The sequence below is a fragment of the Sturnira hondurensis genome, unplaced genomic scaffold (genome assembly GCF_014824575.4).
Source record: "Sturnira hondurensis isolate 20B ecotype Veracruz unplaced genomic scaffold, ASM1482457v3 Scaffold0022910, whole genome shotgun sequence".
NCBI classification, from domain to species: domain Eukaryota; kingdom Metazoa; phylum Chordata; class Mammalia; order Chiroptera; family Phyllostomidae; genus Sturnira; species Sturnira hondurensis.
The window spans coordinates 14784512-15072869 of NW_028095541.1; the positions used below are offsets into that span (position 1 = coordinate 14784512).

The 288358-nt window shown below is 36.5% G+C and overlaps 1 protein-coding gene and 3 pseudogenes across 1 annotated transcript; 3 read left to right on the forward strand and 1 right to left on the reverse strand.

Moving 5' to 3' along the window:
* Positions 1-335: 335 nt before the first annotated feature.
* LOC118980457 (probable G-protein coupled receptor 158) lies at positions 336-165483 on the reverse strand. The gene is made up of 6 exons (XM_037037069.1): positions 165384-165483; positions 142188-142411; positions 96700-96768; positions 37828-37937; positions 17326-17564; positions 336-502 (listed from the first exon to the last, which is right to left on the reverse strand). The coding sequence occupies exons 1-6, from the start codon at positions 165481-165483 to the stop codon at positions 336-338; spliced, it is 909 nt and encodes a 302-aa protein (XP_036892964.1).
* LOC118980431 (elongation factor 1-alpha 1-like) lies at positions 1999-3390 on the forward strand (annotated as a pseudogene).
* On the forward strand, positions 137685-138201 carry LOC118980432 (60S ribosomal protein L26-like; annotated as a pseudogene).
* A 75826-nt stretch (positions 165484-241309) lies between the features above and the next one.
* On the forward strand, positions 241310-242564 carry LOC118980548 (G2/mitotic-specific cyclin-B1-like; annotated as a pseudogene).
* Positions 242565-288358: the final 45794 nt, after the last annotated feature.

A 288358-nucleotide genomic window follows, 5' to 3' on the forward strand; every position in this document is an offset into this window, starting at 1 on the left:
AAATGTTGACAATTTATATCTACATTATAATGTATGTATGTATTGATCTATATCCTGAGAACAAAAAGTATTACATATCATAAATGACATCCAATGACATCCCAATATATGGCTTAATATAATACAATAACAGTGAGTTTAACCTTCAAAGTAACAACCCATCAGAAGGAACTAAGAACAGTAGAGTTAAAAAGAAACACTATATTTATTTGCCATTTCTAAGATGAAGAAATTAATCAACTTATAAAACACCATCCTCCCTAAATCTCTCCATTATGCATCTTATCCAACCTTACTATTACATTAAACTGCAACACATCAGAAAAATAAAATAGCTATTCACTAGCTCTACACATCACTTGCCTAATTGTATGGAATATAGCAGAGATGATCAGCTCATTGTGAACTGCTACGGCCATGTAGCGTGGCTCGTGGAATGCTGATGGGACCGTCCGCACTGCGTAGCAGAGATAAACACCCCACAAGAGGAATAAAAATTCAGCTGTGAGAAAAAAACAAACAAACAAACAAACAACTTTCCATTAATTTTATAGGTGAAGAAAAATCTAAAATTTTAGTTCTTTGGCATGCACTTTCTACAAAGAAATATAAATTTAGAAATAGATGCACATAAAGTACCATTCACATATGAATATATATTCCATACATTTGTTTTTAAATTTTATTCAGTGTATAGAAGATTTTTCAAAGGTATACTTTGTTTTGTTATTTTTTAACCTGTGTCTCAGATTTTGTTTTGCTAAAAACTAACTTTTTAGAAAAATTATAAAATAACTTTCCACATTGTCAACTGAAGGTTAAGATGTTCACAGAACATCTGACTCAAAATAAAGTCATAAAAGCAACAAAAGATTTATAATGTGTCTATATGCAACTTCTAGAAATTTAGGTTCTTACTGTATTGAGTCTAGTTCAATACATTAAGATATTCATTGCCAAAAATATGAGAAAATAGGTTGCTAAACATTCAGTGCTATGTTTCATAAACAAACCAATATTTCTTCACACATGACAGATATCATCTCTTTTGTGGGGGGACTAAAATTCGCAATCATCTTGTTTGCCAGTCCAAGCCAGAAGAGACAAGCACAGTGTAGTGGTTAAGGATAAGGACTTCAAAATCACACTAGATTTGAGTGGGAATCCTGGCTCAGTCTGTAATTAACTTTGCATAATCTGAGGCAATTTAACCTCTGTCTGCAGTTTCCTTAACTGGAAAATGAGGATAATAAAAGTATATATTTCATGGGATTATATACTAAGGAAATCAAATAATGAATATAAAGTACTTAATATAATTTCTGACATACTACGTTAGGTAAATTAATTAATTAAAAACCATAAACATGCCCTGGCTGGTGTGGCTCAGTTGGTGGGAGCATTGTCCCTAGACCAAAGGGTCATGGGTTCAATTCCCCTCTTTCTCTCTCTCTGCTATTTCCTCTTTCATTGAAAGCAATAAAAAATGTCCTTAGGTGAGGCTAAAAAAATTAAACATTAAGTAAATGATTCATATTAACATCTCATTTAACTTTTTTCAAACTGAAAATTGTTATTTTAACTAATTCTGACCAATAAATGTTACGACCTATTTTATCTGTTTTCCTGACATAATCTCGTTGAAAGGTAATATCTAACTAATAAGCAGAAAACTCTAATTTGGAGGAAATATTTTATCAAATGCATTACCTAGAGGTGACCTACTTATATACTGAAACACTATTTCCATTCTCATGGAATGGAAATATGCTAAAACCTGTCCAAGTTTTAGCATATTTCTACTAGTATTGCAATAATAGGTAGTACCACAATTATTGGAAATCCCTTAAGAAATAACTGTCAAGAGTTACTACAAAATCCTGATGTGGTCAGAAGCCAAAGGCAAAAGTAAATCTTACTCAGAGATCCATCTCCGTGGGGCTCTAGGTTTCACCTCTAGAACGCATGTTTGAAAACCACCGTTAAATTTAAGCCATAATGGGAAAGGGAAAGACTCATATTAACATTGTTGCCATTGGCTGCTTTGATTCTGCAAGTCTACCACTGCTGGCCATCTGATCTACAAATGTGGTGAGACCAACAAACGGACCGTGGAAAAATCTGAGAAGGAGGCTCCTGAGATGGGGAAGGGCTCCTTCAAGCATGCCTGGGTCTTGGATAAACGGAAAGCTGAATGTGAGTGTGGTAACAACACTGATATATCCCTGTGGAAACGTGAGACCAGCAAGTATCCTGTGACCATCATGGGTGCCCCAGGACACAGGGACTTTATCAAAAACATGACAACAGGCACATCTCAGACTGACTGTGCCATTCTGATTGTTGCTGTGGGTGTTGGTGAATTTGAAGCAAGGATCTCCGAGAACAGGCAGACCCATGAGCATGCCCTTCTGGCTTTATACTGGGTGTGAGCAGCTGATTGTTGGTGTAAACAAAATGGATTCCACAGAGCTACCTCATAGCCAGAAAAGATACGAGGAAGTCTGCGTCTGCCATAAGAAAATTGGCTACAATCCTGACACAGTAGCATTTGTGTCGCTTACTGGTTGGAATGGTGACAGCAGGCTGGAGCCAAGTGCTAACATGCTTTTGTTCGAGGGATGGAAAATCACCCATAAATACGGCAATGCCAGTGGAACCTGCTGCTTGAAGCTCTGGATTGCATCCTGCCACAAATTCATCCAACTGACGAGTGCCTGCGTCTGACCCTCCAGATGATTATAAAATTGGTGATGTTGGTATTGTTCCTGTGGGCTGAGGGGACACTGGTGTTTTCAAACCCAGCATGGTGGTCACCTTTGCTCCAGTCAATGAACGTTTCGACTGAAGTCTGTTGAAATGCACCATGAAGCTTGGAGCAAAGCCCTTCCTGAGTATAATGTTGGCTGCAATGTTAAGAATGTGTGTCAAAGATGTTCATTGTGACAATGTGTCTGGTGACAGAAAAATGACCCACCAATGGAACCAGCTTGCTTCACAGCTCAGGTGATTATCATGAACCATCCAGGCCAAATCAGTGCCAGATGGACACCTGTGCTGGGTTGTCACACAGCTCACAGATTTGCTGAGCTGAAGGAGACCATTGATCATTCTTCTGGGAAAAAGCTGGGAGACGGCCCAAAGGTTTTGAAATCTGGTCATGCTTCCAATGTTGATATGGTTCCTGGCAAGCCCATGTGTGTGGAGAGCTCCTCTGACAGTTCTCCTCTGGGCTGCTTTGCTGTTTGTGACATGAGACAGACAGTTGCTGTTGGTGTCATCAAAGTGGTGGACAAGAAGGTGGCTGGAGCTGGCAAAGTCACCGAGTCTGTCCAGAAATCTCAGAAGGCTAAACAAACATTATTGCCAATATCTGCCACCAAATCTTAATTAGTGGTGGAAAAACAGTTTCATAACTGTCTCAACTGGCCACTTAAGTTTAATAGTAAAAGGCTGGTTAATGATTACAATGCATCATTAACACCTTCAGAAAGAAAGAAAAATATTTTGTGGACCATTTGTGTGTGTGTGTGTGTGTGTGTGTGTGTGTGTGTGTGTGTATGTGTGTGTGTGGCAGTTTTAAAGTTACTAGTTTTTCTAAATAACTTTACCAAAAATCTGTCACAGAACTTTGAGACCCATTGAAACAAAATGTAATGTGAAAAAGAAAAGATCTTCATGATATTTAGTGGAGGTCCCAATTATTCAATACGTCAGCCACTGGCCATGTGCTACGAATGTTCTTTCCAGCTGAGCTCTACTGAGTCAGGAAATGCTGACATCTTCATCTAACACTTCCTGTTCTAACCCTTGTTATTCTGTCCATAGTACAGCTACTGCATGTTTATCAGTGTTGAAACCACAGCGTCACCTTTCATTGGCACATTTCTACTTTGAGTTATTTTTCTTAAGTATCATTCTTCTCAATGCCTACAGTTACAATCCTTGCCTAAGCCCCTATCAGTTCACTCATTTGTTACAGCTATTTTTCAACCACTGCCACATCTAAACCTGGCCTCATCCTGTATTAATCTTTTCTCCCTAACAATGACAGGTTCATTTTTCTAAAACTCCACTTTATTTATATCAGGATTTATCCAAAATTCTGCAACCCCATTTTGGTTAACTGATTCATATTCCCATTAGAATATTCACTCACACTCACTTAGGACCCTGGAAATAACTCCTGACACAAAAGTGGGACTATGACGGGTTCCTGACAAGGCAGGCATATCATCACTTTCAAGACTTTCCTGATGCTCAGGCTTAATGTTTTCCACTCATATCGCTTGGCCTCGTTTTTTGTGCTTTCTATTTCTTAGACTCTGACTTCTCGTCTAGTCTCTGACACTCAGGCCAGCCTTTTGTGAGGTATTGCATGCATCTTCAGTTAGAAACCTTCAGTGGCTCACTATTGTTTTATGCATGCTTGGTTCTGGCATTCCAAGCCCCCATGACTTTATGTTATAAAAGGACTACAGGGAGAAAGTCCAACTATTGTTTTTTTTTAAAGATTTTTAGTTATTTATCTTTACAGGGGAAGGGAAGGAGAGAAGGAGAGAAATATCAATGTATGGTTGCCTCTTGTGTGTCCCCTACTGGGAACTGGCCTGCAACCCAGGCATGTGCCCTGACTGAGAATTGAACCACGATCCTTTGGTTTGCAGGCCCCAGCTCAATCCACTGAGCCACACCAGCCAGGGCTCCAACCATTGTTAATATAACAAGAGCGGTTTGCATGACATCAGTGTAACCTGGCAGCTAAGGAACGCACACGTGTGAACAATGACCACTTCACTGTACTAGACAGTGGGGATGGTAGATTCAACTGAGTGAGCATGTGTACTGTGTGGCAGTCACATTCAAAATAACTGAGCATGGTGAACAATGAATCTGCATCAAATTTTGCATTAAGCTTGAACAGTCCTCCCTGAAAACTATTTGGATAATTCAGAAGGCCTCAGCTTTGGGCAACTAGTGATTGCAGCTTCATCATGACAATGTGCCTGCTCATGCATCACATCTTGTGCAGAGTTTTTTGGTGAAACATCAAATCACCCAGGAGATTCATCCCACCAACAGCCCAGATTTGGCACCCTGCAACTTCTTACTTTTCCAAAAACTAAAATCACCTTTGAAAGGGAAGAGATTTCAGACTGTAGATGAGATTCAGGAAAAAAAAATGGGGCAGCTGATGGCACTTGGGAGAACTGTGTGAGGACCCAAGGTGCCTACTTTGAAGGGGACTGAGGCATCCCTGTTCTGTGTATGTTTCTTGTATCTTGTTTCTTCTTCAATAAATGTTCCCATTTTTCACATTACATGGCTGGATACCTTCTAGACAGACCTTGTATATCCAACTTGATCTCCCCTTCATGGACTCTGAGCTGACCGAGGAGGACTCATTGCCCTCCAAACACTCTAAGTGTCCTTCTTTCTTCTAAGTCTTTGTTCAAACTATTGCTCATACAAGAAATCTCTTCTCATCCACATTTCCATGTCTTAACCAATTGTTCAATATTTGATTAAGGTCCCACCTTTATCAAAAGGCCACCTGAAATGCTTCTGACTTACATTGAATTTCCCTTCCTCTAATGGGGTTTTAACTATACTACACAATGCAGAGAATAATGCCAAATAATATGTAATTGGGAAAATATTGTTCATGGAGACTAATAATATTTTTTAGTCATCGCCCAAACCCAAACAGTTATGACCTTCTTCAGGGCAAGAGTTGAATCTCTCAATTATTTTTTCTGTCTTTGCTCATACATATGACAGTACTGAGCACACATGTATAAGATTTAATAAATATTTGTTGAATTGAATGAACAGAAATGATACCAGCTTCATGCTATTGAAAATGTAGTCTTTGTTATCTTGCCATTCCATCTCACATTGCAGGGCCTATTCATAATCTGAAGATCATATTGGCATTATTATTAATAATGGCAACCCTATTTATAGCTAGACCACTAAACATGTGTATAGTGCTGTTTTTGGAACTCAAGAATGGTGAACGCAAAAATATTATTAGGTAACAGTAGTACCAAAAAATGCTGTAATTGAAGGACTCATATGTAGCTCTACCTCTTGCTAATTATTTTACTGCTTTCGTATAATGTTATGCTGAAGATTTAAAAAAAGAAAAGTAGTTATCAGGTTAATTAGTATGCTACAATGGAGAATTATATTTAAAAGTACAAAACAAAATATGATTCCTCATAATAGCTAAGCGGAACATTAAAATCATTTCATTAGCAATATCAAACCACACACTCTAGCTGAAAAACAATTTATGATTCAAAGTACCAATTATACTGAATGTGATATATAAAAGTTGTGTTGGGAAAAAATCAGTTTCATATAATTAACTTCAGCATAACACTGCAATTAGTAAAGAAACTATGCAGATGTTACCAAATTTTGCAGTGTTATTACACAGGAGTTGAAATATGTGTTGTTCTTTGGCTTCAGAAAATAATTTCTGGAGTTAAATTATTTTGATGGAAGGCCTGACTATGGTTAAAAAGGGAATTGCATTTATACTTAAAGAGCCAAATATGACTCTCAGACAACTGATATATTTTATTTTTAATCTATAAAAGACAACGATTAGTTAAAAAGTTAATTACCACAGTCTTGTAAAAAATTAATATACTGTTATAAAAACAATCTCAAGCTATCTTTCCAAAGGATGGATCAAGCAAAGAAGTGAGAGTGAATATCAGTTTTTTGACTTTGAAGACGTCTCAGCTCTGAGATCATAAGACCACCCACAAGGCCTGAGAGAAAAACAACGTCAAATTGCAAATGTCTCTCAAGCTGTGGTAACCTGCTTTGCCCTGCTGCAAAAACATTTTGTGTTAATAACAACTTACCCTTCTTAGTCCCTTTGAAAATTATCTTTACATGGCAGAAATAAATACATAAATGAAAAAGCTTCCAGCTTTCATTTTTTAAGTATTGCTTTAATGTTCTTATCTTTTTTTAAAAGATTTTATTTATTTATCTTTAGAGGGGAAGGGAAGGAGAGAGGGAGAGAAATATCAATGTATGGTTGCCTCTCATGCATCCCTTGCTGGGAACTGGCCTGCAACCCAGGCATGTGCCCTGACTGGAAATCAAACTGTGATCCTTTGGTTCGCAGTCCGGCACTCAATCCACTGAGCTACACCAGCCAGGGCTAACGTTCTTTTCTCTTTTTCTCTAAATCCTATCCACTTAGAAAATTCACGGTCAAAGTAAACTTATTATACTTCTATTGTAATAGTATGGTGAGCAGCGGAAAGCTATCACTGAGTATTATAAGATTAGAGACCTCTGCGGGCGTCCCAGGGTCAATGTCAGGGCAGGCAAGCTGTGTCTTCCAGTAATGTTCCTTCCATGTCCTTCTCCCTGTTATTTGCATGTGTATTGTTTGGGAAAGGAGTTGGAATGAGGATTATTTGTTAACATTTTAAAAATGCATTTTCCAGGATTTACATTTTAGGTATATATCAAAAAGGAAATGAAAACAAGATATTGAATAGATACCTGCATGCTCATGTTTATTGCAGCATTACTTACAATAGTCAGGCTATGGAAACAACCTGTGTTCAGTGGATGAATGGATAAATAAAAAATTATTATAAAATATGTATATATAATGGAATTATTATTCAGCTATGGGAAAAAAGATATCCTGATGTTTGTGAAAACATGGATGGACCTTGAAGACATTATGCTAAGTGAAATAAGTCAGACAGAGAAAGATAAATGCTGCATGGTATCACTTATAGTGGAATCTAAATAAAAGTCAAACTCATTTAAAAAAATGTATTTTAAGCCCTGGCCAGTGTGGTTCACGGAGCATAATCCTGTGTACCAAAAGGCTGCAGGTTCGATTCCTTGCCAGGACACATGCCTAGGTTGTGGGTTTGGTCCTGGGTCACGATGGTTCTTTTTCACATCGGTGTTTCTGTTCCTCTCTCTCCCTTTCTCCCCCCCTCTCTAAAATCAATAAGCATGTCCTCAAGTGAGGATACAAAAAATAAATAAAATAAAAATGCACCTTAAAATTTCAGCCCTTTATGGAAGACTGCCAGCATGCGCGTGATATTTGCCTTGGCTTGGGCTGCATTACTAGAAACTCACCCATTTTTTGTGAAGGACTAGCTTGAGTGGCTTTAGAATGACTGTAGTGGGGGCTATATTTTTGTTTAATTATATTCCACCTCTGTGGGAAAGTATTTTACCTCTTTGAGATATATTTATTTGTATGATGCTAAAGAAAAAAGAGAAACCATCAGTTAATTTACTTTATATCTTAATTTTTACACTTATAAAATCTTTGAGACCATTTTGCTGAGTTAGGCTTAGCTTGGGACATTGCTTGACCGTTGAGTAAGGATTCATGTGGTCATCACAAATCTTCGACTGTTCTGTTGGCCAAAAGATCTCCATGAAAGTCCTTTTAGTACAAGGGAAAGATCTGCCAAAATATTCTTGACAACTGAGTTGTTCAAGCAACAAAAGAGTTTTCTTCTTAATGTTTTCACCCCTTTAAAATCCTAGGGTTCCACAGGGGAGCTAAGACTCATTAAAAAATGGTAGTCGCCACAGATATCTTAATTTCTCTTCCTCCCTGTTCCTCACATGCTGTCTCAAGACAATCTCATTTACTACCAAATTTCTTAAACTGCCAAAAAGAAAAATGGTACTAGAATATAAAAATAAGATACAGATTAATTTGTCCTCTGCCTTTTAGCATTAAATAGCTGCTCTTCAAAGAAATAGAACATTTTTAGAAGAAAGGGTATATAAATGAACTAGAAAACAACCTCCTACTTCAATCTTTCTAAAAACTGAAGCAAGACCTTCAAAAAGTGTGCGTGAGTTTTTAACACTATAGCCCAAGCCAAGGCAACTAAACTGCCAATGGGGGTCAGTCTTTTCTCTTTTGATTGAAAATTAAAAGTTCATTTAAAAATGCTAACAAGTGATGCAGCATAGATTAAGGCATATGCTACATTAAAATAAAAGGAGATTGATGTAATGAGACTAAATAATGAACATTAATCTTCTAAAGCAGATGGAGAAGTCTAAATCTATTTTCTTCAATACTCATTAAATGGTGGTTATAACACATTTCACCTGTCATAATCTGGCCTAGTCTTCTAGGGTAATTGTTTAAATTCCTAGAAACAATTGCTATTTCAGAATTTCCTTATATAACTTAGGAAGAGAGTTACTGGATTCTTCTCAGTGCCATCTAAATGTCAACATACTACTAATTAAGGTACTAAACACACTGTCTGTTTTGTGTGTTTAAAATATTTTACCAGGAAGGAGGAGAACAAAAAAGGCCCGCATGTCAATGAAGAAGAGAGATGTGAAGGTTTTATTTTCTGTAGTGAAAATATTGAATGTGAAATTCATGGAAATGAATTAGTACTTTTGAACAGTGGGGTAATCAATGTTATTATATCCTGAAAGTGAATAAATATTTTAAAATTCCCAAGTGGAATGTGAACCCAAGCCTCTCATGCCTATATAATTATTGCCTAGATCTTTCTCTGTCTTTCTTTTAAACTTGGTGAGTAAAATACACAGCAAGTGGTGCCAAGCTCTGACGAGTTTCTGCAACCACAAACACCTCAGGTATTGATGAACTTTTCACAGCCATGAAGAGATAAGGGGAGATCTTAATGTACAAAAGAGTCCTTGTCAGGGAATAGTCCTAAGATCATATAAATGCAGTTGAGAAGAGTTAGGCCAAATCAGTGATAGAGACAATAGTAAATAGCAAAAAATAAAGGAAATAAATGGAAATCTGGAGTTTTTTACATAAATTCTTGTGCTACGTTAGAGAAGACAGCAAAATAGCTTTAGTTTCAATTTGACCCCTTTTTAATCATCTTAGAATGTCATCACCCAACTTCTGGAAGAAACGGAGGAAATATTTCAGGGCTTGCCTAGATCTGCCCTGAAGTCTGACACAGGGAAGTAGCCATGGGAGATTTAGAACAAAAGTCCTAAATGTCCCTGACATTACCACCTGTCACTCACTTTTCCTTAGCCTTTTTGTTGATTCTTGTAAGCAAGTTAAGAATCTGTCCACTTATTCGAACTAATCTTGCTCCCAGGTCAATATACTCAGTTTATGTGCTGAGTGTGTTGCCAGAAACTGACTGCTCACCAAGTAAATACACTAAAGAATGAACGCCACTGTACCACCGCCCCCCCCCACCACATTTCTGCATTCCAGGTGTGGACGCCCTACTCTTAGGGAGCCTGCTGGCAACTCTAAATCGAGCTGTGGTCTTCCTGAACCCAGAGGTGAAATTATAAAGCTTAATTTGGGCATGAGAAGTTAATTCTACTCATTTATCTGTTTGTACCAACCAATTATTTTAACTTTTTAATATGACAAATTTTAATGCTATTGTAAAATATCCTGAACATGGACACCTGGTAACCAGTTTACCAACTAGGGTACCTTGATTTAGGGAAAAAAACACACCAGGTAATTCCACAACCAATAATTTTCAAAATGAATATGACTTGGGGTATTTATTTGCTTTCTCTTTTAATTTAGAAGAATATTTCCTAGTCCCAACCCCTTTATTCTTTACAACGCTCTAGGAGAATAGTAAAATAATAAAAAATTTTAATTGAAAGCAAATTGGTTTTATTCTACTTCAGTATTTATAAATGCACTATACCATATTTAAAACATGAGAATTCTGATTTGCCATGCCAAGTTTGTACCAGTCTTTCATTCTGACAGTTGGAGAAGTCAGAGGTAAAATTTCATAAAAGGGCTGGGTATTGCCAATTTAGTTTATATAATTTGCTTCCAAAACACCTCCCCTAATATCAACCTACACTTTTACCATTAAAATGAAATTGGGAACAATTGTGTAACTTGGATTTTTGGATTCATCATGTTTCCTTATACTGGTTAAATCCCACTAGTAGAAAATCTCACAAAATCGAGGTAGCTGAGCTCATTTTTCATCCTTTCAGCAAACGCTTACCAAGACCCTACAGGTGACAGACACTTTGTTAGGTGTCAGGAATTCAGTGTGAACAATGTAGGCAATGTTGCTGAGGAGCACACAGCTCCTAGGTTGGGAGAAGAAAGAGGACTGAGCAGATGTGAGAATTCTTTCTTTTGCCTTCACTGAGCTACAAATACCGTGTTCAACATACTCAGAAAAATTAAAAATGCTGAATTATATAATGATGGGTAATGTAAGCATGACAGGTAAGTCTCTATAGGATTTCTAGTCTAAATTAGAAATATTCTGGAATATCCAAATTTTGAAATTCTCTTTCTACCAGATAAAGGAAAACCATTTTAAAAAGCTTACTGTAAATACTTCTTACATTTTCCAATATTCATTTTTCTCCCACAGTTGCAACATTTCTATACTTGCTTGCTTTTATTAGAGCTTACCTCATAATTTTTTCACAGGACAAACAATGAATATGGGAAATTATAGATGGACACAAATAATAATGGGGTCCTGAAAGTCATTTTTATTCTCTTTTTGTGTTTTCAAATATTTCTTTAAAGAAGGAACTGGGGTTTTTAGAGGCCCACAGATTTTTCCAAGCTGTTTTCTACATGTTTCTTCCTTCTGTAACTCTTGTGGTAGGAAAATCACTCTTTGAGTAGTTTTGGAGCACTAAGCAAAAATAGAGTGGACGCACTCTTTAAAATTATTGCCCATATTTCTAACTAGAGTTCTACTTCAGTGGAAAAGTGATTATGTATTACATTCTTTCAAATGATTCTTTATTTGCATTTAAAAAATAGACTGCTTTTTACAGATATAGCTGATCCAGAATGCATGTTCATCAGTATATTAACCACCAAGGTAAGCTTGATGGTAAGCTTTCTCTTTGGAGGAAGGCAGAATTTAGTGGCAGTAAAGGACAATAAAAATAGCCCATGGCACTCAAGAGCTATTGTAGGGGAACTGTTAAACAAGCTAGGAGAGAATGCTGGGGTCAGATGGATTCTTCAATGCATGATTTGGAAAATGTGGAAGTTTCAGATGGTAGAAAAGTCACATAAAATGGAGAGGTCACTGGAGATGAGAGGTCAGTGTTGGATGAGTCTGGCACAGGAGTTAGTTTAGATATTACATGGGAGAAAAAAATAAGACTGGGTAGGAATATAGGGAGATTTACAGATATGCAGGCAAGAATTGGAAGACCCTCCTCTTTGATGGCTCCCACTTAATTATTCAAGGAGAGATTCTCTAAGTGAAAAGAGAAACATGGGTAGTTTGGAGGTATGAAGACAAGATTCTAGACAAGACTTGAAATAACCATTTTGAAGCTGTTCTAGTGGTTGATCAGGGAAACAGAAAAACTATTATGAAGGCACAGAGCACAGCTGAAATAAGTGATCATCATATCCTATTAAGTTCATTTGATCACTTCTTCTGAGTCAGTAGTTCTATACTTTAGAGTAACATCAGAATCATCTGGAAGGCCTGTTATACAGAGATTGCTGGGAGCAACTCCCCTGGGATGTCCGATTGAGAAAGTCTGGAAACTGGCCCAAGAATGTGCATTTCTAGCAAATTCCCAGTGATGAACCTGCTGCTGCTGGTTCTGAAACCACACTTGGAGACCATTGCTCTACACCTTTCTCCATTCTAATGAATCCAAACCCCAAGTCCCTAAATTTGGTACATTTCACTTAATAATAGCATAATATATTCACTATACATATATATGTATTCTAAAAGCAATCTAGATTGAACTTCCTGATTCATCACATCACTTTCCTCATTTTCTGAATTCCTATAACAGAATTTAAGACTCAAACAAACGAGCATTCACCATGATTCACAATGTATTTCAACACAATCCTCTTTTCCAGTTATGTGTTTCCTTTATGGTTCCTAAAATTGCCACTCACCTCCACCACTATACCTGTCAAAGGGAATGTTCTCTACACCTCTTTGCAATAATTCAAATCAACCATATTCAACTTGTGCGCTGCAATAATTTTGAAAATATGCCTTTACTTCCCTTGCCTTTGGGTCAAATTCATAAAATATTCTCTACAGCCAAGATCTGTAAGTTTAGTACCTATATTTTCTTCTATATAATTTATTATTTCAGATCTTATATTTAAGTCTTTGATCCATTTTGAATTATTTTTTTGTACATTGGGACAAACTATAATCAAATTTCATTCTTTTGCATGTAGCTTTCCAATTTTCCTAAAACCATTTATTGAAGAGGCTTTCTTTTCTCCATTATGTGTTTTTGGCTCCTTTGTCAAAATTATTTGCCCATATACATATGGTTCTATTTCTGGGCTCTCAGTTCTGTTCTCTTGGTCAGTGTGTCTGTTTTTCTGCCAACAACATGCTGTTTTGATGATTGTAGCTCTGTAGTACAGTTTGAAGTCAGGTAGTGTGATACCTCCAGCTTCATTCTTTATTCTCAGGATTGCTTTTGCTATTCTGGGTCTTTTGTGGTTCCGTATAAATTTTATTTTTTTTTGTTTTATTTCTTTAAAAAATGACATTGGGATTTTGATGGGGATAGCATTAAATCTGTATGTTGCTTTGGGTAATATGGCCATTTTAACTATGTTGATTTTTCCAATCCATGAACATAGAATATCTTTACATTTTATTGTGTCTTTTTCAATCTCTTTTAATAATGCTTTGTCGTTTTCACTATATAGGTCCTTTATATCCTTTGCTAACTTTACTATGAGGTATTTTATTCTTTTGATTGCAATTGGAAAAGAATTTTTTTCATTTCTTTTTCTGAAGTTTCATTGTTAGTATATAGGAAAGTAGTAGATATTTGTATGCTGCAACTTTACTGTATTTCTTTATTGTTTCTAGTACTTTTATTGGTAGTGTCTCCAGGGCTTTCTATATACAGAATTATGTCATCTGCAAAAATGACACTTTTATTTCTTCCTTCCCAGTTTGAATGCCTTTTATTTATTTCTCTCATCTACTTGCTCTGACAAGGACTTTGAGAGCTATGTTGGATAAGATTGGTGAGAGCGGGCATCCTTGTCTTGCTCCTAGTTTTAGAGGAAGTGCTTCAGTACTTCACCACTGAGTACGATAAAGGTCATATATGGCCTTTATTATGTTGAGGAACTTTCCTTCTCTACCTATTTTACTGAGTGTTTTAATGATAAATGAATGGGCCTATATCAAACTAAAAGCTTCTGCACAGCAGAAGAAACTTACAAAAAAAAACAAAACAAAAAGGCAACCAACTGAATGGGAGATGGTATTTGAAAACAGCAGCTCCAACAAGTTGTTAGTATCCAAAATATGTGAAAAACTCGTATGATTCAATACCAAACTAACACTCCAATTAAAAAATGGGCAGAGGACCTGAACAGGCATCTCTCCCAAGAAGACATGCAAAGGGCCAACAGGTATATGAAAAGATGTTCAACTTCACTAACTATTAGGGAAATGCAAATGAAAACTATAAGGAGATACCATCTCACACCTGTTAGAATGGCTGTTTTCATAAGACAAGTGATAACAAGTGTTGGAGCAGTTGTGAAGGAAAGGGGACAGTCACTGTTGGTGGCCGTGTAAACTGTCACAGCCACTAGGGAAAGCAGTATGGCAGTTTCTGAAAAAATTAAGAATAGAACTACCATATGACCCAGTAATCCCTCTTCTGGGTATCTATGTGCAAAACTTAAAAACATTTATTCACAAAGATATATGCACCCCTGTCTTCATTGCAGCATTATTCATAGTGGCAAAGACATGAAGACAAAGTATCCTTTGATAGATGATTGGATAAAGAAGATGTGGTACATTTATACAATGGAATATTACTCAGCTCTAAGGAAAGATGAAATTCTGCTTTATGACATGGATAAACATTGAGAATATTATGCTAAGCAAAATAAGTCCGTTAGAAAAAATAAGTCAGTTAGAAAAAGCTAAGAACCATATTATTGCACTTACATGTGAATTATAAAATTGAAACTCATGGACACAGGCAACAGTATGGTGGTTACCAGAGAGAAGGGAGTGGGGTTAGTAAAGTGTAAAGGGGGCCAAACATATGGTGACAGAAAATGATCTGACTTTGGGTGTCAGACACAGAATACAATATGCAGACCATGTATCACAGAAATATACATTGAAACTGACATAATCCTATTATCAATGTCACATAAATAAATAAGTAAATCATGCAACATTTAACTATTTAGTCATGGGCACTGAACTCTTTTTCTTTAGATTGTCAAATAAAAAATGACAACGGCCAACACAACAATAGCTCTCTGGTGTGAGTGAATCAAAATTAAACAGATTTTTTGTCACACAGGCTAAATATATAATATATATTTTGGTGTGCTGCAGAATTTTAGTGGTTAGTTTATGTGTGCCATGAGATAAAAAAGGTTGAAATTCACAGATCTAAATATCACTCATGGCTCAAAGAACTTCTCTTTTATAAAGATTCCTGGTTTCTGGTTCAAACTGCTGGTTTCCTTTATTGAAATACTATTGTCCCAAGAGTCTTTATCACACAGTTTTGTTTTTTAATAATTTTTAATGGTTCTCATTTATCTACATAAATCAGTAGTAAGCTAATCAATAGAAATAAGGCTTTAATACATTTTACATTTCCTGCAAAGTGTTCAGCACAGTACTAAAGATACTATAGGCTCTCACTAGATTTTGCCTATTGCATGCATTCTCACATTATATAAAGAAATTTTATATAAAATTTACTGTATGTTGCTATAAGTTATATACTTCTATTTATTTCTACATAGAAATCACAGACATGATCTTTTACAGAATATAAAATAAATTTTTTAAGGCCTTGTATACATCTCAGAATCAATGTGTTCAAAATGCAAAAAATGCTAGGTGAATAAGGCCATGCTTCCTACTTGTTTATTCCCTACTCAATGATACCTCATCATGTATTTTCATTATTACATTCTTTGTAAAACAGAAAATAAATATAGTGGGATTTTCTTCATAGTAACACAGGGAAATAATTTTTTCCTAGTTTAGCTAATTTGGGTTGAAGAATGTCAAATAATGTTAGAGGTTTCTATTGAGTAGAAATTTTATATCTATCTAGTTTGTTTAATTTTAATATCTAGACTAAAGCCAAAATAAGACTTGCTTCTTACCTTAGTTCTGTGCTTTGTCTTCTGCTATATATATTGGTATTTACTGATATGGATCTATTGATACCCTCTTTGATGATTGGCTTCATATAGTGTCATTATTACTATTCCCTATATTGTTTTATTTTTATAGATATCAGGCCTATAATATTCCTAAACTATCATGCCGAGAAAAATATTATTCTGGTTAAATTATAAACTAAATACACATTTTATTAGCTTCTAGTGAAATATTAAACATGAATATTCGATCAACAATTGCCAAATATGAGGGAAACAGAAAATAGAAATTAGACATATGTGTTTATTTTTGACATATGCCAAATAAAATTAAGATTTGTCCTATGACTTACTAAAGGGAATGACAACAAAATGATAAAGGTTTGTTTACATTCTTTTTTTTTGTATCTTTAGAAGCTTAGCTTAAAACAGCCTACAATCAGCACACAAAAATTCCTATGGGTTTTTCTTCTTCATTTTTCAAAAAACTGATGTATCAGAAAAATAATCTATGTTTTTGGCCTGAGCCATTATGTGGTTTGTCCAAGTTCTCTAGCTCTCAGTCACATAAGTCTTACCACCTCCAAGTAGCCTGGCTTTTGTATGTGTGTGTACTACTGCACCTCCAGATAATTCCTAATAATTTATCTTCAGAGGAAGATAGATTACTTAGAGTTTTTGCAGAGAAAATGTCTACACAAAGAGTACCCTTAATACAGGTCAGATATGTCACAGGACCCAAACTACATAAAAAATACCACCATGTTCCCTTTTTTCTCCCAGCTAAAGAAATAACTCAAGAGAATTACTACTATTAATCAAAAGGAAACACATTGATAAGATGGAAAGCAGAAAGTCTTTCTGCTTTCACACAAAGACTTACTTTTACACAAAGAAGTTGCCTTTATTAACTGCATGTGTACTTCCTGATTTGACTACATTTTTACAACAAAGCTAAATACCTTTGAAAAGGAATGGAAACTTTCAGAAAAAGTTTTTATTCCACATATAATTACTGTCCTTTTCATAATACTGTTTTACCAAAACCATATTAGGTAATATTCCTGTAGGCTTTGTAAAAGGATTTGATGAGTTTTCTTAAAAAGCCTATTTTAATGCAACTAGAAAAAGGACAAATAATCACACAGAAACAAGTGATCACATACCAACTGCTGTCATGTAATCCCAGCGTTCAATGAGGCACATGTTGAAGATGAGGTGATCAGATGTTTGCCCTTGGCCAATAAGAGAAATCTGCCTCTCCAAATTCTGGCAAACAGACGAAGTCCAGCCAACAAGAAACCAGAATACTACCAGGAGTATTACTGCCAGCATCCTCATAACCCGTCCACCAGTCATGTATGGAATCCTTTGGGCTGTTCGTGAAAGAAACACTTTCAAAACCCTGGAAAAGCAAAACATCAAAACATTAAGGGAAATCTAAAAATCAATAAAATTCTAAAATATTTCATTTTTCTAGGTGAAGCTTAAACCCATCAACATCTACTTACGCAGAGTTTTTTAAATTGTTGTTCAAGTACATTTGTCTCTATTTTCACCCTACCATGTCCCCCCAGCCCACCCATCCCCACCTCCTACCCTTGAACCCACCCCCTTTGGCTTTTTCCATGTGCAGGGTTTTAACATGAAGAAAACCAGAAACAGTATTGCTTTTATTTTCATTTAGCTTCATTATGCTTTATCTTCCAATAGCAGAACAAATATCCTACATTACACATGAGTGGTTAAATAGATTTATATAGAAGGAAATCCTTTGAATATGTGTTAATAGTTCAAGAAAATTTCTCAGGACCATAGAAAGATCCATAGGCGGCAGCATTACTCAACCGGGCTTTCTGAAGGATCAAAAAAAAATAGTCCTGAAAGTGAGTAGTTGTATTTTATAATATTACATGGTCAAGAACTTGCTTGAATCAGTTAATTCCTTTACAGTAAAATGTTATAAATGGTATTTTCTGAAAACCATTTAATATGACCCCCTCAATAGTCATTTGATTATGGTACCAAAATAAAAATGAAATAAGTGGGACATTTAAAAACTAGGGTAATTGAATATGAGCATTGCATTAGGAAAGAGGGTTGGGATGGCGTATAAGAAATGTAGTAATTTTGAATATTTTTGGTTATTTTCTTATATAGATGACTTGAATATCAGGGTTGAGATGAATTAAATAATATCTAAGAACTGTTCTGTCTCTAAAGACTATGATACGGTGAAATTTAACCTTACTATAGAGATCCATCCACCCACACTTTCCTTAATTGCACCTTCAGAATATTCTTAGCTGATTTTAACTCCTACTTTCATTCTCATATTTTGTATTACAAAATTGTTACTTGAATAAATAACCATGAATGACTTATAACACTATGAGGGTATTTTTCATCAATTTCCACAAAGCAAAAATTTTAGGGAATTCATTCCCTAACTCTTCTATTCCCTTCTCCATCTCATTCTTTTAACATTTTATGAAGTATTCATCATAATTCTTCATAAAAATAATTATAAATCAAGAAATGAAACAAATACATCTGAAATAGTCCAGATGTATTATGTTATGTTTCTCTATATGTAGACCTTGGATAACTCTCATTGAATTAACACAACACATCCAGTAAAGAAAATTATTTTCTTGCAGATTTTTATTTATCCCTCATCTCATATCTTTAACTCAATTTTCCTTCAGCTAACACACAGGATGATATTATTTAATTTTAACATCCTCAATTTTTCTGTGTAACAATGTCAGAAAGACATTAGTATCAAATAAGAGTGCAACGGAAGACCTCTTTACTCACCACTGAACTAGCTCATGAGATTAACAGTTACTCTTCACTCCCCGTGCGGACGCAGTGAGCACTGCCAGGCTAGCACTAGCAGTGAAGGTGCCGCCTCTCTCGCTAGTGTGCTTCAAACACCTCTGCTCCAACCAGTGCAATTGCTACTTCCTAAGAAGCAGTTGTATTCACCCCCAAATTATGCCCATTGCTATCATTTTATATAATGAAACTAAGTCATAAATAAAATGATTATCAGGACAAAAGGATATTTATTTGTATAAAGTCTATATTGATTACTTTGATAAGACTCCATAATGGTAAGTGACTGAAACAAGCTGTTAACTGAGGGAAAAGTGAGTAAATTGTAATATATTGGGGTGGTCAATAAACTTAAAAACTAGACAGACTTAAAAAAAACTCTTTAGAGTTTCACTGCTATTTAAAGAACAAGCATTGTGAACAGTAAATAATGCTACTGGGGTGATTTGTGCTAGAAAGGAACAATAGGATACAAACATCAGATTCATAGTCAAAGAAGAGGCCTCATTTCAAAAAATATTGGTGAATTATTGTTTGTATGTTTTAAATTGCAGTGCCTATATACTCCTGTACTTTCCTTCTGCTTTAAATATTATCAGCTAATTGACCAAGTACTAACCCCATAAAAAGGCTTCTATTATCAGCAAATCAAAAAATTCAAAGAACTCAGAAATGAAAGAAATTTCTTGGACAATTAATATTTTGCCAGTGCCAGTCTTATTTTTTGTAGGATAAGCTTTCAGCCACTATGTGCACATAATTGTTTCTGGTTGAACCTAGATGAACTCTGAATGTTGGATGACCAGAACCTCAAAAGAGGGAATCTGACCCATTTGTTTGGTCTTCAATATTTTGGTGGGAGAATAAAAGAGAGAATTTTTTCACATCCTAGCTTCACTCATTTTGAATATGAAAAGCATAATTGGAATGAACAAACATTTATACAGTGACAACCATATGCTAGGTATCATGCTGGACAACACAGGAGCATAAGTTAGTGTTTTTGTCTTCTAGAGCTTACAATTAAACTAGAAATAAGTGTGCAAACACCTGACTTCCGCCAAGATGGAGGCATAGGTGGAAACACTGTGCCTTCTCCCACAACCAAGTTTGAATACAACAAAAGTTTTGGAGGACTAGGACACACCCAAAGACCAGAAAATGGAATTATACGAAAGTCCGACAACTACGAACCGTTCAACGGGGATGGTTGAACGGTTATGGTAAAAATTTGTTATGGTAAGAGAGGCGAGGCGGAACCAGCAGCGGAGCTGGGTCGGGCAGGACAGATCCCCCGACCTAGGCCCGCAGACAGCCCGGAACCAGTCGGGGTGTGAGGCAGACTGACCGTGGTCGTACATTCACCCACAGTGAGACGGACCACGCAGGCCTCAGGGGGTGAACCCAGTGGTGGAGGAGGGCTGACAGCGGTGGCACACTCGCGTGCAGTGGAACGAAACGCGTGGGCCTGGTGATGGTGGTGGCTGCGGTGCCAGTGGGGGTCGCAGCAGCAGGCGGCAGAGGGAAGCCATTGTCCCCCTTTGACCCCGCCCCCACATACAACGTCAGGCTAGCACTAGCACTGCGACTGAGTTGCCCTGCTCTGGTGAAAACCTAGGGCTCCAATCCTGCTACTTAACAGGCATGAACAGCCCAAAAGATGGTACAAGAAGAACTCAAAGTCCCAGAGCCAATAACTCTAAGCGACCGAGAAATTGCCAGCCTCTCAGAAGCACAATTTAAGACACTATTTATCAGGATGCTCACAGAACTGGTAGATTACAGTCACAAATTAGAGGAACATATGAAGGCTAAACTAATTGAAATGAAGGGAAATGTCCAGGAAACCAATAGCAATGGAAAGGAAACTGGGACTCAAATCAATGGAATGGACCAGAAGGAAGAACAAAACATCCCACCAGAAAGGAATGAAGAAATGAGAATTCAAAAAAATGAGGAGAGGCTTAGGAACCTCCAGGACATCTTTAAACGTTCCAACATCCGGATTATAGGGGTACCGGAAGGGGGAAAGAAACAGCCACGAATGGAACACTTATTTGAACAAATAATAAAGGAGAACTTCCTCAGTCTGGCAAAGGAAATAGACTTCCAGGAAATCCAGTAAGCTCAGAGAGTCCCAAAGAAGTTGGACCCAAGAAGGAACACACCAAGGCACATCATAATTACATTAGCCAAGACTAAAATGAAGGAGAGAATCCTAGAAGCAGCAAGAGATAAGGGGACAGTCACCTACAAAGGAGTACCCATCAGACTGTCAGCGGATTTCTCAAAAGAGACCTTACAGGCAAGAAGGGGCTGGAAAGAAGTATTCCAAGTCATGAAATCCAAAGACCTACAGCCAAGATTGCTTTATCCAGCAAAACTTTCATTTTGAATGGAAGGACAGATAAAGTGCTTCTCAGATAAGGTCAAGTTCAAGGAGTTCATCTTCACCAAGCCCTTATTATATGAAATGCTAAAGGGACTTGTATAAGAAAAAGAAGATGAAAAATATTAACAGTGAAAGGACAGCAAACACACAGTTATTAACAACCACCTAAAACAAAAGCAAACCAAGAGGACAGCTAGAACAGGAGTGGAACCATAGAAATGAAGAACACATGGAGGGTTAGCAACAGGGGAGTGGGAGGAGGAGAAGGGGGGAGAAGGCACAGAAAATAGCATAGATGGTAGATAGAAAATAGATAGGGGGGAGGGCGAGAATAGTGGGGGAAATATAGAATCTAAAGAAATTGGGACACGTGGTTATAAACTAAGGGGGGGGAGAATAGTGGGGGAGGGAGTGTGCGGGTGGAGGGGAATGAAGAGAGGGAATGGAACAACTGTAATGGTATAATCAATAAAATATATTTTAAAAAAGTGTGCAAACACCTACCATATAAAACAGCATATATTATATGTTGTATATAAGTAGTAAGCCTACTAAACTAACAGAATAGTTGTTATTTATCTGGGCCTTGATGAATACCAATAAATAAAACCAGAGGAAAGTGAACAAGATACAGGGAGATGTTTTAGTTGAAGGGAAATCACATAACAAAGTAAAAAGCAAAGAATTTTAAGTTGTCATTGAGGGATAGTGGTTGGAACTGTCTGACAAGAAAAGAAGTTTTCTTCTCAACCCACAAGAGCTCCTAGGGATGTTTCAAGTTACTATGAGGGTTTTTCATCAGGCTGAGAACCACTCACTGCTTCAGATTTCCTTGCACGGCCAAGATGTGGAAATCATTTATTGTTCTGATACTTGAAGATTTTCACTACCTGCATTGAAACTCTAAACCTGAAAGACAACTAATAGTGGATTTTAAAAATAACTTTAAAATATTTCTTTAAAATACTTTATTTCTTAACCTGATGAGTTTATCTTTTGCAGAGGAAATCCATATAATCCCAGTTTGATGACTTTCAATAAAGAAATTCCACTTTCAAATTATCAGACTTTTTTATGCCCTCCAGATGACCCTTTGGATAATTATTGTAAAGTCTGAGATTTCAAGTTTGTCATAGTCCCCATAAGCTCATTTCCAGAGAGGAAAAAGCAAAGCAAAATCCTCATGAGCTCTTGTAATATTGTTTTTATTAGTTTTCAAAAACTAGGAAACACAATAACACAATTCTGCACTTTCATCTAAGTATTTTAGGATATTGGCTTTTGTAAAATGGAATAAGATGCATTCTGTAGCGTTGTCTTAAAATAAAATGAGAAAAATTTGTCATATCTTTAAAAAATGACCTCTTGTTAATTTATATGGGCTCAGTCCCTAGAAACCAAATTCTAAAAATGAAATCTTTAGGCATGTCTTGATATGAAATACAGCTGTATAAAAATATAATTATTAAACTTATACAAATTATTTTTTCTATTGCTTTTTTCATAGATTTTTATGCTACCATCTGTTAAGAAGTTCTTACTATTTCTGAAGGATAACTAACATATACAAGAAGATGACAGGAAATTCTCAGAACTTTATCTACAAATGTATTTAAAGTATATAGTCAATTCTCATTATTAGTAGTAGATAAATTTATAGAAATGATGTTGGAATTATTTTTAAAAATGAGGCAGCTGAGGAAGTGGTTGTCACTATATTGTCTGTCTTTATGTTTTCACTTTCTACACATCTGATTTGAGCTCATAAAACTCCACTGTAAGAATCTGTACTTAGGTTATCAATTACCTTCTGCAAATACAGTATCTAATTGATATTGGTACTCTTTATTGTATTTGATCACCCTCCAGCTTTTGGCATGGCTTCAGCCATGTGTTTCATTTTATCATATTGTTTTGATTTTCTTCCTGTTGAGGGCAAAGGGGAACTAGCCAGAACATAGCTGTAAGGAAGCAAAAGTTGTTTTGCTAACTAATGCAAAGAGGCTCTGGGACACACCCGAAGAACAGGGCGTGCCAGAGCAACGGTCAGTCAGGCATATAGCCATATAGACAGTCACTAGGGGGAAAAATTTTACCCCTGAGCATGAGCTCAACTGACCAATCAAGTAAAGGAGCACGAGCCAGTGCATGAGTTAACTCACCAATAATAAGTAACCCTATTGTGCCCCTGAGCCAACCGCTAACCGCCACATCTGCTTCTGTATCCAGCTTGCTTACGCGCCTCTATAAAACCCTAAGCCTGTAAGCGTTTGGCGTGACTCTCATTTGCAGCCCTTGCGGGCACCGTGTCTCCGGACACTTTGGAGAGTTCGCCCCTGCGCAGGTTAAACTTGGCCAATAAAGTAACATCTTTGGAACCCCGAAAGTCTCCGACATTTGTTCTCACGGTTTTGAATGCAACACTTCCTACTCTTCTCTATCATACATTCCTCTTCTTCAGTCTTCCCCTTAAATGGCAGTGCTCCCCAGCGACCTCCTCAATGCAGCTATCTTCTGTTCTTGCTCTACACACTACACTCAGGAAACTGTGCCTGCTCCGGTTTCACCTCCCACCTTTTAACTTTGTTGATGGCTTGCTTTGTTGTGTAGAATCTTTTTAGTTTGATGTCGTTTCACTTGTTTGTTTTTGCTTTTGTTGCCTTTGTTTTTGGAGTCAGATCCAAAGAATCATTGCCAAGACTAATATTAAGGAAATTACAGCCTACATTTCCTTCTAAATTTTTATAGTTTCAAGTCTTTACTCCATTATGAGTTAATTTTTGTTTATTGGTTAAGATAGTGGTCCGGTTTCATTCTTTTGCTTGTGGCTGTTTGGTTTCTCAACTCCATTTATTAAAGAGACTATCTTTTTCCCATCTATATTCTTGTATCCTTTTTCACAGTGGATGACTGTAAGTACATAGGCTTATATCTGGATATCCCATTCTGTTCTCTCTGTGTCTTTTTATGCCAACGCCAAACTATTTTGATTAAATAGTTTTGTAATACAGTTTGAAATCAGAGAGTGGGATGCTTAGATCTTTTTTTCCCCTTAAGATTGCTCTGTCTATTTAGGTTTTTTTTTCTGGTTCTATACAAATACTAAGGTTTTTGTACTTCTGTGAAAAACGCCATTAAAATTTCAATATAAATTGCACTGAATCTGTACATTACTTTAGGAGATATGGATATTTTAGCAATTTAATTCTTTGAATCCATGAGACAGAGTATCTTTCCATCTGTCTTGGTCTTAAATTTCTTTCATCGGTGCCTTAGAATTTTCAGTGGAGCTTCTTTGTTAAATTTATTTCTAGGTTTTTTAAAAATGTAATTGTAAATGGATTATCTTCTTAATTTCTCTTTCTGACAGTTTGTTATTGGTGTACAAAAACTAAACATATTTTATATATTAATTTTGTATCCTAAAACTTTACTGAACTTATTTATTAGTTCTAATACTAATATTTTTGTGGAGTCTTTGGGTTTTAAAAAATATCTATAATATCATGTTATCTGCAAATAGTTACAGTTTTACTTCCTCCTTTCCAAGTTTGATGCCTTTTATTTGCTTACCTTGATTAATTGCTCTGGCTAGGACTTCCAATACGATGTTGAACAAATATGGTCAAAGGAGGCATCCTAGTATTTTTTCTAATCTCGTAAAAAAAACTTTCAGCTTTTCAACAGTGAGTATGTTGTTAGCTGTGGGCTTGTCATCCCATGGCCTTTTATCACATTGACATACATTCCCTATATCCATTTTGTTGACAGTTTCTATCACACACAAATGTTGAATTTTGACAAATGATTCTTGGGCACCTTTCAGATGATATGATATTTGACCTTTATTTGTCACTTTCTTCATAGTATCTTTAGATGCAAAAAAGTCTTTCATTTTCATGAAGTCCAATACATCTATTTTTATCTTTTGTTGCTCATGCTTTTGGTATCTCTCCAAGACTATGAATATTTTTATTTTGTTTTTAAAAATTTTACAGTTTTAGCTCTCACATTTAAGTCTTTGGTACATTTGGAATTAATGTTGTATATGGTATAAGGTAGGGGTCAGTCATTATTTTGCCTGAGGATATCTGGCATTGATCTAGATGTCCCTCCTATGCTTCCTATCACAGTGTCTTTATTGCAGAAGCTTTGAAGTAAGTTTTAAAATCAGAAAGTATGACTCCAACTTTGTTCTTCTTTTCTAAGTTTATTGTTAAGGCTATTGGTCCCTTTGCATTTCCATATGAATTCTAAAACCAGTTTACTAGTTTTTGCAAAAAAGGCAGCAGGGATGGATTTTAAAAGGGAATAGACTGCATCAATTTGAGGAGTATTGCAATTTTAAAACAGTATTCCAAACCATGTATTTTTAAAACAGTATTCCAACCATTCCAAATCAATGAATTGATTTTTGCATGTTGAACCATTTACATGGATTGATTTTTACATGTTGAACCATTTACATACCTGGCACAAATCCCACCTGGTTGTGATGTAATAATCCTTTTTGTAGGTTGCTGGATTCTGTTTGCCAGTATTTTATTGAGCTTTTTGTATCTATGTTCATAAGACATATTGGTCTGTAGTATTGTTTTCTTGTAATCTATTTGTTTGGTTTTGGTATCAGGGTAATACTTGCCTCTTTGAATGCACAGAGTAGTGTTGCCTTATCTATTTTACTGGATGGATTATAAAGAACTGACATTAATTCTTCTTTTTTTTTTAAAGATTTTTACTTATTTATCTTTAGAGGGGAAGGGAAGGAGAGAGGGAGAGAAATATCAACATACGGTTGCCTCTGGTGTGCCCCCTGCTGGGAACTGGCCTGCAACCCAGGCATGTGCCCTGACTGGGAATCGAACCACGATCGTGTGGTTCACAGGCCCACGCTCAATCCACTGAGCTACACCAGCCAGGGCCCCAATTCTTCTTTAAATCTTTGGTAAAATTAATCAGTGAAGCAACCAAGTACTGCAGCTTTGGTGGGTAGGGGGATGGGGGCAGATTTTTGATTACTGGTCAAATGTCTTTACTTATTTCAGGTCTATTGAAATTTTCAATGTTTTCTGAGTTAGTTTTAATAGTTTGTGTCTATCAGGAACAGCTGGAGTAGTTGTGCTTGTAGTATTAAATTCCTTGTTAGTTCAACTTCTATCTTTTGGACTAGTTATCTAAATTCTGGGTAATAGGCATAAAGATAACCAGAGGCCAGGTGGGCCCCTGGAATATTAGAAGAAATGCAACAAGATTATCAATAGTCATGTTTAAAGGAAAGTAGTCTAAATAAATGAATTAAAAGGTAGGGATTGTCAGATTAGATTTTTTAAAAGCAAGGCCCAACTAACTATATGTTTGTTTGTGTGGGTTCTTTTAAACAACAAACACCCTTTAAATATGACAAAAATAAGTTAAAAGTAAAATGATGGAAATAAAAGATAAACGATGCTAACTCCAATCAAAAGAAATCTGGAGTTGCTGTATTAGTATCAGATGAAGTAGATTTCAGAACAAAGAATAGGACCAGGAATAATGAAGATCAATGCATAAGGATAAAGGAATCAATCCATGAAGAGGACAAAAAAAACTCTAAATGTTTATGCATCTAAGAACAGAACTTCAAAGTACATGAAGCAAAAACTGAAAGACATGTGAGGAAAACAGGCAAATAAACTTTCAAACAACTCTCTAAATATTAACAGGACAAGTAGAGAGAAAATTGTTAAGGATATAAGAAACTTAAGCAACATTCTTGACCAGCCTGAAAACAGCAGATGATACATTCTTCCAAGTGCTTATGAAACCTTTACCAAGAGACAAAACTTGGGCCTTAAAACAAGTATCAATAATTTAAGAGGATTCATATCACAATAAGTATGAGCCGAGAAATCAAAAACAGAAAGATTTGTGGACAATCCCTCAATATTTAGAAACTAAATAACACCTCTAAATAACCTATGGGTCAACAAATAAATTCAAATTACAAATTGTTTTGAACTGAATAAAAATGAAAACATAACTCAGGTGTTTTGGACTGGACACATGCACAAATGCTGGATGAGGGGCAGCAGAGTAACCAGAGTACAGGTGAGCCAAGCCGCCGGAGCATCTGAACGGACGTGGGTGTTTCCAAACAGTATCATAAGCTGGCCTTTGCTTTTGGGCTGAGACAGAGCAGGCGGGTGATGGCAGCTAACAGCTTGCAGAAGCAGGCTGTGTCACCTTGGCTTTAAAGAAGCCTGGCTGCTCTTCTTTTTTGCTTCATGAACGAACTGATTTCATTTTCCACTTATTCTCTTACATGTACTTCAGATTAGGAAAAGAAATATTTCCACTTGAGCACATACAAGATTTGCTAGTTAGTAACAAAGAACACGAGGATAAAATATTTATCAGCTGTAGCCTAAGAAGTACTAATTCAGAATTACTAGATAGATTTTTATTTGTAATTTTAAAGTTGATTGACACACAAGTATATACGCATTTATACAAGTGGAAACCATAACAATGCAGGCAATAAAAAATTCCATGTTTCAAATTTGACACATAGCCCCTAAATTGTATATTATAATGCAAGCCTCTTTCTAGAAATATAAACATAATATACCCATGCTATACTGAAATTAGGAGATATGCAAAAGAAGAAGCTTAATATTAAAAACTTTGAATATAGATGTTATACAATAGTTGTATTTCCATGTTACATGTTATAAAACAAGTCAATTAGGACATCTGCTGTCAGACAAAATAAGTAAAGCTTTATGTCTTTTTAGTTCTGAGTGAGATGTGCTCCTATTTTATGTCTAATGGATTATATGAAGAGACAATTAAAAATAAATTTTGCTTTTACTTATGATTTTTAAAATATTTTATTTCTTTATTTTTAGAGAGAGGGGAAGGAAAGGAGAAAGAGTGTGAGAGAAACATCAATGTGTGGTTGCCTCTAATATGTCCCCTACTGGGGACCTGGCCTGTACCCTAGGCATGTGCCCTGACTGGGAATCAAACCCGTGACCCTTTGCTTCACAGGCCTGTCATCAATCCACTAAGCTACACCAGCCAGGGCTTATTTATAATTTTTAAAAAGGTATCCATTGATGGTAAAGGTTCTATATGAATACAGACCTCTAGCTAAAAACTCATTGTTAAGAGTCCAGTGACTTCAAATCTTTCCTGTTTCATTAAACATTTTTTAATGGTAAAGTAATTCTAGGGAAATTGTTTAAATATCAATCTCACAAAGCCCAGGTTGATACTTAGTTAGTTATAAAACAAAAAAAGAGAAAGTAAAGTTACTTGAAAATCTAATTTTTTCAAATGCTTAGAGATAAGTAGTTCTGAAACATAAACTTGAAAATGTTATTCTCTACAACTTTGTCTTTTTTTATTGTTGTTCAACTACAGTTATTTCCATTCTGCCCCCGACTATCCCCTGCTCCACCCATCCCCACCCTTTGGCTTTGTCCATGGATGGAATTGGAGAGCGTTATGCTGAGTGAAATAAGCCAGGTGGTGAAAGAGAGATACCATATGATTTCACCTATAAGTGGAACCTAATCAACAAAAGAAACAAGCAAGCAAAATATAACCAGAGAAATTGAAATAAAGAACAAACTTACAATTTCATCTTAAGGATGTCATTTTTCTCTAGAGTACCTAGTTATTTTTTTTCTGTCTAGACTTCCATTACTTATTTCCTAGTATATGCAAGGCATGGGTATGTGAGGTAAGAGTCAAATATTTTCTAATTTACCTATGAAGCTGAGTAACATTTGTTGGCTTTGGAACTTACTTAGTTTCCTGCTGACGAAGTTACTTCAACTTGACCAAACTTTAGTCAGGCTCCTCTGAGACCTCTGCTCACCCTTTGTACTTTCTGGTCTTTGCACTGCCCATTTTAACAAGACTCTTGTTAAATAAGTCAGTTCAGAAGAGAATTCTCCCACTCTGATACCTGAGATCATCTTGGCCTGCCTTCAGCAAGAAACATGTCAAGTTGGTTTAGCCAGAAATTTTCTTTCACATCTGATGTTTCCACTTAGTAATTTTCTAATTTTCCATCTACTGAACCACACCTTACTCCCTGACTATAAACCCCCACGTTTCTTTGTTGTACTCAGGGTTGAGCCTAATCTCTCTCCCCTACTCAAAGCCCCATTACAGTTGTCCCTCTGAATTCTTTACAAATTCTACAGGAAGAGTCAGATTGAAGTTTTTCTGTAACACTGTCTAAACAGTACACTTGCTGGCAGAGAAAGAGACCCTCTTCAGAAGATGAAGAATGAGACCCTTTAATGTGGTTCTTAAGAACTGTCACTGTAAGTAATTCTCCATTTGAAGGCAGTCAGCCAGTAAAAATGAGAAATCACAGTGAACTCAGCACAGAGTGCATCTGAAGTACACATCACCAGCATCTATACGGCACAGCCTTCCATTTTCTACTCAGAATGCAACGTACAGTACACAGCTACGTGTCCAAAGGCCACTTTCTTGGTACATTATTTTGACTGTGGTGGGTAACTGGATAAAACAGTTTTAAAATTGTTTCATGTTAAACTCTGTGGGTCATGATTTGAGGCCTTAAACACCATTTATTTGTGTGCTGGGATGAATGCAAGGTCTTTTAGAAGAGTCTTGTGTCTGCTGATTGGCACTTGCTTAGCCGCCTAGAAACAAAGGTTATTTTTTCTTTTGTTTTACAAATGAGGGCTAACCAACACCTGATTAATACCTTTGTCAAGGCAGATTGGTCTGTATTTAATAGACAAAGTCTAATAACTATACTTCAGTCATTGGCCCCAGGCTCCATCTCAAACTCCCTGCCACCCAGTGGTTATCACACATGAAGGGAAAGGCAAAATCTTCATTTTGTTGTGAGCTTTTAACTTGCCTCTATAGCAGCATACTCGCTTTTCTAAAAAGTTGGATATTTTAATCATATTTTATGTATACTTAAAGAATACATTCAATAAATAAAATAAATATCATCCTGTCACTTTTCAAAAACTATTAGAAAAGAAATATATACACACACGCACACAGGGGTAGGCAAAAGTAGGTTAATAAAAATAATTAATACAGTAATTAATATATAATTAAAGAATAAACTTTGTTCACAAATAGGTTTATAGTTGTATGTATGCACAGTTTATTCTTATATTATTTATGTATTAATTATTGTGCATTATACTGTGCATACACACAACTATAAACCTACTTTTGAACAGAGTTTATTCTTGAATTATTTATGTATCAATTACTGTATTTATTATTATTATTATTAGCCTACTTTTGCCCACCCCTGTATATAAACCTTCCCACAAAGTGTAGAATATTTGATGCTAATGAACACAGCAGAGAAAGCAGCTGTGTATTGCGCTGCATTCAGAGCACAGAGTACTGAATAATGCATAAAGCAAAATCCCTAGTACAGATCCAGAAGAAGACTTTGTTGCAGCTTGCTTATATATTCACTTTAAATATAGTATAAAAAGTTTTTTTTCTCTTAATTAGACTTAGAAAAAGGAAAGGCAATCTGTTTTCAAAAACCATATTAAAAAGAATAAGAAGATGGTCTTTTAGCATTAAGTTTCTTAATCTCTTCACCCCCTTTCATTTAAAATATTTCTTCATTTTGCCTTCTGAAAAATATATGAAGCTTTTTTAACTGTTTTTTTAATTGTTTAAATTTATTGTTGTTCAGTTATAGTTGTCCCAGATTTTCCCCCTTGTTCACCTCAACCCTGCCCCCCTCACTCCCACAATCAACCCCCTCCCCCATTGACTGTGCCCATGAGTCCTTTATTTGTGTTTCATTGCTTGGCCCACCATCCCCCCCCCATTATCCCCTTCACCCCTCCCTTCTTATCACTGCCAGTTTGTTCTTTATTTCCAAGTTTCTGGCTCTATTTTGCTCATTTGTTTGTTTTGTTTATTAGGTTCCACTTATAGGTGAGATCATATAGTATTTGTCTTTCACTACCAGGCTTATTTCACTTAGCATAATGCTCTCCAGGTCTATCCATGCTGTTGCGAAGGATAGGAGTTCTTTCTTTCTGCTAGGTAGTATTCCATCACGTAAATGTGCCACAGTTTTTTGATCCACTCATTTACTGATAGGCACTTAGGTTGTTTTCAGCACTTGGCTACTGTAAGTAATGCTGCTATGAACACTGGGGTGCAGAGGTTCTTTTGAATTGGTGAAGCATTTAACCAGACTCATCAAAAAGAGAAGAGAGAACACCCAAATAAGTAAAATCAGAAATGAAACAGGTGAAATTACAACCAATAACACAGAAATACAAGAGATCATAAGAAATTCCTATGAACAATATACCCCCAAATTTGAAAACCTGGGTGAAATGGACAAATTTCTAGAAATATACAATCCTCCAAAACTGAGTCGTGAAGAAGCAGAAAGTCTGAATAAACTGATATCAGCTAATGAAATTGAAGCAGTAATCAAAAAACTCCCAGCACACAAAAGCCCTGGGCTGGACAGTTTCACAGAAGAATTTTACAAAACATTTAGAGAATAGCTAACCCAGATTCTTCTCAAACTATTCCAAAAAATCCAAGAAGAGGGAAGATCTACAAACTCTTTTTATGAGACCAGTATTATCCTAATTCCAAAACTAGACAAAGATACAACAAAGAAAGAAAACTACACATTGTTATCACTGATAAACACAGATGTAAAAATCTTCAAAAAAATATTGGAAAATTGGATTCAGCAATACATTAAAAAGATCATATACCATAATCAAGTGGGATTCACCCCAGGGGTACAAGGATGGTACAATATATGCAAGTCAATAAATGTAATATATGCACTTCACGTAAACAAAAGGAAAGACAAAAATCATACGATCATATCAATAGATGAAGAATCATGAGATAAAGTAAAACACCCATTTATGATAAAAAACACATAGCAAAGTAGGAATAGAGGGAGCATACCTCAACATAATAAAGGCCATATAAGAGAAACCTATTGTCCAAATTATACTCAATGGACAAAAACAAAAAGCTGTCCCCCTAAGATAAGGCAAAAGACAAGGGTGTCCATTTTCACCATTTCTATTTAACATAGTATTGGAATTTTGAGGCACAGTGATGAAACAAGAAAGTATCTAAATTGGAAAGGAGGAAGTAAAGCTGTCCCTGTTTGTAGATGACATGATGGTGTACACAGGAAATCCTATAGACTCCACCAAGAAACTACTTAACCTAGTAAATGAATTTGGCAAAATAGCAGGATACAAAGTCAACATTCAGATATCAAAGGCATTTTTGTATACTAACAATGAAATATCAAAAGCAGAAATTAGGAAAAATCCCATTTACTATAGCAACAAGAAAAATAAAATACTTAGAAATAAACTTAACCAAGGAGGTATATGAAGCTTTTCTGAGCCTAGCGACATTGCCTTCCTAAGTTTCTTAAAACCAACTGACAACCAACCAATCAACCAACCACAGACCCAAACAACTCACCCACCCACCAATCAATCAAGCAACAGACCTAACTTAACAAGTATTCTCTGAACCAGTATATCCATGCAAGTGCTAGACGCTCTTTTAGATCTGCCCTGCATCTCTCATGTACTAAGTCACACGTATCTCTAGTGACTGAATGCAGTTTCCTTCTGTAAATGAAATGTCTTCCTTCTTACCTACTTCAGCTCCATTTTTCCTTATGATCCATACTAAGCTGCTAAAACACGTACCATTCTTTCTAGTCCCGAAGAGGAATAAATAGTTTAAGATTCAAATACATTCTTTTACATTGCCCTGGCTGGTGTGGCTCCATGGACTGAGCGCTGGCCTGTAAACCAAATACATTCTTTTACATAAATGGCCTGCCAAGGAAGTGGGACCGTGGGGCTGGTGTACCCAGAGTAAGGTAACAAAGTGGCCCGTTTGTCTGTAAAAAATTTAAGGCAATAATAAAGGCAATTAAAAGTTGGTTCTCTATTATTTCTCTCCCCCCTCCTTTGGGTACAGACATTTTGTTCTTCATTTCAATGTCTCTGGTTGTATTTTGCTTGCTTATTTGTTTTGTTGATTAGGTTCCACTTATAGGTGAAATCATAGGGGATAATGGGAGAAGGGCCATCAAGGAATAGGTATAAGGGACACATGAACAAAGCCCAAGGGGGTAGGTTCGAGGGTAGGAAGCAGCAATGGGTGGGGTGGGGGTTATGGTGGGGTGGGGATTGTGGTGGGGTGAAAATGGAGACAACTGTACTTGAACAACAATAAAAAAAGAAAAAATAGTTGATTTTTTAATCACATGTGATGATGATTCTAAATGTTAGTAATAAAATACCCCTCCCTGAAGGGGAGGAAAACTCTCCCCTCTCCCCCAACTTATCACATTCCTGTGTTGCACTGTTAATAAACAAGGACTCTTTTGTAATTTTCCTGTGGATTGGTATTGGTATTTCCATTGGATGTATGACTCTCAAAAGTGGGAGATTTGCTAAAAGTGAATAAAACCTTTAAGTTCTCATGTCTAATATTATTTGTGTGACAAGATAATGTTTTGTTTTTTAAAAATATTTGCTTCAAGTTTTCAGAGCTACTAGAATTCTGTAAACACTATAATCAGTCAGTGAGAGACCAGGAGGTAATGAAAACATACTCAATAATTTTATTAAGCCTTCAGTGAAATGGCTGAAATAAAAACGTAAGTCTTTCTTGCCTATTGTACTTTCAAGGGACTTTAACAGTCATTTTATATATCAGTGTTGATCATTTCCTTAAAATTTTCTGCCTAGAGAGGTAGGACTTAAAAAAAAAGTCATGATCCCTGGCTGGGTGGCTCAGTTGGTTGGAGTGTTGTCCCATACGCCAGAAAGTCACAGGTCAATTCCCCATCAGGGCGTGTGCAAGAAGGTAACCAATCAGTGTTTCTTTCTCACATAGATGTTTCTCTTTGTCTCTCTCCACCCTCATTCCTCTTTAATAAGCAATGAAAAAAATATCCTCAGGTGAGGATTAAGAAAAATCTTGAAATAAAAAATTAAGTTCCTATGCAAATGAGTCTATGGAATTCAAGGGACCTTATCACTTAGTCCAGGCTATCTGATTCCTCAATCAACTTTGGCTCAAGTCCTCTAAAGCCTGGTTCTTTAGCTTTCCTTTTAATTCTGTGACTTCCCTATATTCCTCCAGTGAATTTCCTTTTTGATTAATTTAGCCATAATTAGAACTTGTGGTCTGCAATCAAAAATCCCAACTTGAAATATTTACATATGCCCCAATCAAGCTTAATCTCTAGAACAACTTTAGAAGTGAAGTGAAAAAAAACCCCAGATTCTCATATTTTAAAGTTATTTACACTTGGTTGTATAAATAATTGGTAGCAAAATTGAAATACAAATTTGGATTTGTTAGGATTTATGTCTTCCTATCATGCCACTACAAAATCTCAAGAGTTGAATGCTTTGGGACCACATGCTGTTTGACTCTATCAGATGCCCCAGCCAAAAACATTCCTTGCAGCTCCATTCAGGGTAACCATCCACCCACTCATTCACTTAGCAAATACCCAGATACAACTGACCCTTGAATAACACAAATTTGTACAGCATGGGTCCACTTATAGGTGGAATTTTCTCAATAAATACTGTAAATGTACTTGTATTTTCTCTTCCTTATGATTTTTAAATAATGTTTTCTTTTCTTTTGCTTGTTTTACTATAAGAATATAGTATATAATATATATATATATAATATACAAAATATGTAAAAATTAATCGATTGTTTATGCTCTTGGCATGGCTACCAGTCAACAGTAGGCTATCAGTAGTTAAGTTTTCTGAAGTCAAAAGTTATATGCGAATTTTTGACTTCAAGGGGTATCAGTGCCCCTAACTCCAGCAATGTTCGAGGGTCACCTATATATAATAGGTGCAAGGTGCAGCAATAAGAACAGGGAATACAAAGCTGGGTCAGCCTGTCACTTCCATCAGCTCGCTCACAACCGTCTGAAAAGCTGATTGTTCAGTTAACAGACTTTGTATTGGAATCAGTGAAATTTAAGCAGCATGGAAAAGAACAGAATATAATTTAAAGCCATATGGTTCGGACAAGATAAGAATAATTCAGCTCGTTAAACTAGAAACAGTTTCTACTCAATTTAAACCTTCAATAGTATAATTCTTCACTGCAATGACTTCTAAAACACATAGAGAAAAAAATTGTTTTATTTCCAGTCTTTAAAATAAACAAAAATATGATGAACTAATGTAGTGTACTAAATTTCAATCCTTGGCTTACCTCCCTGGAGATTTTTCTTGATATCTGCACACCAGCTAATATATTCTTTAAACCAACTTTTATTTATTGCTTTGAAACATTTTAAAGAAAACATATTGCTACTTTCAGTGAAAAACTGATAACGTATACACAGAAAGTAACCATGAAAATAAATACAGTGAACCAAAGTTAATAAGTTTTATCTAGATAGCATTGCATGGGAAAGCGCAGAGCCTGACTTGATCTGCTCCTTTTTGCCAACGAAGAATAACTGCTTGGCAAGTGTTAAAGACCTATTCAGTCCACACTAATTTTTCTCCTGGAAGTGATCAGAAGGATAGAAAGAGAACCTGAATGGAAGTAGTTTTCTCATTATATGATTCAGAGATACCTAATACTGTATTTCATTCCACCAAAAACAGCCTCTTGCAAACCATAGTGTTCCAGATACGTACTTGAGAACATATAGTGAGGTAGGAGAATATACATGTATTGGATGTGGACAGAAGTGATAAAAGCAGCTTCTAAGTCTGCAACTATCATTTTGATTCATTCACTCATCAACTAATATGCATTAAGTACCTACCAAGTGTCAGTCATTGTGCTAAGACCTGGTAAGACCCTCACTTCAAAAAGAAAGTAAACTAGATGAAAATGAAGAAGATAATTGAATAAGCAAACTTAATAGATGCTAAGTGCTAGACTCATAGGGAGAGAAGTCATTTCAAGTCTCAATAGGCCACCTATTCATTCGGAATATCCAGAAGTCTTATGGCTCCTTTACGTTGCCAATGATCTCTTATTTTCTTTAGTGAGTGACCACCAGTAAAAAAATAAAGAATAGCTATCATATAAGGAATGGAAATCAGTAGGTATTTGAAGAATAGAAGGCATACTTGAAGAATAAAGTATGCTGTCATGTGGAAAAAATAAAGTGGGCCTCGGAAAGAACATTCGAGATTGCTCTAATACTTTCCTATTCTAGGAATTAGAGGTGTATGATTTCTTAGCGTTAGATGCTAAGCAGATTTAAACTTGACATCATGAAATCCAGTGCAACATTCTTTGTACTATTTGATACACTGAGAGTTAAGGATATTTACGTTTTTCCAAAAATATAACCTAAGGCCTCCCCAGTAAATAAGTACTTCCCCACCCTCCCAAAAAGGAAATAAAATGGAAATTATGTAGTAGACAGTACAGTAATCACATTTTAAGAAATGTTCAAAGGAGATACATTTAAAGACAAATATACCACATATTATGGTGACTAAGATAAATTGTTGAACAAGCCATATTAAAATACTTACATTGAGAAAAACTTATGGAAAGGTTAGCATGGAAAGATGAATGGCTTTCTGTGGTTGTTAACCAGCTTCAAAGCTAATCAGCATAGAGGGTTCCCTCTGTGGAATGAGTGTCATCCTTCAGGAGAAACTCATACTTCCTTTCCTAAGCCCTTTCACACCACTACAATGAGAAAACTTGGGAAGAGGAGGCAAGAGAAAGCCCGGAATAATTTCCAGCCATCCCTAGTCTTTGCAGACAGTAATTTATTTTATTTCCTCTTTCTTCCTAATATTGATCATATACATTTTAAAAGTAGGTAACTTTGAAGCAAAAATATAAGGTAATTTACAGTATTCTCCAATGTGCAAAGTTGATCATTACTGAAGCACATTGTTTAAAAAGGAAAGCTAGAAACACTATTTTTCTCCAATTTCACCCACAGAATACCAGCAGGATTACCCTGGGGCATGGAACTTGGAAATGGTGGACAGCAGTTTTAGCCAAATAAGCATATAAGTGAATTTTACTACAGAGGATTCTTTGGTAGCTCTGGACCTGGATTATTATTTCAGCCACATTGTCTTTGTATTTATTCCTGTTCGTAGCTAGTCAATAATGTTTTGCATTCATTATGAAATTACTCTATTCAGAATTAAACTTTCCAAGATCAATGGCATGTTTTATTAAACCATGTTATTCAAATTCAGTTGTATTAAACATCTTCCTATTGAATCCTAAAGATACTGCTTTGAAAATAAAAATATAGACCATCTTGCTATCTAAATTCTTGAAATTAAACAATTTAATTGGATGCTCTAGCTTGTACTAATATGCTAAGCCACATGATCCTCCCAAGAGAATAAAAAATAATAAAATATACCTGTGGAGCTTGAGAGTGACAGTTCCATAAACGGTAGCGAAACCAAGAAGGCGGACCCATCTGAGGAGAATACAGCGAAACGTGTTTGGCTCAAAGTACAAAATAACAACCTGTTGGGGGAGAAGAGAAAGAAAGAAATCTTGAGGATCAACTGAAGACCCACAGACTAAAATTAATATTTTATGACCTGATGTTTATATAAATTCTCACATAAGCACACATGCATTAGATTAAAACTTTAAAATATTACTTTGATCATTCATTGTCCAAATCAGAGAACTATAGTGTCTCCCTATTGCTTCCAAATCAATTCTAAATTCTTTAATAATTCTAACTTTCAGGCGTTTCTACCAAGTGTCTCTAAGTCATTGGTATGTCCAAACTTAGTTCTTTTTACTTCCCAAGCTGGGCCAGCCAGGCTGGCTTCCATTGTCTTCCACCCGGACCTCTCCCTGTTCCTGTCTCCACACGCCTACCGTACCTATCCCTGTCTGAATCAGCCCTGAGAGAACTACCATGTGCTGCACACTCCCCTCAGTCCACCACTCCATATTTATTACTTCACTTAGTACTTGGTTCAATTACTTCACGAATTTGTAGCTTCTTACTCCAGAGTTTTCATTCAATAAACATTAATTACCCATTTACCATGAGCCGGGCACTGTACTAGATGTTGTGGATACAAAGGCCAATAAGAAAGGAAAGAGAGACATAAGAATCTACAATAAAGCAGTACAGGTGCTGCTCTGTCTGGTGTGGCTCTGTGGGTTGGAGGGCCATCTTGTGAACTGAAAATTTGCAGGTTTGAATCCCAATCAGGGTACATGCCTGGGTTGTGGGGTCAATCCCAGTCAGGATGCCTGTGAGAGGCAACTGAGGAAACACAGATGTTTGTCTCTCTCTCAACCCCGCCCTCTAGAATCAATAAGCATGACGTCCTGGGTTGACAATAACAATAGGAGCACAGGTGCTGAGATAAACACCTGCACAGGTTCAGTGAGACACAAGGGAACAAATGGCCAATTCCAGGGGGATGGTCAGACGGCATATACATGGTGGGGAAAAAGTAGGTTTACAATTTTCATATAAAAATAATACAGGCATTAATAAATAATAATACAAAAATAAACTCTACCCTACATTTGCCCCTCCCTGTTTTTGCAAGGTGCTGCATGTACTGCCTTTCAGATGCTGCTGTGTGGTTGGGAGCAAGCCCTCATCAAACAGGAATTGGTCTGGCCCTGCGTAAGGAGTCTTTCACAGTGCCGGAGGACTAATGCTGCGGACGATGCAGAAATACACCTGTCTGCTTGAAGCAGCTGGCTGAACTGATTCTGCTGAATGTACGAGAATTGTAACAAAAAAATATAACCACTCTGAAAACCCAGAGTGTTATTTTTGGTTATGCATCCCAAAGATTCCAATATTGGGAAACATTAGGGATTACTGGGGGGCAGGTGGTGGGGGCTGATAATTTCTTGCTGGTATCTTAGAAATGAAGCACCAGTCTCCAGCAGTACCAAGAATGATACCACCTAAAACTCTATGCTAGTTTTTCTCAAATATTTCTACTATATAAATATATGAAACTAAATATTGTCAATATCATTTGGATTACATTCTCAAGCAGTGGGGAAAGTACTGGACAAGAGTGTCAAGGAGAAAGGAAAGAAATGTAAAAATAAATATGGACAGTAGATAATATTGCTTTATGTATATATAGTATTTGTAAAGATTTGACTTTAGAATTTAATCTACTAGAAAATTATTTGGATTCATTCCAAAATTGATATAAAACCTTTATTATTTTGAGAAAACAAGTTAAAGTTCTGTAATTTTGCATTGTTTTAACTCATGTATTTTTTAAAGATTTTTAAAGAGATTTTATTTATTTATCTTTAGAGGGGAAGGAAAGGAGAGAAGGAGAGAAATATCAACGTATGGTTGCCTCTTGCGCATCCCCTGCTGGGAACTGGCCTACAACCCAGGTATGTGCCCTGACTGGGAATCGAACCGTGATCCTTTGGTTTGCAGGCCTGCACTCAATCCACTGAGCTACACCAGCCAGGGCATAACTCATGTATTTTTGACAGAGTTCCTTTTCACAAGAGTCCAAGAGTAATTATGAGTTCTGCAAAGTAAGTCGTGTTGCTTACTAAGAAACCTCTGCTGAAGGAAGAAGGGAAGGAAAATAGGAGAAAATATAGAGAAAGTTTGATAGATTTTTAAGGGATTGAGGGAGTATATGTGTTTCTTCTCATAGAAGAGAGAAAATGACAAATTGGAAACCAAAGTGGGAGAGACCTAGAGTCAAGAACTAGATTAGAGGTTATTCTAGCACAGTGGATTCCTTGAGGCAGCAAAATCCTGTGATTTACTGTCAAGTTTTCTACTGCACATCAAGCAGTGAATAGGAGAAGGCAAACAACTGCAATATAGAAGTTGCCATAATTATTTTTTATTTTGAAATAAAGAATTGCTTTTGAACTACTTGAGAACTACTAATACAGCTTCAAACTTATATTTCATAGATGAAGAATTTGAGGACTTGTTATTGTAAATGAAAGACTGAGTTGGTCAAAATGAAATGACTTTTTGATCATCTATATATAAGACATAAATTTAAAAAGTAATAGAAAATAAAATTCCAGTGAACTTAATACAACATATTATTAGAAAGAGTTCAGCGAGTAGTAAAGTTGAAATTCTCATTTTGCCATGTGGTGGTAAACACAGGTTCTGAATCCAGTCTCCCAGTCTCCCTGGGTTCTAATCCCAGCTCTCCTCTGTATTAGCTGGATGACTTTGACAAATTATTTAACATTGCCTCTATGCCTCAGTTTTTCCACTTGTAAAATGAAACACAACAATGCTTCCACATGGGACTGTTCTGGTTTAAAAATGATAAACACGGTGATATCATATGGTATTTGTCTTTCACCACCTGGCTTATTTCGCTCAGCATAATGCTTTCCAGTTCCATCCATGGTGTTGCAAAGGAATCTAAACAACAAAACAAACAAGCAAGCAAAATATGACCAATGACACTCAAATGCGAAACAGGCTGACAGGGACCAGAAGGGAGAGGGGAGAGAATCACAGGGGAAAAGGGGAAGGACTCACATGAACAAGTATGAAGGACACATGGACGATAACTAAGGTGGAGGGTGGAAATGGGAGGGAGGTGGGGAGCACTGGGGCGGGCAGGGCTGGGAATATAAGACAGAAAACTGTACTTGAACAAGAATTAAATAAAAATAAAAATTAAAAAAATGATAAATACAATGTCTGGTACAGCAAGTATTCAATAAATATTGGCTAATATTATCAGGAGAGTTGATTTATGTATGCTTTGTTCTAAAAGTTCCATTTTCATTGCAGTATAATTACTTATCATCTCAATAATTTTTTCTAATCATTCCAGTCACTCCTTTTGAATTCCTATAATCACTTTTTGACTGTATGCTTTTTCTACTTTGCCTTATATTGCAGTTATCTGTATGTGTGTCTCCTAGGATAAAATGTAAAATCAGAGAAGGCATACTTCTCCATATATTCTGTGTGCTTTACACACAGAAAATTTATATATACTAAATTTTTTATTCCATGATTTATTTTAGCTAATTGAATTAAAAAAATATTGTCTTCAAAATAAACTATTTGAAAAGTCCAATCATGGTTCATTAATCATGATGATTCAAATTCATACACTCACTATTAATTTGCTCTGTGTGAGGCAGTAAGGGATTTAGAGACCGCGCAGATAACTGAGATGTGGTTTTGTCCTCAACTTAAAATTTGGAAGAGTAGATATTACATGTAAATGATAAAAAAATTGTGTGATCATACTTACATAGCACTACTGCTACACACTAGATTAAGCATTTTTGCCCTATTTATTCATGTAGTCCACACAGTACCTTATGAAGTAGGGACTCTTACAGAAAAAAAATGAGGTATAGAGAATTTAAGTGATGTGCTCAGGGTCACACAGCTAGGAAGTGTCAGAGCAAGGACTGGAATCTAGGCAATTTGGTTCCAGAGTTCACGCTCATTAAGAGCTTTACCTTCGTTCTTCTCCAAATAGTTCTACCAGGTGGGGGAGATAACAAAAGCTATCATACTGTGAATCTTGTAATATTGAGGATCCAGAGAAAAGGAAATTACTCTGTGGGAAAAAAGTGAATTTATTCTGGGAGGGTGGATATTTGGGCAAGACCATGAAGGAGAAACAGGTTTAAGTATGTAACAAAGAGGAAAGGAGCAGAGCCCAGGACAAAGGCCTGGTTGTGGGAAAAGCTTTAGAATGTGGCGTATGCAGTTACACTCAGGAAGACATGAAAGGGAAGACTGAAAATCAAGCTTCAAAACAGACATGGGGTCAGTCTTTTTTAAGCTTTTAATAACATGAGGAGGAATTCAGATGTTATTTCATCAGCTGGCATTCCACGAAACTTCTTTGAGCTGATATCGGAACTGTGTTTCAGAGAGTTAATCTGGCAGCTGCATGTGAGAGAACTGGTTGGCTGTGAAAGGGGAAAATACTAAAGGTGCAAAGACTAGTCTGGAAAAATAAAAACCACCCCAAAATAAAACTCTAGGAAACAGGTAAAGAAGAACATAAATAACATAGTGAGAATGAGAATTCAGTTATTTAAGGAAATAAGAACAAAGAAGATGCTGAATCAGGAAAATTGGGCAACTGATTATTTGCTGAGGCAAAATAGAATAGAGTGTCAAAGACAGACAATGTGAAGACTTTAACCCTGAGTAAATGGGAAGATGATTGTGTTTAGAAGAAAAACAATGTTAAAAAAAGACACATCAGACTGCAGAAAATTATGTTACTTTGCTTAGTAACCTCCCCACACCCAGCTCATCCCAGCTCAGGACTGGCCTCCATGACTCCATGACTCTTCCCATCAACCCCCAGACTGAGTCAGGTTTCCACCTAATTTGTACGTTATTTACTTGTATTGAATTCTGAGCTTTCCTTCATCGCACTCATCAACTCTATTTTGATAGAATTATTTCTGTAATTCATTTGTTGAATGTTTTTTTACTAGCTTATTTGTAAGTTGCATGAAGACAAAGGTTGTAACTACCTTGTTTGTGATTGTGTGTCTGTTCCCTAGTACTGTGCCTGGATGAAGCAGGTAACCAATAATTGCATGTGGAAAGAATGAAGTGAAAAAAGGAAGTGAGTGTGGGAAGGAGAGAAGAAGTGAGAAAGGACAGAAGACAGTAAGTTCATTTTTTAAGATTTAAAAAAAATTTATTTAATTATTGTTCAAGTACAGTTTTGTCTTTTACTCCCACCCCAGCCCACCCCCCAGTGCTCCCCACTTCCCTCCCATTTTGTTTTTGTCCATGGGTCCTTTATACTTGTTCCTGTGAATCCATTTTTGAAAATACTGAGTGTAAGTTCTCTATAGGACTTCCAATCCAGATCTAGCTTATAGTAATATACTCTGTAAAGGGAATAAAAAATAAGGCCAGGAAGTTTCAGTATCCCTCAAATCTCAATATTTAACTTTTCTTGTTAAATATAATTTCAATACATGTATAGTTTAACAAATTATTGTAAAATAAATACCCCTTCCCAAAACCCAAGTTAATAACACTTTTCATAACAGACTTTGGTAGGAGAAGAAATAGAGAAAAACTAAGCCACTGACCTGAAATATTTATGAATGATGGTGATAGTACTAGTAGCTGTCATTTTTATGTACCAATACACTACTTATACAGGATGGGACAAAAGTAGGTTTACGGTTGTTCATAGGAAAAAACAATTCAATAATTAATAAATACTAATAAAAATAAACTCGTGTTATGCATGCTCACAACTATAAATCTAATTTTGCCCCATCCTGTATTTAAGGTCCAAATACTTTAATAACCCCATTCTAAATATTAAGAGACTAATGTGGTTAATTAATTTGCCCATGGTTATCAAAATAGTAAAATGTTAAACCACAACTCATAAAATGTTCTTTTTCCTGAAAGAACTAACTAAGGTATATTTTCAAAGTGCATATGTCAAGGGAAAAGTTTCCCCATTCTCGTTCTAATACTAGAGGCAAATGGCAGACCTAAAGATATTTTATTTAATGCGTAAGAAGCAGGATATAAGTGTAACACTTATGTCATTAAGTAACCTGAGGACTTAAAGCACATATAATTGCTGGGTGAATGAGCGCAGGTTATAAATTGTAGGTAGGTTTGGGGGGGCGTGGGAGAAAAAAGAGACTCATTCAGGGTCAGCAGGAGAAAGTGTGTCACACCAAAGCCACCAGTTTTCTTTCTTTCACAATCCATTTGTGAAATCAAATGGATTTTTGCCTAGATATTTGTTTCCACTTTCTCTGGAGAGGAAGGCTTCAATATGAAAGTCTGAGGTGGATTTACCTCTACGTATGTTTTAAGGATTTGGTTCTTCAACTCTGGAAGTTTTTCAGATGCTAACAAAATACAATCAGCTGATTTTAGTGGTGGAATAATCTGGGCGTTGTGTATTTAAAAACATTGCTATTTTGGAGGTGGCTTTCCAAACCTTTGCCTCATTGCAAACCAATCTGTACATATTTCCATTCATTTCATTATATGTAATTTTTTAAAGCTAATTTTGAAGTCAGCTTGATTTCCTATACTCTTTGGATACTGAACACAGCTAATGGGGAAGAAAAGAGACCACCACAGAGAAAAAAATATTAGGCTTTTCAAACATGCACAAAATGGAACACTTTGAAATAGAATAACTTTCTTTTGCAAATATAGACCAGGTCCAGCAATAGAAAATTAACCTCTGCTGTGGCTGCCCATCATCCAAGGTTCAGTGACTTTAGAAGAGGAATACTTAGACGGTAAAAATGATCAGAAACTAGCACAACCGAATGCTGTTCCCAACTCTGGGAGAATAAGACGTTTGAGGCTCTTGTTTTTGGCCTGACATTTTAAGGATCTTAGCACCACCAGTTTTCTGATAGTCTCGGATGCAGCAGTTCTACTTTCCTGACTGACTTGCCAAGTGTCATTTGCTTCAGTTCAGGAAAATCGGTTGTGAGTTAAACCACTGTTACGGTGAACGAGGTGTTGCATGCTTTGGGGTTTCTGTTAGTAAGTATGTGTGAACATTTTATTTATAAAGAATATCACTGGGTAATTGGAGCACAGTGACAGATGCCAGTGCTGAGACTTTGTCCATGAAGATCCTTTGATAAGGTTTTGAAGAACTTCTGGGGGTTTAAGGACTCTCTTTACCACATCTGCAATGCCCTTCTCAGGAAAAAGTTTCACTAATTAAATATTTTCCAAGCCACTCATTGTTCTCAAGTTTACTGTGCTCCCAACAATCCTTATTGAACACGTGGAAAATGAAGTGGATATCTTATCTTGGAGGACAGCCCACAAAGGTAGCACTTGGAATATCTAATATTAAACCTACTAACTAATCTATCCAGATTTACTATATTTCAAGTAGGAGGCTGGAAATAAATAATATAGGCAGAACTATGTATATAAAAGTAGTTTTATACAGGATTTGCTTTAAAAATATGTAGATTTAATGTCTTTAGGTGTGTTCTAAAATAATTATTTCCATATTTGACAAGAGATATAATTCCATGTACAGAAAATATATAGGATGAAAATGCATGCCCCATAAATGTTTAACTAATTACCTAATGTTAGATTCAAACTACAACAAAATAAAAAATACTTAATACAACTGTACATTTATGTGACCACCACACATGAAAGGGGCTATGACAATGATTATGTCTTTACAAAACCATGGTCTAGAACTTATTACTGCTTTGCACTCGGCTCTTATTACCCCAAAACAACAAGTGAGGGATAAATTAACAAACTAAAATTATAAAATCTATGCTGAAGTTTTTAAATGTGTATTTTCTTCCTATTTTCTCTCCTGATGTTTTTATGAACAAACTCCATATTCTTCCAAGAGAAAAATACCCAAGTAGAGTGATGAAAAAATGAGAGAAACATATAGTTAACATTTTGTTTTATTAATATGAGAAAATTTATATTTTCTTAAATGAGTACCTTACTGTAAATATGTATAAGCAACTGTTTAAATTGAATAAGTATATACATATGTGTGTATGTCTATATATCTCTCACAAAATTAATGTTGAAAATGATTACATATGCACATATTTCTTAGTATTTTAATTTTTTTCTGTAATTAGAAAAATGTTAATTTAAATAAAAACTAATATTTATTACAAGAGCTCAATAAATGGTAAAAACAGCATAGGATAACTCAACCTTTTAGTATAATACAGGCAGATAATGGGAGCATAAAATTAAAACTTCTGGGTCCTCTCCTAAAATGTGACTATAAGAAAGATAGAATTTATCTATGAGCTAAGAAATTGGCAGAGAGCTAATATATATATATATATATATATATATATATCTTAAGACATGAACAAGTTCAGAAACAAATAAGCCCTGAGTATATAATCAATGATCTACTGATTCAATTTTTCTTTTTTTAGAAAATGGACAAAAACAGTGAATTGGCAAGCAGAGCAGTAATGGACGAACATGAGAAACTGAGAGACTTTAAACTAATCAGGGCATGAAAAACAATTTTAAAGGAGAAATTTTTAAAAGATAAAAAGTGAAGGAATCAACCAAGACTACTTTCCCCAGTGGGGTCCAATTCACCATTAAGTTCCGGGTTCTGGGACTCATGCTCACGCATAGCTCATGTTTAGGAACTGCTGAGAAATGACTTTTGGGGGGTTGTAATATTTTAAAACAATAAATGAGAAAATATGAAATGGTCCTGTGGCTAGGAGGAAATCATTTGAATTTTCTCAAGTACTTCTATCTGTTTTTAAATTGTGACTTAGAAAGAATGAAGACTTCAATTTAAAAGATTCAGTGTGATTTATACTTGCTACTTCTGGAAACTCAAGCCAAAAGACTGTACAATACTGAAAGGAGTATGAGTAGAAATGACAACCGATGACAGATAGCAATAAAACTCTGGAAGATAGAAAGCGGATGGTAGCGTATAACCAGAGGAAGTCAAAGAAAGAGGAAGCGCGCACCTGAAGAGAGGGAGCCCCTCAGAGGTCTTTCTTGTAATCGTTTTGGAGGAAGTTGGTTAGTACTAACAATAGCTCCTAATGAGTGCCTGCTATATTTCAGTTACTTTTAAAGTAACTTACATAAAAAATTTATGTGTTCCTTACAACAGTTCTTTGAGGCAAGCGAGGTTATCATCCACACTTTACATATGGGGAAATTTTCTTCTGCAGAAAAGTGAAGAAATTTGTTCAAATTCACACAGCTAGTAAGTGGCAGAGCTGTGGTTTAAACTCAGCCTGAGTCTCTAGGCCCCACTGCCTGTCATTACACAGGAAGGAGAGAACAGTGAGGTATGTGCAGTGGTCTCCGATGGAGCCTGGATGTTGAGAAATACCTGGTGTCCAGCTTGTTAGGTGTAGTGACCAAGGAGGGATAAAACTAAATAATGTTATTTATGGGGTAAAACTACTTTTCAAATAAAAACAAATGAAAAATATGCCTAAAGATAAAGAATGCACTTAATAAATGGGAAAATGAATGCTAAAGACAAAACTGTAATGATTTATGAAAAAAAAAATGTCAAAGAAAAGCATGACACCCCAGAGACTGAAGCACTATGTCAGAGAGAAAACAGCCATACCATGGGAAGAACTGGAAGCCAGGAACCAGTTCAGTGGCCTTCAATTCTGACTAAACCTCAGAATCTCTTGGTGGTGGAGTTAAAACATTTGAAAGCCCAAGTCTCCCTTATGGAAAATTTGGTTTGGCAGTTCCAGAGCTCAGCCTGAATAATCTGCCTTTTAAAATGTTCTGCTGATGATTTTGATTTAATAAGGTTTAAGAGCTGTGGATACTAGTTTACCCTATAGAGGTGGTACAGCCACAGCTCAGACCAAGGCTTGGGAAGGTGGTGAGAGTGGCTGACAACTAATTAAAACGCAGTAACCATTCTATTTCTAGAAAAATCCTACATATCCATGCATATAAAATATGCCAGGTCATACACCCAAGAATATTCACTAAAGCATTGTTTGTGATGGGAAATACACTGAGGACATTCTCGGCCCAGAGGGGATGGCTTGAATATGTAATTCATGCTATATCCACACAAAATGGAAACCTACGAAATTTAAAATAATCAAGTAGATCTGATTCTGTTGCTGAAAAAAATCTATAAGAAAAATTGTTAAGTAATAAGTCTCAGAACAGTATTACAACATAATTCCATTTGTATATATATATATATATAAAAGGAATTCCTAGGTGTACATTCAACAGAGCTTTAAGGCCTTTTACCTGGGTGGGTTGGGGATTGAGGAGGCAGAGAAGGAAAGGGGACTTTTTACTTCTTAACTTGTATTCTTTGGTAGTGTATTTTTTACAATAAGAATACATTACTCTTATAACAAAGGAATGAAATATGCATGCAAAAATTTTTGACTAATTCATTGTAATCACTGTAAATGCCCTACTCTTAAAATAGGGTGTAGAGGGTTGCTTCCAAGTACTATGGAGCAAAATGGAGAAGGTATCATATCTAATACCTATGAAGTGACATTGTATAGAGATGGCAAGATGTAAAAAAAATGAAGATAAAATGAAGTATCTTAAGCACCGAAGAAGTTAATAAAGGAACAGAGGTGCAACAAAGCTCATGGAAATAGATTTGAAGTATAGCATTTTGAGAAGAAAGAAGAAAAAATGAAGAAGAGACATAATGTACAGTTTAATAAGATGATCACTTAATCATAAGCAAAAGCTTTTTTAATGCCAATGACCGAACATATCAAAAAAGTTGATCACTGTGCCATTTCCTGGTCCTCAGGTGGCCCTTGGGCCTTGGCAATGACCCACTTGTTTACTTTAGATTTGTGGGTCTTCCTTCTCATGGAGAGTCTTGCATAGAGCAGTCTTTGGGGAAAAAATTCTTTATTTAGAATTCAAAGATTCCTCCCAATTTGTTGAAGAAACTGTGTAAAACATACATAACAATAAGTTTTATAAACTACAACTTAGAGTCTAAAAAGTTCATTCAAGCTATAGTCACAACGCGGTTCCAGAAGGGGCCTGTCAGTCACGTATTGCCCTCTGTGCAGCCCTGGGAAGGGCAGGAGCAAAGACTTGCCTCTTTTCTGCCGCCTCCTGGAAAGACTTCTCAGGAGTGTTTCACACCAAAACTGCTTAGTTTAAGCAAGATCTTACACAGAATCTTAATATGTATTTACTTTGTTTGCATAGGTCCTTACTCATCTGAATAATGCAAGCACTTTGTTTCATTCATTAACCTTTCCTGCTCGTGGCTGACTCCCTAGCAATAGACCATTTCTGCTGCGGCGTGGGTTCGTGGGGAGGTAGAGCGAATGTTTCGAGGGGCTGTCAAATGGGTGTCCTACCTTCCAGTGTGTAGTCAGGGGCTAAGTTTGTGGATTCTAAACTTGCAACAACATTTCATGACTAGAGGTGAGTTTGGGCTGTTCTTGAACTTCATAAAATGGAATCATCAAGTGTTCTGAGATTTTATGAGTCTGAATGAACAGCACCTCCTTGGTATGGTAACCAGCTTCATATTGACATACTATTCCCATGTCTGGGGAAAGCCTTTAGAATTTTTCAAAACATTCCCACACGCATTATCGTATTTTAGATGCTACATAGCTACAGTTCCACTTTGGCTCAGAGAGAGAAACCATCTCAGCAGTGTGAGGAGAGACTGTGTACACGTGCTTGGTGTCCACCCAGTCTCCTGACCCTCACCCGACAAGCTAAAATGGAACAGTGGAGATGCCAGATCTATGTCTGGGTTAGCCTCCTGCTTATACGAGTGCAGTAGGCGATCAAAGACGTGGCTGTTAATTTCATTTACCTTATTCCCTTAACCAGCTATGTAGACACTTGGCAGCTCCACTCACCCCAGGTCAGCTCAGCGCCTGACAAATTTTTAGTACAATTTTCTCTCTTGATTTTGTGGGCAGTTTTAAAAAATACAGAAACTGACTGAAAATAATGTAACCCTGGCATTTTCACACCACACAAATTAATAAATGTGTATAACTTTGTTACCAATTTCCCTGGCATTTGAAAGAAACCTTAAAATGCTATCCACATGAAGTAGAAGCTTCATAGCTCCCCGCAGGGGTCTCGTCTCCTCCCTGCTCCAGAGGCACTAACGTGAATCTGACATGTCCACATCCAGGGCATGTTTTCCCACTTTGGGCCCATTCACTTGGGACCATGAATAACATACAGCATTACTTGTGTTTTAAAAACTGTATAGAACAATACATTTTGCATTAGCCTTCGCATTTCACAGTTATGCTTTTATAGTGAATTAAATTAAACGGATCCAACTTCCATCAAGGCAGAGTTAAATTCAAGTCTCTTTCATAATCATTGTTCCTTAGCTTTCGTATCTCATGACTAAAGTCAAGGAAAATTTGATGAAAGTTAGAATTATCCTCAACTGGGTTACAAGGAATAAGGAGGTTTTATCTCTGTTTGACGATCTCTTTATGAAAAAGTATGCATATAATTCCCATGAAAACAGGACCCACGGAGATTTCTAGAGCTCTTCAAAAGCAGAGGAGCTGATAGATACCCTTGGCCATGCCAAGCTCTGGTCTCCCACTTGGGGAATAACAGGATTAACAAAAAGTAGTTGAAAATGATCATTTGAATATTTTTGGACATTTCCTTAAAACTGAAAACAAATTATAGAAATGAGATGGGCTTCTGAGGTCCCCTATGCCAACTGCCTTAACTTACTATGAAACCACAAAAAGGTTAAGTGACTTGCACAAGTCAGGCAGTTAGCCACACCAGGACTGTTCTCAGGTCTTCTGATTCCTAGTTCATGTTCTTTATACTAATTACTGCTTACAAAACTGGGCTCAGTGCGGGCATCCCAGGGGTTACTTGTAGGGGTCAAAGGAGAAGCAAGCGTGTCAGTCTCTGGGCCTTGTATCTCCTTTTGCCCAGGGTGCCTCACCTTTCAGTAATTGCCGCCATCTTCCCACAGCTACTGTCTGTCTATGTAGGATGCACTGACTCTTTAAGTGCATGTCCACAGCAGTTTTCAGATGAACTCCTAATTGTCTGATGTCTTCTGCCTTTGCTTTCACCTCATCAGCGAGATGCCATTGTTTGTGCTAAGTTTATTTGATGGAGTCTCAAATACTTATCTGAACACTTAGATTTTATTGGGGCCAGTGACCAGGTAATATTATTATCACCTTTGTCTTCATTTACATATCATGCTAAGATAAGTAAAATGGAGGAATTTATAACATGGCTATTTTGGTCTAGTTAAAAATGTAAAGCGTCTACATAATATCATCTTTGGAAGTAATTTAACTCTATAGGAAGTACTTTTTTTATTCTCCTTTGGACTATTTTATCAAATAATAGTCCATTAATAAACACTCTTGGTTGTCTATCCAAACAAAGCCCCCTTCTTCATCACTAAAAGAACTGAGATGCTATCAAGGGTCTGTGGCACAGGGTATTTTCCAAAGGTGAGGGCATCGATCTCTATCCCATCCCACATGCTCTTCTTACAATGTGACGTTTACGAGTCTCCTCAAACCTGTAGGTACTTTGTGCAACAGAATATGTTGGAAGTAAGGGCATGGTACTTGGGAGGGTTAGCTCATAATAAGCGTATGGCTTACACATGGCCCTCCTTTTCTTGGGATGATTGCCCTTGGAACACTGTCGCCATTTTGCAAGGAAGCCAGGCATCCTCTTGGAAAGGCCAGGTGTAGATGTTTCAGCCACACCTCCAGCTGTTGTAGTCCTCCAACCAATGTTGAGCATGAATGCTGGATGTAAGAGTGAGAAGCCTTCAGAAAATTTCACTTTAAGTCTTTCAGCTCAGGTTTCAGGCATCAGGGATTAGAAAGAAACCTTCCTGATGAACCTTGTCAGAATTCTTAACCATGGATTCGATTCCATAAGCATAATATGTGGTTGTTTCATGCCACTTAGTTAGTTTTGAGGTAATTTTTAATGTAGCCACCGTAATTGGAACAATACCACACAATAAAGTCCATGATATTCAGACACTCACTCTATCTCTACCCCTGGGGGTGGACTCTAATTAAACCAAGTGAGAGGTCCTCAATCGCCCGCAATTATGCTCCCAAGTGGCATTCAGAAATATCTAGGGACACTTTGTTGTCACAATTGGGGAAGCAGTGCCTATGATATCCAGTGACTAGAGGCCAAGGATGCTGCTAAACATCCTACGATGCATTGGATAGCCCCTCCCCATGTCCAACAAAGAATTATCTACCCCAAAGGGCAATATTGCCATTGCTAAATTAAGCCAACCAATATCCTTGTGTGTACAAACCTTACCAATTTGTAGCTACCTGTGAAAGAAATTTGTCACAGACTGGTGAAAGAAAAAAAGATGCTAGAGTATCTTATCAAAAAGAGATTAAATTCCTAGTATCTGATTCTAAACATTAAGATGAAGTTAGAGACCAAAAATGTTCACAAAAATACCAGCTATACTGCCTTGTCTGATAAGAGAATACAGCTGAAAATTTAGAGCTATGATAATACTATTTTCCGTTTCCTAAAAAAAAAACAACCCTATTCTTACAAAGTTCTGTAATGAAGAAGAAAAAAGAAACCTGTACATCAGAAATAATGACTACATTCTATGGACATAATTTTAATACATTAGGTTCTTGTTTTCTGAGTATTTAAATTGATTGCCCTGGCTAATTAATATTTAGAATGGAATCTGAAATTTCTAAAGTATAAATATTTAAATACCTTTATTAGTCAAAAAGTTGTAGAATTTCCCTTTACCCGCTTTGGCATAAAGAGAAATTAACAAGTGATTCTGGAAGTCTTACCTCAAAATAATGTGTTTGAGTAATTATTGTCATGTGAAATAAGTGTTGCACCATAGTGTTTTAAAATATTTTCCCTGAGAGTGTATTTTTCCTAATTCGTGATATGTAACTTGCCCAGAAGAATGCTATAAACTTATTTTTATAGTCAGATTTATGTTTCTTCCTTTCTATTTTTTTGATAGAATCTGTGAAGCATGGAATTGGATTTCTTGAATTGTGCAAGACACAACATGAAAATTACTACTTGGCAGCATATGCATTTGGGCTTGAAATCACCCATATCTGCAGAGAGTGTTAGACCCCACACTGTTTTAGAGAGAAATATTAGCTCTCTATGAGTGGGTGTATTTCCTGGTTTCATCTTCTTTTTGTAGGGTGGTGACTTTTTCAACAGGCTCCTCAGCTTTCTGTAGTCATCTTTAGTGCTAATCCCAAATTATGCTCTCTCTCTCCTTCCATGCAATGGTAAGATTACCCCTCCACTCCCTCTGGAAACTCGGAGTGCCAGGTGACTTCTGGTTGGGAGCTGAAGAGTCAGCAGTGTGCTTCGCCACGTTCTCTTTTCCACCTGTCATGATGGCCAGCAAGGCTCCATACAGTTTCTTGGGTCACAGAATGAGAATAACAAGCAGGCATGTGGGCCAGAGTCCCTTGCTGAGCCATGATAGATATTTAACATAAACCAAAAGTAGATGTTTTTTGTTTTAAAGTGCTGAGCATTCAGGATTGTTCATTACCAGAGCATAACCTAGTATATCATATGTGATACACTTCGATAAAATGGATATAAGCTAAACGTCTTTTGTGATAATTAGATCTTCAAATGATAAAACATAGCATTTGTACTTTGTGTGAGTACAAATTCTTAAATTTTATGGTAAACCAATATGCAGCAAAAGTTAAATTGCAAGAAATAATAATAATAATAACAACAATAATAATAAACTACTACTTCTATTACTATTCTTCCAGATACTCTTAAGTTTAAGAATGAAATCACACTATCAGAGTACTGTATACTCATGCCACACTGGTTGGCCTCCTACTGATTTTGCTGAACTGCATTTTAGTGTCATGCTGTCAGCCTCACTGGTGACTGTTTTAGGAAATACTAACTGTAAGACACTCGTTACTGCATTTGTCAGAGGAACATCAAAATACAACAAGCTGTCTCTTCGTGAGAATCTCTGGGACTCAGTTTGCTAAAAGTGCTTTCTATTTATTTTTTTTTAATCTGTGGAATGCTCTACATCATGTAACTAATTTCCCCACTTTCTGCTAGCTCTTAGCTACTTTTAAGTGAGATTTTGGTCCATTTGTAGTCAGGTTATAAAACCACAAAGCCAATGCAATTCATCTAAGGGACTAACAAGTTACAATCATTTTTTCTACTAAATTGCTATTTTAATTTCTAAATTATTTTCATTATTTGGTAGTTTTTTACAGATCACTATAAACTTTTTAAAAATCATTTTTGTGTGTTTTTGTAATTTATGGATTATTTGTGGGTTTTTTTGGAGATTTCTGTAAACTTTTCCTATTTTTTTTTTGTTCATCACAAATTAAAAATTAAGTCAATCAGTTGCCAATGTAGCTCTTCCATTTTTGTTTGATACACTTGAATTTTGAGTGATATAACCCACTTATATTTTAAGACTGTACAATAAACAGTATTTTAAAAGGATCCATATATCTCTACACTGTTAACGTCTTGCTCCAACAAAATGGAGTAGTTCAAAAGTTATCTTTTTCTTCACTTTTGTTTTTATGTTTATTTTGCTATCCTACTGTTGGGTTAAATTAGGAATATACCAATGGATACCCACTCCTTCAGCATGAGTTGGGATTCACTCTCTAGAGAATAGTTTTTAAGTGACTTCTCTATGACTGTAACTTAATGAGGCATCACAGACTGTACCCTTCAAGCCAATATTGATTGGAAGCATACTTTATTCTCTTAATACTATGCTTGCCTTAAGCATTTTCTGCAATTCCTCTTCAATGGTTATTTTTAGAAGTACATAAACTACATAAAATTGTCCTGTGACTGGCTATGGGGGAACTACAACATTTAAAGGCAAATCACAATTTTGTGCTGCATATCTAATGTGGCATCAAGTTTTCAATGAGATACAAAATGGTTTGTTTGACACTGATAACTTGAAATGTAACAGACACCGTATTTAGAATACAGAGAAAATTGAGGTTTGCATTTGCTGTGGAGGAATGTAGAGTATAAAGGAAGGAATAAATCCATGCTCAAATAATTTCACTACAACAAAGGTATTTTGATTGAGGGATGTACATAGAGAACAGAACCTAAGTTAGTGGGGAAACTTTCTTGATGAGCAGAAACTTAATGAGTCTTCAAGGACAAGTAGGAATTATCCAGCTGAGGAAAAAGAAAGGGGTATTTGCATGAGACAAGTACAAAAGCACGAAGGCATGGGGCAGTGATATGGTCACAGAGAAGTATAAGCATTCTCTTATTTGCTGATGTACAAAGTGAAGTAGAGAGAGAGGCTGAATTTGAAGAGAGGGCCAAGTCCTTTAGGGTCTTCTATTCCATAACAGGGAACTGAAATTTCTTCCTAAGGTATATAAAAAACCACTGAGGACTTTTAAGCAACAGAGTAACAGTTGAATTTATGATTTTGAAAATTCTTCTTGGCAGTTGTGTGGAAGATAGATTAAATTGAAGTAAAAAAATGCAAAATAAATCCAGAGAGGATAGAAACCAAAAGGACTTGGAGATGAAGACATTGAGGTCGACCTTGAAACTTAGAACCTTGGTAGGCAGAGAAGGGAGCAGAGCACGTCTATTAAGAGAAAATGGTCTTAGTTAAAGCATGGGGCAAGTGTAAAACTGCCTTGTTTACCAGAAAAAGAATGTTTTGAATTTTCCTTCAGTTCATGTTAAGAAGCTACCCTACAGCTTAGAATTCTGTGCTTAGAAAAAGAGTAGCATAGACCCTTGAATCTGGCTGGAACTGAAGAAGACCACAGAGCTTATCTCTATCTCCTTTACTTAAAAAATGAAAAACAGAGAACAGAAAATCTACAGATGGGCTTTAGTTATCATCATCATCATCGTCATCATCAAGCTGTTTATATAATGTCACTGATGTGTTAGACATTGGTTTACTGTTTATACATATCTCATTTAATCAGCTAAACACACTTATGAGGTCTGTACTATTATTCTCATTTGCAGATGAGGAAATTGAGGCATTTAATATGAAATAATTTTTCTAAAGTTGTACAGATAGTAAGCGGTAGAGGTAAAACTCAGTACTGGACAATGCTACTTTAGACCTGGTGCTCTCAATTTTACATTTAATTACATGTAAGATACATGGCCAATGGTTTATCCAGAATTAATATTCAGGTTCCTACTCCAGTGTATTCCAGTTTATCATTCTAACATGTGATAAAACAAAAACTTTTCTACTAAAAGGTAAAAACATTTTGTATGAATTTAGAGTGAGAGTATCCAGCCATGACAAAGAGGGTTGGCTTAGTGAAGAAAGGGCACACTCCTGCATGTAGGAGGTGACATATCATCTGAAGAGCGAGGTCCTCAATAATGTCAATCACTCTGGGAAGACGACCTTCCCAAAGAAGGTGGAACTTAGTAGGAATGGCCCTAGGTAGCCATGGGGTAGACATCTGCCTTGTTGCTCTTGACTCTGAAGCACCATTAGAATTTAAAGGGATCATAAGATGGTGTTTGCCATGTGGAAGCTGGCCAGGGGTTAGAAAGTAGGAAACCTGGCAAAGCTGATATTGGGGCTCATTCTAGGGCCACAGGGCTAAAGTTACCAATTTTTTAGAGCTAATGAAGATCAAAGCAAGTTACGTTGGGGACTCAACATATTTAGAGAAAGGCAGAAGTCCTTGGTTTGCTACTCTGTCACACTAGCTCATTTATTCTGTCATTCATTCATTCATTTAATCAAAAATATTTGAATTTATGTGACAGGCACTGTTCTATGCAAAGGGAAACATACTAGTAAATAAAAAAGGTATTCACTAAACATACTAGTAAATAAACATACTAAACATACTAGTAAATAAACATACTAAACATACTAGTAAATAAAAAAGGTATTCACTTGTTTTCTCTGCCCCTGCAGGGACATGATGCCCTATCGAGTTGGCAGGTTTCCAGTATTGAGGGTCAAGCTTGCAAAAAAGTATAATGTGCAAACTAAGGTCAAGAGTTTGTAACTTCCAAGCATATGCTCAACAGACAGGCATATATATGATATCAAAATTTCATTCAGTCTTATTTTAATATTAATAAAAAAATCCAATCTGTATTATAGATGTCTAAGTGTTTATGGTTGTGTGGCTCTTTGTTCCTGTAATAATTCTCCACATTATTAAGAGTGGAGAAAACTAGAAGTGGAGCCAGTGCTCATGGAGTCAGCATGGGCAAAGCAGTTTAGCTCTCTTACTAAAGCAAAATCTCCATTATGTTAGTATTAAGAGGAAACTATGTGAGTATGTTTATCCACGCCAAACTGCAAAAATAGACATGCTGTGATCTATGCCTGAAATGATCATTTACTGTTCATCACAAGATTAAAGACTAACTTCATGTTCTGCCTTAAATGTCACTTTAGAGGACCTTTTGCTTAATTTCCCCTAGTGACCTCTCTCACTATTGTTTTTTATCTTTGCATACCATGTGTTTCTTCAGTCACACTTGTGATCATTTATAATTGATACTGTTTTGTTTACTTATTTATCGGTCTCTCCTTCATTTGGTTTCAACCCCATGAGAGGGGCAGAGAAAACAAGTCAGCTATGTTCAGTGTTTCGAGGACCACTAGACGGCAGAGTGGTCCCACCTTGACCCTCAGTCGCAATGCCAGTTCCAGAGCACTCTGTACATACGGTTGCAAACTAAAGCATCACTCAGAGCTTTGGTTGGCTCCCACACTTAACTTGGTTCACCTGATATGAGACAATCTATGTAAAATGCCTGACACATGGCAGGCACTCAGTACATGTTAGTCTTCTCCCCCATGCAGGATTCCAAGAAGGGTAGTTTATTGTGGATATACCCATGTTACATCTACTTTAATCTGTTCTGCAGTTAGCTTTGAAAATCATGACCATCCTGCAGTTATATAAGAATAAACCTATCTCTGTCTTGGAGGAAGCTTAAAATAGTCTTAGACTCAGGCATGCCTTCTTTGGGACTAGCCCTGGGGTTCACTGTCTCTCTGCAAGAAGCAATAATCAGAGTTGGTAATCTTCCAGGGCAAGGATGTGTGATATAGCAGTGCCTGGGGTGAGTCAGCAGATTGGCTTTGGAGCTTGAAGCTTCACAAACTCAGGGACAAGTCCCTGGCATTTGGTGCAGAGAAAGACAATAGTCTGCAGCTCTGCTGAAGAGTGCGAAGAGTATGGAGAACAGCGTCAGGAGATGAGATGAAAAGGAACACAGGGCCTGGTCCTGGAATTCAAGTGCTGACTCTGCTATTTGTTAGCTATGCAAGTTGGACAATTTCTTTTGTATTTGTTCCTGTTTTCTCAACACTAAAATGGGAATTATGATTTTCCCCAATCTATATCACAGCATATTAGGAGATTTTATGAGATAGTGTTAAGCATCCCAACAACTGGATCTTTTGCAGGTTCAAGTGTGATCTCCTCAGGATATTTGAGTGTGGAATTCTCACGTATCTGAGTGCACCTTAACCAGAGCTGCATTCCCAAGACTGTTGCACAGAGGATAAAACCCAGCCCACAGCAGCCTTCAGGTTTTTTCCTCCAGCCTCAGTATATTCATTCAAAAAATATTTCTTATCTGCCTGCTGTCTGTCAGGCTAAGTGTTGAATTAACTGTTGGAAATACACTGACAAAGAAAATATAACACTGCCCTACCGCAAATTACGGTTAATTTAGTAAAAAGGAGGACAATAAATATGTAAGCATATAAATAAACATATAACTTCAAATTATCACGAAGGAAACAAAAACCAGCTTCGCTCATAGGGAACAATGGAAGAAAAGGTTTTGGTAAGAGAGTCAGGAAAGGTCCCTCCGATCAGTGGCATTTATGCTAATACTTGGATGCTGTGACCCGCCCGTGGGACTGTGCAGTGTAATTTCCCTGGGAGGAATCCCTATATGGCCTTGTGCTAATCTCCCTTCTCCCTCACAAAGCAATCTGCAGTTCGGAGCCATGGCCCGAGGGATTTGTCAAGGTTAGTTTTCTCAAGGCAGGTCTGTGTCCCTGCACTTTTGTCTGTCCATTTCTGGCTTCCAGTACCAACCAGAAATTATTTCCATCAAGTATCCATTAATTGATGTGTTTGATAGACTGAAACCACTGCATGCTGTATAATTTCATCTTTTAAAAATTGACTTGAGAGAGAGTAACAGCAATTTGTTGCTGTTTCTTTTATTCCTTGGTATGTGCCTTGACCATACCAAGAACATGTCTCTACTCAAGCCCCAATCCTAGTGTATCAGAATGAGGACCTTACCTGTCCAGGGCCCTAACTTCAGGTCTTAAAGCATATTTTCTTTCAGTGTGAAGGTGGCCTGACGCCAAACACAGCTGGAGACCAACAAGCAAACTGTTTTCAGAGGAATAAAGTGTCCAAATGATTCCTGGATTAATTTGATCTCACACCACAACCTAATTCTTTCTTCCCCTCTTCTCCCTTGCAGCAGTTTAATTTATATGCCAATAAGCTGCAGTGTGCAGTAACTGCAATGGTGAGCTCCGCTCAGTTATCAGTCACTTCACTCTGTGTCTACCTCTCCAAGATTTAAATGCTGGCATCTGCCTCAGTATGAGCTTGAACAGTATTATGTGTCTGCAAAGGAAACATCCAGAGAGATGAATCTACCAGGGTTTATGCTTCCATTCCAAACAAATAAGTAAAAATTTCATCATTTAATTAAGATTCATCATGTCGAATAAATCACTGTGTAAAGGTTATATGTGTCACATTGTAGAGTAACTTAATAAGGGTCCTGTCTGACTTTCTTTCAGAATTTAAAAGTAATAGGAATCCAATCTATGCCTTCATTTCTTTTTTTTTCCTGCCAAAAGGCATGGAGTGATCCCCAGGTGTTTGAAAAAGTCAAAGCAGACCATCAAATTAAAAGCAAATATCATTCTAAAATCTAATGAAGGTCTCCTACCAGTGCTTCTTTCCATAGTTATGTTTAGTTTAGTACAAACAGAATGTAATTTTATAAAATACAGCTTTTCAAAAACTCCAGCTCTCATCAACCCAATTTTATTAAAGTCATAACTACCACAGACCACAAGCTCAATTGTTACCAGCATAAAGGACAAAAATCCAAACACACGTCTCTCTCACATCTTCCTTTGAGATCACGGTACTAATCTCCTAAGGTTAATATGGAGCTGAAAAGAAAATTGATGAATGTCTGATCTTCTGAGAAAACTGGATTTGCTATGCTTAAAAAAAAATCTGGTTATTTGTACATTAAAATCACATGAAGTAAAAGCAATCAAACTGTTGAATTCAAAGACTTCTGCTTAAATTAAAGTCCAAACTTGGTTCTGGTTAAGATGGTGGCATAAGTAACGTTGTCATTGAACCCTCCCACAACCACATCAAATTACAACTACACTACAGAACAGCCCTCATTCAGAGCCTCCCTAAACTCTACCTGAATGGAAGTCCTACAACTGAGGATATAAAGAAGAATGCAAATTGAGATGTTAGGAGGGGTGGAGACATGAAATACGCGGATCCCACACCCACATGTGTCAGATGAAAAGCAGAAGGGATATCTTGGATCTTGAAGGCAGAGGTCCCCCCTGAGGAATGAGAGCTCTCAGTCCCACACCATGCCCCCCGCAGCCCAGGGCTCCAGTGACAAGAAACCCCCATAACTTCTGGCTGTAAAATCCAGCTGGAATTGTGGCTGAATGAGATGGAGGGCTTCTGGAGTCTCAGGCAGTTTCTTTAAAGGGCCAGCATACAGACTTACTGGGACTCACTCATTGCAAACTCCAGTGCTGGGGCAACAGGGACACGTGAAGGAACTGAGTAGCCTGGCATCAAGGTGAGAGCTGAAGGAGCAGATTTCTCCTGGACACAAATTCTGGCAGAGGTCATTGTTCTTTTTCTGGGCCCTTCTCCAACAGAACCTGCAGGTGGGCACCACATCTAACTTTCCATCAGCCTGGCTAACACTGTTGGCCCTGACCTGCCAATTCTCTGAGATCCTGCACCACTCAGTGTGCAGGGCTAATGGAAGCTGTTTCCAGTGGTTGTTCCATACAAACAGCCTGTTTTGGCTCACGCTTCAGACTTCCCTAAAAATCTCTCAAACAAGCAGCATCTGGCCTTGAGGTGTTCCGTACCTCTTCTTAAGTGATCCCAGGCCTGGCACTAATGGCTGCTGGCCTCAATTCTCAGTTTTGCCTTTCCTAGGCACATCCAAACCCAGCACAAGTAGCAGTACTCTGAGCACTACTCCATAGCTCATGCCAGCTGGCCCCAGGCAGGGCACAGAAGCTCCAGGCATGACACAGGGGGCCCAAGGCAGGATATAGATGGTGGCTGACCTTGTCCTATACCTCCAGGAGGCCACAGAGTCCATGGACCCGATGGACAGCTTCAGACCACATCAAAGCACCACCCAATCTCCACCACAAGGGACACTCTTAAGGAGCAGACTCAGCAGGCACCAGAGCCCTGCTGAAGTAAGTCCTGATTTGGACTCTGTACAGCTGATCCTCCACAGGGCTGCAGCAGGTCCTAGAGTCAAAGAGCCTTGGGGTAAATCTCTCCCATTGATATGTCAACAGCAATCAAGACTCAACTACAGTAGGAGGGTGTACACAGCCCACACAGGAGCTGTATCCAGAATGACCAGCTTGAGTGACTGGGGAGGCTGTGATATTGGATCCTATAGGACATTTATTACATAAGGCCACTCTACCAAGCCTGGGAGACACAGCAGCTCTACCTAACACACAGGAACAAATACAGAGAGGTGGCCAAAATGAGGAGACAAAGAAATTTGTCCCAATGAAAGAACAACACAGTTCCAGAAAAAGAACTAAACAAAATGGAGTCAAGCAATCTACTAGATGCAGAGTTCAAAACATTGGTTGTAAACATGCTCCATGATCTTAGGGGGGAAAGTAGATGAACTTAGTGAAAACTTCAACAAGGAGATAGGAAACACAATATAGAACCAGTCAGAAATGAAAGATAAAAGATACACCAGCTGAAATGAAAAATAATTTATAGGAAATCAACAGTTGAATAGATGAAGCTGAGAATCAAATTATAGATTTGGAAGATAAGGAAGCAGAAAACACCTAATTAGAACAGCAAAAAGATAAAAAAGAATACCTCTGTACCCTCCCCTCCCCCGCAATGATAATAGGATAAGGAAATTCTGGGGCAACTTCAAGTGTACCAACATTTGTGTCATGGGGGTGCCAGAAGGAGAAGAGAGAGAGCAAAAAATTGAAAACCTATGTGAAAAAATAGTGACAAAAACTTCCCTAATCTGGCGAAGGAAGCAGACATACAAGACCATCAAGCACACAGAATCCCAAATAAGATGGACCCAAAGAAGCCCATACCAAGACACATCATAATTAAAATGCCAAAAGTTAAAGACAAAGAGAAAATCTTAAAGCAGCAAGAAAAGACAGTTAATTGCCTACAAGGGAACTCCCGTTAAACTGTCCACTGATTTCTCATCAGGATCTTTGCAGGCCCGAAAGGAGTGGCAAGGAATGTTCAAAGTGATGAAAATCAAGGACCTACAACTAAGATTATTCTACACAGCAAAGCTATCACTTAGATCCAAAGGACTGATAAAAAGCTTCTCAGACACACACACACACACAAAGCTAAAGGAGTTCATCACCACCAAACTGGCATTAGAAGAAATATTAAAGAAGAAAAGAAAAGATTAAAAGCCTGAATAATAAAATGACAATGAATACAGTGGATTGAGTAAATGCTCCAATCAAAAAACATATGGTGGCTGAATGGATAAGAAAATAAGAGCCTTATACATATGCTGTTTATAAGAGACTCTAGATTTAAAGATACACACTCTGAAAGTAAAGTGATGGAAAAAGATATTTCATTAAAATGGAAACAGAAAAGGCTTGGGTAGCAATACTTATATCAGACAAAGTAGACTTTAAAGCAAAGGGTGCTTTAAAGCAAATCTGCAACAATATGGGTGGATGTAGAGGGTACTGTGCTGAGCGAACAAAACCAGAGGAAGACAAATGCCTTATGATTCGACTTACATATGGAATCTAAAAAACAAAATAAACAAACAAGCAAAACAAAAACAGACACAGATACAGAGAATGTTTCCATGATTGCCAAATGGGAGAGGTATTGGAAGGATGGGTAAAAAAAGGTGAAGGGATTAGGAAGTACAAATTGATAGTTACAGAACAGTCACTGGGATGTAAAGCACACCAAAGGAAATACAGTCAGTAAAATTGTAATAACTGTGTATAGTGTCAGATGGGTACTAGATTTATCAGGATGATCTCTTAATAAGGTATAAAATGTCTAATCACTGGGTTGTACAACTGAAAGTAATATAATATGTCAACTATTATCAAAAAATTTAAAAAAATATTTTTTAAATCAAGTGGGAAAAAAAGAATAAAGACCAAACTCCTTCCACCACCAAGGCCCTCCATTGCTTAGGCAGTCTGCCTTTGAGATCACTTCCTGAGCTCCTTCCCCTTGGCCATGGCGTTCCAGGCCACTGGTGTCTTCTCTTCCCATTACCTCCAATCAGTGACCACAATGAAGGATGCTGCTGTCCCTAAGATTTACTACAGGGAGGCTTAAGATTTTCCCCTTCATTCATGAGTTGGTGGTATCAGGAAAGAATGTTCTTTCAGTGACCCTTCCTCATTTAAATGTTAAAGAAACCCCACACCACTGGGTGATTTAACATGCTAATGAGACATGACAGGTGAAGTAGCATGTAGTTATACTGTGCGAATGCCAAAAAGTCCCCACTTCTACAAACTTACACTTTGATGTAATCTTTCCCAACTCATCCTCTTCGCAACTGTTTCCTTGCTTTTGTTCAGACAGCAACATTTTTCTTTCTCCCAGCGCATGAGCTATGTGTGTAATAAATCTGTTGCCTGAACTACTTTATCATGAACTCTCTTGATTTCTATTTCAGGAGCTCCCAAGAACCTGGAATGGCTCAGGGTCAGAATTCTCACCTGCCATACAAGAGACCCGGGTTCCATCCCCGGCTAATGCGCCATGTTGGTCTCTGGTGACCTCTTCTGATCTCTGTCCTGGGAGATGGCAAGAACCTAGAACATGCACACACTACCTCCTCAGAACAGTCTTCTAAGGCTGCTTCTCCCATTTCGTATTCTCCAAAGCATGCATCAGTATCTGAAATCCTGATGGGTTGTCAGCTAACTTTATTTTCTGACTCTCAACTACACTGTGAGCTCCTGGAGCACAGGGGTCTTGTCTCTCATAACTATCATGTCTTCAAAAAAGCAAACAGATAACCAGCTTAGACTTGAGTAAATACACAAAGGATGCAAGATCTTCAGAGAACAGGAAGGAACATCCTGTGCTCAAAAGTGGCTGAGATTCGACATATCACCACGACACAAAGACATACCAGCATGGCACAGCACCAGCTCTTCTGAATGGTAGTGGTCGGGGACCTTCACTAGGAGACAGTGCTAAATAAATTGCAACCTCTGGCTGTGGTACTGCTGATCCCAGTGTACGGCAGGGAAGGTAAATGTTCCTCTCACTGAATCTTAATGAAACTCTTCAGACTCCTGAAATTGCAACTTAACACTTTTTAAATAAAACTCTTTCAAGATTTTACTAACATCAGAAAATATTTGGGGAAAAAATGAAGAAAAAGAAATGAAATATATCCACTTTTATCAGTTTGCTGCTGAGTCAGTCAGGCTTCAGGTTAAAATAAAAATTTCATGGAATTCTGATGCTTATGTACTTCTGATTTATGTACATTTGTGAGAACTCACCTCTGTATTCTTCCAAGTCTGAAATATCTTAGTCACCCCTAAACGTTTCCTTAGGCCCTGAAAAGAAAATCATTCCCAGTCCCCACAGACATCCCCAGGCCCCACAGGCTTCCAGGGATCCGTATACCTCCCAAGCAAATGACTCACTGCTCTCCAGCCTCAGTGCCTGGGATGTAACGCCTTTTGACACACATCTGACAGCTCTATAATCCACTACCTGATGGCATTCTAACACCTTAAAAACAGAAGCTGTTCTAAAGCAAGGTGACCCTATTTACCTCCCACATAGTCCCAGATTAAAAAATGGTTAGCTGCCCAGGTGACAGATTGTGGGAGGGTTATTAGTCACATGTAATATCTACTTCTTTGCCAAACTACAACCTAAAATCTAGACACTGAAAGCCCAGGTTTACAAATGTCAGTCATAAATTTGGGCATAAACCTAGCTCCAGCATTATGAAAACATCTACCTATGACTTTATTTTCAACACATTTCAGTAGTGATTCTCAACCTTGGGTGCACATTAGAATCATCTGGAGAGCTTTTAGAATGCTGTTGTCCAGGCTCCACCTTATACCAATCACATTAAGCATCTCTTTGGGTGGGACTTAGATTTTTAAAGGTCCTAGGTATTCCCAATGTGTGATCAAGTTTGAGAACCCCCGAAATATGGAAATACTGGATTTAAAACAAAATGTGCCTTCTTGGCTTCCTTTAAAACTTTCTGTATAATGAATGGTTGTGTTTATACATCAACACATGTATACACACACACACAGGCAACATGAACCTGTGCTGACAGAAGCTTGGATAGTGGTTACTCTGGGGAATGGGGAAGATTTTAACTGGAAGGGAGCTGAGGGGTGTTTGGAGGCTGTCAACATTGTTTTCGTTTTGGTTACATAGATGTCTTCTTTTGTGAAAATTAATCAAGCTGCAAATTAATCAAGGTGCATATATAATATATCAAACAAAAGTAAAAGCAAAACAATGAAAAATTCCTTCTCTTTCTCTCCTCCTTGTATATTCTCTCTTTTCTTCTACTTAAGATTTTAAAGTGTTACTTCAAAAATGCTAAACTGGTAAAAGATTAAATAAAGCTACACTTAAACATTAAATTTAGCAATGTTAATATTTATTTTAATAAGATTTAGTGATATTATTATATTAAAATAGATATTTCTTGATGACATTTAAGAGAAAATAAAAAGGTCTCTTTTAGCATTATTGTTCAACAAAAAAGTAGGGCACTCTCTTTTTAAAATTTTTTTCTCTCTTTTTTTAAACAGTATTTTACTCATAAAAATTTAAATCTATATTTGTCTTCTTCCTTTAGATTCTAAACTCCAGAATGGCAGGAACCACTTTTCACTTCTTCAATATTTCATTCACCTTACTTAGCACATAGTGTTTAGTATTTGTTTAACAAATATTTGTAGAGGGATGCAAGAATGAAACAACAAATTAATGAATATCTGGAACAGAGTTTTTTTCACCTCCAGTTTCACAAACATGGTTAAAGCTTTCCTGTTATCAAACTGCAAATTTTCTCTAAGCTGTTCCATTGACTATTAATAGATATTTTATGTTCTTTTTCCTCATAACCCTCCCTTATACCTACCTTGCTATCAAATTCATTTGTAAATGCTGGTTTAAACAAAGTTAATCATGGCCTTTAAATACCAGTATACAGTTTAAGTCACCAGGGGGTATACACAGTTGGCATGGAACAATTATCATTTACTTAACCACAGCACACTTTATTCAAAGGGCATCTCCAGGGACTATTGCTTCACAGAACCCAGTTTGGTGAACTTTAGCTTCCACCATCTAATTAAAGTTCCTTAGCCTGATATTCAAGGACCTCAAGGGTCTGTCTGATTTCACGTTGTCCTTCTGGATTTATTTCTTAGTTCCTACACCAAATAAGCTTTGAGCTCTCTTATCCCAGACTCTTTTAACACCTGCCATTTCCCTGAACTGGAATTCTTTTCCTCACCTCTTTTCCTGTTTCCCTCCATTTCAAGTTCAGACCCTAACTTTTCCAATCCCACTTTCTTTAGCCCCTCCAGTCTTCAGAATTCCCCCTCTCTCCTGAACTGCTGCTGGTACTGTCTGTACAACTCACCTGGCAACTGGTGACATACTGCCCATTGATGAAATAATGTTTCTCATTGATAGTAAAGTAACCCAACTGTAAAAAGGTTTGTGCACAATTTCCCCAAGATGGCAAGCTCCATGAGAAGCACTCTGCTCTCTTCTTATTGGTTCTCTCTCAAATGGTCTGGCATGCCCAGTGTCTCTTGCCCAGTGACTGTTCAACACGGGTTATTAATTGCTTCTAAGATTCGTACACTCACTAGCTTCCCTTGGAAGATAATCTTATCTAACCCAAAATGATAATGAGGATAGCTATTTCAGCTGTGAAAGTTCTTGCCCTTAAATGCCTCCTAATCCTTTCAAGCATTCTTTCCCAAGTCATTGGAAAAGCACCAGTAATTCCACTAACTTGAAAATTCCTCAGTCTTTTGCTTTTAACCTCATTAATCACCTGCATATGTAGAAGTAAAATTAAGTTTGCTTCATTTGTTTTGAGTAAGATCTAGCAGAGAGCCATGTGTAGTTCAATGCCTGCTGTAAAGCTGTAAGAAAAATCACGGTTGTATCTGCAAAGCATCTCTAGTTTCTCATGGTCCAAGACAGTGTCATTCCAAAGGGTGCCTTAGCTCAGTCGATGTTCAGAAGTGATTGGAGTGCACATGGACATGTGACAGCCAAGGTCTCTCAAAGTCCACCTCACTAATTGAAAATCACAGCAAGACAGAAAGACCAGAGCCTAATAATCCAAAGAATACCCAACTAATTGAGGAGGGGAACTGTTTATAAAGGAAATACAGGTATTACAATAAACTTCTGGTCTGTCTTTAAGTTGGTGGTTCTTAACTGGAAGTGATTTTGCCTCAAAAAGGACATTCGGCAGTATCTGGAGACATTTTTGGTTGTCAGAACTGGGGTGGGGATGTTACTGGCATCTAGTGGGTTGAGACCAGGGGTGCTGCTAAACATCCCGCAAGGCACAGGACAGGCCCCAAAACATTTGAATAGTTTGAGGCTGAGAAACCTGCTCTCAGATAAATAATGGAAGCCAATGAAGCATGGAAATTCCTCAACTGAAGGAGAAAAGAAAGGAGGCTATTATTTAGTTTTTAAAAATATTAGTAATTTTATAATTCAGGTTACTAATAATTTTAGGGAACTTTCACTGTTTTCTGTAATAGAGATCAAAGCCACAGAAACTCTAAAAAACAGTCTTACTTAGCAAACAACTCATCATCATTTGGTAATTTCTCCTTATGGTTGAATGACATAGCAGAATATAAACTTTAAAATGAATATTTTTAACCATCAGGAAAAAATAGCTTAAAATAATCTAAAAATAGCAAAAGTGGCAGAGTTACTCATGATATCTTGTTGGCTAAGTCAATGAATAAACCTGACTAAATTGAATTTGTTTCTCATATGCCTATGCATCTAAAAAGAAGTATATTATACAAATATCTAAATGGTAAGGTCACTTCCTTCTCTTTCCTTATCTATTCTTTCTAAATTTTCTCCAGTGAATCAATTCTAACCATTAATCTCTCGCTCCAGGCAACCATTCCTTTCCATTACTGCATATTAGATTTGTCTTGGCTAGGGGTTCATATAAATGAAATTGTATAATGTGTACTCTTTTGAATGGCAATATGCTCATGTTGGTGAACATTTAGGTTGTTTCCTATTTTGGGCTATTATAAATAAATAAAAAATAAAACTTATTCTTAAAGTAAATAAATGAAACATTTTAAAATTGTAAATTAAGCCCTGGCTGGCGTAGCTCAGTCGATTGAGCGCCGGCCTGCAAATCAGAGAATCGCGGTTCGATTCCCAGTCAGGGCACATGCCTGGGTTGCAAAATGGTTCCTTGCAGGCTAACTACCAGTAGGGGATGCACAAAAGGCAACCATACATTGATGTTTCTCTCCCTCTCTCCTTCCCCTCTAAAAATAAATAAATAAATAAAATCTTTAAAAAAAAATAAAATCGTAAATTAGTTTTAAAATATTTACATTTTAAACATAAAAGAGTGCATATTCTTTAACCCACATAGAGTGATATACATTACAGAAACAATTAGAGATTCAGCTACGTAGTCATGTACAAAGTGCTTCACAGTGGAACGGTTTAAGTAGCTTCTAACATTCCAAAGGAAAGAAAAAGAAATAATGGAAACAAAGCATCCAGGAATACCTAAATAAATTTTGCTACTTTAGTACATCTGTATGGTGGACTACTATGTAACTATTATATAGCAGTTAATCATAAATTATGATGCTGGTGAATAGTTACTGATGTTGGTGAAAAAAATAAGATAAAGATACTGTCTATAGTAGGATTCAAATTTCTCCACTTAGAGAAAAACAGTACTGACCAAAATGCATGATTATGCTCATAGTTATCTCTGAGTGATGGGGTATGGGAGCTCCTTTTATTTCTTTACACAGCTTCACAGTTAAATTTCTAAGTGAAGCATGATAAGAATTTAAGGTAGGAAAATTAAAAAATTTTAAATATTAGTGATCATATATTTAAATTCAAATTAATTTGTAATAAAGATTAGTAAGTTATTTTTGCATATTGATTTATGCTATATGAAACATATTTAGCAATACCATTACACACACAAAGATATAAAATGATTAAAATCTTAAAGGCAGTCATTTATAATTGCTTTAAACATCATAGGCATCCATATAAAAATGTAACACAAAAGCACGTTATTTAATTTTTAGAATGTTTTAAAGTTAAAACAAGTTCATCCATAATAAAGTCCCAAGTGTTGCACATTATAGAGGAAGGCTGGCTTCTGCACATGGAGGCCATCAGTAGCTCGCAAACTAATTTGAGGGAAAGGGAAGCCAAGAATAAAATCTGTCAGGATATCCTATCGTAAGGGGGTAAGTATTTACATGTGTAGTGGTATTACTAAATAATATTTGTTTGAATATGCATAAATCAGTTTACAAAGATGACTCACTGATCTCTATTATATATTAATTTGAACAAATAACTACAAAATCACCTCATATTTTTGTCCATAAATTGGAAAGCCATCAAAGGTTGTCTCTTTTTCAATTCTGCCTAACAATCTAAATCTGACCAAACTGTCACAAAATATACATTATTCATAGCCTTGAGATTCAAATAATAAGTTATGTTATCAACATTTAATTCACTAGTCTAAATGGTTAACATTGTTTGAATAATCTCCCAAAACAAATTATTGATGTCCTGTGACAGATGAGGTCACTAAGAAACCTGAGCCTGCATCAGACACTGCAGGTGCATCTACTCAACTCCATTCTTTCACTCTGTTTATCCACCTAACAAATTTTGCGAGTTTTCTGAGTTAGTAATGGGCTACTTGCTCTAAAGGACTAAAGGTAAAATAAAACAACACAAAAAACAAACATCAAAAAAGCCCACTACCCAACCTATCCTTTAGGGTTAATTCAATCAGCAAACACTTAAAAAAATAATTCTTTCAGAAAACACCTTAAGACTATCTTCTTCTACGAGTGACATTTACAAAGAGCAGCATGGGGCTGCCCTGAGTTGTGCAGAGATAAACTTGGCTAGAATAGAATGGTGCTGGGTTACACAAAAGGGAGAGGGATTGAATGAGCAATGCTGAAGTCAGGCCAGAGAAGACAAAGCCAGAGCACAGGGCTTTTGCTGCAATTGTGTTTAAGTTGACCCCATACCAAGGAGCTCTCAAAGTCCGGCTCTTCACTGCTGTGCGAACAAAAGCACCTATGATTCAACAATAAACACACCTAAACCTTTCTTTTTTTGTGAAAGGGCTCTCTGTCAATAATTTTTTTTTTATAAATCTACCAGAAAATATGGTTCTCTCTTAAGTTGCAATTCCATAAAGAAAGGTTTTTGTAGTCATTGTGATTTCCTACTTTGTATGTGCAAATGATAATTTTTACTCAAATGTGATAAACCATTTTAATTGTAAAAAAACAGAAAAGGAAATTAAGGAAGTCTTTTATCTACAAATTTACTGTATTGAATAATAAATATCATTAATATCAAAACAGAAAAACTTCATTTTTCATTGATTGGATAGGTTGAATTGTCTATTATTTGTTACAAAGCCAGTAAAATAAGCTCGTTATGATACTTTGATTTTCATTCTTTCATGTGAGATGTCTTGGTTTACTGCTCTAGTTTTTTCTTCAGTATGGACAGTCTTCCTAATGAATGCTGTAAGAGCCTTGGCCATAAGCAGATAAAGCATAGTCAAAAAGTCTGTAATGTTTTGGTTTACAGTATAAGAAAAGAACTTAAAGCCCAGCAACAAAAAATTGTCCTTTCAAGCTAGTGTTTAATCTGAAATTAGAGGATGAAAAAGGAGTGAGCTAGGAATGACTTTCTGTCTCCATATAGTGGACTCATAGCAGACAAGTGGCGCATTTTAACAGTGATACAGCTTACCAGCACGTGAGAGAATAAAAACAAATAATGCTACCAAAACAGTCAGAGACGGTGAAGAAAGGTCAGTAAGCAAGGGGTAGTTTTTATAGAAGAAATTCACTATCCTCTTTTCTGTTTGAACAGTGTTTTTGATTCAAGGATGTCTTTCACAGCACTAATTGTAATGACAAATATGAGAAATCACATAAATGTCCAACAATTGGAGATGTATTAAATGCACTTTTGGCCCATCCACATAATAGTGACCTAAATAGTTATTAAATGGAAGGCTTTTCAGTGATTTGAAGAACAAATATATATTTAGGAAGACAAGATAATGAAATTATCAATAAGTTACGGGTCATTTTTATTATCATTGTATTTATCTCTAATTCCTAACTTTTGTAGATATAAACATTTTTATTTAAAAAGTATTAAAATTACATTAAAAATTAGAGAATTTGTATACTTTAGGAATATAGGAAGAACCCACATGGATTATAGTGAGTGATAAATGATAATTTATCTCAAAAACTTTGAGAAATGTATATTAATTTGGAGGGAATGTTTAAAAAGGCTAAATTGCAGGAACAAAAAAATGCTGAAATCCCAGGGAATTAAAGTCTGTCTGTATATCACTCTTATGAAGTCCAATGTGAAAGAGAGGAGAAATACACTGGTTCTTAATCCATTTTCCAAATCATTTAGCACATTTCATGGTAAGATCTACTCCTACAGCTCTCAAACTTACTGCAATGCATTGGGAAACGTAAAGAAACATGAGCATTTGGTTAACAAAGTCTCTGCTACAAGGGTTTATAGGAAAACTAATTAAAATAACTGAGAATAATTTTGTGTACACACACAGCACATGTATTATACATGACCATTTTGAAAATCCACCTTGAATTTCACAAAACAAATGTTTATGCTTTTATGCCTTTCTTCCATTTACAAAGTTTCTAAAATTAACATATATTTATTTTCCAAATTGGTGGATATTTAGGACCTCCCCCATAAATTTTCAGTATAAACATCCTAAACGTGTCTACTTATAAACAAATGTCAGTCTCTAAAGTATATATTTAGAAAAACTATTTTTGGGTTGTATGTTATTACACATGTGAAAATATATTTACAGTATTTTTAATTTGTATAAATGCTTCCAGTTGGCATTTCAAAGTCATTATATATACACATACAAATAAGGGTTTTGGTTTTAATTTCCATGTACCCCAAGGCTTACGGATATGAAATGATATTTTCATTTTAATTTGCATTTCCTTAATTACACTTAAAATTGAGCATGTTTACATGAGTATATTGTCCATTTGGGTTTTCTCTTCCATAAATTTTCCACTGATATGCTTTTTTTGGTATTTTTAAAATTTTTTTATTTATTTATCTTTAGAAGGGAAGGGAAGAAGAGAAGGAGAGAAAAATCAATGTATGGTTGCTTCTGGTGCATCCCCTGCTAGGAACTGGCCCCTGCTGGGAACTGGCCTGCAACCCAGGCATGTGCCCTGACAGGGAATCGAATCACAATGTTTTGGTTCGCAGGCCCGCGCTCAATCCACTGAGCTACACCAGCCAGGGCTTGATACACTTTTCTTTGTGTATATGTATTTCTTCACAAAGAAATTCTAAATTTTGATGATCAAAATTTGCCTTTATGAGTTTGCTTTTTGTGTACTGGTCAAAAAGTCTTTTCAAAGTCACAGAGGTAGTCTTCTATATTTTCTCCTAATAGTTTAATTTCTTATTTTTATATTTATATCTCCAGTTTATCTAAAACTTCTCTGTGTGTATGTGTGGTTTGAGGCAAGGATCTGATATTATTTTCTTTAGGATTTAACAAGTCCTTGTCTCAACAGCATTCACTGAAGACTTCCTTTTTCACTATTTTCAAATGTCACCTTGTGTATATTAAGTTCTTAGCCATGTGTGAAATGGGGCAAGTGAGGAAGGAAAAACTGATTAAAGGAAGTTTAAGAAAAAGCTTAAGAAAGTCTTCCCTGAGAACTTGAGGTTTAAGATGAGAAAGGCAATGAGAAGTTAAAATGGTGACAATGGAAGAGAGCAGATAGAGGAGGAATTGTGGGGGCTGACCAAAGGTGGATTCAGACAGGCATTCTAGTGTGGAATCCCTGTAATCTTTGAAGACTTTGTGTCTCATTTCACGCTCCATAGTATCTATGAACTCAATTCGTAAATGGCTTCTCAGGATATGTCTTCTTAATACTTTTAAAATTCCTGTCATTATTCTATACAATTGCCATCTATCAGAGATTACAAACAAAATTAGACATGTGAAATGTAAAAAGACATAGATGCAATAGCTGAATACAGATGATGATAAGCACCATTGGTCAAATGTCGGTCTTAGCCCTAGTCCATTAGGACTTCCAGTTAAATATAAAGCTTCCTTAAACAAACTTCTTTACCAACTTTTCCTATTTGAGACATCTCTAATTTCTAGATAGGTAGAAATTTCAGTAGGTGATATCTTGTTTTATTTAAGAAAAATCACTTGAAAGAAAAATTTTGTTTCAGTATTTCCCTTATCACTAGTGTAGTAAGGACAGCAAAGGTTTCACTCTCCTTTCTCCTGACTTCAAAAAAATTCTAAGCATTCTTTATATGCTGATATTAGCAACTTGTATTAATACTATTTTTCTTTAGAAAGTCCTCAGAACAAAGGGAATAAAACTTAAAGTAAAACTATAGGGTTTTTTACCCAGTTTTAGTGCACTATAATTAGTGTGCCTACACTACAGCTTAAAATAACTTCCAAAGGTTTTGAACCACTAAAATGACTGCACACTAAAAAGAATTGAACTGTTGCTAGAAAAATCCATATAAGAAAATCTATATTAGGTGAGTCCCTCTTTAATAGTTACCTAATAGCCCCATGGATAAAGTCAGGACTTTACTGTTTGAATCGCATCTATTTATTATATAACTATTTTCCAAGCAGGTAGAAAGAAACAAGAAGAGTGAGCTAAATAAAGATTACAATTAATAATAATTAGCAGTTTTTCATCAAATGAAGTCTGCATTGTGAGTTGCATAATCAGTACCTCAGCAACCTTAGTCTCCCCCCAAAAGTCAGGGGTAGGTAGAGTCAAAGACAGGACTCTGTTTTTCTTTCCTCTTTTCTTTCTTATCTTTTTCCTTCTCTTTTCTTTTCTTTCTTTCTCTCTTATAAAGATAATTTATATGCACTGAAGAAATGCAAAAAATACATTTACATGGTGAAATACTATGCAGTAGTGAAAAAGAAGAAACTCTTACATTTTGTGACAGCATGGATGGACCTGGAGAACATCATGCTAGGGGGATTAAGCCAGTTAGTGAAAGATAAATACCACATGATCTCACTTATATGTGGAATTCAAGGAATAGAATAAACTAATGAACAAAATAGAACTAGAGCATAGATACATGGAGAAGACTGACCGCTGCCATAGAGTAGGGGTGAGGAACAAAATGAAAGATAGTGAAGGGATTAATCAAAGAACATTTATGCACGGCCTATGGACACGGACAACATTATGGGGATCGACTGAGGGAGAGGAGTGGGTGGGCCTGAGTGGAGCTGGAGGAAGGAGGAAAAAAGCAGGAGCTGCAATAACATAAACAATAAAAAAATAAACATTGAAAAAATTTAAGAGACAAAAACTATTTTATTATTATTTGTAAATACCAAGGAACACATACACACACAAAAAAAAGAGAAAGAAAGAAATTCAGAAAATACAAGTCAACGACTAGAAGAAAATAAAAATTGCATGCATGGTAGTTATAAGATCTCACAATAAGCATAATTTCCTTCTCCCACTCTTTCAGTTGGGCTCATGGCCACCCATATAAAAGACTATTTCCCAGGCTCCTTTGAAGCTAAGAGTGACCATGTAATTAAATTCTGACTGATGAGGTTAAATAGAAGAGAACTATAGTGTTTCTCCGCCCCCCCCCTTCCCCATTTCTTCATGCCCACCTCCAGGGATAAAGGTGTAGTGTTTGGAAAGGATAGAGAAAATGGCTCATTCAACATCTTTGTAACTTCTAAGTACAATTTAGCTTTGAACCATTCACTTCCATACTACTGTTTTATGGAAAAAGGGACGTTTAGCTTTTTAAAGCTACTCTTTTTATGTTACTTGGTATTTACAGCTAATCCTGATCCCGACACCTGTCTAATCATGGTGCCACCCCATTTTTGGTTAGCTACTTTTGACTTTTTAAATATTCAGCATCATGCATTACCCCTTTAAATTTTTATTTTTGGTCAGTTTACTTATTGTACATTGGGAACTCATGGAGCACATGGGAGGCGTCCTTGATTTATCTAGCTTTATTCTTTTGAATTGAAGATTTAAGTATTTTTACCCTAATTTTGTTAACAGTGTTAATGAGACATAATCTCTTCCCCCTCTTTCTGTTTTCCTCCTTCCTTCTCCCCAAAGTTCAGAACTCTGAATGCAGACTCCATCTCTTAATGTTTTTATGATGTCACCTTCAGATTTTTTTCTAGAACTGAATCATGCACTTATTTCTCTCAAATACAAAGGTTCAGAAATCAAATATATCTTCTTGTGAAGAACTGAGAAGACACTTAAGATAAATGAGCCATTTCCTCAAAGCTGAATTTTCAAGGTGAAATGACATTTAAACATTACCTTAAAATTGTTCAGTTGCTAAAAAGTTCAGCATTCAACTCACTTGCAACATTCTGTTTAAACAGAGTAAGACAAGAAGGTGAAGTAAAATGGCAAAAGGTTACCTAGGTGAAGAAAAACAATTCCATCACTACTCAGTGTTAAGAGCTTCCCCCCAATCTGAAATTGTGTTTATTTTTAGCTTTAATTTTTAGATTAAAATTCTATCTAAGCTCATATCACAGGTCAATTGTTTTAGTTCCAAAGATCTGTAGTGTCTGTCTACATAGATCAGAATAATTTTGCAATTGTCATTTTTTTCAATTTGCTTCATAATAGCAGAAATAGCCTAAGTAACTGAGTGACAAGTACAGTGACAGCTTCTGAAGGGTCCTGAATTCAAACAAGTTTAAATTTGGACTGAATAGGACTTGACCTCACCTGGAGTCACTATTTAATCAGAGACAGTCATTTTGCAACAGAATGTACAACTGTTTGCAGGACAGACATGAAGTCAAGTTACTGTACAATATGGAACACTTATCACAAAGGCTGAGAAGTCACCACCAATTATCAGAATTTTGCAGTTTACTCATAAGATCTCTTAACCTCATTTTTGCATGTACTAGTCCAGTTCTCCCAACACCAGTTGTTGAATGGGCTATTTTTACCCCATTGTATACTCCTGCCCCCTTTGTCAAATATTAATTGACCATAGAGACTTGGCTTTATATTTGGGTTCTCTATTGTGTTCCATTGATCTATGTATCTGTTCTTATGCCAGTATCAGTCTGTTTTGACTAAAATGGCCTTGTAGTGTAGTTTGATATCAGGTATCCCTCTTACTTTGTCCTTTCTCAAGATCGCTGAGGCTGTTTGGAGAGTTTTTTGGTTCTGTATAAATTTTTGAAATATTTGCTCTAGATCTGTGAAATATTTCATTAGTATTCCATTAATAAGAATTGCACTGAATCTATTGATTGCTTTGGGTACTATGACATTTTAATGATGTTAATTCTTTCAATTTACGAACATGGTATATGCTTCCATTTATTCATGTCCTTTTTAATTTATTTCTTCAGTGTTCTATAGTTTTCCAAGTCCAGGTATTTTATCTCCTTGACTAAATTTATTCCTAGGTACATTATTTTTCTTATTGCCATAGTAAATGAGAATATTTCCTAGCTTCTGTTTCTGATATTTCATTGTTGTTATACAAAAGTGCCATTGACTTCTGAATTTTGACTTTGTATCCCTCTGTTTTGCCAAATTTACTTATTAGGTCAAGTAGTATTTGGTGAAGACTAGCAGGTTTTCTATATACACTAGCATGTCTTCTGTGAATAATGACAGTTTTACTTTCTACTTCTCAATTTGGATGTGTTTTATTTCTTTTTCTTTTCCAATCACTGTGGCTAGAACTCACAGTACTACGTTGAATAAGAGTGGTGAAAGCAGACACCCTTGTCTTGTTCCTGATCTTAAAGGGAAAAAAGGCTTTTTGTTTTTGCCCATTGAGAATGATGTTGACTGTAGGTTTCTCATATATGGCTTCTATTCTTTGAGGTGTGTTCCCTCTATCCCCATCTTGCTGAGTGTTTTTATCGTACATGGATGCTGGATTTTATCAAATGCTTTTTCGGTATCTGTTGATAAGATCATGTAATTTTTGTCCTTCATTTTGTTTATTATATTTATTGATTTGCAAATATTATACCATCTTTGCATTCCTGGAATGAATCCCACTGCATCATGGTGTGTGGTCTTTTTAATGTATTGCTGAATCCAGAGTGCCAATATTTTGTTGAAGATATTAGCATCTATGTTCATCAGAGATATTGGTGAGTGATTTTCTTCCTTTGTCGTGTCTTTACCTGGTTTTGGAATTAGGATAATACTGGCCTCGTAAAAAAAGTTTGGGAGTCTTCCTTCTTCTCGAATTTTTGGGGATAACTTGAGAAAGAAGGTAGTTCTTTCTTAAATGTTTGGTAAAATTCACATATGAAACCATCTGGCCCAGGGCTTTTGTATACCAGGAATTTTTTGATTACTGCTTCGGTTTCACTAGTTCTTATCAGTCTATTCAAGCTTTCTGACTCTTGATTCAGTTTTGAAAGATTATGTTTCTAGCAATTTGCCCATTTTGCCCATGTTGCTCAATTTTTTGGCATATGGTTGTTCATAGTAATTTTTTACAATACTTTGCATTTCTGTGGTATTGGTTGTAACTTCTCTTTCAGTATTGATTTTATTTATTTCAGTCCTCTCTCTTTTTTTCTTGATGAGTCTGGTTAAAGGTTTGTTGGTTTTGTTTATCTTTTCAAAGAACAAGCTCCTGGATTTATTGGTCCTTTGAATTGTGCTTTTAGTCTCCATGTCATTTAGTTCTGCTCTTATTTTGATTATTTCCTTTCTTATACTCACTCTGGGCTTTGTTTGTTGTTATTTCTCTAGTTCTTGTACATGTAAGGCTATGTTGTTTATTTGTGATTTTTCTGTCTTCTTTGGATAGGCCTGTATTGCTATGAACATCCCTCTCAGTGCTGCCTTTGCTGTGGCCAATAGGTTTTGGGATGTTGTGTAATCATTTTCACTTGTTTCCTGAAAGTTTTGGATTTTTTCCTTGATTTTATTGTTGACACATTCATTATTTAATAACATGTTACTCAGTCTCCATGTATTGAAATGTTGTTGTTTTTCCTATGAGGTTGGTTTGTAGTTTCAATCCATTGTGAGCTGAGCACATGCTTGATATGATTTCAATTGTTTTGAACTTGTTTAGGCCTCTTTTGTATCCTGCCATGAGGTCGATCTTTGAAAATGTTCCATGTGCTTTTGAAAAGAATGTACATTCTCCTTCATTGGAGTGAAAGTTTCTGTATATATCAATTATTTGATCTAGAGTGTTGTTCAGTGCCACAACATCCTTATTGATTCTTTGTTTAAAACATCTATCCATTGCAACAGTGGGGTGTTAAAATCCTCTACAATGATTGTGTTATTATCAATATCTTTCTTGAAGTCCTCCAAGATTTTCTTTATATACTTAGGTGCTCCTATGTTGGGTGCATATATGTTTATAACTGTTATGTCCTCTTTTTTGACCACTCCCTTAAATATTATGTACTGACCTTTGTCCCTTTTTATGGCTTTTGTTTTGAAGCTATTTTTGTCTGAAATAACTATTGCTACCCCAGCTTTCTTATTATGTCTGTTTGCTTGGAATACTTTTGCCATCCCTTCACTTTGAACCCATGTAGATCTTTTGTTCTGAGGTGGGTCTCCTGTGGAAAGCATATATGCAAATTATTTTCTTATCCGTTCAACTAATCCATGTCTTTTGATTGGAGCGTTTAACCTACTTGCCTTTAATGTCATTATTGATGGGTACTTATTCATTACCATGTTTTCTGCATCTGTGTTCCTCTCTTTATCTCATACTCTCTCTCTCTCTTCTCTCTCCATCTTTTTCTTTATATAGAAGTCCTTTTAGTATGTTATACCACACACCAGAATAAACTGATAGTGGATAAAAGACTCAAATATAAGTCATGACATCACAAAAGTCCTAGAGGAAAAAAATAGGCAGGAAACTTTCAGATATCCCACATAGCAATATTTTATTTATTTTCCCTTAGGGTAAGGGAAATAAAGAAAAAAGTAAATGAATGGGACTACATCAAGTTAAAAAGTTTCTGCACAGCTAAAGAAACCATCAACAAGAAGAAAAGGGAACTAACCATATGGGAGAACATATTTGCCAATGATATTTCGAAAAAGGATTTGATTTCTAAACTGTGTAAATAACTCATACAACTCAATACCAGGAAGATAAACAATCCAATTTAAAAAAATGGTCAAAGGACCTGAACAGACATTCTCCAAGGAGGATACAGCGAGGGCCCAGAGACATATGAAAAGATGCTCAATGTCATTAGCCATCAGAGAGAGGCAAATTAAAACTACAATGAGATATCACCTGACACCTGTCAGAATGGCCATCGTTAATAAATTAACAAACAACAAATGCTGGCAAGGATGTGGAAAAAAGGAAACCTCCATACACTATTGGTGGGAATGCAGACTGGTGCAGCCACTCTGAAAAGCAGTATAGAATTTCCTCAAAAAACTAAAAATGGAACTGCCTTTGGGCCTGGCAATTCCACTGCTTTGATTATATCCTAGAATTCCAAATCACCAATTCAAAAGAACTTGTGTACCCCTATGCTCATAGTAGCACTATTTGTAATAGCCAAGTGCTAGAAACAGCCTGAGTGCCCATTAGTAAAGGAGTGGATCAAAAAACTGTGCTACATTTACACAGTGGAATACTACACATCAGAAAAAAGATGGAACGCCTACTTTTTATGAAAGCATAGGTGCAACTGTAGAATATTATGCTAAGTGAAACCAGCCAGTCAATAAAAGACAAATACCATATGATCTCACCTATAAAAGAAATCCAATGAACAAAACAAACTAATGAACAAAATAGATCCACAGGCATGGAAACATGGAACAGGCTGACAGTGACCATAGGGTAGGGTGGAGGGGGAACAGACTAGTCAAAGAACATGTATTAATGACCCATGGACACAGATAACTGTGGGAATTGACTGTGGGGGCAGGGGATTGGATGGGCAGAGGAGGAGCAAGGGGGAAAACTGGGAAAACTGCAATAGAATAACAATAAAAATCATTACAAAAATAAAAGTTATTGAAGAAATGAAAAAAGTACCCAACTCTTCCCCAAAAATCTCTGAACCTGAACTACACGGAGCTACTGTCCAAATCTAGCATGAGGTCCTGAACAATAGGAAAATGAAAGAAACAGCCAAAATTACATATTATTGGAGATGTGCTAAGTTCTAATTTTTGCCCTAACCCCAGGTTTTCATCTGATATTTATGGAGAGAAGTCCTGGTACCCCTGTCTCCCCTGTCATAACACATGAACTGGATGTATTCCAATCTAAATTCAACCCGTCCACTTACTCATTGGATTCCACCTGCTTTTGTATATTTAAGTGTGAGGAGCTTCACCCTCAGGCCCCCCCTGGCCCCCATAGATGAGAATAAGTCTACCAAGACATGGTCTGCTTGGGGAGGAAAGGTGGCAGATCTCTCAAAGAAAGGCCACGAACTTTTTAGTCAATGGGCTTTTATTGGGTTCATTTTGCACAGGAATATAGGTAAGGATCAAACAATAGATAGCATACAAAGAACTATGAGGGCTTATTCTGAGTCAGGGTCAGATAGCTAAAGAGCCATAAAATTCTGAGGAACAAACATCTTGCTTGGACCCTTATCATTTAATCGAGAGCATTATAAACAAAGCAGGCTTCACATATTCTTCACATAAAGAATTTTACATATTCTCTTTGGCCTGATTGCCTGGGGAACCTGCCCTTTCCAGCTTTGGGCTGTACCACCCTCTGCCATTGTTTCAGGCTTAAGGCATTGTTTTAGGCTTAAGTCAGGCAGAGGAAGTAAGGCAGCCAAGAGATTAGGAGACTTCTCCAACACAGAATGCAGACTCAGGCTATGTCAAAGCCGAGGGGCAAGGGTCCATCACCCCCTTTTGCTATAGCCTCCCAAGTCCTTCCCTGGGGTCTCCCCCTTTGGGGAATCTTATCTGTCATTGGCTAACTGATCAAGCAGTGGGGGCCAGGCAGGGTGAAGAAAAAGGAGCAGAAGCGGGGCCCCTGCCAGGGAGATAAGCTTTGTCTCCTCACTGGCTTCTGACCTAAAGGTTGCTCACTCAGCCTTAGCCATGTGGGGGTTACAGCTCCTGAAACCAGGCAGGACGGTTCCCAACATTTAAGGGCTTCCCTAATGACAATATTCATTTATCTCCTGCACCATCATTTTCTATCTCTATGTGGCTAGTCCCCATGCAAATATGTCATTTTTCTCATTAAAACATGAATGTCACTTGATCTATACACCTCTAGTACCCCAATTGTCTCTCTCCCTTCACTGCAAAACTTGTGCAAAGAATGATTTCCTTTATTTTCATTGTTGTTTAAAACACATGGAGAAAGCCAAAGAATGATTTCTACTTGCTATCTCTATTTTATCTTCTCCAGTCCCTCTTTTTGGAATCACAGTTGGGCTTTTTATTACCCACTACTGCACCAAAACTGGTTTCCTTAACATCGCCAAATTCAGTGGCCAATTCTTATTCCCCATTTTACAAGATTAATCAGTATCACCTGAAGAAACTGACCACTCTCTTTTTCCTCCTTCTTGAAATACAATGTGTCCATTCAATGATCCTCGTTGCACTTCCTTGCTAGGTCATTTCCAGTCTCCTCTGCTGGACCCTCTTCATCTTCTGGACTTCTAACCATTAGATCATCTGTGTGTGTGTGTCTCCTTGTGATGATCTTATATGTAGACAAAATAAATAGCCATATCTATTTGCTCACCACTCAGCTTAAGAAAAAGAATATTACTGTTACCTAAAAGTTCCCTTTATGCCCTGCCTACTCTTTGATCCCATTCTCTTTCCTTCGCTCTCAGCAGTAACTATGATCCTAGATTTTGTATTTGTCACTCCCCTGTTTTCTTACAGTTTACCTTGCATGCTCACAGCACACACATACATGCACACAATTGCACTACATATAAATAGACTAATACTTCTGCAATGTTATGGGATTTTTTTAGTATGTATTCTTTAAAGGCAGTCATTATGGAATCTATATTACTAGTCAAAAATTTTCATAGGTGTTATCTGTCAAAGGACATCATGAAGCCAAGCAGGATGGGGAGATGCTCAGTTTTAAATGCATTCCTTTGTTGCATATCTCAGGGCCTTTAATAATTAATGTTCACTGTGACTCCACAAGTAGAAGCATTTGCTAAGTATACTTGACCTCTTCTTCTTTAAGAGCATCTTTTATTTCAGAGCATCTGATGAAATGCTGTGTTTTCCATCAAAAAACAAAATGTGAAACTGTGCTAAGGAAAACCCAAATAAGCAGTAAAGCTTCCCAGATCCTCCTCACAAAGATCGGTAGCATTCCCAGGGGGGCTGCCAGTCAGGGTCATGTCCCGACTCCAGTGACTGACTGTATGAAGTGTACAAGACCATCAAACAGGACACTGTCTTTTCTACATTGCTGTAAGCATGGTAAAAAGCACACACCAGTTACAAAAACAGAAGTATGAAGAATAAAGAAAGTCAAAGTTGAATTGAAAGTAAAGTCTGGATTAATTTGTCATCCAAACACATCTACATTTGAATTAATCATATTTATATTATCTCTAAAACCTATACATGGCACTCAAAATAAATCTCAATTTGGAATCCTCAAGGATAGATGAATCATAGAGATTATATACATCTAATACTAAATAATATTTACTTTAGATAACCTATACTGTTTCTAAAGTTCCATCAATAGTGATTATGTTTTCACAAAATATGTCTTTTTTTCATATTACAGGGATTATAACAAATACAGTAATATCAGCTTTTAGATAAATATATGACTAAAATAGACATATTAACTAACATGCCTCTCTGATATATTCTAGGAAAGCAATCTGTTCTCCCTCCTAAAAGTTCACATTGACCTTTCTGATTCGGGCTATAGGTCCAAATGGTTCCTTCAGTCATGCTTTACCAGGGTCTGGATAGTTTGAAGCTGGGATTTTATGAACATGATTCAATTAAGCACTATGCCTTTATATTTTTTCTCTTTTGTTATTTTCTTTAAGAAATATACTTACTTTATTGAATTGTGATTTTTTAGCAACATTGTATAGCCTCTGACATTTAAAGTATAATTTGGTATGTCAAAACATCATCTTCTTGTCATTTTTAAAAAAATACTTGCTACCATTTTAAACAGTAAAAAAATGTTCCTAAGTTTTCTGCGATGTTTTTCTTGATGGATTTGAAAACTATTTTTTTCAGAATACACAACTACTTTCTTCTCTAAACACCATTTTTCTGTTTGTAACTATTTTCTTAATTGACTCTTAAACATCTCTAAGTGTCTTTATATCTTCTTAGGTCAAATTGTTCATGTATAAAATCATAGAATTAGTAAACTGCTAATATAAATGTCTGACAATTCTGAGACTGTTTCTCAGAGACTATTGAAGTTCTCTAAAATCACATGTTCACATAAAATACATATAACCTAAAGCATACATTTGTTAGCTTCTTTACTAACTAAAAATTACTTATGAAACTTCAGAAATACCTAATACTTATGTGTCTGGGCCTGGGCCAGATAATTCAAGACCCATTTTTATAAATGGGGAGAAATAGTGATCATTGAAAAAGAGATAGAGTTCCTGTCATGTTTTTTCCATTAGCAAAGACACTAACGCACAAACTCTAGCAGGGGAATTACAAAATGAACTGTTATTTTACTCATTTCTTTTTTACTAGAGAGCTAGAACATGCTAGCTATGGCATTGCTGCAAAGGTACAATTTCTTATCTTTCAACTCAAACCACTGCCAGAGCCAGCACCTCCTCACTTGTTCCCGTGAAGTCATTCCCAGGGTAATTTATTATGTTCTTAGTCTACTGCCAAATTGTGGCCTTTCTGCCTCCACCTCATTGCTGCACATGTCCCATTAGAAATTCTCTGCAATTACAGTGGTTTATTCTCACTTTAAAATCATAATTTTTGAATCAACCTCTCCCTGTTTACTCCAAAATAGTAAGTCCTTTAGCTTCTGTTCACAGAAAAGTTGGTATCTGAGCAAAGATTTAAAGAAAATGAGGGAGTTGGCATGGGGATATGTGGGTCACGAGGGCTCCAGGGCGAGGAATCGGCCAATAACAAGGTACGGGGGGCTATTCCGGGCCTGCTCCAGGAACGGCAACGCCGCCAGGGTTGTTGTGGCAGAGAGAGGAAGAGAATGGTGGAGCTCGAGGCCAAAGAGGTAAACGGGGGCCGGGTCATGTAAGACTATGTAGGTTATTATTCAAGTTTCTTTATTGTTGGTCTAGATTCCTCTCTATCTCCCCACAGGAAAATTAGAGATAAAGACAGAGATGTAGAAACGGAGAGACAAAAACATAAAGACAGGTATATGGCTATACATTTATACATGTGCATGTACACGAGTAACTGCTTTAAGTAGAATCATATTGAAATTCAACAAATTTTTAATGTGCTCTTATGGAAACAGACATAATAGATATGGTCCATCTCTTGAAAAGATTATAATAAAATATCATTATGGCTAAAAACATAAAGAATTTTATAAGGCATGAAAATTCAGCATTAAGAGTACAAGAGAAGAACCACACTCCATATGTTAATGTAGAAAGAATGTCTGAAAAATATTCATGAATGCAAAATAACTATTTGCCAGGCACTGTTCCAGGTGCTGAAATATAGGCATGAATTTTAAATCTAGTGGAAATCTAGTAGATAGAGATTTTTAAAACATTGTGTAAGAAATAAAGAAAACAAAAATCGTATGGTATCTATAAAGTGAAAAGGAACTTTAGGGTGAGAGCAATAGGAAGTGCTAGGAGGAGCACGATAGGCTGTGATTTAAACAGGGTGGGTTTCACTGAGAAGACACTTCAGCAAAGACGTGAAGTGGGGAAGTTGTCACATAGACAATGGAAAGAGTGAGTTTTGGGCAAAGGAAACAGCCAGTGTAAAGGCCTTAAGATGGGAGTGTGCCCAGCCTGTATAAGAATAATAAAGAGCCCATGTTACTGGACAAGAGTGAGCAAGGAGAAAAGATTAGGTGAGTAGAACGTGTAGACCTTGTAGGTCTTTAGGTTTGACTCTGAGTGAACTGAGGAGCTATTACAGGTTTTGAGCAGGAATCATAATAGGTGAGCTCAGTGGTGGTGACTCAGGCCAGGGTGATAACAGTGAAAGTGGTAGAAAATGGTTGGCTCTGGAAATGTTTTTAAGGAATAACCTACAGGGTTCCATGATGAGTTGAACATGAAATGCAAGGAGAGATAGAGGTCAAGAATGATTCCAAGATTTTTGTAAAATGCTGACGATACCATGGAAAACAGTGTGGCAGTTCCTCAAAAGTTAACATGAAATTATCATGTGATCTAGCAATTTCACTCCTCTGTATTTAGCCCAAAAATTGAAAGCAGCAACTCAAACACATACCGGTGCATTGTGTTCATGGCAGCGTTATTTACCATAGCAAAAGGTAAAACAATTCAAATGCCTGTCAACAGATAAAGGTTAACAAAAGTTGGTGTATACATACAGTGGAATATTATTCAGTCATAAAAAGAAGTCAAATTCTGACACATGCCAACATGGATGAACCCTGAAATCATCATAGTAAGTAAAATAAGCCAGGGACAAAAAGACAAATAATGTCTTATTCCAATCATTTGAAACACCTGGAACAGGAAAATTCATTCAGACAGAAAGTAGAATAGAGGTTACTGAGGGCGGGTAGAGAAGAATAAATGGGAAATTATTATTTAATGGACACAGAATTTTAGTTTGGGATGATGAAAAAGTTCTTGAAATGGATAATGGTGATGATTGCATTACATCATGAATGTATTTAATATCACTGAATTGGACATTTAATAATTATGTAAATGATTAGCTTATGTTGAAGTAGACTTTACCACAACAAAAAAGAATTATCATACTAAAAAATAAATAACAACCAGAAAAGTACCAGCACAGATTCTTTGTTTAAATACTGAGAGAAGAGACAGATTTAAGAAAGGACAAAAAGAACAACCTTAACCACAAAAAGTAATAAAAATTCAAATAAGTAACTCTCACAGCCTCAAAGAAATTACAAAAAATCTGTTCCCACTCATAAAGGTCAAAGAAAAAGATAATAGAGATGAAAGAAGAGATAAGAAAAACAGAGAAAGCAATAAGATTGCCCCAAGAGAGCTGGGTGGGGCAATCTAATGGAAAACCATTAGAGAGGTTAAAGGAATGTTAGAATCAACTCAAGGAGAATAAACCATGACGTTCATGGAATAAAAGCTTAAAGGAAAAATACAAAACAAAAAAAGGACAAAGACATACAAATAACTAGGAACTTTAGAGGTACAGAAGAAAAATTCAATTTATACATAATTCATGTTCCTGAAGAGAAGACAAAAAATTAAAGATATAATTTTTAAAAACTCCAGAGATAAAAGAGGTATTACATTTATATATTGAAAAAAATACATGATCCAAGAGAAAAAAAAGGTATAAAATGACAAATTCCAAGGTAATTCTGAATTTAATTATTTAACTGCAAAACGAAAGAATATCATTGGCATCTAGGCAGAAAGATCAAGTCACCCATAAGTGAGAGAAATCAGGCTATTTCAAGAGCTGGAAATATTCAGACAATGAATACAAAGTTCAGAGCAATACGAAGTGTGTCTTGAAATATTTATTTTCAGGGAAGTTATTCTTCACATATTAGGACAGTGGGTAGATATTCTCAAGCATATAAAAACTCACAAATACAACAACTTATTCCTTCACAAAACACCTGTTAACGAAAACCAATGGACAAATCAAAATGAGAGCTGAAGAATGAAGAAGGCTGATACAAAGTTAGTGTAAAACATTAAATCTATTAAACATAAAATTATGGATGAACAACTATGTGAATTATAGTTTCAAAATTGCATGTCGTATAATACTATAAACTTTGACAATTAAAAAATTATTAAATAATAAAAATCAAAGTGGGAGGAGGAAGCAAAAGAAATCGTACTTGAGTTCAATTTCTTAGCTGCCATAGCTGGAGTGAAGTAATACTGTCTTAAGATAAAACACATAGCTAAGTAAAAAAAAAAAATTAAGCCAACTTTGTAAGCATTTTTTAATCTTTATTAACTTTAGAAAGGTCTTTTAGAACCAACAATGGTTGTTGTAAAGATTCACTTATCAAAAAAATTAGAAATAACTTCCTTTTCACTTCAGCTTTTGGCTGAAAATAATGGTTACAATTAATATTGTTATTAAAGACCTCATATTACTATCTGTATCTGAATTAAACCATCTGTTCATTTTCTATCTCAATATGTACAGATACAGATGCATAAATAACCAAATGTATACAATGATTATTTCTGGATGATGACCTTTTATCTTTGGTTGTCTTTAACCTTTTTCTTAGTGTTTTTCAATTTTGTTTGATGTTGGGAACTGCCCTGTTTGGTTTCAGAAACTGTAACCCCTCCTGGCTAAGGCTGAGTAGAAAGACCTTGGGGACCATAAGCCACTTAGGAGACAAAACTTATCTTCCTTGTAGGGGAACCCCTCTACCCTCTTTCTCTTTACCCTGCTAGGCCCTGGGCGGATGACTGATTATCCAATGACCAGTAACATTCCTCCAAGGAGGGAAGACCTAAGACAGGCATGGTTGCAAAGGGGCCCTCAGGGAAGGACTTGGGGGGCTATAGAAAAAGGGAAGAGGGTGATGAACCCTCACCCCTTGGCTTTGACACAGCCTGAGTCCTCAATCTGTTTGCCAGAAGTCTCCTAGTCTCTTGGCTGCCTTACTTCCCCTGCCTGACTTAAGCCTGAAACAATGCTGGAGATGGGTGTGGCCCTGTGCTGGAAAGAGTGGGTTCCCTAGTGTGATCAAGTCTAAGAAAGAATGCATAAAATTCTGTGAAACATGCTTTGCTAATACCATCAACTTAAATGATAAGGGTCCAAGCTTGAAATGAGTTTGTTCACCAAAATTTTATGGCCCTTTGGCTATCTGACCCTGACTCAAAATAAGCCCTCAGAGTTCTTTAAATGTTATCTATTTGATCATTACTGCCTGACAATAATTGATGAGCTTTCTATATATGCCCTGTATTCCTATACAAATTAAACCCACTAAGGGTTAAAGGTTAAAGGTTTAACCTTTAAAGGTTAAAGGTTTAAGGTTGGGGCTACCCTCTCCTTTACTGAGAGAGCAGCCATGTCATCCCTTTTTCTTCATAGATTTCTGTAGTCCATGTGAATTGTCTCATCTCATCTATAATACCTTGGACACTACAGGCCAGTGTCCACATCAGTTCTAGCTCATAAATATGTAATTATTATATTTCACAAGAATAACAAAGTGTTTTTAAAGACACATGTAGTCTAATTGGTGTTTATTTTAGCAAAGATGGAAACAGTGTTTCTTTTTAATGAAAAACTAAAGCCAGAGGTCCAGTTGTCAAGTCTTCAAGGTTCTTCCAGTTTATTAAAACTGTTTTAGCCATCTATGCCCCTTTTGGAGAAGTTTCTATTCAGGTCCTTTTCCCATTTTTTTTAATTGTATTTTTCCATTATCATTTATTTCACTTATACCCTCTTTCACCTCCACCCATCCCTCTCACCACAAAATCACCAGATTGTGTTCCTGTTCACAAGCCCTTTTTTCTTTTTTGCTAAAATCCTCCATCCCATAAACTCACCCTGCCCCCCAGAGCTATCAGCCTGCTCTGCTATCCATGAGTCTGTCTCTCTTTTGCTTGTTAGTTTAGTTTGCTCATTAGATTCCACATATGAGTGAAACTGTATGGTATTCATCTTTCTCTGACTGGCTTGTTTCACTTAGCATAATGTTCCCCAGGTCCACCCATGCTGGCGAAAATGGTGAATTTTTCTTCCTTTTTACTTTGCCCATTTTTTAATTGGATTGTCTGTGGGGTTTTTATTTTTGGTGTTGAATTTGTTAAGTTCTTTATAAATTTTGGGTATTACCCTTTATCAGATATATCACTGGCTAATATGCTCCCATGTGGAGCATATTCACTGGGTTGTGTTAATTTTGTTGATTTTTTTTGATGTGCAAAAACTTTTTAGTTTTATGTAGTCCTACTCATCTATTTTTTCTTCTGTTTCCCTAGCCTGAGGAGATATATCAGAAAAGGATATTGCTATGAGAAATATCCAAGATTTTACAGCCCATCTTTTTCTTCTACGAGTTTTATGTTTTATCTATCATAAATGAGTTTATCAAATGTTTTTTCTGCATCTATTGATATGACCATGTGATTTTTAACCCTCATTCTCTCTGTGGTATATCACATTTATTGATTTGCAGATATTGTACCAACCTTACATCCATAGAAGAGACACTTCGTGTATACACACACACACATACACACACACACATATGAAAAGATGCTCAATATCATTAATTATCAAAGAAATTCAAAAGAAAACCACAATAATGTTTCACTTTACACCTGTCAGAATGCCTACAATCAATAAATCAACAAACAAGTGTTGGTGAGGATGAAGTGAAAAGGAAACCCTTGCACACTGTTGATGGGAATGCAGATTGATACAGCCACTGTGGAAAACAGTATGGAGTTTGCTCACAAAATTAAAATGGAACTTCCATATGACCCAATGATTCCAAAGAATATATCCAAAGAATGGATATGTTCTGGGAATATATCCAAAGAAGCCCAAAACACCAATTCAAAAGAATATAGCCATCCCTATGTTCCCTGCAGCATTATTTACAATAGCCAAAATTTGTAAGTAGCCCAAGTGCCCATAAGTAGATAAGTGAATAAAAAAGCTGTGGTACATTTACACAATGGGATGCTACTTGGCCATAGAAAAAGAAATCTTACCTTTTGCAATAGCAGGAAAGGACCTGAAACGTATTATGCTAAATGAAATAAGCCAATCAGAGAAAGACAAGTACCATATGAGTTCACTTATATGTGGAATCTAAGGAACACAATAAAGTAACAAACAAAATAGAAACAGACTCATAGATACATAAATCAAACTGACAGCTGTCAGAGGGGAGGGCAGTTGAGGGGCTGGGTGGAACAGTGAGGGGATTAACCAAAAAACCTCCCAAAACCCATAGGACCCATAGACAGACAATAGTATGGTGATTGCCAGAGATAAAGAGGGATGAGGGAGGTAGAAGAGGGTATAGGAGGGATAAATGGTGATGGAAGGAGACTTGACTTTGGGTGCTAAACGCACAATAGGGTATACAGATGATGTATTATCAAATTGTACACTCCAAACCTATATAATTTTATTATCCAATGTCACCTGAATTCAGTAACAATTTTTAAAAACTCTTTTACCTAAAGGAGGATTAACAGCTAATCCCTGACACATCACTGATCCAAGACCCCTAACCAAATACTCTAGAATATGCATACCAGATAGCCTTGGTGCCTCACCTGTACACAAGCACTCCACTAGCAGTCTGACTTCTCTTTAGTGGATTGATAGGGAAGAGGAGCACAGAAACTAGTGGATAAGTGGAACTGCACAGACTACAGGATATTTACAACCATTTCCTTTATTCTTCTAACCTACCTTATCAAAGAGAACAAAATGACTTCTCCTCACACTCTTCAAACTCCCTTGAATAAATGGGTCTAGTTCTTTGATGTATTTGATCTCAGTATTTTGGCCAAAATTCATGAAATCCTCTAGCAATTTGTGGATTAAGTGTCTTCTATTCCCATACTCTCTGAACTACCTTGGCATGAAACAACTACTGTTTTCTTGATAGTATTTTTTAGCACACGAGTATTGAACTTACCTTCCAATTTTTTTCTCTTTTGCTCTGGTAACAATCGAAATAGACCTAATATCACCAAGTAGAATAAACCTAAGGATGGAATTTTAGACTTGGCAAAAAATCTTACAAAAATCTCCTTATCAGTTATTCCTTGATAACTGAGGTCTGAGAAACATGGCCTAGTTGTAAGTTTGGGACATTTCGTCCATATATTTGTCCCAATGAATATGAGTCTGTCTCAGAACTGAATTGCTATCATTTCTCCCTAAAAGGAAACAGGGCTCTTTGGAGAAAAGGCTGATCCCAGGGTTTGGATGGGAAAAGTATATTCTGTTGTACTAGAAAGCAGGAAGTACTCAAGGAATGAGTCCCAGCAAAAGAATGCAGGGGGTAGCTTGAACAGGAGCCTACTAGGTTAATTTGAGAATCAAAATCAATAATAACAGTAATGGGTTAAAATCCTGGCTGCTTTAGCTATATTCTTATAGCTTCACTCTCCATGCCCACTTTTAACTTTTTCCTTTACTTCCTTCCCTTTAAGCTCTAGGCATGAAAGCAATATGCTCTCGTTTTTCCTCTGTTTCTAGATGATTCACATGTTCTACATTGGAGTAAAAAAATATGATTTTTAGCTTTAGGCTTTGGGGTGATCATAAAAAAAATTGTCTCTTAGCTGACTTCAGTTCTGTGCCCTGTTATGGTCTAACAGGGTTATTTATTTGGTTGAGACTTAAAAGTGTCATTTTTGTAGGTAAAACTGTTGCATATCATATTGTTTAACAACATAGTTCAGCCAGCCTTACAGGAACATCCATGCCATCTACCAGAAGTACTACCATAGAGTGAAGAGTGAAGACAGTGGTAGACTAGGAGTCAAAGAACTATATTCTATTCTTAAGGCTCTCACCACCCAGCAAAAAAAGTTGGATGAGGTGCGACTTCTTTCAGCCTCTGTTTCTGCAGTTGAAAAACAGAGGTTGACTAAAGACTTAAGTTGTCTCTGCTGTTCCTACCAGCTCTAATATTTTACAATTATTTTCTAGGACCTGAAGAGCTAGGAGTTGGGACAAGTTTGAACATACTTAACTATATTTATATGTGTACTGGTGTCCTTTAGAGACACATCAGCCAACCAAGCAGATAATCAAGGTTGAAGGGAAAAATCTACATTAGCAGAAAACCTTGGTTTTAGCCAAGTCAAAAACAAAATCCTAGACTTCATATTACTTAATACGTTCTATGAATTCACAAAAGGTCATTTTTGTGCAGTTTAACAAGAAAAATGTACTTTAGTTGCTTTTTAAAATTCTTTTTGCTTTCTTTTATGAATTTATGAATGTTTTAAGTGATTGTGGAGACTAATCATTTGTTCAAAAATGTATGGACGTCAAATCATGAGTCTCTTGAGAATCTGTAAGAAATGTTTCAAATCCTTTGGCTCTGTGCTATCCAATTATAACAATGCTAAATTTAGTAAGAGTTTGGTTTGTCCTCATCTGCACAGTGATGATAATCTCTAATTTGGACTTTCCAATATAAGTATTGTTACAAAATTGTCTGTAGTCTAATATTGCTTAGAAAAGGCAAAAATAACCTTAATTCCTGCAAATCTGAACAACAATATGCAGCCTAAAAAGAAGAAAAGGTTCGTTGCGTAACAACTCAGTAGAACAGTGACTATCCCCACAGCCTCCTTCTACAGAGTTACCCAGCCCCCCAAATAATTCTGCTTTATTCAAGTACATTTTTTTCTCCAAAACAGTAACCCCCAGTACAACTTTCATGAGCAATTTGGTATAGACCATACCATGAACAAAGAAAGTAGTTAAGATATTTAACAAGTTAGAAGTGTACAGGGCACATTTACACCATCAAAATCAACATAATAAGATATCCGAATGTTTCTGGGACAAAATTTTTTTGGTAAGTCTTCTTTTCTGTTTTTTTTTTCTCCCAGACATATTACAATTATTGAGCATAAATGCTATTTTTATACCCCTTTGAAGTTTCCATTTTTCTCTGTATCTGATATCATCATAGATATAGGTGTATCAGATATATTTCAAAACTGGATCCCAGTCAATGACAGGATCTCTAATAATTGCCTTGGACATTCAGTAGCCTAACATTTACTATTTTTTGAAATGTCCTTCTTTTCTACAGTACTTATTCCATGTAGAAGGCTTTAAAATTCTTCTACACACTTTAGACACATGCTCATTAATATGACCACTTAATTTGAATGAAGAGGAATCATAAATAAAAATAAACCAAACTGTAAACCTCAAAATAACATTAACAAGTGTTTTTATTGACTAACTACAACCACTGCATAAGTAATATAAATAAGGATCATCATTCTTAGTCTTTCACAATTAAATAGATTCTTTGGTGGTTACTTCCACAGGGTAAAAGCCAGTAGTTCAGGGTACAGACCTAAGTGTATCCAGTATAACCTCATCCATCAGTCCACTGCATATTGACTGCACTTTGCCTATAGTGACAGGCACTGGGTAAGTGTGGCAGATGTAACAGTGAGCCAAACGGAAACAGGCCCTTCCTTTCACAGAACTACGGATTGTGCAGAAGAATGACACTGATCAAATATTTGCCCTTCTGAGTATATAGTTACAAAATGAGATAAGTGTTGTCAAGAAAATGAGTGAGATTCCACAGGAAGTTATCAAAAGGAATTTGACGCAGGTGGGGGTGTCAAGAAAAGCTTTCCTGAGAAAGTGATTCTTAACTAAATTCTAAGGGATGACCAGATGTTAATTAGGCAAAGGAATTAGTGAGAGGGGGTAAAGAAAAGTAAGAGAAAGACCTTAAAACTAAAGGGTAGGCATGTGAAAAGTTCCCATGACAAGAGGCATATTAGTTTCCTATTGGCGCTGTAACATATTACTTCAAATTTAGTGGCCCAAACAACAAAGGTCTATTATCATATGGTTCTGGAGGTCAGAAGTCTGAAATGGATCACGAAGCTAAAATCACAGAGTTCCTTCTAAAGGCTTTAGGAAGAATCTGTTTCCTTGCCTTCAGGCTGCCTTCCTTGCCTTCCAGCTTCTTCAGGCTGCCACATTCCTCGGCTTATGGCCCGGGTGTCAAAGTCATTTTCACCGGAGGCCACATCAGCCTCGCAGTTGCCTTCAAAGGGTCTAATGTAAGTTTAGGACTGTATAAATGTTAACTACTCCTTAACTGTTAAAGAGTTGAAATTACATTTGGCCCTTTGAAGGCAACTGTGAGGCTGATGTGGCCTCCAGTGAAAATGAGTTTGACACCCCTGGTTTATGGCCTCCTTCATCCATCTTTAAAGCCAGAAATAGCCAGCCCAATCTTTTCATGAAGCTGTCTCTTTTGGTTCTCTTTCTCCTGCTTTTCTGTTTCACTTAGGACCCTCCAGCCAATCCAGATAATCCAGGATAATGTCTATATTGTGTAATCCTTAATTAATCACATTTGCAAAGTCCCTCCTTAATTAATTACATTTGCAAAGTCGAATTTAGCATGTAAGGTACCATATTCACAGGTTCCAAGGATTAGAACCGCGGACGTCTTTAAGGAGCCATGATTGTGGTCACCATAAGAGAATCATGTTTCATTTAATAATTGAAAAAAGGTCAGGGTGCTGAGTACATAAAGTGAGGGAAAAAGTGGTATTGGATGAGTCTGGAGAGGTGGGCAAAAGCCACATTATTTATAACATCATAAACCATGTCAAGAGTTTTTAATCTTTATTCTAAGAACACTGGGAAGCTATAAAAAGGGTGACAGATTAAACCTGATATTTTAAAACATCTTTCTGGCCACTGTGTATAAAAGGTATTTTAAAATAGCCTAGGTTCAGGAAAAACACGGCGGCAGCACCAACAACAGATGATTAACATTATTATTGAAGTCACTAAAGTCGTTTCAGATCTTTCGCTTTCTAACTGGGTGGTTCTATGACTTTGGTTAAATGCCTTCCTGGTAGTTCTATGGCGAAGATGAAACATTATGGTGCACAGCCACTCACACCGGAACAGTACCAGGCATGTGAGATCGTCTTTGTGTCATTATATTTGTATTTGTGTCTCTACTGTTACTGTTACGTATTTGTGTCTCTACTGTTACTGTGTATAACTCTAGGCCAGTAAAGAAGAAAACTTATTTAATAAAATAAATATGTATAATGAATAAAATAAATAAGTATAAAATAATGTAATTTGATTAAAAAAGTAAACATTATACGTAAATAAATTTCTACTTTTAAGGAGAAATTTTAAAAAGTAAGAATAGATTAAGAGTGCTTGTGAACATTGAGTGAAGGAAGAGAATTTGAAAATGAGGTGATGGAGAGTATGAGATCCGAATCATGCTGAGATTTTGAGGCCGTTCTAAGAATTTTGGCTTTTACTGTAAGTAAAATGGGAAACCTTTGGAGAGTTTGAGAAGAGGAATGCCATAGTCGAACTTTGGTGTTAGACTGATATTTTGAAAATAGACAGATTATAGGGGTAAGCATGGAGGAAGAGAATGATGTTTTATTCCCTAGACTTGGTAGGTGTCTTTTTTAAGAGCCTCAGCAACATGCTGCCCTTACTATAGGCTTAGCTTTTTGTCACATTGTATTATAATTTCCTGTAACTATTCATTTTCCTTTTTAAACTGTAAGTTTCTTGAGAGAGAAATCAAGTTTATCTTCTCACACTGTATTTTATTTCTAGAACCTAGCATAGTGCTTGACATACAATTACTGCTAAATACAAACTGGTTGCATTAAATTAGTAAAATCAGACAGAACATATTACTAGTGTGATAGGGAGAATGTGTTGTGACTATCTATGCCGCTAGCACCACACATACACTTATGTTATTATGCTCCTTTTTCTATGTAATTATTTGTTATTTTCCAGCATTAACAAGTTGACGTTTCTCATGGTTCTGATTTAAGGATGGGGGAAAGAAGGAGGAAATGAACATCTATATGTGAATAACCAAGCATGACTTCCACATGGTAGTTCACTGAGGCATTTAGCTCTCCTCACAAACTTGGGAGGAAACGGATAATTAGCTCCGTTTTACAAGAGGAAACCACAGTTTAGAAATGCTAAGTAACTTATCAAAGGTCACCCAAAAGGTAAGAGCCAGGGTTGAAATATCTGTGAAGCCCTTGTTTCTCAATCTGTATATAAATAGATTATAAACAACATAAAATAAATGGATACTTTAAAAATACAAATAGGTTCCTTACCGGAAAGTATAGAAGCAGAGACCCAAAAAGGATCGTTTCCAACAGGATAAGGCCTGATGCCCTGATGCTCTAGAAAACAAAATGAAAATGTCATTGTTAGGCTTGCATTTCTAGGCATGGGAAAATTTATGCTATTGAGACAATGGCTCAACCAGTTGCTCAGCATTCTGCGAGGGAAAACAAATGAAAACTGGCTCACATTAGACAGGAGAACTTAACTACAACACGCAAAACAACCGAATACAACAGTGATGACAAGCTTAATATTGCCAGTGCCTTCATGGAATTTTACTCTAAAGTTTGAATCATCAAACGGACTGAACATTTGAGAACACTGTCTAGACAATCCTTTCAATCCGACCAATTCACCAACACAGGAGATTTGCCTGTATTCCTGAAACATCAGGTACAAGTGTATATTGAATTCTATCCCTAAGCCATTTCACAAATACCTGTGTAATGGTTTGAGTGAATAAAACAAACATATGCATAAGATCTTGTCATCTCAGTGATAAAATATAGTCCCCAAACTCACTGACAGAGCTCCACTATGTAAATAATAGAAATCACATTAAATAACAGAGGAATCTTACCTTGTAAACATGCTTAAATTATTCTCAACTCAAAATTCAAAAGAATACATTGATTTTCAAATAAATGTCCTGATTATCTAAGTTTGCTAAGATGTTTTATTAGACTCAAAATAGCATTATCCTCCCAAAACAAAATGCTTAGAGTTGTGGCAAGAAGTAACAACCACCAATCAATTTTCTACCCTAATAATAAATTTTATTTTGACTAGTTTTAATATCATTATAGGGTAAATATACTGACCAAGAATACAAACGTAAAAACAGGTTGTTCAAGAGACCCAATGTTTTCACTGAATGCAACATAAAACATATATACCAATTACATCTGGTTCAAATATAATGTCTTAACAGGAAAATAATTTGAAGTAGTAGCAATTAGTTTTTTAACAACAAAAGAAGCAGAAAAGCCAAACTATAAGACTCTGTTACTTAGAAAGAAATACCAGCTAAATGGGTAGCCAGAGAAAGAAAATTCTAGTTCTCTTTCATAATCCTGGTATAACATTGTTAGATACATGGTAAATACTTCATGTAATCTGAAAAGTACTCAGGGCTTTTATTAATTTAAGAATGGGGGATGGAGAAACAAGTTTAGTCAGTGAAGAGACTTGAATATTCAAATGGTTTCTCACTATTGGTCATTATTTTAGCTAGGAGATGCACTTACTGAAAAGACCATTTCTATTGGCAAGCCTTGAAGTGGGTTCTGTGTTGGCAGAATTTCCAAGATGGCAAATTCTATTCATACCTAATTGTGACTAATCTACGATTCATTTTTTAAACTTTCCAAGAAAACGACACTGAGAGTGAGAGCCCAAACTACTACAGAAGATCGCGTGTAAGACAATCTATAATGTTTGAAAAAGGGATATGAAAAGAAGCCACAAGGCTTCATGAAAATAGCAGACTTTGCAGTTAACCTCATTTCAGTTTGAATTATAAAACAATCACTTAGAGTTAGGCTATTTTGAAATTCAATGACTTCACGCATAAAATGGATTTCTTAATCTTACCTTATTAAATCTGACAGGTTGGATAAAATATAAAGTATAAAAAATGGCTAGCATCATGCCAGATACTTAATAAGGAGACATTTATTATTCAAGGTTGAAAACAGCACCCAGATGAAGAATTTGAAAACCACAGAGGTATAAATAAATAGCAGTCAAAAATTTTTTAATGCTGGAATCCAAAATGACCCTAGAGGCCCAAAGGAGTAAAAAGCCTTAGGGTGGGGAAGTCAGCAGTTCTTTCTTTAGGGCCAGTAGGTTCTTAGCTGTGTTGCAACCATCATCGCCACATAACAACTCTGGTAGTGGAGCATGCTTTTCTGTGTTCTCAGGGCAAGTAACCTGTCTCCTTTTCATTTGGCAACGTTGAGCAATCTTCTTAACATTTCATTGCCTTTTTCCTGGCTGGGCCCATAATTTCAAATTATAAGCTGAAACCACTGAGTAGTTCCATAATCAAATGGAAGGCCCATTAAAAAGTGTGGAAATTTCCTTTCAAAATATTCTTGGGCAGAGCTGGCTGCATGGCCTCATAGAATGAGCAGATATCTAACAAGTAAGACTTTCCTTAGGGATTAAGAAACCTCATGCCTCCTGAAATATTTCCCCATTTTCTTATCGGTACTGGAAATTCTTTTAACTACAACAAAGGCTTTTATTTTCATACTTGGTGCTAAGGATAAATATGTAACTAATACACTGACTTCATTTCAAAGTGAAGAACTGGAATCCTTTCCTTACAATTGAAGTTAGGAGAGAGGAGGCACTAAGTACCTATGGGGGAGCTGAGGAATTGAAAAATGTAGATGAATGAGTGAGAAAAAAAATCCAAATAATAGGGCATCTCCTTGGCAGTTCTGTCTGAGATAGAAGTGGTGGCACGGAACTCTCTTTAACCAGAGTTACTGACAGTTACTGACAGGAAAATTTTTGAAGATGAGCAACAATATACAGTATTATACTATTTACATAAAACACACACACAGAAATCAACACAAATTTTCTCTAGACATATTCAAATATATCAATATGGGTCTGGAAGATACATATCAAACTGATAACCACATTTTTTTCCTAGAGAAGTGAATAGATTTGGAAATTGTATATATTTTAATTTCTTTTGAGGTATAATCATACATTGCTGCATAATACACATTTTAATAATTAAATAAGTAGAGCAAAAAGGACTCATCTAAAATGTGTCAACTGAATTAGAAAATTCTACATTAGGTGTCACAATATGCAAGGAAGTCTAAGCAAAATCTTTCCTAACTAATAACTATTTAATAAGTTTTTATTCAGCACCAAGTATATATATAAAATTATCGAACAGTGTATTTATACTTACAGATGAATAGAAAACTGGGGGAGTTATCTTTCAGCTGAACTCTCTAATTTAGAATCAATAAAGTCTAATAAATATAATTCCATAAACGTAATTAGAAAATAGAGGTGAATGGACTCCACCTCTGTTTCACATTCCCCATTTCTTAAACTTTCAGAACTTATGAAGATTTATAATGGTCAGATAAACCTGTGGGCCAAGGAAAAAGATTAATCTTCTTATACCAATTTTATTGAATTATGCTAAAGTCAATTTCTAAATTCTATAATCTTTGGGTGCAAACTATAGAGGCATAAGGTAAAATACAGCTATCACAAGATTTGCCTAGGGACATAAGCACCCAGAGGAAGCTAAGTCAAAAGAAGAAATAAAATTATAAGAATGCTGCAGTTTACATTTCTTAAAATGATTAAAATGGTTTGTTATTATTTCCCTGATTCTACACGGACTAACTACTTCATTTATTTTTTTAACATTTGTAATCATTGGGGAAATTAATGTATATCTCGCTAAAACAGTGCAGTTATTTTGGATCATAGTTGATTTCTTCAGCCTCATAACAATTATAATGTCTTTCTACTACAAAGGAATCTTTGAGCATGAAGACATTGTTTATATAGCTGAACCTCAGAATGCATCATAAAAATATAAGAAAGCAACAGAGTAAGATTCTAAAAGGAATGAATTAGCATGGGTTTGGATGATTAACCAAGACTCTATAAATCTTTATTATTTACAAAAACAGGAGAACAGACTCAGGAGCTATATTTTTGGTTTTAACTTTCCTATTTCTATAAAGTAATCCATGGACAGTATAATGACAAATGAAATCTGACAAACCCCCGATTAAATTACTGCACAATAATAAATTGGAAGCAAGATGTAAAAGATGTCCTGAAGAGAATCCTAGCACTGAGAGGTGGGAAGACATTGTTTTTCAATAATTTTATTTGCAATAATCTAGAAAATTGAGTACAGTCTCTATTAGTTTGACAGACTACACACAATTAGTTTATCTCAAGAAAATCTGTGATGAAATATCAAAAAACCAATTGGATTTAGAAAAAATTGTCACAAAACAATTTCCTAAAATGTGGTTAGTTAAAACCAGTATCGGTTTTTCAGAAAAATTACCAGCAATAAAACATCCAAAAAGCAGAGGAAAATGACCAGGACAGAGATTCCCAAAGTCAAATATAAATAATTCAGAGAATTAAAAATTTGTGAAATAAATCACAGGGACTTTATATCCAGATGGTTTGAAATTTCAGAATTGGCCATTGCTTAACCTTCTGAGCTTCAGTCTTCATTTATAAAGGTGTTTTAACAATGCTCACTTTGTAGTACTGTTGTAAACTGTGGTGATAATGCTGCCTGGCAAAGGACAAGCACTCAGTTTATGGTAGCTCGGCATCAGTCTTTCATGGACAGATAGAGGATGTGAAGTCAACAGGCTATGTAAACTCATTCAGCCCATGAGCGACAGAATAAGGACCTGTCATCCATGGCAGTCGATTGCCAAGTCAGTGTGATTTCCTCTGTACGTCCAAACTGACCCTCAGCTGTGTCTTTACCCAAACTAAAGGGAAAAGAATGTAACTTATAGTATAATAACAAAAACATACAGCACTACTAGAGTATTTAAAAATAAACCACCAGTAAAGGGTTTGGTGCAGATGTTATAAAAACATTTACTAGTGAATTTTAAATTATTTAAAGTTTTATTTAAAACATTAAAAGATATTGTTACATTGCCATTAACTAAGAATTCTTTCTAATATCTAAGTCTTTACAAGAATGTCCATTTTTCATATGATACGGTCATTTCTAGTGGAGCTACTTCAGACCTTTTGGAAAAATAAGTTTATCCAACAATAATGTCCAGAGTGATCTATAAATAGTTTCATATTCTTAAAACAGTACCACACACTAAATAAAGAGAAAAATTAATGAGATTTTATACATGTGAACTTAGAAATAACAAGTCATTCATTATTAGTATTATTTACCATTTACTGCTGGACAGAAACTCCTCATGGTTGCTTTTGTAGGATTTACACCAGATCCTGGCCAATTCACTTTGCTTTGTCAAAAGCTGTGTTCAGATAATGTGAACACAAAGATGTTTCTGTTAGTGTCTCATCTTTCAAAAGTTCAGTGCCTGATTTCAGGGCTCAAAGCTGCTGACTCTCACTGCAGCTTTAGAGATGCAGAATAACATAAGAGGGAAAATTTTGGACAACCTTACTTAACCAAGCTTATCCTGTGTGCTTACATCCAAAATAATTTAATACCAAAGCACTTCCTGTCAGACTTCTTCTCATCTCTCAGTTCCTTTCCTCTGCTAAGATGAGACTAGAATGCATTCCTAAAATGTGGATGATCATGTCCTTATTTGTCCTCATTTTCCCCATGATTTCTTTGCAAAAATATGCAAAAATACCTGCTACTTCTCTGTAATCTATTTAAAACTGTCAATTCCCCTTTTCTTTCAATACTACATAGTAAATAGAGTAACTCTTACTTAATGCAGAAAAATTCTCTAAGTATCAAAATGTATATAGAAGTGAACAAAACATACTGATATTTTACAAATGGGATCTTGCCTTGGGAAGAATTACTATACATCCTTAAATAAAGTGGCATGAAATTACTTAAAATATGTCATTTGATTAGATTTCAATTATTGATTAAAGGTTATTAAGATTAATTGATATATGTTCAAGTAAAATAATCACAGAAATAATAAATTCTACCTCCTGTAAAAATCGTAATGGAATGATAATAATTAAAATAAAAAGTATTATGTACTTCAAAATTTGACATTAAAGAGATAAAATACTTTGCATACTTTTTCAAATATCACTCTTTGTTACATTTGAGATAAACTAAATATCATTTAGTTTAACATCAATCTATTTTTTAACACAAATATACTTTATACTTGCAGGAATTCAAGACACTTCACAAGCCATTGCTTGGTTTTACCTGATTGCTAAGTAGCAACAGATATAAGCGAACTTTCTTCCTTCCTTTTGATACAGGGTGCAGCCAAAGGGAGGGGCCCAGGAAAGATTTGGAATAGTGTCCAGAACTCAAAGTGTATAGGAATATTGGAGAGACCTATAAGGTGTCCTCACCCCTTCCCCCGACAGGTGTGAGTTGGGGGAAGGGACACATAGACCAGGAACATGCAGGGCTGTTTTGTAAAGCCACAGCCCTGCAGCTAATCCATGGCCTGGTCATTTAACATATCTATAGCCTTTGGCCGGTCACTTGGATATGTTAAATGGCTGTGGCCATGCTTGGAGCTAGGGGAATGAAGTCACTTCCCCCCAAGATGTGACTGGGGGGCAGATCCCCTGAGTTACAGCGCCTGCGTGGGGGCTTGGAGGAGATTGGCTCTAGGACATGGGACCATACCTGCCCAGACTAACAATGGCAGCCCAGTAAACTTATAATAATACAGAAATACTGGCAGGTGTAACTGATCGTGGGAGGAGTCGGAAATAGGGGTACAGAGGAAGATGGGCACCGGGGGATTTAAACCCAGACACGGCAGCCATTAGGGAGAAAGACACGAGGTTCCAGCAGAGTTAGGACCCCCGCCCTGTAGCCATTAGGAGAGAGAGCCACACGGGTCTCAGCAGGATGCAGACCCCCTCTTGGCCAGGTGAAAGGGAAAACCACTTAGCTTTGCCAGAATGGAGATCCCTGCAGCTAGGTGAAGAAGAAAGATGTGCGCTTTTGGTGGAGTGCGGCTTTGGTAGAAGAGGCCCACGCGGCTTTGGCGTGCTCTCTTTGGCTGAGTGGCCTGGAAAGCAGGAGAGACTTTGACTGGAACTTGGTACAAAGAACTCTTGCCAGTGAAAGGTGCCACATGACTTTGGATTAATTGGAGATCCTGCCTGGACAGGCAGGCGACACAGCTCACGTGCCAGCGACCTGAAAAACGGACGTGTGCTCTTTTCCTGATTTACGGTACCCGGAGTTGGGACAGTGGGAGAAGGGAGCGCTGTGTGTGTGTGTGTAGGTGTATACCCTTAAAGACTTTAATATTTTAAGGAAGGCATTAGGCCTGAATAGCATTAAATAAACATTTTGTTTCCTTTTCACAAATCTCTGGCATTGAGAGATATCTTTCCAATTGGCGGCGGACAGAAGAGCCCAATAGACATTAGTGTATCGTCCTTGGGAGGGGCCCCTGTTTTCTGTAGCAGTTTTTGGCATCCCTCGGTGGGCCAAGTATTGCCCCCGCCTCGGACCCTTGTTCGGTAACCCTTCCTTCCTTCCTTCCTTCCTTCCTTCCTTCCTTCCTTCCTTCTTTCTTTCATTCTTTTTTTAAAAATTTTATTTATTTATCTTTAGAGGGGAAGGGAAGGAGAAAAATATCAATGTAGGTTTGCCTCTCGTGAGTCCCCTGCTGGGAACTGGCCTGCAACCCAGGCATGTGCCCTGACTGGGAATCGAACCGCGATCATGTTGTTCACAGGCCCCCATTCAATCCACTGAGCTACACCAGCCAGGGCTCTAAGCGAACTTTATAGTCTGAATATTGACTAATCTCAAATATTTTTTCTTTTTAAATTCAGTATGTTAAAAACTGTGTTCGGAAAAGTAACTATTCCACAATACTACTGCTAACTCATAGGCAATATCATCATCTCCTCAGTCTTAAACAGGGAAAAAATGTGAGAACAGAAACAGAATTACTCAGAACTGTTAAGCTTGTCTTTAACACATTGTCTGTCTTCTATAGCATGTTCGGTACTATACAGAATGACTAGACAATGTGTAAAACAAAGAAACATTTCATACTTTGACATGTGGAGACAGTATAAACATTTTAGGACTTGTTTATATGCTTTATTTTATATTCTACATTTTAACACAAAAAAGTCTCATCTCCAAAATATAATGAGCATGTCAGTGAGTAAACTAGTAGGTGATTTACGGAGGTGTAAAAGATGCCTCCTACCTGCAAGAAGAACAAGCAGTTCAGAAATTTAAACCAGCAGTGTTAAACTTGATAAGCAGGAAAAAAGTGGATTCTAAAATGTTGTTGGGAAAGATGCGAAGATGATGGAGATAGGAATTCAAAATTCAATCTTTAAAATCATATAAACATTTCCTGATTGTATGGAGTAAACTGAATTCTTACTTTCCTCAAACTTGGGAGCATTAAGAAGAACCAATAAATAGGTTTCATTATTGGTTTTTATTATAGAATTTTGTCCATATGGAGTTTATTATTTTTTTTAATTGTTGTTCAATTACAGTTGTGCCCATCCCCCCCTCCCCCACCATTACTCTCCCTGCCCTATGGAGTGTATTAGTTTTAAATGTGTCTGCCAAAGAAAGGTTTTAAAAAGGGACTAGTATATTAACATCCTGCTTACACTTTTTTAAAATCAGACTTTTCTGGGATTTAAACAAAGATTTTATTTATTTATTTTTAGAGAGGGGAAGAAAGGGAGGAAGAGAAGGAAAGAAACATTGATGCCAGAGAGAAACATCCGTCGGTTGCCTCTTGTACGCACCCTGACTGACCAGGACCGAACCAGCCGCCCAGGCATGTGCCCCAACCCGGAATCAAACCAGCGACCTTCTGCTTCGTGGAACACCACCATCAGCTGAGCCACACCACACCGGTCAGGGCCCTGCTTACATTTTAATTGTCAATTCTTATCATTGGTTTCACTAAATTCTACTATTTCCGTTAGCCTTAATGTTTTATTAAGCAAATCGTAACATGTTTACAATTAAATAATTACCTTGATATTTTAGGGTTTTATGTCTTATATTATGAACATGGTTCAGGAAGATTTTCAAATAATAAATTTATAAGTTTTAATTAGATAATAAATACTAACACTTCCAGAATTCAAAAAGGTCACACTCAAGTGATAATTAAGAACAAACTGCCAGTAACCAGAGGGGAGGTGAAAGGGAGTAACGGGAAGAAGAGGGGGAAGGGTTTTTAGGAACATCTATAAAGGACACAGGGACAAAACCAAGGGGGCTGGAATCAGGGAAGGGAGGTGGGGATGGCAGGGGTGGGGGGAGTGGTGATGGGGTAAATGCAGACAACAGTACTTGAACAACAATAAAAAATGTAAAAAAACTAAAAGGTCACACTCACTGAGGTATGTTTTAATGTCTTTTTTCTTCTCTGTGTTGGATACTAATTAGTTACTCTCTGCTTTAAAATATAGTATGCATTTTTAATTGGATTATTTCTGCTTTTTGGTAATAAAAGCTCTTTATAAATTTTGGCTATTAACTATTGTATTTATCAGAGAGTATGTTCTCTATTTCAGTGGGTTGTCCTTTTATTTAGTTGATGGTTTCTTTTGCTGTGCAAAAACTTTTTAGTTTTATGTAGTCCCATTTGTTTATTTTGTCTTTTGTTACCCTTACCTGAGAAGATATATCGAAAAAAATATTGCTATGAGCAATGTCTGATATTTTGCTGCTTATGTTTTGTTCTAGGATTTTGGTTTCAGGTCTAACATTTAAGTCTTTAATCCATTTAAGACAAGATCAGGAGTGTTTTGGGTGGTATGACCATAGACTTTTAATCCATTATAAATTTATTCTTTTATATGGCATAAAAAGGTGGTCCAGTTTCATTTTTCTGCTCATATCTGTCCACTTTTCCCAACACCATTTATTGAATAAACTGTCCTTAGCCCACTGTATGTGCTTGCTTCCTCTGTTAAATATTAATTGGCTATAAAGGCATGGGTTTAGGAGGGGGGACCCCAAAAATAACATTTACCTTCTGGAGGGCATGCGCCTTGTAGTACAAGTACAGGCTTCTCCCATTAGGTGAGTATTCTAGGAACCCATCTGTATTGATGTATCAGCTGGTGGTGTTGTAAGAGGCTGCACTCAGCGTCAGAAAATTTTTTTGAAGGCTCTTTCTATGTGTTTGCCCATTTCATGATGGGTGACCCACGAGCACATCTGTCCACACTGCACTGAAGGTTCAGCAGCTTTTGACCAGAAACAGCATGACCCCCAAGCCTCATCCTCCCTATTCACCCCATATTACCCTGAGCAACTTTCTTTTTGTTTCCCTGGATAAAAAAAGTCCTCAAAGCGAAAAGTTTTGCTGATGTTGAAGAGGTGAAACAAATAAACAAACAAATAAACAAAAAAGGCAGAAGCTCTAAAAGGCATCAAAATCAATAAGTTTGAAAACTGTTTTAAGCAGTGTAAAAAATGTCTCAACGGGTGTATTATATAAAATGGGGAACACATTGAAGGTGACTGTGGTTTAAACATGTAAGAATAAATACACAATTCTTTATAAATAAATTCTGTTTTTTTGGTCCCTGCTCATATTTCTGGGCTCTCTATTCTGTTCCATTCATCTATGTGTCTGTTTTTGTTAAAAACTTAGGACATAGAGATGGTCAACAGACATATGAAAAGATGCTCAACATCACTAACATCAGAGAAATGAAAATTAAAACCACAATTAGATATCACCTCACACCAGTCAAAATGGCTATCATCAATAAATCAACACACAAGATATGTTAGCAAGGATGTGGAGAAAAGAAAAGCCTTGTGTACTGTTGGTGGAAATGCAGACTGGTACAACCACTGCGGAAAGCAGTATGGACAAAGCTCAAAAAATTAAAAATGGAATTGGCCAATGACCCAGTGATTCCAGTTCTGAGAATTTATCTAAAGAAACCTGAAACATTAATTCAAAAGAAAATAAGCACCCCTATGTTCATTGTAGCATTATTTAAAACTGCCAAGATGTGGAAGCAGCCCAAGTGTCCATCAGTATTGAGTGTATATAACAACTATGGGACATTTACACAATAGAATACTACTTAGCTATTAAAAAGAATAAAAATTTAACCTTTGGAACAGCATAGATGGACCTCAAGAACATTACACTAAGTGAAATAAACCAGTCAGGAAAAGACAAATACCATATGATTTCACTCATATGTGGAATCTAATGGACAAACTGAACTAACAAGCCAAATAGAGACAGACTCATAGAAGCATGACAGATAAGGAGGACAGGAATTAGGGGGTGGAAAGATTGAGGTAAAAGGACAAAGGACTCATGGACATGGGCAACAGTGTGGTGATTATAGGGGGTTGGGGAGCATAAATGGTAAAGGAAAAATACACTATAAAAATAAGATAAAATATATTATAAAATGCACTAGGATTAGATTATCACCTCAAAAAGATACAAGAAAAATAAAGTATGTATAGAAATTTGACAGTAGAGAATTATTGAAATATAAAATAATGTATAAAATATTAAAAAGTAGAAAAAATTCACAATATAATAGGTTTTTAAAAAACAACTGTTTAACCTCATCAAAAATTGAACTATGATTAAGTTTTCTAGAAGTACCAATCATTTTGGAAGCTTTTTTAGTTACTAACTCCAAATCTATATCTTCAGCCCAAATCTCTCTCTAGAGCTCTAGATCCCTATTTTCACTTGCTTGGAAGACAGCTATACCCAGAATGACCTATAGGCATCTCAAACTCGGGGTTTCAAAAACTAAAAATTTCCAGTCTTCTTTTCTCATCATATTTCCTATCCTGGGTAATGGTAATCAATTACCTATTTGTGCCCAAACTATCTCTGCAATAAACATCTATAGCCCAGAGAAAAAAGTGGATTCTATGGAATATTTCACTGTTGGTATTTTACAAAATACCTCCCCCCCCCCCCGCCAATTTTGTTGACTAAGTGAATGATTGGGTAAATAATAAATGATTAAACCGAAAAGCAACATGCATACTGATCCATGTTTATTCAAGTGAAGAATTATCCTTTAACCCATGGACTCCTCTATGATTTAGAGAATAAGTTAATGAGGAGGAAAAGGAAGAGAACAAAGACAGGAGGGAAGTAGAAGAAACCATCTGTTTATGTTGGTTTAACATACTAGTTCTTCCTGTTTGACAAGGGTAAAATGGCTGTGAGTAGAGGCAGAACCGGACTCAAACGAAGGCACTGTCTCCTCAGATTTCTCACGGACACTATTTCCTATGTTATCATTCCCTCCTGCCCTCATCTCTCCCACTTAGACAGCCAGTATCTGTATGCCCCTCTTTCTGTCATCTCATCCAGGCCTGCCCTCTTCAAACCTGGCATATATTTCAAAGTGGTTTCCTTATTTTTCCCAATCCTCAACTTCTAATTTCTTCTATGCCTTAATCTTATCTTCCAGTTATAAACAAAAGGGATATAATAAATGTCAATTAGAATGTTAGTGATTAATATTAATCTAATGGTTGCTACTTCGAGTAGGACCTTGAAGACAAAATGAGAGCCCACAGTTAAATTAAGGTCTAAAGGCAAAGATCTTGAACTCTGAAAGCTGAGAGAGCAGGGTTTTTGCACAATGGGCCTTCTGGTGCCTCCCAAATACCACTGTCCTCTGCAATTACTCCTGTAATAGAAGCAGCTCCTGTAATAGAAGATATCTATGCTCAATCAGAAACTGGGATGCAGACATTCCTTTCAAAAATAAAAGGGATCCACAACCCTCCTCTTCTGTTGAGGATTTTCTTTTCAAAGAAGCAATTCCTATTTCAAAAAAGTCTTCTCTTTCCAGTTGTGCATTTAACTCCCATCAAGAATAAGTCTATCTAACCACAACTACCACACACTTGTACCTCAATAATCCCCCGAGCTTTGTTGAAGCCATGCTAAACGAGTGGGTTTGCTTTCCTTTATCATTTTTCTTTGAAGCAGAAGTTTGTACAATAAAGAAGTTGCCTTTGAAATCCAGCTTTCATTATATGCTAGGTTTCATGACCTGCTGTGTAGGTGTGACTTCAATGTCCAAACCAGCAGCTCTCTTCCACCCCCATGAATAAACTCTATTTACAATGGCTTTCTCTCTCTCTCTCTCATTTTTTTGGCTACATTTTAAAACTCTAAAAGAGATACAAATGCATACATTCTGGGAATAAAAAAAGCCAACTTTCAGGAAAGTGGGGAGGGGTAAATGCAGGACCCTGTACTGGGTAGAACAGGGACTTAGAAGTGTAACTAGCACTGCTAGTTTGCTCATGCATTGGCATTTTTCCCCATTGAACACACCTCCTGACCTTAACAAATTGCTGATAAGAAAAGTGGTAGTAAGTAAAAAATGATAATGATTACAATAACAATGATGATGGCAGCTGAGTTTTTGAATGAGCCACTATTCTAGCTATTTTGTACTAATTAACCTTCACAAAAACATTTAACCCTAAGAACAAATACAGGTAGTACAATTACGCAACTTTATAAATGATGAAGCTAAGGTTAACAGACATTTAAAAAGTTGCCCAAGAAAAGTGACAGAACTTAAATTACATACTGGTATCACTGAACTTGACCCATATCCCTTTCAAAATCCAACTTTGTAAAGCTGTCACTTAAAATAGCATCTGGAGAGTGGCTCCTAAGCAATTTTTTACTGATCTCCCACTGAAATATAAAGACACATGTGAAACTTCTGTGACCAGGGAATTTAAAGCAGGAATACAAATGGAAATAAAAATGTGGAAAAGTACTCATCCTCACAAATAGTTGGAAAAAGTTAATTTAAATGATATTATTTTGACTTTAACCCATTAGATTGAAAAAGTTAAAAGATAATAATATAACTCACTAGTTAGAATGCTAGAAAATGGGCACTTTTATAGCCCTGAGAAATAAAAATTGATGAAACCTTATGTAAGCAGTTTTAAAGTGTCTATCAAAATTTTAAGTGTCTCACTTGAGTATACCAGCAACTCCACTTCTAGAGGGTTTATCCTTAAGAATTAGTTGTAGGCCTGCACAAAAATATACACACAAGAATGTTTACCAAAGCTCAATACCTGATGAAAAAGTTGGACCAATTGGTATATCTATTAATAGCAGAGAAGAAAACCATAGTTTTTCCATACAATGTGATATCATGCTGCTATTTTAAAAATGGAAAAGACACATGCACAGGCAGGGAAAGAGCTACAAGGGCATTTTAGAAGAAAAGTTAATTTAAAACTCTTTATTAGGGAAAGGCATAATGTGAGTCTACATGCATGTATCAAACACTTGCCGGAAAGAGAAGCATTAGTGGGAGGAAATTGAGGGCTTTTACTTACTGCTTTACTTTTTCTTTACCTGTCAATTTTGTACAACAGTGTATTCCTTTCTTAGTTAATTAATAATCAACTAAAAACTCCTAAATGCCAACAAGGGAAGAAAATAATAATGAAAGGGAGGGATGAATGGAGGGAGACAGGCAGATAGAGTAGGTAAAAAAACAACAAAATATAGTCAAATTAGAGTCTATTTACAAGAGACTTAATTACAAACTTCAAGAAGAGAGGTAAATAAAACTCATCTCTGGGGTCTAGCATGTAGTAAGCATTTATATTTATGGGGTAAAAACTAAGATAAGTGAAGGTTAAAGAAAGGGAAGATGGAAAAAGTAAAGTCGAGAGAAAAGGAATAAACACAAATTTATCATGTAAAGAAAAAATAAGTATCAAGTCACCAATATCTGTCTAAGTGAAATTTAAGGTAAAAACGCATGAAAAAGGAAAAAGGGGAGATTTAATATCTATCAAAATTATTTTCTTGGAACCCAGGGCAGTCACGATAGTCACAATATTGTGAACCTATGTACCTCACCACCTCAGATGCCTCCTCAGCCCCCTTAGGTACTCTGTTCTTGTCCACTATGCTCTAGCCAACCTGGCCACTTTGCATTTCTACAAATGCAGATGTTTCCCACCTCGAAGCTGTCACGGTTTGTCCTGTTCCCTCACCCTGGTCTATCCTAACCTCTCTCCCTTACCCTCATTTGGCTCACCTCAACTCACTTCTCAGGTCTTAGTCTCACTGACTTTTAGCACAATAAAGATTTTTTCAGTGCCTTCTGTATCAGGCAAGGTGGTAGACATGGGAATTTCAAAGAAGACTTTTGAACTACCCCAACTGGGTAGGTTTCCCATGTTTTATGCTCACTGCGCACAGTACTCCCATGAGTGACACACTTAACACAACTCAAATTAATGTTGAAATCAACATTCCTATGGATCACTTCCTAACAGAAAAAAATCTAACATAAGCAAACTGCCAAGTCTTAGTGATGAGGTAGGTAGTCTTCTTAAAACCAGGCACAAGATAAAGACATCTGATATTAACATTGGGATTTTACATTATTCGAATTTCTCTTACATACATTGAGATAAGAAAAAGAAATAAGAGACACAAAGACTGAAAATGAGACAGTATGAACTGGCAGGAAGTTGTCCTGTGCAAATAATCTAAATCATTCACAAGACATAGTTATAAGAATGTTTCATGCATAGTATTGTTCATATTTGGACAAAATCAGTAACAATCTATATCCCCAAAAGTAGGCAAATGGTAGAATGAATTACTGTATATTCTATAGTGTAATAATACAATGTTATAAAATTTGAGATTTGGGGGTACATTTAATGACAAAAGAGTATATAATTATAATTTGATGTATATAGAAATAGTTTTATATTTAAATTTTAAACACAAAATTATTGACATAGGTAATATTTACATAATTACTTTAAATTTTTAGTATTTTCAAACTCTGTAAAATATACTTATGTTGCTTTCACAAAAAAGAACAGTTTAAAACTCTAATCTCATAAAAGTTTAAAAAATTAAAGTCATAAAGAAATAATTTCTAGAACTGTTAAAGAAACTGACAATATCAAATGTAGAGAAGATTTAGATCAGGTTGAATTTCTACACATTGCTAATGGAAATTTAAAACTGTATGAACATTTTGGAGAATGACTTGGCAGCCTCTTATAAAGTAATAAGAGGCTGCTCTGTGACCATGCAATTCTACTTGTAGGTATTTATTTGAAAAAAAGAGAAGCATCTGATAACAAAAAAGCTTGTAAAAGAATGCTCACAGCGGGGAGATCTGGGAAGATGGCGGCGGAGTAGGGCAAAGGATTTCGCTTCTCTCCACGCACTGGAGAAGGACCTGGCTGATCTGTGGAAGAGCACAGCAGATGCCAAACTGGGACCCAGCATATAAGAAGGCAGGACTCCAGAGACTGTAGCGGACACTGAATGACCAGAGGTTGAGGAGAGGAGACGACCGCAGATCAACAAAGTACGAGGGGCAGCACAGAGTTGGTGGCAGGGCCCCCTGCCAGGCCAAGCCAGGGCCCGGCTGGCCGCCCAGGTCTCTGAGAGCCGAGGGTGGGCAACACTGTCTCTGGGAGAGAACTGGTCACCGGCACCACCCCTGTCTGGCAGGGTGCAGATTGGAAAACACCATACGAGATCAGTCTGCCAGTAGTGGCAGAGAGAGGAGTGAGCTTTCGGAAGCAAACCAGAAAGCTCCGATAACCCGTGGAGTCAGGTTGCTGGCTTGGGAGAACTGAGAGTTGCCAGAGCACACCCTGCTTTGAGGGGCCCGTGCCTGCCTGTGAGCAGTCCCGGGGAATCTCGGGCTGCTGTCAGGGCCTCCAGAAGTGGGTCAGTTGCGAGCTCCACCCCTACTCAGACGGCACAGGCCAGCTCCATCACTGCTTGCCCAGCGGTGAGGCCGCGCAGGCCGGCTCCATCCCTGCTCAGCTGGCACAGACTAGGAGACACTGAGTCAAGCATTGATCTTCGGCTTGACAGGCTGCAAGTCCCGCACGCTTCCCCGGTCCCCGAGTGGCCTGTGCCATCACCAGCGCCTGCTCCCTCAGCCACGCGCGCCTTCCGGAGCCCCCCCCNGGGGCCCCCCCCCCCCCCCCCCGGGCTTCATCGGCCTTGGGTCTTACCCGCCTTCCCTGCCCCCAAGGGGCCCCGAGCAGGCCATCTACTCGGGGAACTGCCAGTCGCCCGTGCTTTTCCCTTGGGGCAGGGTCTGCGCCGACCCTCGGCTTGGGGAATTGAGAGTCACCCAGGTGATCCCTGTGGCAAAGGACCTGCACCGAATGGCGAATAAATTTGGGGAGTCTCTGGCTGCTGGCTGGGCCCCTGGAAGAGAGCCAGTCGCCAGCTTCACCCCTACTCAGTTGGTGCAGACAGGGAAACACAGGGAGTCAGGCTGTTGCTGTTGGTTTGGGAGAATTGTGAGTTGCCCTGTGTATTCAGCCACAACACAGGGAAAGGTCCACACCCAAGCTTACGAGAACAAGAAAGCCAGGAGCGAGCGCGCACCCTCATGTCAGACCAGGGCTGGGAAGCCTGGGAGAAAATCCGCTCTCAGTAGGGCGCGGGTGAGAGGCGCCAGTCTGGATCTTGGGGGGTACTGGCAAGACCAGTTGAGTGTACCAAGGCCCGAGAAGAGCCACAATAACAGCCCCTCAGGCGGCTGCAGGTAGTGAGACCAGACGGTTTGACTCGCTGGACACCAACCGGAGGAGTAGTGGGAGCAGAGAAGACCAAGATACCTACAGGAGACTGCACCACTGAATTCCACAGGTATCCTCCACAGAAGTTCACGCCATAAACTCAGGGTACCAGAACAGATCAATCTAAGAAGCTGAAGCCAACGAGAAGAGCAGCACAAACAATGGGGAGACAAAGAAACAATCCCCAAATGAAAGAAAAGGAGGAAGCCTCAGAAGGAATGTTAGATGAAATAGAGGCAAGCCAACTATCAGATGTGGAATTCAAAGCACTGGTTATCAGGAAATTCAAAGAGCTTACAACGAGCTACCAGAAACTACAGGGGAGCTACAATTAACTCTCCGCAAACTATACCAGCATGAAAAAGGAAATAGAAACCATTCGCAAAGGCCAAGAGGAAATGAAAAATACAATTTCTGAATTGAAGAACACAGTAGAAGGTATGAAGAGTAGGATTGATGAGGCGAAGGACCGCATAAGCGAGCTCGAAGACAGGGTGGAAAGAATCTCCCAGACGGACGAGGTAATGGAAAAGAGAATCAGAAAAAATGAGGAGAGTCTAAGAGAAATGCAAGACAATATGAAACGTAATAATATTCGAATAATAGGAATACCAGAAGGGGAAGAAGAACAACAATGGATAGAAAACCTACTTGAAAGAGTAATAACAGAAAATTGTCCTAAGATGAGGGGAGAGAAAGTCACACGAATCCAGGAATCGCAGAGAGTCCCAGGCAGGTGGAACCCAAAGAGGCCTGGGTTCTGCAAGACACATCATCATTAAAATGGCAAAACTCCAGGACAAAGAGAGAATCCTAAAGGCAGCAAGGGAGAAAAAGGAAGTAACATACAAGGGGGTCCCAATAAGGTTGGCTAATGACTTCTCAATGGAAACATTCCAAGCAAGAAAAGAATGGCAGGAAATATTCCAAGTAATGAGAAACAGAGGCCTACAACCAAGACTGCTTTATCCAGCAAGGCTCTCAATCAAGATAGAAGGCCAAATAAAGAGCTTCCAAGACAAAAGAAGTCTAAAAGAATACGCCTCCACAAAACCGGCTCTACAAGAACTACTAAAAGGGCTGCTTTAAGGAAAGGAAGGAAAAGAGAGAGACAGAGAGGAACACAGGTACATAAATGGCAATGAATAAGTACCTTTCGATAATAACTTTAAATGTACATGGATTAAATGCACCAATTAAGAGACATAGAATAGCTGAATGGATAAGAAAGCATGACCCACACATATGCTGCCTACAAGAGACCCACCTGAGGACAAAAGACCACCACAGACTGAAAGTGAAAGGATGGAAACAAATTTTCCAAGCAAATGGACATGAAAAAAAAGCCGGGGTAGCAATCCTCATATCAGACAAAATAGACTTCAAAAAAAAGGCTATAAAGAGAGACCCAGAAGGTCACTTCATAATACTCAAGGGAAGAATCCACCAAGAAGACATTAACATCATAAATATATATGCACCCAACACAGGAGCACCCAAATATATAAAGAAAATCCTAGAGGACCTCAAGAAAGATATTGACAGCAACACAATTATAGTAGGGGATTTTAACACCCCACTGTCAAAAATGGACAGATCTTCCAAACAAAATATCAACAAAGATATAGCAGCATTAAACGACACTCTAGAAGAAATGGACCTAATTGATATATATAGAGCCATCCATCCCAAAGAAACTAAATACACTTTCTTTTCAAACGCACATGGAACATTTTCAAAGATAGATCACATGATAGGACACAAAACCAGTCTCAACAACTTCAGGAAAATAGAAATCATACCAAGCATCTTCTCTGATCACAAGGGACTGAAATTGGAAACCAACCCCACAGGAAAAAACCCAAAACACCCAAAATCATGGAGACTGAATGGTAGGCTATTGAACAATGAATGGGTCAAGATTGAAATTAGGGAGGAAATCAAAAAACTCCTTGAAACAAATGAAAATGAACTCACCACAACCCAAAATTTATGGGACACAGTGAAGGCAGTCCTGAGAGGGAAGTTCATAGCGATACAGGCTCACCTAAAGAGGATAGAAACATTTCAAACAAACAACCTAACCCAACGCCTGCAAGAACTCGAGGAACAACAACAAAGACAGCCCAGAGCAAGTAGAAGGAAGGAAATAACCAAGATCAAAGCAGAATTAAATGACATAGAGACTAAAAGCACAATTCTAAAGATCAATGAATCCAGGAGTTGGTTTTTTGAAAAGATAAACAAAATAGACAAACCTTTAAGTAGGCTCATTAAGAAAAGAAGAGAGAGGACACAAATAAACACAATCAGAAATGAAAGAGGAGAGATTACAACTGATACCACAGAAATAGAAAGGATTGTAAGAAATTACTATGCGGAACTGTATGCCAAGAAATTTGAAAACCTGGGTGAAATGGACAAATTTCTAGAAAAATATAATCTTCCAAAACTCAATGAAAAAGAAGCAGAAAACCTGAACAGGCCAATAACAGCAAATGAAATTGAAGAAGTAATCAAAAAACTCCCATCACACAAAAGCCCTGGGCCAGATGGTTTCACAGGAGAATTCTACAAAGCTTTTAAGGAAGAGCTAACCCCTATTCTTCACAGACTATTCCAAAAAATCCAAAAGGAGGGAAAACTCCCCAACTCTTTCTATGAAGCCAGCATCACCCTAATCCCAAAGCCAGATAGAGACACAACAAAGAAAGAAAATTACAGACCAATATCACTGATGAACATAGATGCTAAAATCCTCAACAAAATATTGGCAAATCGCATCCAACAATACATCAAAAAGATCATACACCATGACCAAGTGGGATTCATCCCGGGGATGCAAGGATGGTTCAATATACGCAAATCAATAAATGTAATACACGAAATAAACAAAAGCAAAGACAAAAACCACATGGTCATATCAATAGATGCGGAAAAAGCTTTTGATAAGGTACAACACCCATTTATGATAAAGGTACTCAGCAAGGTGGGAATAGAGGGAACATTCCTCAATATAATAAAGGCCATATATGAAAGACCTACAGCCAACATCATACTCAATGGGCAAAAACTAAAAGCTTTTCCACTAAGATCAGGTACAAGACAAGGTTGCCCACTTTCACCACTTCTATTCAATATAGTATTAGAAGTTCTAGCTGCAGCGATCAGACAAGAAAAGGAAATAAAAGGCATCCAAATCGGAAAGGAGGAAACAAAACTGGCATTGTTTGCAGATGACATGATAGTGTACATGGAAAACCCTATAGCCTCTACCAAAAAACTGCTGGAACTAATAAATGAATTTGGCATAACAGCGGGATACAAAGTTAATATCCAGAAATCAAAGGCATTTTTGTATACCAACAATGAAGCAGCAGAAGCAGAAATCAGGAAAAAAATCCCATTCGATATAGCAAAAAGAAAAATAAAATATCTGGGAATAAACCTAACCAAGGAGGTAAAAGACCTGTATGCAGAAAACTACACAACACTGAAGAAAGAAATCAAGGAAGACACAAATAAATGGAAACATATACCGTGTTCATGGATTGGAAGAATTAACATCATCAAAATGTCCATACTACCCAAAGCAATTTACAGATTCAATGCAATACCTATTAAAGTACCAATGGCGTATTTCACAGACATAGAACAAACACTTCAAAAATTTATATGGAACCAGAAAAGACCCCGAATAGCTGCTGCAATTTTGAGAAAGAAGAACAAAGTAGGAGGGATCACAATACCTGATATCAAACTGTATTACAAGGCCACTGTAATCAAAACAGCCTGGTACTGGCACAAAAACAGGCACATAGACCAATGGAATAGAACAGAGAGCCCAGAAATAAACCCAACTCTCTACAGTCAATTAATATTCGACAAAGGGGGCAATAACATAAAATGGAGTAAAGACAGCCTTTTCAACAAATGGTGTTGGGAGAACTGGACAGCTACATGCAAAAAAATGAAACTTGAGCACCAACTTACACCATACACCAAAATAAATTCAAGGTGGATAAAAGACTTAAATATAAGCCGTGAAACCATTAAAACCCTAGAGGAGAGCCTTGGCAAGAAAATCTCAGATATTCCACGCAGCAATATTTTTACTGATACGTCCCCTAGAGCAAGGAACATAAAGGAAAGAATAAACAAATGGGATCTCATCAAAATTAAAAGCTTCTGCATGGCTAAGGAAAACAGTATCAAGATACAAAGAGAAGCAACAGCTTGGGAAAACATATTTGCCAATGATACCTCAGATAAGGGTTTAATCTCCAAAATATACAAAGAACTCATTCGGCTCCACTCAAAGAAGACAAGCAACCCAATCAAAAAATGGGCAGAGGACTTGAACAGACATTTCTCCAAGGAGGACATACAGAGAATCCAGAGACACATGAAAAGATGCTCGATATCACTAGCTATCAGAGAGATGCAAATTAAAACCGCAATGAGATACCACTTAACACCAGTCAGATTGGCTATCATAAACAAAGAAACAAACAACAAGTGCTGGAGAGGTTGTGGGGAAAAGGGGACTCTAGTTCACTGTTGGTGGGATTGCAGACTGGTACAACCACTATGGAAAACAGTATGGAATTTTCTAAGAAAACTAAAAATGAACGTACCTTTTGACCCAGCAATTCCACTCTTGGGAGTATATCCTAAGAACCCTGAAACACCAATCCAAAAGAACCTATGCACCCCGATGTTCATAGCAGCACAATTTACGATAGCCAAGAGTTGGAAGCAGCCTAGATGCCCATCGGTAAATGACTGGATCAAAAAACTATGGTACATTTACACAATGGAATTCTATGCTGCAGAAAGGAAGAAGGAACTACTACCCTTTGCAACATCATGGATGGAACTGGAAAGCATTATGCTGAGCGAAATAAGCCAGGCGGTGAAAGACAAATATCATATGATCTCACCATTAACAGGAATCTAAACAAACCAAACAAGCAAGCAAAATACGACCAATGACACTCAAATATGGAACAGGCTGTCAGGGCCCAGAGGGGAGAGGGGAGAGAATCATAGGGGAAAAGGGAATGGACTCACATGAACAAGTATAAAAGACACATGGACAATAACTAAGGGTGGGGGGTGGAAATGGGAGGGAGGCGGGGAGCATGGGGTGGGGGGCGGGCAGGGTTGGGAATATAAGACAGAAACCTGTACTTGAACAAGAATTAAATAAAAATTATATTAAAAAAAGAAAAAAAAAGAATGCTCACAGCAACTTTATTTATAATTTACCAAAAAGGGCAGCAACCCTTCCAACAGGAAAATGGATAAACAAATTATACAATGAAATACAACTAGAAATAGAAGGAGAAAACAACTTATCCCCATGACCAAAATGAATCCCCAAAACTGTTCTAAAGAAGCCAGACACACAAGAGAACATATTGCATGATAACATTAATATAAAGTTCTAGAATAGGAAAAGCTAATGTATGATAGAAATCTAAACAATGGTCATCTCTAGTTCATGGGGGAGAAAGGTGTGAGAACTGACTGGGAAATGACATGAGAGAAATTTCTGGGGTTAATGGAAACTTCTACTTCTTGATGGGAGGGATTGTGGATTACATGGCTTACATGGGTGTAAGCATTTGTCAAACTCATCAAGATCAATGTTAATTCAAAAGAACCTAGACACCCTTATGTTCATTGTGGTGCTATTAACAGTCACCAAAATATGTAAGTAGCCCAAGTGTCCATCAATAGATGAATGGATATAACAACTATGGAAATATTTACACAATGCAATACTATTTGGCCATAAAAAAGAAGAAAGTTTTACCCTTCAGAACAGTATAGATGGATCTGGAGAACATTATGCCAAGTGAAACAAGCCACTCAGAAAAAGACAAATACCATGTGATTGTACTCATATGTGGAATCTAAAGAACAAACTGCATTAACAAGAAAAATAGAGACAGATTCATAGATAGAGAGCAGGATGACAGCTAAAGTGATGGAGAGAGGGCGAAAACGAAAAAGGATTCCTGGACTTGGATAACAGTGTGGTGATTGCTGGGGGTGAGAGAGTATAAGGGGATTAAATGGTAATAAATTCATGAAATTAAATAAATAAAATAAAGTATCAAGAAAGATCAATGCATTTCACTGTACATAAATTATAGCTTCATAAAAATAAATAACAAAGGATTTGAAAGACACACTTAGGTGGTTGAAGATAAAAATCAATAGACCTTTTATTACTCCACAAATATCATGAAGTTGGTGCCACCAGTTTCTAAGACTTACCACCATACAAGGGGTAAACTAGCAAAGATACCTGTATTACTTAATTTTCTGGCCATTTCTACCATTTGTATTCAATTTGCATCTTCTATTAGCTTCCATTTAAGTCGATGACATTTCCATACTTCTCATTCACTTACATCTATCTGATTAATTTGCAAAGACTGAAGAAAGCCCTACAAAAAGGAGGGTGAGAAGTTGACAGAAAGAAACACAGAGTTCACCCACACTCAGTGAAGGACCAGAAACACCACACATGGGTGGTAATTAAATATGTAAGCTCCAGAGTCTTTATGACTTGCGTTTTGCATATTAGTTCTGCCACTTACTGACTCTGTGTCTTTGAGACAACTTCATTATATTAGTATTAATTTCAGCTTATTTTAAAAGCTTTCAAAAGTTCAATTTAAATCCAATTCTTCAAGAATATACTATTTACAGGAAAATGTACCTTAACTATATATATACATATATACCTGATAACTTCTCAGAGCATGTAAGATTATTTTGAAAATATTGTCTAGAAATTTATTGTAAAATCTTGATCGAATTCTCCTTCAGTATAAACAAGTTTGCCATTTAATAAGTTATTAAATTCTGATATGAGTGAATTTTTTGCTAATATACTTCAACTGTGTTTAAATTTGAAAAAACATTTTTTGTGACATTTCAGCTGACAAGTCACTCTTCTTTCTGGCCTCAGGTAATGCCTTTTTCCCAAAAGGCACCATATGTACAGATAAAGTAACAAAAATCCCTATCTTATCTATCAATGTAAACTAACACTATAATTACAAAAAAGTTTCTGATTTGGGGCTGACATAGAAAAAAATTGTACCCATTTGCTGGTGAATATTCAAATCAATTCATATCAGAATTGTTGATATTGCCTAATAGTTACAACTGGTTTTCAGCAGACACATTATATAGTAACCAAATATAATAAGAAAGTACTCTAGAATATAAACAATATTGTGTTATAATCATCAAACTCTTTAAGAGATGATAACTTAATTATACCAACCACTAAAAAGAAACGATAATATAATGTAATAGAGGTGCTAATTATCACTCCAATGGCAATATAATGTCATATATAAATGTATCAAATTAAAATATCGTATTGTACACCTTAAATATATAAAATGGTATATGTCAAATATATTTTAATAAAGAATAGTCTAGAACATGATTTAGGGAAGTCAGTTGGAAATAATTAAATAGAATATTTTTGACTTAAATATAATTTAAGTGACCATAATTACATGTCCAGTCATTACACATGAATGGGCCATATGCAGTTAAAATATTGAGAGTTCTAAAAGAGATGGAGCATGGGTAAGAACAACACCTCCACTCCACCACACCCATGTCCTCGGGACATCTTTGTTTGCTGGTGCCTCTACTGAAATAGTCTCCCTTCAGATGAGTAATGTAGAAGCTGGTAGTGCCATTACCTTCCCAGACCTGGGGACTGTGATTTCTCCCACGAAGTTACCTTTAAAATGGTGGCCTAGGTACACATAGTTTGCCCTCTCACACAACCACACAAAAATTACAATTAAATTATAGAAAAAAATGTCACTCAGAACTGGCTAAAATCAAGTTGAATGGAGGTCCTGCAACCATGGAATTAAAGCAGAAGTGACATTCACTCAGACTGGTAGGAGGGGTGGAGACACAGAGACACGGAATGGACTGGTCCCACACCTATGTGTGGCAGATAAAAAGTAAGAGCAATACCTCAGGAGTGAGAGGTCCCAGCCCCACACCAGATCTGCCCCCTGCCCAGGGTTGCAGTACTGGGAAGATAAGTCCCCATGGCTTCTAGCCATAAAAACCAATGGAGAATGAGCCAGTGGAAGAAAGTACTGGATTCCCAGGCAGTTCCTCTTAAAGGGCCTGCACACAGACTTACTCAGACTCACTCTTACTGAGCTCCAGTACTGGGGCAGCATCTTGAAAGACACCAGTGGCATACAGGAAAGAACTGAACTGTTCGGCATAAGGGCAAGAGCCTGGGTACAGCTTTCTCCAAGACAGAACTGCTGGAAGAGGCCATTGCTTCTCTTCTGAGCCCTCCCCTCACAAGCCACAGAGCACAGTGGGCACTATATCTGAGACTCCATCAACCTGGCTCACATTGTTTGTCCTGCCCTGTCGATTCCCTGATACCCTGCCATGCCCAACTTACAGACCCACCCAAGCAATTAACAGTGACTTTTCCATCCAGATGACTTGCCTTGGCACATGCTTCTGATCTTCCAAAATCCTCTCAAACTCTAGCAGCTGGCATCACTATACCTTGCTAAGTAGCCCCCGGTTGAACACTAGCAGCAGCTGGCCCTGGTTCACAGCCTCGCCTTGCTTGGGTACCACCAAGCCCAGCACAAGAAGCATCCAGCTGCAGATCAGTTTATAGCTTATGTCAAGTGGCCCCAGTCAAAACATAAACAGGCATCAGAGACCTGCTGAAGTAAGCCCTGCTCTGTGGAGTGGGGCCCAGCACAGTTGAACCTCCACTGAGGGCTGAGGTTCAGTGGTCACGACCAGTTCTTGAAGCTGAGTGGTCTGGATAGATACCTCCCATTGACCTGGCAAGAGCAGTTAAAGCTCAACCTCAAGAGGAGTGTGTAGTCAGACCACACAAAGGGCACACCTTGAGTACTCAGCTTGGGTGATAGGAGAGGTCCTGCCTCTGGGCCCCATAGTACACATACAACACTAGGCCATACTACCAAGACAGGGAATCATAGCAGTTCTTACCTAATACATAGAAACAAACACAAAATGAGGTGACAAAGAAGCATGGCCCAAATGAAAGAACAGAACACAAATCCAAAGAACTAAACAAATAGAGATAAGCAATCTTTCAGATGCAGAGTTCAAAACACTGATTATAAGGATGCTCAAGGAACTTAGTGTGCACCTCAATGATATAAAAAAGATCTAGTCAGAAATGAAGTGTACAGCAATTGAAAAAAAGAACAATTGATAGGGAATCAATAGTAGAGTGGAAGAAGCTGATAATCAAATCAATGATTTGGAACATAAGGAAGCAATAAACAATCAACCACAACAGCAAGAAGAAAAAGGAATCAAATAAAATGAGGATAGTATATGAAACTTCTAGGACAACTTTAAGCACACCAAACTTTGTACCATAGGTGTGCCAGGAGGAGGAAAGAAAGAGCAAGAATTTGAAAAAAATAATGAAAGAAAACTTCCCTAATATGGTGAAGGAAATAGACATCTAATTCCAGGAAGCAGAGGGAGTCTCGAACAAGATGGACATAAAGAGACCCATTCCAAGACACATCATATCAAAGTGCCAGCCAAAGGTTAAAGATAAAAAGAGGATCTTAAAAACAGCAAGAAAGCAGCAGATAGTTATCTACAAGGGAGTTCTCATAACACAGCTGATTTCTCAAAAAAAAAAACTTTGCAGGCTAGAAGGGATTGGCAAGGAATATTCAAACTGATGAAAAGGACGGACCTACAAACAAAATAACTCTATCCAGCAAAGCTATCATTTAGAATTAAAGGGCAGATAAATAGCTTCCCAGACAAGAAAATTCTAAATGAATGCATCATCACCAAATCATTATTATATGAAATCTTAGAGGGACTTACTTAAGAAGGGATTAAAAAAGCACAACTTGGTAGTTACAGAATTGTCATGGGGATGTAAAGTACAGTACAGGAAATTGAGAAGCCATAGCACTTATATACATGACCCACAGATATGAACAAAGGTATGTGGATTGCCTGAGGGAGTGGTGGGGATGAGTGGAAGAGGACAATAGGGGAAATATTGGGATAACTGAGATAATCAATAACATATAATTAAAAATTAAAATTTCTGAAATAATATATATGAACATGATAGATATTTTATGTCATTTTCCCTTGTATAAAGTGTGAGTGGTGATGGAGTAAGGAAAGAGATATTCTAAATGGAGGAATCACAAGTGTTAAGTCCCTAGAGGGCATGTGTCATCAAGTGACACAAGCATATGACAGAAGTGCCGAAAGGAAAGGGAGGGGAATTGGTGTTGAAGTTGTAAAGAGAAGCTGCCAATCACGCCTACAAGTGTGGTTCAGGATTTTGGTCTCTATCCTAGAGCAGTGAAAAGCTATCACAGGATTTTTTAGTAAAGAGACTGGTTTTAAAATGATAAAACTGAATTTAGAGAGGACCCTGGGCTACAGAGTAGAGAAGATATTGAAGAAGAACTTGACTGCAGGAGGATATCATACACATTCAGGGAAGAGATAATGGCATCTTGGTCCAGGATGGTGGCAGCAGAGATGGAGAAGAGTGAATCCATTCGATAGTGCAAAGTTGATAGGAATGTGATCAACTGGCTATGGAGAGAGAGGGAAAGAGAGGTGTCCCGGAGGATGCTGTGGGGCCAAGGTACTCCCAGATGGACGGTGGTGGCATTCCCTGAGACAGGAGTGAGTGAGAGGATTGGGTTTTGACAGAGGAAGTTGGTTTTAAACATGCTGATGTACTGAGTCACAAACGGAAATATCAGTTAGGCAGTTGAGATCTTGGGTCCAGAGAGCAGAGGAAATATCAGATTGTTGGGCAAAGGTAATAGGAGAAGAGAAGGTCTAGGGTTCAATTGAACTCCAGCTGCCTCTGTTGTTTATATGCGAGTCTTACATGTTGTCTGTTTTTGTTACATCTATCTCATGTAGCCACGTCTTTTGGCTTATTTCCCATATTTGTCTCACTGGTGAGACAACAGTGTTTGCCTTCTGCATTGTTGGTTCATATGTTGTTGCACTTAACCATTCATTGACCTTCAGGAAAGCATTTCTCTGTTTATTTGTGTCATAAACAAAAACAAACAAGAAATCAAACCCAAAGCCTCCTTTCTAGTGTGTGCAGCCCTTATTTTTTCTGTTAGCTGCTTTATGCTGCTAACACCTGAAATAGATTAATTAAAGTAGGAGGGCTTTCCTCTACATCTGATTTCTTTTAGAATCAACATTTACACTTGAGCCCTCTTTATGATTTACAGACAGTTTAAAATAAGTTTTCACTTTAGTTATTTAATGGCGTGGAGTAAAGAACTCAGGCATTTAATTTCAGTAAGTGAATCCTGAACAGTTCAAATAGCCCTTCTCTCTCTATTCACTGCTGATGTAAGAAAATACATCACCTCTTGGTTTTATTTTTCTTTGAGGAAAGCTAAAAAGATTAACTATGATTTCTAAAGGGTCAAGTGTCTATGTGATAGTGAAAAGCACAAGATTAATAAAGAAAAGTCCCATTTCTTCACAGACAAGAAGGACTGTTTTTAGGTTTTACCTCCAGCTACAGAAGAAGACATAAATGATCATTTCTAAGGTTGTGGTTCCCAGCCTGAGAGGTATACTAGAAATACCTATGACAATTTCAAACAGTATACTTGCATGAAGCCCCCATTCCAGGAAACTTATTTGTAAGGTCTGAGAAGGGGTCTGCTTAAACGAATTTTAAAAAGCTGCACAAAGGATTCTGCAATTGATTGCTTGATAGATGTAAGTGACACCCACCCAACCTAAGCACATGAGACTTCATTGAAAATAATAGTCACTGACCAGCAGTGAGTGTCTGATAATAGTCTAAATAGGCCAGCTAGGGCCTAACAGTCAGAAGGGTAAGAATCACAGAGTTAATTTCATAGCAGAAAGAGCAAACCCCAAATCACAAGAGCCAGAAGTAGGCAAAGTGGTTGTGCTGACATTGCCATCACACGCTGTGCTAACCCCTAATCGATTCAGGTGTAGAGGCACCTTTAGATAGAAGAGAGAGGGTGGTAGCAGGACAGCAGCCAAACCATAGCTCAGGGAAGCACCGGTATGTGCTGAGTGAAGGGGGCTGAATTAATTTGGAAAAAAATATTCTAGAGACGAGTGCTGGGGCTCAAAGACAGAAGGTAAGTAAACAGTAAATATGGATGATAACAGCTCCCATAATAATTACCATATTAAACTTGGACTGCCGTAGGCCATCAAGGGTTATGCCCTATTTTATTTACTTTAAGCTTCTTTGCTATTATTATTTGCCTTGCTTCTCTATCCTTTCTATTTTTCATAAAGAAAATGAGAGCAAATGTTTTACAAATGAGACTATGAGTGCTACCTCTAATCTATTTTAAATCTGGGTCCCAAAGCTAAAAATTGACTGCATTCCTGAAGCGTCAAATATGATCCTATCTGAATATCCTGAAATAGAGAATAATGTATACCCTTAAGTGTCCTTAGCAGTATTATAAAATTGCACTGAACTTAAATTTAGTAATAGTTTAGGAGAAATGATAAACAGAGAAGTCATAAGAATGAATAAATAAGCTTTAAAAGCATTTGAATTTCTAAAAAATCCTGCACATTTCTAGGACCTGTGAAAAACAAGAAATTGTCACTTTGCTAATTAGTATTATAAAGATAGTCTGACTGTCACAGATCTTTCAAAGAAAATAAGGATGAGAAAAGGGGACAATGAGAATCATACTTCTCTTGAGCCTACACTTTTTCTCAGGTCTACTCAGCTTTCCTCCAAACAAAACAAATATCTTCCTATCAGGTATGTTCCTTAGGCTCTACTGGTTGGGTCCTAGTATGGATATTTAAAGAGAAAATGGAACCCTATGCTTTGCTTCTACAAACACTAACATGTGAGCATTCAATTAATGGTTGTTTGAGAGGCCTTGTTTTTCCTCTCTTAGTGGCTATTGGAAAGGAACCCAAATCAAGGTATAGTCAGTCAATAGTGTCTTTTCTTAAAATAGCCTAATCCCACCTCTCAGGGTTCATCAAAATTGGGTCAGTTTGAAAACAGTGGCCAAGGCTCACATGCTCAGCCAGCATTCAGCCCATGTATCTTCTCTTACCTGTGGTACAGAGACACAGGGGACATCTGGAGGACTGAGGTGAAACCCCAGAGGGATGTATCATTTTGAAATACTGCAGACAGGTAAACCAACAAAAACAGGCTCACCTTTTGTCCTCAGGAAGCCAGGTTATATATTTCCAGGCGTGTAGAGGAGAGCATGATTTTTATAGATGTGGAAGAGGGAGATAAGACAGAGCCTTGGTTGCATGACAGCTCAACTCTAAAATCTCCAACAGAGAGAAAAAATGAGTAACTCCTTGTCATGGTTGTCCCTCCTGTTACCTTGGAACCCTGTGATTCCATCTGGGTGAAGAGAGAGGCCACAGGACAGAAAGTACTACAGACAAAAATATGAGGAAAGGTGCTGTGCAACCCCTTCAGGGATGCTGCCTGACTTCTGGATGGAGAAACACTGATACAGAAAATCAGGAGGCTTCAAAATGTTGAAGAGACACACTGCACTCCAGCTTAGCAAGATCTACCCTCCAAAGTACTGACAAAACTCAACTGAATACAAATAAGGGGTGGACCAAGAGCTCACGGCTCAAATGAAACTTGTTTTAGCAAAGTGAAACTTTAATAAAATTTAAAATTATGATCCAGGCAGCCAAGCCATGCTTCTCTAGGCCGTCAGAACTTAGAACCAGACAATGAACTTGGGCTCCCAGTATCTCCTTTTGAAATACGGGGTGAGACCTCACCATCCTGCCGTCTTGCTCAAGTCATTCTGCCTGCAAAAACTGTTCTGGAATTTTAAGTTCAGGATCTGAAGGGCCTGGTATGTCACAAAAAGAACAGCAGGTCAAGATACTAGCAGATGCTCCAAATTAGAATCATCTTTGTAGTTGACAGAAGAGACTGCATGGGAGAATTACAGCATGTCAAGGTGACCTTTTAGTGAAAATGTATCCAGGTATCCTGACCTGAATCCGAAATTACAACATTGTGCATTCATTCATCTGCATAGAGGCTTTTTAGTGTTTAAGAGTTCCTTATGAAAGAGCAAATAACCCTGGAAGGTACAGGTCCAATGAGCAAGGCACTGGGAGATGAAAAGATGAGGATGGAAGCTGGACCAGACAGGAGTTATATTTTATTGACAGCCAATATTTTCAGTAAAGGGACAGAAAGTAAATATTTTAGGCTTTCCAGACTACACCATTTTCGTCACAACTAGTTAGTTCTGCCATTGTAGTGTGAGGTCAGCCAGAGACATATAGACAAGTGAATGTGGCTATATTGCAATAAAACTTAATTTGTGCATAGTGGAATTTGAATTCCATACAATTTCCGCATGCCATAAAATATTCTTCATTTTGATTTATCAAAAACAGGTGGCAGAGCATAATTTGCTGGCTCCTTTTGTATTAAGAATTAAAACTCACAAAATAAATCTCCCTGATTTCACTTTTAACGGGGATAGGCATAACGATAACTATCTACTAAACTCTAGAAACAGGCAAAAGGTTTCAATAACTTCATAATCGTGCAACTGTAACACACCTACTAAAGTCTTTAAAAATACGCTCTTTTCATTGAATTTGAAGGATCTTTTTAAATTATGAGTAAACAGTGGTTTGCATTGTGATCTCAGGAGTATCACTAGGCATCATTTTCTCCACTTGCAAACTAAAGATGCTCATTAATGTGATTTCTCTCCCTCCTGGGATTTCTTTAAAATTAATTAATAGTCACACATATTAATGCTATAAATGCATGAAGAAACTTGGAGAGTGAAACTTCTGTAAATCTACTTTAAGAAAAAAATATGTGTAATAGTGTGAACAATTAAAAAAAAGAAAAACAAATGGACATAAAAATGCCACTTTCAAAATATTTGTAGTTCCTTGAATGATAATCATTCAGTGCACCTCACTACCTACGCTAACACTACCTTCAGCTTCCTGCTTCTCTTCCTTTCGAAAGAACTTCAGAGAAACATCTGTGATTTCCAATTCAACCTGTGCTTTCAGCAACCCTTTTATGGCACTTGGACTACCTCTCCTTCCCCTACAGTAGCCACCCTACATTTCTAACGGGTTTCTCCAGTCTCTATCTCATGCTGCTCAAGACTAACAGAGGTAAAAAATGGTATAGGAAACAGAGGACTCAGTGTATATGTACAACCCATGGACAGGAACCAAGTGGGGCGGGGGAATGCTGGAAGGTTGAGCGGCAGGGTGGAAGGGGGGATAAAGGAGAAAAAATTGGGAAACGGTAATAATAGAATCAATAAAAAATACTTAAAACAAACACACTAAAAAGAATCCCAGAGGGGAGGAAGGTTGGAGGGGAGGGCTGGGTGAAAAACGTGAAGGCATTAAGAAGTACACATTGGTAGTTACAGAACAGCCACAGGGATGTATAATACAGCACAGGAAATATAGTCAATAATATTGTAATAACTATGTATGAGGCCAGGTGGGTATCTGAAATATTAGGGGAACTACTTTGTAAAGTATATGATTGTTTAACCACTATGCTGTATACCTTAAACTAATATAGAATAATATTGAATGTAAACTCTCATTTAAAAAAAAAAGAACACTCAGTAAATGACCTTATTCCAAGTCTAAGACAGAAAATCCAAGCTAGAATATTTTCAACTTTGTAGCCTCAACCCAAAATTATTGATAGCTGCCTCAACAACATCACTGTCTCTCTAGCCTCAGATACAATTCAGATATCCCTCTGGCCAAAGTGAAAATCTCACCAGTACTCAGGATCATTTTCCCTTCTGTTAGGTGCTATGGGCCCTGTTCTATCAATTGTTCTATGTTTCCCTGTATTTTCAACCTGCTCTTCTCTCTTTTTTCTAACCGTTGGTAAAAATGTTCCTATCTCTCAAAATAAAATTCCCTCAATCCCGAGTCAACTCTTTGGCTATGTGGTCAGACCCTCTTTCTGCCTACCTTAGACCCAGCTTCTTAAAAGAACGCCACATATTTACATCCTCTGCTTTTCCATCTTCAATCCACCTCTGAGCCTACTACAAGCTGACTTCTATGGCAGTTACAGTTCACATACTACTCAAGCAAACATTTTCAATAACTTCATAATCATCAAATCCATAGATTCATTTTCATCTGGGAATTATTGCAAATGGTATTAGGAAGTGATCTAAAACTCTATTTTTCTATATAATTAGACGATTGTTACTATACTATTCAATGCAATCCCAATAAAAATCCCATTAAGCTTTTGCATTGAGTTTGACTAGCTTTTCCTAAATGATAAATATGAAAGAGTAAAAACTAAATATATCCAGAAGATTTTGAAAGTTAAGATCACCAGCTATCAATCACTTAAATCCCGACAAAACTATAATAATGAAAACAATGTGAGATGGGTGCAGCAATGCTGTACCCATGGTACATATTGCAGGCCTCATTTTTCATCACTCTGTATTACCTGCTACTTTTCACAACCCCCTCTCATTTGAGTTCCCCTCTGATTTCTGCAAAATTTCTCTGTTGGGGCTGGTTCACTCTCCTGCCCCTTTCCATCCTTTCTTTTCCTTTATTGGTTCCCAAGATTCTATTTTCAGATGTCTTCTTTTCTTACTCTAAGCACTCCCCAGGGAAAGCTCAGAATATGCCGTGATTTTAACTATCATTATCCAGCCCACACCATTTCTCTACTCCCTTCCCAAATAAGATTCCTAGAGTTTAGGGTACATAAGCTTTTTTTACCTCCTCAATAATTATATAAAAGTACACAGCTCAGGCTGCCAACGACCTCTATATTGCCAAATCCACTGCAGGATTTTCTCCTCTCATTTTATCTTTTTACTCCATAGTATTCCCACAAGCCATGCTGTCCTCTTTTGGATTCTACAATATGACACAGATCTGGCTTCCCTCTATTATCTTTGGCTATGCCACAATTATTCAAAAGGGATTCTTGTATTCTACTCGACTTCAAAATGTTGAAGGGTCAGTCCTGAGCATTCTCTCTCTTTTTTTCTTCCTACATTTCCTATGTGGGTAACCTCATTCACTCTCACAGCTTTACACTCCTGCGTGTTAATGCTTATGACTCCTAATTTACAGCTCTAGCCTGAACTCCTGTACTCAGCTTCCTGCTCCTGAAATCTCTATTTCTATTTCTTGTAGGTAGGTTAAACATTAGGGTTGCCAGCTAAAACAATGCATATAAACTGAATATAATGTTTTAGTATTAATGTAATGTGCAATATTTGTCACAGACTTATACTAAACCATTATTCATTGTTTATCTAAAATTCAAACTTAATTGGGCATTCTGTTTGCTTATGTGCTAAATTTGGCAACCCTACTTAAACTTATCTCCAGAATAAAACTCTTTTTTTTACATTGATTTGAGAGAGAGAGAGAGAGAGAGAGAGAGAGAAGTGGGGGTGGCAGGAGGCAGATACTGATTTGCTGCCCCACGCGCTTGGGCATTCACTGTTGCTTCTAGTATGTGCCCTGACTGGAATCAATCCCACAACCGTGGTGTAGCAAGATGATGTTCTAACCAACTGTGCTACCCTCAGCCAGGGCCCAGAATTTTTCCTTCCCCCACTGTTAAAACTATTCTCTTTTCATTATTTCATACTTTCTTTTTCTTTTAAAGATTTTATTTATTTGTTTTTAGGGGGGTGAGCGAGAAAGAGGGGGGAAGAAACATCAGTGTGTGGTTGCCTCTCATGTGCTCCCTACTGAAGACCTGGCCCACAACCCAGGCATGTGCCCTGACTGGGAATCAAATCAGTGACCCTTTGCTTCACAGGCCAGTGCTCAATGCACTGAGCCACACCAGCCAGGGCTCACACTTTCTTAATGTTAGTAGATAGCACAACTCTTCCTTTACCTACTTCCTCAAGCTACAAACCTCAAAGAATCAAATTTAATTTTCCTCTCTTCCTCATCTCTCACATCAAACTTATCAGGAAGTCCTGTAGGCTCTCTCTCCAAGGGTATCTCAGATTTAGCCACTCCTCTCAGGCCCCATGGCCACCACTATCTCCAATACAGACTAATTCAATAGACATCATTTCTTCTCACTTTTACAGTTATCCCTCACTAATTCTCCACAGAGAAGTAGAAAAATTAGTTTAGTGCCTAAATAGGATCATTTATTATCCTGCTTCAAATCCTTCAGTAGATTGTTATTGCATGTCAAATGAAATGAAACTCTTGGCTCTGGTCTATAGACCTCTGAATGAATGGCAACTGACTTTCTCTCCAAATTACTGTGTTCACTCTCCTACTCTGCTACTATTTGCTTCCTATGCTGGCCTCCTTTAGTCCGGATAACACTCCAGGCTTCTTCACACTTCAGCACCATCACAGATGTGAATTTCTCTTCCTGGAATACTCCCTCATCCCTATTCCCCAACCAACCCTCCACCCCAGTTTATCCTTCAGACCTCAGATTGAAGGATACCACCACAGAGAAGTCTTCCTAAAAAAGCCCATTACTCTTCTATTCTCACTTTACTTTTTAATTTTCCTTCATAGCACTTATTAGTATTGGCATTTATTAATTTATTTACTCACTTATCTTTATGCTAGGATTATATAAACTCCATTCATAGCATCAAAGACCATGCCTGTTTTGTTCACCATCCAAAAACAATGCCAGGGAAATTAGTATACTCTCAAATTAAAAAAACAAACAAACAAACAGACAACAACAACAGCAAAAGACACTGACTGACTGAATGAATGGATGACTTACCAACCTATTTCTCTGGTGCCAGACCCAAATGTCTAACATCATTAGCCACCTCAACAATTTATCTCAACTCCCTATAGAATGAAATCCAAATGCTTAGCCAGGCTTTTCTGGACCCATACTAAAATATCTGTATATCCTCAATGTGTTATGTGCACTCCAGTATCTGTGTATATGTGCCTCTCTGCCTAGCCTATTTTCTTACCTCCTTTCAGTCTGACCAATAAAATTCATTTTCAAAATTCTTTTCAAGTTCCACTTCTTCTTTGAGTGTTCCCAGACCACCCTTTAACCACTTTTTATGCTTCTATAATATGGGTACATACCCCCTATTAATAGCTAACATTTATTGAGAACATTTCATAGATCATTAATTGTAACAAATTTATAAATATTCCACACATTTCTATCTTTACCATAGCCCTATGAGGTTAGATTTATTATCCCTATATTACAAAGGAGGAGACTAAGAAAAAAGGACATTGGTAATTTACCTAAAGTTTAAGAGCTCTTATTTGAGAAGCCAGAAGAGGCACCAGGACAGACAAACTTTAAAGTCTATGACCTTAATTTATTACCTACTATTCCCTACTGCCATGCCAAGTACTCAACACACTTAGAATATGTTTTCATATATTTTCTATTTCTTTAATTCATTTCCTCATTAGTTTGGAGCCTCTTCTGGGCAACCCAGTATCAAAATCATCTTTGTTAACCTAGTTAAATATTCATGAGTAAACAGTTAATAAGGGCATAATTTATTATTGTGCAAAGACTTTTGATTACATAATATTAGAATGGGCTTCAAAAATGAAGATCTGGAAAATTAAAAAAAACAAGATTGGTCTCATATTTTTCAAATAAGAAGCTCAGTATACAATACATTAATTTTTAAAAAGTTATTTTTCAGATACTTGACACATAACTGGCTTTACCATTCAAATAAGCATAAGTAAATGTAAGTGCCTCAAAAGAAGAATGGAACTTTGGTAATCATTAAGCATTTTATGTCTCATAGGCATATACAGGTATGTTGTAATCTCTTCAGTTGCTATTCATTAATTCATAGTTAGTATAGCTGCCACCAGCTAGAGCAGGAGGTTATTTAAATGATTTTTTTAAGAAACACAGAAAGAAAGAGACCCTTCAGCTAAACTATTTTTCTGTACTGTCCTCTTTCTCCCCATATGAACCCTTATTGCCACCCTGACATTTATATACATCTACACACATCCACACACATACCTCTAAGCCATTACGTACAAGGTCTGTCCAGAAAGTACCCAGTCATGTACTATGAAACATAGAAACATTTATTGAAGAAGATACAATGTACAAGAAACACTGTACATAAGACAATGACACCCAGTCCCCTTCAAGGAGGCACCTTGGGACCTCATACAGTTCTCCCTATTGCCATCAGCTGCCCCATTGTATTTTTCTGAATCTCCTCAACAGTCTGACACCTCTTCCCTTTCAAAAGTGATTTTAGTTTGAGGAAAAGCCAGCAGTTGCAGGGCATCAAATCTGGGCTGTAGTGGGGCTGAGTCACCTGGGTGATTTGATGTTTTGCCAAAAAACTCTGTACAAGACGTTGTGCATGAGTGGGCTCATTGTTGTAATGAAGCTGCCAATCACCAGTTGCCCATAGCTGCGACCTTCTGAATCATTTGATAGTTTCCACAGAGGAATGTTCAAGTCTCATGCAAAATTTGATACAGATTCGTTGCTCTACTCACTCAGTCATCTTGAATGTGATGGCCACACAGTACACATGCTCACTCAACAGCCTCTACCACTCCCACAGACCAGTACTGTGAAGTTATCATTGTTTACCCATGCATATTCCAAGCAGTCCACTCTCCTTAGCTTCAAGGTTACACGAATGTCATAAAAACCATTCTCATGATATTAACAATGGTTGGACTTTTTCCAGACACTTAATGTATGAGTCGCTCCTTGGGTTAAGTCATTAAAGGATGCCATTAAAATGCCAAACTGTGTAGTAACACAATGAGCAGAGCAAGGACCATATAAAGCCATTACAATGGTGCCATTGTATACCTGAAACCTATATGGTAATTTTATTAACTGATGTCCCTCAAAAACTTCAGTAAAAATATGAAAAAAAAATTAAATTGTACCACATAGACATTTGATTTATTTAGTTAACTAGCAGATACCTAGCAAAAATGAAGCATAGGACATAAATTTCAGTGAAGCATAAGGGAATGAGGAAGTTAGAAGAAAGCATGTAGGCCTAGAACTTAGATTATTAAAATAGAAGTGGGTTGGCTAGATCTACTTTTTAGAGTTTAAGATAAATTTTTCCTTGTAACCATGACATAGTACAGCAAAGTAATTAAGAGCTATAATGAGCTATACAGTCAGACACACCTGAATGTTAATCACAGCTTCCCCAAGTAATATTGGATTGGCTTTTTAAAATTCTCTACACTTTGGTTTATTCAAATATAAAATAAGGATAATACCATCTTACATGGGGACTATAAGGATTCCATAAATCCAAATTTATACTGTATAACCTTATACAATTTCATTTCATTTCATTTCAAATGTTCTTTGCCTATTTTTTATTGTTTTTTTCTATTTCATATTGATTCCTAAGAGGGTCTGTTTGTTTTTAGATTAAGAATGTTAATGCTTTACTATTATATCAAAAAACTTTTTTCCAATTTGCCTTTTAATTTTAATTGTTTAAATGTAAAATTTAGTTCTAAAGCTTACACTTAATGATGTGAAAACCAAAAGAGTAGACCTTCCTGATTGCTAATAAAAGTAGCTTTAACAAAGAGTAACCTACACATGAGCAAAATAATTTTTAAAGTAACAAGAGAACGAAAATATTTTAAACTATAAATCCAAGCTGGGGACTGAGCTGTACTAAGAGCTCATAAAATACTTTCTTATTGACAACAGACACTTTGGGGACGCTTGTTGTGCGTGAGATGGAGGTCATAATTTTTAAGATCAAGTTTCTTCTGGCACTTTTAGTAACATATACCACACGTATTTGTCAGAAGAAAATAAGAAGTTAATACGAATTGAACACATTATATTTTATTTGAAGTGCATTTACCTTCATATATTTAGAGGAAAGCACCTGTCAAAATACATTCCAGGCTATGTCAAGTTCCAAATACTTGAGAACTGGCTAGTAAATTATGGAACAGGATAGTTCTGAGTAAATTTGTTATATCTAGGCTGGCTAAAACAGTTACTCACATGTAGAAACCTTAGAGTTTGATGTAATTCTCTGAGGAGTGGGCTAACCCTAGACAAAACAGCTTCAGAGCCATGCTTATTACCAAGACCCTGCACATTCTCTATCAGTAGTTGTTCTTCCCTCACTATCTCCCTGAGTCTGAAACTCCCAGAAAAGGAATGGCAATTATGTGGTAGGCATATAATTAGTTTCCTTGCTAACATATATGGCTGTTAAATTTAGACAATAACAATCACCTTTCAGAATAAATCCACTTACTGGCTCAGAATCTTTTATAACATAGTGCTCTAATAAACTGACAGGAGGTGGCAATCATGTTTTAGCTCAAGTTCACTTATCATTAAAAAGACAGCTAATCCTACTTAAACAGTATCTTTATTTTACATAGGAAGCTCTTAAAGGCTGGAAAACTTTCAAGGGCTAAATATATGAAGCCTTAACATTTTAGAGATAAGTGTATTGATGCTCGGTACGGGAAGGCTTAGTCCACACTTCCTTGATCATTCTCTGCCCTGCACCCAATGCAATGCTGCAGCTGACACTATCAGATTTCTTCTGTCCTAAGGAAGATTATTTGAAAGTTAATTCAGAAAGCATAATTATAGTTCTATGACTTTCATGCTTAGCATTTGAGGCTTTCTTTCATACATATATCTAAATGTATTTCATGGAAAAAAACTACAGAGGGAGGTTGGGGGGGTGGAGGAGGGTATGGGGGGGCGGGAATAAGTGCTGATAGACAGAGACTTGACATGGGGTGGTGAACGCACACACCGTGTAAAGTTAATGCACTATAGAACTGTGCAATTGAAACCTGGGTAATTTTGTTAGCCAGTGTCACCCCAATAAATTCAATAAAAAGGAAAAAACATAAAAATAAAGAAAAATTATACAAATAATATTAGGTATCATGGTTAAAATCAATCATTTCAAGTCCATCATTTTAAAGAGAAAGGATAGTTAGCAGCAGAGTATTTAATCTCTCAAATCTCAGGTCACTAACACTAGACATTGAATAAAAAGATTTTGGATATAATAATAGGATTTAATAATAAGATATGAAGGAACTGAATAAACTCATGAATTTTTGGTGAAAGTATGAAATGGTCTGGCCTCTGTAGAAAAGAGCCTGGAGGGTCCTTGAGAAGTGAAACACAGACCAACCGTATGATTCAGCAACCCCTCACCTAGGTTACAACTGAAAGCAAGCACTCAAAAAGATATTTGTATTCAGATGTTCATGGTAGTGCCATTTACAATAGAAAAAGGTGGAACTAACCCAAATGTCTATCGATGGATGAAATGATAAACAAAAGGTGCCAAATGCATATGATAAAATATTATCCAGCAGTTAAAAGAAATCAAGTTCTGATATATATTAAAACATGGACAAACTTAAAAAATTATAGTAAGTGAAATAAGCCACACACAAGAGGACAAATGGTATATAATTCCACTTATATGAAGGTACCCTGAAAAGACAAATTTGTAGAGGCAGAATGAAGAAAAGAGGTCACCAGGAGCTAAGGGAATGGGGAGTTTTTCAATCAGGGAGGAGTTAGGTTTGGGCTCTCCTCCCGTTTGCAGCCATCGCAGAGACGCTAGGGGTCAAAATGAAGTTCGTCCCTTTGTGACTTCTGACTGGAGCAAATACCACAAAAGTCATTTCAATGTACTTTCCCACATTCACAGGAAGATTATGTCTCCTCCTCTTTCCAAAGAGCTGAGACAGAAATACAGTGTTCCATCCACGCACATCTGAAAGGATGATGAAGTTCAGCTTGTGTGAGGACATTATAAAGGGCAGCAAATTGGCAAAGTAGCCCAGGTTTACAGGAAGAAACCTGTCACCTACACTGAACAAGTGCAGCAGGAGGAAGCTAATGGGACAACTGTCCACGCGGGCGTTCATCCCAGCAAGGTGGCCATCACCAGAATAAGGTGGGACAAAGGCCGCAGAGATCCTTGACCATAAAGTCAAATCTGGCCAAGTAGGAAAGGAAAAGGGCAGACGCAAGGAAGAAACAATTGAGAAGATTCAGGAATAATGTAATCTTATATACAGCTTTCATTAAAAACTTGAAAAAAAAAAAGAGTTAGGTTTGGGATGATAAAAAAAAGTTCTGGAAATGACCAGTCATGACGGTTGTGCAATGATGTGAAAGTCCTTACTCCACCTTCCAGGGAATGTTTTCTCCTCAAAATTTCATTTGAAAATGAGTTGTACTAACATTTGACATTTTTAAGCTGTGAGAAACCATACCCTTTCTTCAGAATAGCCAACAGAAAACTATGTTACTTGTCATATTTGGTGAAAAATGTAAAACAACTTCAAAATATTCAATGTTCAAGATCCTTAAAATACCATTTTAAAGTTGCTATTGTTTTATAAGAACTCACTGGGCTGAAAAGCATTCGCAGTTTACTGATAGATTTAATCTTTCACCAAGGACACAGCAACACATATGTAATTAGCTCCCTAAATGTTTGTGCAGAGTAAAATTTAACTTGGCCTTTTTGGCGTCATACCACAAGTCTCACCCCAAAATAAAGTGGAATCTAGTTTGTGTTTTTTACTATGATAAAATGTTAAAATAATCTTTGACCAAAGATTTTTGCTACTAACCAGCTACAAAGTTGATGTTTGGCTTGGTTAAACCTCATTTAAAGTTTTCATAATTAGATTTCCCTGGAAGAACAGTCCAACTGAAAGACATAACTTTCTGTACCATCTTATGTCTCTTGATATGATCATTTAATATTTCATTTTAGAGCAGAAGAATTATCTGTTACCATTTCAACATATTTGCATGCTTTCCAGATGTACAGGATCAGCGGCTGGGTTTGACATTGCCATTGCTTTTCTTACATTCTTTATTCATCAATTCACAAAAAAAGTCCAATATAAATAAAAGAGACCTCAATTTCCAAATGACCCATGTCTAGGGGGCTCTAAATACAGTCCAGCACTAAAAATATCTAAGATGTTATGTACCATGAATTCTGGTGAGACTCGATTAAAGAATACCGTTGACATGCTGGACAAAAGGAAAGAGGGGACAAGCTGCAGATGCCCGCTCAGGCTCCTTCTCCAACCAGGTATCCCTGGGCTCTCTCTCTGGACATCTCCATGCAGAGGGAAGAGGAGAATTCTCTCCCACGGTGTATCTGACCAGATGCCTCAGCCTTCATAGTACATGTCAGTTGTATCCCTAGCTTCATTCACTATATATTAATTATATATTACATATATGTTATGTTGTTATATTATGTTATATTATTTATTACATCACACAGATTCACACTCAATAGAAACATGGAAAAGCTGCTATCCAATCTTGACAGGGATTATAAGATCAAATTTGGTGGCACTCAGTGAATACCTTTTGATAACTCATGAAGAGCAACTATATTTAAGAAAGTTTATGTGAAGATTTTGCAGTCATCTCTTTTTCTGGATCCAGGATGGCAAAAGATTTCATGCATAGAAACTGTTTAGACTCTACTGGATGAGGGGGTTTTGGAGGCTGAGTTTGGTGAGATGAGAAAGAGGACCATTTATGACTTGCTACATTTAACAATATTCTCTGTACAAGAATCCATTTAAGAAATTTTTTTCAAGACTGAGTGCTAGGAATACTCAGGTTTCACCTAAGTGACTGGTTAGTTTGTATCTCATGCACAACAACTTGTTTTTTTCTCCTCTTTGCACTGCTTTCAGAAAACAACAAAAAAGTCTCTTCTTTCTAGCCCTGGGCTAGAATAGTACACCTGCCCTCACAGAGTCTGTTTTACTACGGCCCACCCTGGATTTCAACTACATTTTGCTGTCTTTATTTTCACTTGGCTTCAATTTAATCACTTATATGTTTAATCTTCTAGAAGTATCTATTCTGTGTGCTGGAATAAGACTAAATGCAACTATCACACAGGCAACTTAAGATCTCTAAGAAGCTGGGTTTTCTTTTCTAAAAATAAGAGGTTGCTCGATTCCAGTTCTGAAGTTTTGTCATATTTCTAGATAAAAACCAGGGACTCAGTCACAAATTTATTTGTTTGCTGACTTTATTAACCTATTTCCTAAAAATATCCCCCTTTATATTTTGTCACAGTCACTGAAAACTCATTGATTCTTCCAAAGGCATCCGTCTTAAACTAGACAATGTCTAATTTATGTTTTCCAACTAGTTTATATTTAAAGAAATTTCACCAAATGGTATGTAAAAATATCTATTCTTATGATAGTGACAAAAAGTGGCATTTCCTATGAAGATACAGAGAAATTCACAAGGTTAATAACTTTGAAAATGTTAAGTAACATTGATGTGATTAAGATACCAGTCTAGCAACAATGATCTTAGTTTTCTTTTCATCCAAGGTAACGTTCTACCCGTCACATAGCCCTACTTCATTTAAAAGACCACTCATTAATGAGAAAAATCAATTAAAATGTATAAAGAACCATGTGCTATACACTGTGTAAATGAATTACATTACATAGAAAGACTTGGGATCAGGTTACTAAACAGACCTTTCAATTCTACCTGTTCTGAAACTGACAGGTTTTTTAAAAAGCAATTCATTTTACTAGGTAACTGGTGAGATATTTCTCAACTCCACTTGCCTACTACTTTATCACGTGTACAATTTAGCACAGTTTGTTGCAATAAAAAGATAATTATTGGTTAAATTTAGAACAATTTTCCTGTTTGCATTTTCTTGGTGACTTGAAGCCTGATTTTAAGTTGTGTTGTACGCTTATGTTAAAAACGATTTAAAAATAACTATTAAAGTCTGTAACATTAACATAATGGATACATTCTCCCTGAATCTCAACAGCATTTGTTGGTTTCTTTTTCTAAATGTTACTCGAAGCTTTGTAATAGATGCCATTCAAAGAAAGATTTTTTCTTTCTTTTTTTAAAAAAAAAATTCTAACTAGAGCCCTGGCTGGTGTAGTTCAGTGGATTGAGCGTGGGCCTGGGAACCAAAGGATCTGCGGTTTGATTCCTAGTCAGGGCACATGCCTGGGTTGCAGGCCAGTTCCCAGCAGGGGACTCATGAGGGGCAACCATACATTGATATTTCTCTCCCTAACCCTTCCCCTCTAAAGATAAATAAATAAAAATTAAAAAAAAATCTAACTAGAACAATTTCTACTAGAACGATCTTTGTAATGAGCTCCAAACCAATCTGTACAACTCTGCTAACACGGGGCAGGAGGGGGGAGGGTCATATGAATTCAGAAAAGGTAGAAACTTTAGATTTTTATTTTCTTCCCAATGGCAAAATGAGTTTCTGAAAGCAAAAGAACCACAAATTTTGACACAGCACTGGTTTCATAGAATTAACGGGATGACCCGCGGCAGACAGCTCCCCAGAAAGCTTTGCCCCGAACATCTGAGCATCCATCCACCCCTGACTGAGAAGCACACAGATGCTTACACTACTCTTTGATTTCTCAGAACTGAACCAAGGGACAGGCTCTCTCAACAGCTATACAAGCTCTTTGCAATAGCACTATTATTCTGGGACAATAATGTAAGACCTAATAAAAGGTCATGAATAAATTCATTCTTCAAAGTATAATCTGTTCAAAAATACATTGGTCTATTTCCCATATTTCAATATGGCTTAAAGAAATAAAAATGAAATATAATAAATGTCACAAAGCTTTCTAGATGTGAAAAAAATTTAACAATACATTGGGCACTGGCAGAGTAAGTTCTTTGAGAGGCCAAAGAGATGATGTAAAAGAGAATCCTTTAAGACAATGAAGAACTCAAGCTCTAGGCTAAATAGAGGGAAATCTTCTGTAGAAAAAAATGTTATAATAAAGTTTCATATTTTTAGTCCCTATTTCTTCTGGAGAGCTAAAAATATAACTTTTATACTCTAGTCCCGTTCTATTATATAAAGATTTCTGCTTAATAGAGAAGCCACTAGGATTTGGAAAACTTCAACTGCTTAAAAAAAAGGAAGAGATCACTTTATAATAAAAAAGGAAGATCATAACCAGGGTACCTGGGTTTACCTTTGCTTTGCGAAAGTGGTAGACCACCAGCATGCTAATGAAGTCGAGCAGCATACACAGAGCTTGGAAGGAGATGATAGCAAGTCGTAAATACTTATCCTCCTGGACAAAGCAGGGGCTGTCATCAGCACAGTAGGGGCAGCCCTCCCTGCAGGGTAGGCAGACATGGGCTTCTTCTGACACATCTTTTGCACTTTCTGCAAAATGGTGATCCGGACCCCTTCCTGAAAGTTCCAAATAAAACCACAGTGTCATTGCACCTCTGAGACAGGTGAGACTGAGTACAGAGTCAAAACACATCTTCACCTTTTCATTCTTTTTCCTTTTATTAAAGACCTTTGTCAACCTTCTTGCTAGAGAGGAGAGTTATTTTGCCTTTAGACTCAAACAAAATTCTTTTTATCCATTTGATTAAAAAAAAAGTATCACTCAGAGTAACTGAGGAAAATTATCAAACATGCAAATAGAACTCCTTAAAGGCAGCAAATAGTTTTCTAAGTTTTTTATATCATTATCTCCCACTCACCAATAGATACCCTCTATGACACATATCAAGTTCTATAAATATTTCTCAAAGAATTAACCAGAGGCAAGATAAGAAAGTTGGTTCTTTCCTGCAACAAATAAATATACACAACTACTTGAAGCTACTTGACCTAGATGACAAAAAATCCAAAATGAGGCTTTGATTACTCCTTAATTCAGCAGGAATCTCATCTACCAAGTTCATTAGGTCTAAATTGGATAAAATGGTACTTAATAGACCATTATTCAGTGTGCATTTGCATAATGATAGTACATCCTTTGCCCTGAGTACAATCCATACTTATAAGTTACTATGTAATTTCTCAATTTGCATACCCATAGGACATTGCCTCACTGTTATCTAACTGCTGCTATTGCCTTCCCTTTAATGTAAGATTATTCTATCTCAGGGATCAAACTGAGCTCTGAAGCCCCAGGATAAAGATCTCTTTAATTGTTGAGTATAGCATTGACAATCATCCAATTAACACCATGTAGTAAAACCAATGAACAAACAAAACACCTATATCCAACTCAATATTTCAACATGAAAAATGTTATTAAACATATACCCAGTTTAGTATATTACACAACCACATGGTTTGGTATATAATATAACCTTGATTGATTGAGGAATTTGGGAAAACAGTTATTCTCATTAATAGTATTTTAATAACAAAATGTAATAGAAAGTCTTTATTACCCTCCCTCTTTATTAAAGGTTCACAATTCTTCTAAAATATATTTGTCTGCTTTATTTTAATAACTATAATAACAAAAACAATAGAATATTTCTTTGATTCCGGGTATATTGTTTTTTAAGAGCCATCATTCTGTGACAGAGCAAAAAGTAGGTGGATTTCTGTGTTCAGCAGGTATGGTACCCATCCCTAGACAGCTCTATGGCATTAGGCAACTTGATTGACTCCTTTGGTTCTTAGTATATAATATATGAAATATAAATTGTGTAAGGTTTAAATGAGATGATGTATATACAAGGTGGGGCAGAAGTAGGCTTACAGTTGGTCATATGGATAATATAATAATGAATAAATAATAAAAGGATAAACTATTTTACGTACTCACAGCTATAAAACCACTTTGCCCTGCCCTGTAAATCACAGTGTAACAGAGTGCTGCTAAGGGGTAGGCCCGAAACAGGGATTTGTAATGGGGTCCGGAACTCGGTGTCCAGGACGTATTAGACACAAGTATATATATAGGATGTCCTCACCCCCACAAGTCTGAGCTAGGGGGTGGGACACATGGAGCAGGGCCATTGAGAGTTGTTTTGAGTAGCAACAGTTTTACAGATAACCTCTGGAACAGTTATTTAACATATCTATATCCTTTAACTGGTTTCATAGATATGTTAAACAGCCATGGCCATGCTTTGAGCCAGGGGGATGGGAGCGACTTCAACCCGTGATGTAACTGGGAGGCAACTCGCCCTGGTTACAGAGCCTGCATGAGAGGTTGGAGATGATTAGCTGGACACCACAGGGCCATACCTGGCCAGATTTACCATTTCAGCCCAGTAAAGCTAGAAAAATACAGGAATGGTGGCAGCTGTGGCCAATTGTGGGAAGAGTCGGAAATGGTGTGGCAGAGGAAGACTGGCGCTGGGATTTAAACCCAGGAGTGGCAGTCACGTGGTGTCTTTTGGGGACCATGGGGCTTGGGCAGGGAAGAACCACAGACTTCTATTTCTTTTTCTGAAATACAGTACTTGAGACTGGGCAGAGAGAGAAGGAAGGACTGTGCATTTGTCAGTATTCTAAAGGACTTTGGGATCTCAATGAAGACATTAAGTCATTACTCTTAAGTTTATATAACTCTTTAAATAAATAATCCCTTTTAAAGAAAAGGGATTTTCTCTGAAAAGGCATCAGTCTCTGGCATTGAGAAAAGGCACCAGCCTCTGGCATTGAGAGGCATCTTTGTCTGGTGGTGGGCAAGGTGAACCTAGTACAGGGTGACGAACCTCTGGAGGATAAGGGTTGGTCCATTCAGCAATAGTATATTGTTCCACCACCCCCACCTCCTCAGCCCAGGTCTGTTCTGTAACAACTGTGCCTAGCTTTCTCTTTTTCTCCAAGTATGGAAGGTACAAAGAGAAACTAGGAACCTACTGGTGCCTAAAGAAAGGCACTACTTGATTTTAAAAAAAGAAAACAACAACAAGAAAGTTAGAAGAAAAAGTTGAGGTAGGGAGTAAGGGAGTGGAAAGAATAAGCTCCATTTAGACAAATTAAATTTGAGGTCCAACTCATTGTCCAAAAGCAATATATAATAAGAGAGAAATAATACAAGACTGGAGTGTATGAAAAGGATCAGTATGAGTGAAAGAAGCTGCAGAGAGCTCTGGGAGTCAGTGAGGTATTGATAAGGAAATGCAAAGAGGAAGAAGCTTAGACAGGCAGAAGCTTTTACAATGTAGTAAAAGGAAACTTGGATTTACTGGAACAAGCTGGATTGTGAACAAAGATGATAACTGAGTAAAAGCTCTGAGGTTTAATAATTCCTTTATCCTTCCTTGACCTTTATGGCAGTGGTTTACAAAGAATGGTAGAAGGAAATTAGGTTGTCAGACCTTAAAGAATAAACATCATAAAGTAGAATATTATTTCAATAAATATTCCAATGAATGAAAAAAGCTAGAAAAGCTCTGATTAATAAAAATAACAATTAGAACTATATGCAAGATGTTTCCTCCAAAATTCTTAAAGCAGCCCAGGAGTTATGGCCATGATGGAGGAATAGGCAGAAATGCTTCACCTCCTCACACAACCAAAAGAAGGACAATAATAAATTTAAACACAAAAAACAACCAGAACTGCCAGAAATTTAAATTTCATGGAAGTTTGACAACAAAGGAATTAAAGAAGAAACATTCATCCAAACTGGTAGGAGGGGTGGAGACAGGCAGCTGGGGCAGGGAAGATGCACAGCCAAGGAGGTGGCTGGTAGACCAGTCAGTTCCACATTTGTGGGGCCATAAGCTGGGAAGAACAATTGAGAAGTAAGACAGACCACAGAACCCAGGGTTCCAGTGTGGGAAACTAAAGACCCAAAACCTCTGTATGTAAAAATCTGTGAGAGTCGTGGCAAGGGGAGAAACTCTCAGTCTCACAGGAGATCTGTGGGAGAGACCCACAGGGTCCTGGAATGTATACAAACCCACCCGCCTGTGAATCAGCATCTGAAAGGGGACAGTTCACTTGTGGGAAGTGAGGGGGGTGATGGAAAGTGAGGCTGGAGTAGAGCCAGAGAGTGGCATTGTTCTCTTTCTGACCCCTCTCTCACATATAGCAGCACAATGCAGCAAAGAGGGTCGCCCTGTCCTAAGGCTCCAACCCTTACAACATAACAGGTGCACCAAGACAGAGAAATATGGCCCAAATGAAATAACAGATCAAGATTCCAGGAAAAAAAAAAAAACAACTAAGCAACAAGGAGACAGGCAACCTATCTGATGCAGAGTTCAAAACATTGGTAATCAGGATGCTCACAAAATGACTGAGCTTGGTCACAAAATAAAGGAAGAAATGAAGGCTATACAAAGTAAAATAAAGGAAAATATACAGGGAACCAAAAGTGAAAGGAAGGAAATTGGGACTCAAACCAAAGATTTGAAACAAAATGAAGAAATAAACATCCAATAAACATCTTCAGAACAGAATGAAGAAACATGAACTCAAAAAAAAAAATGAGGAGAGGATCAGAAAGCTCTGGGACAACGTTAAACATTCCAACATCCGAATCATAGGTGTGCCAGAGGGAGAAGAGGAGGAGCAAGAAATCAAAAATTTATTTGAACAAATAATAAAGGCAAACTTCCTCAATCTGGCAAATGAAATAGACTTCCAGGAAGTCCAGGAAGCTCACAGAGTCCCAAAGAAATTGGACCCAAGGAGGAACACACCAAGACACATCATAATTAAGTTATCCAAGATTAAAGATAAGGAGAGAATCTTAAAAGGAACAAGAGTAAAGGAGAGGGTTACCTACAAAGGAGTTCTCCTAAAACTATCAGCTGATTTCTCAAAAGAAACCTTATAGGCAAGAAGGGGCTGGAAAGAAGTACTCCAAATCATGAAAGGCAAGGACCTACATCCAAGATTACTCTATCCAGCAAAGCTATCATTTATAATAAAGGGCAGATACAGTGCTTCCCAGAGAAGGTCAAGCTAAAGGAGTTCATCATCACTAAGCCCTTATTATATGAAATGTTCGACTTATCTAAGAAATAGAAGATGATAAAAAATGTGAACAGCAAAATAACAAACTCACAACTATCAACAACTGAACCTAAAAACCAAAAACAAAATCTAAGCAAACAACTAGAACAGGAACAGAATCCCAGAAATGGAGATCACATGGAGGGTTATCAGTGGGGAGAGGGAGAATGGGGGGAAGGTACAGGAAATAAGAAGCATAATAGGTAGACACAAAAGAGACAGTGGGAGGTTAAGAACAGTATAAGAAATGGAGAAGCCAAAGACTTTATGTGTACGACTCATGAACATGAACTAAGTTGGGGGTCGGCCAGTGGGGTGCAAGGGGGATAAAGGGGATTAAAAAGGTAAGAAATAAAAATAACAATGAAATCAATAAAATAATTTGGTTTTTTCTTTTTTGTATCTTTGAATTATGAGTGAGAGCTGAATATAGCTGCGGTCAGCAAAGGAAGGCAATGAAAACTAAGGGACAATATGGGAAGATGAAGAAAAGACTTAAGAAGTTAGGGTTGGAGGTATTCAAGAGCACAGTTGAAGAAATTAACTCTAGGAATAATTGGTAACTTTTCTTCTAACACTGGAAAGAAGTAAAAGTGGATTAAAGATTGTTTAAAGTAGTTTTTATAGTGAGGAAGGGTGAGCTGGAAACCCTTTTGAAGTAGAAGAAATAAAATGTGGAAGTCAGTCTTGTATAAAGTTTTACACTTCTCAACAACTCACGTAAGAATATGGGTTGAGACAGAAGAAGGCCAGTTCTGGAATAAAAACATGAAAGAGTAAGGCGGCAATGTAACACAATACGGCTAGTTGGATCACTTGGTAGAAAATCCAGTTAGGATAAGACAGTATGATTCACTAGGAGATCTGGTCAAGGCAGTTTTCAATTTTCACAATTATCTGTAGCCTAGAAACAAATGGGGAGGATGGAGCAGTTGAGAGAGCGTCACAAAGAGGACTGTGAAAGTGGCATTGCGGGGAAGGAGGAAAAGCCGTGCAAGGCTGTGTAATGGAGCTGCAGCAGTTGCTCACCTCCTGAGCCAGAGTATAATAAGGGGTTAGAGACAGAAACATTTGTCCATCATGAACCTTTCTCATCGATCAAGGGTGGCTTCCAGAGTCATTAGCTACCATACATTTTCTGGGTTAAGTACTCAGAGTCCTGAGCAGTTTCCTTCATCCTATGTCACGGCTTCAGTGGTGTCCCATGGCAGAAAGGAGAGTTTGATGTAGGGCATGAATTCCCAGTCTGAGGCAAAACAAAAATACATCTGCTTTTAAGCAATGTTGTTCAATACTTTCAGAAAAAAAGTGAGAGCAGTGGCTAAAGTAAGAGGGCCAAGTAGTATTTGAAGATACAAAAAACCAGGTATGTAATGTAAACACATTGAAGAATGACAGGGCACACAAGTCAAAAGCTATGGAGTATGAAGAAGCCTTGGATATTAGGAAAACAATGAATTAACTCTCCTGAGTACAAACGGAATAGTCATGTAAGTGAATCTAGAAAGGGTCATTGTTCTACTTTTTTATTAATTTATTTTTATTGTCATTTAAGTACAGTTGTCTCCATTTTCCTGCCACCACTTTCTCCTACCCCACCCACTCCCACCTCCCACCCTCAATCCTACCCTCCTTTGGGTTTGTCCCTGGGTCCTTTATACATGCTCCTTCATGACCCTTTCCCACATCTTCCCCCCATTACCCCCCCTCTGGTTACTGTCAGTTTGTTCTTCATTTCCATGTCTCTGGCTCTATTTTCCTCTCTTGTTTGTTTTGTTCATTAGGTCTCTCTCACTTATAAATACAGATCATATGTTATTTTATCTTAGGTAAAGAACATTGATAAAAATGACAAAAATGTCAAAAGCTCTACAATCAGATTTGAGAGAAACTGGGATTTCCCTTTTTGGCCAAAAGAAGGCAAAACATGGATTGAATTTACTTTACCATTAGAAACAACAACAAAAAATGGACAAAATACTAAAAAGCAAAGTTTTACGGATGCTGGACATTGGTGATCAAGAACAGTGATTTCTAATAAGTATAAACAAACACTTCTCAAACAAACCCAACTACCATAATCAGAATCAAACCAAAAATCTGTGGTATATTTATACAATGAAATACTACACAGCAGAAAGAAAGAAAGAAGGATCTCATACCCTTTGCAACAGCATTTATAGAACTTGAAAGGATTATGCTGAGTGAAATAATCCAGGAGGTGAAAGACAAATACCACATGATCTCACCTATAAGTGGAAGTTAATCAACAAAATAAATAAGCAAGCAGAATACAACCAGAGATGTGGAAATAAAGAACAAACTGGCAGTGACCAGAAGGGGGCAAGGGGAGTAACAGGGGAAACAAGGGGAAGGGTTGTCAAAGGACATGTAGAAGGGCCCATGGACAAGGACAACGGGGTGGGGGTGGGGGGGGTGAATGTGGGAGAGGAGGCATAGGCAGGGCAGGAGAGAGAAATGGGGGGAAATGGGGACAAAGGTAGTTGAACAACAATAAAAACATCTTTAATAAATAAAAGATCTACCAAAAAAGTTAGTAAAGAAAAACTACAGAAAATGTGGTTAGTGAAATAGTTCCTTTTAAGCCAGTCTTTGTTGTCTTGCATTAGCTAAATAGGTGGATATTTTCTCGTTGTTTAAGAAGCTCCCTGCTGCCTGTAGCCAAGCAGTATGTACTACTTACTTTCAACACAAATGAAACTTGAAAAATTCACCTGTATCTACAAAGGTATAGTTCTCAAAGATGTTACAAGCAGAGACTTTTTAGCACTTTGAATCACTCAAACCTGAAAAATACTGCAGTATGTTAACTGCATACTATTATTTTTTTTGTAACATATGATTATGGCAAGCAATCTCAGTCACATTGTATATATATTTGACAAGTCCTTTGTAAAATTGTCAATCACTTGTAACCAATCAAAATTTGAAAGTTCTTTTTTGCTTAAGACCAAATTTATGGTTCCCTTCTAAGGAATGTAGAAAACCTAAACTATCCATGATTTGTTTTGCATCATTATTTTACCTTTGCCCAATTTCTTCATCTTTCAAAATCATTTTTTGAAAGAAGTATGAGATAGAAAGAACTGAGAAAATAGTACCTCAAGTTGTATAGCACTTGACAGAAACAAATTATTATTCAACTCAGCAACTATTTTCTGAGTGTCAAATTATGTTGTCAGGTACTGTTTTAGAGAGATAAATAAGTAAACAAAATAGGAAAAGATCTCTATGCCTGTGGAATTTATGATGTATTGGGGGAAATAAACAACAATCAATCAATATATACATAAATAATATTATATGTTAAAACTGAGAAGTGCCAAGAGGAAAAATTAGCGGAGCAAGGTCAGGGTCATCAGAGGTGCTGAGAGTAAGACTTGTAAGTGAAGAGAATTCCAGGCAGAAGAGACAGCGAGCACAAAGGTCCTGAGGTGGAAGCATACCTGGCACATGCGAGGAAGTGCAGAGAGGACGTATGGCTAGAGTGGAATGAGTGTGGCTCAGTGTTGCCATGGATGAAGTCAGAGAAGTAATGGAGCCAGATCATAAAGGCCCCTGGAGGGCCACTGGAGAGAGCCATGGCAGAGTCTTCTATAAGGGAATGACATGACACGTCTTATGTTGTAACAGGATTACTTTGGCTGTGCAGACAATATACTGTAAGGGGTAAGGGAAGAAGCAAGGAGATTAGTGGAAATCTAATGAATTGGCTATGGAATGAGAGGAAAAGAGTCCAGGGTGACTCCTAGGTATTTGGCATGAACTAGAGGATGAATGAAGTGACTATCAACCAAGATGGAGAAGGATGCATGTGGAGAAGCTTTTGAACATGATCGTAAGTTCAAACTCAACAGTTTGGTTAAGGATGTCTACTAGAGACCCAAATGATGATGTTGATTAGGTATCTTGATATATAAGTCTGGAGTTTGGAAGAAAGATCTGTGCTTAAGATAAAGAAATGAGGATCATTGCATTTAGATATAGAGCTATGGAGACTAAATCAGTTCATCAAGAGAATAAGTGTGTAGAGAGAAGACTCCTAGTCCTCCACCAATTTCCCAGGCTTTGACTCATATTTTAAAGTGTGCTGCATTATTTCTTTCCATAACTGCAAAAAAAAAAAAAACAACCAACAATCAAACATTTTCTCTGGATTTAAATATGAAAACACCATCAGAGAGCTACAGCTGCTATCTTAGTTTGGGTCCCTGAAAGCAGAGCCTGAGATAAGGACCTACTTATAGGTAACAGATTTGGGAGGTGATTTCCCCAAACAAAAGTGAAGGATCAGATAGAGTGGGACAGGGAAGAAAGGAAAGGCAATAAAAAGTACATTATAGATTTGGATATCACGGTGGGTAATGTGGGCTCAACTCCCTGGGAACTCTAAAAACTGCATACAATGTCCCTCACATTTGTTTCTCCAAAGAATGGGAGGCTGGAGCATTTATGCAACAACTATCAGTCCCATCAGATGTGAATTCCTGCAGGGAGCTCCAATTTCTCCACAATCCTTGTCAATGGTTGAACAAGCTGAGAGGGCTTCGGAAAGAATCTAAAGTAAAAAGGGAAGAAATTCTGTAAGCACATGAGGTGAGACAGGGGAAGCATGCTCAGTAGTTACTGTAGGGACTAAAATCAGGGGTGGGTGAAGTGCAGGCAATGCAAAATGCCAAAAAAAGTATGGTAGCTTCTAAGTGCCAAAGTAAGCTGCGTCTGGCACCCACATGGAACACAATCTGAATGGCGCCCCCTAGGTTTGAGCAACATGCTAACTGTACGCTGGATTTAGAGAGGGACACAGTTTAGGCCCTGGTATGTCACACAGATAATTCTAATTATGTTGTTAAATACTTTCCTATACATTTAAAAGAATTTACTTGGCAAAAGTGGTTTATTATTGCCTGCAGTTCTTTTTTTCCCTTTATGTAGCAATTGATTTGTTAAAGATAGTAGAGAATACAATGACTTATTCCCAGTTTATACTATTCCATTAAAAGAGTAGAACCCTCTTTGGTATGCTTTTTGTTGTGTGGAGTATAACCAAATTAATCTCAGAATGGTGAGATACTCTAACAAACTTGTTACCGGTGGATGGTTGGTCAGAGACCAGGGAGTCTCTGCCCACTAACTAAGATGGTGGCAGGCGGAGGCTCTTACACTGAGCATCCTAAAAGCCTTTCCCCTTGGCATGGGACCAGGAGCAGACAGGCGCATGTGCCACAGAGATAAAAATGGCACGGGAGGAGGTGCGGGGCCAAAGAGGCCTGTCAGTCTAGCATGGGGAAAGAAGGGCTTGGTTGGAAGGTGGACCCACACAAAGCACCAAAAGTTTGGGAGGCTGATTGGTCATGTTGAGAAAGTACCTGGATTGTCCCACACCCAAACCAATATAAACTGAGGGGAACAAAGAAATACTCTCTGACTTGGCTCTCTGGCTCAAGACTTGCATTCTGATGGTGTGTTCCCCTGTTCTCTCCATCAGCCACAGCTTTGGAGGCCCATGGTCTCCAAGACAGACTCTCTCTCTCTCTCTCTGTGTCACACACACACACACACACACACACACACACACACCAATCTAATGAAGCCATATGCCAATGTGTCCACGTGCTCTCTCCTGGGAGCATGCAACCTTGTGTCCTTAGCAGCTCCATGGTCCATGGCCTCCAGGAGGAAGCCTGGAACAGGAAGCAGCCTAGAAGAAGCTAAGTGCCTGGATGATCACTTAGCAGACTCCTGCAGATTCTAAAAGATGGCATTTTAAAATGTACAAGGAACTCTCCGCACTGCTTTTGCTTTGGTCTTGCTGAGGATGGTTGTACTTTGTCTTTTTTTTCTTTAATTGTTGCTCAATTGTCTCCATTTCCACCCCTAATCTCCCTGACTCCAGCCATCCCCATCTCACACCCCTGATCCCACCCCATCCTGGTTTTGTCTATGTGTCCTTTATAGTTGCTCCTGAAAATAAGGGGAACCTAATGAACAACACAAACAAGCAAACAAACTATAACCAGAGACACTGAAATTAAGAACAAACCGACAATAACCAGAGGGGAGGTGGGAGGGGATAATGGGGTGAAAAGGGAGAAGGGTTTTCAGGAACAACTATAAGGACATTTATCTTGTTTTGTGGACAGATGAGCTTTGAGACACAGAGTCTGCCACTCTCGCAGATTACAAACAAAATCTCTTCCCTTTCGCATCAACACCTGCCTCTCAAGTTTGGCTTTTGTGGTGGCAGGCAGATGGGCCCCCTTGTTCTGTTATGTAACAAGCTAAATGGATCAAACTGCCCAAATCTGTTTTTTGAAGATCTGGAAGTACAAAAGGTTTAAATCATCACCAAAACAATAACACTTATTTTAAAGTTAGTAAAAAGGGTAAAACAAATTTTCTTTTCATTTTTTGCCAAATTCAGTAACTAATATTTGTAGAGAATTGTCAGAATTGTCAGAGAATTGTCATAAGACATTCTGCAATAGTCTAAATATTTGGCTTTAAGATCAATTGTTTCCTCTCCATGAGATATACCCAAACATTTAAAAATAAGAAAAAAAAAACAAAATTAATTTCCTCTGAAATTAAAAATGCAATACATTCTTTCTGAAATTTAGTTTGTGAGCATTAAATTTATATAATTAACAAAAAAGCTATTTTTAATTTCTCTTACTACAAATCTTTTTCCTAAATTAACCTTTGATATAACTTCTTCATTATGACAGAAAGATAAACATCTCTTTCACTAATTCATATCATTGCTCATCTATATTTTCTAATTATGGCCCCCTCTATGTTGATATATTTTGTTTTTCATGTAAATCAAGGTTCTTTCATATTGATTGCAATGTCCCCCAATTTTGACTTACTATGGGGACTGAGTTATTTGTCTGGATTCAACCTACTCAGGCAGAAAATAGGAGGTAGAATTCAGAAACACAAGAATTTCAGACAGTCCTATTGAATACTCCATTCTTACTGTGCAAAGCTGGCCTTAAATGTACCTGGTCTGGCATGTTATTTTCTTCACCAACTTGTTATCCACAGGTCCACACCAACACAGAGAACTTCTCATGCCCGATCCACTCTCTGTTCACTTCTCTTCTTCACGCTCCAAGCCCCTTTAACTATCTTTATTTGGCTCTGTTTTTCTACTCTGCTCACTGTTAGCATTCCACAGATCTGTATGCTATATACAAGTAAACTGTTTTCTCCCTTACAATAAAACAATGGTTTTACATCTTGATTTTGCAACCTAGATTAAAATTACAAAAGACCCAATATAGAGGGCCATAAAATAAAACATGACCACAGGACATACAATGGAAAAGCACACACACTTCATGATCTTCCTCAGGTATGACGGAAATAATAGTTAATAGGTATTACATCTATTGTAGTAATAGCAGCTAGATATAAAGTTGGAAACGGACATAATTCCAAACCATTATATATTTTCTGATATGGGTAATACTAAATTATGTTGGTTAAATGAATGTTTCGATATTCATGGATAAAAGGCAATTTGTTAGAAAATAAATTATGATAATATTTTATTCATTTTGCTTAAAGTATCACTACATCAACTCACAAATGTCAAATAGTAACATGATAAAGTGAGAAACTAACAAAACCAAAGCTCAGAAACTTGATTTCTTTCTTTTTATTTAGTTTGTACATTTTTTTTCTTGTATTGATTCTAGAGAGAGAGAAAAGGAGAAAGAGAATCATTGATGTGAGAGCGAAACTTTGACTGGTTGCCTGTTGCACATGCCCTAACTGGGGATGGAACCTGCAACCCAGGCCTGTGCCCTGACCAGGAATTGAACCTGTGACCTTTCATTTTGTGGGATGATGTTCCTAGCAACTGAGCCACCCTGGCTAGGGCAGAAACCTGATTTCTAATGCTTAAAAAAGCTAAAATTAAGGGCAGAGCTTTCTATAGTATATCCTATTGGACTCAAAATGTGATATATGTACATGCTATATGAGGAAGGGCCCCCAAAACCCAGAATTATCTTCTGAAGGGCAGGCCCCTTATCACACAGGCTTCCCTCATTAGGTAAGTTTCCTAGGAATCCATCTCTGTATCAGTGGACCACCTGGCATTGTGAGAGGCTACATTTGGCTTCAGTGAATTTTTCGAAGACCCTTTCAAGCATTTCTTTATTTCATACCGGGTGATGTACGAGCATGTGCACCTGTCCACACTGCACTGAGAGTTCAGCAGTTTTTGACCAAAACAGCATTATTCCCATGCCCCACCTTCCCTATTCACCTCATCTCACCTTGAGTGACCTTTTTCTGTTTTCCCAGATGAAAAAAGTCCTCAAAGGGAAACATTTTGCCATGTGCAAGAGGTAAAACAAAACAAAACAAACAAACAAAAAAACAACAGAAGCACTAAAAAACATCAAAAATGACAAGTCCAAAAATTGTTTTGAGCAGTGGAAAAAAATGTCAAAATAGGTGTATTGCATCAAATGGAGACTACTTCGAAGGTGACTGAAGTTTAAACATGTAAGAATAAATTCACAATATTTTATAAATAAATTCTGAATTTGGGGGGTTCCCCTTGTATGTATATATATTATATATCATATACTGTGGAATATTATTCAGTCATGAAAAAAGATGCCCTGCCACATGGACAACATGGATAAACCTTGCGCACATAATGGGATAAGTCAGACAGAGAAGGACAGTGCTCCATGATATCACTTATACAGGGAATCTAAAAAAGTCAAACCTGTAAAAAACAGAGTGACACAGTGGGTATTACCAGCTAACAGGAGACTGGAGGAATAAGATCGATGGTGGCTGAAGATACAAACTGGTAATGAGTACTAAATAAGCCATAGAGAGCTAAAGTACAGTATACTGAATATAGACAATAATGTTGTACTCTAATGACATAAAGTGATAAATATTGCTTCAATATGAGCAATGACATTACAATATATAAATATATCAAAGTAACACCTCATATACCTTAAATTTATGAAATGTCACAGGTCAAATTTACCACATAAAAAAAGTCCCATATATTCCTTTTCCAGATTCATTCATTTTTTTAATCCTCACCTGAAGGTATGTTTATTGATCTGAGAGAGAGAGGGAGAGAGACACTGATATGAAAGAGAAATAGCAATCTGCTGCCTCTTGCACACAACCCATCCAGGGATTGAACTCGCAAGCTAGGTTATAATATGCTCTGACCGGTGTTGAACCAGCAACCCTGACGTTCATGGGGCAACTCTCCAACCAACCGAGCCACCCAGCAAGGGCCAGATTCATTAATTATTTACATTCTACAGCATTTACTTTATCATTCATATTCTCTTGATAGATAGATCTTTATAAATTTATATAGATATTTTTGAAGCATTTGACATTAAAGTTAAGAGTATTGTGTCCCTTTCTCCATAAATACTTCAGTTTGTATATACTAATAAAACAGCATTCTCACACAAAACCACATTATGATTTTCAAAGTTGATAAATTTAATGTTGACACAATATTTTTTAATGGATAGGCCATTTTAAAGTTTCATCAGTTCTCACAATGATGTTCTTTGCCGCCATTTTTATCTCTCCAGGATGCAATCCATTGCCACCATTTTTATCTCTCCAGGATGCAATCCAGGGTCATGCCTTGTATTTAGGTACCATGTCTCTAGTCTCTGACCTGGAACCTGAGTAAGACAATAAAGTATTTTTTCTAGTCTTCTTAAAAACTTTTCTGATCAGTTTGTGAGTTTTGTAACTTCTTTGTTTTATAAACTATGAATGAGCAAATTTTAAGACTGTATCACAAAGCAAAAACAGCTATTGAAAAAGTGTATTAAATGCATATAATAATATTAAATCGTGTACCTGTATGTTACACAATTGTTGACTACATCCTTTTCATTGACTTTACTCTCCATCATTAACTAAGAAATGGTGATAATTTCTTAATGAGTTCTTTATTTTTATGTTGTTAAATTAAACTCTGATTTGCTTATTAATATTCTAATGGGGTTTGAAGAGTTAACACTATTGACAATGTGTTTCTAAAGATTTCACCTCATTTGAGAATTTAAAAAAAAACTTCTACTGACAATGCAAAATAACCAAGAAAAAATACAGAGATACAGTTTTAAATAATTTGCTTACACATCCTATCACTTTATTATTCTGAATTTTAGTTAATACTGTCATCATTCCTATCTAGCCATCCCTGTCTCTGCACACATGCACAAAATCAGTAAATAATAAACTGTATTAGTCATTAATTAAAAGCTGTTCTTATAAGCAATGTTAAGTATTAATATCAAATTTATTCTTCAAAAGGTAATATCCTTTTCCTTTACACAGAATTCCAAATGCATTTAAAAGGTAACATCAGAAAAGTTATGTGGAACAATTCTATTGGAATGTCTGCTTCCAATTAAAAAAGAATTACATTTGCATACATTGAGAAATTTTGTCATCCACCATGAAGACCCAGGTGTCAATTTCAGTCATTGCAGATAAATGAAACACTAGAACTTTTCAGAAATTTTTGTAAAATATTAGTTGTTTTTGGTTTTCTGAACTGAAGATTCAACTAATGAATAAATCGAAGTGGAAACTTTTCTCCTACGCTTCCACTTTTTAAATTAAAAACATACTTTTTCCTTAGTATCAAACCAGTAGATCAAAATGTAGCCACATTTCTATAACTTGAGGTACATATTTTCAAAATATGCCCCAGAAAGTTCTCTTCTTATGTTTTTATAGAAGAAAAATACCAAGTGTTTGATTTAGAAAACAATGAGTTGAAGTAAGTAGTGTGAATTGAAGCAGAAACTATATAGTTCAGGTCTTCATAGTATAAAGTTTATATAGAAATATCACCATAAAATTAAGTGTTTTGCTGATTAAGTTTTTTAAGTGCCAATAGTATAAAATTATGTTTTCATAACAGCAAAATTATAACATTCGGACATTTGAGCATATGGATAGAGGTCTACCCTTTAAACCTCTTACATTTGACCTAATTTACTAATACTGAACAGTGAGTTGTATTGTATTCGAGGCTGCCCTCATTTGTTGTTTGTGGGTATTGATATAGGTTTTGGGAAGATGTGGGTCTGCCCTGGAATCTTAGAAACTCTACTTTTTAAAATCACTTTTTTTCTCCAGTTGCTAAAAAAATATATCTGGCACATAGTCATTGCTCAGTAATATTTTTGACAGATGAAAATTCAGACCTATAAATTAATGAACAAACCAACTGATCAGAGGTCCCTTGTTGGGGATGTTGTGGTCCTCAGTGATAGGAACTAGTTCTGGCAGAGCAAGATATAACCCAGACCTCTGCAAGACCAGCCCCATGTGCCTAATATCTCATGAGCCCCTCCTCCTTCCCTTCCACAGGCATGCTGGAAAAAAGATGAGTCACAGACAATGAAAACAGCTCAGCTGAAAGAATCAAGTCGACATTGAGAGTCCAGCATTAGCTGTAGGTACAAATAATACTTATGTGCAGTCATTATTAGGGTAAAACTCTCCTTTCTTTCCATGCTCATATTTGCTTTTTCATTAAAATTGTAAGAAACATATTCATCGGTCAAAGTTTGGAGTTAAAATTCTGCAGTGAACTAACCATGGGAAGATTGATTGTTATTTGTTATTTCATTTGTTTAGGATGATGAAGTAATCTTGCCTCTAGTCTTCAGATAGATAAAAATCACATCCAAAAATTAAGTGGAAAAGGTACATGCACGTGAGTAGCTCCAACACACTCGGGAGATTTCTATGCATTTTTGTTCCAATATTTACAATATATATGACAAGAGAAAAATTAGCAGATTGTGGTTATAGTTAGACTGCTATACAAAGATTCCTATTGTGAAGACATGAGTATATACTTGCATATCTTAAAGTCAGCATTAGCTAATAAACTTTCACATATTTAAATCATGAATAGCTAGCTGTGAACATAGATGCAAAATGTAAGCATTTGTAACTCTCACAGTGATTATAGTTAAGAACTCAATCTTTCCCTGTATTTCTATATACTTATCTATGTATCTTACATTCACTTTTATATTGACTCTTAAATGTTTGTCTTACAAGTGACTTTAGTGGTATTTTTAATAAAAGTATAACCTTAGATAGATCTCAGAAAGATTTGAATATAAATTATAAAATTATTAAACACATAGGTATTTTTGCCTATAGACATTTTATGCATTCACTCACCACAACACCCAATACATAATATAAAAGTACTAAATTCTCCACATTCACATAAATATAATCATCATTATAATTTGGGAGTGTCATATGTTGCTATCTTATTTACTGCTCACAAATACCAAGGAGATAGATTTTAGTAATTCTGCTTTGTAAATCAGAATATATGAAAAACTTGCCCAGGTTTCCTGCTAGTAAGTAGAGACAACATTCAAATCCATCTGTCTGACTCAAAAGCCAACCTAACACACCAAGCTCACCAGAGTATAATTTCTTCCAAGTCAATTATCTGGAGTTGTGAACTCCTCTAGAAAACACAATTTCCTCTAGAAAAAAAAATTATTATAACCTACTGTAAACACTGTAATGATCATTACATGGGAGATAAACTCACTGAGTTGTACTATTTTTATATCACTGCTATAACCAATGACTCAAAACAGGGTGTCTAAATGACACAAATTTATGTTGCTTCTTACTTATTAACATGTGATGTAGTTATATTCACTCTATCTTTCTGACATGGGTCCCAGAAGTCTGACCTGGGCTTCACAGGATTAAAATTGAGATGTCAGCAGGGCTGCAACTTTTTCTGGCGGGTCTATGGAGTCATCATTTCCTTGCTTTTTCCAACTGCTTAAGACTGCCCACTTTCTCTGGCTCGTGGACCCATTGCTTTGTTTTCTAAACTAGAAATGCAGCGTTTCTTTGACCCTTCTTGTGTCCTTGGTTCTGTCTCTGACCACAGCCAGAAAAGGTTCTCTAGGGTTCAGGACTCCAGTGATTAGACTGGGCTCACTTGGCCAGTGCAGGATATATCCTCCATATCAAATGTATAATCTGCCATGCGAGCCGACATACTCACAGACGGCGAAAACTGGGATGCGCTCCTCGGGGAGCCTGCTGTTTTGCCAACCACAGTGAGCTAATGTGTGAATGACCAATAGTCAGATTTCCCTGCTGGAAATTTTTAAATGTTTAGTGGGAGATGATTGAGTGAGTCTCTAACATAAGTGAGTCTCTAATCAGTAATCTAATAATGTACTAAAATATTGTAAATAAAAAAATAATAAAGTAAATAAGGAATAAATCTAACAAAGTAAAATTTTAGCTAATAAGGAAGAAAAAAAGATTTTTGGAGGACTGATTATTATATTTGAGGCCTATTCTAAGAATAATCTAAACTGAAAAAATTGGGGACTTGGAAATATGTCCCTCTTCTGGGAAGTGGAGCAGATACTAGATAAAAAAGAAAAAAATGGGAAGGATATTTGAGAAAGGGGGTAAACAGAATAATCACAAGATTTTAAATAATGATCATAAAAATAACAATATTTTTGATCATATCATCTGTAACAACTACAATTACATTATTTCATTTAATCCATATAACAACTGTATAAAGTAAGTGATAGTTACACCAATTTTATATATGACATAAAGTTTAAGAAAGAGTAATAATTTAACAGAGTGCAAGTAAATAATAGAACCAGAGTTAACATCATGTTCTTAATTATTGTGCTAAAATATGGTAGAAATTTAGCTGAGATTACCAGCTAGGAAAGTCCAACATAGTATGACGTATGTTCCAGTAATTGAAAAGAACACAGCCAAAGATAAACAAGACAAATGCAATAGTCAATAGTTCAATAAGAGTGGCCACACCAGGCAGGCTTCCACTGGCACCTAACTTCATCTGCCAGATATACGTACTGACTGGACCCCAATCCTTACAAGTAGGACAAATGAAAGAAGTTATGAAAATTGAAAATAAGGGAAATACTGAGACAAACACATAAACCCAGCAGTTTAGATCAAGAATTTTGCTACTACAGTTAGAGTAAAACTGATGGGGACTAGGTTTCAGCAATACAGCAAAAGCGAACTGGATCACAAAGCATAAGACCAATAGCAAAAGGGACTATGCCAATTATGACACTATGATGTTCAAGCAGTTTTCATCAGAAAGTCAAAGTCATACCTCAAGCTTTCTGGCCACGTAACGGAAGAGAGATAGGGAGCGTGAGAACCAAGCACAATAAAAAGGCACACATCACAGAAATAGGTTAGCTTCGCTACACAGTTTGCATGTAGCTCAGCACCCCTATTTTATACCTGCTTTCCGTCTTTTTATTCAAAGACCACACAGTTTTAAAGTCCATCATTTTTGTCTCCCCCGCCCCCCCACCCCATGATCAATAGCACCAGATTCCTGGCAAAGCAGGAATTGTCAGTTTTAGGTACGGGACATTTGTAAATCAGGTCTATCTGGAAGGGTACATGAGCTGAGGTCAATCCAAAAGACGAGAGGTATGCCTGAAAGGCTGATAATGTGTCACCATAAAAGCAAAGAAATTTCACTGAAGACAAAATGTGTACTAAGATAGATGGATTTAAGGAAGATGAGCTTGCCATAAGCTTGTATTTCATCAACCTGGAGGTGAACTACCTGGATTTGAAAAGACAGTTGTACCTCAGCACCTGGTTACTCTGAAATCCCGCTACTGTCCAGATGCCAGATCCTATTAGCTCCCATATGATGACCAATTTCGAGAGGGATGCCAGGAATACAGTCTCTGGGCTGTCAGCACCATTTTAAATCATGTCGTTTTAAACCCTTGTTGGTCTTTACAAGCCCTTTGTTTACTGTGGGCCTAGATCTAAGTAAAGAATTTACATCACCTCATATTTTAACAGGATTTTTAACAATCACATTTACATTTTCTCTAACAGATCAGCACCACATCTGAGCTTCTCTGAATAAATGGGATGCAGGACTATAATAGACGTGAGAATTTCAGGTCTTTTTCTAGACTTACAACTGTAAATTAAGTACATCTGTGTAAGCACAAAGATCATCTGATCTTTGAGGTATATCTTTTCTGCTTTCTATATCCCATTTTCCCTATCAGGCACTAATTTCCCCTGTTGCTTTACACTCCCCAGCATTCCTCCTGTTGCGCTTCTCAGTGCAGCGCTCGTTGTTACAGACTCTCGCTGTCCCATCTTCCTTCTGACCCATGCAGAACTCATTCTCCAAAAGCCCTGGTTTTAAAAATTTGTTATTTTAATGTAAGAAAAGTGCAACGTGCTATTGACCAATGGTGCTTAAAGGTTGTCTGTTTACATACATCACTGATTTCTGTTTATGTATGTGTATGTAGTGTTCTTTTGTTTATTTGCTTATTTAACTACATCTATGGACACTTGTGTCCCATGGAATGTGGTAGCAGTTTTACATGTGTTGTCTCATTTTTGAGGGTCTTCAATGCTTCCTTTACCTTTGGCTGTTCCTTACTTCAGGGGTACCTCCTCAAGAACAGTGAAAACAACTGCCCATATGAACTTCCCAGATACTATAATTAAGAGGCTTAGTATATTAAAACACAGAACAGATATTGTAAAATAAACCAAAAATATAAGGAATGTTAAAACAGTCCTTGATAGATGATGCTGGTGAGTTATAACTCATAATTCTGGTCAGATTTTTGTGTTCTTTCATTAGGACAAGGAATGAGTTAAGTTGGATTTTCATGAAACCTGACAAGACCATTAGCAAAGATATTTTGGGCAAAGAGAGCTTTACTGACTTCAAATTATAACCTGTAGCTAGCTTTCTGCTCTGTCCTTGAGGAAGGTCAACTCTGTATGTGCTGAGGTCAAAGCCGAATCACATCTATGCCCAAATAAAGATCCTCCCTCTGAAAACTGTGGTTTCTTTTCCGTGGCTGCAATGTGTACAGCATGAGAGTCAGACTTATGCAAACAAGCAGCCTTTTCTTAGAGAGAGGACGTCCAGTGAAAAACACTGGCTTTAAAATAAGGAAGAAAGTGGGAGTGTGAAAATGAAATAAAGATAAATTGTTAAAGGTTAACTAGTTTCTCCTGGTGGTGTTGTAAGCAAATGGTGTAGTCATTCTCTGGTTCTACAATATTTAGATGTTTTATTTCAGTCACACAGTGGGAGCTGAGAACAAATGTGGGTAAACCAGATACAAAATACCTTCACAGAACATAAGCTAAAACCCATTTCCCTAGTCCTTCAGTGTTGAATCATATGTTATGTCTGGACCATAAATGTGAAAAATGCCAAAGCAGCTCTGGTATTGCCATGGTTTGCTATTCACGCACACACAAGGAAAAAGCATATCCATCCTAAAAGCATGTTATCATCATTACCGGTGTACTAATTTGCTATTGCTGTATAATAAATTACTTGACAGTTAGTAATTCATTACTATAATAACAAATAAATACGTACTTATTATTTCCCAATTCCTGTTGATCAGATGTCTGGGCACAGTGAAACTGGGTTCTCTGCTCAGGGTCTCTCTAGACTAAAAATTGAGGTTTTGGCCAAGCAGTATTCTCATCTGTAGCTCAGGGTCCTATTCCAACTATCTAGGCTGTTGGAAGAATACAGTTCCTTGTAGTTGCAGAACTTAGGTCCCTGTTTTCTTGGTGGCTGCGTTTAGCTCTTAGCTCTTAATGGCCATGCTCTCAGGTCCTAGCACATGACCTTCTCACCACAAGATAGTTCACTTCTTCAAAGCCAGCACTGGAATCCCTCTGCACTCTGCTACTATGGGAAGGAGTCTTCCTTAATACAATGTAATCACAAGAGTAACTATATCATCACCTTTGCTACATGATATGGCCTAAAAAAGAGGCTGACTGCCCATTGCATTCACAGGTCCTACCTACACTTACAGGGAGGGATTGTACAGAATGTATGGGAGCAGAATCTTAAAAGCCATCTTAAAATCATACATATGACAACCATCAGACAGAACATGAGCTGAACTCTGTTAGCTATATGACTAAGGAAAGAAAAAGTTACTCACCTTCAGAATCTAAAAGTTAAATGTCAGCAATCTCAAGACCAGAGGTAGTGTTTTTTAAGAGAAAAATAAACTATAAATGTATACCAAAATAAGACACTCAGGTCTCAATCTCAATATACTCTTTAAAAATATACCTAGTAGAGATGCCAATTCCTATACAGACAAAAATAAGGCTGGCAAAGACTTATGGATCACTATCTAAAAGATACCTGTACCTCATTTTTAGCAAACCTAAACCTTAACTTCCCATGAAACCATCCCCTTTACCACTTCCTTCTATCTGATATAAGGAGTTATTTACATCCGATAGCTGGCTAGAAGCAAACTGTAACACTGACATTTTCTGGAGTAGGAATAAAATACCCAGATGATCACATTTTGATTCTGGGATATAGACCCTGTACATCACCTCCTCTTGAATGTACACATGATAGGATAGTCACCCCATGATTACATTGTTATGTAAGACTTCATCTGAGCAGACTGGTGAGATTCTCTTGCTAGCCTTGAAGAAATAAGCTGCAGTGTTGTGAGAATCACATGGCTTGGTCTTGAAGAGCCTTTTGGGTGCTGAGAACAAGCCCAAGCTGACATCTAGTAAGAAAACAGGGACTTGAGGCACACAGTTGCAAGGAATCCAGTTTTGCCAATAACTGAATGAGCTTGGAAGAAGATCCTTCAGAACACATCACACCCCGGGTGACACCTTGATGTTGGCCTGGTGAGACCCTGAGCACAGGATCAGGCTAATGCTTGACTAGAAGGTTAATCAATAAAAACTGCGACAATAAATCTGTGTTGTTTTAACTGTTAACTTTGTGGTAATTCTTTATGTAGCACTAATATATAAGCACTAATATATAAGCAAATTGATAAATAAAACAAATGAACTAGAGAAATTAGTTTCGAAAACTTTCTGCAGCAACAGCTTTCAATGCAGAACCCCAGTTGGTCTTACCTATTAACTACAGAATTTTTCAGAACCTGAATATGTACTGAAAACCAAAATACCAAGAATAAACATGCAAGGGTGGGTAAAAGTAGGTATAAAGTTGTTTGTATGGAAGAAGACATCCAGGTTATGATTATTAAATTGCTTTATTAACTGTTCTAAGACTCACAACTGTAAACCTACTTTTGCCCTATTGTATTTTCGTGGTACTCCAGAGTATTGTGGATGATAAACCAAAATGAAAACCCCTTAAGTGGAGAAAGAAGGCCAACCCAGTGGGAATTTAATCATACAACTCCAACAAGGTTAGAAGAGAATATGAACAATCAATAAAGGCAGACATTATGTGTTTTCAGGGACTTGCACGAAAGCGAAGAGCACTTACTCTGAAACTTGTTCACTGAGAAGACTCGAGGATGATAGAATCCTGCTTTGCAAATGCACTGATAGGCTCCAAGCACAAATCCGAGGCCTTTAATGGGCATACACTATAGAAAAGAAAAGACAGTGATATATAGTCAGTTGATCAGAGTTTATCATACAGTTTAAAGACCCACAGATGCCCATCAGTGCAAATGATAACAGAACTAACACATATTCCAGAAACAAAATATCTCTTTTTTGAATTTTTATTTGATGTTTGTTTGCCAACATCTATTTTTTAAAAGTAGCAAATTAAATTTCCTTTCTAAATATATGACATTACAGCTGCAGTTACCATATATCTGTAACTCATGCAAGCATCATAGGGAGTAATTACTAGACACGGTTTTTGGTTTCAGTGTCTCACATATCATCTTATTGCTTTAAGAGATATTTTCAAAGCCTATAAGAATATTTTGAGCCCTGGCTGATGTAGCTCAGTGGATTGAGCGCGGGCCTGCAAATCAGAGAATCGCGGTTCGATTCCCAGTCAGGGCACATGCCTGGGTTGCAGGCTGGTTCCTTGCAGGCCAACTACCAGCAGGGGATGCACGAAAGGCAACCACACAATGATGTTTCTCTCCCTCTCTCCTTCCCCTCTAAATATAAATAAATAAATAAAATCTTTAAAAAAAAATATTTTGAAAGTGAATCAGTGTTAAATATTTGTTATCCGAGCAAAAGTAGGTAGGTAAGTAAATGAACAGATATATAGAATTTGAGATATGAAATTGCTTTTATATATTAAATATCCATAAAATTTCATGCTTGAAATAAAATAACACAAATTGATAGAATAACAAAAAAAAGTATAATGCAAATTTAGAAAAGGGGAAAAACAGCTAAAGTTGTGGTTCCGAGTGCTCCTTACCTAAAATCTGTTACAAATAAATATTCTACATGTATATAAGAAGAAGAAAAACAGTGATCAGCTTTCCAAATATGTCACATTAACAGACATTAATGAACATCTCCCAAAAGCTTAATCTTGGCTACTTTCAAGAATATCAATCAACCTCAGCAAAATTCAACTTAATGCACTTTATTTATGCTACATTGAATCATAATGCATAAACACAAACAACTTCCATTAAAATATAAGCAGTACATCAGGAAAAAAAGGGGATGATTCAACAACCGTGTCAACACTGAAATTTGTTTTCTTTTTGCCATTATAACTTATTAGAGGAACTAGAATCTGGTGGATTTTCGTTATAAAATATGCCTCTGATACAAAGCCCTTGAGATTAGAGGGTGGAGGGGTGGAGCAAAACAGAAAAAGGACTCATGGCACGAACAACGGCGTGGTGATTGCTGGGGGAGGGGAGTATAAGGGGACTAAATGGGAATGGAAAAATGCAATAAAGATTAAATAAAAAACAAAATAAGTAAAATAAATCTAAGTTTAAATGATTAGTACCAAGTTCAATGTTACACATCATAAAAGCTCCAGCAAATAAAAAAAAGTGTTTATATGTAAATAGTAAGAGCTAATATACGTTCTAAATACACAAAAATATAGCAAGAAAATATTGAAAAAGAGCTTTATAAAAGACCTTGAATACTTTATTTCATTAATATTCCCCTTTTCTTTCCTCCTATACACAACTTATACTCTGCAATTGGAGACATGGTCAGAGCAAAATATTAGGGCAGATAAGGACTAGTCAATTCAACTGTGTTTGCGAGTATTCATGGAAAAATCATTATAAGCCAAGAAAATTCCTACAGAAAGTAATTGAAATAACTCATATTATTCATACTCAGTTATACAAGTCAAGTTATATTTCTGAACCATTTAATATATAAACAAAAGGCCAATTATAACAGTTACTTTGGAGAAGCACCAGTATTATGGAAAATGTATATTATTTGTGCTTTGTCACAAAATATAGATTTGAATTCTGACTTTATCTCTTATGAGCTATGTGAAGATGAGCTGTTGTTCTCTTGACTTCTTTGAGCCTTAAGTATTTTTATATTTGTACGCATAATCATTCAGTCAGACTCAGGTACAGTTTGAAGAAAATAGAACCACCACAATGTCCTAAAAGGTTAAATATGGGGTACAAGGGGAAGAAAAAAATAAAGGGTAAGTCTTCAGGTTTTGGACCTGAGCAATCTGCACAATGGAGTTGCCATCGCTGGGCTGCAAGTCAAAGAGATATGAGGGAACGAGCGGTTCAGTTCTGCAAATGTTAAGTATGAATCATCTGTTTGAAATTCAATTCTAGATATTAAATTGGCAGTCTGCTAAAGTAGTATGGGGCTTAGGAGAGATGTCTGGTCTGTATAATTTGTGATTCACTTATATAAATATGATAGATAAAGCCATGAGTTCAAGTAAGACTGCATCACTGAGGGAAGGCCTGTAGGCAATGAAGGAAATAGGTCCAAAGTGGTGAGGCTCAGGATGTTCCAGTGCTAAAAGGTTAGGCAGGGAGAAAAAAGCAAAAAATACCAAGAAGACCAATTCAGTGCAGTTTCAACATTTCATTAATTAGAATATGCTACTATGAACACAACATGTGGAATTTGTCACGAGTTGCATTTATTACACATTAATCTAGCAAAGAGTAATACAGGTTAACTAAATCTTAGATACTAAGAATACAACAGTGGAGTTTAAATATTTTGCCTCACTGTAATTTGGAGGTTAATGCTATGCATAAGAACAGTATTAATTCCCAGATAATATATGACTCAGCTCTGCAACAGTGACTCAGCTGAGAATTTTAAATGTTTAAGGCATATCCAAACATTTATTAAAATAGTAGTATTTTTTTGCTATAAGCAAACTCTAGCGTTGAAAAAAAATGAAGATTTTAAAAAACTGAGTTGATTAGATAAATATTGCCAAATATAAAGCCCCTTAAACTTAAAGAAAAAAGACTTCCTAATGTTATTATGGAAAACACAGTGAACTAAATGATTAGATACTTCAAATGCTTTATTATATCCTTAAATTATTTTATATTACCAAAGGAAAGAAAACAAGGTCAGTCGGTTAAATTTAATAAAAGAATATCACCCTGCCCTACATATTTCAAAAGTAAAGGGCCTGCACTGGAACCTAATGCAGTGTTGCTTACATACCCTTGTTTTGGAGCATTTAAGTGATCTTGGCTCATTTTTCTATTAATGATTGTAAGTTTATACTCAGTTTTCTGTACTTTTTCACTCCAAACTGTCACCATCATTCCATAGAACTCTAACACTGGCACCTCCTAACCAAACTTACCTATGTTCAAGATGAGGAAATTAGTTTAGTAGTTAAGCTACTTTTTAAGAATCTCCAATAAGTATGATGTAAGTATGGTGATACTCAACAAATGTTAGTGTATTTGAACAGAAGTGTATCTGCTTTTCACCATTTTTTCTCAGGGATTTAGAATATAAACATAGATCCTCACTTAATACAGGAGAAAAATCTTCAAAATTGTACTCTAATTTAACATGCATTTAAGATATTTACTTCAGATAGCCAACATACTTATTTTGGACCAAGTTTAAAGCTTCTGACTTTATCTTTATAGAAGTACAAGATGGCAGAAATTTTAAAAACAACACTTCTTCCTTGAGGGTAGCTGTTCTGTAGTAGCTTTTGATTAAAAAAATGAGCTTCTTGTATTAAAAATTATAGTACCTCTGTGAGTAAGGCAGCTGTTCATAAGATTGGATGCCCTCTTTGATGAACCTTACCAAGCCATCGGCAAAGACTTTAACTAAGGAGAGCTACTGGGAACCCACAGAGTGAGGTTCCAAGGAGTAATCCAGATTCAGATGGGAAGAGAATGTAGTCAAGAGTTTAAAACAAATTGGATAGAATGCTAGAAACATACAACCGACCAGGTCTGAATCATGAAAAAATAAAAAACCTAAATAAATAAAAGGACCTATAACTAGTAAGAGATTAAATCAGTAATCACAAACTTTCCAACAGAGAAAAGCCGCAACATAAAATTCTATCAAATATTTAAAGAAGAACTCATACCAACATTCCTCAGCTCTTCCAAAAAAAATGGAGGGAACACTTTCTGACTCAATTTATAAGGCCAGATTTACCTTGACACCAAAACCAGACAAAAATACTATAAGAAGAAAACAAAAGCAAACTACGGGCCAAAAATCTCGGATAAAATTGATATAAAAGTCTTCAATAAAATACAAACCAAATTTAACAGGACATTAAAGGAACTGTACACCATAATTAGGTGGGACATATTTCAAGAATTCGAGAATTCAAGAAGGTTTAGTATTCAATGATCAATTAATGTGGTATTCTACATGGGTAGAATGAAAGACAAAACCACATGATCATTTCAATTAATGAATAAAATGCATTTGAAAAAATTTAATGCCCTTTCATAATAAAAATTCTTAGAAAAACTAGAAAGAAGGAAACTACCAGAACATAATGGCCAAATATGAAAATCCTACAACTAGCATCATACTCAATGGTGAAAGTTAAGTTTTTCCTCTAAGACCAGAAATAAGGATTCCTACTGTCACCTCTTCCATTTAACATGGCACTGGAATTCCTAACCACAGCAATTAGGCAAAAGAAAAAAGAAATATATACAAATGGTCCAAAAAAGAAAGGAAGAAGCACAGTTATCTCTGTTTGCAGATGACATGATATTATGACCTTATATGTAGAAAACCCTAAAAATTTCACATACATACAAAAAACCCTGTTAGAACTAATAAATATGTTCATCTAAGTTCCAGATTATAAAATCTTGTTGAGTTTCTCTATACACTAACAACAAACAATGCAGCAAATAGCTTTTTTAAAATTTCAGTTACAATACCTTGAAAAGGAAAAAACTAACTTATAAATAAACTTAGCCAGGAAAGTGAAAGACTTGCAAATTGACCACTAAACATTTGCCAAAAGAAATTAAATAAAACACAAACAGATGAAATAATATGTGTTTATGAACTGGAAGATTTAATATTGTCAAAAATGCCTATTTTAACAATATTACTACCCATCAAAACCCTTAAAAATTCCTAATGGCAATTTTTACAGAAATAAAAAAATACCATTTTATGATTTATGCAGCATCTCAAGGACCCCAAATAGTCAAAACAATCTTTAAAAAGAACAAAATTAGAGGTATCACACTTCCTAATTTCAAACATATTACAAAGCTATGGTAATCAAAAGTTTTCGGTACTAGCATAAAAGCAGACATATAGACCAGTGGTACAGAGTAAAGAGCCTAGAAATAAACCCTCAGATATGATGGTTGAATGTTTGCAAGGGTGCCAGGACCAACCCATGGGGGCAAGACAGTCTCTTCAGAAAATGGTGTAGAGAAAACTGGATATGCACATGCAAAACACTGAAAGTAAACATACTTTACCATATACAAAAGTTAACTCAGAATGGAATAAAAACCTAAGCATAATGCCTAAGACCATAAAACTCTTAGGAGAAAATACAGGGGAAATACTTTATCACATTGGATTTGAGAATAAGTTCTCACTAAAAATACAGACTACAAAAAGAAAAAAATAACCAAATGAGACTACATCAAACTTGAAAACTTTTACATTTTATGTTATATATTTTTTACCAAAATTAAACATATTTTGAAATAAGTAAGAGCAAAATGGTCTTTCTTCCTCAATGACGTATACATAAACACTATAGTTTACATTTGCAACACATAATTGGCATGACCTGTAATTCATGTCAACTCCTGATAAATGTAACTGCAGAGTAAAACCTGGCCAGCTTAACAGTCATGGATATTCTGTATGGAGATACTTCTATTCAGCAGCAGAATGGCTAAAATTAGATATGTAGAAGGGGAATACTATTTGGCATTTGCTCGAAACACTGCTTGTGCCCAAGAACCACATTTCCACACAATTCTTTAAAAAATTCTAATTTGAACTGAAAGGAGGAGGCAAAGAATGCAAATACAACAAAATTTATGAATTCATGTGATTCAAAATATTCTAGAAATTGACATTTAAATACCTTTCTTTTTCTTTTTTTTGAACTCTATTATGGAATCTTCCTAGAATATAAACCACTTTCTGGCTTCTCTGAACTGAACACCATAAATGGAATTTAACATTTTCTTCATGAGTCACAGTCACCACTCTGAACAACAGGTACTGATCTGTGCTGAAACACACTGATGTCCTCTGGAGCTATTGAATGTTTATGCCTATTTTCTCATACACTAAATAGCCTAGACCGCTGTACTATTTAAGTTCTTATGCTTAGTTTTTTGTTTGTTTTCTTTTTTCTTATTTATTTTGAGCGATCAATTGTCATATTTTAATGATAAAATATGGACATTCTTCTGGAAGTATCTTTCCCCATTTAATTTATGGTTATAATTCCTTGTATACATGAAAACTACATCACCAAAAAGCAAATCAAGAATATGTGAGATAAGAAATAACAAAGAGTAAAAACAGTCCATATTTACTGAGTGTTTAATATATTCCAAGCACTGTTCTAAGAACTGTACAAGCATTGACCTGGCTGAGGAGTTCAGTTTGGTCAGAGCCTTGTCCCGATAATGTCAAGGTTGTGGGTTCGATCTCTGATAAGGACATACACAGAAGCCAGTAATAAATGCATAAACAAGTGAAACAACAAATCAAATTTTCTCTCTCTGAAAATTAATAAATTTTAAAGAAGAACTGTACAAGTATTAACACATTTAATCCTGTATCAGTTCTATTATCTCCACATGGAATATGAGAAAATTTAGGTACAGACGTCCCAAAGGACTTCCCCGAAGTTGCACGGCTAGTTACCGGCAGAGCTGGGTTCAACTCCAGTAGTCTGGCTCCTAAGAGAGAAGTGACTACTCTGCAGTGAGCATGTCTACATAGCAGAACTGCACACACAGCAGCAGATGCTGCGCTGGTCACTTGGTATCAATTTTGATTGTTCCAAGACCTTTATTGTTTCATTCTTCATTTCAGGCAATATTCCAAATGGATCATTTTGCTACATCATTAAGGTTCAATTAAATGAATGTATTATTTTTAAAATGTATGTGTAAAATACATTTTAAGAAACACATTTAATTCCTATACCTGTTACAAATTTTAAAAAATAGGCCTCTCACTTCCCATCACAGAGTTCTCAGCTCAAATCTCAGAAAAATGAATCTTCATTTCAGGGCCTACCAGCAGAGTACCTCTTGTTTACCTGAATCCCTGAAAACACAAACCGCTTTGTGTCTGAGAAGAGTCATGATGTTCATTCCCTCGGCACAGCATTAGGGACCGGGGCCTTTGTGGCAGTCCAGACTGTCACTTCCCTTTGCAAAAACACAGCTCTGCTCTGCTTCGGCAGAAGACTTACCTAATTGCAGAAAGGATTTCCTGCTATGTTGAATTTACTGAGGCTTATTTTAAAAAGCAGATGACAACACCATAGAGGCATCAAGAAAGAGGAAAGGCTTGAGACGGACAAGATGTAGTAACTGGGTCTACTAGAATATTTTAAAGACAAATATATAACCTTTTATTGATAGGTGACTCAAGAGTTACAAAATTTTAGGTTAAGGTAAATAGTTAATAAGCCTAGTAGGTAACGCATATGTTAAAGCTATTGTTTCAGAAGCTACAGATAAGGCCCATCCTTGCTGGAGAGAAACAGCCAATCTCCTGGGACACTAAAGATTACTGCCTGGGGTCAAGTGGAGGCATCTGGGCCATTGTGTTCCAGGGACAGAAGACTACTTGCCCTTGGGAACAGCTAACTGCCCAGGGTGAGAATACAGTAGGGTTTTTTTAAATCTAAATTTGCCTGAACTTCAAAACCCCTCACCATGCTTTGTTCTCTGTTATAAAAATGCTGGCTTGGAAAGAAAATGTAAGATGGTTTGTTAGGCTACGGACTCTGTCTTCTCAGATTGCCGGCCACCTGAATAAAGTTACCATAAAGATTCAATCCCTGTCTCAGTTTATGGGGTTTGGTATGTGACAGGCAGCCCAAATGCCAGTGTCTTTTTCTGGTTTCATTATCTTTCTTTAACTTTTGCTATGTAACTTAATAAGAAATACTGTGAAATGTTGAATCTGTTCATTTGGGAGTGGGTTTTGGGGGACTTGGTACTAAAATAGGTTAATTACACTAATAACCAGTGGCTCTTCTCCAACACTATTTGCAAGTTTATTAAAACAAAAGGAAAACATTGAAACAGAGGAAATCTAAAAGGCTTCCAAACAATGATAGGGTATACATCACCCACATATTATATCAAACAATGTTTCAGGAAAACAAGAACTCATGAATAACAAATAATGTAGTACTTCACCAGGGGAAAAAAGGACTACATTGTATCTCTATTATTCACTAGCTTCCAGAACCTGGTTTAAAAACCATGATAGAGTGAAGAAAGGTGGACGGTCGGGGAGGTGGGGAAAGGGTAATGAGAAGAGGTTTTACTTTATAATATAGTTAAAATTAAAAATGAAATTATTTTTATTAGTAGTTTTTGAAATGTTACTGTTACATTCCGTGGAACCAGTCTCACAAAACAGGGCTAAAGGATGACAACACAGCTTCTGACACATTACAAGTCTATAAACTTCACACTGATACAGAGCAAGAAATTGACTAAGCAGAATGCCTGGATTATATCTCAGTGACTGAGCAGGCCCACTTTTCTAGATCCCTTTCCAGAAATATTTCCAAATGCTTGATAAACCTAAGTGCTTAATATGCTCAATACTTTTTAAAAATGAAACACTGTCCTTCACTAAACCACCAAATCACTATGATGCTTCTATGCTCTGCTTTTGACACCATGTGCTTTTTGTGATCACAGTTCATAAGCACTGGGACTTCCTTTTCATTCTTTTCTTAATTAGGCTCCTGCTTACTGAACCCCATCATAAGCTATCTGCTGCAGCAACAAAGATGAACAAAGCCATGGTCTCATTCTCACAGAATTTATAATCTACAAGCATAAAAGCAAAGTCAGGGCTGGTATATAGTGCTCTACCCTGTTCACAGCTAAAGGGCTTCATTCATGTATGTTTGGTCCTTTAGAAGTTCATCGTTAGTCATTTTTCTAGAATAAATTGTTAAGATACAGACTGTTGTATTAAGAACAGACATTAACAAAATACATATATTTCAATTTCATAAATTAAAAATGTCAATTTTTTATAAAGTACTATTTAAAGATATGCATATATGAAACTATAAAAAATATATTCATACATATATGAAACTATAAAAAATATAATGATAAACACAAAATTCAGGATAATGATTACCTCTTGGTGGGCCACATGAGTATAGGATGAAGGAGGAGCATATAGGGGGTTTTTTTAGTATTGGTAACAATCTATCTTTAGGTTGGATAGTGGACACAATTTACTTCACTGCAATATCCACAAATTATAGTGCAGTGTTTGGCATGTAGTAGCTACTGAATAAATATTACTGAAATGAAGGAAGAAAGGAAAGAGGAAACTAACTTTAATTTCTGGCTATGACATATAAACTTGTAGCAGGCTGAAGTTCTTACTCAAAACAATTATAACATGTGGGTAAAATACATGAATGATGGCAAAGGAAGGAAGGAAGGAAGGAAGGAAGGAAGGAAGGAAGAGAAGGAAGGGAAGAAAGGAAAGAAAAAAGGAAGGAAGGAAGGGAGAGAGATGTACATATGTGGAAGTACCAGAAAACTGCCAATGGAGCCAAACGAAGGGGTCAAGAATCCAGGGAAGAAGAGAAATGCATAGAAGTCCTACATTCGGTATTTCTGTATCAAGCTGAGTATTTGATGCTATGAAGTATTGGGGGAAGACTGAGACTTCAGACAGATGGAAGCTGGTAAGAAGTAGAGTAGGCAACCAAGTTTGGGTAAATACCTAGGCTTGAGGAGAAAAACAAGTTCGGGACTGCAAAAATACTAAAGCCTTAAGGATAAAAATCCAAGAGAATAGAAATGCAATGAAATGAGACTGATTGAGGTGTTTTCCTGTTGTGGTTTTAATTTGCATCTCTTTCATGATTAGTGATGTTGAACACTTGTTTTCCTACGTCTATGGGCCATCTGTATGTCCTCTTTGGAGCAATGTCTATTCAGGTATTTTGCTCATTTTTAATTGGATTGTTTATCTTCTTAGTGTTGAGTTGTATTAGTTCTTTGTGCATTTCGAAGATTAAAACCTTATCAGATGTATCACTGGCAAAAATGTTCCCCTATATCACTTCTTACCTGTTACAATGAATACTATCAATAATAAATCAACAAATGAAACAAGTGTTGGCAAGGATGTGGAGATAAGGGAACCCTAATGCACTGTTGATGGGAGTGCAGTCTGGTGTAGCCACTGTGGAATACAATATTGAATATCTTCAAAAAATTAAATATGGAACTCCCTTTTGACCTTCTGGGAATATAGCTTAAGAATCCTGAAACACTAGTACAAAAAAGTACATGCACCCCTATGTTTATAGCCGTACTATTTACAATAGCCAAGATCTTGAAATAGCCTAAGTGCCCACCAGTGGATGAATAGATAAAAGAGCTGAAGTAATTTACACAATAGAATACTACATAGCAGAAAAAAGAAGGAACTCTTACCCTCTGTGACAGCCTGGATAGACCTGGAGAATATTATGCTGAGTGAAATAATCCAGTCAGTGAAAGACAAACACCACATAATCTCACTTATATGTGTAATCTAATGAACATGATGAACTATCAAATAACAGAAAAAGAAGCACAGATATATGGAATAGACTAACAGCTGCTGGAAGGGAGGTATGGACTGCATGAAAGATGGTGAAGAGGTTAACCAAAGATCATTTATGCATGACCCATGAATGTGGACAATAATCTGGGGATTGACTGAGGAAAGGGAAAGGGTGGGGCTAGATAGAGGTGGGAAAAGGGAGAAAAAAAGCAGAAATAACCATAATAGCATAAATGATTTAAAAAATAAGACTGAGCCTCAACAATTTTTTTGATTTATTAAGCTGTCTAAAGTGAAAGTCAAGAAGCAAAGTACAAACTGAAGAGTAACTTAGCTGAGTTTTTGACACTATCACAATGTTTAACTCCTAAATTGGAGTTTAGGCTCTTCCAAAGATGACGGGTCCTAATAAACATCTAAGGCCTCAGTGAGGCCCCTAGAATGTTATTCCTTATAAATGAGATTCCCTATAGGTGAATAAGGAGTAGTCTGAACCATTTATAGGCTACTGTCCATCCTTGAGACAATTCAACTGGTTTTTAATTTTTTAAATATATTTTATTGATTATGCTATTACCATTGTCCCATTTTCTCCCCTTTATACTTTTCAGTCCTGTGCCCTCCTCCCACCTGTATTCCCTCCCTTAGTTCATGTCCATGGGTCATACATATAAGTTCTTTCACCTCTACATTTTCTATATTATTCTTAACCTCCCCCTGTCTATTTTGTACCTACCATTTATGCTTCTTATTCCCTATGTCTTTTCCTCCATTCTCCCCCTGCCCTCTCCCCACTGATAACCTTCCATATGATCTCTATTTCTGTGATTCTGTTCTTGTTCTACTTGTTTGCTTAGCTTTTTTTCAAGGTTTGGTTATTGATAGTTGTGAATTTGTACTCATTTTACTGTTCGTAGCTTTGATCTCCTTTTTTTTCTTAGATAAGTCCCTTTAACATTTCATATAATAAGGGCTTGGTGATGATGAACTCCTTTAACTTGACCTTATCTGGGAAGCATTTCATCTACCCTTCCATTCTAAAGGATAGCATCTTTGCTGGATACAGCAATTTTGGATGTAGGTCCTTGCCTTTCATGACTTGGAATACTTCTTTCCAGCCCCTTCTTGCCTGTAAGTTTTCTTTTTAGAAATCAGCTGCTAGTCTTATGGGAACTCTTTTGTAGATAACTCCTTTCCTCTTGCTGCTTTTAAGATTCTCTATCTTTAATCTTGGGTAATGTAATTATGATGTGCTTTGGAGTGTGCTTCCTTGGGTCCAACTTCTTTGGGACTCTGAGCTTTCTGGAATTCCTGGAAGTCTATTTCCTTTGCCAGATAGGGAAGTTCTCTACTAGTTTTTCAAATATGTTTTCAATTTCTTGCTCTTCCTCTTCTCCTTCTGCCACCCATATGATTTGGATGTTGGAACTTTGAAGTTGTCCTGGATGTTCCTCAGCCTATCCTCATTTTTTTTTTGATTCTTGTTTCTTCATCCTGTTTTGGTTAAATGTTTATTTCTTTCTTCTGGTCCAAGCCATTGATGTGAGTCCTGGCTTCCTTCTGATCACTGTTGGTTTATGCATTTTCCTCTACTTCACTTCATAGCCTTCAGAGTTTCCTGTATTTTGTGACCATACTCAATCAATTCTGTGAGCATCCTGATTAGTAGTGTTTTGAAGTGTGCATCTGATAGGTTGGCTATCTCTTCATCAATTAGTTGTATTTTTTCTGGGGCTTTGATCTGTTATTTCATTTGGGCCATTGTGTGTGTGTGTGTGTGTGTGTGTGTGTGCGTGTGTGCGTGTCTGAGCATCTGCTAAGTAGTAAGGGGTGGAGCCTTTGGTATTTGCCAGGGCAGGGCAACCCATGTCCTTGTAGTGCTGCATTGTATGTGGGGGAGGGGCCCAAAAGGGAATGATGTCACTTGCTGGGCTGTCGCTGGCTCTCAGTCACTCCCTCCACTACCTACAACCAAACTGGGTCCTTCTGGTGCTTATTCCAAGGTAGCTGGGTTTGTGTACTTTCTATGACCCTGTGGGTTTCTCCAACAAACTCTCCTGAGTCTGGGAGTTTCTCTTGCTGCCTCACCCTCCAAAGTTTTTTCAGTCAGTGGTTTTGAGGCTTTATTTCTCCACATTGGNAGGGGTGGAGCCTTAGGTATTTGCCAGGGCAGGGCAACCCATGTCCTTGTAGTGCTGCATTGTATGTGGGGGAGGGGCCCAAAAGGGAACAATGTCACTTGCTGGGCTGTCGCTGGCTCTCAGTCACTCCCTCCACTACCTACAAGCAAACTGGGCCCTTCTGGTGCTTATTCCAAGGTAGCTGGGTTTGTGTACTTTCTATGACCCTGTGGGTTTCTCCAACAAACTCTCCTGAGTCTGGGAGTTTCTCTTGCTGCCTCACCCTCCAAAGTTTTTTCAGTCAGTGGTTTTGAGGCTTTATTTCTCCACATTGGAACCCTGGGTTTCAGGGTCTGTCACACTCTCAGTTATTCCTCCTGGTTTATCCACACACGAATGTGGGACCACCTGGTCCACCAGCTGCTGCCTCGCCCACCCAGGTCCTCCAGCCCCTGGCTTGCCACGAGTACTCTCTACCCTGGCTGCCCATCACCACCCCTCCTACTGGTCTGGATGAATGTTTCTTCTTTAACTCCTTGGTTGTTGGACCTCTATGCAGTTCGATTTTCTGGAAGTTCTGGTTATTTTTTGTTTTTAAAATTGTTGTTATCCTTCTTTTGGTTGTGCAAGGAGGCACAGTGCATCTACTTATACTTTCATCTTGGCCGGAAGTCCCCGAGACAACTCAAGTGTTGATTGGATTGATGTGATCTGTCTCTATCATGTTCCTCATTAGATACAGTATAAAACCTCTTTGGAAGAAAGGATTGCAGGCAGAACCATTACAATACAATGTCTGGCACACAATATTAAATTACCTAACACACCAAGAAAAACACTGACACTATAAACAGATCCATAATCAGCATGTACTCAAGTTACTGACACAGATTTCTAAATACCTTTAACCAGTAAGAACAAGAAAGAAGACAATAATATAAAATTTCTCCCAGCAAATAAAATAAATAAAATAAATTTATTTTATCTATTTTTTAGATATAGAATAAAATAGATATCCTAGAATTAACAAAACCAAGACTGGAAACCAGAGAAGAAAGAACAAGCCAACTAGGAGATAGATTAACAGAAAATATCCAGTTGGAAGCTCAAAAAAGAATATGAATGGAAATATAGAAAAAAACACAAGGGACATATGGAATATAGAGAAGAGATATAATATACATATATCCTTAGAGTCACATAATAGGAGAAGGTAGAAGTAATATTAGAAGAAAAATATCTAGCTACCAATTCAAGAAGTGCTATATACCCCAAAGTGGATAAATATACATCATAGTTAACTACAAAACCAAACACACACACACATAAAATTTCAAAATATCCAAAAGAATAAACAAGCATATTTATAAATGAGTAGCAAGAAGTTTGACAACTATATTTAGCACGGAATGACATCATTAGAGTGCTAAAGGGGTAAGAAGAACAAACAAACAAAAATACTACAACTACATTCCAAGGGAAAAAAAACCTTCAAATGTGAATGAAATAAAGATATGTCAAGCCAAAGAAAACCTGAAAAAAAATTCCTCTTCACCAGATCTATGACAAAAGAAATGTGAAAAGAATTTTTAAGTGGGAGGAAATTTATGCCAGACAGAGCACAAAAATGTGGAATAGAACGAATAGCAATGGGAAGTAAATATGTGGGTAAATCTAAATTAATATATACTGTATAAGACAGTAATACTAAGAATAATGTCTTATGGGCTTTTATTACACCTTGAATTTAGTGCAATGAAAATATTGGGTGGGGAGGGAAATGCAATTAAAAGATGCTAATATCTTATTTTGTTGGAAAGATGTAAAAGTTATAACCTATATTAGTATTTAATAAGCTAAGGATGGTTGTTAAAATCCATAGAATAAGAACTAAAAGTATAGAAAATAGTGTATAGCAGTCAAAGGGGGAAAGAGTAGAATAATAATAAGAAGAAACATCAGATTAATGCCCAATGAGAGAGAGAGAGAGAGAGAGAGATAGTGGAATAGAGAAAATATAATAGGATGATATCTATGAATAAAATAAACAAGGAAGGAAAGAAAAAAAACACAAGTGGGCTATCTGATTTCTAAGTTATTTCATTAAAATTTTGCAATCATTGTTATATGGTCTGTACAGTGGTAATTAGAAAACAATTTTATTTTTATATTAAGGCCATTCATTTTTTTGATACATGTTTACATTTTCAGAAAAGAAGAAAAACAGACAAAACTAATGTGTGCTGTTAGAAATAAATATAGTGATTACCTTTGAAATGGGATAGGTGGGACAGTGATTGCAAGAGAATAAAAATGGATTTTTTTGCTGGAAGGCAGGAGATAGAATTTGACTTTTTTTTTGAGGCAGGGGATAGAATAGGAAACCCTGAGACACCGCAGCAGTCATTGGTCAGCATCCTGGTTTCTGAGAATCACCTTGTGACACCTGATAATAATTAGCACCGCGAGTTCCTCTCTGAGTGGACAATCAAGGAGGATTATGGGACATCAATGTGTAGAAGCCTAAGTAAAAACCCAAGAAAGCCTGTAACCTGTCAACAAAAGAGAACATTCCCTGGTCAGAGATGGCCCACTCCCATGTGTTGGGAAGTATACGTTCCTTAATAAATTTCCTGTTTGCCTTGTTTTACCATATCTGTGTGGTCAGTCCATTCTTTGTTCACAGCCACCAAGAGCCTGGGCCTCTTCTCCATCTGCAACAGTGTGATAGCCAGCCAATGGTGTGACAACAATGGAGTGGTAAGACAACTGCTTCCACCCTCTGGGGTGATTGGAGGAGACTTTCATTTTCTCTGTCTCCTTTATGCGCAGGACACCCTGGCTCCTTGAAGAGCGTTTGCCATTTTTGTTGGGCAGTTAAAAGCCAATAAGGTGACAGCCGAATTAAAAGACCCCCCAGGTGAGGATTATCTGGTTATGCAGCAGGGTTAGAAACTGGCTACTCACCAGGCACAAGACAATATCTGTGCAGCAAGGCATGCTGTGTAAAACATAACATTGTCCCTTCCCCACAGCTCTCCCTTCAGGTCTATTGTAACTCCCAGAAAGGTTGCCAGGTGCACCTACGTTCTTTGCAAGCTAACAATATTTCTCCTAAAACTTGCTTCACCCATGGCCTTTGTGTTTTGCACTTCTCCCTATAAATGTTTGCTGCACTTGCTGATCGTAGCCAAGGAAGGTGAGCCCTTTAAAATCCTTTTGGAGTCCTTCCCAATCCAGTTTAGGTTTGTAAAATAGATACACTAGAATGCTTCTTCCCCCTGTGCACAGGAATGAATTACGAGGAGGTGAGTTAATAGCAGAGGATACTAGTTCAAGTTAAGCAGAGGAAACTATTTCAAAGTTAATGAATTATGAGAAGCAGAGGAGCAGAGGAAACTAATTCAGGTTTTGAAACCAGTTTGAGCTAATCAATTCAGAGGAAAATACTGTAGTTTGAATTAAGCATTTAGAAGGAGGAACAGAGGAAACTAGCCCCAGTTAACATATTATAGTCCTGTCCCTACAATTCCTTGCAGAAGTCCAACTTAAAGAATAAATTCCCAAGTTAATCAATTACTAGGAACTAGGCCAAGTTATGAAGAGCAAAAGAAACTAGCCCAAGTTAAACTAACCCAAGTTAATCAAGTAGAAGAGGAAACTAGCTGAAATTAGGAGCAAAGGAAACTAGCAGAAGCTAATCACCCATCAATTTGAAATCCAAAATTTTTAAACATTCTTGCCTAATTATTCTGCAGTATTTTACACCATTGCTAGGACAAGACCTTTTGAAGTTTCAGGAGGTCCCAGTTAAGATCATAAAAATTATGTTAGCCAATAAAAGAAAACTAGAAAACAATATCCCAGAACAAATTTTACAGAAAGTGGGTCCTTTAGTTTGGAACTCTGCAGTTCCTGGAAAAGCCAAGACTGCCCAGCCAGTTCAAATTTGCTTAAAGCCTGAGACAGCCCATCTCCATAAGAAACAGTGTCCTATCAAACAGAAGGCCCTAAAGGGTCAGCATAGAGAAATTTGCAACACACAGGCTGCTAGTACCCTGTCAACCTCCTTGCAGTACTCCAATTGTTCCTGTTCTTAAACTGACAAGGGTATACAGACTCACCCAAGGTTTAAAACTAATAAGGCTGTTTCTCCCCTCCATACTGTTGTAGCCAATGCTTCCCCCATACTCACTCAAGTATCAGATGATACTTAGTGGTATACAGTTTAAGACTTAAAAGATGCCTTCTTCTGCATCCCTGTCCACGCAGATTCCTAATACCTATTTGTATTTTAATGGACAGACCCAAAAAACAATGACCCATCAGCAATATACCTGAAGGTACTACCACAGAGGTTTAGAAAGAACCCTCATCTGTCCACAATAGCATTAGAAAAAGAACTGAGGGAATTAAAATTACAAGAGGGAGTGACCTTACAATATGTAGAAAATGTCCTAGTTTGCAGCCCCTAGAAGGAAACCTCAGATAGTTATACTATCCAAATTCTGAACTTCTTAGGGGACCAGGGATATTGAATCTCTAAGAAAAAGGCCCAAATTACCAGACAGAAAGTGAACTATTTAGGATATATCTAACCCCAACATCTACACAACTGTCACGAGAAAGAATAAAAGCAATCATGGAGCAAATACCGCCTGTTACCAAATAACAACTCTACTCTTTCTTAGGAATGGCTGGATACTGCAGAATTTGGATCCCAAGCTTTGGACTAATTGTAAAACCTTTATACAAAGCTACTAAGGGATCAGACACTGAACCCATTGTATGGGGAAAGGAACATGATCGTGTTTTTTTTTAAGATTTTATTTATTTATCTTTAGAGGGGAAGGGAAGGAGAGAGGGAGAGAAATATCAATGTATGTTTGCCTCTGCCAGGGACACACAATGTATCGTGTGTCCCCTGCCAGGAACTGGCCTGCAACCCAAGCATGTGCCCTGACTGGGAATCGAACTGCTATCCTCTGGTTCGCAGGCCCGCGCTCAATCCACTGAGCTACACCAGCCAGGGCTATGATCAGGTTTTTAATAAAATCAAACTGACCCCTGTCAAGGTCCTGCCCCTAGGCATCCCTTACTTAAACAAGGCATTCTTTTTATACACAACAGAGAAGCAGGGAACAGCCTTAGGGGGTCTTAGTCCAAGAAAAAGAAATGAACTTTGACCTGTTGCATATGTCTCTAAATAGTTAGACACTGTAGAGACCAGGTGGTCCCTGTGTCTAAGAGCAATTACAGACATAGCCATGCTAACAGCGCGTAAGCCACAAAGTTAACTCTCAGGAAGAAGTTAGAGGTCTTAACTTTACATCAGGTATAAGAAGTATTAGAAATGAAAGTGCATCTCTGGCTAACAGGAAATACATAGACCAGATATCAGGCCCTTCTTCTGGACAATCCTGAAGTAACTGTAAAAACCTGAAATACCTTGAATCTAGCCACATTAATGCCTATAAAACCATCTCCAAACTTGACCCATTCCTACTCAGCGATTATTAATCTTACCTATTCCAGTAGAACTGACTTGCTAGACCAACCCTTAGAAAGCCCTGATGCAGAGGGGTTCACCGATGGAAGCAGCTCTGTACAAAATGGGCAGCAAAAGGCGGGATATGCTGTACTTGGCATGACTGTAATAGCATAATAAATAAATATAATAAATAAATAAATAAATAGCCCTGGCTGGTGTAGCTCAGTGGATTGAGCGCGGGCCTGTGAAGCAAAGGATCACAGTTTGATTCCCAGTCAGGGCACATGCCTGGGTTGCAGGCCGGTTCCCAGTGGGGGATACATGAGAGGCAACCACACATTGATGTTTCTCTCCCTCTCTCCTTCCCTTTCCCTCTTTCTGAAAATAAATAAACAAAATATTTAAATAAATAAATAAATAAATAAAAGTTCACCAACAAAAATCTTGTGATTCTAGTCAAGCTAATGGGGTGTCAGAAATACACAGGGAGAAAGGGACTTGTTAGGCTTCACTACAAGGGCCATCTGCTTGCCTGTCTGTGTTAAAACCAACCTTTCCTGTGTTAAGCCCTCTCCTTCAACAGCACAATCTTAATCTGCATTAGGCTTTTAGTTTTTCTCCACTGAGTATGGTGTGAGTTGTGAGTTCCTCACACAAAGCCTTTATTATGCTGTGGTGCATTCCCTTTATGCCCCAAGTGGGAATCAACTTGAGGAATAAGTACTGCATCCACTCACATGATCATATAATTTTTTGTCCTTCAATTTGTTTATGTGATATATCACAGAAATGCCTTTGTGAATACTGAACCAAGCTTGCATCCCAGGTATAAATTCCACTTGATCATGGTGTGTGATCTTTTTAATGTGTTGCTGAATTTGGTTTGCTAATATTTTATTAAAGAATTTTGATTCTATATTCATCAGGGATATTGGCATATAATTTTCTTTTTTTGGAATGTCTTTGTCTGGTTTTAGAATCAGGATAATTCTGGCCTTGTAGAATGACTTTGGGAGCCTTCACGTCTTTTGAATATTTTGGAATAACTTGAGAAGTGTAGGTGTTCATTTTTTTAAATGTTTGGCAAAATGTATCTGTGATACCATCCGGTCCAGGGCTTTGGTTTGTTGGAAAGTTTTTGATTACTGATTCTATTTTGTTGGACATAATTTGTCTGTTCAGATTTTCTGCTTCTGCTTGATTCTTTGGAAAGAAATTTGATATTATTTACTAAATTTAAAAATAACATAGCCTATTGTCTAACAACTTAAATCCTAGGTACATATCCAATTGAAAGATATCTGTATGTTTCTAGGAATTTATCCATTTCCTCCAAATTGTACAATTTGTTGGCATGTACTTGTTAGTAGTATTTTCTTATAATGCAGTAGATAGGTAAAGAAGAGAATCAATCAGTAATTTGGAAGATGAGGTAGCAGAAAACACCCAATCAGAAGAGTAAAAACAAAAAGTAATGCAAAAAATTAAGAAAATTTAAGGGATCTTTGAGACAACATGAATCATAACAATATTCACAGAATAGGGATATGAGAGGGAGAAGAGAGGGAGCAAGGGATTGAAAACCTATCTGAAGAAATAGTGACCAAAAAAGTTCCCTAACCTTGTAAAGCATAAAAACACAAATACAGGAAGAACAAAGAATCCCAACCCAGATAAACCTAAATAGGCCAACATCAAGAAACATCATAATTGCAATTTAAGAGAATCTTAAAAGCAGCAAGAGAAAGATAGTTACTTCCAAGGGAGCTTCTATAAGACTGTCAGCTGATTTTTCAAGTTCAGGATAAAGACAGAAATGTTCAGTTTCACCACTTTTGCTTAACATAGTATTAAAAGTCCTGGCCACAGCAATTAGGCAAGAAAATGAAGTAAAAGATACCTAAATTGGAAAGAAAGAAGTAAAACTGTCATTATCTGCAGATGACATGATATTGTCTATAAAGAATCCTAAAAATGCTACCCAAAAACTAGTAGAGTTGATGAATAAATTAAGTAAAGTAGCAGGATACAAAATAAATATGAATTATTATAGAAATTGGCTCAATTTCTGTACACCAATAATAAACTATCAGAAAGAGAAATTAAGAAAACAATCAAATTCATAATTGCATCAAAAATACCTAGAAATAAATTTAACCAAGGATGTTAAAGACCTGTACTCAGAAAATTATCAGACACTGAAGAAAGAAATTGAAGGGAATTTAAATCAATGGAAGAATAGAGACTGACTCATAAATACTCATAAATACAGAGCACACTGATGAGGTTGGAGGCCTGAATAGGAAGAGTTGAGGAGGGTATAGAGGGGATAAATGGTGATGAACGAGAGGAAAATAGACTCTGACAACAGAGCAGTGATTGTTGGGGACTCGGGGAGGGAAGGTGGGAGTAGATGTATAACTGTATAGGGGAGGTAAATGATGATGGAGACACACACTACAATGTACAGATGGCAACAGAAACCTGTATAATTTTTTTAATATATTTTATTGATTATGCCATTACAGTTGTTCTATTCCCCCCCCTCATTCCCCTCCACCCTGCACACCCCTCCCCCACCCTTCCCCCCTTTAGTTTATGAGCACGTGTCTCAAGTTCTTTAGATTCTATATTTCCCCTACTATTCCTGCTCTCCCCCCTATTTTCTACCTACTGTCTATGCTATTTTCTGTACCTTCTCCCCGCTTCTCCTACTCCCACTCCCCTGTTGCTAACCCTCCATGTGATCTTCATTTCTATGGTTCCACTCCTGATCTAGCTGTCCTCTCAGTTTGCTTTTGTTTTAGGTGTGGTTGTTGATAACTGTGAGTTTGCTGTCCTTTCACTGTTCATATTTTTTATCTTCTTTTTCTTAGATAAGTCCCTTTAACATTTCATATAATAAGGGCTTGGTGATGATGAACTCCTTGAACTTGACCTTATCTGAGAAGCACTTTATCTGTCCTTCCATTCTAAATGAAAGCTTTGCTGGATAAAGCAATCTTGGCTGTAGGTCTTTGGATTTCATGACTTGGAATACTTCTTTCCAGCCCCTTCTTGCCTGTAAGGTCTCTTTTGAGAAATCCACTGACAGTCTGATGGGTACTCCTTTGTAGGTGACTGTCCCCTTATCTCTTGCTGCTTCTAGGATTCTCTCCTTCATTTTAATCTTGGCTAATGTAATTATCATGTGCCTTGGTGTGTTCCTTCTTGGGTCCAACTTCTTTGGAACTCTGAGCTTCCCGGATTTCCTGGAAGTCTATTTCCTTTGCCAGACTGGGGAAGTTCTCCTTTATTGTTTGTTCAAATAAGTTTTCCACTTGTGGCTGTTTCTTTTCCCCTTCTGGTACCCCTATAATTCGGATGTTGGAACGTTTAAAGAAACCTGTATAATTTTATTAACCAGTGTCACTCCAGTAAATTCAATAAAGAACAAAAAATAAGCAAATAAAAAATCTTGCCATGCTTTTTATTTATTAAATTAGGATGAGAGGAAAAATCAAAATTCAGAAATGACTTTCAAAAATGGAACATGGTGAGTACACCTGGTATTTAGTTACTTCTTGGCAGAAGCTACAAAGGTCTGGTAGAAAATGATGAAAAATTTGCTTGTCTTACAAAGATCATTTTAGCTCCATCTGGAGCCACTAGGAAGTCAACAACAGCAGGATCATTTTGGACCAAAAATGATAACAATTTGGTAACTTTATGGTCAATTTGACTCTCCTTTTTTCAAGAGATAAAAATTTCTTATGACATGATTCATTCCTGTTTTTCCTAATGGATTTCCTTACTATTTTGTTTGAGAAAAAGCATTCACCATGCTGAATCCTAAACTTTCTTTAAAAAACAGGAACAGTTCCAATTTGACACTCATAATTTGTATGAATAGGCTTTTGCAGCTGTAGGTAGTGATCTTTTGAAATTGTTATTTTCAAGTAAATAAAAGGTTTGGGAATCTTCCATGGTTAAGAAAAACAGTACAAAAGTATGAAATCTTTGTTTATGAAAATATTGTCAGAGACAGAGAGTATTATGCTAAGTGAATAAGCGAATCAGAGAAAGACAAATACTGTATGATCACATAGAAATCTAAAGAGCAAAACAAATGAACAAAAACAATAACAGATCCATAGATGCAGAGAACACACTGATAGCTGCCAGATGGGAGGGGGGATGAGATGCTAGGTAAAAAAAGGGGTGGGGTTAAGAAGTACATATTGATAGTTATAGAATAGTCATGGGGCATGGTCAACATGAATCAGCATAGAGAATATAATCAATAATGTTGTAGTAAATATGTAGGGTGCCCAGTGGTACTTGAAAAGTCAGGGGAACACTTCATAAATTACATAATTGTCTAATCACTATACTGTACACCTGCATATGAAATAATAGTTGCATGTCAACTCTAGTTGAAAAATAAACTAAAAAAATAGAAAATAAGAAAAACACCTTTACCTAACCTAACACCTTATACAAAAACACAGTTCTACACAACAAAAAAACAGTAAGAAAGACCTTGAGGAATACACTTGGGGCATTGGTATATAGGCAAAGAACATACCATGCCAACATATACCAAAGAAAGCTTGTGTAACCGCACTAATATTAGACAAGAAGCATTACCAGAGATGAAAATGAACATTCGTAATAATAAAGATGTCAACCTCTCAGAAATATGTCACACTCTAAATGTCCATATTTAAAACTGTAGATTCAAAATAAATAAGTGAAAGATGAATGAGTGACCTCTTCATACAGAAAATTTCTCCCTTACTGAGAGAAATTAAAGATGATTAACAGACTAATTATTGTCAAGATGTCCAAGCTCCACAAATTTATCTATGGATATAATGAACTTCCAAATTGATAATCTGATTCCAAATTTTACGTGGAAAATTATATGGAAATGCAAAAATATATAGGAAATGTGCAAAAAATGTGAGAATAGCAAAATAAGAAAGAATAGAAAATTCCCAAAACTACTCTATAGGGCATCAAGACTTTTTGTAAAGCAACAGTAATTATAATGACATGGTATTGCACAAGTCAAAATAATTGTACAATGATACAAAATTCATTCATTTGTACAATGAATTTTGTACAATGAAAAAACAAATTCAAGAACATGTGACTTTTGATAAAGGTAGATCTGCAGAGCAACAAAGAGAAAAAGAGTCTTTTCCAAAAATGGTTCTGGGTCCTTTGGATATTTATATGGAAAATATGAAATTTCCTCCTACTTCCTAGCATATATAAAATGAATTCTCAGGGCTGGGAATATAAGACAGAAAACTGTACTTGAACAAGAATTAATTAATTAAATAAATAAATAAATAAATTCTGACTTGACTGTAGATCTAAAATATAAAAAATAAAACAAAGTTCTAGAATCTATATAGCATAGAAGAACATCTTCACAATTTGGTGGTATATTAAATAGAAAGAAATACATTAAAATTAAAAACCACTTTTGATCAATAGATACAATTTACAAAGTAAAAAGTCAAATTGCCAAAAGGACAATATATTTTAACTCACATAATTGAAAAGAAAAGTTCATATCTCAAATATAAAACAGCTTTTATACATCAGAAAGGAAAAGAGAGACATTCCAATATGAAACTAAATAAAAGTTTTAACAGAATGTCACAATAGTTAATAAGCATATGAAAAGTTTCTAATCTCATTAATCATCAGAGAAGAGCAGATTTAAAATAACCAATATATATCCACCAAAATGGCTAAAATTAAAAAAAAAAGACAATCTAATTGTTAGAATATGGAGTAAGTAAGACTTGTAAAAAAGACTTAAATAAGTAAAAGTTTTTAGGATAAGTAATAAGTAGTGTGACAGACATATAAATGAAAACAATGTCTTTGGAAAGAAATTTGACATTATTTACTAAATTTAAAAATAGCATAGCCTATTGTCCAACAACTTAAATCCTAGGTACATATCCAATTGAAAGATATTCAAATATGTTCCAACAGACATGCAAAAACAGCTACACTGTTTGTAATAGTCCAAAACTGTTAAAAACCCAAATGTTCATCTAAAATACAATGGGAAATTAAATTATGTTCTATTTACAGAATAGAATAATATACAACAATGAAAATAAGTAAACTAATGACAGATGCAACAATATGGATGAATCTCTCCATTTCTCAAACAGTGATGAGCAAAATAAGTCATATATACTGCATTATTCTACTCATATAATGTTTAAAAACAGGGAAATACAACAGTATGTAGTGTTGGAAAATGGTATTTGTTAATTTGCAAGAAAATGTGGAGGAGGTGATGGACAGGAGTAAAAGAAGGCCTTCTGGAGTACTGGTGGTAATGATATTTCCCTTGGGCTGGGTGGTAGTTATACAGGTATATTCCCTTTGTGACAATTAATTGTTATATTTTTATGAGCATTTTTTATGTCGTTATTTCAATAAAAATATTAAATTACTATGCCACATTTCTGCCTTCCCCCTCCAAAAAATGTTTAGCTTTTTTCTTTCACCTATCACAGAAATTCTATTTATTATTTTGATTTATTTGAAAGAATCATTCCATTTTGGTTGATAGAAAAAAGAACTATGTACTAATTTTAAAGGAGAAAGCCTCTCAACATTGAAAGTAATTACATAAAAAATTATGTAAAACTCAGAATGTGTTTGCATGCCCTCAGTACTTGGCTGCCTCTCAAGTACTTAGATTCTGAATGTACATTTGCATTTTTCCAATGAAATGTTAGGAGGATTTTCAGTAGTAATTAGCAAATCAGCTGAAGAATAAAGGGCATAGGGCTAAACCAAAAGCCAAGAACTACATGACTGTTGAATGCTAACTCAAAAATAAATGCTATATTCTCAAGTGGCACTGAGGTTTTCTTTTATTATGGGGAAAATAAAATATTTATTATTCACAAATAAAATCATTTTAACTGATATAATTGCTATCATTTTCAGCTGAAAAACATTCAAAAATTTTTTAAAATTTATCTTATTCTGAAACAATTTCAAGATGCATAAATGTTTAGTCCATCACTGTAGCACAAAAAAGTTACTTTTTAAAATTTTTTATTTAATTGCTGTTCAAGTACAGTTTTCTGTCTTTTACTCCCATCCCAGCCCACCCTCCCAGTGCTCCCCACCTCCCTCCCACTTCCACCCTCCTTAGTTGTTGTCCATGGGTCCTTTACACTTATTCCTGTAAATCCTTCCTCTTTTTCCCCTGAAATTCCCTCCCCTCTCCCCTTACCTTTAATAGGAAGCTAAACAACAAAACAAACAAGCAAGCAAAATATAACCAAAGACACTGAAATAGAGAACAGGCAGACAGTGACCAAAAGTTACTTTTTAAAAACAGGACAAATTTTGAGTGAATACATAACATATAAAATATTTTCAAGTACTTTAGGAATATAAATTTATACAGACAGTTAAATATTGAGTATAAACCTTCTTTACTTCCTCGCTAGAACAGACGCCTCTACATAATCTCTGTGGCATAATTCCAACTCCTGCACACTCTTTAAAGTCACAGACCTTTAGTGTGCTTTCTCTTACCTGCTACTGTACACCTATTTGTGACCAAGAAAACATCTAGGTGGAAGTGTAATATAAAATTGTCATTTTAGAATTCCTAATATCTGTGAGTGGGAGTATCAACTATAATTAATACACACCCTAGACTTTAAAAGGATAGAATTTTTTAACAAATAAAATTATCCAATAAAACACAAAATTCAGTAAAAAGGTATCCAGGAACACTGAGAAGCTCTCAGAAGTACCATTTTGTCTACAGAATCAGAAAACAAAATCAGTTTAAGAAACACAAAAAATAATAAGCATTAGCACTAGCAGTTGAAAACATTTAAAGTACCTGATTTCCTTTCTGAGGAGTCTACAAAGGCCAATCAGGCATTATAGATCAAAGACATGAATATAGACTTCACCATTGAAATTCCATGATTTTCATTTAAAATTTTAAAATACTTAAAATTTATGGAGAAATGGAAAAAATAAAGACACTATCGAATAATCATTTTTAAAAGGGTTCTGATTAATAGAGGAAACTTTATGGTAGTGGATTTCAAGAGTGCTCTTGGCACTCTTTTCTTTAAAGTGTTCAACGATGATTTGCACAAAGCACTGAGAGTAGGATATTGGAGACTTAGTGGCCAAGAACATGGACTTTGGAATGAGACATACTTCAGCTCAAGTTCCTGATTCACTGCTTAACAGCAATAGAACCTGGGGCGTATTACTCAATCTCTTTAAATCCTAATGCTTCTTATCTTATGGAATTGACTAGTTCATTTCACAAGTGTTTACATAGTATTTATTATATGCTAGGTAATATTTTAAAATACTTTATAAATATTAATTCATTTAATCCTCACAGTACCCTAGTGAGCTAGATGTGACTTATTATCACAATCTTCATTTTATAGATGAGGAGACTGAGGTAGAGAGGTTAAGTAACTTGTTTCATGTCACATGTCTAAAAGTAAAAAAATTAAATTTTAGATTAGATACACAGAATGCCCTGTCATACTCATTAAATGTTAGCACACATTGCAATCATCACCATTGGAGTGACAGTAAATACACCACACGAAAAAGTTGAAATTGAAAAGATGATTGGTTAATTAAAACAAAATAAAATTTAACACAAACATATAGGGTCCTATAACTGAATTCACAAAAAAAAAAAAACAGCCACATAATTTGCCAAATTATGATATGGTTGTCCCCAAAATAATAAAATAAACTTTGGCTGCATTAATGCAAACTAAGTAACCTAGAATGAATAATAATTCAGACGGATTATTAATTTTATATTTAGAATCTCAGTTTAAAGAGACTAAAATCAAATTGAAGAGAAATAAAAGGAAATAAGCCTCCTCCCTCCCACAAAATACCATAATTCAACTATCTGTTGTATATATGAAGCACACTTCAGATTCAAACACAAATAGATTGCAAGCACAAGAACTGAAAAAGATACACTGTGAAATAAACAAAAGAGAATGGGTGTGGCTACACTGCTGTCAGATACTATACAATAAAATAAAAGTTGGTTCTAAGACAAAGAAAGACAATTTATAAGGATAAAATATCAATTCATAAGGATGACATAATAATTATCAATATATATACACCTAAAAACAGAGCCCCAAAATACATGAAGCAATATTGACAAAACTGAAGAGAGAAATAATATATTCAACAACAGGAAACATCATTCAATACCTTACTTTCAATGATGAAAAGAACAACTAGATAGAACAACAGGAAAATAAAAGACTTGAACAACATTATAAACCAACTAAATCTAACAGATCTAGAAAACAATCCATCCAACAACAGCAAAATATACATTCTTCTCAAGTGCACATAGAATATTTTCCAGTATAAACTATTTGTGAGGTCATAAAACAAATCACAGTAAATTTAAAAGAATTAGAACTATATAAAATATGTACTTTGACCAAAATTGAATGAAATAAAAAGTGAATAACACAAAAATGTGGAAATTCTCAAGTAAGTAGAAATTAAACCATATACTCTTAATTCAGCAAGTCTAAGATAATATAAAGTAGATATATTGAGGTGAATAAATGTGGAAACACATATACTAAAAGTTACAGTATATACTTAGGGCAGGGTATTGAGAAAATTTATATCTGTAAATGGCTATATTAAAATGAAGATTTAAATTTAATAATCTGAAATTCTAACTCAAGAAATTAGAAAACCAAAGGAAATTAAACAGAACAAGCAGAAAGAAGAAAATAATAAATATTAGAGTAGAAATAAATCAGAATTTTTTTTTAAATAGAGAAAAAAATCAATGCAACTTAAAGTTGGTTCTTTAAAAAATCAACAAAATTGATGAACATTAGCCAGACTGATCAAATAAAATAGAAACAGACCCATAGAGAACAAACTAATGGTTGCCAGAAGGCAGGGAATTTGTGGGGGTAGATGAAAGAAGTGAAGGGATTAAGAAGTTCAAATTGGTAGTTACAAAATAGTCTCAGTGATGTAAAATACAGCATAGGTAATATGCTCAATAATACTGTAATAACTATGCATGATACTAGGTAGGTGCTTGAAATATCAGGGGTTCATTCTGTAAAGTATATGATTGTCTAACCACTATGTTATACACCTGAAACTAATGCAAAATAACATCAAATGCAAACTATAGTTAAAAATTAAAAGAGAAGACTGAAATTAGTAAAAAATAAATAAGAATTATTACTACCAACCTTACAGAGATAAAAATAATTATAAGGGAATACTATGAACAAATGTACACTAACAAATTAGAAAGCCTAAATAAAATTAAAAAACTTCTAGAAAGATAAGAACTACCAAAAATTCACTAAAAAAATAGAAAATCTGAATAGACCTATAACAAGAAAAGAGATTGACTTCATCACCAAAAACATTATCCACAATAAAGGGCACAAGCCAAGATGGCTTTACTGGTAAATTCTACCAAACATTTAGAAAAGAATGAACACCAATCCTTGATAAACACCCCTAACCACTAGAAGAGAATATTTCCAAACTCATTTTATTAAGCTAGTATTATCCTCATAGCAAAATCAAAGGCCACAAAAGAAAAGAGAAACACATAATAATATCTCAGTAAACACACACAGCAATCTTCCAGAAAATAATACCAAATTAAATTCAGCACCATATAAAAAGGAGTATATACCATGATTATGTGTGATTTATTCTAGGAATGCAAGGTTGGTTCAACTTATGAAAGTCAATGTAATATACCATATTAAAAAATAAAGACAAAGATTATATGTTCATACCAATAAATATAGAAAAGACATTTGGCAAAATTAAATATTACAATAAAAACAAAAACAAACATACTAGGACTTTAAAGGAGCTTGCTCTAACTGATAAGGGGTATCTATTAAAAACCCACATCATTCTTAATGGTGAGAGACTGAAACCTTTCTGCTTAGATCAGGAACATATCACTTCCATTGACACGCACTGGAAGTTCTAGCCCAGGTAGTTAGGTGAGGATAAAACAAAATAAAATAAGGACATCCAGAATGTAAAGGAAGAAGTGAAACAATCTCTATTTGCAGCAGGCATCATCTTGTATACCCCCAAAAAAGTCTAAAGAAACAATAAAAAAAATTCCCTAGTAGACTAATAAATTCAGCAAGGATACAAAATTATTTTTGAGTGCTTCCTGATTCTTTTATTTATTTATTTATTTATTTATTTATTATTGTTGTTCAAGTACAGTTGTCTCCATTTGCACCCCACCTTGGCCCCCCGACCCCCCATCCCAGCCTCCCACCCTTGAACCTACCCCCTTCGGCTTTGTCCATGTGTCCTTTATATGTATGTTCCTTGACAGGCCTTCCCCAATTTTCCCCCATTATCTTTCTCACCCCTCCCCTCTAGTTACTGCCAATTTGTTCTTTAATTCAAGGTGTCTAGATATATCTTAAAAAATCATTTATAATAGTATATAAAATAATAAAATACTTAGAAACAAATATAACAAAAGAAGTACAAAACTTGTATTCTGAAAACAGAAAATCATTGTTGAAAAAATATTCAAGACATTCCATATTTATGATTGGGATACAGCCTACTAAAGTCTAAGCTGCTTTTTTTTCTTTATTGATAAGTCGATTCTAAAATTTACAAGAAAATGCAAGGGTCCCAGAATAGTCAAAACAATCTTGAAAAAAGAACAAAGTTGGAAAACCCACACTTCCTAATTTCAAACTTACTGAGAAGTTACTGTAGTCAAGATGATGTGGTTGTGGCATAAGGACAGATACATAGATCAATGGAATAAATTGAAAAGTCAAAAAATAAAGTTATATTCATAACTGATTTTTAATAGGCTGCCAATATAATTCACTGGGGGAAACAAAAATCTTTCATATATGCTGTTGTAATAACTGAATATTCACATGCAAAAGAATAAAGTTACATTTCCACCTTACACTATGTACAAAAATGAACTCAAAATGAAGCAAACACCTAAATGTAATATGTAAAACTATAAAAATCTTACAGAAAATATAGTAGTAAGTCTTCACATCCCTGGATTTGGACAACTATTATGTCAAATCTTGGTATGACACCAAAAAGATGGAACAACAAAGGAAAATTAAATTGGACTTCATCAACACTAAAATTTTTTGTGCTTCAAAAAGTATCATCAAGAAAATGAAAAGAAACTCACAGAATGGGGTAAAATGCTTGCAAAACATATATTTGATGAGGAAATTGTATCCAGAAAATATAAAAACTCTAACGACTCAAAAATAAAAAATACCCCATAAAAATATGAGCAAAGAATTTAAATAGACATTTCTCCAAAGAAGATATATGAAAGGCCAATAAGGTATGTGAAGATGACCAACATCATTAGTCATTAAGGAAATGCAAATCAAAATCACAAGGATGTACTCTCTTCACACCCACTAGGATAACTATAATCTAAAAGACAGACAATAACAAATGTTGACAAGAATGTGGAGAAATTGGAATCCTTATACCTGGCTGGTAGGAATAGAAAATGGTGCAGGCACTATGGGGAAAAGTTTGGGGTCCCTCAAAAAGTCAAAAATAGAGTTACCATGTGATCCAGCAGTTCTACTCCTAGGTATATACCTAAGAGAAGTGATAAATACACAGAGACAGAAAGTAGATCAGTAGTTTCTAAGGCTGGGGGGAGAGGGGAGTAGGGTATAACTGCTAATAGGTATAGGATTTCTTTTTGGAGTGACAAAAGTGCTCCAGAATTAGAGAGTAGTGATGGTTTTACCACTCTGTTAATATACTAAAACTAACTGGATTATACATTTTAGGAAAATAAAAAATGAAATTTAAAGAAAGGAAATAACAGAATAGCCATGATGACATTATACAAGTGACATTTGGAGACACCAGAAATATTTAGTCCAGAGAAAAGTACAGGCTGATTGAAGACATGACCACTGCCTAAAACACTTTAAAATCATTGTGTAGATATATTAATATATTTTCTAATCATGTCCAAAAGTATATAAAGGAGCCTGATACCTCCTATATATGGGCTCCATGTTTTACTTCTTTATGCAGACTCACCAAGAGCTCAAAATCCACCAACACCAAACTCAAATTTCTATACCTCCAACCACTTTAAATACTGTTCAAATAAGTGTATTTTTAGTCATACCTTACAAAACTGCTCCCAACACTTGCTAAACATAGTGAACACAAACTCTGGTGCTATTTTTAAAAATCCCAAGCCTCTACTGCCCTTTGAAACTCTGACCCAGACACTGCCCATCCTGCTACAGGGTGACATCACGTACACACATAATCCTCTAATTCTCCTCTCTCCCCGGAGTTCTCTTTCCTTCTTCCCCTTTTGTGTGGTGATCCTGCCCCAACCTGACTCTAGAAGGTCAGCTGTGAGGGGCTTTCCCTCTCATGCAACCTGCCAAACAGCTACCAAAAAAAGCACCTTCATGTTCTTTCTTTGATCTATCACCAGTTCCTTCAACTCACCACAAAGGGGTTACATCCTTTGACAGAAACCGTATTTTGAGTCAATATAAAAGAATGACTAATAGTAAAAGGTGGTCAAATACAAATATGTAGTAATTTGTCTGTCATAATAAGTATTCATGTTTTGGTGGACAACTACCACATCTGTGAAGCAAAGATGCTCTAAAACACAAACAGCAACTAGATAAATGATTTGGACTAGAAGAATGTTTGTATAACTCCCAACCTGATTCTTTTTAATCCTAGAAAATAATTCATGACCAAAACATTTTCCAGTTTGGATTGGTTATTGCACCAGTAGACCCAAATAATTCAATCTAACTATAGTTTACAACTTATTTTCCTACTAGAAAATTAGGAAGATCCAATAGATGAAAAATAACAAAGTATAATTCACCAATTATTATTAAATGTTTGTATTAATGCTAAACTTCATGAAGACAACATATCGGTGATTTCTAACAATTTGTTAGTAAAAAATAGTATTGGAGTTCCAATGTTAATGGTAAAAGCTATATTTAGTAAGTGTAAATAAATACTATGAGCCTATTAAAGACAATTAAAGATACAGTAATCAGCTACCAATGTTAGTTAATTACACCAATTTTTTATTATATAAAATAGTTTACCCTGCCGGGAGCCCCGGTTAATTGGAGCATCATTCTGTACACCAAAAGATTGTAGGTTGGATTCCTGGTCAGGGCACATACCTAAATTGTGGGTTCAATCCCCAGTAAGGGCATGTATGGAAAGCAACCAATCAATGTTTCTCTCTCACATTGATGTGTCTCTCTCTCTTTCTCTCTCTCTTTTCTTTCCTCTCTTTCTAAAATCAACAAATATTTACTCTGGTGAGGATTAAAAATTTTCTATTTGGGGTTTGAAACATAAAGCAAAGATTATGATAACTTTTAAATAAAATAATTGTTAAATACTCATTATATATTTTAACATGAAAATAAGAATATAAAGACAATTTTCAGTTACTTACATAAAAGCATATACTTAACTTCCCAGATAGAGCTTAGGTTAGGGTAGAAATTTGAAACAAGATATTCAGGGCCTTTCATAAATGTAAGCATTTTATTACTACAGTAAAGTTTGTTACTTTGTAGATTTGAAAAGATTAACCGGACATTGGTAAACCACCACTTTAATATTTTTGAACCTTCCTGCAGAGGAAAATTTTGTGATTTAATGTAGAGGCAGATGTTCCAAGCTCTGAATCTTATATTTAATTTTTTGGCTATAGTACCAACTTTAATTATAAAAAATCTAATGGAAACCTTCAGTGATTTGAAACTGAAAACTTGGCCTGTTTTGTATTAGATTTAACAGTTCTAATTAGGGTCAATCCACCTTACAAAAGTGAGGTATAGGACATAATTAATCATTGTAAAGCACTTTCTAAAATACCAAATGCTATAGAAATGTTGAATAATAAGCTTAAATACTACAAAAATTAACTATTAAATAAAAATTTAATTTTCTTTGAGAACAAAGTACTCAATAGCAAAAATCTATTTCCCCTAAGTTGTAGATAATTGTAGTCATTACTGCTCTTATAAAATTTTAACAAGGTCGTTTAAGTGTGGAACTAATAGGTATCATCACAACATCACTGTAAGACTAAGAACAAAAAATATATAAGCACAGTTGCAGAATATTAGCTTAGAAATAAACACTGCAGATTACCTCTGATCTTCTGTCTAACCCTATATATGTAATATTGTATATTTTTATCTGTTTCTTTGAGCACATATTTAATTCTGTCATATTCTTACAATGGCCATGTTCAATAATACATGACTACAGGAAGAATCAGGAAAGTAATATATAAAAAGCAGCTGTACAATGCATATTCTGCTTTCTTAAATAACAAAAACATGGGTAAGGTACATCAGATACCAATAAAGCAAATTCAGTGGTAACACAATGTGAAATTATGTCATTAGTCAGACTTATCTTCTTAGAAAAGGAAGAGATAACTTGAATTCATGCTTTAATTTGGGATAAGCATCAGTTATGGCAGGGTAGGTTTATAAGGATGTATATAATTTGAGCCTTTGTATTCAGGTAGGCTCTGATGACAGAAAAGAAAGAAGCAACTGAGTAGCAAAGCCATATTTGCCTTTTATTTTAATACTATAACCTTACTAAAATAATATTAGCATAAACATATAAAACTTCTTTACAAAAAAGATTCTAGAATTTGAAGTACCATTTAAAAATAAGAATGAGAGGCTTCCCCCTGCACCCAGCGACAGGGGTGTCTGCCACAGAGGACTCAGCGGGAGCCCAGCAACTGTGAGTAAAGACAAAAGCGGCATTGGCAGGACCGGCTGTCCTCGGCCAGCCCAAAACACCTTGGAGCCGCCGCTGCTGCAGTGTTAGAGGTATAGAGGCTTCCGTCTGTGGCCAGTGCCACGGAGGACTCATAGGGAGCCCAGCACCCAGTGGAGGAATGGGCCAGCTGCGGGGTCCCTGGAAGAGCTGGCTCCCTCCCTCACCATCTAGGAGGGGCTGGGTGGCAGAGACCTGTCTGCCTAGGTGTGCAGAGAGGGTGGCAAGGACAGGGGGCCGTGTTCAGTTGCGATCTCTGTGGTCGCCAGCCCACCAGCCTGCCAGCCCAGGAAATTTGAGAGGAGCATTGTCCTAACCAGTCAGGTTGGGGATTGGGCTGGGCTGAGAGGCACGCTTTCTGGAGAAGTTTTTACTGGAAAGTGGACTGAGGTGTTCTGTGAAGGCAGCTTGACTTGCTTCTCACCCAGCCACAGGACAGTACCAGATCCCGTGGGACCAAGGCAGCCTGTCAGGTGGGCGGGCGCCTGCACCCCAGTCTGGTAGCCTGGCTGGTGGGCGGGTGTGCGCCTGGGCCTACAACCCAGTCCACAGAGGGGTCCCACCGAAACCAGAAAAACCGGATTGGACAGTTTGAAACCAACAAGGAAGGAGTTTTTGTTGTTGGGTTTTTTTTTTTTTTTTTTTTTTTGTTTTTTACTTTTATTTTTAAACTTTTTTCAGTAATCGTATATATTTTTTAATTTTATTGTTGCTGTATCTTTCAGTACTCTGTTCCTCTCCTTTCTTTTTTCCTGTTTTAGTCCCTCTTCATTTCACCCCAAACTTATTGCTTTTTCCTCACTTCTCTTGCCCTTTTTTTGTGTGTTTGTTTGTTTGTTTGTTGCTTTCTATAGCACTGTAAATACTTCACAACACATCTCTCCAGTCTTAGCCCACTTTACAGGTTCCTGAATTCTATTACTGTAGTGATTAACTCTACTTGCTCACACGCTACGTCTATTTACTATTCTTTACTCTCACCTTACCTCAAAATCTGACCACCCGCAACCTCACTGCTTTCTAGATACAACTCACAAGCCTTCCCTCCCCAACAAGAGGCTTATCTTTGGTCTATCCTTTCCTAGAGGTGGCAAATTGGGTTGAAGATTACAGTTAACACTATATAGAGCCTAAAGATCTTCTATCTCTTCTCTGCCAGCTGTGACTGTAAATATCATAAAGTACTCTCCTGCTGTCATAAACCATTTTGCCTCCCCCTCCAGCTGATCACACACACACAAAGAAAGGAGTAGGTGGAAGCAGAGAACATCAAGATACCTGCAGGAGACTGTACCACTGAATTTCACAGGAATTCTACCACAGAAGTTCACACCATAAACCTAGGGAGTCAGAACAGATCAATTTAAGAAGCTGAAGCTAACAAGAAGAGTCTCATAAGCAATGGGAAGACAAAGAAACAATGCCCAAATGAAAGAAAAGGTGGAAGTCTCAGAAATAATGTTAGATGAAAGAGAGGCAAGTCAGCTATCAGATATTGAATTCAAAGCACTAGTTATCAGGAAATTCAAAGAGCTCACAATGAGCTACCAGAAACTAGAGGGGAGCTACCATGAGCTCTCCGCAAACTATATCAACATGAAAAAGGAAATAGAAACTATCACCAAAGGACAAGAGGAAATGAAGAATACAATTTCGGAACTGAAGAACACAGTAGAAGGAATGAAAAGCAGGATCGATGAGGCAGAAGATCGGATCAGTGAGTTGGAGGACACAGTAGAAAGAATCTCCCAGAAAGAGCAAGAAAGGGAAAAGAGGCTCAAAAAGAATGAAGATGGACTAAGAGAAATGCAAGATAATATGAAACGTAATAATATCCGAATAATAGGAATACCAGAAGGAGAAGAAGAAGAACAAGGGATAGAAAACCTATTTGAAAGAGTAATGATGGAAAATTTTCCTAATTTGATGAGAGAAAAAGTTACACGAATCCAGGAATCACAGAGAGTCCCATTCAAGAGGAACCCAAAGAGGCCCACTTCAAGACACATCATCATTAAAATGGCAAAATTTCAAGACAAAGAGAGAATCCTAAAGGCAGCAAGGGAGAAAAAGGAAGTAACATACAAGGGAGCCCCAATAAGGTTAGCTACTGACTTCTCAATGGAAACACTCCAAGCAAGAAGAGAATGGCAAGAAATATTTCAAGTAATGAGAACCAGAGGCCTACAACCAAGGCTACTTTACCCAGCAAGGCTCTCAATCAAGATAGAAGGCCAAATAAAGAGCTTCCAAGACAAAAGAAGTCTAAAAGAATATGCCTCCACCAAACCAGCTCTACAAGAAATACTAAAAGGGCTGCTTTAAGGAAAGGAAGGAAAAGAGAGAGACAGAGAGGAACTGTGGTACAAAAATGGCAATGAATAAGTCCCTATCAATAATAACCTTGAATGTAAATGGATTAAATGCTCCAATCAAAAGACATAGAATAGCTGAATGGATAAGAAAGCATGACCCACACATATGCTGCCTACAGGAGACCCACCTCAGGACAAAAGACCATCACAGACTAAAAGTGAAAGGCTGGAAACAAATTTTCCAAGCAAATGGACAAGAAAAAAAAGCCGGGGTAGCAATTCTAATATCAGACAAAATAGACTTCAAAAAAAGGGCCATAAAGAGAGACCCAGAAGGTCACTTCATATTGCTCAAGGGAAGAATCCAGCACGAAGACATTAACATCATAAATATATATGCACCCAACATAGGAGCACCCAAATATATAAGAAAAATCCTAGAAGACTTCAAGAAAGATATTGACAGCAACACAATTATAGTAGGGGATTTTAACACCCCACTGTCAAAAATGGACAGATCTTCCAAACAAAATATCAACAAAGATATAGCAGCATTAAATGAAACTCTAGAAGAAATGGACTTGACTGATATATATAGAGCGCTTCATCCCAAAGAAGCTAAATACACATTCTTTTCAAATGCACATGGAACATTTTCAAAGATAGACCACATGGTAGGACACAAAATGAACCTCAACAAATTCAAGAAAATTGAAATCATACCAAGCATTTTCTCTGACCACAAGGGACTGAAATTAGAAACCAACCCCACAGGAAAAAACCCCAAACATCCAAAATCATGGAGACTGAATGGTATGCTATTAAACAACGAATGGGTCAAGATTGAAATTAGGGAAGAAATCAAAAAGTTTCTGGAAACAAATGAAAATGAACTCACAACAACCCAAAACTTATGGGACACGGCCAAGGCAGTCCTGAGAGGGAAGTTCATAGCAATACAGGCTTACCTAAAGAAAATAGAAACATTTCAAACAAACAACCTAACCCGACGCCTGCAAGAACTCGAAGAACAACAACAAAGACAGCCCAGAGCAAGTACAAGGAAGGAAATAACCAAGATCAGAGCAGAATTAAATGACATAGAGACCAAAAGCACAATTATAAGGATCAATGAATCCAAGAGTTGGTTTTTTGAAAAGATAAACAAAATAGACAAGCCTTTAAGTAGGCTCATTAAGAAAAGAAGAGAGAGGACACAAATAAACACAATCAGAAATGAAAGAGGAGAGATTACAACTGATACCACAGAAATAGAAGGGATTGTAAGGAATTACTATGAAGAACTGTATGCCAAGAAATTTGAAAACCTAGGTGAAATGGACAAATTTCTAGAAAAATATAATCTTCCAAAACTCAATGAAGAAGAAGTAGAAAGCCTGAACAGACCAATAACAGCAAATGAAATTGAAGCAGTAATCAAAAAACTCCCATCACACAAAAGCCCCGGACCAGATGGTTTCACAGGAGAATTCTACAAAGCGTTTAAGGAAGAGCTAACCCCTATTCTTCACAGACTATTCCAAAAAATCCAAAATGATGGGAAACTCCCAAACTCTTTTTATGAAGCGAGCATTATCCTAATTCCAAAACCAGATAGAGACACAACAAAGAAAGAAAACTTTAGGCCAATATCACTGATGAACATAGATGCTAAAATCCTCAACAAAATATTGGCAAATCGCATCCAACAATACATCAAAAAGATCATACACCATGACCAAGTGGGATTCATCCCAGGGATGCAAGGATGGTTCAATATCCGCAAATCAGTAAATGTAATACACCACATAAACAAAAGCAAGGACAAAAACCACATGGTCATATCAATAGACGCGGAAAAAGCTTTTGATAAGGTACAACACCCATTTATGATAAAGGTACTCAGCAAAGTGGGAATAGAGGGAGCATTCCTCAATATAATAAAGGCCATATATGAAAGACCTACAGCCAACATCATACTGAATGGGCAAAAACTGAAAGCTTTTCCACTAAGATCAGGAACAAGACAAGGTTGTCCACTTTCACCACTTCTATTTAATATAGTATTGGAAGTTCTAGCCACAGCAATCAGACAAGAAAAGGAAATAAAAGGCATCCAAATCGGAAAGGAGGAAACAAAACTGTCACTGTTTGCAGATGACATGATAGTGTACATGGAAAATCCTATAGACTCTACCAAAAAACTGCTGGAACTAATAAATGAATTTGGCAAAACAGCGGGATACAAAGTCAATATCCAGAAATCAAAGGCATTTCTGTATACTAACAATGAATCAGCAGAAGCAGAAATCAAGAAAAAAATCCCATTCGATATAGCAAAAAGAAAAATAAAATATCTGGGAATAAATCTAACCAAGGAGGTTAAAGACCTGTATGCAGAAAATTACACAACACTGAAGACAGAAATCAAGGAAGACACAAACAAATGGAGACGTATACCGTGTTCATGGATTGGAAGAATTAACATCATCAAAATGTCCATACTACCCAAAGCAATTTACAGATTCAATGCAATACCTATTAAAGTACCAATGGCATATTTCACAGACATAGAACAAACACTTCAAAAATTTATATGGAACCATAAAAGACCCCGAATAGCAGCTGCAATGTTAAGAAAGAAGAACAAAGTAGGAGGGATCACAATACCTGATATCAAACTGTATTACAAGGCCACTGTAATCAAAACAGCCTGGTACTGGCATAAAAACAGGCACATAGACCAATGGAACAGAATAGAGAACCCAGAAATAAACCCAAATCTCTACAGTCAATTAATATTCGACAAAGGGGGCAGTATCATAAAATGGGGTAAAGATAGCCTCTTCAACAAATGGTGTTGGGAGAACTGGACAGCTACATGCAAAAAAATGAAACTCGAGCACCAACTTACATCATACACCAAAATAAATTCAAGGTGGATAAAAGACTTAAATATAAGCCATGACACCATTAAAGTCCTAGAGGAGAACATTGGCAGGAAAATCTCAGATATTTCACGCAGCAACATTTTTACTGATATGTCCCCTAGAGCAAGGACTATAAAGGAAAGAATAAACAAATGGGATCTCATCAAAATAAAAAGCTTCTGCGCAGCTAAAGAAAACAGCATTAAAATAAAAAGACAACCAACTGTATGGGAAAACATATTTGCCAATGATACCTCAGACAAAGGTTTAATCTCCAAAATATACAAAGAACTCACACGACTTCACTCTAAGAAGACAACTAACCCAATTAAAAAATGGGGAAAGGACTTGAACAGACACTTCTGCAAGGAGGACATACAGAGGATCCAGAGACACATGAAAAGATGCTCAATATCACTAGCTATCAGAGAGATGCAAATTAAAACTACAATGAGATACCACTTTACACCGGTGAGAATGGCTATCATAAACAAAGCAATAAACAACAAATGTTGGAGAGGGTGTGGAGGAAAGGGGACTCTGGTCCACTGTTGGTGGGATTGTAGACTGGTACAACCATTATGGAAAACAGTATGGAATTTTCTCAGAAAACTAAAATTGGACTTGCCTTTTGACCCAGCAATTCCACTGCTGGGATTGTATCCTAAGAACCCTAAAACACCAATCCCAAAGAACCTATGCACCCCAATGTTCATAGCAGCACAATTTACAATAGCCAAGAGTTGGAAGCAACCTAGGTGCCCGTCAGTAAATGAATGGATCAAAAAACTATGGTACATATACACAATGGAATTTTATGCTGCAGAAAGAAAGAAGGAGCTCCTACCTTTTGCAACAACATGGATGGAACTGGAAAGCATTATGCTGAGTGAAATAAGCCAGGTGTTGAAGGACAAATACCATATGATCTCACCTCTAACAGGAAGCTAAACAACAAAGCAAACAAGCAAGCAAAATATAACCAAAGACACTGAAATAGAGAACAGGCTGACAGTGACCAGAGGGGAGAGGGGAGGGAATTTCAGGGGAAATAAGGGAGGGATTTAGAGGAACCTATATAAAGGATACATGGACAACAACTGAGAAGGGTGGAAATGGGAGGGAGGGGGGAGGATGGGGGGAGGGATGGGATGGGATGGGAGTAATAGACAGAAAACTGTACTTGAAAAATAATTAAATAAAAAAATTTGAAAAAAATAAAATAAAAAATAAAAATAACAATGAATGCCAAGAAATATCTTAGAACATTGCAAGAATTTCCTTGTCTGCTTATTTTCATTACTACCTCAAAGATTCACTTCATATCTGAAACAGTTCAAGGACTACCCTACTCAGAAGTAGGACATGGCTGAGCTTGCTCAGAAACTGGCGGTGTTAGTTTTTCATTACCTAAACTGATAGCCTCAACTTCATCACTATAGGTTTCACTGGAGGGAATATTCAAACTATTTAATGACTATAATGGTCATTACACAATACCAAAGAATCAGAACAAATGCTGGACACAGTGCTGGAACACAGCCTTGGAGTCCTCTGTAGTTCCAGGAGTCCTCTTTTAGTTGGGAAAAATGTCTGACTTCTGACAGAGGGGCAGGGACTAGCAAGAGTGGTGAAGTAGGTATTTGTGTGGTTCTGGCTGGCTATTTACCCACAGTTTAGAAAACAAACAATACAAAACAAACAAACAATAAAATAAGCAAAAACAGTGATATGACATATTGTTAGTATAAAAAGAATGGTTTGCATGACATCGATGTAACCTGGAGCCAAGGAGAATGGACTAGAATGCGCATGTGTGAACAATGACCACTTCACTGTATAGTCAGTGGACGCTGTTGAATGAGCATGTGTACTGTGTGGCCATTACATTCAAAATGACTGAGCCAGTAGAGCAATGAATCTGCATCAAATTTTGCATTAAGCTTGAATATTCCTCTGTGGAAACTAGTAGGATGATTCAGCCTAAAAAAGACCCAGGAAATTGATAGGAACCATATATGCCTAGAAAAATTTGGGCAAATTGAATATGCAACTGAAGACACTTACAAGATGAAATATACATCTTTTCTGCTTGATTCTACCATTTAAAAATATTCTTAAGATTACAAATTATTTCAGACGTACAAAAGAGGAAAGTTTGTTTATAAGGTATGTATTTAAGCACAGCCTTGTTAAATCCATTTAGGAGTTTCCTGGGTCATAGCTCAGCTCCAGGCCAGAGATTTAGATGTGCTTTATTTAAATTCCAGTTTCCTCATTATCCTGGGTGCCTGCTGCTCAGTATGCTCTAGTAGCAACATTAATTGCTCACAGTGATTGTAATCTGACACTTTTCTATAAACTTGCCCCTCCCTCAGGCTCTACCCCTTCAAACGTCATGCTGCCCAATACCCCAGCATTATTAAAATGGATTGTGATACCCTACACTTCCCATTTGGGAGCTTTCTGGAATAGAATTTGGGATATTTCTGCCTGGCTTCTCCTATCTGTAAAGTAAGAAACTCATTTATTAAGACATGTAGGTGAAGTACAAACTCTGGTGAAACTCTTTGCCAGCAGATTTTAATTTTTACAAAAAAAATTTACCTAATATGAAACCTTAAAAAACAAAGAGATTTAAACAATATTTGTACATTTGCATTATTAATGGCCATGAATTATAAAGATTATGAGAATGGAGCTGATATCTATCCTTAATCAATAAATATTTTACTTCTTTCCTTTGCAACATTTTAATCAGGCTCATGTTTAAATGTTTTATTCACAAAATACAAATGGCTACATTATAGGATTGCTAGAAATAGGGATATTTTTCAGACTTAGGCTTAGAATTTATATGGGGTTCTCTTGTTGCCTGACTTCCTAAGAGATCAAAGTACTACAAAGATGTCTTTATCTTTTGTTCTATGATATAAGTCAGAAATCTTGTCAAGAGCCTTGCCACCCAGTAAGATGAGCAAAAGAAAGGCCTCCATCAGAGAGAAGCTTAGTAGAGCTCCCATTGGGTTATCAGCAGGAGGGCCCCTTTTGTCTCTGTTTCCAGAATAGTGCCTGAGGGACCACTGGGGAATAGGTTAGATGTTCAGCTGTGGAATTCAGGACAGATGGAGTCTGTCCTCAGGTACAGGGCAAATGGACACTAGCTTCCACCTCAGGACAGGGTCAAGTAGAGCAAATGCTCTACTCATTTTGGAGAAAGCAGCTGTATTGCTTGAGTATAATTAACTGTGAATAAAACCAGCATTTCTATGCTTAATGGTGGTATAAATGCTTCATGTTTAGGCATTTGATTTTTGTCATATAAAGCATTTGAAATATTTTTGAAGAATTAATCAAACCAGAAAGCAGGTAGAACCTGAGATTCTGCAAACTCTATCAAAAAAATAATTAGTTCTCAATTTGATCTCTAGCTCCAAACAAAACAACATGAAAAATAATGCCAGAGAATTCTCCACATATTTATATTTTGAATCCATATTCATTTTCACATTGCAAAATATAGAGTGTTTCCAGCTGGTTAAACCTTTAAAGCAATGAATCCTGATGAATGCCTCTTCTGAGAAGAATGCCACAGTCAGAGCAATAATGTAAATATAAATACAATTAAAGCAAATATGACCCAGTAACTCCAGATTAGTGTAGGAGGTCTGGGCTATCCTCTAGCTGATATTACTGATTTTCTTAAATATGGACAATGATCTTAAGTAAAATATCTATTTTAATAGTATCTCCCATTTTATGAAATAATAATGAGGATTATTTTTCTTTTTATTTATTAGGAATGTGCTTAAAATGTAATGATCTAAAAATGGCAGTGCTTGTGTATCTTATAACAAGGCAAATAACCACCTGTTAGGTGTTATATAAGTCAAACAATGATTTAAAAAAAATAGTCCATGGAACATCTGCCTCAGGATTGTCAAGCTTTTGGGGACCCACCTACATCTATTAATTCAAAATATTTGGGGAACTAAGTCCAGGAATCTTAACTATCCAAAAGCACTTTAGATTATCTTCATGCATTCTAAAGTCTAGAAGCTCTGAAACAAATTTTTGATAAATCAAGGAGGACTTTTAAGATCACCAATTTTAGGATTTTATGACCAAACTAGCAACAGAGCCATACACTACATAAGCCATGCAGTATTAAATTAGTAATATCATCTTGCTAAGCAGAATAATTAAAATATGAGAGTAGATTTAGACAATTTACTATCTTCTTAAGAACATACACATAGCAATAGATAAAGTCAAAACAGTTTTGTTATATTCAGTTTTAAGTAGATTGAACAAAATTAAATGAATCAGGAAACTTAATCAGGTTTTAGTCATCTGCTTACTCTCTTCCTCTTAACAGGAACTTCTCATAACTAGAGGCATTGAGCTTCTGTGGGTGTATTAAAACCAAGAAGCATGAAAAATCATGAGTCCTGTGACAAATAATATGTTATTTGAAAAAATAACTCTTCTTTCTAAAACAACTTATATAAAACAGGCACCATGTCACCTTTCTAGGTGACTCTTTTTAACCCCCAGGCTAAGAGAAAAAGCATACTAATCTCTGTTCTTATTATATTCAGGAGGAAAAAAGGATAGATTCCAGAGGCAGTGAGAATAATTATCTGAAACAATGTAAAAATGACATATTTTAACTCCAAGAATATACACTAAAATTTTATAGTGATTGTCTTAGGGTGCTAAGATGAAGTTGCTTTTTTATCTGTTAAAATTTTCTGTGTATTCTCAAATTTTACAACAAAGCTAAACTACTTTTCCTACTTAACAATAGAGCTGTAAAAAGTAAGAGTTGAGAAAAATGGTCAGTTATTTAGAAAAAGACATCGCTGTGAGTTATTTTTAAAAAAAGAATATCAGGGAAGTATCAGAATCCAAAGGAGGTAAGGGACTGCAAAGCTGAAGAAACATCAGTAAGAAACAGGAGAGAAAAGGATGCAGGGTAACAGAAACTAATAGCAAAGATGGAGCATCAGTGCTAGCATGTACGCTTTCTGATGTTCCCTTCAGTATTCAAAGGCCCAGAGGATGCTATATACACCTCAGGGCTTACTGCTGAAGGGAAAGTGGAAGAAATAAAAACTTTATGAGGATAGGAGGGGGAAGATGGTGGCGGAGTAGGAAAAAGGATTTCACTTCCCTCCACGCGCCGGAGAAAAACCGGCTGATCTTCAGAGGAGCGCAGCGGATAGCCAACAGGGACCCAGCATATAGGAAGGCAGGACTTGAGAGAGTGTAGCGGACACTGAATGACCAGAGGTTGAGGAGAGGAGACGACCACAGATGAATAAGGTACGAGGGAACAGCGCAGAGGCTGCAGGCCCTCCGCTGGGCCGCGCCAGGGCCCTGGCCGGTCTACCCCGGTCTCTGAGAGCCGAGGGCAGGCAACAACAACCCTGGGAGAGAACTAGTCACTGGCACCCTCCCTACCTGGCAGGGCACAGATTGGAAAACACCAGGAGAGATTGGTTTGCCTGTAGTGGCAGAGAGAAGAGTGGGCACTGGGAAGCAAATCAGAGAGATCTGATAATCCGTGGAGTCAGGCTGCAGTTGCTGGTTTGTGAGAACTGAGAGTCGCCCGTGCGTTCCCTGTAGCGCGGGGTCAGAGCCTGGTCTGCCATAGACCCTTCGAGTCTTGGGCTACTAGCAAGGCCCCTGGAAGAGAGCCAGCCAGAAGCACCAAGAGTCAGGCTGTGGCTGTCGGCTTGGAAGAATTGTGAGTTGCCCTGTGTGTTCAGCCATAGCACTGGAGAAGGTCCGCGCCCAAGCCTGCGAGACCAGGAAAGCCTAGCTGGAGCATGCACCCTCATGCGAGGCCAGGGCTGGAAAGCATGGGGAAAAATCTGCTCTCAGTGGGGTGCAGGAGAGCTGTGCCAGTCTGGATCTTGGGAGTGCACTGGCAAGACCGGTTGAGTTCACTGAGACGAGAGAAAGGCCACACTTATAGCCCCTTGGGCTGCTACAGCTAGTGAGACCAGAAGAAAAGGTTCAACTAGCTGGAAACCAACCAGAGGAGTAGTGGAAGCGGAGAACACCAAGATACCTACAGGAGACTGTACCACTGAATTTCACAGGTATCCTACCACAGAAGTTCACACCATAAACCCAGGGAACCAGAACAGATCAATATAAGAAGCCGAGGCCAACAAGAAGAGTAACACAAACAATGGGAAGACAAAGAAACAATCCCCAAATGAAAGAAAAGGAGGAAGTCTCAGAAAGAACATTAGATGAAATAGAGGCAAGTCAACTATCAGATACTGAATTCAAAGCACTGGTTATCAGGAAATTCAAAGAGCTTACAACGAGCTACCAGAAACTACAGGGGAGCTACAATGAACTCTCCGCAAACTATACCAACATGAAAAAGGAAATAGAAACCATCAGCAAAGGCCAAGAGGAAATGAAGAATACAATTTATGAACTGAAGAACACAGTAGAAGGTATGGAGAGTAGGATCAGTGAGGTGGAGGAGCACATAAGCGATATTGAAGACAGGGTAGAAAGAATCTCCCAGACAGACCAAATAATAGAAAAGAGACTCGGAAAAAATGAGGAGAGTTTAAGAGAAATGCAAGACATTATGAAACATAATAATATCCAAATAATAGGAATACCAGAAGGAGAAGAAGAATAACAAGGGATGGAAAACCTACTTGAAAGAGTAATAATGGAAAATTTTCCTAAGTTGAGGAGAGATAAAGTCACATGAATCCAGGAATCGCAGAGAGTCCCAATCAGGTGGAATCCAAAGAGGCCTACTGCAAGATATATCATCATTAAAATGGCAAAACTCCAAGACAAAGAGAGAATCCTAAAGGCAGCAAGGGAGAAAAAGGAAGTAACATACAAGGGGGTCCCAATAAGGTTGGCTGCTGACTTCTCAATGGAAACATTTCAAGCAAGAAGAGAGTGGCAAGAAATATTCCAAGTAATGAGAAACAGAGGCATACAACCAACGCTACTTTACCCAGCAAGGCTCTCAATTAAGATAGAAGGCCAAATAAAGAGCTTTCAAGACAAAAGAAGTCTAAAAGAATACGCTTCCACCAAACCAGCTCTACAAGAAATACTAAAAGGACTGCTTTAAGGAAAGGAAGGACAAGGGAGAGAGACAGAGAGGAACACAGGTACAAAAATGGCAATGAATAAGTACCTTTCAATAATAACCTTAAATGTAAATTGATTAAATGCACCAATTAAAAGGCATAGAATAGCCGAATGGATAAGAAAGCATGACCCACACATATGCTGCCTACAGGAGACCCACCTCAGGACAAAAGACCATCACCAACTAAAAGTGAAAGGCTGGAAACAAATTTTCCAAGCAAATGGACAAGAAAAAAAAAGCCAGGGTAGCAATTCTTATATCAGACAAAATAGACTTCAAAAAAAGGACCATAAAGAGAGACCCAGAAGGTCACTTCATAATACTCAAGGGAAGAATCCACCAAGAAGACATTAACATCATAAATATATATGCACCCAACATAGGAGCACCCAAATATATAAAGAAAATTCTAGAGGACCTCAAGAAAGATATTGACAGCAACACAATTATAGTAGGGGATTTTAATACCCCACTGTCTAAAATGGACAAATCTTCCAAACAAAGTATCAACAAAGACATTGCAGCATTAAACAACACCCTAGATGAAATGGACCTAATGGATATATATAGAGCCCTCCATCCCAAAGAAGCTAAATACACATTCTTTTTAAATGCACATGGAACATTTTCAAAGATAGACCACATGATAAGACATAAAACAAGTCTCGACAAATTCAGGAAAATAGAAATCATACCAAGCATTTTCTCTGATCACAAGGGACTGAAATTGGAAACCAACCCCAAAGGAAAAAAACCCAAAACACCCAAAAGCATGGAGACTGAATGCTATGCTATTAAACAACAAATGGGTCAAGATTAAAATTAGGGAAGAAATCAAAAAGCTTCTGGAAACAAATGAAAATGAACTCACAACAACCCAAAACTTATGGGACATAGTGAAGGCAGTCCTGAGAGGGACGTTCATAGCAATACAGGCTTACATAAAGAAGAGAGAAACATTTCAAACAAACAACCTAACCCGACACCTGCAAGAACTCGAGGAACAACAACAAAGAAAGCCCAGAGCAAGTAGAAAGAAGGAAATAACCCAGATCAGAGCAGAATTAAATGATATAGAGACTAAAAGCACAATTCTAAGTATCAATGAATCCAGGAGTTGGTTTTTTGAAAAGATAAACAAAACAGACAAACCTTTAAGTAGGCTCATCAAGAAAAGAAGAGAGAGAATCCAAATAAACACATTCAGAAATGAAAGAGGAGAGATTACAACTGATACCACAAAAATAGAAAGGTTGTAAGAAATCACGATGCAGAATTGTATGCCAAGAAATTTGAAAACCTAGGTGAAATGGACAAATTTCTAGAAAAATATAATCTTCCAAATCTCAATGAAAAAGAAGCAGAAAACCTGAACTGGCCATGCAAGGATGGCTCAATATTCGTAAATCAGTAAATGTAACACATCACATAAATAAAACCAAAGACAAAAACCACATGATCATATCAATAGATGTGGAAAAAGCTTTTGATAAGGTACAACACCCATTATGATAAAGGCACTCAGCAAAGTGGGAATAGAGGAAGCATTCCTCAATATAATAAAGGCCATATATGAAAGACCTACAGCCAACATCATACTCAATGGGCAAAAACTGAAAGCTTTTCCACTAAGATCAGGAACAAGACAAGGTTGCCCACTTTCACCACGTCTATTCAATATGGTATTAGAAGTTCTAGCCACAGCGATCAGACAAGAAAAGGAAATAAAAGGCATCCAAATTGTAAAGGAGGAAGCAAAACTGGCATTGTTTCAGATGACATGATAGTGCACATGGAAAATCCTATAGCCTCTACCAAAAAAATTGTTCAAACTAATAAATGAATTTGGCAAAACAGTGGGATACAAAGTCAATATCCAGAAATCAAAGGCATTTCTGTATACCAACAATGAAACAGCAGAAGCAGAAATCAAGAAAAAAAATCCCATTCAATATAGCAAAAACAAAAATACAATATCTGGGAATAAACTTAACCAAGGAGGTTAAAGACCTGTATACAGAAAACTATACAACACTGATGAAAGAAATCAAGGAAGACACAAACAAATGGAAACGTATACCGTGTTCATGGATTGGAAGAATTAACATCATCAAAATGTCCATACTACCCAAAGCAATTTACAGATTCAATGCAATATCTATTAAAGTACCAATGGCATATTTCACAGACATAGAACAAATACATCAAAAATTTATATGGAACCATAAAAGACCACAAATAGCAGCTGCAATTGTGAGAAAGAAGAACAAAGTTGGAGGGATCACAATACTTGATATCAAACTGTATTACAAGGCCACTGTAACCAAAACAGCCTGGTACTGGCATAAAAACAGGCACATAGACCAATGGAATAGAACAGAGAGCCTAGAAATAAACCCAACTCTCTACAGTCAATTAATATTCGACAAAGGGGGCAATAACATAAAATGGAGTAAAGACAGCCTTTTCAACAAATGGTATTGGGAGAACTGGACAGCTACATGCAAAAAAATGAAACTTGAGCACCAACTTACACCATACACCAAAATAAATTCAAGGTGGATAAAAGACTTAAATATAAGCTGTGAAACCATTAAAGCCCTAGAGGAGAGCATTGGCAGGAAAATCTCAGATATTCCACGCAGCAATATTTTTATTGATACGTCCCCTAGAGCAAGGGACAGAAAGGAAAGAATAAACAAATGGGATCTCATCAAAATTAAAAGCTTCTGCATGGCTAAGGAAAACAGTATCAAGATAAAAAGAGAAACAACAGCTTGGGAAAACATATTTGCCAATGATACCTCAGACAAAGGTTTAATCTCCAAAATATACAAAGAACTCACACAACTCCACTGTAAGAAGATGAGCAACCCAATTAAAAATGGGCAAAGGACTTAAACAGACATTTCTGCAAGGAGGACATACAGAGGATCCAGAGACACATGAAAAGATGCTCATTATCGCTAGCTATCAGAGAGATGCAAATTAAAACCACAATGAGATACCACTTTACACCAGTCAGAATGGCTACCATAAACAAAGAAACAAACAACAAGTGTTGGAGAGGTTGTGGGGGAAAGGGAACCCTAGTTCGCTGTTGGTGGGATTGCAGACTGGTACAACCACTATGGAAAATAGTATGACATTTTCTAAGAAAACTAAAAATGAACATGCCTTTTGACCTAGCATTTCCACTCTTAGGAGTATATCCTAAGAATCCTGAAACACCAATCCAAAAGAACCTATGCACCCTTTGTTCATAGCAGCACAATTTACAATAGCCAAGAGTTGGATGCAAACTAGATGCACATCGGTCAATGACTGGATCAAAAAACTATGGTACATTTACACAATGGAATTCTATGCTGCAGAAAGGAAGAAGGAACTCCTATCCTTTGCAACATCATGGATGGAACTGGAAAGCATTATGCTGAGTGAAATAATCTAGGCGGTGAAAGACAAATTCCGTGTGATATCACCATTAACAGGAATCTAAACAACAAAACAAACAAGCGAGCAAAATATGACCAATGACACTCAAATACAGAACAGGCTGACAGGGTCCAGAGGGGAGAGGGGAGAGAATCACAGGGGAAAAGGGGATGGACTCACATGAACAAGTATAAAGGACACATGGACAATAACTAAGGTGGGGTTGGAAATGGGAGGGAGGTGGGGAGCAATGGGGGGGGCAGGGCTGGGAATATAAGACAGAAAACTGTACTTGAACAAGAATTAAATAAAAATTAAAATAAAAAAAGACCATTCATTAAAAAGACCATTTCATCATCTGGGACAAAAGCAGGGAAGTAAGAAAGGGTGACATGAAAATTAAAAAAACACTTTATGAGTAATTTAGTACATCATTTTAGAAGGCTATAACCCAAGGAATAAAATAAATTATGCTCACACAGATGCATTTTAGCATAGTTCAAGAAAATCTGGAAATACAGTATATTTGTATCACGAAAGGTGCTAGAAGAGAAAAATATTTTAAGATCACCGAATACCAAGAACTCTGTCAATTATGTCATAGCTGGTTATGGAGAGAAAACTGGAGGAATAAGGGTAAAGGATCAGAAAGTGAGTCCTTCATATGCTCAGATTTTCATTTGTTTGCTTCTTTTTAGAATGCGTGTTAGGGATGGACTGAACTTTGGATAAATGCTGTGGAAGATTGACACAGATCTGTAAGTTGGTATCAGGATAAAATAAAGAACAAATAAGACTTGGTAGAAAAATATTTAAAGTAACAGTTTATAAAGGAAAGGAGGATCCAGAGAGAACAGAAAGGAATTTTCACTGCTAACGATATGATGGCTCATGTATTCTGATGGGAATTCCCACTACAACACAATAAAATACACTTTTGTTCCTTCTCCTTTCCTTGATTCCTTTCTTTTGAATTTGTTTTTATTGTTCCATTTTCCTATACATAGTTTCAATTATTTATCCTTTTACTATTACTTTAGATCTTTCCCTAAAGTTTACAACATCTACCCTTGACTTATCCAAATCTAATATATATTCTCTTTCCAGACAATTCAGACATTAAAATACACAATTAACTTCCCTACCAGTTTAAATTTTATATCTTAATACAACATTATTATTACTGTTTAGTACAATCTTCACTTATATTTACCCATATTTTGTGTTTCTACTCTTCATTATTTCCTTTATCTCCACATTTCCATTTATCATCATTTCCTGTCACTTGAAGAACTTTGGTAATATTTTCTTTTGTACTGCTCTGATTTTTCTTTCTTCCCTGTTCTGAAATGTGTTGATCTCACTTAATTTATGAAATATATAACTTTCAAAGTCAGCACTTACTTTCTTTTGGCATTTTGAAGACGTTATTACATGCTCTTCTGGCTTCCATCCTATATGGTAACAAGTCAACTGTTGGTATTGTGGTGGCTCCTTCACTGATGTTTTTCTCTGGGTGCTTTCAAGATTTTGTCTTTGCATTTGCTTTCCATCCATTATACTAGTATATGCCTAGTTATAATTTTCTTCATTTGTATCTTACTTAGGGTTGATAGTACTTCCAAAATCTGCGGTTTGATGTTTCTCATCAGTAATCTCAGCTATAAATTCTTCAAATGCTGTTTTTAGTCCATTCTCTCTCCTCTTTCTCTAGGACTTAGTTGCACCTATGATATACATTCTCATTGTATGCTCTATGTTTCTTAAGATCTTTTCTACACAGTTAATCTTCTGTGTCTTCACACTACATACTGGGTACCTTCTGACCTAACTTCTAATTGACTCTTTTTTCAGCTTTTTAATCTGCCCTTAGATCTGCCCTTAGGCTCTCAACATTTAATTCAGTTATTGTACTTTTCTGTTCTAGACTTATCCACTTGATTCCTTTTTCTAGTTTCCATTTTTATGCTGAAATTGTTAATCTTGTTATTTAACTCATTGAACATACTAGACAGTTATTAAAAGTCTTTCCCTGATTGTAATTTTCCTATTTAACATGTACATGTAATAGTCCAAACATTTTCTATGAGCCTTTTAAAACATGTTGTGGAAATCCCACTCCTAGCCATTAAAGTAAAGCTTTTTTTTCAAACTAACCTTCTTGCGGAGACTAACCCTAAGACACTATGACAGAAAACAAGCAAACAAACAAAAACCCTAATTGTTTCAAGGCTTTGGAATGCAAGCAAAGCAACCAGGACTCCAGGGACTAGGATCCTGAGAAAAAAATTTCATGGAGTGAATGCGTCGCTAATCACCACATTTTTCCCCTTTCAAGATATTTGCAAGTTTGTATCACAGGAGATAGAGGTCAAACAAAATATGTAACTAGAGGGCAGATTGGACCTGGGGAAGCAAAAACTGGTGTTCAGTGCTAAAAAAGGCAAAACCTGAAGGACTAAGATACAAAAACAGAAGAACCAAAAAGAAGTCAGCTAACCTTCTGTAAGCACTTTTCCCAATGGCAGTTCTAATTTCTAAATTACACACGTATAAAGCAAAATTAATCAGAAATATATAAAATGATAACTTATTAGAAAAGTTGGGTTTGTTCCAGAAGTACAAAATAAGTTTAATATTAAAAACAATTCAATATAGTTCACCATGTTAACAAATATAGTATAAAAATCATATGATCATTTCAGTAATGTAACAGTACAGAACAAAGTATTTGGTCATTTCAACTCCTGGCCTTAACTGAATAGTTCAGTTAATTGAACATTGTCCCTATTTGCCAAGGTTTGATCTCTGGTCAGGGAACATACAAGAATCAACCAATGAATGCGTAAATAAGTGAGACAACAAACTGATGTTTCTCTCTCTCTTCCTCCCTCCCTCTCTCACAAATCAGGTTTTAAAAATTCAACTCCTTCATGACAAAAGCTTAATAAGCAAGTAAGAAGAAAATGTCCTTAATATGATAAATTTATCTACAAAAGACTTTCAGCAAACATCATACTTAATGATGAAATATTAAAGACTTTCCCATTGAAATGTAAAAAAGGATGTCTGCTACCTTTCTATGAAAACTTCTGTTCAATATTGTACTTGAATTCCTAACTAGTGCAATCAGGAGAAAAAACAAATTGAAGGTGTGAAAGAAAGAAATAAACATATTATTATTCAGAGATGACAAAATTTTGTACATAAGAACTCTAAAAGGAGTACAAACAACTATTAGTATTAGTAATCAATTTTATTTTTGTATTATATGCTAATAATAAGCACCAAGAAATAAAGGTTTGGAAGTATTATTGAAATAGCATCAAAACATTGAAAACTTAGAAATAAATCTAATAAAATATTTGTGAACCTCTAACAGAAAATCATAGCACATCACTGACAGAAAATAAATACCTAAAAAAGTGTTAGTGGGTTATAAGACCTTATATTGTAAAGATGTTAGTTCTCCCCACACTGATATATAGATTCAACACCAATCAAATTGATTTACCACTCTACAGATTCAATGCAATCAAAGTTCCAGCAGGGTTGTTTTTAGGCATAAATGAACAAGCTCATTTGAAAAATTATACAGAAATATAAAACTTTAAGAATAACACAAACAATTTGAAGAAAGAATAAAGTTGAAGAATTTATAGAACATACAATTAAAAGTATGATATATTAGTACATGGATAGAAAGCAGATAAATTAACATACTAATATATATTCAATATATACTTCCATCTGATTTTTTGTCAAAGCTGCCTCTGCAAAACACTATGATCAAATGAATCATATAAAATAATGATTCATTTAAAAATATACATATAAAAGTATATGTATCTCATACCTATACATGAATCAATTCTAGATGGATGAAAGAAATACTTCCTAGAGAAAACAGAAAAGAATCTTCATGACCTTTTCTGGACAAAAATGTCTTAGTCACAAAACAAAAAAAAAGTAACATTTTTTCTTTACTTAAAAGTAAAGGAAAAGGCTAATTTATTGGACTTTATTGAAATGAAAACCTTGTTTTTCTACAAAGATGTCATTAGCAGAGTGAGAAGACAAGCTACATAAGGAGAGAAAATATTTCAATACCTGTATATTTGACGAAGGATGGTATCTACCATTTAAAAATGCTTATAAATCACTCATAAAAAGAAAACACATTTTGTCAAAAATATAAAAAGACAAATAAAAACTTCAAAAAAGAACACTACAAATGTTCATTGCGCATATAAAAAGGTACTCACCCTCATTAGTTATCATAGAAATGATAATTAAAATGAAAACAAGACAGCACTACAAAACACCAGAAAGGCTAAAATTAAACTGACAATAATATATGCTGACAAGTTGTGGAGCAAATTTTACATTTGTATATGATGGTAGAAGTACATACTGACATAATCACTTCAGAAAATTTATTGACAATATTTACTAAAGAAGAACATTTGCCAACACTGATGTACATTAGAATGTTCACCATTACATCATTCATAGTAGCCAAATATCCAAATCCATCATAACAGAATGGATAGATTGTTTTATATTCAGGCATTCACAGACTAAATAGGAATTAAAATAAATAGCGATTGCTATGCATAACATAGATGAATCTCACATTCCAAATTGTTAAGTACAAGAAGCCAGACACAGAAGGCTGCATACTGTTAGTTAAATACGTAACATTCAAAAAGAAAGGAAACTCTAGAGGGATGATGGTGTTGGTGGGGGGATGGGGGGAAGGTGGGGGAGAGCACAGTGAGACTTCTGGGAAACTGCATTCTGTATCTTGATCTGGGTGGTGGTTTATATAGGTGTGTTTACTGTATAAAGACTGATAAAAATTTATAAAAATTGATTGTCAACTGAGAGTTGTAAAGTTTACTATATATGGCATATATACAGTAAAATAATTTTAAACATTAAAAATTCTAAATTAAATTTTAAAAGTTAAACAATATTGTCATGAACTGCTGAGGAAGTGTTCCAACTTCCACTTGAGAAAGAGATGTCAAATACTGCTGTATTTTCAGAAAATATTCTATGTAAAGATTTAAGCACCTATAGAATCCCATATAGTTATACATTACTTCTATTTTATTTAGATAATTTAATATACTGTTACAACAAAATAAAAATATGTGATGAATTAGCATACTTTTTAGCTAATATTATTTAGAATGCTTTTATTACTTAGGATGATTTTAGCTGAATCAGAAAACCTGACTCAACTAAATGACACCAATAAGGAATTCATTTACTTACAAAAGAACTCAAGAGGGTGGCAATTCCAGTGATGGTTAATTCAACACCTTCACATCTTCAAGGACCCAAGTTTGCTTCATGTTATGGCTTTGCCATCCCCACATCAGTTCTGTCATGTAGCTTGTGACCTCATGCTCACAAGATGGCTACAACAGCTCCAAGCATCATAGAGTCCAGAGGCAGAAAAGGAAACCTTTTCTATTTAGAACAAATAACACATTTTTCAGAATCCCTTTAGCAGACATTCTTTCCTTCTTGTCTCAGGAATTATAACTTTAAAATATACAGCCCTGACTTAAACCAATTATTGACAAGGGGAACAGGAGTGTGCACCAAATTGGGGAAGACCTATCAGGAGCTAAAAGCCTGAGTCCTAGAGGGAAAAGCAGATACCCGCATGGAGTTAGAATACTGTTAACAAACAAGAGGAAGAGGGAGGGGAGATGGCTGTTAGGGGGCAACCAATAGAATCTACTATAACAGCTGACTGAATCACAGCAAAGAAAATGCAACTTAAATGGTTTGGGCATCATTCAAAATATTTGTAAATCTATTAATTTTTACATGTTCTTTTTGTTTCTATTTTCTACATATTTTTTATCTTGCATGAATTAGACAGAATTCAAACACAAAAAACTCATATATAGGGTTTTATTTTCATGAATAGGTAGAAATGCTAAATATAGGAATTTAGTTTTTAAAATACTTGCCCAGCAAGAATTTAAGTAAATTCACATACAGCTCCATCACCCATATTTTTTTCTTTTTCTCTTTTAAAATTAGATTTACTGGGTTGACATTGGTTAATAAAATTGAATAGGTTTCAAGTCTATAATTCTGTGATACATAATTTGTATATTGCATTATGTGCCCACTACCCAAAATCAAACCTTCTTCTGTTATACATTTGACCACCTTTACTCTTTACTGCCTCCCACTCCACTTCTGTTTGGCAATCACAACTGTTGTCTGTGTCTATGAGTTTTTGTTTGTTTGTTTTGTTTGTTCACTTCTTGTTTTCAGTTTTATATCCCACACATGAATGAAATCATATGGTTCTTGACTTTTTCTAACTTATTTCACTTAGCATAATATTCTCAAGATTGACCTATATTATTGCAAGTGGCAATATTTTATCTTTTCTTATGACTGAGAAGTATTCCATTGTATATAAGTACCATATCTTCTTTACCCAATCATCTATTTGTAAACAGGGAATAAAAATTTTCCACTATTCTGACTTACCGTGAAATGGAATTAGAATAAGATGTACTAACAAACTGATAAAAATAACTCACATACTGACAGTTTCTTTGTAAGTGTATTGCAAGCTCCAGCAGTTCTACTTTCTGCTTGTACAAGAAACAGCCTTGACCACAACTCTGAGGGACAGGGATTGCCCAACTGCAGGAATTTGGCTGTGCTGACCAGTTCCAGGATGCTGACATTAAAGATCCACATCACGACCAGCAAGGATACTACCTGCACGTCCACAGCCTCTCCCCCCTCCATCTCCTTTTTCTCCTTGTCCCTCTGCCTCCTCATAAAACCCCCCACCTGCACTGAGATGGGAAGATGGGCTCTGAGACAAGAGTCCATCATTTTCCAGGTGGCCAGCACCTGCATAAAACCACTTTCCTTTATACATCAGCATCTGCTTCTCAAGTATTGACTTTCAAAGCAGCAGGAAGCCATGCTGGCATTCAGTTACATATTCAAGGATATTTTAGTTGTTTTCATATTTTGGGTTTATTTCTGGGCTCATCATTCTGTTCCATTAGTCTGTGTGTTTGCTTTTCTGACTTTAGCATGCTGTTTTGATTATTGTTGCTTTGCAGTATAATTTGAACTCAGTATGACACCTCCTGCTTCATTGTTTTTTCTTAGGATTGCTTTTGCCATTTGTGTCTTTGTGGTTCCATACAAATCTGATGATTTTATTTTGTTCTATTATTTTTAAATGCCACTGGGATTTTGATGAGGATTGCATTAAATCTGCACATTGCTTTGGGTAATATGGCCATTTAAACTACATTGATTCTTCCAATTTATGAACAAGAAACATCTTTTCATTTCTTTGTGTCTTTTTCAATCTCTTTTAATAATCCTTTGAAGTTTTTAGTGTATAGGTCCTTTATGTCTTTTGTTAAGTTTATTCCTATGTATCTTATTTTTTGTTGTTGTTGCAACTGTAAGAGGAATCGTTTTCCACTTATTTTTCTGAAATTGCATTGTAGTGTATAGGAACGCAATAAATTTTTGTACATTGATTGTTTTCTAGCATAGTTTTTAATTTTTAAATTTATTTTTATTGCATTTTTCCATTACCATTTGCCCCCCCTTATAACCCTCTCCCTACCACAATCACCACATTGTTGTCCTTGTCTATGAGGTTTTTTTTCCTTTTTGCTCCATCCCTCCACCCTCTGAACCACTCGCCCCCTCAAAGCTGTCAGCCTGCTCCCTGAGTCTCTCTCTATTTTGTATCCTGCAACTTTACTGTGTTTATTGTTTCTAATAGTTTTTGGTGTCATATATTTTCAATAATAGTATTACAACAATTGTCAATCTTCATTTTTGATAATAATGATGACAGCAAGCTTTTTTCAAGTGCTTAATGTGTGTGATAAGGAACTCCAATTAAATCTTCACAGGAAGCCTTTTAAGTACTGCTGTTATGGAAAAGAATCACAGAAAAGTTCTTTAAATTTCCCAAGGTCATACAACTAATAAATAGTGAAGATATTTATAACTGGCAATTTAAAAAAATGATTAAGATGGTGCCAATATAATAAATTAATTCCTAATCCAAAATCAATAAATTAATATTTTATAATTCAATAATTTAATCTCAGAGAAGCAAACTCAATACAACCAAGGTACTGGGTTACCAATAAACTATAAAAAAATTAAAATATTGCTCTAGAAGCTTCAAGAAAATAACAGAAGACACTTCCTTCAGACTCTACAACTCCTTGGACAGAGAGACGTATCATTATCTAGAAAACAGTTCTAAGTTACTAGACAAAATACCACCAATACAGCTGAACTCCTGTGCTTAGAAAAATTCCACAGGACCATACACAATAGCAGTGGAATATTTTATACAACATATAAACCGAAAAATATTCCAGTTACCATCTGAGATATTTTAGATCAGATTCGTGAAAAAAAAAGTCGACAAGTTGTTTATAAAAAACAAGATTCCATCAACAAAAGAAAATCTTATTACATCACCTCATAATACTAGAAATTTCTCTTCCTATGCAAAAAGCTATTAGTGTGTAATGAAATATTGATAGCAAAAATGTAGTTGCTTCTTTGGCATCTAACCAAGTTTAAGCCATTAGTAAGTCACGTATTTATGCCAAAAAGAAATCCACAGATAGCACTCATTTGCTCTTTCTCTGCTCAGTACTAACTCAAAAGTTTGTCGGATTATTCTAGAAACATAATATTGCAAAAGTATCTACATTGAACTTATATCCTGAATAATTTGCTTATTTATAACACTTGAGGTCTCCTAGTATTTTAGATGTTTGTGCAATATTTCCTCTAAAAATAATGTGGAGAAAGGTTTAAAATATAAAAGATTTGCATTTACCTTTTTCACCTAGCCAGCTGTTCACCACAAGATAGAGCCTTTCGTCCTGACTTTTCCTCAACTTCAGATTGATTCCTTTCCATTCCCTGACTTGCACATCAGTAATGAAGTTACATTTGAAAAAATTTTTATTTCTTCAAAATTTGGTGGAAAAACAGTTTCAGATGAAAGAAATCAATATATAAAAAGGGGGGGCTAGCTGGGGACCTCCGTAATAGTGTCAACAATATAAAAAATTACTTTCCTAATTAAAAAAAAGAAAAAACACAATGAGCCCAAAATTTTATTTTACATTGGTCTAGTACTTCCTCTTCATATCTAGTATCACATTTCATTCTCACAAGACCTTCATGGAGTGGTAAAGAAGGTAGTACCACTTTATAAGAAGAATTGAATCACATACAAGTCGAATGCCTTAGGTAAGTAAGCCAGCTATTCAGAAACAATCCTAACTGGAACCCAGACTCAAGTTCTTCCCACTCAGACCTTGCTTTCTTCAGATACCATACTTTTTGGCTCTTACTGGGTGGTATGAAAGAAACTGCATTGCTTATTTAAACTGAACCTAACCTGTCAGAAGTGTTCTGGACCTCACAGGACTCCTGATGTCAATTTTGTTGACACATGCATCAAAGTTTCACAATGATGGGAGGCTGAAGCAAATGGAAAGGATAGGTTTCCAGTAGAATAAAATTGATAATTATAGGTTTTGGATAAATGGCAATAATTGAATAAGTTGGCAATGCATTTCAATATTATTTTAATGTTTCTGACAAATTCTACTCCTAATATACTTCTTGTTTAAATTCATAAATAGTTTTAGTAGCCTCAGAGTGACTAGTTTAATACCTAAACTTTGGGGATTATTTTTATTAACACTAATTTTTTTCTACTAAAAGCCTTTTGTTTATTTTAAAATTAATAAACCTCAAGCTTATTCACCTCCTTTTCTTAAACTGGGTTTATTAGCAGCTGACGCCAAATTGCTAACTAGCTTTTTTTAAAGCACAAAGGATTAGAATGGAAGGAAATTAGCATTTGTTCAAGACCCTCCCTGTCTGCCCTCCTGTAGGTCCTTTCCTGTCCTATCTTTATCCCTAGAACTTGGGCAGGCCAGCAAAACTTGATGGAAAAAGATGTGATTAGTAACTTGCTCACCTGATTGCTGATCATGGTGTGACGGCGAAACAACAGCATGTGCCCATTAGTGAAAAGCATCTTTCTTCTTGTCATTAATGTGCTGAGCGTTGACCAAATCCTTGGCACAACATACAAAGAAGCAGGACTTACCCCTGGGGGCGAGAAGATGCTCTTTAAAAATTTTGAGAATGGGCACTCTAATGGAAGCCAAGTCACACTTTTGGCTGCTCAATGTCTCATGAATTCTTTTTTTACTTGCTAATGTGCTGTTATTGTAAGATCAGACAACCTAACTTTTCACTCATAACCACCTCTCTATCCCCTGAAAAATCAAGTTATCAGACAATGAAGCTAGGGAAGATAATGGCTGCCTTGGAGTAGCTGGGGGCAAAAAGATGGCCTGCATCTACCTGCGTTCCTGACTCACAGCTCTTGGACCTGGCACTGCCTATGAGTGTTGGGTTTGAAGGATACCCGGCTGAATGGAGGCTGGGATGATGTTGGGAACTAGTCTCCTCAAAATGGTCCCAAATAAATCCCCACCTCTATTTACCAGTCTCCTTTCTTTACTTGCTTTTCCTCTGACCAGTTAAGGCCCCAGAATCCTTTTCTTTGCTCCTTAACAGTTGTGGTTCAGCCTCAGGCTCCCACATTTCTCCCTTTTGATCTAAGTCTGTTCAAATGGCTGCCACAGTACAATAACCCTGTTTGTCATCCACCCGCCCTTGCAGTCAGAATCCTGTTTTCATTCCTCCCTCACTGGTCATTTCTCAGCCTTTGGCCGCTCATCCTTGGCCTGGCTTACTTCATGGTGCTCATTCTGCCCTCTCATTGCGAGTTTGGTTTCTTCTGTTTCTGGAAACCCCTTTGTTCCTGGGATTCTTTCTGGTCTCAGTGTTGCCCGCTGCCTTACAACACAGCCCCTCTGGGCCTTGCCCCTGCCCTCTGATGGCACCCAGCACAGCGATCTGAGCCCCAGTGTCTTCTGTGCCCTCCGTCCCCTTCAGTTTCTCCAAGTCCTTCTCCAGCAGTGTCACAGGCCCAGCTCGTCTGCTCTACAGCCAGGGGCTCCCTCCTTTGTCCCAGCTTTGGGTGGAGGTCAGCACAGAGTGGGGCCCATACCCAGCCAGTGGAGTCAGCCCCAGGGTCCCCCAGCCATAGGGGCCCGCACGGCCTTTATTTCAGAGGCTCATGGGGCCCCCTACACAGCCAGAGGCCACCAAACACCCTCGGATCACCCCTCGCCTTCGCCCCGCACAGAGGAACCAGCCTAGGCAGCCCAGATACAGCCAGGACGGAGGACACTGTGTGGCCGAGGAGGCGGAAAGGAGGGTCGGGCCGGCCGCTCCTGACAGAAGGAGCCACTGCCCCTAATGACAAAATTTGAAATAAATCGACTTTCACTTCTAGTTGTCATTACATACAAGTTGCATATTTTCTTTCAGTAATTCTATTTTAGCTTTTTATAGACCAAATACTGCCTTGGTTCTAGTAGGAAGCTACTCTTAAATGTTTTTAAAAATGGAACTAATGCATTTCTTCCACAGGAACCCACTTATACTTGAATTACAACATCAAGGCTTAAAAAATAAAGCAATACCTGAGAAACCATGTCAAGAGTAAAGAGAGGGGGGTGCTGTGAGCTATCTATACTTGGCCCAGGACACTTAAATTAAACCCAAATGATATCAAATAAGAAGCTAAGTCATTTTCTTTTCATCACAGCTCCAAGATTTCTCCCTGCAATTAGATGGTTGGGGCTATCTTCTCTTAGCAAAAAAGAACAACTACCTGTCCTTTGAGAATAAAATACTTCAATAGGTAACTTCTGTTTGTATGTTAATTCGGCTTTGGCCTCTTCTCATTTTAGACAGTCTAAAATTCATTTTAGGCAGTCTAAAATTCATTTTAGAAGGAATTTAGAAACTAGTAAATAATTATTCTTGATTTCTTGAATGACAATCCATTTTCAGTCATTCATTCTCCCTTCCCCAGTGTACCATGGCCAATCACTTAGTTATAGCATGACACGCCTTATACTATAACACTCATATGTTATATTGAGGATGAGCTCTAAAGTCACTTGCAATCAAATGTTACATAATTAAAAATAAGAAGATCCCTTAAATCAGCCTTAAAATTTAGATAGATAGATAGATAGATAAAACTTTTTGTGGTAAACATTTTAAATATTAACTTGAGAACTACTGGCATACCTTAAAAACTAACAAGAGAAAGATTATATGCAGAAGTATGGTCATCAAAACACCCTGTTTGTAAGATGGCTACTAAAACCCTAGCACTGTAAATCCCTAGTTAATAGATAAAGGGCAGAAATTTCTGTCTTCCTGCTTGCCTTTAGTATTTACTTCATTCTCTTTGGATATTAGACTTCTAAAACCTCAAATAATAATAAGAAAAAAATTTTTGTTGTAAGTGCTAGAGGAAACAGAAAAGTCATATGGGGGAGAGTTATGTCCTAAAGCTAAGCTTAAGTTAAAAACTAAAATCAACTGAACCACAGCATTCTTTGAATGCCTCTTGTCTGAAAGGCCCTATGACCCAACGGACACTAAGAAAGGGGGTGCATTTCTGCTGTGTTTCTCTAAACTCTCTCTCAAATGCCCAGTTCATCTCTGAGAGTCCAGTTAATGTCACGCAACGATTAGAAACTCAAAGATCCCATCTTCCCTCTGCTGCACCAAGCCATCTTTCTTCATCAGATGTTGATGCTGGGGGAACCCTAAAGTGTACGGGAACAGTTTTTATGGAGAGTGACTATTGTTCCTTAGGGATGCACAGATGTTAGTTTTAGGATTAGCATTTTTAATTTAATCTTTACTGTATTATTTTTCATTATCATTTAGTCCCCTTCTGACTCCCTGCTCCCAGTAATCACCATGCTGTTGTTCATGTCCATGAGTCCTTTTAACTTTTTGCTCAATCCCTCCACCCCTTAACCTCCCATGACACCAGCTGTCATTATGCTCTCTGATTCCTTTAAGTTCAAGGGTAAATCCTAAATACTTTAAATGTTTAGGATTTAATAAAATATTTTAAATAAGTATAATATTTTAAATTTAAATGTTCTTTTCCAAATTAGATAGGCTCACATAAAGTTAGAGGAAAGACAAAAACAGAGCAGCATGGTATGATAAAACAATGAAATGGACGTAAGGAGATACAGACAGGTCTCTCCAAGTCAGAAAACAGAACTTTTAGTAATTCTGTAGTCCAAGTTTCACTCACACACAATGCCTGTATCTTACAGGTTTTCAATAAATATTTGGTAAACTTAGCTATTGAGTTTTGTTCAATGTTCTTTCTAGGCCTCAGTTTTTATCCATAAAATAAAGAGATTGGATAAGAAATATACAATTTTAGCTCTAATGCTCTGTGAATTCTTGCTAGATCCTATTCCAAGCAAACCAACATCATATGCTACAAACAATGAAAAACATGCCATAGCTCTACCTTAAGAACTTCACCAATTTTACCATTTTCTACCTTTTTTTTAAATCTCCATCTGTCTTGCCAAAATGAATTTCATGACATAACCCAGCCAGATAACACTGGCAATTGTTCCCAAGCCTATAAGCACCTCAGAACCACTGCAAAGCTGTTTTCCTTCCCAGATTTACTGAACTGGAATCTCAGAGATGGTCCCTCAAAACTGTATTTGCCCTAAACCTCCCATTCCCTGAACGATTCTGATAAGCACATTCTATGAATCTCCAAGTTTAAAACCACAGAATTGTATGTGTATACTAATTTTTCTTATATTCCATATGTTAACAAAGGATTTTTCCCTTTCATAATTTTTGGACTCCAGTTTTGTTTTCATATTGTTTTATTATAACATTTTATTAGAGAATATTTCAAACATACATGAAGTGGAGCAAATGGTAAACTCTCAGCAATTATCAATTCATTGCCAGTCTTATTTTATGTACACTGCCACTCCCACATACTAATGTAAATAAAATCCCAGAGAGAGAAAAAGATCCTCTTAAAACCATGATAAAATGGGCTCTTCTCAAAATGATGTCACATTGGAACACTGTGGAGCATGTGGCTTGCATGAGCCAAGTCTCTAACCTGAGTTGAGAGTCTGGGACAAAACAGGCCAGGTATTCTGATGAAAGCTGCAGGCAGTGGTGGCAACTTCTCTTCAGAGTCACTGCTTTTAGCCTTTTTAAGGTTCATTTTATTCCCTACACACTCTGATATGCCATCACAGCTCTGGGCATAATGTTTAAGTCCATCTGTTTTTGGCTATGGTTATAGGCTATGGTTTATATATGATTTATCTCCTGTTCATTTTCACCTCTAATCAGAAAAAGCTTACACAAATCCAAACCAGCAGATCACCAAAACAATAATTAGTATAAAAGTGTGACATTTATCTAATTAACTTGAAAAAACTACAGTTACATCAGTAAAGAAAATAAAATATCGGATATTCCATTAAATGTGTCATTCTACATTGTAAAAAAAAAAGATGGTTTTCCCTTTATCTTTCTCTTTTTTGTGGCAGATCTAAAAGCAGTATTTACCCAGTAAATACTGGATATCCAGTATTTATCCAGTACAGAAAAAAACTCTTTAAAAAATAAAAATATACATTATTATAGTACTATATTTATTATAATTTGGCATTCAATATAGGGCCAAACATGAAATGCTATAGTTACAGTGTCCTTCCGATCAGAAGCAGATTGCTGAGGACCCACAGACAAGGACAAAGGGAGGGAGGATTGAATGTGGTGGGGGGTGGGGATAGGCAAGGCAGGGGAGAGTAATGGAGGAAAAATAGGAACAACTGTACCTGAACAAAAGTAGGGAAAAAAAGAAGTAGATTGCTAAAACAATGGTGTTTTTTTCCAAAAGCTAAGTTGAGGCTTTAACCATTCAGATGTTGTTGAATGAAGTTTTCTTAATGAGGGATGCCAGAAAATAAAATTCAACCCCAACACTACAGACCATAAACTATTTCCTAAACATTCCCAGATCCTAATTTTCAAACATTATCATATCAGAGCTATAATAGGATCAATATCAGAAGACTAAAAATCCTATATGGTATCCCTAGTATAGTCTGGTGTTCTCTGATTGTGGTCTATCTCTCTTGTACAGCTACTTATTAAACTGTCCAAGGAATAGGAGGTAAAAGCACTGTAATATCTCCCCAAATGAGTTCCCTTACGCTAAATTTTAGTATATGTGCTTTTCCAGCAAGCATAAAAATTCTATTAAAAAACCGTGAGTCACTAATGTAGGGGACAATTATAAAAAGAAGGGAAGTCTTTGGAATAAAGGAGAAGTAAAAGGTACCTTAGCTACAAGAGAATGGTTTCCAAGTTACAGGGAATAAACACAGGTGATGTGCAACCCCACATCTGTCAGAAGAGAGGGGCTGGGTAATCATGTAAGGAAGAAACAATAGTCTGTACGCTGGCACTACACCTTAGGAGAGAGACTATGGGATCCAAGAGCTAGATTAATAAATCCAAATTATAAAATCTGAAAACTTTTGAATACTTGTACAACAGGCTGAATAATGGATATAAAATGCATATCAGTATGCACATTATCTACAACAAAGCAAATCAAATTAAAAGCATTTCAATCAAACTTCCAGGCAAAATAATGGTAGATTTCCAGTGAACTATAAAGGGTAAATATAAAGTAATCACACATGGAATTACTACTAAGTTAAGATATATAAAATGTCATTCCATTTTTTACTTTAGTTTGCTACATTCATTGCTACTTTCATTCATTCTGTGGACAAAAAGAACTACTTATAATAGCTTTTATTGATTTACTGGATATATTGGCTTCTAAATCATTAAAGATTATTTTATGCTATCAATATATTCTTCAGGTTTTCAGAGGCTTAGAAAATATCCCAACAAGACAAACATTAGGTACCAAATTACATATAATGGAACATATATTTAATAAGGTATTATTGATTTTTTAATAACTTCCTACTAAAATAAAGTTTATCAATAAGCCTCAGTCTTTTGAATCTCTATGAGACCTCCAACTCAATCACAGTTCCAAATGTTCCCACAGGTGCATTTCAGGATTAAAAATTGTAACCATTCTCTGGTATCTAACACCAAGTCCTACCTGCATGTATTTCTCTTCACTCATTATCAAAACAGGACCTAGAGTCTTCTTATTCAGGGATGTTTCCAGTAAATAAATTCTCAAACCTAATGCCCTAACCACATTACAGGGACAAATTGTATATGCTTTCACATCATCTATAGAACACATTGTTAACACTGTCATTTTAAAAATTTGTGTTAAGTTTCAGAAATGGCTTCTCCAGCAACCAATCTATTAGTTACCATAGAGGACTACACTCAACACAAATGCCTACTAATAGATTTACTTCAATAACGTCATATCTATAAACTTCTAAAAACCAGTTAAGACACAGACTCAGAGATAGAAAGCAGAGGGCGGGTACTGGGTGGGGGAGTTTAGGGAGCAGAGGGATTGAGCAAAAAGGAAAAAAGACTCAGGGACAGGGACAACAGTGTGGTGATGGCTGGGGGCAAGGGATAAAAGGGGTCTAAACTGGTAGTAGAGAAAATACAATAAAGATTAAATTTTAAATATAAAGAATTTTTAAAGATTCTGATCATCTTCCCTAATCATAATAATTATAAAATTGTTTAGTGATCCCAGCCAAATCATTCTGAACTTCAATCTTTTTTCTTCTTTCTTTTGTTCTCTTAAGCTTTTTGTAGTTTTGTCAACTTTTCAGTTTCTAGTTAAGCCCAATAGTTAAAAATGAAGAACACAGGCAATTAACTCCCCCATCAATAGTAGCAGTTATAAAAACCAGTGTAGCAATTTGCATCTGGTTAGTGCTTCATTGCTCTTGCCTTCCATCTCAAAGAATCATAAATTCTAAAAATCCCTTCAGAATGCAAGCCTAGCACAGATGGAAGGAATTTTATTTCACTTGGGAACTGAGAAGGTGGAGTCATTCCAAAATGGCAGAGAACAGAGCCAGTCCAGTGTGCACCATCTAATTCAATGGATCCCTTGTGAGGTACTTCAGTTGCTGGAGGACTGCTGACAGCGGAAATTCTGCTTAGTGCAGCAATATGTTAGCCATTTGTGAGGCATTACGTTAACAAATCCTTCAGGTTGTGGAAAACCTAAAGAAGTCAATGGAATGAGGTTGCCCGGGTGACTATGAATCAAGGCTTCAAGACACTGGTTTTAAAAAATGTGTCCAGGGGCATAAGGTAAAGCAGCATTGGGGGTACTTTAGGGAGGTTTTTCTTCATTTCACACGTTTGAATAAATCAAACAACGGTAAATGCCAATCACAGGTTTTACACCCTAATTCTTCCCCTTTTGCCCCATCTCTTTGCATTTTGCCTTTTCCTCTGCTGTGTGAACTTATCTATGGAAATTGTAGAGAAGAATGGAAGAAAAGTTATAAAGGTTAACCCCATCCTCATGCCACACTTCCTCCCTGCCTCTCCTTTGTGCTAATGATCATCTGACACATTTCACTTCTATTATTACCCATCCACAGTAGGCACTCTCAATAGAAAACAGATTTGTTGATTAAATAAATGTTTGCTTGCTGAAAGTAACATTTTGATGTAGAAGGAAAATTAGGATTTTTAGTGTGTAAAAATAATAAAGGGTGGGAAGTTATGGATGTAATTAGCTCCAGAGGAGACTGAATGATGTGAAGTTTACCTGCAGTGCTCTCTGTTCTGCTTCTGTAGCTCATTACACCCCCAGAGCCCGACCTCCTCTGCTCTACACCCCAACTGCCAGTACCCCCATGATGAGGATGATAATGATGATTTCATATTTAATAAGTGCTCAGTCTATTCCAGGCACTGCAAAAGACACATATTTTATCTAGTCATAACAACAATCCTGTATGGTCAGACTTTTTATATAGAATGAAGAAAATCTCACGTGACTTTTGTGAGGATCCAATGAGTTAATAGATATTAAGTGTTTAGAACAGTACCCATCTGTAAGTGCTACATAAGTATTTGCTGCTACAAGTATTGCTATTATTATCATTGTTTTATCTCCATTTGGGTGAGGAAACTGAGATCAGAGTGGTTACTGAGTTGATCAACAACACACAAAATGGAATTGAAAGAACCAGGACTATAACCCAAGTCAATGCAATGGGCAATGCAATCTGTGGTTCTTCCAACATATGACATTAACATTCATTGGATGCTCAAACTCTTGGTCCAGTGTTACTCTCAAGTCTACCCTCCCACCGGACTAACCCATGCATGGCATGGGTTTTGAGAGCAGAATTACTTCCAACTTCTGAAGTAGTATTCCAGAACTAATTTGCCAAGATAATAAATATTAGCTGAGATTTTACATGTGACTTTGTTGGGAACTGCTCTTCCTGGTTTCAGGAGTTGTAACTGGCCCCCATGGCTAAGGCTGAGTGAGCGACCTCCAGACTGTGAGACACTAAGGAGACAAAGCTTATCTCTGGCAGCAGCGCTGCTTCTGCTTCATCCCCAGCCCCCAACTCTTGGTAGGTTAGTCAGAGATGGGTAAGACCCCTCAGAGGAGGAGCAACCTAAGCCAGACACAATCAGTTGGGAGGCATTAAGGAAGGACTCGGGGGGCTAAAGCAAAGAGTGGGTGATGAATCCTTGCCCCCAGGCTATTCTGACACAGCCTGAGTCCCTGTTGCCATCTGGGAGAAGCACTTCCTGGCTCTAATCTACTTAAGCCTAAAACCTATGATGGGGAAGGTGGTGCAGCCTCTTGCTGGCTAGAGCGGGATCTGGGGTGATTGGGAATAAGAAAGATTTCCTAAAGTCCTGTGAAGCCTGCTTTGCTAGGAATGCTTTCATTCATATGATAAGGGTCCGAGCAGGAAATGAGTTATGTCTCCCAAAGTTTTTGCAACCCCCTTACCTGACAGACACTGACTCAGACTAAGCCCTCAGATTTCTTTGAAATGTTATCTACTGTTTGATCCTTGCCGCCTGACATTGATTGATGAGCTTTACCTGTATTCCTATGTGTTCTGAACCTAATAAAAACCATTGAAGAAGAGGTTCTTGGTCCTTCTCTTCTGAGAGATTCACCACCTCTCCTCCCCAAGCAGATATGTCTTGGTAGCGTTACTTTCATCTGTGACGGACAGGGGGACTTGCTGGCAAAGTTGCCCCCACATGATTTTACAAGATTTTTCATTTATATTCTTCTCTAATAATGCACTTTTCCTTTATCCAGCTTTTTCCAAAATGTTTTCCATAAAACAATACTTCTATAAAGTGCTCCTCGAAAAAGTTGCCCTGGCAATTAAGTTTGCGAAACAATGAGCTATATATTTCTCTTAAACAGTCACAAAGGTTTCTGGCATTTTGAAAAGTCTAGATAAGGAAATCAATTTAAACCAGAGCTTTATAACATACTGGACAAGATCTATTAAAAAAAAAAAGGCCTGTAACTACTCTCTAAAGGGCATTTTAAGAAATGGTATCTTAATCCAATAGGATAGATCTAATACTGGGGATTTCAGACCACTGGGGAGAGAGAACTTGTTGGTAAGGGAGTTTCTTCACAGTGATAAAAACATACCAGACTTCAGTAGTTCTATCCATGAGCCCCTCAGAGAAGGTGACACTGCTACCTACTGTCGTAGAGATGGAAAATACTTTAATCAAACCCTCATTTTTAGAGGAGGAATACAGGACCAGAACTGTTAAGGTACTTTCACACAATTTTAAGTTATAAAATACTTTATAAAAATTGGTTGGAAAACAGAAAAGCCAATTTTTTACTTCTAGCTGTAACAATTACTTGAAGCAGAGAAAATCAATTAAACTCCCTATCATCCCATTTCCTTCACTGAAAAAAAAAATTTCCCTCCTCTTTACTACCAGAGAAGCTATTTTCAGAAATAGCCCAGAGAGCTTAAGGCTACTTAAAATTTTTAGGGAAAAAAATCACTAGGCTTTTCAGAATAATGTTAAAATTAGCCAGTAACTGAACCAAATCAGAGTAGATTACAACTTTGATGCTTTTTGTAGAGACTTCTTTTAACATTTAAAATATTTTGAGTTAATCATAAAAGTGCAAATTTAATATGAGAAACTTTTTTATCCTGAATCATTAAGAAAATATTTATGCATAATAGGGTATCTGATTGGCAATCCCTGTCCCCATAACTTTCACCATAGCAAAAAAACCCTCAGAATCATATGTTTTTATGTCTAAGTTTCAATATATGGCATTTTCTCAGTATTCCTTTAACTTTTAAAATAAACCCTGATCCTTAATAGATTACTTATTTTGTGGAATGTAACTCAATCTGGTCTAATCAGTATCTCTGCATAAAGAGATCCCATTTATACAGACGTGGCAGGAATATTACAGCAGTGATGCTGTGTTCTTCTCATTACATCCTATCAGGTAACACACAGGTTCAAACTGTGCCATTATGATGATTACTTAATTAAGGTGGTGTCTTCAGGCTCCTCCATTGTAAAATAGCTCTTTCTCTTTCATAATTAATATTTTGTGAGGAAGCATTGTAAAACTATGTTACTATACCTTTTCTCATCAAACACTTATGTATGTATGTACGTCTCATTTAGCTCCTGGTTTCCTATTTTATTCAGTGGGTTAAAATATAATAGACAACTATCATTACATATTCTGATGGAAAACTGAACTAGATTTTGAGAGTGGTAACCTCAGTTCCATGAACTTTAGACATATTCTACCATTCTTTGAGAACTTCCTTATTTTCTGATAAAAGATATCCCAGGCTCATCTTGTACTCTCACTGCCCTTGTCCCAGAATCAACCATTTCCTCAAGGACTCCTGTTTCCTTTTAGTGGAAAATGATATTTGGAAGAAAAGACCTGGGTGCTAGGTATGGGTTGCTATTAATATACAGCTATTCCCAGAACTTATGGGTGGACAGAACTAGAAAGTATAAATATGCACCACACACATGAACATACATATGACCAAACACAGAAATGTAGTCTATAGGAGACTGTTCTGCCTGGCGTGGGAAATGTAGCCCAGCTCCCACTTGGAAAGGCTAGTAGAAATCGAGGTCTGGCACACAGGACCCACGCCCATGGACTGGTTCTCCCATGGGGAATCAGGCCTGCATTGTACCTAGGCCACTTTGAGACTTGCTTTTTGCTAAAATTCCCTCACCCTGAATTGAGGCAGAAAATGTTTACTGCATATCTTTAAAGTAACTTCCTAAAATCTATGCTAAACCTCCCAAGGACTAGTGTAACCAGTTCAACCACTTTTCCCTTTTCATTTGTAAATACCCTTCTTTTTTTTATGTAATTAGCAACATCCCCTCCTTTGTTTTCTGTAAAAGGTAACCACCTAAAGCAAGCCTATGCATAGTAAATGAGGACCATCCTCAATGTAATGTTCCCAGAAAAGCAATAAAAGCCCATCCAGGCAAAGGACAGGGCCGACCCTCTCTTTCACTGAAAGGGTGTTCGTGTCATCCCTTTTTCTCCACCGGATTTCTGTAGTCCATGTGAATTTGTCTCATCTCATCCAAAATGCCCTGAACACTGTGGGCCGGTGTCCACAGCAGTACACCTTTACTTCAATATTTCTTTATTAAAATTGGGAATTCTAATGGATATTTCTAATTCTAATCCAATATCAGAGGTATTCTGGTTTTCTTTCCAAATATGTGTGTATTTCTCAGACAGTGAGAAACCTAGGTCTTATTATAATTAATTAATTAAATAATTAGATTGATCCTCCTCTATGGAGACAATCTCCTGTCCCTGCTGCTGCCTCTCCCCACGCAGATGTCCTCCTCTCTCCACATGAATTATACCAATATCAGAACATGTAGTTTTCAAGGCAAACAAGATTTCCAGTGTTCAAGAAGTAATTTCATTATGGTAAATGAGTCCATTCATTAGGAGGATAGAAATTTCCTAAACATTTATGCACTTAAAAATGTAGCTTCAAAACACATGAAGCATATATGTCATATATCTCAATAAAAGAATACACATGAAAGTTGACAGAGCTACAGAGAGAGAGATAAATCCACAATTACAGTCACTTATTTCAATACCTGTCTCTCAACAATTGACAGAACAAGTGGAAAATCAACAAGAGTATACATCTAAGCAATGCTATCAACTAAGTTGGCCCAACCGACAATTATAGAATATTTTACCCAACTAGCAAAGGAACATAGGAACACAGGAACATCTTCACAAAGGAACATAGAAATTTTTCTAAAATAAATTATATCCTAAGCCATAAAATAATTCTTACTATATTTAAAAGGATGAAAGTAGGACAAACTGTGTTCTCTGACAACAATGGAATTAATTTAGAAACCAATGAAAGAAAGATGTCAAAAGAAAGCTCCTAACACTTGGAAACTTAATAGACAACAATCTAAATAATCCATAAGTCAAAAAAAGACAACAAAACAAAAAATTAGAGGGCGCTTTTACAAAACAAAAATAAAAACCAACATATCAAAATGTGTGGGTGTCGAAAAAGCAGTGCTTAGGGGAAAATTTATAGCAGCTAGCATCTATATCAGAAAAAAAGATGTCTCGAGCTAAGGAATTCTGCTTCTGCCTAAGGAAACTGGAAACAAAGAACAACTGAAATCCAATGAATGCAGAAAAAAAGATAATAAATGTCTTAGTAGAATAATAAAAATATAAAATAAAATAAAGAAAAAAAATCAATGAAACCAAAAGCTAACTTCTTGAGAAAAATCAATAAAATTCATACTTTTACTCAGACTGATTGGAAAATAAAGACTGAAGACACAAATTACTAATATGAGAAAATAGGGGATATCAATATAGACTCTAAAGATATTAGAAGGATAAGAGAATATCATGAACAACCTTATTCTAATAAATCAAATAACTTATATAGAATGTACACATTCCTTAAAGTATAAATAATACCAAAGTTTGGTTAGTAAGAAAAGGATAATCTGAGTAGCCTCATATCTATAAAAGAATTAAACCTGCAGTTTTTTAAAAATTCATATGTTAAAATACTAGGGTGATAACATTAGGAGGTGAAACTTTGGGAGGTGTTTACATCGTTAAGGTGGAGCCCTCATAAATGAGATTAGAGCTCTTATAAAAGAGACTCCACAGAGACCCCCTTTCCGCTTTCACCATGTGAGGACACAACAAGAAGTTACCAGCTGTGACCAAGAAGAGGGTTCTCATTAGAATGTGACCATGCTGGCACCTTGATCTTGGACTTCCCAGACTCCAGAATGACAGAAATAAATTTCTGTTGTTTTGTGGTATGTTGTTACAGAAGCCCAAATGGACTATGTAAAGCACAAAACATAAATAGATCATAAATTACAAAAGTAGAAAAATGGAGATCTGGTCAAGATGGAGACATAGGTAAACATGGTTGGCCTCTATGCATAATCACATCAAAAGTACTACTAAATTATAGAACAACCATCACTCAGAACTGGCAGAAATCAAGATGAATGAAGTCTGATGTGCACAGAATTAAGAAAACCATATCCATCCAGACTGGTAGAAGGGGCAGAGATTCGGCACAGGGCTGGTACCACATACATGTGTGGTAGATAAAAATTCAGGAAGGATATCTTGTGAGCGAGGAGTCTCAGTCCCATGATAGGACTCCCAGCCCAGGGTTCCCTGCCAGGGAGGTAAGTCCCAACAACTTCTGGCTGTAAAAACCAGAGGAGATGGAGCCCCAAGCACTTCCCCTTAAAGAACCCACATGTGAACTCACTCAGACTCAATCCATCCGAGCTCCAGCACCACGGTAGTAGCTTAAAAGGCACAGGTGGCATACAGGCATAAACTCAAGTGTCTGGCATCAAAGCAAGAGCTGAGGTACAGCTTTCTCCCAGAGAGAAAGGCTGGCAGAACCACAGAGCCAGCAGGCAGGTGCCATATCTGAGACTCCATCAAACTGGCTAACACTGTTTGCCCCACCCTGGAGATCCCTTGAGGTTCTGTCCTGCCCAGTTTATAGCTATTATGAATGCCTTTTCCATATGAATGGCTGGTCCTGGCTCAAGCTTCACAACTTCCTAAATTCTTTCAAACAAGTAACAGCTGGCCTCAGTGAGCCCCAGGTCTGGTACTAGCAGCAGCCAGCCTAGATCCACAGCCTGGCTTTGTCTGGGCATCTCCAAGCCTAGCATAAGTAGCAGCCTTCTCAGATTGCTCTAGTGCTCAGGCAGGGTGGCCCCGGGCAAAACACAGTTGGGGCTGACCTTGGCCTGCACCACCGAGGAAACCCAAGGGCATAACCTCAGGGCCTGGGCACCAAGTCAAGAGCTATAGACCACAATGAAGCAACACCACCTTTCATCTGCATAGCTGATCCTCCATGGAGGGAGCAGATTGGTGGTCAGTGGTCACAGCCAATCCTTGCAACTGACTGGCCTGAGTAAATTCCACCCATTGACCTGTCAACAGAAACCAAAGCTCAACTACAAGAGGAGGATATACTCAGCCTACATGAAGGGCGCACCTGCAGCACCCAGCTTGGATGATGAGAGGCTGTGCCACTGGACCCTACAGGACACCTACTATATTAGGCCATGATACCAAGACAGGGAGTCATAGCAGCTCTACCAAATATATAGGAACAAACAGAGGGAGGCTGCCAAAATGAAGAGGCAAAGAAACATGGCCCAAGTGAAAGAGAAGATAAAAACTCCAGAGAAAAAAACTAAGCTAAATGGAGATAAGCAATCTGTCACATACTGAATTCAAAACACTGGTTGTAAGGATGCTCAAGGAACTTAGTGAGGACCTCAATAGCACAAATAAGATCCAGCCAGAAACAAAGGATACACTAACTGATATAAAGAACAATTTACAAAGAAACAACAGTAGAATGTATGAAGCCGAGAATCAAATCAATGATTTGAAACATAAGGAAGCAAAAAACAACCAATTAAAAGAACAAGAAGGAAAAACAATCCAAAAAAGTGAGGATAGTATAAGCAACATCAGGGACAATTTCAAGAGGTCCAACACTTGCATTATAGGGGTGCCAGAAGAAGAAAAGATCAAAAAATTGGAAATCTATTTGAAAAAATACTGAAAGAAAACTTCCCTAATTTTGTGAAGGAAATAGATATACAAGTCCAGGAAGAAAGGACTAAAAAACAAGCTAAGCAAACAAGAAGAACAGAGACAGAATCATGGATATGGAGAGTGTTTCGATGCTTGCCAAATGGGAGGAGGGGTGTAGTGGAGTGGGTGAAGAGGTGAGGGGATTAAGAAGTACAAATTGGTAGTTACAGAACAGCCATGGGGATGTAAAGTACAGTATAGGAAATGGAGTAGCCAAATAACTTATACACATGACCCATGGACATGAACAATTGTGTAGGGATTGCCTGAGGGAGTAGGGGGTACTGGGTGGAGGGGGATAAAGGAGGAAAATTAGGATAACTATAATAGCATAATCAATAAAATGTAATAAAAAGTAGAAAAATAAGAACCATCACAATAATAGTGTGTAGAAGGTAAGCAATAGTGTATGGCTCAGCCATAACATGAGAAAATAGGTTTGCAGATGAATGGGGCCACCTCTGTACCCCTGCACTATGCTTAAATATAGCCATATTGTATCACAACCAACTGTCTTAAGAAATATATCTATAGGATGTGCTATGGGGGAAATAACTTTTGGTCTATGTGGGTTCACATCCTCTGTTTGTTGAGATCTCTTATTTTCTGCTTTTGCCCATTTAGCTGTTGCTTGTTGAAGAGGAAGCCATGATGCTCCGGGTAATCAGAAATGTAAAAATTAATGCTGAAAATACAACAAAGATCAGTATTACAGGTGCAAAGTGTGTGCCTGTGCCCACTGCTGCAGCTTCCAAACCCCGGCTGGTGCCAAGAATAGCTCTTGGAAACATTGGTAACTAAGACAGTAAACAGTCACCGGCCAAATTGCCTGTGAAAATGGAAGCAAAAACTGCAGTTCCTGTAAAAGTTATTGCAAAGAAAACTACCAAAACCTCTGGAAAAGGCACTTGAGCTTGTGCCTGTGACTGTGCTGAAGTCAGCACCAGAGGCAGAACCAGCACCTGTTCGTGAAGAAAAACTTTTGCCTTAGCCTATTTGGGTTGATACCCCCTCTCCTAGCCCAATGAAAACATCTGGATGCAGCCCTGAAGAGAGCGCCCATGTTAGACTTTCTCTTGTGTAATTCTCATGTGGATGCTGAAGATGGAGCAGATCCCACCTGCTGGAATAACCATGTGAAAACATATCTATGCTTATCTGAGACAACTTGGGAAAGAGTAAGCAGTCAGACCAAAATACCCAGTGGGTTGTGAAGTCACTGGAAATATGAGAACCATCCTAATTGACTGGTTGGTACAGGTTCAAATAAAATTCCAGTTACTGCAGAAGACCAGGTACATGACAGTTTCCACTATTGATCAGTTCACACAGAATAATTGTGTGTCTAAGAAGATCCTGCAGCTGGCTGGTGTCACTGCCATGTTTATTGTGAACAAATACAAAGAAATGTGCCCTTGAGAAATTGATGACTTCGAGTTTGACACTGACAACACATTCTGAGCTTCAAATCAGACAGATAGAAATGAAGATTGTAAAATCTTTAAATTTGAGTCTGGGTTGTCATCTACCCCTGTTTTTCCTTTGAAGAGCATCTAAGATTGAAGAAGTTGATGCCAAATATCTGATGGAACTAACTGTGTTTAACTACAATGTAGTGCACTTTCTACCTTCCCAGACTGCAGTGGGAACTTTTTGTTTGGCATGAAAAATTCTTGATAATGGTGAATGGACAATAACTCTTCAGCCTTCTCTGTCATACACTGAAGAATCCCTTCTTCTTGTTTTGCAACAACTGGCTAAGAATATAGGCAAAGCAAATAGTGGGCTTATGATGCACATGGCTGTCAAGAACAAGTATGCCGTGTCTGAGCACACTTAGATCAGCACTCTAGCACAGCTAAATTCTGCACGAGTTCAAGTTTTAGCCAATGCTGTGGCATAGGTATTAATTTGTGAATTTGAGTCAGAGTATGGTAATATCTGCAAATAAAATTGGCTGCCATCTGTATATGCTATATGCAACATTTACTTACTTTTAATGAAGTTGTGGTCCTTTTTACTTCTTACATCTTAAACAAAAAAATACGCCTATAAAACAGTGTGGCTTGAGGGGGTTGAATTAGAGTGGCACTGCATGAAATGTCAAAGAGAGCTGACAGAGGCAAACAAAAACAAAGTGCGTGGATAAACAATACAAAAGTTCATATTAAGCCTACCCTTTGTCACAGAGGCAGTAAATCCCCTATCACAGGAGACAAGGGGCTCTGGTTGGATTTTGAATCTCTTTTTTTACATATACTATAAAATACAAAAATGCAGTTGTTCTTCGGGTCTTAGCAATATCAACTATCACCATACAGAAGTGTAAACAAACAAAATAACAAATACAGGGCAAGAGCTACTCATAGTAAGTTAGAAAGAAAATTTCTATACCAGCAACTATTTATCTTCAGTATAATATGATTTTCTTGTTTTAGGTAAAATTGACCTAACTTGGCAGTAAATAAGATCTCTCATTAACTATAAAAAGTCTGATATGGCTCTCTCAGAATTTTATCTACTCATATTAGGTTTCATTCTAAAGACCAGTGTGTATCAAATCCAAGAGATTCTCTTTGAACTTCTGAGACTTGACTTTTAGTGTACTGTTGGACAAATGTTTATTGAAAATCAGTTATACCCCAGACATTGTACTAGATTTTAGGAATTAAAAAATGGGTAAGGCATGGCTCTTACCCCTAAAATATTCTATTTAATGGGTCAGGGTATTGTTTACATAGTAAATTTCAACATACTGTGACAAGTTTGATTATGGAAGTGTTCACAGAATCAAAGATGAACACTGAGGTTTAACTACCCTAGACAGGAAGTCAGTTAAGAAAGAATCCTCGTGAATGTGACACCCAAGAGTCTCTGAGCTTATGTTAACCAAGGAAACAAGAAAGGCAAATGCCATTCTAGCAAAGAAACAAACTGAAAGACCCTGTAGAGAACTATGTTCAGTTTAGTTCCTTTGGAGCAAGAGGTTTGAAGGAGCCAATTAAGAGAAAGTCTTTTAAATCACATTAAAGAATTTAGACTTTAACCTTTAGTCCAGGGATTGTAAATTATATAGAAGGCCAAATGTATTGGAAGATACAGAAGAACTGCTTTGTTACATCAACATGATACTTTTTAGAATGCTTACATTTGAATACTTATAGGCAGGAAATACAATCTACTACATTCCATATGAACAACATTCTTTATTGTATTAAGTATAGCCATTTTACATGGTTATTATAGTATATGACAAGAGCTTAAAGGCAACTGATGAATTTAAAGCTGAAATTAAATGTTTCAGATTTTCATTTTCTAATAAAATATAATAAATATAGCTAAACTATATCTAACATAATAATGATCATATAAGTAAAAATATTGTAAACATCTTTCAAAAACCATAAAGATCAACAATAAAAAATAATGCCTATGAATACACACTTACAGCAGAACTAGAAGACAGAGAGTAGTACCCAAATCAAATTATATCTATGTAGAAAACACAAATCCTATTTTTCAGTGGAGCTATTTTTACTATCCTGTCCCAAATCAAGATCCGGAAAAAGAAACTCTACAGAAGACAGAAGAATGGAATGCAAAGTCTTTAATTAAATTCAATCACCTTTGGAAAGAGAAATTCTACCCTAGGTGTGAAAGTGCTGGGAATAGAGGGCCTAACAGATCAGTGTTAATTATGAGCAAGGCACTTAAATGTGCTCATGGGATCACAGAGGCAGTCTTGAAAAGGCAATGCTGATGGAGAAAGAAATAAAAAGAAAGGAAAGAGAAATTGGAAATTGTGCCACAAAGAGAAAGAAAAGCCAGATGGATAAATTCAAGATGCTATAAGACACATTACACACACACACACAACCAAAAGACACACCTCCTTCCCCTCCCCTCACCACTTTCCAAAGAAATTATCCATAAGTAAACTGTATGTCACTTCAGTAAGAGAAGTATGTGATTCTTGAACTAGGAATCTCACAGATCACATTCAGATTGCCAGCCCTATTCAGAAAAGTAGAGGTATAATCAAAGCACTGGAAAAAGAAAATACAAACTGAGAATAAAAACTTTCAGCTGATAGAAATCTAAACATAAAGGAAAAAAAGGATGATAATACAAGATTCTGAATGAATTAAAGATTCTCAAATGAATATTTGAGTGCTATGAAAACAAATATTGAGCCAGAAATTAAAAAATAAAAACTAAAATGATTGAGGAGAAGGAAGAGATTATAGAACTCAGAATTATCTTTTTCAGGAAAGACAAAAGTTAAATTAGAAATAAAAATTAAATTACAAATGCCCAAAGAAAAATGTCTAGAACTAAAATTTAACTGATATTTCAATAAAAGAAAATCAAGAGAATGAAAGTGAGCTTTAAAACATGAAACAGTCATCAAGAAAGTAGTTAAAATAGTCAAAGAATATATAACGATTGTAAATTGGAGTCCCTGAAGAAGGGAAATTAAAAAATGGAAAAGAACTAATATTTAAAATTACACAGCAAAATAACCTTTCAGAAGTAAAAGAACACCTTATAATGGTTCCCAAATTGTTTGGGAAGGTTTACCAGTATTCTGAGTCAATTCATAGGCATGACATGAAATATTCTATATTTTTTAGGAAAACACATTAATATTTGACACCTGTTGAAAATCACATAAGCAAGTAGTTCAAGTAGTTCACAGATTCAACAATGGATAGCAGTGCATTTCTTTCCATGGTATGAAATCACTGTGAGGTGGAACAGTCAACAGTTACTGTGAAAAGAAGTGAGTGCAACGAGACAATCCTTGTGGGGCCGGCAGTAGACAACTTCATGCTAAGCTGTGAAACACTGCCCAAGGCTCAACAGGCTCACACATCCCAATGGTAGGTGATTTGAGTTAGGAACAAAACAAAAACACTTTCTTTCTTTTAACTGTTTTCAAGTGGCCACTAAGTTGTTAGGACATAAATACTAAGTTGTTCAAATCAGCACACTTAATAAATAAGACTGTTACATGTATACATTTCTTTTGGCCTAGGGACCCCATGAAAAATATTGCTAAGACTCTATGGGTACTAGGAACTGAGAGTTGGAACCTACACTTTATACTATAAATAGAAGTGCCTACCAGGTGCTCTGGAAAATTAATCTGTAATGATCACTCTGAGATATATCATTAAAACAATTAGGTTACAAACATAGAGAAAAATCGTCAGGGTCTCCAAGAAACAGATCAAATAATTTACAAGTGCAAGAGCATTAGGTGGGCATCAGACTTCTCAAAAGCAACGATTAAAGCAAGGCAACAACAAATTAGCATTTTCAAAAACTAAAGCAAAGAAAATATGAAATGTAGTCTTTTTTGCTGCCAAGCTTCAAGTACCAAGACTACAGAAAAGAAGTTTTAAATATAGAATAACTCATGGAGTACAGTACATATGAGTGCTGTTGAGCATTCTACAAGCAAGTGAGTATCACCTAACTTTTGCTCTGGAGGAACTTCAAGTTTTAGATATAAGAAAAAACAGATGAAAACAAGGATATAAAAAAGTATGTTCTAAAAAAGTATAAATAGTTTAAGTGAAACGTGGCACAAAAGAGGAGAAAGAAGGAAGCTCAATGACTATTTTATAAGCAGTTAAGTCAAATGACACAATTAAAACTGATGAATCAGATAGTAAGAGGTGAAATAAAAAGTCTAAAAGCATTTCAAAATGTATTTTAAGTACAAAAGTAATTACTAGAAAAAGTACAAGCCATTCTAAATACCAAAGGATATTTTAGAAATTAAAGAACAAAGAAAGCAAATCACAGAGTGGGGAAAAACAGTAAATAAAACATAATATAGGTAGAAATTAAAAATACGCAGGGTGGGAAAAAAGTAGGCCTATGGTTATTTGTATGAAAAATAATACAACAATTAATAAATAATACAAGAAGAAACTCTGTGTCCTGTGTATTGACAACAGCAAATGTACTTTTGCCCTGCCCTGTGTAGTGCAGAGCTCAGATAAAATAGAACGGTCAATAAATGTGGATAGGCTCACCAAACCAGTTACAAGACAAAACCTTCAATATGACTCAAACATAAAACCCAGCTCTATGATAAATAAGCAGAGACACACCAAAAACAAAGTGATTCAGAAAGAATGAGACATTTGCAGCAAATGGAACCAAAAAGGAAGTAGGGGTTGTGATCCTGCTATGAGATGAAGTATAATTCAGGCAAAAAGCATTCAGTAGATTCTCTGTATAAGTGAAATCATACGTATTTGTCTTTCACTACGATGTACACCTGAAGCAAATATAAAAAAGCATTGAATGCAAGAAAGAACTTTTTTTAAAGCTAAATACCACAATCCATAGCAAAGACACCGCAGCACTAATACTCAGGCACCAATGAATACAGCAACCACTTTCATAAAGCAGGAATAAAAAAGTATTCAAGAAGAGATTAAAGAATACTAAAGAGAGACTTTAACATACCACTCTCATTACAAGACAAATAAAATTAAAAAAAACTAAGTAAAGATACAGCAACAAATTCTGTATAATGAATGAGCTGCACCATATGTACATATCAAACTTTTAATTCTGAGTTATAAAATATACCTTAATCTGAAATGCATATGAAATATTCACAAGTTTACCATATATTAGACATACAGAAGTCATGAATGTCATGAAAAAGGAGTATTAAAATAATGCTTTCTCATTAAAATTTAGTAACTCTAGAAATTAATAATAAAGTAATAACAAAAGCCATTTACTCCTGAATATTAAGAAAGTAAAAACCGTTTCACTAAAGAACTAGTAGGTGATAGGAAACAAACAAATAGGACTTATGCTGCACAACAAATTATAGTGTTTGTCTGAAGGAAAATAACTTGTACAATTGTTTCAGTTGTGAGCTAAATCAGCACTTATTTTATGGAACACCAGTTTCCTTAACAGAAAAATTGACAGATAAATTACAGTTATTCAGATGGAATATCTGGCAAATTTTCCTAGAAAATGCACAAAGTGAGCATGGCAAGACTTGCTGCCAAACACAAAATTCGAATTTTAGAAATCTTGTATGTACCACCATGAGTCTGACAAGTTCCCAATAATTAAAGCCTTTGCAGATAAAATCAGTAGTAATTTTAACAAGTGCAATTTTTCGTATTTTCTAATGAAATGCAATAATATCTGGAATATTTGCATGACTCAGTAAAACAGTATTTCCAATACACATTTAACAAAGTTATGCATGGGGAAAAATACCATTCAAACTGGGAGATATACTAATGAGTTTTGATGTAACATAGTACAAAAAGTACACTGAAATGGTTTCAGGTTCCACATTACAAATAACATCAAGAAATTTCCATATGCCAATTTTCGGAGTGAAGGAGGATATCTATAATTCTCTGAAAAATGTTACTAAAGTATTCCTTTGTTTTACAGCTATATACCTGCATGAAGCTAGATATTCTTCAGATAGTTCAACCAAAAATGTTGCAATAAGTCAAAACAACAGAAGAAATATGTTGCAGAAACAGGTACAAATAGTCGCCTGTATTCTATTGAAGCCAGATGTCAGAGATTTATAAAAATTCACAATGTCAATCTTGTCACTAACTTCATAAAAGTAACTCATTAAAAAAAACCTGTGCTAATATGTAATAGATTTACCATTATTATTTTAAGTGAATTAATAAATAGTTGTGATTTTCTGAGTCTAAATTCTAATAAGGTAAATATTAACAGATATCATTCACATAGCCCAAAAGTCTGTGCCTACTCAGAAATATATAACAAAGGATTGTAAGAAAATATTATGAACAACTGTATACCAACAAATAGAATAATCTGGACAAAATGGATAAATGCCTAGAAATGTACAATTTTCCCAAAACTGAACCAGAAAGAATCATAAAATCTGGATAAATAAATTACAACTAATAAAATTAAAGCAGTAACCAAAAAGCTGCCCCAAACCAAAAGTCCTGGACAGGATGGCTTCACACAGGAATTTTACCAAATACTCAAATAAGAAATACCACCTCTTTTTCTCAAACTATTCTTAAAAAGTCCAAGAGAAAGAAAGATTCCCAAGCTCATTTTATGAAGCAAGCATCCTTTTAATTCCAAAACGAGGTAAGAACACTACTAAGAAAGAAAATTATAGGCCAATATCTCGAATGAACATAGATGACAAAATCTTCAACAAACTATTAGCAAACCAGATTCAGCAATACATTAAAAAGATCACACACCATGATCAAGTGGGATTTATTCCAGAGATGCGAGGTTGGTACAATATCCACAAATTAACAAACATGATATACTACATATACAATATGTATATGTGGTATACATATAAAAATCAATGATCATATTAATAGATTATCATTAATCATATTAATCAATGATCATATTAATAGATGTAGAAAAAGCATTTTCTAAAAATCCAGCACCCATTTATGATAAGAACTCTCAGAGAAGTGGAATAAGAACAACTTCAACATAATAAAGGAAAATATATGGAAAACCCACAACCAACATCATACTCAATGGGCAATAGCTAAAAGCATTCCCCTTAAGATCGGGAGCACAGGGATATCTGCTTTCACCACTCTTATCCAACATAGTACTGGAAGTCCCAGCCACAGCAATCAGACAACAAGGGGAAATAAAAGGCATTCAAATTGGAAAGAAAGAAGTAAAACTGTCATTATTTACAGATGACATGACACGGTATACAAAGAACTCTATAGATTACACCACAAACTTACTAGGCCTGATAAATGAATTCAGTAAAGTAGCAGGATATAAACATATATCGACGAATCAGTAGCATTTTTATACACCAACAATTAACTATCAGAAATGGACTAAAAAAAAACAATTCCATTTACAATTCCATTTAAAAAATACCTAGGAATATATGTAACCAGGGATATAAAAAAGAAACTGTACTTGGAAAATTATAGACATTGAAGAAGATACAAATAAGTGGAAGCATATACCGTGTTCATGGATAGAAAGAATTAACATCATTAAAATGTCCATATTATGTATAGATTCAAGTTATGTACAGATTTAATGCAATTCCTATCAAGATATCAACAGGGTGTTTCATAGCACTTGACCAAATATCCCCCAAACTTGTATGGAACCATAAAAGAATCTGAATAGCTGCAGCAATCTTGAGAAAGAAGAACAAAGTTAGGGGAATCATACTAGCTGGTATCAAACTAACCATACCAGCATATAGGATATGCTTTATCTGGAACAAGAAATCGAATAAATATTCACTTATAAGCTCTTTGCTCAATCTGGGTATGTTTTCCTTACTAATATTCACTGTAATTTGAGCATGAAGATCATTATTTTTGGAAAGAATACTCGAACTAAAATTTGAGGAATTTGACCAGTGTCTCTGGGGGTAGGACCCAGACGCTGACCTTTTCTAATTCATTTCTAATGAGCAGCCATGGCCCCATTCTAAGGCTAGAACTAGGATCTTAAAAGGTCGTTTTAAGAAATGATCTTTTACTTAAATAACCATCCTATTATAGAAATGGAGAGGTTAAGGTATGTGACACAGTTTTTATTGATTGAAAATTTTTATTGAGAATCACTACTTTTGTACAGTTCTTCCCCCTTGCCAACTCTTCAACTGACAGATATGCATACCTATTTCTAAATTCCTATAGTGTGTTTAGAGGGATTGAAATGGCTGATATAATCATATGTAGGTATCATATAAGCTTACATTGATAGCACACAAATGAGTAAAACTCAGAGTTGCCGAATGAGGTAAGCCCAGAGACTACTCCAGGAGTCCACACAGCAGGAGGTAAGCTTGCCTGTAATGTGCATGAATCATCCTGAAACCATCACCACCCCACCCCAGGTCCACAGAAAAGTTGTCTTCCACAAAAACGGTCCCTGGTGCCAAAAAGGTTGGGGACCACACTAAACCACACTCTTCTCAGTCTTTACCTGAAGAAGGCCAATCAATGAGGTAGTGATATTTTTACTTTTTCCTCATAGTTCTTCATTTGGACAAAACCAAATCCAATTGGTTTTACTTCTGTGCACACACACAGTCTCTCACAGTCTCTCACAGGGTCCCTGACTCTTCCCCCAGCCCTGAAGTTTATTTTACTTCTACTTTTCTCTTTAGAGTAGAAAGAATTACCCGGGGATTAAAGCAATTTAAGAAAATAAACTGGCTACTTTTACCAAAAGTGTACATTCACATATTAACTAATATCATTTTTATGTATTCAGCAAAGCAAGTTAAGTAAGGATTTCTCTCTACCAGGCAAAATTCTTTCAGCCTCTTTGTACTCAAAGGGAAAAAGAACAATTCATTTGAGAATGTGGTAAACAGAAAAGTACCTCCCTCAAAGATGCCCATCTCTTACTCCCTAGAACCTGTGAATGTTAACTGAGATGGCAAAGAAGAATACAGTTGCAGATTGAATTAAGGTTGCTATACAGTTAAAATTATTTACCTTAAAATAGAGAGATTAGTTTGGACTACCCAGGTGGGCACACTATAATCACAAGTGTCCCTGAAAATAAAAGAGGCAGGCTGAGGAAGAGAACCAGAGGTGGATGTGGCTCTGGGAAAAAGATCAGAGAGATGCAAATTTCTGAAGGGCTAAGAAGTAGGCCACAAACCAAAGAATGTCTGCAGACTCTGGAAGCTGGAAAAGGCAGGAAAATAGATTCTTCCCTACAGGTTCCAGAAATGAATGCAATCCTGCTGACTGATTTTAGTCCAGGGAGGCCTGCGTCAGACTTCTAATTATAGTATAAAATAATATATATGTGTTGTTTTAAGCCATTAAATGTGGGTATTTTGTTACAGAAGCAATAGAAAATGGATACAGAATGGTTCTAAGATGTAATAAACTCTTCATTCAAAATCTGTACTGAAAACACATTCAACTATTCCAAGTGAAGGATAGAGCTCTTTTAGAAAACAAATGTGAAAGAAAAATTTTCAACTATGCTAACCACTACCTCTAATCATTGCTGACCAAACAGTCTAGAAAATAAATAAGTACTATACATCAAGTTACACTTAGCTCCAGAAGAAGAATAACAAGTAGAGGAATGAAAGGAGAAGAAAATACCTCATTCTGATTGGAGATTTTTATCTTTTTAGAAACTTATTAAAGGCTCTAAGAACAGAAAAATGGACACAACAAATTAAAGTATTTCTTTTAATTAGTTAGAGTATAGGTATAGAAAAATAGAATTGTTAACAGACTATATTTTTTAAAAAGAAATAAAAAGAAGCAAAACTGCTGAGAAATACACAGGCCAAAATGTTTAAGATCAAATGCTTCATCCAAAGATTTGTACTAGCCACCTTTTAACTCAAAGCCAGAATTCTGACAGAGCTAATAAAGAAAGATTTTTAAAATTAATGAGATAGAAGTGTACCCTAACCTTATTAAGAAAACAAACTTGCATTATACCCTTAAGATAATTAGAAGCTCTATTCTAGATTTTAAAAAGTATATAAATGATGTTAATTTAAAGTATTCTTTCAATAAAGAAAATTTTTCTAAACTGCACTTTGTTAATTTAATGGCAAAATCCATTGCTTACAGAATAATAATGCCTGCCTAAATCAATTTTTAAAAACCTGCTTTATAGAGCAAGGGACATAAAGGAAAGAATAAACAAATGGGATCTCATCAAAATCAAAAGCTTCTGCATGGCTAAGGAAAACAGTATCAAAATAAAAAGAGAAGCAACAGCTTGGGAAAACATATTTGCCAATGATACCTCAGACAAAGGTTTAATCTCCAAAATATACAAAGAACTCACACGACTCCACTCAAAGAAGACAAGCAACCCGATTAAAAAATGGGCAAAGGACTTAAACAGACATTTCTGCAAGGAGGACATACAGAGGATCCAGAGACACATGAAAAGATGCTCATTATCGCTAGCTATCAGAGAGATGCAAATTAAAACCACAATGAGATACCACTTTACATCAGTCAGAATGGCTATCATAAACCAGGAAACAAACAACAAGTGCTGGAGAGGCTGTGGGGAAAAGGGGACCCTAGTTCACTGTTGGTGGGATTGCAGACTGGTACAACCACTATGGAAAACAGTATGGAATTTCCTCAGAAAACTAAAAATGGATCTTTCTTTTAACCCAGCAATTCCACTGTTAGGAGTATATCCTAAGAACCCTGAAACACCAATCCAAAAGAATCTATGCACCCCCGATGTTCATAGCAGCACAATTTACAATAGCCAAGAGTTGGAAGCAACCTAGATGCCATCGGTAAATGACTGGATCAAAAAACTATGGTACATTTACACAATGGAATTCTATGCTGCAGAAAGGAAGAAGGAGCTCCTACCCTTTGCAACATCATGGATGGAACTGGAAAGTATTATGCTGAGTGAAATAATTCAGGCGGTGAAAGACAAATACCATATGATATCACCGTTAACAGGAATCTAAACAACAAAACAAACAAGCAAGCAAATATGACCAATGACACTCAAATATGGAACAGGCTGACAGGGTCCAGAGGGGAGAGGGGAGAGAAGCATAGGGTAAAAGGGGATGGACTCACATGAACAAGTATAAAGGACACATGGACAATAACTAAGGTGGGGGCGGAAATGGGAGGGAGGTGGGGAGCAATGGGGGGCAGGGCTGGGAATATAAGACAGAAAACTGTACTTGAACAAGAATTAAATAAAAATAAAAATTTTAAAAAAACTGCTTTAAATTATTGCTCTGAAAAATCTTTTATTGGGTAATAATAAGGTCAAAAGTTTGCTAAAGTTAAAAACACACTTAGTAATAAAACAAGATAGAAAAATTTGAGCTAAAACTGCTAAATTCCAGCATAGATTCTAATGTCCAGACCCTTAGAGCTAAGACTTACTGTAGGGCATTGCCAAAGTATAGGAAATGTGTCCGGGAAGACATAACCTATTAATATTATAGAACGTAATCCAAATAATTATTGTTGTTGCTGTTGTTAGCCAGCATTTTTAAGTGTCCATATCTCTCAAAAGACAACTCTGCTAGACATAATCCTTATAATATCCCCACATTTACTCAGTTGATACAGATAGAACCTGAAGTTCAGAAATATGAAGTGCCTTGCCCAAGAACCTCAGCTATTAAGGCACAGAGATGGGATTCTAAACCAGATAAAACTGGCTCCCAAGTCTATGTATGCCCCTCCCAATATACAACACAGAAAATGTTATATAAAACTTCTGAGACATTGTTCTTGCAGTACACGTGCCAGCTCATTGGAAGGGGTCTCAAAACACAATTACACAGCTACTGACACAAGTAGAAATTCAAAATCTTGCGTCCAAATCTAGTTTTCTTTCTATAGATTATGTACCTGGTTATTAAACTGATTCACCCCCAAATTTTGTACATACATCTGAGCTTTGGTAATATTAATCTGAAGGGAAGTAGTAGATGGAGTCTAGGAGAAAAACAGAGCACATGTCCTGCTTTCTGAAATAATGACACCCAAATGATACAACGGAAACAGGTAGCATGTATTGAGGACAATTAATAAGAAATGCTTGTGCCTGACTGGCATCACCCCATGTTGATCCTCTGTTGGGGCACATGCCTAGACTGCAGGCCAGGTCCCCAAGTGGGGGCATGAGATAGGCAACTGACTGCTGTTTCTCTCCTTCTCCTTCTCCTTCCCTTCCCTTCTCTCTAAAAATAAATAAATAAATGAAATCTTTTTTAAATATTTTTCAGTCTTGTTACATTTTTTTGTTTATTTATCTTTAGAGGGGAAGGGAAGGAGAGAAGGAGAGAAATATCAATGTATGGTTGCCTCTCGTGAGTCCCCAGCTGGAAACTGGCCTGCAACCCAGGCATGTGCCCTGACTAGGAATCGAATCATAATCATGTAGTTTGCAGGCCCGCACTCAATCCACTGAGCTTCACCAGCCAGGGCAATAAAATCTTTTTTAAAAAGAAAAAACTGTTTGTGTTTCTGGTTAGGTCCATTTCTTATTTTCATACTTTCTGGCTTTCTGGTCGAAATAGTTAAAACAGCGCAAAACAATTTTTTGAAATCTCAAATAATAGTTACATAATTGTTTCACTCATTTACCTATCTTTATCATTCATTCATACAATGTTACTTGAAAGACCGGCAGCAAATATTGCTATGCATCAGACCCAAAAATGTATTCATCTGGTCCAAACTTTTCACTTTACAAATCAATTAACTGAGGCTGGAGAGACTAAGAAAATTGCACAAAAAATAGCAATGTCACATCTAGAAGTAAAATCTGGTTCTTTAAACTCCTGGAAAAAGTTTTATGACGTGGAGTTCATAACATGATAAATAAGTAACTAAGCCACAAAGAGCTAATTAAAATATAGGCCAAGGTCACAAACAATGAGAAGAGGAGATAGAAAGCAAGACTCTTGCTACCAAAGCCTGTGCTGCAGGACACAGGCATAGAAATACATTGAAGGATGGATTTTACTGAACTTCCATTTCATTACAATGTGGAAACAAGATGACAGAAATGTAGAAACTACCTGGAAAATGCTTGATAAAATAAACTTAATTGACTTATTACTTCAACACTCAACGAATATTCATAGACAGTACAGAGCCTTGACTTGAATTCTGAATCTACCACTTCGGAAAAATGTAATCATTACCTCCTGTATCTCAGTTTCATCATCTGTAAAATGGAAATAATAATAGTATTTTCTTATAAAATCATTATAAGAATTAAATGAGTTAATATCTGGTATGTTGTAAACACAATAAATGTTACCCATGACTATTTTTGTTTGATAAATTTTAATGTATGAAGTACTTATCTGGGAACTAGAAATACTATAGCAATGAGGAAGACAAAAATCCCTGTCTTTGTAAAGCTCTCATTTTAATCTTGGAGGGGAAGATAGGCAACACACGTACATAGCTACTATAATGACAGGTAAGGATAAATGTAATGAAAAGTTAAGTAGGGTACATACATAATTGAGGAGGCTCACTCAGATCCCTCTTCAGCAGGTGACACGTCCACCCTCACCTCCTGTTAGTGTTGCCTGGTAAGGGTTTGTAGCTGTCTGCCTCTCAAGAAAATTTAGCTCAACTGAATAGGAGCCAACTCATCCAGGAGAGTGCAACCTCTCACCACCATCCTGGGAGCAGCGAATGATTGGCTAATGCAGTGTACAAATGACCAGTCTCTGTCTTCAGGTGGGACTGGGTATATTCTGTGCTTTGTGCTACACTACTCCCCATACAACTGGACTGAAGCAATTCCCTAGCTGCGCCCACATCTTTGTTTAGCTTTGTTCATCTACCCTATAATGTTTCTCCTACACTCCACCTCCTGAGAGAACTTCCTTAATAAATGTGTTTTACAATACTTATGGCAGGCCCTGCTTCTAATGTCCCTGACCTAAGTCATTATTTCTTAAAAGTCAGTCCAAGGAGGCCTTTTTGAAGAGCTGATATATGAGCAGAGACCTGAAGAAGAAAGTATGTATGTTAGGCAAAGTGAACATCCTCAGTCTGGAGAGAACTTAGCATGCTCAAGGAAAAAAATATCCCAGTAGACCATGAAAAGCTTTTCAAGTTTTTTTTTTTTGAAAGGTAAAGGGAAGGGAAGACATTGAGAGATTTTTGAGCAGGTGAGGGACATGATCTGATTTGTTTTATAAATTGTTCAACCTAGCTGCTGAGCAAATAGGCCATAGAAAGGGCAAGCATGTAACTAGAACTATCAAGATACCACTATAGAACACCACATTATATATTGTGATGGCTTGTACTATGAGTTTAATAGTAAAAATTATGTAAAGTGTGAATTTAGGATGTATTTTGAAAGAAAACATAGAATTTGATAACAAAAATGAGAAGGTAATCAGAAACAAAAGTTATTTGTGATTCTTTGGACTTTAGCTACAGATGGGTAATGGGGAGGTACTGGCATGGGGAAGATAGGAAAGGAGTAGGTTGAAAAAGAAATAAGTAAAAGAAATCTGTAAATAAAACACTGACAAAGCTGTCAACTTCTACGCCCTTCTCTTTTTAAAGTATTATTAATAGATGCTAGAATATTATCTGATGTCATTGATTCTTCTTGCTTTCGCTTTTGGTTTCTATACATTTTATATATCTAGATGTTTAGCTAACAATGTAGACATCCCTACCAAGGACTGGATATCACATGAATCACAAAAAGGACCAATATCTTGCCTTAGTGTAAACTTACATTTTAAGAAGGCAAAGGGAATGTGATTACCTCTGAAAAATGTTGTTTTCTAGAGCTTCTGGTCAAGATGGCTGAGTAAGGTAAATACTGTGCTCACCTGCTCCCACAACCACATCAAAAATTACAACTGAACTACAGAACAGGTATTACTGAGAACTAAAGTCTAACTGAACAGAAGTTCTATAACTAAGGATATACAGAAAAAGTGACATGGAGACTAGTAGGAAGGGTAGAAACAGAATGGGTTGGTCCCAAACCCATGTGTGGTCATTAGAAATTGGGAGGGATATCTCAGCTGTAGTGGTCCCAGTCCCACACCAGGCTCCTCAGCCCAGGGTTCCAGTGCTGGGAAGAGAAGTGCCCATAACTTCTAGCTGTGAAAACCAGTGGGGATTATGGTTGAGTGAGATGGTGTCCCTTTAGAATCCCAGGCAGTTCCTCCACAAGGGCCTGCACATGAACTTGCTCGCTAATGGACTCACTTGTTCTAAGCTCCAGCTCTGGGGCAGCAGCTCAAAAAGCATGAGGAACATACAGGCAGGAAGTGAAATGTCTGGCTTCTGGCTGAGGGCTGAACAGGTAGCTTTGTCTCAGACAGAACTCTTGGCAGAAGCCACCATTTGCTGAGCCCTCCACATGCAGGCATAGCTAAATCTCCATCAACCTAGTTCTGGTGATTTCCTGAGACCCCACCTCACCCAATTTACAGGCCCTCCCAAGCCCACTTCCAGTGGCATTTCCATAAAAACTGTCTTGGCTCATGCTTCAGACTTTCCTAAAATCTCTCAAAGCTTCACAAACACTAAACAAGCAGAATCTGGCCTCTCTGTGCCAAGTTCATCTTGTTAAGTGGCCCCAGGCTGGGCAATAGCAGCAGCTGGCCTCAGTTCACAGCTGGGCTTTTCCCAAGCACATCCAAACCCAGCAGGGGTGGCAATCATCTTCAAATCACTCTGTACTCATACCAGGAAGGGCAGGGCACAGGCAGTCACAGACTCTGACCCGAACCTCCTAAGAGGTCCCAGAACCAACAAACCTGGTGGCCAGCTTCTCAACCATCTCTATAAGTGACACGCCAAAAAGGGCAGACTCAGTAGGCACCAGAGCCCAACCAAGCAAATCCAGCTCCATAGGTTCAGCCCCTAAACAATAGCTCCTCCCTTGTAGTCATGGTCTCTCCTCACAACCAATCAGCCTGCAATCCCTCCCATGATGTGTCAACAACAATCAAGGCTCATCTATGACAGGAAGGCACACACCACCCACACAAAGAACACACCTGGAGCTCCCAGCTCAAGTGACCAGGGAGATGACACCACTGTGTCCCACAGGATACCTACTACTTAAGGCCACCTTACCAAGAATGGGAAACATAACAGCTGTACCTAATACATAGAAACAAACACAGGGAGACAGCCAAAGTGAGGAGACAAAGAAACATGTCCCAAATGAAAGAACAGATCAAAACTCCAAAAAAAAAAAAAAAGAACTAAACAAGATGGAGATAAGCAATATACCAGAGGCAGAGTTCAAGACACTGGTTATAAGGATGCCCAATGACCTCAGTGAGAACTTCCACAAAGAGACAGGAAACATAAAAATGGGGGTAGAAAACAGAAAAAAGAACCAGTCAGAGAAAAGACTACAATAACTGAAATTAAGAGTACACTAACAGGAATAAACAGTAGACAGATGAAGAAGAGGAAAAAATCAGCTATTTGGAAGAAAAGGTATCAAAAAAGACTAAATCAAAATATCAAAAAGGAAAAAGAATTTTTAAAAATGAGGATCATTTAAGAGGCCTCTACACCAAAAATGCCAATATTATCATCATTGGGGTACCAGAAGTTTGAAAAGAGAGAAAGCAAGATATTGAAAATGTATTTGAAGAAATAATAAGAAAAACTTCCTTAACCTGATGAAAGAAATAGACATTGAAGCTCAGGAAGTATGCAGAGTCCCAAACAACATAAACCCAAAGAGGCCCACACCAAGACACATCATAATTAAAGTGCCAAAGGTTAAAGACATAGAGACTTTAAAAAGCAGCAAGAGAAAAGCAGTTAGTTACTGAGAAGAAACAATCAGCTGATTTCTCAGCCAGAACCTTGAAGACCAAAAGGGATTGGCAAGAAATGTGATGGTCCTTGCTTTTCAAAGTGCTAAAAAGCAAGGACCTACAATCAAGAGTATTCTACCCAGCCCTGGCTGGTGTAGCTCAGTGGATTGAGCGCAGGTCTGGGAACCAAACAACCATGGTTCGATTCCCAGTCAGGGCACATGCCTGGGTTGCAGGCCAGTTCCCAGCAGGGGACACACAAGAGGCAACCACAGATTGATATTTCTCTCCCTCTCTCCTTCCATTCCCCCCTAATGGTAAATAAAAAAAGATTATTCTACCCACCAAAGCTATCATTTAGAATAAAAAAAAAACAGATAAAGAGCTTCCCAGACAAGACAAAGCTAAGGGATTTAATCATCACCAAACCAGTATTTACCAGAATTGTTACAGGGGCTCCTTTTAAAAAAAGAAAATAAGTTTAAAAATGTTAATATAAAATGGCAATAACTAAATACTTATCAATAATTAAATATAAATGCATTAAATGCTCCAATCAAAAGGCATACAGTGGCTAACATAAGAAAATGAGACCCATATGATATTGCCTATAAGAGACACACGTTAGATTGAAAAAAATGCATAGAAACTAAAGGCAAAGAGATTGAAAAAGATATTTCATACAAATTTTCTAAAAAGCTGGAGTAGCACCACTTATATCAGACAAAATATACTTTAAGACAGAGGCTATAACAAGAGACAAAAACCCAGCAATTCTACTTCTGGGTATTTATCCAAAGAAATTCAAAACTCATAGATACTGCAAACATTGTGATGGTTGCTATATGGGAAGGGATTTGAGGGGTAGATTAAAAAGGGGAAAGAATTAAAGGGAAGACATGGGTAAAAAGGGGGAAGAGATTAAGATGTTCAAATTGTCAGTTATAAAGACAGTCATGGGACCTAGTCAACAAAACAAACAAGCGAGCAAAATATAACCAGAGACATTGAAATTAAGAACAAACTGACAGTAACCAGAGGGGAAGTAGGAAGGGATAATGGGGGAAGAAGGGGGAAGGGTTTTCAGGAACATCTATAAAGGACACATGGACAAAACCAAGGGGGTGGAATTAAGGGTGGGAAGTGGGAATGGCTGTGGGGGGAGTAGTGGAGGAAAAATGGAGATGACTGTACTTGAACAATAAAAAAAGTGAAAAAAATTTAAAAACAGTCATAGGGATGTAAGTACAACATCAGAATATAGTCAATATTATTATAATAACTATGCAGGTGTGAGAGGAGTACTAAGCTTATCAACATGCTCATTTTGTAAATTATACTAACATGTAATCATCATGTTGCACACCTGAAACTAATATTATATGTAAATGGTGATTCAAAAAACTAACTTAAAGTAACTAAATTTATAAATATCTTAGAAAATAAACAGACTCAGTGACCCTGGGTCATTTGTAATTGAAAAAAAGGCTTCCACATTCCTAGGAGGCAAAGAAGGGAGTTTTTGGCAATATTAGAACACCTGCTAAAGTAATATCTCTTTTACTACACAAATCATTGGCCCTTTACTGCCAGATAAGATTAGGCCCAAATCATAGAGATTGGCTTCGAAATATTTCCATATCCCTCTTATCTATTCTGTCACCTGTGATGATGTACTTTTTCAACTCATTGCAAACCGAAGATAAAGCAATGATAGTCAGGTAGCCTCATTCTACAGAATATAGTTGACTCATCATCATTAAAGCCAGCTCAGTGAGTCACAGGCATGACTCAAAAAAAATCCAGCAAGAAGATGACTTTATGAACTGAAATTATCTTGCTAAGCAAACTAAGTTTATTTAAAGAGGACTTTTCACTCCTTTTATAATTATCACATCATATTAAGACATGATTTTAATATTGATTAAATTCAGTTAAATGATGATGACTCACAGGTTTCTCCCACTGTCTTCCCACTGAAGATGTTTTGTTTACTTAATTTTAGTCAGAGGTTCCTTCTCTTCGTTCAAATAGCTGGAATCTCATTCATCTTTTATCAAATTGATTAATCAACAGCAATATAAATGTAGTTGATGCAACAATGACAAGATGAAAGAAAATTAATTTGTAAGTAAACCTGTATCATTTAAAATATGAGAAGTTATACATTTAAATAACTTTATTAAAAAGTCCAAACCAAGGACCAGAAGACAGGATGATCAATTGAATCAAGGATACAACTTGCTGTGAAGAAATAATGTCTAACATTCTCTCTCTCAAGTGCTAAGCACTTATCTAGAAAATATGGTGCCTATAAGAACTTTATAAGAAATTTGCTCATGATTTTTGCCAATTTGCTTCAAAAACAACACCATCAGCAATAATAGAATGACTACCACTCTTTGAAAGACTAGTATTTACCAGTCACTGAGTTAGGTACTTAGTATTTTATCTTCTAAACAAGGATTGATCACAATGTGAAGATTATCCCCATTTATACAAAACCTACCCGGCCTAGGCAGACCACACCCACAATATAAATAAGGCAAATCAGGAACCAGTCTGTTTCGTAATCAGATATCTCCCCAGACTCCACACAGCAGCCATGTTATAACACAGGTTTTTCTATATAACAGAAAGAAAGATAAAATATAGAGAATAAATAACTTTGTGCAAATTATTCTCTATTAAAAAAGGAACACTCATGAAGCAGAAGTGTATGAAGGGTATATCTTGTACAGATAATTCACAAGGAAAAACCTGAAAAATCTCTGGGGTCATTTGGAAATCAATGAGCTATTTAAGCTTAGTAGAACACAGATAATTTCTTACTAACAGCAAAAGACACCCTTTGTATACGATCTTTGTAATTGATCAAACTTCTCACCATGACCCGATGGGAAATACAGAATCCAACTCACTGAGACTAATTTCTTTTATCATCATGTAATCCTTGTTATTTTTATCATCTATCATTATTTACTTTCTTAATGAATCACATAATTCTGGACAAATAAATGTCTTCTGTAGCAAATAGCATAGTAATTCTTGGGGAAAATAAATCATTCTAACCAGGAAAATACTGAGTTTTATCTAGAAAATAAATGCCTTCCTCTTTCTATACATGTATGTGAGTATGCGCATGTACACGTGCATGCTTACATGTGCGGGTAAAAAAATAAAGGCAAATCTGTGTATGAAATCTGGCTCAGGTTTGTAAGTTAATATCTTTAAAATTCATTCTTTTACTTATTGGCCTCAAGTTTTCTGCTGTGTTCACAAGGCATCACACTAAACAGCTCTATCTATTTCTGGTTGCCAAACCACATTCAATGATTCTGTGATATAAAGCTAATAAACTAGGGATGAAAAGGGAGTACAGGAAGGTTGCATTTAAAATCAGAACTAGATCTAACATCAATTAAATGCTTTAAACTGTCCATCAAAGAAAAATTTATACAAAAGAAAAAATGGAGGGAAAAAAAGCCCATTCAAACCTTGACAGGTTTTTTTCAAGAGAAAAGGAGCAATCGACTCATTTCAAATAGACCTTCTAAATTCTAAAGCAAACAGAATTATTAATTTAAGTGTTTTCTTAAAATGCATTATGGTATGTTGACCCTTGTTCTGTAGTGTTTAGCAACACAAAATACATGAAATATGTCATAAAAAGTAGCCACATGCAACTCGTGGATGTATTTGATACCAGAGTGATGTTGAAGCCATTGCAACTACTTTTTAAAAATGATTTTATTTATTTTTAGAGAAGGGAAGGGAGGGAGAAAAAGAAGGAGAGAAACATCAATGTGTGGTTGCCTCTCATGTGCCCTCAACTGGGGACCTGATCTGCAACCCAGGCTGGTGTCCTGACTGGGGATCAAGCGTGACCCTTTGGTTCAACAATTGTCACTTAATCCACCAAGCCGCACCAGCTCAGGCCATTGTAACCTCTTTATGGTGACAAACAAAAGAAATTTCTCTGTGGTTTCAGGATTAAAAATGTTTGTGCCGTCTTCTAAATCATTGGTCTTTTAAAACCCACTGCACACAATAAATTAGGAATTGATCCCATTTCCCTCTTTGTGTGGCTGCTCAAAAATAAATCTGTGGCCTACATTTAGAATCTAATAGCATCCGTTTTGCATTATTACCTCACACATGTCTTTTTATTTCTACCATTCCCTCTCTCTTGCCTCAATTCTTTATTTGCCTATGGTTTTTATTTAATATTACTGTGCTCTATCATGCATATCTTTGTAAGCTGATAAATCTTGTTTTACAAGATAAAGCTGGCAATTCACAGTACAAAATTATAATACAGAAATGCATATTATGACTGCAATTATGTTAAAAATGTGGCTGCATTCAGAAAGCAATGTGCAAATTATTCAGATAATTGCATGAGGGTGTTAGTATTATAAACATTTTACTTTTTTCTAATTATGTCATATTATTTTCCTTTAATTTTTAAATATTTTAGTTAAATTTTTATCAGAGTAAAATTTTATTTTTAGTGTGCATTACTTTAGTGCTCTGGTACAATCAAAGAAATATAGTACATCTGTTTCAGTTAAGACTGGGTTTTAATTAAACATTTCAAAAGGCAATTTTATTTGCATAACATAGAGTCAGCTAGAATAAGAAACATAAAAGTTATCCTACTTAGGTTCAAAGTGAGAGGATACATAATAAGACAGATAAATATAAGAAAATATTCCATGAAATGCCTTGCCTTATACATATAAACATGTCCCTGCTACAAAGTCATTTACCTGATTATCTATTATATTCCTATTGCTAATGACCAAAAAAGCTATATTTTCTGACCATTATGTTATCTGAGTATTGATTTACTTCTTCCTTGGATGTTCTATGCTGCTCTTGCCTTTTCTTCTGAAACCACATTTTATTTTTCCTTCCAATGATAAATTATTTTAAGGTTTTACCACCATAGAAATTTTTCTCTTCTGCTTATATGCTTTATCAATGGATTCTGTAGACTGTTAATACATCTTTAGACACTGGATTATGTTACGTCACTAACTAACTTGCCTTATATATCCTTACTTAAATTCTAACCTCTAAAAACACAATTTGTCCAGAGTATACTAAATGACACTATACAAGAGGATAGTACAGTAGCAATAGGAATTTGGTCATGTCATAAAATCAGAGAGATCGTATACAGAATTCTTTCTAGAAATCAGTGTTATGGAATAGGCTTGGCATAAAAGATAAAAAGAGCCATACTGACTCTAAGTTTTCCTGTCTCTTTTGACACTATATGGATTTTGATTATAAAGCCAGCCAGTCCTGTATTCAATCTTGACATTTAACCTTGACATTCTGAGCAATGTTAATTTGTGTTTGTTATGTTTTTCTGACCTCATAGGGTCACTACTTGTGAGATGATTTTATTGTCAAGGTAACTAATGAAAATGTTAATTAGCACGGCTCATGATAATGAAGACTTGCAGCACCTAATTTCTTAAAATTAATTACATCCTTGATATCTCATTCTAATCTCCATATCTTATTTGTAATTTAAAACTAGCATTTACCGAGGTTAATAATAATACCAAGGTTATTACCAACAACGATTAACAAGATAGTTTTCAAAATGTACATTACATTTTCATAATCCTTTGATACGTAGTTTCGTAAAAATGACAATTCCTTACATTTGTGGACCGGTTCCAGCACTTGATGCACACATGAAAATATTTCAATGCTGCCCCTTCTCCTGGAGTGCTTTTTCTCCTCGCCTGCTTGGTGGGCTTTTATGCACATTTTAACACTATACCATGTGAATATTCTGAATCTCCCAGAAAGGCCTCTAGTACATCATTCATACATCTCATTGCATGTCAAAATTATTTACACATCAATCCCTACACTAGAACGTGAACTCACCAGGAAGCAGCAGCCATGTCCTATTCAACTTTGTGTCCCCACTGCCCATAATTGTACCTGGCATATAACAGAAGTTCAACAAATGCTTGTTGGTGAATAAATGATATAACTGGATCCTCATATAGCATGAGGTGAATGTGAGAAAAGAGGTTAAAAAATGTTAAAACAAACATTTGGCAAAGGCCAAATTGCTAGCAAGTCACAGAATACAAGGCTATGTTTTATGACCCCTGTCCCATTACACTATGCTGTGTACATGTGATCATCATAAAAGGTGAAGAAGGGAAAGAAAGAACGCAAGATAGAAATTCTGCCCTAAACTGGTATATGGGTTTCTATAGTCACTGCATGAAGTAGAGGAGGAAAGTTAAGAATAGTTATGATAATAAATGAACTAGACTTATGACTCACCCATTCATAGAACTAACAAGTTCGTTATTTTGGAAAAGCCTGAGGGAAACAAGTGGTTTCAATAATCAAATATATTAGTTAATAAATATCTAGAAAGAAAGAGCCTTTGGATAAAAAAATTCCAATCTCTGGTTGTTTACTTTTTTTCCCTGTGTGAACAAAGATGGATATTTTAACTTTGGTGTATTCTGTTCTTGGACATATATAAATAGATGTGGTATAATTCAATCTGAAAACTACCCTCTTCTCCACCACTTGAGCTGAAACTATAAATACATTCTAGCCTAAATAAGAAAGCATTCAAAATTAGATCTCAAGGTCTATAAAATCTAGAAAAGTTAAGTTCTATATTTGATCACATTTCCTCCCAGTAACATAAAGGAAAATCAAACACATCAATTTAAAGGACTGTCAAGAGTATTGGGACTATATTCACACTTTAAACCAGGTGGTATTATTAACTTAAATATGTAAAGTGGAAGATTCTGATTCTGTATTAGATCAAGTACAAACTGTGTGTTTAACACCTGAATAAGTCCTTTAACTCATCTGTTTAAGACTTATCATTTGTAAAATAAAATAACAGGGCTAGATTTTCCTCAGAATTCTAAATTAGCATACTATTACTTACCTTAAAGCAAGTGATTTACTTTCACGATGCTTCAATTTCTTTATCAGTAAAAGAACAGTTGTGAGGATTAAATGAGTTATTGTGCAGAAAAATTTTTAAATAGTTTTTGGCATATAGTATGCGCTATGTATATTTTAGCTATTATTACTTTACCACTCCAACTTTCACCAATAATGAAAAGATCGAAATAAGAATGTAAAGATTGTTATAATGAAATTTCTTCTTGAGTTAATCCAAACCCAAGGCCTTGGTGATTTGTGAATATACTGTAGGAATATAAACTCTACATTGTCACATTCTCCCATTAAAGCATAATAGGTGGGTACTGCCAGCTACAGTGTGAGATGTAGAAAACTAAAAACAGTATTATTCTCATATTGAATACAATAAAAATAACCAAGAAAATTCTGGACATTTTAAAAACTCTCAACTTTTCCTGAACTCATTAAGAAGCTGACACGCCAGGCCAAAAAACTCTAATCTAAAATCTAAGGGAAGACAGGCATCTGCAAAAAGAAATAGGATGAAAACACAGCTTACCTGTCAAAAACCAATAATAATTGAGCTAAAGTTGTTAATAAATTGGCAACAGTTAAATATAGGCTGGCAAAGAGTATAAAATATTGGGGTGGGGCATCAATAAGAATTCACAACACCTACAGGCTTGAGTCTGAAAAAGCATCCTTCATGGAGCAGGTATGAAGGAAGATAACAATAGATGCTTCAGAAAAGATACAAAAGCCCATCCAGATATGTCTTCCATTTTCCCCTATACACAAATGCTTTGTACTACTGGTAGGAGGCTAAAAAAGATGTTCACTTAAGCACTAGTGAAAACCCATTGAAGCGAAGGGAAGAGAAAATGGAGGTGGGGCAAACAACCTCTACATCTGGAAAAAAGGAAAAATAAAAACCAGTCCTGACCTAAAACTGTGAATGGAACAGAAACATTGTTAAAATAATATTCCTGAGACTCATGAACATAAAGCCTGTCTAAAACAGAAACTTAGTCAGAACTATAAAAAATACCCCCAACACTCACCACAAAGATAATAAGCTTAAAGTAACAATAGTATACTGCAAAAAGAATGGACAAGAATATGGAGAAAAACTCTCTAATGCCTGGTACAAAAAGAAGATCTGAAGCTGAGGGGAGAGCACTGAGAAAAATTCATGACTAACTACCATCAACCTAAACAAGGAAGGCTTCAGTAAAATCTGGTCTGTGGTGCAGCGGGGATAGAAACAGCCATCCCAAACTTAAATCAATTCCAGTCCACACTGATCCAAAAGCACACTGAAGACTTAAAAGGAGTGAGGACATACACATTTTTCAGGCCAAAAAAAAAAAAAAGCCCAAAGCCCACCACCCTCTATTTACTTTAATTGCTACTTTCCTACCACAGATGTCAAAATTAAAAGAAATTATGAGCCATCAAAATAAAACATATATGCACCCTGGTCAGTGAGGTCCAGTTGGTTGGAGCATCATGTCACAAACCAAAAGGATGTGGGTTCAATTCCCAGTCAGGGCACATGACTTGGTTACAGGTTCAATCTCTTGTTGGGGCACATGTGGGATGCAACTGAACCTTGTTTCTCTCTCAAGTCAGTGTTTCTCTCCCTCTCTTTCTCCTTCCCTTCTCTCTCTATAAGTATGTCCTTGGGTGAGGCCAGAAGTAAAATTTAACAAAGTAACATATATGCATAGACAAGGACAACAGTGTGGTGATGACCAGAAGGAAGGGACGACAGGGGCTGGGTAGAGGTGGACTAGATGAGGAAAATGGGGACATCTTTAGTAGTGTCGACAATAAAACTAAAGTTAAAAAAAGAAAATAAAAACACAATATTAAGAGACAAAATGATCTAAAGGGCAGATTCAAATACACATGTTAAAACTATTAGGAAATTGAAAATACTATTATTAATAAGTTAAAGGCTCTAATGAAAAAGGTCAGCAGTGTGTAAGATCACACAAATAATTTAATCAAAGAGATGAAAACTGTTAAAAACAAATTAATGGAAATGTGTGATGAGGATCATTGTAATAAAGATCTAAAAAATGCCTTTGGCAGGTTTATCAGTAAACAGAACATGACCAAAGAAAGGATCAGTAAACTTGATGATAGGTCAATAGAAAGTACCAAATTAATACAAGAGAAAAAAGACAATGGAGGAAAATTACCAGAGGTGAGCACCCAAGATTTGTGGAAGAACATCAAACTTAATGAAAGACACTGAACCACAAATCCTAGGGGCTGAGATAATCCACAGTAGGATATATACTAAAATAAACTGGATGGACTTGGAGAGTATTATGCTGAGTGAGATAAGCCAGTCAGAGAAAGACAAATACCATATTTCAGTCATATGTGGAATCTAATGAACAAACTCAACTAACATGGAAATGGGTACAGACTCATAGATGGAGAGCAGGATGACAGCTAGGGAGGAGGTTGGGAGGGTGGAGGGATTAAGCAAAAAGGAGAAAGGACACATAGACATGGACAACAGTAGGTCATTGCAAGGGGAGTGTGGAGGGGTTGTATAAGAGAACTAAATGGCAATGGAAAAAATACAATAAACATCAAATTCCTTAAATAAAAAACAATAAATAATAATTGCACACACATACCCCTAAGCATTATCATATTAAACTTGCTGACAACAAAAAATAAAGAAAAAGAAGGGGAAAGGTCATCAAGGAACATGGACAAAGGACCATGGACAAAGCCAAAAGGCGGTAGGATTGAGGGTGGGAGGTGGGGGTGGGTGGGGCAGGAGAAAGTGGTGGCAGGAAAATGGAGACAACTGTACTTGAACAACAACAAAAAAAGAAAAAATAAATAAAATTAAATTTTAAACAGACTAAATAATGATTCCATTTTCAGAATAGATGTGAAAGTGAACAAATGTTTCTAGAGTCATTCTTACACAAATCCTACAGTGTTACGATCTTATATTATAAATACAATTTTATCAATTAAAAAATCTTGGAGGCCACCAAATCAACAAGAAATATTACATAAACAAGAAAAAATTAATACATACTGTAGACATCCAATAAGAAATCATTCAAGTCAGAAGACAATGAAATGCCATTTAAAGTGCTTAAAGAAACAAAAGTCAATATGGAATTGTGTAAGTTAGCAATTTTCAACCTTTTTCATCTCATGGCACATATAAACTATTAAAATCCTGTATTATACCAAAGAATACAGTTTTTGCTGATCTGGAAAAAAATGAGTATAACTTTTATTTGTTTACCAAAAATAACAGTAACTATTTACCCTTTTTTCTCCAAAGTGACTTTTTAAAGATTCAGATGCCTATTCTTACATTTAGGATTTCTCTTACCAAGAATTAACCAATCAGACACAACTCTATTATGAAATGTGACCAATAAAATGCAACTCCATTATTTGACCTATACATTTGTAGTTCAAGACAGGGCATTTATAACAGATGGCTGTTGTTGTATTGACTGTTGTCATGTTTTAATTTGACAATTTACAGGAAAAGAGGTCAGTGTCCCTGACTAATAGTCAGGTATTGTATGTTTCAAAAATTATTGAGGGTCGATTTTAAATTTTTGAGGTGTCTCCACACTGCTTTCCACAGTGGCCGAACCAGTCTGCATTCTCACCAACAATGCAAAATGGTTCCCCATTCTCCATGTCTTCTCCAGCACTTGTTGTTTGTTGATTTATTTTTTTTTAATTTTTATTTATTTATTTTCAGAGAAAGGGAGGGAGAAAGAGAGGGAGAGATACATCAATGTGTGAATGTCTCTCATGTGCCCCCAACTGGGAACCTGGCCCACAACTCAGGCATGTGTTCTGACTGGGAATCAAACCAGCCACCCTTTGGTTCACAGGCTGGTGCTCAATCCACTGAGCCACACCAGCCACGGCCATTGTAACTTCTTTTTTCACTCAGACTACTTGTGACATTTTCTCTTTTTGAAAATTATTATAGTTTTACCATAGTGTGTCTCAGTATGAGGTTTAAAAAAATTGTAAGATAGATATGCTGGGTTTTCATGGATCTAAGAATTTTTATCTTCAATCAGTTCTGAATATTTCTAAGGCACTGTTTCTTAAAATATTACCTCTTGCTCACTATTGTTTAATCTCACAATATGAATAGCCATGTTAGTACCTGTTATTTAACTGTCCATTTGTCCTGAACACTCATATTTTCTATTTCTCTAACTTTTGCATTCTGGATAACGTACTATCTGTCTTCCAGTTCACTGATTTTCTCTTCCCCTGAGCCTAATATGTTTAATTTGTGAACTTCAAATTCATTAATTATATTTTCATTTCTAGAAGCCTGTCTGTCTGTATGTCTGCATGCCATACTTGGTAATCTCTTAGATATTGCTTTTTTTACTATCTTTACACTTTATATATTAAGTATATATATTATTTTGTTGGTAATGCCAATATCTGAAATATTTGGAATCTAATTCTGTTGTCCATCATTTTCATTAAACTGCTCCTGGTTTCCTAATGCTAATGCCATTTTTATCATATGCTATTTGGCTAACTAGAGCCTCTGGGAATTCTTAGGTCTTGGGTGGTGGTGGATCTTCAAGGAAGACTTGTACTTTCTCGTACTAAGCATCATAGGGAGAACTTCAAACAAGAATTGCTTTAATATAATGTCTTGATTTGGATTTGTCCTACTAAGTACATTATTTCAATTCAAACTCTAGACCCAAATAAGGTCAGGCCTAAAGCCTGTAGTTGCAAATCTCTTTAAAGCTTCCCTCTACTGCCCAAACCAGGGTCACCAAAGTGTCATGACTTGCAAGCCAAAGGTACCCTTTTTCTAGATCACCTTCTCTGAAATGTGCTATCCCTTGGAGAGTACAGGTTTAGCCACTTTTTGATAGTCTTAGGTCTAGGCTTTAGAAAATTCTCCACCAGAAAGCTATTAACCCCCAAGACAAGTTGCCTCATACTCACATTTGTTCCCACAGCATTTCAAGAATTTTAAGCTGTTTATTTCCCTGGTTGCAACTTCATATTTGCTTGAGATTCAGATTTTCTTGTGTTTTTCTTTTGTGTTTGTTTTTGCCATTTGGAGAGTCCCTCTCCCACTTTTTTTTTTCACCAAGTCAGCTAGCTATTCAGGTAAACCATGTTTATTGTATTTTATCAAGGTTTTCAGGATATTATATCTATCATTCTTCTAGAAACAAGCCTTTTATCAACTTTTTACCATGTAGAAGCTGATAGAGCTATCCTACTCATTATAACTGTGCCACCCAAACTCCTGTTACTTTTCAGTTTTCTTTGAAAAGTTTCAAATAAAATTAAAGTAATAGGTGGATGCTTTAGTACATTTGGTGTGGAGGGAAAAATAGTCCTTAGGATATAAGCTTTATTTCTCTAACTACTTCTGTGACAAATCTGTACCCAAATCATTTTACATGCCTTAACTCTTCTTGATTCAAAATATCTGAAATGAATTCAGGCGAGTTTCTTCCTTAGGTTTGTAATAGAAAAAAAAAAAAACATTTTTATTGACTCAAATGGTATCTGTGCTCAACAAATTCTTTCCCAAGAATTACTATTTTTGTGGGCAAATGTGACACTTCTCTCACTTATATTAGGGTATTCCTCGTCTTGTCTCTATCCAGATGAGATCTGATTACAATTACTTCTACTGATCTGTTTGGACTAATAATCTGTTTCTTAGTTGTCTGTCTACATTTTACCACGACAGTAAGTTATATAAAATGGCCTCATTACTTAAAACCTAAATTAAATAACTACTGAATCATGTCACATAATCAGAACTCATTCTTGTACACATTCCACTAGTTACATTAAATATACCCCACAACTACCAATTAAAGATTCCAAAGGAAGGAACAGAAGCGCGCGCGCACACACACGTGTGTGTGTGTGTGTGTGTGTGTGGTAACTCAAAACTGACCAAGAGAAAGAGGAGTCCAGTGAATATTAACAGGATGTGGGTAGATTCTGTTCCAAGTACAGTGATACCACTATCCACATTTTAATCAACAGAATTCATAATGATCAATGATATTACAGGGAACATTAATTAAATATACCATGCTTTGTCACCTAAAATAAAACATTACCAAATTCAACCTCAAGCAATAGGGATCTGATTCCTTTGAAAGCTACAATTTGTATAAAAACTCACTAAATAAATATGTCTTTAAGCTATTTTCCTGCAACATATAATAAGTAGAAACAGATCAAATAAAGCATAGAAATAGAAGTGGGAAAGCAGTGAGCCTATTAAGTCCAACAAATCATGATGTTTTCTACCTACAAAACAATGTGCTCCTCAAATAAACAATTGTAACAGACAATACTTTTTGTAGTAACATGCCCTAAAATGATCCGTGGTCTGAGTGTCAGGATACCTGCATCCCTATTCTATCTCTGCCAAAAATTAGGAGTGTGACCTTAAACAAATCGCATACCCTCTCTAGGCATCATTTTCTTTGCTTGTAAAATGACAGAAATGAGCAAAATGATGTAGGTTTCCTTCTAGGTGCATGTAATATAAAATTGCTTTAAAATATGTAAGTGCTTTTTAATAGCATATGGCTGTATGAATAAAAGTCAAACCATGACCGTTTTTTCTCCCATATTTGAGTTACAGCAATAAGAGGTAGGTAGGTAGGTAGGTAGGTAGATAGATAGATAGATAGATGATAGATAGTCTGGGAGTATTCAAATATCAATCATCCACTTCTCAATTTTCCCTTTAAGAAGCTCCCCAATCTCTCTCTTCCTGGCAGTATATGAAATAAGGGTGTTAAAAAGAAGATTGTTATTGATACAAAAGTCATTTACCTCTCTGCTATTGTTGTATTTATTCATGAAAGCTAAGGTAGAGAACAACGAGACATTTCAGGACATCTACACAAGCATACCTTGGANTACTGCCCAAACCAGGGTCACCAAAGTGTCATGACTTGCAAGCCAAAGGTACTCTTTTTCTAGATCACCTTCTCTGAAATGTGCTATCCCTTGGAGAGTACAGGTTTAGCCACTTTTTGATAGTCTTAGGTCTAGGCTTTAGAAAATTCTCCACCAGAAAGCTATTAACCCCCAAGACAAGTTGCCTCATACCCACATTTGTTCCCACAGCATTTCAAGAATTTTAAGCTGTTTATTTCCCTGGTTGCAACTTCATATTTGCTTGAGATTCAGATTTTCTTGTGTTTTTCTTTTGTGTTTGTTTTTGCCATTTGGAGAGTCCCTCTCCCACTTTTTTTTTTTCACCAAGTCAGCTAGCTATTCAGGTAAACCATGTTTATTGTATTTTATCAAGCTTTTCAGGATATTATATCTATCATTCTTCTAGAAACAAGCCTTTTATCAACTTTTTACCATGTAGAAGCTGATAGAGCTATCCTACTCATTATAAATGTGCCACCCAAACTCCTGTTACTTTTTAGTTTTCTTTGAAAAGTTTCAAATAAAATGAAAGTAATAGGTGGATGCTTTAGTACATTTAGATAGATGATAGATAGTCTGGGAGTATTCAAATATCAATCATCCACTTCTTAATTTTCCCTTTAAGAAGCTCCCCAATCTCTCTCTTCCTGGCAGTATATGAGATAAGGGTGTTAAAAAGAAGATTGTTATTGATACAAAAGTCATTTACCTCTCTGCTATTGTCGTATTTATTCATGAAAGCTAAGGTAGAGAACAACGAGACGTTTCAGGACATCTACACAAGCATACCTTGGAAATAAACAAAGAGAGTATTGCAATAAAGCGAGTCATAATCTGTATTGGTGAAGAGTCTTGCCTTTAATTTGTAAAAAACACAACACCTCTGAAGTACAATAAAGCAAAGTGCAATGTAATGAGATAGACCTATAAAGAAAAAGGACTACTACCTTACAAAGTAGTTGTTCTCAATGTTAGTTTATATTAGAATCACCTGGAATTAAGTCACATGTTCACTAGGTTTGGGAAAGCCTTCCAATCTTGTTTTTGACAGGCACCCCATGATTCTGATGAAAGCAGTTATGGACTGTATTCTAGAAAAATGTCTGTCAACAAAGCTCAAGTTATAAAATTTGCTATAGAACAGTGGAACAGTGCTTATGAAATGGAATTTTATGGGAAATTTTAAGATAGTTTAAACAATATTTCAGCACTCAACCCTTTCACACCAAAAGGCTATAAGCAGGATTTTAGAACTTAAAATGTTACTCAGTTAGCATAATTTAAGATCGTTTTCCCTAAACACTGGCTCCAGCCACTTTTTCAGACAAGAATAACTCTCTATAATTCTAGCAGTATTGTTTTTCTGACAATTTAATTCCTTTTTCTTTGTCGCCATAATTCAGCTTTCCTAAAGCTTCATTCATAATCATACACCAGGGGAGTCAAACTCATTTTCACCAGGGGCCACATCAGCCTCACAGTTGCCTTCAAAGGGCGGAGATAATTTGAGGACTGTATAAATGTAACTACTCCTTAACTGTTAAGGAGTTGAAATTACAGTTGGCCCTTTCCTGTAACACAAAAGCCAGAATTTAGGATATGGAAGATGAAGAAGAATCTATATTTATAGTTGGAGACTTACTCATTGATTATAAAACATCAAAGAAGACAAAAAAGTAGTTTAGCTCGTTTCTGTAACAACTGGTGGAACTGAAATACTTCATAATACCTCCTCAGTGCCTATCTACATAGTTACATGCCCCTATGGTTTGGTGGCATCAGCAAAATGAGCTGAAAAACGTCTGTGCTAATGGGTTTTCAGATATATCAAAAGGTGGGTCACATTCCGACCTCAGAAACATGTATTACTCTACCTTGGAATTTTATAATTTGCTTTTCAGTTGCCACTAGTTTCCTTATGATAGTCTATATCTAGTGAACACAAAGAGCAAGTTGTTTTACAAGCCAGATTAAGTCACCTACATTGCTAACTAATGCACAATGATTAGAGGCGTATATAAGCTAGTCTTCACACAAAATTATCTTTTTAATAAAGCTTTTCAATTCTCGCTTTATATCAATACTATTTAAAGACATAGTAAATATGCTATATTAGAAGCAAGCCTATTTTATTATTCACATGTTATATAGAATGTGGTTTGACCACATGAAGTGTGTACATGTGCATGTTTTCTGAAGATATAAGGAAAATGGACATCTCCTAAAGAAAAAAAAAGGTTTAGAAGGAGATGAGCAAAAAAAATCAAAATAATCTTAAATGTTGTGTATATAACGTTAAAATTACTGTTCACTCTAAAAAGCAGAATATATGGGTTAGATGGAGGGGGAACTATCCCAATTATAAAACAATAAATACAGGACTCAGTACACTGCCAACTTGCCTATTTTCCTAAACCATATGAAGGAGAAAAAAATCACGTTGAACAGAAAATATTTTCTTCAATGCATCAAGAATGTACAGAAGAGGAAGAGTAAATTGGGAAGCAAATAATTTCTCCCAAGTAAAGTCCATAGTAGACCTGCCTACTCAGACTTCTTGAAGTACTTTAGTTTTAGCATTACTGCATCTTTTTATCCCAAATATGGTGGTTTAAAGCAAGGGTGATGCTATTTTCTACATATAATGAGAAAACAAACCCCCCAAACCCTTACTTCATGTTATATGTACAAAAAATGTAATATACCAATTCCCTTAAGAAAGTCCTGTAATACTCTTAGGATAGATTTTCAACTGTAGTCCATTTGTCAAATAAAGTACTTCTCTCTGGTGAAAGTGAGAACAGTCTACTCATACCACATAATCTACTATGTCATTCTCCTTTAAGACACATTGTTGTCGACAGTGAGGTTGCCAGTGTTTGAGGTGTGACTAAAATGGTGCCTGAGGATCATCGCATGCCATAGGGCAAATCAGACAGGTAAATGAGAAGCATGCAGGTAATATATGGAGATGTGTCTCCAGGAACCAGAAAATAATTACAGTGCTTATAAGCAGTAACATTTAAATATGGCTTGGGAATCAGGACATCTGAATTCTAGTCCTAGTTATGACATGTTGTATAACTTTGGGTAAGATATAAATAGCCTTTCTTGTCTTAAAAAATCTTCCTCCTCCTATGTTCTAGAATCTCATGAAATTACGGTATTGACATATGCATGGATCTTACCTTTAACTCTAGGAGCTCAACCTTGGTTCAAGGCCATCCCGGATAAAATTTTTGAACTCTCATACATCCCTGGATAACCTTTGTTTTATATTGCAATTTGAAGGAACACTTGCTATTCTATTTCTTTGCCTCACAAGCACCAAACGTTTTTTATTCAAATTAGGTTTCCCCTCCCATAAAAACTCTGATTGCTGTGTTTATCCCAGAATATTTTGATTGTTTCTATTTCTGTTGCATTTTGTACAGGAGGACCAACTTCTGTCTTGATGAATGAATCTCATGAGAGAAGTAATCCATTTTTTATAAATATTCTGGGAAGGTAATTTCTGCTCAAAATAGCAAGCTGACATTTGTATGTCTCTATGTCTGTATTTATGGATTGACTTAAGCATGAAAGCATGTAAATAAGAGATGGGGTCTTGAGACAGAATATAAAAAGGGGGTAGAAAGTGGATAACAAAGAAGGAGTGGGAACAGAAAATATGAGAAATAAAAAATAAATCATCTGCCAGAGCAGCAAAACATTATGCTATCTCTATTATCTAAAAATAAATACCAAGTCAAAATTTTCTGTGGTTAAGAAAATGTGACAAGAGAATCAAAAAGGGAAATAAGCAAATAATACATTACTAAATATAACACCTCAGAAGGTTAGCAAGGATTTAGAAAGCTGAAGCCCAAATAATTTTAACTGTTTGGCAACATTACCAAATTACATTAACATCAGTGGACTAAGTGGACATATTATACTGTGATTCAGAAATATTTCTTTGCTCTCTGAATATCAGATGCCCTCACTTACCACTGCTGATCTGAATTTTATACAGCTGCCCCCTGAGTTCTATGACAGCAACAAGTATACGAGTTCCAGCCAAGATGGAGGCAAAGGTGGATAGGCTTCACTTCCTTGCACAACCTAAATAAGGGTAACAGCCAATTTAAAAACAAAAAGCCACCAGACCTGACAGAAAATCAAACTGCATGGGAGTCCAACAACCAAGGAGCTAAAGGAGAAACATTCATACAGACTGGCAGGAGGGGTGAAGATGGCAGCCACAGCAGAGAGGACAAGTGGCAGGGGGGTGGCTGGTGGCAGAACAGGGCAGGTGAAGTTGTGGCTGGCAGACAAGTGGTCCCACATTCGAGTGCTGATAAGCTGGGAGGAACAACTCAGAAGCAAGACAAACCATGCAACTCAGGATTCCAGCCCAGGGAAATAAATCTTCAAAACCCCTGGCTGTAAACATCTGTGACAGTTGCAGAGGTGGGAGAAACTCCTACTCTCACAGGAGAGTCTGTTGGAAAGGCCCATGGGGTCCCACAATATACACAAACCCACCCACCTGAGAATCAGCACCTCGAAGGGCACAGTCCACTTGTGGGAAGTGAGGGAAGTGAATGAAAGCCTGCTGAGAGCCAAGCGAGCTACATTGTTTCCTCTCTGGCCCCTCCCACACATACAATGCCACAACGCAGTGACCTGGATTGCCCCACTCTGGAGAATACCTATGGCTCTACCCTTTGCAATGTAACAGGGGTGCCAGGACAAAGAAATATGGCCCAAATGAAAGAACAGATAAAAACTCCAGAAAAAGAACTAAGTGATGAGGAGATAGACAACCTATCAGATGCAGAGTTCAACACACTGGTAATGAGGATGCTCATGCTCACAGAAACATGAGTATAGTTGCAAAGTAAAGGAAGAAACAAAGGCTATGCAAAGTGAAATAAAGGAAAATATAAAGGAAACCAACAGAGAAGGGAAGAAAACCAGGACTCAAATTCACGATTTAGAACAAAGGGAAGAAATAAATATCCAACCAGAACACAATGAAGAAACAAGAATTTAAAAAAAAAATGAGGAGAGACTTAGGAGCCTCCAGGAAATCTTAAAATTTTCCAACATCTGAATCATAGGGAAGCCAGAAGGAGAAGAGGAAAAATCAAGAAATTGAAAACTTATTTGAACAAATAATGAAGGAAAACTTCCCCAATCTGGCAAAAGAACTACACATGCAAGTCTAGGATGCTCAGAGAGTTCCAAAGAAGTTGGATCCAAGAAGAAACACACCAAGGCACATCATAATGATATTGCCTGAGATTAAAGGTAAGAAGAGAATCTTAAAAGCAGCAAGAGAAAAGGAGACAGTTACCTACAAAGGAGTTCCCATTAGACTGTCAGCTGATTTCTCGAAAGAAAACTTGCAGGCAAAAAGGGGCTGGAAAGAATTATTCAAAGTCATGAAAGGCATTTGTTATTGCCAAAAAGTCAACCAAGAGCATTACTGGGCATTTTTGTGGGTCACAAATAAACTTATAATAATACAATATCATGTCTCTAACTTACATATTCTGGAATAGCAGTTTATATAGGCAGCATTCAAATATCCTTAGTTTCTTATAGCCACATTATAAATCTTTAGCTTCATCTGCCAAATGACAAATGTGTGATTAAGACAGATGGAACAGTATGTCCATCACCACTTCAAGAAACACAACTTAACACAGACAACTCTGAAAATTGAGCAGTCTTATATAAATAAGATGGCTTCCTACAGTGTCAATTTTTTCCATTCATTCAACTTTGATGTGCTAAGCATTATGAATAAAATTAGGGGTAAGACAGACCCATGTAATTTGGTCTGAAGAAGAAGCAGACACAAGTAAAATCATCATATAAATAAATATATTATAAAATTATTATAAAACTATGAATATTTTCCATAAAAGCAGGTTACAGGGAAACCGAACCTAGTTGGAGCTAGAAGTTCTCTAAGGAACTGCTGACTGAACCATTTCTGAAGGACAGAATAAAGTAACTAGGTAAAAAAGGGAGAGAGATCCAGAGTTAACTGGGCATATACGTGTCCTGATATATGAGGGAGCATGGAATACTGGGGGATCTAAAAGAAAGCCCAGCCATTTCTGTTCACAGCTCATTTTTCATTATCCAGAATCAACCACATAGCTTGACCCAAACGTAAAGGGCTTAGAAGGTACAGTTTTTTGTGGGCTTAGAAGAAAAGAACTAGATATTGGGAAACATTTATAAAGTCTAATATACACTAAGAAAGGTCTTTTTATTCTCTTTATAAGAATCTCATTATTTTAGTATATTTTATCTATAAAAACAAATACAAAACAATACTTCATTAAAGTATAATTCATTTCAATATGATATATTGAGAGGTTGGTACATACCCAACCAAAAATAAAGTCCTAACTATGCAATCTTACCTTGGGTAAATGTACCACTTTTGGTAGGCTTTTGGAAATATTAAAAATGAGTCATAGTGTCAATTCTACTTTCAAGTAAGCACAAACCCCATAGATAGCACTGGAGATTGGAAAAGGTACTCTTTCAGATATCACTGTGAAGAGCTTCAAGAATATCATTTTGGCATATGAAGGATCTGCTTGATACTATCAGCAAAGGCTATCAGAATGAAGAAACGCTATGATGCCAGGACAGCAATCAGTGTCAGAGCTGTCATTGTCCCTTGCATGGGTACTCTGTTCTGTGTAATAAATCACCTAAAATGCAGGGACCCAAAACAATATCGGCTTCTCACATACACTTCTGGGTGTGAATTAGAGTCAGCTAGAAAGCCCTTGCTTGGGTTCATTTAGGCAGCTGCCACTGTATTACACCTGGGCGTGGATTCCTAAAGGCTTGGCTGGTCTGGACATCCAAGATGCTTCCACACTCACACACCTGCCATTTCAGCTTGGCTGGCTGCCAGAGCTGTGGACTGGCCAAACCAAATCAGTCTTCTCTCTCTCTCTTCCTCTCTGCTCTTCCCTCCCCTCTCCTCCTCTCCTTTTTCAACATGACCCCTTCAAATGCCTCTCTTGAGCATCCCTGTAGCATGGAAGTCTCAGGTTAGTTGACCTGCTTCCTGGGAAGCCGGCTTCCTCCAGAGCAAGCATTCCAGGAATGAGGGTGGAAGCTGCAGGGCTTCTCATTACCTGGTTGTGGAATATGTGCAGCATCAACCAGGCAACAAAAAGCCAGCCCAGCTTCAATGTGGGGAAGACAGGGGCATAAATACCAGGGAGGGGAGGATCTTTGGAGACTAGTTAGTACATAATTAGTTTGGGAAATAAGAGTCCTAGTCAAAAACACCTGATATGTGAAAATTAGGAATGGCTTCCCTGAAATGTGCAATATATCGAATAAGGTAAAAATTCAGGTCTCCAAATACCAAAAGATAGCATTTGCCAATAGATGACATTTATATAAAATGTATTGTGCCATGGATTGGAGCGTATAGCCACATACAGGCACACACAGCCATCACACAGGAGCAGAATTTTTCAAAAATAGTATGAAGCAGCATCTTTAAACATGAAATAAAATTATATACCCTCATTGGATAGAAATTTAACTTATTAACAAAACAAAATGTTAGAAAATTATTTCACAAAATGTAGAAATAAAATCTTTTTTTTGTTTGTTTATCCATACTCCTTTTCTCCTGATATGCAAATGCAAAATAACTGAAGTAACTGAAAAGTTACTCGGAATATCTTCCAAAGTGCACTAAAATCATTAATCAGTTATTCCACACAATGTTCCCCTGAGGAAAATAATGATAATTATCCATTACTATGGGAAGCAATAGCAGGCTTCCAAAGACAAACTTGCCCGAGTGCATACCCAAAGAATGGGATTTTTCTTTAAAGCTTTCCAGACCTCAAATCTCACCATTAAATCATAAGAAGTCTGTCATTTCTGGTTAAACCATCTGTTCACCTGGGGAGACAGCTTTTATCTTACAGACATTAAAATTAATGTGCTAAGCTAATCATTTGGTAATATTGTGTCTAGATCTCTATTTAATCTACTTGGTCCCAGGCCCTAAAAGATACATGAGAAAGCTCCAGAAAGTGAATAATTTGTTTTACTTGCAGTAAATGTCATTATTACTACTCCCCCCAAAATAATTATAAATGTATAACTGTGTCACATTACATTAAAAAGCATTACACTAAAGATGGCCATAAAACAAAGAATTTTAGGGAAGTGTTATGGTCAATTAATAAAATCTGACCTAGAACAAAATATGGGGACAATCCACATCTCTGTTTTGTTATATCTGGGCCAGCTGCTCTTGTCATTTACCTTCCCCTCATCTGTTGGCCTCAAAGGCAAAAAGTTATCAATGGCAGTCATAATAGTAATTTTACAAATGCAGTGATTTTTCTGAATAGATCTGTATTATTCAAAAAGATAACTGACTCTGCCATGTTAATTGACTCTAATTTATTCCATTTGCATTACATCATTTTTCATGCTAAGCTATTCATAATCCAAGCATATCACACACTGATTTTCTGAGAATATAAAACTAGTCTATCAGAATTAATTAGCAAATTAAAAGACTTTGCACCAAAAATTTCTCAGCAAGAGGAAAACAAAATTGTATCAGCATACTGTGAAAGATAGAAAAAATAGAATGTTATTTTAAAAATAAAATAAGCTGAGCATTTTCCTACCCAGTTGACCACAGGTAGAGTAAATTTAGCTACACAAAAGCATATTGGATTGAAGAAGAGAGTCAAGAGAGCTAGCAACTTGGTGTTTTATATGAATGCGGTCACCTGCCTTCTGAAGTAAACTATTTAGCTGAGGAAAATGGAAGGTGAAAGGCATGTGAACACGAATAGATACAAATCAAAACGCCAGCTAGATTTTGTTCTTAACCTTGACTACACAATGGAATCCTGTGGGATCTTTGAAAATTACTGATGCCTCTGGTATTCTAATCTAGTTTATATGGAGTGTGGCCTGAACATCTGGATTTTTAAAAGAACTTCCCAGGTAGTTTTAATGTACAGCAAAGTCAGTTTGAGGGCTATTGATTTAAAGGTTAGCCATTGCTCTGGCTGGATTGTTCAGCTGATTGGGGGTGTCATCCTGTACCCCAAAAAGTTGTAGGTTCAATCCCTAATCAGGGCACATACAGCAGGCAACTGATCAATGATTCTCTCTCACAGCAATGTCTCTCTCTCTCTCTCTCTGTCTCAAATCAATAACTTTCAAGAATATCTTCATGTGAGGATTAAAAAAAAACAGATAGGACATAGCTCAGGACAAGAGACTGTCATCATGGGTAAAGTCACAAGGGATACACTGGTTTGAGCAATATAATAGGGTCAATGGTCACAGAAGCCCCTCTGATAGCACCATTAAAATGCTAGATAAAATATTTTTTTAAAATTGTTTCTAATGTGTTGCCCAACTGGAAAGAAACTAAAAGAACTCTTCAGAGGCCAGAATAAAAATAGCAGAAATCCCCAGCAATAAGTAGTTTTATAGCAATTGGGAGTTTCTTTGTAGTATATAACAATTCTTGTTTACCTAGACCCGAGTTTTAATCAACTACATATGAAGAACAGAAGACCAGGTCAAAAGCCATTTTAAACTAGAAATTCAGATTAGAGATGTTTCCTTAAAATCAAGGCCTTTGAAGGATGACATCCTCAGAATGTGAAAGATTAGAGAGGAAGGGCAGAAACTAAAAAACCTGTCCCACCAAAAGAATAATACAAACCTCCTTCTTTTTTTAATTGTTGTTCAAGTATGTTTGTCTCCATGTACCTCCCCCCCAACCCTTCTCCCCCACCTCAGCCATCCCCAGCTCTCACCCTCAATCCCATCCCCCATTGGCTTTGTTCATGCATTGACTTAACTCTGGATTCTTTGAGGGGGGGAAAAAAAGCCTGTCCTTTGAAGGAATTCATATCAACTGTGTGGCCTAAAAAGTCTTGGGCCAAAATTAAAGGGGTCCTTAAACAGTAGTGACAACACTAGCAGAAGCAAACACAATTCCTCTCTACAAAAAAAGACACTTTAGTCCATGCCTAACAGATTTTTGTGGATGAGCCTTGGATGGTGTGATTCAGTGGATTAAGTGTCAGCCTGTGAAGCAAGGGGTGGATGGTTCGATTCTCAGTCAGGGCACATGCCCTGGTTGTGGGTCACATCCCCAGTAGGGGGAGTGCAAGAGGCAACCACACATTGATACTTCTCTCCCTCTCATTCTCCCTCTCTTTCCCTCTGAAAATAAATAAATAAAATCTTTAAAAAAAGATTTTTGTGGATGATATTCTGAGAAATATGGCCTTACAATATATGAAAAAAATGACTTTAAGAGAGTCATAAGGAAAACAAAGAATCAAATTAAAAATTGTATCAGGTAGAAAATTAAAAACAAAACAAATTCCTTAACCTAATAAACTATACCTTTCACACAAACAAAAAATCTACTACGAATATCACCATAGTAGTGAAATAGTTAAATCATTGTTTAAAAAGCAGGAAAAATACAAGGATTCCTATTCTTATTACTTCTATTCGACACTGTATGCAGTTTGTATGCAATTAAATAAGATAAATAAAAAATATTAGGAATGTAAAGGAAGAAACAAAACTGCCATTGTACATAGACAATAGGATAAATCTTAAAGAAAAGTATTAGAATTATAAAGAGAGTTTAGTCAGGTAAATACATATAACAACAGTATATAAGTTCTGATTGAAATTTTACACAAAAACAATGAGGAGTTAGAAAATAAAATTTTTAGAAAGATACCATGTGCCATAGTGACATAAAAGTAAGGTAGCTAGGAAGAAATCTAAAAAGTGAAGCATAAGACCTTAGAAAATATTATACACCTTAGTTGCAGACATTAAAGATGGCCCAAATAAAAGGAGAGACACAATGTGCTCAAAATAGAAATACAATATTCTAATCTTAGCTCTCCTAAAATGGATGTAATACAATTCAATCAAAATCTAAATGGAGCTTCTGTGGAACTTGACAAGCTGATTTTTAAGATTTATGTAGAAGAGGGATAGCCAACAAAGGCCAAAGACACAGCTAAAAGAAGAAACCAGGAAGGAGCTTTGCCCTGTCAGCTAGCAAATCTAATAATAAAGCTTACAGTAATATAGGAAGTGGGATGCTAGAATAGGGATACCACTGAAACAATGAACAAACAAAAACAAGAAACCAGAGCCCAGAAACAAACTCAAACATATATAGAAACATTGTATAACAGACACTGGACTTCAGTGAGAAAAAAAAAGAAATTGCTTTCTGGAACAATTAGTTATCTATATTAGGCTTGGCAAACTACAATCCACAGGCCAACTCTAGCAAGCCTCCTGTTTCTGTAAATAAAGTTTTATTGAAACACAACGATGCCCATTCATTTACCTAATTGATGCTGCAGCTTCCCTGGCCCCTCAGGTAAGATAGAGGATGGAGCTTTACGCTGAGCATGTGAAAGGATGGCAAAAAACTGCTCAGGAGAAAAGTGCGCAAATCTCCCTGCTGGTTCCTGACTAGGGGAAGGCAGGCACATGTACCATCGAGGTCAAAAGGGCGCCTGGGGAGGTGCTATACTGGAACGACTTGTATGGGTAGCCTGGGGAAAAGAGGGGATTGGTTGGGAGTGGGACCCTTCCAGAGCACACGGAAGTTTAAGCACCTGGTGCAGCCCACACAGGTAACTTACATAAACCCAGGGAAAGGGCGATTGCCTCTTTGCCCACCTCAGGAAGTACTGGCCAATGGGTTTGTGGGACCTTCAGGAAGCCACGTGGCCAATGGTGTCACCAGCAATACACTTGAACCTCCAGGAAGCAAACCAGAGCCAGAGAGTGGCCCACTTAGCCACCTCCATCTCCAAAGGACAGATGAAGATGGAGTGGGAATTCCGGGCACTGTCTCTGGTTTTGGTGTTGGTTTCCTGGGGTCGGCTGGGTTTTGCCTGTGTTTTGTGGAGGAGATGAGCCTGATGAGCCTGGAGAGTTGGAGCCCCCATCCTCCCAGATCATTGAGCATTTGTATAAAGACCTCTTTTTCACCAACCTCTGCTTCCAGAATTTGCATGTTGGTGGTGGTGGGCAGCTGAACTCCACTTGGGTTCAGTAACATTTTGTCATTAGCTGCTTTTGTGCTACAGTGGCAGAGTTGAATCTAACAACAGGGACCATGTGACCTGAAAAGCCTAAAACTTTTATTATCGTGTCTTTTATAGATAGTTTGCTAACCCTTGATTCATATTAGAAAAAAAATCAGAATGAATTCCTGCCATCTACTGTGGCAAAATTCAATCCCAAATAAAGAACTTAAATGAGAAAGGCAAAACTTTAAAACTCATAGAGGAATTATAGAAAACTATTCCTGTGATCTTGAGGTTAGAAAGAATTTGTTAAAGAAGATGTAAAAAGCACAAATCATAAAGAAAAATTTTATTAATTCCAATAAATTAAAACAAACTTTAGTCCCACAAAGACTCTATAAAGAGATTTTAAAAAGACTAGCCACAAAAGTAAGAGATTTAATTACTTTAAGCTGCTAAAGGATTAATATATACAACATATATTCAAATTCTACAAATCAATAAGGCAGGTAACCTAAAAGAAAAAGAGGAAAAAAAAAGAAAAGGAAATAGGCATTTTTACCACTTAGTAGAAACATGAATGATCAATAAACAAAAGAATAAAAACTTTATCTTATTAATAGGCAGGAAAATAAAAATTGAAGTCACAATGAGATGGCACTTCACATCCTCCACATGAACCAAAGTTAGAAAATAAGACGACATTGAGGGTTGCATGTGTGGAAGCCCTGGGACTCGAATCAATGCTGGTCGGAAAGCAAACTGGGACAGCCACTTCAGAGAGCAGTTTGGCACTACATGATAAAGTGGACTGTGTGCACAGCATGTACCTCAGCTATTCCAGTCCTTAGAGGAATCCTTGCACACATGCACCAGGAGGTATGTCCAAGAATGGCTACTGAAGCATTGTTCCTGATGGCAAAGAAAAACTGAAAACAACATAAATGTCTATTGGCCACAGAATTGATAAATTGTGGTATATTAATACCACATACTAGTAGAATAGTATGCAATAATGAAATATATCTTTATATATCCACAAAGATAAATATCAAAAACTATATTAAGAAAACGTGTAAGTTGCATTCATAAAATATTTCAAAAACTAAGAACATTATTGTTTATAGATATATACACACATAGTAAAACTATGAAGAACAGCAAAGACAAGATATTTTAAAGATTTTTAAAAATCCCTCTTAAGCCTGGCTGGTATAGCTCAGTGGATTGAGCACAGGCCTGCGAACCAAACAACCGCGGTTCGATTCCCAGTCAGGGCACATGCCTGGGTTGCAGGCCAGTTCCCAGCAGGGGACGCATGAGATGCAACCATACATTGATACTTCTCTCCCTCTCTCCTTCCCTTCCCCTCTAAAGATAAGTAAATAAAGTATTTTTTTTTAAATCCCTCTTAAAAGAGACTTGTTCTATTACTAAGTAGTAGCAGAAAGATATATTTTGAGAGAAACTCACAGGAGGCTTTAAAAATTTATTCTAGAAGTTGAATCATATTTAAATGTCTTTTATTACTATTATTATTAGTACCCTTATTACTATTATTATTACCCTGATAACATAGTAAATACAAGGAGGGAGGAAGTCAGCTGGCGGAGCAGCCAACAACAAAGACTAAAAGATGCCTCTGGTTCTATGGATATTAATTATATTGAGCACTTTTATTTTTAAGCTAAAAATAAGATTATTGGACTCATAATGGTATCTATATGAAGCACATGCTAAATGCATAGATAAATGAATAAACAAATGCAGGTATGCATGCTTTCTGCAGGGCAATCTAGTGCCCTGAATGAGCAGTTTCTTCATCTAGTTTAAGAATCTGCCTGAAGCATTTTATCTTAAATGTCTTAGACCTCTCTATTTGGCTCTGAGTACTAAGTAAAATTCTTTGGTAATTAAGTATCTCATAGAATTAATTTCCTAAAAACTAGATTATTTTTATTTCTTAAGTGTATACTTAGCCTTGAAATCAACAGGTAAAACCACATTTTACTTTTCATTTTGTAGAAGTAAGACAATCACATCCCAAAGAATCAGGAGGCATATAAGGGAGGAAGGAGGAGTGACGGAGAGGAGGATTTTTCACCTTTTTCATTTTCCAAAACACTCTTGGATTAGAGACAAAGCTTAATTTGTTGTTTTTTAACAAATAAACAGCCCTACAAATTTTTTCCTCTCCAATAATATGTTGTTTTTTGTCCTCCTTGAGGACAAAAACTTGCAAAACAAGTTTAATTGTATAAGTAGGTATACCCATATGAAAATTAAGCTATCTAACTTGTAATCTGTAGCCAAAAATTAAGGGCCACTCAAAATAAATGTTGATACAATTGATATGCCTACAAAGTGACTTATATTTAATAAGTAGACTAGATAAAATGAGAATACATAAATAAATAGGTATCAAAAATGTTTTCAAACCTTGAGAAATTATTTTGGATAAGTTAGAAAAGAAAAAAACAGCAGATGTAATTTACAGACTCTGCTGATTAGAAGACAGAGCAGAATTGTTACTCCCCCTTTTTTCTAAATATCCCATTGTGGGTTTTGGGGGTGGTTTTCGTGGGGGGCAGCTGCATACTATTGGTTCACACTGAAGTGACTGCTAACCAAAATTTCTATCTTTTTCATACTACTTATTTAGATTCACCAACCTAAAAACTGTAATACAGGGCTTTATATTCATCCCTATCAAAATTGATCTTAACTTCAGCTCATTGTTTTTATTCTGTTAGAATCTTTTGGGGTCTCCATTCTGTAACTGTAATGCATTTACTAATGCTATTAACTCGGTTGCCTTTGCAGATTCTCTGAGCATATCTATATGTTTATTTAAGACATAGAATCGGACAACCAAGGATGAGAACTAAAGTACACTGCTTTTAAAGATCAGAGTCTCCATTGGCCGTGTGTGGTAAGGTATACTGAATTCCAACAGTATAGGTTGGAAGTTATCTCTAAACAAATGCACTTCTTTTCTAAGTACCTTCATAATATTTTCAGGTTATAATAGTAATTAAATAATCTGATTAATATACATTTGATTGCTAAAAGTAACATTTTTAAAAGCCTGAAGTATTTGGTAACTGTATGGTAAGGAATGCTGGGTGATGAATGCAGATGGCAACAAAGGTTTTTGTAGCGATCGATCCCTAAGGCCTTTAGTCACAGCACTCACCCTTCAGCACTTTGATACACCCTCCACCTTCAGCACTTTGATCCTGAAGCTATGCTGAATATAGAACCCTATTCTGAAAAGGCATGGCATATGAGTATACAGTGGGATGAATATTAAGATGGCCCACAAGATACCCATACCTTTTGCCCTCC

What these genes read in the sequence shown, in the direction of transcription:
- LOC118980457 (XM_037037069.1), bottom strand. Translation starts at nt 165,483, where the DNA reads ATGCCCATTAAAGGCCTCGGATTTGTGCTTGGAGCCTATCAGTGCATT. An exon ending in CTCAGTGAACAAGTTTCAGA is followed by an intron (nt 142,412 to 165,383) that starts GTAAGTGCTCTT and finishes TGGAACTTTCAG; the next exon opens with GAAGGGGTCCGGATCACCAT. An exon ending in ACCACTTTCGCAAAGCAAAG is followed by an intron (nt 96,769 to 142,187) that starts GTAAACCCAGGT and finishes TTTGTTTTCTAG; the next exon opens with AGCATCAGGGCATCAGGCCT.